General features: G+C 38.7%; 1 protein-coding gene across 6 annotated transcripts; it reads right to left on the bottom strand.

Moving 5' to 3' along the window:
• Positions 1–33708: 33708 nt before the first annotated feature.
• Positions 33709–221667, bottom strand: GRM1 (glutamate metabotropic receptor 1). Of its 6 annotated transcripts, none has more exons than XM_032683008.1 (11): positions 221354–221667; positions 218933–219830; positions 184172–184421; positions 101880–102115; positions 78403–78649; positions 72547–72715; positions 70552–70678; positions 64178–65108; positions 48740–48778; positions 47620–47704; positions 37368–37481 (listed from the first exon to the last, which is right to left on the bottom strand). In XM_032683008.1, exons 2-10 carry the CDS (start codon positions 219693–219695, stop codon positions 47644–47646), a joined length of 2823 nt encoding a protein of 940 aa, XP_032538899.1. In that variant the 5' UTR covers positions 219696–219830; positions 221354–221667; the 3' UTR covers positions 37368–37481; positions 47620–47643. The 6 variants fall into 6 exon arrangements, with proteins under 6 accessions (XP_032538900.1, XP_032538897.1, XP_032538894.1 ...); XM_032683007.1 differs by having other exon boundaries at positions 37405–37516; positions 221354–221666; XM_032683009.1 differs by lacking the exon at positions 48740–48778 and having other exon boundaries at positions 33709–37516; positions 221354–221666.
• Between the last annotated feature and the right edge of the window lie 17627 nt (positions 221668–239294).

Genomic DNA, 239294 nt, shown 5'->3' with positions numbered 1-239294 from the left:
GCTGGCACCCCGTCACCTCTCCGTTACCAGAAGCCGGCTAGGGGCCCTGTGGGTGCAGGGTGTTGCACCCCAGCCACCTCCCTGAGCTCACGGGTCCTGCAGTAAGGCCTGGGACTGGGCATGGGAAGGGTGGTGCTCGCCCTGTGCAAACAGGCAGCAGTGACGTAGCGTTGTGCACTCAGGCAACCAGGTAGAAACCACCTGCTCATCTGCAGGACTCCTATTAAACCCACTGAACACCTACAGCTAAAATTGTTCCCCTCCGGTTGCTAAACTGATCTAGTAAAATACTTTGTATCACTCTCTGGTTGTTTTAAAAGTTATACCAGATAGTCTTAAAATCACAGAATGGTCTGGGTTACAAGGGACCTTAAAGATCACCTCATTCCAATCCCCCCACGATGGGCAGGCACACGTTCCACTAGACCAGGTTGCTCAAAGCCCCATCCCAGCTGCCCTTGAACACTTCCAGGGATGGGGCATCCACAGCTTCTCTGAAACAGACATATTGGTAGAACCCAAAATAAAATAAGTTTCCAGTCCTTAGGGCTATGCAGTACCATGTATGCAGATTGTAGGTGCCAGGAAAAAAATATCTTTACTAACATACTCTCCAAATGAAACACACAACCCCAGGTGTTTGTGCTTGCAATAAAAGGATGAAGTTGTGTGGCTAAGTGGTATTGTCTCCATGCTGTAATATTTGTTTATCATATAAATACTTTAACAGAACTATTTTGTGCTGGAGAACAATGATAGCCACTCCAAAACGGAAATATTATGTAGTTGTCTGGACAGCATGTGTGCACACAGGCTGGAAAGCCAAGCAAAGATCCAACTAGCAGTGAAGTAATGCCTCCAGGTGGAAGGAAAGTAGTGGTTAAAATATATGGTAACTGATCTGTCAAACAATCATCAGTTACTCCTGATACTACAGCAATTTATTCCATATGCTAATTTATTTGCTATGCTTTAAATCAATGGCTTCAGTAAAATGATCCAAACTTCTTCAGATGGCTTGGAGAATACTTACTTCCATGTCATACAAAGATGGTATATGCAATGTAGATAGGAGTGGATGAAGATAACAGCTGTTTGGCAAAATAAGGCAAAATAGCTAGAATTCTTGGAGAAAAATTGTGTTTAGTGATTTGGGTTTAATTTTGTTAATTTAAATTGTTATGCTATATTAACTTCATGATAATTGTTCCAATTAGTGTTTACTTTCCCAGCAGTAATGACATCAGAATATAAGCTAGGGAAAGTCTGTAACTCAGTTTTTAAATTTTTTTTTTATGGAAGGTGGCAAGGGTAACACAGGTTCCTGTCAAGAAATGAGACAAAAAAGAGACATTGTCACTAACTGAGAAGTTGAAGATGAATATGAGACTCTTATTTTATATTAGACTGTATATTGGAAAGTGATACTTTAACCACTATGCACTTTGGTAAACCTCTCTAACTGTGTCTAGACTGATGTCTGTTGGTTTGTGCACTATGGTCCATTCAGACAGGGGATTTGTCTGGCATACACTGAAGATCTCTGCCCAGACCAGAGCCAAAGTTTCACTCTTCTTGCAAAAAACAAGGAGGGATGGAATTGTCACATGCTTACGTAAGGATGTCACTAGGGTCTAGTATGGATGCTTTCTTCCTCAGGCTTAGATGTAGTCTTTGTACCTTCACACAGTAATTACTTCCCTCATTCCTTTTTTTTTCTTTTTTTTTTTTTTTTTGGTAAAAGCAAGTGAACACAGATATTCTGGTTTTGGCTGGGATGGAGTTATCATATAAGACAACTAAATGACCATCTGTACTATTATTAATAAACTGAATACAAGTACTTAAGGATACAAGTTTGGTATCAGCAGCACAAAAGTAGCCTGTAGCTTAATTTTTTTCTCACATACTGATTTTGAGCAGTATGAGCCAACATCAGAACCAAAGAAGTCAATAAAAATCATGATCTGTTCATAGAAGAGTCACTAAAAAACACCAAGGGCAAAATGTGACTGAAAATTGGCCATGATTAATAGTTTGATCAGTACTAATTACATTACATCAAGCCAAACACATAGCACTAGATCTTGCCTGAACTAATACTTTGTCTTAATTTCATTAATATTCATTTTGTTCAAGCTGTCTGATACCTGTGTGGAACAGCTTGGAAAAATTCAGTCATTTGCAGTCTTGCCTCTCTGGTGCAGTAAAATCCATCATGTATGAGGTTGTAGAATAATCAACACCCACCTGGTGCAGGGTAGGTAATCTTCATATTGTGAGCTAAATTTAGGTATCACTTGGTCTTCTATAAGTAATTCTACTTTTTAACTGGCTCCCTTTTGTCAGTTGAATGTCAACAAAACCCCCCTATTGAAGAAGGGCTGTTGACCTTATGATAAAGTAATTGGGATTACAACATTATATTTTGCCTTCAGTTGCCTCCACTGGGAGACCAAGAAAGGGTTATTTTGGACCATATTAACTAGCTTATCTGGTTGGTTGCCTTTAAATAAGACACCTGCTTCATATTTCAAATATAAAATAAATGCTATTTGGTTTTGGTGGTTTTTTTTTTGTTTCTCCGCACTGGAGGTCTCGGGAATGTGGAAGAGAAAAATGTGTATCTTACAAAACAGGCTTTTTATATCCTCTCAATCCAAAGGCTAAAGTTTGATCTGAATAAAAACTATTTATTTTCAACAGTTGCTGTTTGTTGGTATTAGTCAGCCCATCCCTGGGTTCCTTTTCTAAACTATCTATTTATCCATGTGTCAGAATATTGGCTTCCAACAGCAGGTTGGTTCAAGGAGCCAACTGCTCACTGGAAATGCTTCAGAACTTTTAATAGCCTAATGATCATTACATGACAAACACCAAAGGACTGGTGAAATATCTTAGCTTGTAAGACAAGATTGTAGCTTCCTTTTTTTTCTGATCCGTGATGTCTTTTGTATCTCTCTTCCTTCAAGACTGCTTCTTCTAATCTTTCACATGTTAGTCTCTCTTCCACTTCCCCTACAACACCATTTTGCCTTATCTCCCTTCTATTTTCAGCATACCAACTGTAAGTCTTTAATAACTTCCCTTTTTGCCTTCTTTTTCTTTTTTTACCTCCTATTTTTATTTCCTTTTCCCTTGAATGTTTGTCTTCACCTGACCTCAGTTTAGGCCTTTCATTTTTTACTTTCTTTTTCATTATTTCCTTCCTTCTTTCATACTCAGCTTCTTGTTCTCCTGAGTTTTTTCTCCTCTGCAGTGAGTGAGAGATTTTTCATGTTTCTGCTTGTCAACCTGTGGTAAGGGAGGGACAGCAGCAGGTTCAGCCAGTTAGACCAGGAAAGCTGCAGGAGGCACATTATTGCCCAAAGCAGAGGGATGCATTTCGTTTACTCTTCCCTGTAGATGCATTAGAAATGAAATTCATAGCTGAAGGGGTGGTGTGAGTAGCTAAAAAAGTGGAAGAAGTACAACACATGGGCAATTTCCGTGTGTGCATATGAGGAAGCACAGCTGCTTGGACACTGTGACTGAGCAGATTTGCACGCCATGTTATCTATCTCCATGTGCTTCTCTGATCTGGTGGAGGATGCACAGAACACTTCTTCTGCTCTACATAGTGTTTCCCAAAAGTCAAGGGGAAGGAAAAGGTCTCTGCTGTAAAAGAACACTGTCACCACAAATGTAGTGTACTGCTGGCACAGCATAGGTGACTGAATGCTTTCATTTAACAGTGATTTTTTGAGGGAAACTTCCCAAAGTGCTGCTTTTAGTGATAGTACCATAACAAACAATAGAGACCAAAGTAAGAGTGGAAGGCTGGAGGTCTTTTTCTATGGTCAAGTAAAACACTAGACAACAAAGCACATACACAAGAGGACTGAATGAATGTTACTTGAAATTTATGTATGAGTTTACAGTCTACAAGTATATGTCTAGATTTTGCCCATAGAAAACATTCTCCATCAGTTGTATGAGAGCACCCATGAACAGAAAGCCATGATTATATGTTAGTATTAGTCTGCCTGGGGCTGCACTTCCTGCAAAAAAATGTGATACACTGTTGTCTCCTGACCATAAATCTAACTGAATTATGTGGGCTTAAACTTGTAATACATAGACAGCCTGCATATAGGACAGTTCTATTGGTACTTGAAAGATGTGGTTGGAGAAATACAGGTACTGTTTCTGTGTCACTTGTAAAATGTATCTTGTATGCATACATGCAGAGCTATTATTAGACAATCATAAATATATATTGGAAAATCAAAAAAAAAAAAATTTTTATTAAAGCTGGTAAAATAGTGCTGTATACAGTGCAGTAATGAAAGAATTCTGTCTGGAAGAGGAAGAGAAACCAGTCATGAAGAGGTCATCTCAAATAATGATGTTTGTCAGGCTTGGGCAAATGTCTGGAGAGATGCCTGATGATCCCAGACAGAAATCTCTTTCATGAGATCCGATGGTCTTGCATAAACATAGGATAGTTTTCCTCAGCTAACTCGTCTGTAATCTATGCAAGTAAATGATGGACTTGGACTGCCATTTTCATATGGCTATCAAGCTTACTTGTTCCCCGGTTACAGGCTTCCTGTTAACCACATTCTGGGTTATATTTGTTTTATCACTAATTCTGTTATTTTGAAAAGTCTTTTGTGCCTTTTCAGTCATCAGGAGATGAATGGATATCATACTGCTGAGGCACTGAGGGACTGAGAGGTTCTTTCATCCTCTGGCTGTGACTGCAACAAAATAGGGGCAAACACTTGCAAAAGTGCAAAGGACCTACTGATCTCTTCCTTGAATTCTTTTGGTAAATCCATCAGAGCATCATTGCAGATCTGAAGACTGAGGGCCAGAAGGGAGAGCGCAATTTATTGGAATTCAGTTAAGCAAGATAGAATAGTTGTTGAAACACTGAGGAAATTATTCTGGTAAACTCCTTCTTCCTTTACTAGCTGTTCACTCCAGCTTGTAAGTGGACCTTATTTCACAAAATTCCCCCAATACCTTTTCCCACATTCAATGGTCATGCCCTCATTTTTCTCCCAAGTACTCCCAAGCCATGTGCTAGGAAGGGAAGTTCTTCCATACATTGCCCTGACTTTCCATCCACGGCCCTTACTTTCCACCCGCAGTAATTCCACCTGATTTCTTCCATAAAGTCAGGGTCATTTTATTCTCTCATCAGTATAGAAGACTAGACAGTGACCTACGTGGTGATGATTAACTAATAGCACATATAGCAAAATATGGAGGCTGTGAGCACCTGAAGGTGGGGAGACGTGAGAGGATCTACTCTAGCAGCAAACTGTAGCATCTCCAGCTGGGCAAGAGCAGACTCTGCCGTAGGTACCAACTAGACACGAGCTGCCCTAGGAAAGCATTTTTGTATGTTTTAAACACTTCTAAAATTGAAGTATTGGAATGTATTAGGAAATCCTAATTACTTTTATGGCGAAAAGTTACCATAATGTTTTGTGTCATTCTTATCTAAAATCCTTATCGTTCTTAACTTATCTTTGTTGAGAAGTGTACTTTTCCTGTACCACACAGCAATATCTGCAGCTACGGAAGTATGAATAAAGATGTGACTTGGAAACATAGATACAAAATTACATAGATACTTAGAGTGACAAGAGTGAAAACTAGATACTACTGTAAATAAGTCCACATTGATTCACATATTTCATTTTAATTAGTTAAAATTTATTTCATTTGCAACAACCCTTTAAAGCAACAGCATTTGTTGTATCTTACATGTGGAGGAAAGTAGGAAAATTGAAACAAAAAGCATTCTGTGACCTTCTGTAAACTGTGTTACACTAAGTCCCCATTGTGCTTCCACATTTAAGCAAGTGTGGAAGTTCAGACACCATGAGTCATCCCATGAAGCCCACTTTCTAGAGGTCATTCATGTCCATGAACTTTGTCACGTGCAGCCAGCTTCTTATTTTTCTGTGGTGCGACACAGAATGGAAAAGACCAATATTAAAACAGACCTGGAAATACAGCTAATATGCATGTAAACATACACATACATCACACTTATTCATTCATTACAGGGTCAACTGAAAATGCAGGTGTTTTACACTGTATTCTTTGCTGCACAGTTTCACAGCAATGACAGGAGACATGAAGATGTGTTTTCTCTCTTCCCATTCAAAAAGGCAAGCTTCTATAACAAAGTTTATGAGTGACACTAACCATACTTACTGTATCTTTTTTTTGACCTCAGTGCTGCTCTGTGCCTTAAACAGACCATGAGCCCACGTAATGGAGTAGGTCACATTATGACAAAAGTAAATAGTAGTTTCAGTCTAATTTATGAGAAGATGATGATGGAATTTAGGTTGCAACTACGTGTCTTTGCAGTTGATTTTAACTGTGAGTTGCTAAAATTAATGTTTGTACTGAGGTGTCTAAAAGTACCCTGACCAATTTTATGAGTTTTTTATGGATACATGAAGTTTGATCTGTGTCAGTTTTCAAGATCCTGCAGCCAAGCATGGGATTTCAAACCTTTCCAATCTAAAGAAAGGCTTTTTATATTTGACTTGGGACAGTAATATTTTTTCCCAAAAATTCATTATTGAGAAATGGCTGAACAGGTCTTGTCGAGCAGTTTTAGAGCTTTTCAACCTGAGGCAGACACCTGGCATAGATAAGGTTTGCTTAAGTTTCAAACAGGTTAAGGAAAAATAATGGAGATTCCCAGTCTTCATAACTGGGAGAGGTAGTAGCTTCTGATGTAATACTGTATCATCTTATCCCCATTCTGTAGGTATTTGGACAATGGTTTTATAGCTATTGCCCTGTTCTCAACCATAAAAAATGGTCCTATATCATTCCATAGTGGTGCATTCTCACCATCTAAATGTTCCATGTGATACACCTTTTTCTTTAAAGACCTTCAGATTCAATGCATCCATGTTAGCATGTTAGGTAGTTTGCTAAACAAAATAGTGGGGTTTTTTCACTCACCATTTTTGAGGGAAAGTGTGGAAATAACATATCTAGAACACAAATACAGTATGTGACTGCTGTGACTGTGTGAGAATGAAGCTAAGTTTAATGCCCAATCACTTTACTTGTATTTGCAGATGAAACAGTCTTTAGGTTTATCATTCACTGAAAAACCACTTATTTTCTTGTGCTCAGTTGTTTTTTGTTGGGTTTTTGTTTGGTTGGTTGGTTGGTTTTTTGGTGTGTATGTATATGCAGGATTAGAGTGACCCTTGAAGCCATTTTCTTTCTTGAGTGTGTACTCCATCACAGTGTTCCAGTTCTTGAATTGCCCCTGGCTGTATGTGCCTTTTTTTGCCAGATCCTCCCTGAGGAGCAGCACTACTCAGTCCATGGAGAGTTGGCAGATGGGGGATGGGGGCTGTGCGCTTTTGCCAGCTGGCTGATCAGCTGAGGGACAAAGACAATAGCTTATCTATCCTTGCTCTGGTCCGCTCCCAAGACATTCTTGTCCTTCAGACTGGCATGACTTCTCGGTCAGTGCCAATTTTCATCACTGTAGTGCTGTTCTATGTACACTTTGCTCCTTTTCACTATATATATTTACCATTTTTCCAATAATTCTACTTTTATTTGTAGTGATCATTGAAACCACCGCTGCCTGTTTTCTACATTGTTAGCAGCAGTCTGTTAAACATAAGCCACAGTCAGTTGGATCTAGCTAAGCTGCAGCTTTAGTCCCTCAAAATTTATTCTGTGGAGACCTCGCTGCCTACACATCTCTAAACTGTGTGAACATACAAGGAAATAAAGGGCTCACTCTAGGCATAAGTCCCAGTAACTGAATGTCTGTGTCTAATGCTTTTAATATATTCTTCTAAAAAGTAGCTGCAGGTGTTTTTGTCAGTATATAATCACACACTTGTCCATACCTAATGTTTCAATAGCCCAGATTCATTGGGTTTTGCTTGTTTGCTTTTTTTGGTCTATTAAGCTCCATAGCTAGTGAGAGAGATGAACTAATGATATCAGATCATGATATTCAGAAACTCTTTGCTAGCTGAATAACAATCAAGCTGAACATTAGGATGTAAATGTTGCTAATTTCATGAGCACCAACGAGCAAGGAAAGGAGCATCTAGCTTATTGTCTGCTATCAAGTTATACTAGGGATTATTAATGACTGATTATTATTTGATAGTTTGCAAAGTACTGGCAAGAGAATACATAAAACTGCAACTGGATTACATGTTTAGGTTCAGGATTGTACTTGCAAATGGAGTACTTGGAGTGCAGTAACAATCTTTATCTTGCTTTCCATCTCACCATGGTAACATGAGTTATGTACCAAATCTTTCTACTTCCAAGTACTTCATTTTGTGAACACAATCTGTTTAAGTCAGAGATAATGTTTTCAGGCTGTACGCTTTATATCATTGAGAAACAATTAATTTAGCACAGCCATCTCACAGTCCAGTTGTGATGAAAATTATTATAGCCTAAAATGAAGTGTTTCTACTGATATTCTATCAAGACCTATTTATATTTCTTCAATGCTTCTTTTCATTATTTCCTCCTATTTTCTCCTGGTAAGACATTCTACTTAAGAAATTTAATTTCTCTAAATATCTTTTTAAGATAATCTGTTAAGTTTACATATCAGGCACTATTAGTTTGTCAGTCATTTAATTTACAGGTGCAAAAAGTACCTGACTACTTCAGAAATGCTGCAGTTTGCAGTTTGTTCCCTTGTTTCTTTAATCTGATCCTCTAACTGCTGACCCTGATGTCAACAATTTTAAAGGTGTCTAATTGTTTTTGTCATAGAGATAGTTTTTAATGTTAACCTGGTCTCAAACATCCACACAGTAAATTCAGTGGGGTAAAGTACGTGGACCTCAAAGTGCAAAGCCACTGCTTTTCCTTACTGTTGCAACTCTGAGTCAGTGATTTGTTTCTGTGATGGAGATACTAAGTGCTTCACACATAACTTCCAGATGAAGGACATTTTCTTCCTAACAACAAGCTGGCTGGTTGTAGAGCTCAGGAATCATCTCTTCTGAGCTACTTTTGCAGTTTCTTGCTGTCATAGATGCAAAAGACCAAAGAATCCTGTTCTTAGCAGAAGGAAACTCCCTCGTAGAACACAGAGAGTTACAGATTGCATATATAGAAGTTCCATCTAGAACTGAAGGTGTTTATTTAAAATGTCCCAAAGCTACAGTTGACATTACTTCCTTTTGCTGGACCTAACAAACACTTTCTGTCTTACATGTGATTGTACGTGTGCTAGAGATCAGAGAGCTTTTCTTTCAAATTGGTTCTCAGATGTGTATGAAGTTTTAACAACCACAAATAGTCTTTTCAAGTAGCAGCTTGTCACACGATATGTACAGATAGCAACAAACATTTTTCTTTTTCTCCTAAATGAAAACGTTTCTTCCAGCAGCCTCTTATGAACTACGTCAAAGAAGTCTTCTAAAGTCCGTTATTTTTTTCCTCAGATGACCTACTATTCTGCTTCTTCCTCCAGAAAATTCCTCGAGATGTTTGAAATTTGAGGAGTTTGACCTAACAGCAATTTTTATTTTTTTAAACCAATGATATATATCAGGAGTCCTGATTTTATTTTCAATATTCTTTAGTTTATATCTCTCAACTACAGTGAAGATACATTTATAAAGGAGTGAGGCCTGGAGCAAATCTAGTAATTTTTGAAAACTGCAATACTGACAAAAAGCTAATCTTAACAGTACTTAGGATATGCTTATAGTCAACCTTACGAATTAACGTAGGAAAGCTGAGATTCCTACCTCAAGCCTAACATTTTTAAGTGCTGTATCAAATGACTGCTGAGAGAGCAAAATCTGCAAGTTTCCTACACACTTTGGCCACATGCAGCAATGTGAGTTTCTCCCACAGCCCTCATATGCTGTATTGAAGAACACACCATCCAGTGGTCTCTTTACCTCTTTGTTTGATATGCCAGCTGCTGCTGCCCATTCTAACAGCACAAATTCTAACCGCATGGTGTCACTTTGATGGGTATTTTTCAGTGGACATTTTTCGCACGGTGCAGGTGACTGCATTTTAACTTAATTAGGAAATAATGTTCCACTTGAAAAGCCAAACACCCAAAATTATGAAATGCCAGAAATGAGGCTGCCCATCCAACTTTAGTTTGGCACCATATATGTGCCAGTCCTTAGTAGCACAACTATATTCTTTCCCTGTTCCCAGCTCCATTCATTGTAGTAGAGTATGCTTAGAGAATCCAACATCTGTTCACTATTTTTATCCTTGTTGCTTAACTAGTGGCTACACCATGGAATGAATGCAGAATTATTTCTTTCCTCATGATCCTTTCTAGAGCATACTAGAGCACAATGGTGACCAAATGAATCATGATCTTTAATGATCGCATGGCTGCTATGAGATGAAATGCATAATTATTTCTATTTGATGTCTGTGGAAGTGGAATAAAATTCTCTCTGGAGGCCATGCAGGGAACCAATGGCAGAACTGGAATTTGGGACCCAATCCAGTGCTCATTCTCCTGGATCAAGTCACTTTCCTTCAGGAAGTGCCAAGCAGCCTTGGTTGTCATCGGCTTTACAGTTTTGAACGTTCATCACGCATGTTCACCATCTCAGCACTGGTAATCTTAAAAAGCTCAACTAGAAAATAAAAGCCCAAACAGATACAGTTGTTCCACCCCTGAAGCGACAAAAAGAAATTCCACAATTAAACAAGCTTTTCAATGACATGATAAAATAAAATAAAACTGAATATTTTCATTGTTTAATGCTTCCCCATTCTCATTTCAGAAACCACATTTCTTCCTTGTGACTTCTTCAGCTTCCCCACTGGGGAAGACACCACTCTTGCTAGAGATGGCACAGAGCTACACTTTGGATGACTTTTAGGCCAGAGCTCGTGTGACCACTGATGGACTGGCACACTGCTTTCCAACTGAATGTAGGATCTGCTTTCCTGTGGTGTGATTTGGGCATATATCATAAATCCAGTTGCTTACTTCTTTGGAAATTATTAGGACTCAATTAAGGCTGGAAACCTCTTGCGTATGACTGAAATGAATTATCTTGTTCAACATCTGGTATGGGAGGGACTGATGGACAAATGAAAGTGCAGCTTTCCTTGACAAACCAGTAGAAATATCCATTTCCTACAGAAAATATTCAACAAGAGTAGGGTTTCTAGCTTTGAGAAGGCAAAGATATCTGAAGATATATGAAGAGGTTTTGTTCTTTCACCACCTTTAAATGAAGGCTCTCAGATATTTGCAGGAAAAACAGCAGCAGAAAATGTTTGGATAGGTAAATCAAAATTATTTTCTTTCATCCCTCATGTTGTTAAACTAGACGATGAGTACTAATGTTTTTCAGATGCCCAAAAAACATACATAAATTCATTTTTTTAAAAAACCTAGAGACTAAAAGCTCTACACTTTTATACAAGTGCCTGGGGTCATGTAGTTTCTTTAGATTTTCTGGCAAAATGTGCCTGTTGGTTAATATAATTTAGCTCAGTTATGCTTGTTAAAGAGTAAAGGTAATATATCCTATGATAATCACTGTATGATAAATGCATAGTGATTGTTCATTTTTTGCTAAAAAATCTTCCTCAGTATGTTTGGAACACATATTTTCAAAAGAATTTCAGGAAATCGACCCATTTCCTGGACTTGTCTGGAAAGTACATTGAGATAATTAGCAAACCATTCATCTTTTGGGAAATAGATAAATGGGCCTGATGTAGTATATACCCCACAGAATTTTCAGATGAGGCTTTAAAACCAGATCATATGCACTTTGATGTGCAGGCATTTTGGGTAGCATAGTTGCATGCAAGGAAACTGGCCTTTAGCAGAGATTGGTCAACACTAGAACAAGTCTGTGTGATACACATATCATACAATAAGTCATCTGAACCTCCCACTTCATCATTGACTAGCATGTACATTTGCTGTCTGTGGGTGCTTCTTGTACTGTTAGATATTGCTTAAAGTCTGGATGAGAATTCAGATTCTCTGCTGGTCCTAAGCTATCACTGTATTACACCAGGGTTTTCCATTTTGCATTCTCACTCCATGAGAACTCTGAACAGCTGTGAGAACAATCACCTGGGGGGTTCTAGTATCTGGTATAGTATTTTAAACAGATGCAAAATTAAATACTTAAATTGTTGGTTTCTAAGTTCATGCAGCCCACGTATAAAGACTGAAACCAGAGATGGTAGAATATGCGTGGCATATAATTAAATCTCTTTAATGACACCCACAGAGCTCTCAGTGGTGAAGCACCTCACAGCGGTGGAAATATTTGCAGTTAGAGGGGGAAATTACTGCCATTGTAATTGCCAAAAACTTGCAGCCTACTTGCATACAGAAAAGACACCAAGAAAGGCACTTCTACATTATAAACTTCACAATCTAAACATGGCTAATGGGCAAGTTTAGCAGAATTATAAAGTTATGCTAACCTAAAGTACATTGTCTGTTAATCTATTTTGTTTTGGTTTGTATTTTACAAATGAATAAGACTTCACTCCCTTGAGTTAATTGGCTCATGGATATAATATTAACAAGGGACTTTAAAGAGGAAATGTTCCTCTTTAAAGCATTTAAGAAGCATATTATTTGGAGAGGTATCATGCAATAGGCTTGGAAGCACTTAAAAACATTTCCACACAGCATGATGTGCTGCTAGGTTGTTATTCCAAGACAGCTCTCCTTATTTGCAGTGAAACAAATCCATTCTACAGCTAATGAACAGGACGTGGCTGTCTTTTCTTTTTTACCCTCCTTTCTACTAGGAAGGACTAGCAGGACTAGGAATGACTTCTCTTGTTGAATTACAAGCATTGCTTGATGTATTTTTACTTACTTGACAATGAGTTTCTTGAAGTGTAGGGTTGCTGTGAAATGTAATGAGCAGACTGTGCAGACAAGAAACTTCACACCAGCGGATCTACTTTCATTATGTAATCATTCATTCCTACTCTGCAAGCTTTTGCTTGTACACCATGTTTCTCAGCTTTGTCACCCTTAAATTAAAAACAACCCTGAAGGGACCTACTTGTCTTTAATAATGATTACAATAAGATGAGTCTCATAAAGTAGAAGAAGTCTATAGATAGTGTAAATTTTTTTCACATTCCAGTTCTTCTCTGTAAACTAATCACATTTCCTTATTTCACTTGTTGGAACATGTAATTATTTGAATGAATCAATTACTCCCTCAGTTCTAAACAGTGGTAATCCTTGTTCTTAATTTAAAAGTGCTTACACTACAATTTTCACCAAACAGCATGAAACATAAGGATACCATGTCTAATTGCAGAGGCACAAATTATTACTTGTATGGCTCAAGGCTCCTGTTCTCACAAGATTTCTTTTTCACCCTTTTTAAAGTTCTCTGTAAAACCAGGTTATGATAATTTTTCATTCGCATTGTCAGATTATTTCCAGTAATCTGACATCTTCTTGCTATGATCTGATTTACAGAAGACTGGAGCACCAATGATAAACTTTTGTTTAAAGTTTTTGTGCACATGTCCAGCTGTTGAATTGTAGTCAAGAGACAGGTGAGGAGAGCCATAATATTGTTAATTAGTTTTCATGTTAGAACTCTTAGGCAATGATAATTTTTCAAATAGTGAGATCAAACTTGTGCCTAAGCATTATGAAACGTAGGAAATTAGAATCTATTTTATAAACTTCTAATTTCTGTTATTTTTTTCCCAAAGAGCAGAATGGTGTTCAGACAAAAAGTAATTGTAACAGTAACTACATGCCAGTTTTCTCCCATCTTTCCCATCTTTTCTTCTAAAAGTATTATGACAGCTCTTATCTCTTTTTTAGACAATTTTGAGATATTTTCAGTATAGAGTTCAGATTCTTTTTCCTACTTAATGACAATTTGCACAAAGGCATATCCCCACTCACACCAAAAAAAAGACAAAGATCTCCAGATAGGAGGAAGATTCTGCTTTTATGATTAACTGTAAGAAAACCAACTCTTTGTCAAAACCAACACATTTGTAACTTCCTATTGTGTGTGTCAGACAAAAAGTGTTCCTTTTCCTTTGTTTTCTCACCATCACATTTATGACTTTATTTGCACAGCAGTATAGGTTTTGGAGAAAGGAAGGATGCCAACATTTCTGATGAAGACCTTTCCTATATTATTCTGCCTCCCTGACATTCTTGACATTGACTAGAATAGGACAAGGATAAGGTCCTAAAATGGGACTGCAAGGTCAACCATTGCTGGGCTAAACTGCTCTCAGGGTAGAAGTGTGAACAGAGCATTTGAACAAATCATTTGACTTCTTAATGGAATAAGTCCTAGTTTCACAGCAGTCAGGTGAAATACTTGACAATTATTCTGAGAATGACTAATCAATTATGGTTGCTGTTTTTACAGGCTGACTTAATTTTTACTGTTGACTACCAAGGTTAAAGATGGATCTGAATCCTGAGGATGCATCCAGACTGAATGCTGCTCCCTTGGGGGATTGGTCTAGCATGAGCTGCACGGGTAAAAGTGTCAGCTGGTGCTGCAGAGTTGTGTCACCTTACTGGATGACACTATATGCCAAAGGCCCCTTTGGCAAATGTAACTGTACAGAAGGAAGGCAACTTCTGTGAACTCATCTCTGTGGCTGACTCAACTAGACTTACAGGGAGGCTATTCATATATGCTAAGTTTTCACTCAGGGGCTTTACAGAAAAAGCCTTGTTCACAATTAAAAAGTTTTGGTATCACTTCTCCCATTAAAATTTGTGTATGTGAAACAATAAGGACTGTCACGTCTAATCACGTATTCACAAAGTATTTATTTTATACATCAAGCCATCTGTTCTGATAAGCTTTTTCTACCTATATGTCAATTCAGTGCAATACATTGTGATCATCATTCTTAATCAGTTCTCCCTAGCCTTACTGATATCTGCTTGTTCTAATATCACTTCCCATAATGTAAATTAGTTACAGCAGTAGAGTCTCTGTAGTGCAAGCACCAGATTCTTGCCACACCACTCCCAAGTGATAAGAGATGTGCAAGACCAGCTCAGCTGCCTCTGCCCTTCACGTCTGGAGGGGAACTCTGAGAAGCCAAGACAGTAGCCCCTGGGTAGCCTGTGGGAATGAGACAGGACCTGGAGTCAGTGCAATGAGGAACTCTGAGCCTGGGGAAGGCATTTCTTCAGTGGGGCTGTGCCACACAAAGATGAGAGTCAGAGGTCTAGATCAAGTCATTGCCTTTGGTTTTGGCTCCATGATTTCTTAAACCTTTTGAATAAAATTGTATACCACTTACAGTGAGAATAAATATTTGACATTTTTTAGTTTTAAATTTCTCCTGGACTCAGGAAACACAACGAAAGTATTATATGAAGAGGATAAGGAGACAATATGCCACCGGCACTTCAAAGTAAAAGCGAGAGATAAGACATGACAAGAAACAAGCATCAGATAAATGAAGCTGGGATTGTCTGAAAGAGAGTAGCTGCTGAAAGGATTTAATGGAGATGCAGACTATAATCTAAAACCTATGTAGTCAGTCTTTGCACTGAGATAAATAAGCTTTGGATCATGACCAAAGAGACAAATTGTGTACCGAGTAACCCTCATCAAAAGTTTTTACACAGGCATTTTGATCCACTTAGTGAATAAGGTCATGCAGCAATGCCCTTTCCATTTTTGGAGTTTATTTTGCAATACACTGTACATATCTTCCTGAGAATTCACAAAATCCATTTTAGTCTACAGATGCTCAGGAAATTGCAATGGACACCTTGAAGAACTGGATCTCAGGTACAGTCAACAAATGCAGCACTTCACAGCGAAGTCTGATTCTTTCACATATGAATTAGATTAGTTTACAAAATGTTACAGTGATGTAACAAAGATTGCAGAGCAGGCCCAAAGAAAAGCCACAGTTCTGTGTTGTAACCACTGGACGATCACAAGAATATTTAAGGCTAGGTAGTACTCATGTATATTTAGGTGAGTACTATGTATATATATAGCTTCTGGTGCTTTCTTTAATGTTGCTGCTCTTATTTTTAAGATGCTTACTGCTAAAGTTGCTATGAAAGATACTAAGAAATTGGATTTTTTTATCACTGAAAAGAATCTTAAAATTATTAAATACTAAAATATTGCTCTGAGCACAAAGAAGTCAATTTAATATGGAAATATTTACGTGCCATTGTAATTCCTTTCTCTCTTAACCTAAGGGAATCACAGTTTAATAAAGTGAAGACTCAATGCAGTTTAATGAAAACCAATATGAGAAAACATTAGTTATGAAAATAAGTTAAGTATAAAGCAGTTTTAATCTGGAATGATTGCCTCATAAGAGTAAAATGAAAGCTTTACTCAGTTTTTAACATACTGAGAACCTCTCTGAGAACACTTTATCATGCATGTAATTCTTAGGCAAGAGGAAGACCGTCTGGTTCCATTTCAGTGATACTAAATTTATTATTATATGAATTTCAACAACACTTGAAGGATGGGCATTCCCTGTAATCCCTGAGCACAGTGAGGGTATTTTCTCCATCCAAAACACAGAGAAACAGGATTATAGAGGATTGTTGTTCTCATTTGATAGAAAATAAACTGAACACCAGATGATGTTACTTGCACAGTCAGTTATTAATAGAGCAAACAGTGGTAAACTGGGTTTTCAATTCATTTCAGGTTGGATAAATTGAAAAATATTTTCCTGAAAAATAATAATATAAAGAAGATTAAAAAAAATCTTGGGTATTCTGAATGCTTAGAAAATTAAATAGAAGGAAATTTAGGTAAAAGACCTTTATGTCATAAAGTCAAATCATTTAATTTTCAGAACAAAAAGAAAAGTACTAACAGGTACAGAATTAGGAGGTTCTTGAAAAAGATTATATAAAATGCTTTGGGGTTGGGTTTGCTTGGTTTTTTTTCCCTTTACTTATTTCTACTTGCTTTTTTCTCTTGGAACAAATAGCCAAATATTTAAACCTATAAGTGTTTAAACATGGGTATGTACTCAAGTATTTACAAATATTTACAATATGTACAAAATATTTTTGAAGAAAAGGCATGCTTATTTGTGAAGAGGAGGTAAACTTCAGAGCTAGGAGCTAAATGTGGCACTAGTGCCATAACGACCCTGGAGTCCAAGGCTGTCTTACAACCCTGGTCTTTCAGCAAATTCTGAGGCTTATATATGCACTACCCAGAACCCGATAATATTAATTTTAGATAGGAATGACTGAGAAGGTATATAACAAATGAGTTTTGGTTGAAAAGTAACTAGTTGAAACTGTAAGAAATCAATTAAATATTTCCGTTTTGATGAAAATTTCGTGAGAAAGTAGTTGCACCTACAGTAGTTTTTCTGTTCAGAATCAGGATAATATCACTGCTGTATAATTGCCAAGGAGTAAATATAGGCCATATAATAGAATGGAGAATCTCTTGATTCAGCATAGGACATTAAATCAGGGTTTCTTGCATTGTTTCTTATTGCAAGGTGAGTCATAGCCAAGGACTCATCTGGAAATTGATACTTATTGTTTAAAAAAATATTTGGCCTCTAAGTGCTAATTAAGAAATACAGAGGTGTCTCTAACCATCGATATTGGTCTTTTGTGTCTTGAACTTGTCCTGTACCAAGTCATAGAGCCCAGTACATTATACAGCTCACAAGGAAGGAGATGGCGTGCATTATACGATGGATTTCAGCATGATACTCCTATATGCTGAGTTTTTCATCCAGTTACCTCATGGAGTTCATTCAGCGTGAGAACATCTCTGACAATGCTTTCTGTGAGCAGCTCCTAACACCCACTCAAGATGGATGAACCCCTGAACATGCTGCAGCATCCATTTGTCTTTGGTGTTTACCTTTCAGAAAAGCACTAGAAGCTACTTACACTACAGAAACTAAAAATACCATTGGCAGTGCTCCTTCTGGCTGAAAATTCCCAGTTACTTATGCAGAAGGGTATAAAAATCACATCAAAATCCAATCTTCCCTCTAGCCTCACCTACTCAGGTACTCACATGAAAAGGGTGGGATGAGGACGGCTCTGCTCCCCGGGAGGGAAAGCACATTCCAGACTGGCCTCTTGTAAGTGATGCTGCCATGTACCTGCCTCCAAGTGCAACCACATTCACACCATCACGGCTGGCACAGAAGCTGACTGCAATTTCATGTTTGAAAACTGCATCATGCTGATAAGAACCTCGATCAGTTAAAGGGCAGTGGAAAATCAGAGAATTGCTTTCGGCAGTAAACCTCATGAGTATTGTGGTGAGCATTTCATCCAACCACAAGGGAAAGCAGGAGGATCTGAGAGCTGTTTTTCCTCAATATCAGGTTGGCACAGACTGGCTCGTGCATAGCCCATCCACAGCTGCTGGGTGTTGCTGCTCTCTTGACTGTGCCATTTCCTGTCCCTGCCATGTGCAATGGATAATATGTCATGCTATGATTTTTTTCCTGCACCTGCCCCCCTCTTTTATCTACAATACCTCCTGAATCCAGGAGCTTTATATCAAGCTGGACACAATTTGCATGACTTCTTGACAAAATTTTGGAATACTGTACTGTCGACAACAACAACAACAAAATAAACATGATAGTCTCCATAAATTAAAAGACTTACAGACTTTTAGAATAGAAGAGAGTATTTGGTCAACTAGATTGATGCCTATGTGGCACAGCTCACAGCACCCACTGTGAGCCCAGAAACCAATCCTGCCTGATTGAGAAAGTAATCTGGTTTGCTCTTGGCATCAGTTGTTTCAAAAGTAAAGTATATACTGAAGGAATTACCTCCTCTAAGAAGAGGAGAAACTTTTAAACCAGAGAGGACTGGAAATCTCAGAGCTTGAGTGAATATAATCTATAGCACTTCCAGCTGTCTGTCTGGTTTTGTGTCCATATGTCTGCCACTATCTAGGTCATTCTGGCACCCTTGAGCTTGAAAATGTTGTGAAATTTAAAGACTATTGTTTTGAATTAAAATGATGCAAATGACATAGTGCCTGAAACTAGGGCCAGAGCCTGAAAAGAGCAGGCATTAAGCAAACTACCGTCTGCACAGCCTGAAGAATAATAACCCTGAAATAGTAATCTATGTATTGGTATTGCTATCTGCTGTGGTTTCCAGCAATCTTTCATTAAATTCTTCAGTGCAGCTGATACCTATTGTCATGTATCCTCTAAAAAAGTCCAAGACTCAAGACTGAGAAGAACTAAATTTTGTTTTTGTGCATGGCACTAAAATACATAGCAAACTCAAGAGCATCATGTTCCCACCACCACTCGAGTCCTATGTTCCATCTAACATAGAAATTTATGCATTTCTTTAGTTTGTCAATCTAAAACCAACCACTTTCAAGGAATAAGGAAGTCCATGAGCTGATCTGTTTGGGTTTTTTTCTTATGAAAGAGAAATTGAGGAAGGTGCCAATCTTGTCTTCTGGTGCATGCCTGTGAGGAGCCTCCCAAGTAATTTCTGTGTGTTGGTCAAATGTTGGTATGGAAAAGGAGCCATCCTGAAAGGCAGTCCAAGTATGACTAGCCTGTGTTGGAGAGTAAGGAATTTTAATTGTAGATGTTCAAGCTGTGCAGAACCAGTATGATTCAGGACCAGATATTGGACCTGTCTTACTCTGTTTAGCATCTCTGTAGCCACTGGGGCTCCTGCATACAGGAACACATGTTGAGTTGGCGCTGCAGAAGCCTGGACCCCTTCCTGCTGGGCAGAAAACTCTTGCACACTGCCCGCTGCTGCCGGACACTTGGACCCAAAAACTGTCTTTGCCACATACGCTGCATTTTGCAGACAGCCTGGCTGCAACCACTGTACTCTGAGCACTGCTGACCTGCTCCACATGATGGTTATGGTGAATATGAAGTGAATTTGGAAGTTCATACATACCCTGAAAGCAAATTCCTTGATATTGGTAAACCTTGTGCACTTGGGAAGAAGCAAGCTCTAACCCACAGCATCTTCTCAACCTTCCCAACAGAGAAGCTTGTCAATGAAGAGAGCTCTATAATGCTGAGATGCCTTCTCACCTGCAACTGGCTTTATCTATACCCAAATTTTGGTGTGAATCTGAAAAGTCAGATTCAAAACTCAAAAAAAATTGTCTTTTGGGGTAACATAGATGGAAGAAACATAATGAAGAACAATAGCATGGACAAACTTTTGTAGATTCCTCTAGTAGTCTTATGAAAGCAGATTGTGTGCAAAAGCTAATGGCCTTTTTTCTGTTATAAAAATCTTTTTTTTGATTTACCACCCTGTGCTCTTTAAATCACATTTTAAATTATTTCTGTGCCTGTATTTGGAATTATCTTTCAAAGAATACTGATACGATTAATAAAAATGGCTGTTGAAATGTCACTGTTAACTGTATATTTTGATCTGTGACGTGCATATTAATATTGCAGTTCGTTGAACTGACATCAGGACAAAAGCTTTTGACAGCTGCTTTTGCTCAGTTTAAATTCAAATTATACTATGCTTTATTAACAATCCAGTGAGATCTGTGCCTTTTTCAATACTCCTGGGAAATATTGTCTTTTATCTAGCAGAAGCTTGTTTCTTACTTCTTGCTTTTTTTTTTTTTTTAATCTAAACACCAAAATAGTGGAGTGACTGAATTAAAAATTGACTGCTAGAATTGTGGTCCACATTACAGCATGTAATCAAAGCACACTCACCTTTAGTGATTCTAGCATTAAAACACATAATGATAATTTTCTCTTTTACTGAATGAGTTTTTGAATTATTTAATCTAAATGACATCAGTATTTTGAAAGTTCACTCTTTAGACTAAAAAGAGAATATAAAATGTATTTCTCTCTACTCATTATGCAGTCTATAGACAGGTCATATGATATATGACTCAGTATCTCACCATCAGGATCATGTGGCAATTTGGAAATACAACCAACAGTAGCCGGGTGTTCCAACAGTTCTAAGCTAATCTCCAAAAGCAATAATATCATTCTTCATTTTTGTAATAGTCTCATGTTCAGTCTAGGCTGGTCATTTATCTTGTTCTCAACAGGAGTTCTAGCTAATACCCTGTCAATACTGTAATTTTAAATCACAATTTCCAAATGTTTACATGAAGTTCATAAACATCTTACTGTTTCTTATGTCTCATAGATTTTATCTGAATTTTACCTTCTGCAAAATCCATACAGCATCTCTCATCACCAGCAGTGTAATCTTGTACATTACAATCCACGCTGCTGTAAAATAGCATACTGCTGCTGCAGATGGTGAGAAAGATAAATCAGATGCTGCCTTTATTCTAACAGAAAATGTGGAGAAATAAGCCATAGCATAGTGGCAAGATATAGGGCTTTGCCTACAGAGGATAAAGTAAACTCAAAGCTTTCAAACGACAGATTTTATCAGGCAGAGATAGATGTAGATTAGTAGCCAAACCATTCTAAAACAAAACTCTCCTATAGTTTTTCCATAGAAAGTGATTATAGTTCCTCAGGACGGAGGAATATTCCATGTGGACAATTTTAAATGCGCTGAAAATTCATTTTCCTCAAATTAAGCAAGATGCATGGTTCTGAGCAGCTTTACCCAGAGAAACTAGCCTATGCACATTCAAATTCTGGATAAATGTATGAAATTTCTCAGTTAGACATTTTAATGTAGCAGCCAATGCTCTACTTGGCCTAGAAGCATGGAGAATTCTTTTGCTTACTTATCCTTGCATTTAATTTTCTAGGGTATGATGTGTCCTATGATATGAAAAAGTGGTAATATATCACTCTTTGCAAAGCTCTTAACTAGTTAGTATGGACTTCCTCGCTGCCTCATCCTAATTTACAGGGAGCTGACAGGTGTGGAGCTTTTAATGAAATATTTATTCCAGAGGAAAAGATATTGATTTGTCAGTTCTAGGTCCCACCCTCCTTCATTAAATCCCTCTTCTCCCTCCTAGGTTCACAGGACAGACATTTAGTAAATAATAAGGAGGTATTAAATTAATGGTCATGACCACCTGGCCACTTGCCAAGCTTCTGAGTTAGTTGTGTGTTGTGGCCAAAGACTGGTTTTGGTTAGTTACCACATTTAGTCACCACATTTAGTCATACTTATTCTTTAGTTTCTTGATTACCAAGAGAAGAATCATCTGTGCCTTTAGACAGTATCCCTTTGCCAGATATTTATGGTATTCATTCCCCTTTTGGGAAAATAGGATTTTTCAGAGGTGTCATAGTAAAATGGCACTAGAAACTGGGGAGTGGTAAAAGCAATAGTTACCTTCAGAACAAGCTTAACAAATAAGTATTAATTAATAGATTAAACTTACAGCAACTTTCTAGAATTATTAAAAACTAATAGCTGAAAAATGGTTTACCTGTGTTTGCAGTTTCCCTATTAGTGTGGGAGATAATATGTTACAGGGTTCATGGTACCCTAAATCTGGAAAGAAGCTGTAAAGTCTTGCTGTAAGAGGTACCTCCTGTGCTGTGGCAGTAAGGCAGGAGATGTGCTTGGAGCTCGGATTTTTATAGAATCTCATTCTGGCAAAGTTTCTGTGAGCCTCATGCCCAACATCAGCAATAGTTACTGAGGACTTGTCATCTTCTGTGCAGCCTTTATGCTTGTGCCAGTTTGAATCATTTAATATTGTTTGAATAGGTCTTTAGACACATATTGAACATGTTTGTGTTCGTGCGTGTGTGTGTGCGCGCGTCTATGCACAGATATTTTTATCTTCCTGGAGACTTAATACTTTGGCAGTCAGCTCTCAAGTGCTTTGGAGGACAGCCAAGATAATAATTTATGCAATCTTTTTGAAGTTCTTCTTTTTCAAACTGTGAAACTGCTTTATTTTTTTTCACCTCCGACTATTTTTTTTTTTAAGAGGATACTGCCGTCTTTGTCAGCCTTGCGTTATGTATCACCAAGCATGCTTTGTGAATAACCCCGGATGAAAAGAGGTCTGGCATTCAACTGCATGTGTACATTGGCATCCTATGGAGAGAATGTGCTCGAGGACTCCCTGTGGTTGACTGGGGTCTCTGCGCATCTCTGCGGGATAATAAAGACTAGCTGCTTAGTGATGGTATGAGACCACAATGTCTGATCAATGACCTTTTATGAAGACTACTGAATATGAGTGATTTACCTCTATCTCCCACTGGATTCATACAAGAGACTCTATCTATTTTTCTATCCTCCAATAACAGAAGCCTTAGTTATTTGTGCAGGAATAATGAGATCTGTATTAATGGAATCCAAGAAAGTGCCGGGTTCAGCATCTATAGGATAAAAATCGGCAATTTGGATAGGATCACAAAATAAGAGAATATAAGAAAGGAAGGAGCATCTAAGCAAAAGATACGAGCACACATACTGCTTCTTCCTGATAACCCCCAGTACCACTTGCTGTGTTCTTGCAAATTACATAAAATGCCCATCTATTTATTTATTTATTGCTTTCCTATTGGTTGATATATAAATTTTTTTAAGTTTGGGTGAGTGAAAGAGGGAATGTATGGAATATTTGTACGCTGATTAAAACTTTAATTAAAATATTTAAAAATCCTGACTTTTTGTTCCTTATTTCCAATACACTGCTAAAGCTATAAGGAAATTGCCTAAGATAATCGGAGTTTACAGCATTTTCTCTTTTCTTCTCCATTTTTCTTCACTGAGATGCTTGTCTGTCTTAACAAACACAGGATATCTTTTATCCCATTTTTGAACCATAGGACTACTTGATTTTACTTTCTTTTCAGATCACAGATGGGTTTTTCCTCGCCATGGAGAAGCTCACTGAATTTTATTTTGGATGTGAGAAAAGAAGAACTTGGTAATATCAATTATTTGTCATTTGTAAATGATTCATTAGGGACTATTATATCATATTGCATCTGTCTGCATCAGGTAAGTAGTGCCTTCTCACAAATAATGTGGGTTATGTGTTAAAATATTAGAATTTTTTGGCGTTCTCATAAATCTGTCTTTTATTTCATGAAACCAGAGACATCAGTGACCTGACAGCTCCTTTGTGACTTCTTACATGTGCCCCCAGCAGCTCATGCTCCCTTCCACAGGAAGTGTCTCATGAAGCACCAGGGCCCCACTGCACATGCACATAGTTAAACCAAAAAGAAATGAACAGGCTGTCAGGTGGAACAGGGCTGGGGGTGTGTGGCTGCCAGTGTCTGTACACGTAAGTGCCTATGGGAAAGGAGCGATCTCAGTCTTTGTTCCATATTTTACATCCTTCGTTTTGTATCTTGCCCATTATATCCGAGCACATGAAACTGTTAAAAGCCACTGCAGAATCCTTTTTGCTAAATTGATAAAAACTGGCCTTACAAAGGGACAGAATATCAAAATTAGCACTGCCTGGCAAAGCAGATGTCAGATTTCTTAGAGGCACTATAACATCAGCAAAAAAAAAAACCCAAACAAAAACGTGACTGCCTCTCACTTGATTAATTGTAGTGGCAACAAAAGCCTGAAATAACACCATTTATATTGTCAAGTGATTCCCAGATGAACAACTTTTCTTTCATCTAAACAGCACACAGTCATTATAAACATCAGAAGATAATGGATGTCTCTAGATTTTCAACCAGACGGACCACTTGACAGTAGTTTGGGACTGCAAAAAATATGTTACTGAACAGGAATTAGAGCAGCAAAAGTGCATTTCCTTTACTTCTGAATTTGGCTGATAGTCTGCCCCAACATGTGTTGCTGAGGAATGCTGCCTCGGCATTGCCTAAAGTTTTATAGCACCTTCTGCTGTAAAATTTTGTTTGAAGCTGCTTGAAACACTGTTAAATTATTTGGGCTGTGATTTTCCAAGGGTTCAACCAATCTCAAATTTTAAAAGGTAAAATAAAATATTTCACTTTATCAGTTAAAAACACATCTTCTTTAACAAGCGCTGAAATTCAGTCTGAATTTACTATGGAGATTAGGCCTGTAATGTGTCTGCCAAGGGGGTATGAGGTACTGGGTATGGAGACTGGGACCCTGTCCCTGGAGGAGGGAAGTTGTAGGAGATCAGTGAGGAAGCAGACACATCTTACACAGAGATCACTTCTCCAAGAGTGAGTTAGAGGTCCCAACACATGCTGTAAACTCACTAGCAAAGCATTCCACCATCCTTTAATACGGGGCTATCTTGGGGGTGAGGACCCCTTATAGCCACTAGGGACTGTGCAATGGAGTAACATAGCCCAAACCACAAGCAGCAGACAACAGGTTGTTGCTGCTCTGCTGCTGAGTGCAAACCCAGGCTGCATTGCAGCTTGAAAAAGATGGTAAATTCTACCCATACGAACGGTATGAACATGCACTGGCTGCAAACTTAAATTCTCAAAAAGCATAAACTTGTTTTGTTACTTTTGTATAGGCAAGTGAAGATAGCTTTTAAAGATGAGAGCAAGTACCATTTTCCCATGGGCTGGTTTTCTCTTCAGTAACAGGATGGACTTGTTTTAGGAATGAATCAGGTTCATGTGGTAAATGAAAATCATGTGGTAAATGAAAATCATGTAGTGAATGAAGAGGGGGATTGAAAGGCAGTAGATGACTGTCTTTGATCAACTTAAGACATTAAGCTTTATTTCCAGCTTTGGGCAGTCCTATGTGGTACCAAAGTAACAAAGCTGTGATCTCATGTATGACTTCTATATAATATGTTATGTAAATTGGTGTAGCTTGCCCAAAATAAGGTCCCACAGTTAACGGTGTGACCCTTCTCTCTCTGTCTCAGTTTAATATACAGCTTTATGGGACTAAGTTTCTTCATGTCTCACGGGAGAGTTAAAAAATTAATATGATTAATTTGAATGTGGCTTGGTAAAGAGACCTTTCTCACTTTCTCATCATGGAAGAACAACAAAACATTGAGAAGCTACTCACTATCTGAACACAGACCATCCCCTGCACTGAAAGAGAAGGAGAGTTGTAAATGGCAGATGGTTGTGTGGTAACATAATTGAAGGCTTTGACCTAAGGAATGTCTAAAAAGAAATCCAAACTACAGATGAATAATCAGTCTTACATTGGGCATTCCCTATTGCAGAATGCTAGATTTGGGGCTAAGGCGTACCAAGTGACACTTCTCTTTTTGCTTAGTGCCACAGGTCCCCACTCATGCTACAGGATCCTTCCCTTGGAGGAATAGTTTGAAACATTTTTTTCAAAAGGGTACCTAAATCCATTAGAAGTTAGATCAACAGCTCACATTTTATATATATATATATATATATATATATATATATATATATATATGCTTATTATCTGTAGCTGTCATTAACTTCAGGAGAAGATGAGAACTGAAACAGGCTATTTTTTTTTCTTTAAATGTTAAAATAAGAATTTAGTGCTTGGTTTTAGGAAAATATTTGCAAATGTTGGTGTTAGTATACGATGTGTCAGCCTCCTCACCTGCCAAATGGGGAGGGCAGTGCTACATCCCACACAAACATGTTTCGTTACAGACAGATTGAATCCACAGTTTTTATGTAAAGTTCTAGGAGAGGCGTGCTCATAGCCTTCCAGAAGCCTTTGAAGAGCTGAAGTGTATTGTACCAGGATGAATAATGACATGAATCTCAGAAGCAGAAAGGACTTGGGGCTAAGCTGCTTAAGTGTAAACACAGTATTCTGTAAGATGCCATACCATCAGTTTAAAAAAAATCTCAGAGGTACTTGATCTTCATGAGGCTTAAATCTGTCTTGACTAACTTCAGTGTTTCAGTAGGCATGAGAAGGTAAGCTTGTTTACTCCCTATTTTCCAATGAAAGTGCTGCTTACTGACAATTAAAAGGTAGAATCATTTCTCTTAGTTATTGGATTAAAACCAGTAACATCTTTTTCTTTGTGGTTTGACATGATTGTCAATGATGAAGACCGACTACAAAATCATTAATGACTGGATGTTGTGTTACAAATATCAGGCTTTCTGTCAGGCTTACTCTTTTCCCCCAAGGAACAAGCTTCACACTATTTCTTTCTCTAGGGCAAATGTATTTTGATCTTTTTTTGAACAACCCCTATTACATATTTCTAGGGAAAGATACGGTACGAAGTGTAACTTCTTTATGGGTATATGCAGGGCTTTCTTCTCAAAATAAAGAAAGCAAATCAAACCTAATTTTCTGTTAAGGACTCTTTGTCTGAACCTGTGTAACTGCATATTAGCCATTCACAGTAGGTATGAGTTGTGCATAAGAGAGAGAGAGCTCTTGAAAAAGTTAGCAAAACTGGCTTGACTGGATGATTAGCATCAGATTTTAGCTTACTATATCAGGTTTTCAGCTTTAGTCAGGCAACATGGAAAGCCTGCATCTCTAAATGTAGTTGCTGTAGTAGAGAACAAAACATGACTAAGTGCCTTTGTAGAAAAGATCATAACTGGAAACTTCTGTCCCTTTTCTTCTTTAGATCAGGCAGTACATAACATGCCCCTCCAGCTGATATGAAAGCTGTGATGCAATTTTTTACAGTATGCTAAACTAAATATTAAAATTAATATTTCACTACTTGAGTGAACCTTTCCTAGTAGGCAGTGACATAAATTTCCCTTGAATTATTCTACAGATGCAGTAGAACTATTCTACATCAAATCTGGATTAAAAAAGAAAAATACTTTTTACTACTATATCCTCTAACTTTTATATTAGACACTGGATCCTGATTCCTCTGTCCTGGTCACTTGACATTTATCATCCTCATGAAAATTTTGGTGTTTGAGCACCACTTAAAAATTTTTAAAAAGGGTTCAGATTTTCTCAGAAAAGCAGAAGATGGAGAAATCCTTATCATAGTGTTATTACAACAGAACTACAAGGCTTCTCATTTCTTGATACTCTCCTAAGCATTATTCTTAGTCTTTGGCTTTGATTAAAGCATTAGTAGAAGAACCTTGAAATAACTTGTAATGTCTCAGCTAACAACTTTGGTAGCTGATACATCCCTTTTAAGAATTAGCTCTTCTGGCTGAGTGATTCATTTGTTGCCTGATGGAGCTTCTTCTCTTCTATATCTTGCTTCTGTTGTCTTTTCCAGTGTGATCTACTGTGACAGTGGGTATAAACTCAGAGAGAATTCTCAGCTGACAGGGATGTCTGAGCTTGGCCCATCAGGAACAAGACATAAAGGTCTAATGGACAGAGCCCAGCCAGAATTCTGGATTTTCATGATTTAGCCAGGACTTAATAGAGTGAAACAACTCACAGAGGCCATTCATGCACCTTCTCTCCCTTTGTTTCTGTCACCATGTGCTGTGCAAGCCGTTGGGTATTAGCACTGTTACTCTCTCTTCCCACTCAGGACAGTGACAACAGACCACTCTCAGATCCTGTGTCCTCAGGGACAAGCATTGGTTTGACTTCAGCTTGCATTTTTCTTAGGCACCAGATGAAAATGCATCAGCAGAGACCTCTGGAGCAAGCAAAAAAAAATAGACAGCATCCTGCAACCCTCTACAGGCATCTTCCCCTGTGGAAGGAGAGAAACCATTGGAAAGAGCCAGGGCTGGAGCTCAGGAGGATCTGGAGGTGAAGGGATGTTGAGGCTGGGAGGGCTGCAGGCTGTCCCGGACACGGCAGCAAGTCTGATGCTCACATAGACACCATGACCTGAGTCTCTTGGAGGAGGATATCAAGGGGTCCTTGCCTATCCTTGCTCTTTTCAAAGCTCTTTGTTCCAAACTGGTACCACATACATTCTCATTGCATTGGCGAACCTGTGAAGTTTCCTGTGGTCTCAAAGAGCCTGAGAGGGTTCTGTCTGCCCTGTCTGATATCCTCAGACAGTGTGACAGTGTGGGCACCTAGTCTACTGTGCACATGGGGGACCTCCTGTGGTTCGTGCCTGGTCTCTGTAAACCAGTGTTCCCAGAGCTACCTGCCTTTAGCACTGTGAAGTGTCTTTCTCCCCTTTCTCTTCATCCAGGCTTGCTCCTTTGTGTCCTAGCAATTGAGCTGGGGAATTAAGGTCAAAAGGTAAATATTGCTTACTGTGGTGTTCTCTGCCAGCTCTGTGTTGTTCATGCCACTGTGAACAGAGGTGCTGAGGCTCCCAGCAGCCAGCAGAGCTCAGAGAGTTCTAAATGCAAAAGCAAAACATAAACAACACACATGTCCCAGAGCAGTGTACTGTGAAGAAGCTTTTGCTGCCTGGGTCCTGATCCTGCTCCAGCACTGCCCAGTGCCCCCTGCCATGGACAGGGTGTGCTTTGCATTGAAGTTGCTGACACTTACCTTGAAAAACAGCATAAAGGAGAAAAAGGCTTGGAATGTTTTGGAAGTGATGGGGAAAGGCCTGTGCACAGCAGCCACTGAAGATGATATCTATCTTAAAAAAATAACCCAGTAATAAGAAGAGAAAAGCTCAGAGTGTTTTGCAAATGGTGGTATTACAAGCGCAGCACTATGTTGGAGCTGAGAGTCAAAGCCTGGATCTTACTGGGCAAATTAGTTCTCCTTAGAGCTGCTGGTATTTCTGTCCTCCTGGGAGTTAACTGTACTGTGGATTATGGCCTTATTTGATGATTTATATGGCTGCAGCACCTGAGCTAACCCCAGCTGATGTGGCTGTTGTGCCTTCTCGTTGTGTGGTTTTTTTATTCCACAAGCTTTCACAGACATCCCAAATCTTTCTTAAACACTCATGATGAAGTAACTGGAAATAAGAAGGAAAATGAGGGATTCCAGCCAAAACTATTGAACTATTGGGTGGTGCCACTTCCACAGCTACGTAGTATGTGCTATAGAAAGGGGCTGGATAAAAATGAGCAAGAGTGAACTGGCATTGAGATGGAGGTGAGAATAAACGGGCTATGGAAACCTTCACTTATTTGTACACTCCTTTCTTGAGTCCTGAGCTGGAAGGAAAGACTGGCTGAGTTTTTACAGGTACCTAAAGGATTTCTATGCCCATGTCAGACTGCCCTGTATGAGCACTGGATACACACATCTGTGTAAATCCTGATGTCAGGGACTATAGGAGAGCAAAACTTTCATATTCTATGTTTTTTTAAGTGAACAACCATATTGCCTAAGGGCAAACAGCAAGTTGGAGGCAGGGCATGCAGTAGAACCACCTCTCAAAAAGGGAAATAGAGCTCAGAAGGAAAATTGCTTGACACTGCTGGGGAACTGCAGCCTGACAGGTACTTCTATCTGCAATTATGCCAAGGCTGGTGCAAAGGCACCACACCAAATTATAACAATAACGAGCACAGCAGACTCAAACCAGAGAGAAGACCAAGATCCTCACAACTGCAAAATAGAGCTTGGGGTGGGAAATGAATGTTCAGGAAACTCAAAAGTTAATAATGCAGGTACTCAGCCAGCTTTTCAAGGAAAATTACATAATTCAGAATTCAACACTGATTCATATACATTGAGGATCTCAGCACATAACGGCTTCAGTTTCTAAATTAGCATCACGTAGAAGCACATGAAAATCCTGGCACAGGTAATAATTTTGCCAGGTATTCCAAGCCTTATTTTGAAGCAGAAAAGAAAAAAAAAACAACAAACCAAAACCAGCTCCACCCCTCATAAAACCCCAACAAAAAATCCAAAAATTACCAAGGTGCCTGCCAAATAAAAATGCAGTCTAATTGTTCTATGTAAGTATTCAAGCAAAATATGTATAATACACCCCAGGAAAACACCTTCATTCTTGCCTCCTTCCCCAAATAAAAAGACGTCCATTTGTCTGTGCATTTTTAAGTCCAAAAGGCACATTAAAAAAACTTCTATACTGTAAACTCCTATACTGAAAACATTGCTCAGATTCAGCTTCCACAATAGCCATCACTCACAGTGGTGGTATTTAAGAATTTTGCTTTGATAATTTTGCAGTTTGTCTATTTTAGTGTTTCCTAACAAGACTAGCTAAAGAACGAAGTGCCAACTTTTTGGGTCTGTTGAAATGTAAATCACAGGAGCTGTCAGGACTTCCTCAGAAGGGAGGCTCTAGGTGAAGCCTTTAGGGATACACTCCTGCCTCCACAGCTTAGCCTTACCTGTCTCTCTTGCAAGAAAGATAAAGCAAAAACAAAAGATAATAACTTGCTTTTTTCTCTTTCCCTGTGTCAGTAGGGACAGTGAAGGCTACAGTGCAGGCTCATGAGCCCTCAGTGCCACTCAGACCTCTGAGCACCAGCAGCTCAGGGTGGAACAAGTGTGTAGTTTCCGCCAAGCACATGCTCACGGGCCGTACACACACCACAGACATTTGGCAGCATGTGCTGCTGGACATTCCAGAAAGCAATGGCTCATCACCCCCTGGATTACGGCTGAATGATTGGCAGGTCTGTTTAGCTGTAGTGGGGGAGACCTTACCACAGGCTGTTGGAGGGGAACTGGAGAATCATTCCTTGTTAAATTATTGACTTATTTCTAGGCACTCCACAGCACTGAAATCCCACATGTCTAGGTGATGCTTGCAAGGCAAATACACTCTTGGTGCATTGCAAAGACACCCTGTGTTAGGAAAACAGGGAGTCAGGGGGAGCCAACCAGAGACTTGCTTGCCCTGAGCCAGTCCTCCAGGCGTACCACCTTTACAGCAAGGAGGTCTTGCAAATCTGTTCCTGGTTCAGACTCAGAGCAGCACAGGGAGGTAGGAGTCCCACACACCATACTGTGGAGTGGGTGGGGGAATGGATCTCATGCCACCTACATACTGTGCAGTGTGAAATAAATAAAGTGGGTGGATTGAATGTCATAGATACATACCACTCCTTAACTCTTATCTGTCTGCACTGGTATCTGTGCCAGCTGCATCTCCACCTACCTAGAGGCCTTCTGGTTATGGAAACCCACAACGATATTTTACTTCTGTAGAGGTGCATTGCTTACATCCACTTTTGAAACTGAGGAGACAACAAATGTTCTTGGTACAAAAGAGTGACCTCTTTCTCAGGTGGGGAGCAGTTCCCTTTTGTGTGATTTGCTGAGACCTGATAGTTGAATTAGCAAAGGCAAAGAACACCTTGCTCATTTTTTGAGTTGGATACAATTTATCTGTAGCACTGGAAATGGCAACCAGTCACTCTTACTCTGTTTGGAAGCTTGTAGGTTTTGTCAAAATATGAGTCCAGGTTCAGATATAGGGCCTGTGTTAGTACCACATACTTGGCTGCATGACATTCCTTATCTCCCTTTTTGCTAATATCTCTGTTGGGAATCTTGCACAGATAAAAATAGGCCTTGATATTCACTACAGCATCTGCTTCTCCTTCCCAGTGATTTGCAGACAGAGACTTGCCAAGTGTCTAGTGACTCATTTATTTGGGAAAAAAGCCACCACAACAATACAATCTGCAAACCCACAATTTTCCTACTCCCATGTAAGAAGCATTTTTAACAGCCACTCAAGATCTTGTGTAGAACAGCTATTAGCAACATGCTTCTGTTTTTCCCCAAAGAGTGATGAATACAACTCCAGGGGCCCAATTTCTATTGCCTTTTTCTTTTGGTAGCCACTTACTCCGTGCAAAGTATATGTGACACACCAACCTGGGTCCAGAGACCTGACTTATTCAAGCAGAGCTTGAGGGGACAGGCATGGACTAGGCTGGTGGAGCTGCCAATACGCTGTCCTTGGCAGGAGGCTGAAGACTAATGCTCAAGTATGCTAATCTGCTTTGCTGCTCTGTGGTCCTGGCCCAGTCATCCATTTACCCAGGGCAAAGCTACTTTAGATGTGTTTTTTCAGTAGCTTGCATAACACTGCACTGGGTGCTCTGGAGGGGAGTAAGTGTTGTGTTGATCTGAGGATGTTTTTGTAATTGAATACACTTGGTCAGCAGAACATTTATGAAAACATAGATAGAACAAATTTTGAAAGCAAAAAAAAAAAAAAGGGAGGGGATAAGAAAAAGAAGAACTTCTATGCCTCTATGAACAAAGAGACCAAACTTCTGGCACTTACCCTTGAACGCGATGTGATTTTCTGTACTCCGGCAGTGCAGTAGTTGTAGGGGACTGAGCCCTCAGATGTGGGCTATTGCAAGGTCTGATCCAAAACAAGGAGCCACTAGAAACAAGCCTATTCACAAGCATAAAGAGAAAAAGAGCTAGATTTTCCATGTTTGCTGCCACTTGAGTCTGAAGACATCAGCAGCACTCCAGAAAAAGCATCTTGTTGAGGCGCACAACAGTTGAGGGATCACCAAGAAGCCAAAGTGTTTGAGTTGCAGAGTAGGAGTCAAGAGTTTGCTCTATACAGAAACAGTAAAAGTAGGAGGTAAAAAATGCCTGGGATGGATCAATACCTGTCACTTATAGCTGTCAAGAAAGCATATTTGAGTTTCCCTGATGGGAGAAGCAGACATCTCAAAGACTGTCTCCAGAGAAGGGCTGGTGTTTCCCCATGTCCTTGGGAAGCAAAATTTCCCGTCATTTCCCATCGAATCCTCTTCTACAGCTTGTCAGCCTGAATGCATACCTAAAGTGCTTCTGATTGTTATGAGGAAGCCAAAAAGCTGGGCTTTGTTTTCTAAGCAAAAATCCTCCAACCCTCCACCATCTCACCTACATGTCACAATCTGATTCATACCTACCTCCATTTGAGTATTCCGCCATCTCTTATTCAGGATGCTGAAAAGCCCTGGAACAATTAAATACTATACATGATTATTTTTTACTCAGGAAACAAGAAATTAAAAATATTGGCGTTCTATTTTTAAATAATAAATAGAAAATATTTATTTTACAGCATTTTCAAGATCATTTTGACAAAAAGGCATTTTCATCCAACGTTTGACGGACCAAAAGAAAGAACTTTTACAGAAAGCTTCATAGCTCCTACAACTGCATACACAAGGTGAGTTCTTGATCTTTAGATATATTTACGTGTGTGTATGTTACCAGTTTTAACAATTACAAACTAAAAGTTAATATACTGAATTTCAAGAAAACTCCTACTTGTGATATAATTACATTGCAGTAATAAAATCAGTGCTTAATATGTTCAAAACAGATATGAAAACAATATTATACTTTGCCCCCTTGCCATCTCCTCACCCATACAGACCTGTTATGTTTCTTTTTCTTATTTATCTCAGTTCTTCAAAGACTGGCTTCCTAGTATCAGCTCTGTGCTACTGACAGTGCATGTTTTTGGAAACAGCACAGTAGATCTTATACTATGATTATTAGAAGACAGAATCTATTGCCAGTGTGGTGATCAGCAAAGAAAATACGACATTTTTTTCACTGTTTTAATAAGTAATCAGCATTTAAAAAAAAAAAAAGGCAGCAACAAAAAAATATCCCCCTAAAAACCCCAAGCAGAAAAAAAAATTCAACCAGCTAACCCTCAGGCATCCTCAGTTCATTACAGAGACATCAATATTCTGACAAAGACAGAACTGTGTCTTTGGGCAAAGCCATTTCATGCTTTCCAAGTGAGGTCGACAATAGTAACTGGCCACTAGTCATATCGAAGGGAGCAAACACTGTGCAAAGAGGATGAGGAAAAAAGTCTCTCTGGTTTTGAGCACCGGCCAAACCTTCCAATACCAATACTCCATAACTAAGGCAAAACTAGAAGATTTGGATCTTCAGAGCAGAATTGATAACTAGCAGCAGGTCTTCTTAAAATTCAAGTGAAAAGTAAGAAAAAGAATAGAATTATGCTGAATTCAGAGAAAACTCTGATAAAGTATTCACATGTGGTTAAAGCATGTTTAAAATCAGGTTTTGCAACTATATTAATCTCAGGAAGAGATTCCTTTAAAATATTTTTGGAAATAAGTGTAGAACTGTGGTACAGATCCTCAGCTGAATTCAGCAGCATAAGCAAAGATCATAGCATCTGAAATCCTGACCTGTATATGTATAATAAGCGCATTTATAAATAGGGTAATAATCATTATAATTAAGTTAAAGCCACAGCAATTAGACCTGGACTTTGATCATGCCTGTCATTAGGGAGCTTTGGATTAGGCCCATCTCTAGGAAACACATGAAAGATAGAGGAGGAGGAATAATAAAAGACAGAACTACAACTGCCTAGAAGTGATCTTTAAGATGCTGTATTGTATATTAAATACAAGAATTGAAATCTTATGGAAAGAACATGCAACTAAACATCATTAAGAGTTTAAAAGAACTGTCTATAACAAAACCTGGGGGTTTATGCACACATTAAGCACTGATGAAATTTCTTGTCCTGATGTGATTTTATTTTAAATTATCTGAAGCAGTGAAATAATTGAATTACTTTTCCTGTCTCACCTGGATTTCTCAACCAGACTTTTTTCTTTTTTCTTTTTATATTTTCTTCTTTTTTTTTTTTTTTTTTTTGTTAATCACACTTGCTGCAAACATGTAAAATAACAAGATCTCAATGCACTGGTTTATTAATACCATATGTCTACTTCATAAAATATCTGCAAAACAAAGCACCCTAGTGCTAGGGTAACAACTGTCTCAGTTTGTATATGAGAAAAAAGAATGTGTTAGCACAGCATACAAACCTTCAAAGATCTATCGAATATTTGTAACAATGCGATATAAAAACATGATTGTAACATAAAAATATTCATAGTATATAAGACAATCTTCCAGTGGTAGTTATTGGACATTACTCTTCACACATACCGTACACACGCATACAGATACACAAACATACGCTCACTCCAGTCTCTTGTCTGGGAGCTGGCTCCATAACCCCCAGTATGGAATTACCTTTCTTTCAGATTAACAGTTGTTGCTCTAAGTATACAGCTATTTTGCAATGTATTTGATTCCAACGTAACACAGAGGAATGATGCAATGACATGGCAAAATATGTTATTTTATGAAAAGATAGTCAATAAATATTGTTCTGCTACAGGAAACATTATGTAACAGTTTAGCCACATGGTTTGCGATCTTATACAAAAGGGCAGTTTTTCTAAGTCCTTATCATATTACAAGTACTACAGTGAGGGCTTTCTTCAGAAACCTCTTGAGTCTCAATCATGTTTCTCAGTCAGTTCACAATCAGTGTTAAAAAAGCCCAGATCCCCCAAAAAGCAGCCTAGTATAAAGAACAAATCGTTCAGACAAAAGTCAGTAAGAACCATGCGCTTTCACATTATCTCAGCTCCTCTCCCCCAAACACATTCCGCAGTTATGCCACCTGTAGAAACCAGGAAAAAAATATTTTTGCATATATGTCTCATATACAAGTAGCTTTGTTCCCCCTCACCACATTCCATCCTTCCAGCTCCTGGGTGTGTTGCTTCCGTAGCAGACAGACAGCAGTCATGAGGTGTGCTAATGACTTCTCCAGGTCACACTTCCCAGAGTCCTTTTTAAGCATTGCCAAGAGAGGGTTTGACTAAGTGTAATTATATTTTTTTCCTGTGTGTTTATTCTTTATTTTTTTGCTATAGAAGTTGTCTCTTGGGTTTGTGCTTTGTTATGGTTTCCTAACATTTTTCCAAAGTACAATATTTTTAATTTTAACAGATAGAGAATCTTGAGCCCTCAGAATGGATTTTTATTTTCTTTTTGTTTCATTTTAGTTATTTAAGTGCAGGAAGAAATTTTTGCCCTGTCACTTTGCTCTCTCTCCCCACAGTCCTGAGAGACTTGTCTCCTCAAATCCTCCCAATGGGCAGCTGCCAAAGTCCTTCCCATCTTGTCTCTTGCAGCATCTACAGAGTGGACGAGCTTTGCTTATAATCCCTCAGGATGACAGAGGCATAGGTCACATCTGGGGGTGTGCAGAGCACCGACTCCGAGACAGGAGAGCTGGGCACAGAGCTGCCCGAAACCACTGAATCCCGGAAAGGGGACGGAGGCGTCAGTGCCGGAGAATCTTCCAGAGTCAGTTTGCTGGTCACCGGCTCCTCGTCCTCCTCCTCCTCTGTGTTTTTCTCATACACATATCCCTGAATGAGCTTTACCTTCTCACTCTCCGCTTCATCAGCCGGGGGAGAGAGGGTCTCCTCGCTGAAGGCAGCCACCTGGAAAGGCTGCAGGGATGACTGCTGAGGTGGCGGAGGCTGGTATGGGGGCCGTACGCCGTTCCCTGAGCCGGGACTGGAGATGGCAGCATTGAACTCTGGGAAGCCGGGGGCGAACTTGTTGACCACTCCTTGCAGCTGGTCCATGAGGGACTGTGGCTGCAGGGGTAGGGTCTTGGGGGACTGCTCAGGCAAGAAGAGCTGGGTCTCCTCCGCTGTGGCCTGCAGAGGTGGGGTGGTTGCCACCCGTCTGTGCACCACCATGGAGGGGCTGCTGGCCTGGTTGAGGCGGACAGGCTCTCTATCTTCTTCCTCCACCACATTGTACAGAGTCTTACTGCTGATGTCGGTAAAAGTCAGGCTTTGGCCGTGGTAGTCTTTAGTGAGGGGTTTGATCACTGCTGTCTGATTGCACCCTGTCTCCTGGTTCTTCACATGCACTGAGAGTCTGTGCCATGTATGTTCCCCTTTGGGATCTTGTCTTCCACCTGGTTCAGACCATGACACAGACTTTCCATTAGAACTATGAATAAAATAAAGATGGGTTTATTTGCATTTACATTACACAGACAGAGGCAGTATAACACACAAGCCTACAAAAATTCTGATTGCTTTTCCTCATTAGTAAGCCTCCCTCTTCCAGTTCTTTGTGTCCTCCCCGAAAAACTACATAAGGAAACAACAGTGTTTTTTAACAACAGCAATTACTTTGATTTTCATCCAGAAGTGATTACTTCCTGATGGTTATCCATCTTACAGCCATCCTGGAAAGGCTTGCCTGTGGGAAGGGCTCCAGGAGGGCCGGCTGTGATTTGAGGACTGGAGCTATATCATTTTTGTATCTAGGTTTGCTCATCCCACCTTGTAGGGAGGGAAGGAAAAAAAATGGGAAAAAAGTCACAGGAAGAGCTTTAATTAAGCCTGATTTACAGCTTAAAGGAAATATTTTCAAGCTGTTGGAAGAAAAACAACACACAGTTATAGCCTTTGGCACCCTGTGTAGAGAGGTCCATTTTATTCCCTCTCCCCCTTTCGCACTCAGGAACAGTTTAGCTACCAAAGAAATGAAGGACTTCTGGGGACTCCGTCAGGTAGGAGGCAAATGCACTTCTTCCCAGGTGACTATTATTTACAAATCAGAATAAAGTGCTGGGACTGAAAGCGGCTGATTTGTGTGGGTGGAGGAACAAGCAGCGGCAAGACCAGGGTGAGTCAAACCCTCCGACTCCTCATACAGGTTGGATCCCATCAAAGTGCTTAGCAGTTTAGCTGAGTGAGGATCTGAGGGTCATGTCTGCCCCTGAGGAACTGTAGGTTTTTTTGCATTTCCCTGTGCCATTGAAGGGAGCAGCACAAAAAGCAGAGTGACAGCTCGTTAGCAGCTGGTGGGACAGGGAGCTGAGTGTTGCTTAAGAGGATCAAGCAACTGTTTCATTGCAGGTCAGGCAGTAGAGATCATTGACAAATTATAATATACATCACCTGTGTGAAAACCAGATACAGAAATTCTGAGATGGTTTATTCAAAGCAGCCTTAACTCAGGGTTTCATTCCTCAGTGACCAGGAGCCCTGAGGATTAAATTTCAGATCCTGTGATTGCCCTGCAGGTACATGGTAAACTAGGTGGGAGCAACCTTGTCTCCTGCTACTGCACCCATGAGGGTAGGTCGCTTCCCTTATTATATTGCAGTATCATTCAAAGTGTTTTGCTTTTCCTTGCTCAGACTCTTGCAGTTCTCTTTTTTCAGGGAGTAAATAATTGCCAGTTGAATTTTATTTAAAAAAAATAGTGACTGACTTTGTTGCAGATAGTGTTGTAAATCTGTCAAAAAAGAAAAGAAATGTACATGACAATGTGTCACTTTTCTGCTGAGCCATAAATATTCCCGGAGAAAAAAGCAAAAAGCTTTTGAGCTGGATCCAAGCTGGGAAGTTTATCTCTACCTCCAGACTCTAAACACTGGACTCACCACCTCTGTGGGAACTGGAGCACAAGAAAGGGCCAATATAAAAAATTCGTAACTCCCCAAAGCATGTAGTGGGTAGGATCTAGAGCTGTTTGGATTTAGAACTTTAGCATAGAAAGTAAAAAAACAAGTTCCCAGTTGAAGAATGAAAATTCTGTATTATACTGATCAATGAAAAGATAAGAATGAAGATTTAGAAGCATTCCTGTTTTGATCAAAACTAGCTGTGGTATGACTTTTTTTTTGAAGTGGTATACAGATAAGCAAATGAATGTAATTGTTGGGTGTGAAAGATTTTTAAAATAATATTTAACATGCCAAGATCTGCAAACTCTTCATACAGAAACACATTTTGTCTGCTTTAACTTCAAAACAAGTCTTTTCTCGTAGAGAGGAAAAGAAGTCAAGTGCTCTCATGTTGTATTTTGCTGATGCTGTAGCTTACAAATACTGCAAAGGGCTTTTCTGAAAAAAATACAATAATTATCTGCCGCCTTTTATGCTAAGTCCACTTCTACATAATTTATTTCTTCATAGCTAGTTCTGGTGCATCATCTCACTTTTGAATCCCTCCTCACACCATCTGTTTAGTCTCTAACTCATTTTGTTCTCAAGATTTTGTATTTTACATCAAAGGCAAGCACTGCTATTTTAAGGAACTCACTACCTCTGTCTTCAGATCATGCTCCTATTTAGTTCATTTCCCTCTCCCTCACTCTCAAATTCTGCTCTTCTGACTTCTTTCTTCTCTAGCACTCTCCGTAATGCACTTAACTGAGCTCAAATCAACAACCATTGTGTTGGGACTGCAATACCCAAACATGAACAAACCATTTCATCAGGATTTGTCTGTTACCAACTTACTCTATGAGGAAAGCTGCTGCTGCTGATGCACCTTGCCTCCACTTGCCAGACCTTAACGTTCGTGACTCATGACAAAGAGCTTTAGAGCTGCAGTGGCTCTCTATGGGATCCATTGGACAATATCTACTGGGAAATCTCTTTTCTGCTACTGTTCTCAGACTCTTGTTCCAGCTCTTTCCCTCAACTTGCTCTCCTTGCTATGTCCATTCACCATTAGCCTGTTAATGAGTCATTTGAGATGGAGTCACAAGACTGTCATAGAAATACCTGGGCTCTGTCTTGCTGGATGACTGGTAGGGGCTCACACCCAGATTAGCACATTCAGGCAAAATTCATAATTAACATGCAAGAAAAACACTTTTTATGCTGGAACAAAGACCAGCCATCTTGAATGGCATAAACTGACCTTTAGACATAAGCAAACACGGGTCTGCAAAAGCCCAGACCTGAACTGACTCTCAGTAAGACAAAGAATCACCTCACTTGTGATGATGAGAATCCTGACTGCATGTGGGAGGCATGGTCACCAAGTTATTGTCATCTTCTCTTTTGAAGGAATTATCCATGGAAGGAGGTGAAGATCAAAATAATTTGCCTGGCATAATGGAAGAAGGGATGGTTTTCCACACAAAGGCAAGAGAGGACGCCGAGCAGAATTACAGCTGGGATGTTGAAAACCTGATGTTCAATTGCACAGCGACAAGGTGGGATTAGCTGGTGGTTTCTTGCTTTTATCAATAGGATGGTTACCCATTTCACTTCTTTCATGTATTTATTTGTCTTTCCTAACTTTCTCTGTACTGTAAACAATTTCCTGTAGGATTTAGACTTCCCACTTACTGCTTTGTGTGAACCCCCTGGAGTCTCAAGGGATCTTTAGGTATGTACTTACCTATACCCAGTGTAACACTCCAACTACTATTTCTTCAAATCCTCACATCTAACCTAAATGTTGAGACAGATTCATGGATATCCTATAAACACATAAGATGGGCTTGCTTTTGCTTTATAGGCAAGGACATGCACTTAGTTGTTTTTTTCTCAATTTTCACAGCTTTATCTGTGGGTTTTGGTTTTTGGAGGAAATAGAGGTAAGTATATTTCCTGTGTGAATTTTTTTTAGTTCTATGAGAAGATCTGTTGTTATTTTTGGTAATGCAAAGTGTTGTTTTTAGTACATGCATTGATCTCTATAACATACTCTCTGCATGACTATGGGGCAGTCATTTTCTGGTACTTTCAGACGATTATTAATTACTAAACAAGACAGAAAATAACTTCAGACCTTAATAGTTACTAGCTGAAGATTTTTAAAAGAGCTGGTGCATACAAATCTGAGACTGTGGTTCAGAATAATCCTGCCCACCTGTAGGACATGCATACAGCTCATTAGACATCTCATTGTTCATTAAGTATCTCCAGATGCTCAAGATCTGGCTCTTCCTTGTGACAAGGAGTTCCCCAGACTTAAGTCCATTTTCAGGCCAAGACCAGAATCCTGCTCCTGCCAGTACCTGGAGGACCTGACCCTGTTGGCTTTCTTGGAGCAACATCAAGTCTGAGCACCCCAGAACAGGTGGTTTCTCTCCACACTGCAGGATCCTGAAGATGCCTTACTTTAGACTTTGAATAGCAAAGGTTTCTTTATATCTTAGAGGCTGAATACTTCTGAGGTGAAAAATTATTGTCCCAGTGGTCTAAGGGAAGTTAGTTTGTGCAACTCTCTGATCCTTTCACCAGCAAAGTTACATCCTGAGATCCAGAGCACAGAGAATGAAATCAACTTTGAGTTCTGTATGCCTGAAATGTTGTCTTTTTTTGTCTTGACCATTTTATGCATAACAATCTCTAACTGATACCATATGAAATGGTTTAACAGAGTGATATGTGCTGTGATGAAGTTAGCTTCAGGAACCCACAAGCTGGGAAATGGCTTCAGATGCAGTTAGGCAAAGTGCTTGAGAAAGAGCCCTTCCAGTTAAAACAGCAAGGGATATTCCTTGATCTGTCAGAGTTCATGCCCTGTTTCATCCCTTTAGGATGCCAGAATGGTGGTCTGTTATCTTCTCCAAACGGTCATGAGCTGTGGGAGGATCTCAAACTTGCTGAGATGTGAGGGATACAGTCATTTGGGCCAGGCCTGGTGGTGCTAGACAAGATTCAGAACACAGATTTATGATTTAAGGCTTTTTTTAAAAAGCAGCAATGGCAATTAACCAGAGGAAAAGGATATCAGAGAAATTATAAATATTACCTTTCTTTCTTTGTCAGACTGATGCTTTGTCCCAGCCTACCTCCTTGTAGTCACTATAGTAACTGAAATGCCACAGCTAGTAGGAAGCATTGAGATAACGTGGCAGTCTCTTCTGTGAAGACAAAATCTTAGTAATGAACATAAAATGCAAACCAAGAGGAGCCTATCAACTTTGGCAGCAAAAATTGAGTCCAAAAGAAACCCTATCAGCAACCAGCCAAGGTCAGTGTCAGGTACTGCCCAGTCAAAAAATGCTCCTACCTTCACAGAATGGGGCACAGTTACAGCCGCCTGACAGCTGGCTCCAGAATGCAGAGTGTGCAGGGCTGATTCTGAGCACTGACACAGAGATGGCCAGCCTTTGGAGGCAGTGGAGATGCAGAGCAAAAGGAAATGCCCTGTTCGAAACTGTACCTTGGACAAAACCTTTCTCATCCCACGTGGCAGTTGCTGATGGATGCCATCCTAGGGAACCAGTGGAGGAATTTCTGCCCTGCCCACAGAAAGGCATTTAGCCAACTGCAACCTTTCTGCAACCCAGCAGTCATGTAAGAAGTGGTAATGAGCCTGAGCAAAGCTCTGTCCTGCTGCCGCCTCACCATTCCCAGGACCCAAGCTAACAAGCTTAAAATTTAAGGCTAGTACCTGCACTGCAGCACACTGCAGGTGCTTAGTTGTACCACCAAGGTCTCTTCTATTATTGTCTCCATTTCAGTAAGGCCCCTGGGGCATGAAATTTGATTAAAGGAGAGAGCTGATTTTAATCCAGGGTGGTGATATCTCCCTGTACTGAACAGCCCCTTGTCTCAGAACTGCCACAGCCAGTCCTGCCACTCATTAGCAGAGCAAGCCACGCTGGTTAACGTGTTCCTGCAAGCCTAACTTCTGGAGCGTTGCTTCTATGGATTTATCTCTTACACCTGGGTTAGTAAAACTTCTCTGTACTCTCCCATGAGCGAGGGAGCCATCATTGACCACAGTCCCTATCTGATGTATGCTCAGGACTTTTGTCTGATATTAACACCTAAATGAAAAAAACCAAGAATCACAAACCAAGTTCAGCCTTAGTCCTTTTTATCCTACTTACGTTTCTGGGAGTTTAAGTTACTGAACCAACTTTTCCTTGTTGCTCCACTCACTTTTTTTTTTTGTTATGGACAAAATTGCCTTGGGCACGGGACAGAATATTCTGTGTAAATTACAGTGCTGCTTTAAATGTATGATGGAAACTGCTACACAAAACATAGGAAAACATAACACTGTCATGCTGTCTTGCTGGGGAAGAACCTGATGATACTTAGGGGTGTTGTGAGCAAGCACAAGCCCAGAGTTGCCTTTCCAACTTTCTGTCTTGCCATTGGCTTATGTCAAGTAAATCTAATGTATTAATTTCCTTCATTGGTTACTCCAATGCAAACATTAAATAGTATTTTATCTGAATTACATATAGGCTACCTAATGTACATTGACCCTATTGGTAACTGTTTTTTTTTTTTTCCTTTTTTAAATTGAAACGTTAATATTATACAGTCTGTAATGTGGATGCAGTAGCTATATATAGCACTTTTATACAACTGTGAATTCAGGGAGCTGGGGGATGGTGAGAGATGGTAATGTAGTTGAAGTTCAAGGTCGTTGAAGGCCTAAAACTTCAGCATGTATCACAGACCTTACTTACTCAGCTCAATAAAGGTGTGAGAATATTACACTGATAATGTGTATGAAGGTCTGACTACTAATTATAATTACTACTATAAATTTTTAGTCTCATCTAAAATATAGAAGCTATGCCACATTTCACTCATCTTTCTAATTACTGGCAAAAAAAATTTGATTCCTATGTGTGTTCATTAGGTATTTTGAAAAAAATTATCAAATAACTACTAATGTGTTGCTTTGAGAAAACAACTTAATCTAATAGATAATACAAAGTTCAGGATAATAAACAATTTGTCACAAACAGCAAGAAAATTCATCCTGTGTTCAGGAAATAAAGATGGGAAACCTGCAAATCAAAGTGAAATTGAAAAGTGGTCTTATTAGTGAACAGCTTTTGAATCTGTTTATTTTATTGTTTTTAATAAATAAACCTCACCAAATATTCAGAATTAATTCATCCTACTGAATAATTTTTTGTAATTTTTTTAAGGATAATAAAGTCAGTGCATGAAAAAAGAATGGTTTAAATCATTAGAGAGTATCTGTTATTAATGGAGAAGCACATTTGTGTTATCTGAAGATGTCTCATGCTGCACATTCAGATAAATGTATATGACAGTGCAGCCACTGATGATGCCTGAACTGAAGCATTTATTCAGACAGGCTCAAAAAGGAGCAGAGTTAATAGAACCTGAAAACTGAAAAGTACAATGTTTTGTGCAGAGGGACCTGGAAAACTTAGGAAAATATGAAGAAAACGCAAGAATTAAATTCATTTAGAAAGAGTGTAGGTGGGTGCAAGGAAGGCAAAATAGTATGTAGGACTGGGAGGCTGTGAAGATCAAAAACCTTCAAAAAGCATTACATCAAAAGAAATGCCATGGAGCAGCTGTTGAATTAGAAACACAAATTAATGAACTTCAAATATAATAAAACCACAAAAATTGCCCATGAATTCTGTGTTCCCCACTCAAAAGCACCACACTGTGGTACAGGAGGTCTTTCCTATGAATGCAGTTTAATAGTAATTAAGACAGTTGGAGGTTTTTCCTTGCTTTCTGTAATCCTCTGTGGTTCTGATAGAAAATTATTTGGGGCACCATGTGTTTTGCCAGAAAGATATTGACAAGCTGAAAGCTGTATACTGAACCGCAACAAAAAGCACTGGGGACAGAGAAAAGAGTGCATGAGATAAAAAGAAAATAGCCAAATAGATTCAGGGTTTTTTCAAACATCTCATTAGCACTGAGGCTGGGAGATACTTCGTGTGGCATATAGGTGCACAACTGAGACCTCTAGATGAAGCTACAAAAGGGACAATTTATGCTGAACATCCAGAATGTTTTCTAGTCAATACCTGTATCACAGCAGGAATAAATTCCTAATGAACAGACAAGCCAGTTGCCCTGGATATTTGCTGCCAAAATGTGTGCAACCCTTGCAGAGGTAGAGGTCAATGAGGTCTTTCTCCCACTAGAACTTGTCAGATTCTCTGGTATACCTGAGGATAAAATAAACTCCCAACAGTTGAACAGTGCTCAAAGACATCAGACTTGCCTTAACATGCCAGCATTTTGAGTTCAAACTTAACCCTGTTGCCACAGGAAGCTTAGTCATGAGGCCCCTGATTTGTAATGTACAGCTCTCCCGAATATTCTGCAGTAGATAGAGCAGACTGTGAAGCCTGTGGGTTTTTTGGGTGTATCTGAAAGTTTCCATGGTAACAAATGTGCAGCTTCAGAAGAAAAGAGCCCTGAAACTCAGAGGTGATGTTTCTGGTGTTTTTAAGTATGATAATAATTTTTTTTTATTCTGTATTTTCATGATTCTGCATTTCTAATCATCTCCAGAATTATACAGAGAATGGAGATTAACATTAGTGAAAAAACCCTGATGCTAAGTATTGTGTTCATCAAAACACAAGACAGTTTCAAGACTCTACATCTATTTGCTTGTAACTGGAAGGTGAGGGAAACCATAGCACCCATGGTGATTTCTAGCATGTTGTGGTAGTGAAGGAGGGCTTTCTCAGAAAAACCTGGACTTGCAAACTGCAGCAATTCTGGTGAATGAGACTGAGGCATGAGACCAGGCAGTGGTGTTAGGCAGCTGGTGATGTGATGGACACACATCTATTGCTCAAACTGACATTCATGGCCACAAGGATCTTGGGCAGTCAGTTGCAGATGGAGGACATGCCCTTTCCCAGGACACAGGGCAACACTGCCAGGCCTCTGAATGCATCAGCCCTGGTTGAAGGGAGAAGGAAGCCTGAGGGACAGGGATGGGCAGAGAAACCAAAATAGCTTCATGCTCAGCAGGTCTGAAAAGCTCCACTGCTTCTTAAAGCCTTTTTTATCTGGGCAGCTGCCACAGGCATTTGAAGTTCCATTGACTGGTTGGAGTCCCACCAGAGGTGTCTCTCAGGAGCTCATGTGGATGGGGATTTTTTTTTCCAAACTGAAAAAAAATCCCAAGCGTTGTCATGCAAAAAGCAGGAGGTTCAGGAGTTTCACAGCTTGTGCCCATGCTTTTTTGAATAGAATTTGTTGTTGTGTTCGCCTTTGCCTCCTAATAGTATGTCTGTGTTGGACTCCCATTTGAATTTCCAGACAGATAATTGATGATCTGTGCCCAGGGAATTTGCAACACTTGTTCCAGTTCAGAAAAGAAGGGCATATTTTTCTGACTAGAAGTTAGTATCAAAATGTTTGTACCATTCCTTACACTGCCTGTGTACAATTTGCCTTTCAGGGTGCCAAATCTGGTTGCTACACAAGCCCTGTAAAAGCCATCACTACTGCTCCAAATATATGATGCATTCTATGGATTTCTTCTGATCTACAAATCAGAGGGGTAGATTTGATTGAATTAACATCATTGCTACCTGTGCACAAATTGCATAAACTGTCTGAGACATACACAGAGCTAGAATGCTTTCTTTGCACTGATTAAAGCAGGGAAACAGCATCTCTGTAGCGAGACAGAACTGCTCAAAATGCTGCGTCAGTGGATCACAGGCAGTTTTCCAGCTAGTCACTGCACAACCTTCTGCGGGGCAGGGAGCAGGGCTGTTTTACATTTGCAGTTTAGCAGATGGAAATGAGCAAAGATCTGGAAGAAATGAGGCAAAGCCTTTCAGTTTCTGCAACAGCTAGCATGTTTTCTCCACCTTGTTTGTGTTTGCTCAGAGAGGGCAGTATTTGCACTTTTTACTTCTGAAGACCTGAATTTTGCTGTTGTTCTCTGAATGCAGAATATGCAGAATCTGAACAACTTTCAGAAATTATAACAGAAAAAAATTCTCTGCTATTATTTTAAAATACTGTTTGTTCCTAGGCCAAATCCTGCTGGTTTTATTTACATGTGCCTGCTAATGTTTTACCTGTTCTAAGAATCCCACCAATGTTTTCTGTGTTCCCTCTGTTGGCTGTGCAGCCACAGTTCACTAACAAGCACAGTTAGCAAAAGTTGTGCACAGCAAAGGTGTCTCGCCATGACATAGCCACTAGATTGTTCTTTAAGACACACAGGATAGTGTCATCTCTATGCAAAACTGTAAAAAAGAAAAAAAATATTGGCTAAATGGAAAAAGAAGATAAAATTAGTACAAAAAAGAGGACTTATTTGCAAAGTTGTAGGCATTTAGAAATAAAACGGAAGGCTTTCGAGAAAAAAATAAAACCTGCAGAAAAAATATTCACTGTCCTCTTCATCACATCTGGTCAATCAGTTTAAGGCATTGTGTGAAACAAGGGGACATAAGCAAATTTCCCATCTTTAATGGCATGCACCACATTTGTCCCATCATTAGACATGATAAACCAATGAGAAAAAGAAAGTAAGGGGTAAAACCACTCTTTGTCATGCAGCTTCTCTTACACATTCACTGCAGTGTGGGATTTTTCAAAGCTGCACATGTGCCGACGGACACTGGCTGGTGGGCGAGAACTCTGGCTGCCTCTTCCTGAAGATTGAAAAGAAAAAGACACCCAGTGAGTGGTTATACACATGTGCACACATTGTGGCTATACCACTCAATAGGTGCCTGTCCCTGACCTACACCTGAGGGCTTTGCCGTCTTTTCTCCTCTTGTCACCTGAACTTCCACACAGATTTCTTCTTGACTCCAGCACAATATTGTTTAAAATGAATTTTTATGGTGTTCATTCCTGCTTCCTCTGCTGATGCGCTTTACGCACCAGATGCTGTGCATCTAGCTGTCAGAGGGAATTCGCCCGCGGTGTTCTTAACACAGGACGAAACGGTGAAAAAGGAGCATCTGCCTTTCAAATCTTATTTACAAAAGCAACACCAAAAGTTTTTGTTGGTGGAGTTTTTAATATATGCTCAGCTGCCACTTCTTCCTTTGTCTCTTATTTCCCTAATCTGTTTTTCTAAATGTTTCCCTTCTTTTACTGTTGGAGCTCTAGCTGAATAGTCACTAGCTTTCATTATATGTGATTTCACTATTGTGCTTCCTTTTTTTTCAGGGAAACATCTGCCTTATTGAGGTAGACACAAAATGAATAGTCTCCTAAGCACTCTATCTGCAATGGTAATTCAATACGGGATTGCAAATTGCAGTTTTGGCCATTAATATAAGACAATTTCCATTTCATTTTCTCCTCTTCCTTACCCTATCAAGTGAATGCAAATTCTCATTTGTCTTCCTCAGTATAAATAAAAATACACACACCCATGTGTGCTTTGACAAAAATCTCAGGTAAATTTGCACATGAAATGTATCAATGAATTTCTGCAAAAAAAATTGTCATTGTACTGCAAATAAAATGAAAATCAAAATTCAGCATTTCTTCCCATCAAACAATCATAGTGCATGCTTGCCAGACTACTGTTTGCCTCAAACCAACAGATTCATGGATGCTATGTGCATGTACCACATACGCAGTACAGCTGTTCATGAGCCAAAAAAGCCATTCCTCTCACCACATACTAAAGCATGAGAGCACAGTGTGATGTACACAGAATACATGCATACCCATTTTGGAGTGGTAGATGCCTTGAGATGACTTCCAAACTACTATGAATAAAACACAAATAAGACATTCTGCTGAGCAGTTTTGCAAAACTAATCACTTTGAAGTCTATAGAATAAAATTCCTTATCAGGTGTAAAGAGATCTCTGAGATTCATAAATTTAAAAGTGATCACGATTAGAAACTTAGCTACCATGCTCTCTCCTACACCCAATAAATTTACAGGGATTGTTAAGCTTAAACAGAATATCCAACATTTCTACAGAGTTCCAGTTTTCTTCATCAACTGAGAGAGTAAGAGCTTTCTAATTCCTGTGCTTTTAGTTCAGTCACATGAGCAAATTTTAGAAAACAAGTAGTAATATGTAGTTGATTCACTGAGAGAAATGTATTTCAGTTCTAAATGTATTTCATACACACACACTGCTGCAAGCACAATACAGGGCACACAGCCACAGAAAGCCCTGCTCAGGGACCCTGGAAAAGATGGAAGACTTTTGTTTCGAAGCACTGCTTGGGACTTGGGTCTTTCTCAGTCAACAGGCCTTGCCAACCATCATCCCTCAGGGGCTGCAGTTGGCTGTCATTTACTGTTTACTTAGTTGCACCTGCCTTGTATTTCTTTGCATTGATATGTATCCCCAGAGTGAGTTCAGAGCATTTTGCTCTCCAAGCTTTGGGCATTTGTAGGTCTTGTTATGAAATCTTGCTAAATGAAAGGACAAAAGAAGCCTGCTTCCTCAAGCAGTTCAAAATGCTTCAAAACCTGTTCAAAATACAATAAACTCTTCTCTTACTGTGACTGCAGTTGCACTCCTCAGCCAAAATCTAACATGTTATTACACTAATCATGTAATAGAGCATGCAAACCCAAAATTCCTGGCCAGGTTTGCATTCTGCAGGATGTTGTTGTTGTCAAAATGTTACCAAGCTCCATCAAAGCAGTGGTCTGCCTTTTGGTCAAGGGTGATCTTCCCATGGTGAAACGCAGCATATACACTACAGAAATCAGCTCTAAATCTCAAGGCTCATGCTTCAGTAGAATTGGATTCGGATTTATAGTGAAATTTAGGTTTGTAATTGTGGGAAATGTAGTGCATGAGTGGATTGTATTTCAGTGAATTATTTTCCACTTATCAAATCATTGTCAACTGCATAAATAATAATAAATATTTTGAAGCATTCAACTTTTAGGCTGGCTTTGTCTTACTAGCACTGTGTGCTAATACTGCAGAGCTATGATTTAAAATTAGTGCCCAGAACTCTATACCTTTCTTTTTTTATTCTATTTTTAATTATGGCAATGTATTCCCTCTTCCTCCTCCCAGCCTTGCAGGTAGTGATGGTACTTCACATACATTTCTTTGGTTATCAAAACATTAGGTAGCCTGCCTGTCTTTACAATATGAGGGTTAATGAGTCATTTTGGGGGCAGTCTTCTCCAGGGTAATTCCTGCTGAGTGATTATTTGTATCCTGAGCCCAGAGGCATGATGGATCTTCTGTGCATTTGAACGAGAAGCTGGCATACCATCATGAAAGTGTCTGAATTGCTTTATAACAAACCCCTGGGTGCAGTAACAGGGAGTCTGGCAGAGGAAGCAGGGTGGCAGTGCAGGCGGTTCCTGAAAGAAGTGGATTAATTGCTTTACTTTATGTTCTTTGAAGCAGAAAAATGCTTCTACCTAGTCATTCAGAACAGGGTAGGTAACAAGACTGTTGAAATATGCAGTGAGGAATATAAAGGATCTGAGGGAAGAGTCACTTTTGCCACTATTTTTTCTCTTAAGTGTAAATGAATCATCCTACAAGGCAAACATCTGTGTTAGAAAAGTGTAAATTGCTATCTGCAATGTTTTATATCTCAACAGCTATGAAACTGGAAACATTCACCTTCTGCTCTGAAATTACTCTCTCTGCTCAATCAGACTACTCAAACATATACAAACTGAGTGATTTTTTCTGGTGTCCAAGAAAACTCAAGTGCAGTACAATGTATTATCTATTATTTGAAACCATGGTCAGAGATCCGCCTCACTAGATGTCCAAGCTGTAAGAAAATCTTTCACATTCCCCCAGTCAAAAAAATACAGAATAGCAAAGCCCCAGACTTTATATCATTCTGTATGAAACAACTGACCATCAATAACATTAGGAAGAAAATAAGGTGGGGAAGAAATCAAGAGAAGTGATGATGGCCTAATGCTAATGCTTGGAATGACAACCCTGCACCAACTCCTCATTTTTAAGAACTTGTGTATAACCCCTAGCTTTAATATAGGAAAGGTTAAGCCTTGTACCATGTGCCCTTGGCACACTGCCACACATTTAAGAGCAGTTCCTGCTCCAGCACTCAGGTTGATTGCCCTCCGCACTCCCAAGGGACAGCTCACCAACACCACAAACTTTCTGGTCTGCAAGGTAATTGGGGAGGTAAGAACACTTCATCTGTAGAACTAGATCAGTAAAGTGTTCAACTCATCCCAAACCCTCTTGCCCCTTCAATTGGAGCATCTTCCTAGGCAGGAGCACGATTGTGTCTCTTCAGATGTTTGTGTCTCTTCAGAGGTTTGTGTCCTTGAAAGGTAAGGTTTTATGTATGGTTGTCATGGCTGGATCAAAAGATACCTACATAAAAAGAAGCAAGGTCATGTCCTTTTCCTGTAGGATGAGGAGCTGAATTTTCAATAACTTTTGTATGAACCAGGATCTGATAGGAGATTTCTAAACCAATAGAAAAAGTTGGGAAGGTGGACAGGTTTTCAGTACAAATTCCAGTCTAAGTGATGGTTGGAAATAATTGTTCTGTGTTTTAAATTAATTACGCTAATCAATGGCATAGTGGCAGGTTTTGGAGAGAAAGAAATCATTAAGAGCTGTGGAGCAAAGAGCAGTACAAGTAGGAGGGAGGTTATGGGGTCATTCATCCTTCACCAGCAGAGTGAGGCATGTCAATAATTATCATCCGTGGAAGACTGAGGAGCAGGAGGGATTTAACTGCACATGCTCTCTGTCAAGTTGTGAGCATCTGCCAAAGAGGACGGAAGGGCCAAGGTCACCAGGGCGACCACAGTCCCAGAAGGATGCCCGGAAAAATGTGGCACTGAATTGCATGGTGAAGACAGAGCAAAGGCCTTGTGTGCTTCAGGTCACGCCAGGGCAGCAATAGCCAGCTGTGTGCCTGTGGGAGTGCTCCCTGGCTGCTCCCTTCTGCTGCTCCACCCTCCCCTGTGTGTGTCAGCACAACCCTTGGAGCAATTGTTCAGTCAACTGGCAGAGAATGACAGGGACAACTACTCTGGGTCACAACTATGCCAGAAAAAGAAAGTGGAAAAAACCCCCTATTAATTCCTAGTTGGAGTTCACATCATGGCTGTCCAGATTCTTGTCCCTGGATAAGTGAAGTGATGGCACGGGATGAAGGATGACTTTGGGTGTCACTTCTAGCTTAGGGCAGCTTAAAGCATTCGTGGATTTACAGGCTATGATAGCCCAAAGTAGCCGCAAGCAAATCTCTTAGCTGTCCAGGATGGTGGCAGGAGAGATTTTTCAGATAGTGTATATAACACAAAGGATTAAGAAATGCACATAAGTATGTTTCAGAGGATATGGGAAAATAAAGGAGGAAGAACTGCTCACTGACCGGAGAGCACAGAGATACCTGGGGCCATACTTTGTACTCCACAGGAGCCTGTACTGCCCAGACACACAAGCTGCCACTGCACACGCGTGAGCCCCTGCTACACACCCACACAACCACCCACTGCACCCCATGAGCCCACATTGTGCATGCATGAACTCCCAAGGACCTTGTGGAGCCACTGGCTTGCACACAAGTGCTCACAGAATTAATCTGCCATGTTGGGCTCGAGAGCCCACGGCTCAGCAGGGTTAACGCCACCCACACGCCGCATCTGCTCACTGGGCACTTTTTGCAGTTGTCTGTGCTGCTGTGGCTATGCTTTCAAGCATAGCTCCTTGTCAATCTGCTCAAGGCAGATAATCTGTCTGTGGGGGTTTTACACAGACTGTGGGATTTGCTTTTTTTTGTTTGATTCTTTGTTTCTTGGTTCTGTTTCTACTGGTTGTCTGGTTAGTTAGCTTGTTTGGGGGGCTTTGGAATGTTAAAAATGAGTAATATGGAGTAAGTCCCAATTTTCAGACAATCCTTTCTTTGGCAACGCAAAGCTAGCAAGCCAACCAGAACAGGCTAAACTGAACCATCTGAAGATTTAGCTTATGCCAGGAAAAGAAATGGACAAAAGACAACATAATAAAAAAAAAATTGCATTGGAGTAGAGGGAAAGACTAACAAGAACTTGGAGTAAGAAAAAGCAAACATTCCTGGCTTTAACACACTAAGGATGAGGAGGGATTAATAGTGTTGGGTAAAGAGAAAGTGGATATAATAAATAGAAGGTGGCTTATAGATGGTCATTTAAATTGAACCTATGATTCTCTGAGGCTGATCAGACTGGAACCACGAACACCAGCAAACCATCTACTAGTGAGGATTTGCTAGAATCAGATCAGGGGCTCTTGTTTTGCTAGAGTTTAAGATCAGGTTTGACATCTTGGGCTGTGGTGCTACAAAACAGCTGAGCTAATGTAATGATTTGCTGCTGAAATGGACAACTCCCACTCCTGTTCCCCAAGCCAGGGGGATCAGGGACACCTTCTATGGTGCTGTCATTATTGTGTATCTGACCTTGAGATCTGGCTCAAGGAATCCAGCAGACAGTAATTAGTTTTCATTTCTTTTTTCCTCTCTGCAAGACTAACTTTACAGAGTGGAAGAAGGCCATGTCTTGCACACCTCAAAAGAAGAACCACAGAGCAGAGAGGAGGAAACAGTTTAAGAAGAGATAAACTGAAGCTTTAAGCTATAAATGGTAAATTGTCTATAATGCAATAACAAAAAACCTGGAGCTTCTAGTTTTCAAGTGGGCTTTAAACTGACAACTTGTGTGATTTCTTCAAGGCTTCACAATTGTTTGCTGTTTACAGTGATAATGCCTTTTAACCTATGCTTGTCAGGTGTGGGAGGCTGAATGCCAGAGCACATATATGCTCTGAAGAATTAGCTGACTTGTTATTTCAAAATTAAATAATCTTTAACAACTTTAATGCGGAGGCAGATGTTCTATTGACACCATATACTTTTCAACCCACACTTAAAGTGGTTTCTTAGAGTCCTTTGGCATAGCAGAGAACATAACTTCTGATGCTGGCCATGTTTATTAGTGACTCTGTGACAGTGCACGTCTCCTGTGTGGAGTCTGTTCTGCAGATATCCACACCTTGGTCTGGAAACCCTAAAAAAAGATCTGGCAGTGATGAATTTGCCCATTCAGAGTCCTTGGGACACAGAGAATCGGGACAATAGAGGTCAGTGTGATCAGATCTCTGTTCTTCATGTGAATGGTTCTCAGTGTGTTTGGGGCAGATGAAAAACAATATCAGAAGACAGAAGAGAAAAGCATCAAACCATAACTAACTAAAAAAAAAAAATAAAGAATCAAAGTCAAGTAGAAAGCAAAGATGGAGATTTTGAAATTCCTTGCTCTTCCCTTTATAAACTCTTAAATCATCAAGGACAAAGGTATAAGAAAGCAAATCGATCCATTACACACGTCTATGGGACAGACATTTAGTAAAGACTACATCCAGATTTTGGGCCAGAACTTAGCCTCTGCTTTGCCATATCCATCATATCCATATACAGGTATTTGTAAATGAATGTGTCTGAATTTGCAGGTATTTTAAGAAAACTAAGCTTCTTCAGGTCCCTGGCTAGCACACTGTGTCCTGTCCCTGCTGCTGACTGTCAGGCACAAGGGTGTGCAGGTTGTAGTCTCACAAAGGCTAGTGCAGTCAGGCAATGGTTCATGCTGTCGAGGCACACGCAAACTGAAGCTATGTGACTTTTGTTTCCAATGCTTAGTAAAATTCCCAATGTCAAAAATACTCCCAGCTCCGGGAGCAAATGGGAGGGCGGGGGGTGTGGGGGGTGCTAACATGAGCTATTAGGTAAGCTGGTGAGAAATTTTTCCAAATCCTTCCTTAGCACAGGGAAGAGGTGTGAGAAGCATTCCCAAATTACAGTGATGGTTTAAGTCAGGATGGTCAGGTCTTTGTGCCTTGGTGACAGCAGGCATCATCCTAACAAATTTGTTTCAAAACACATTACTGACCAACTGAGAGAGCAATGTGTGGGCCTCTTCCCACAGAAAATAAAAACGTGTGTGCTACTGTCTCCCATCAAGAGCTTTGCAGATATTCTTCTAATGAAAGATAGAGTAATACAGGACTGAGTTTGACACTGTACAATCAGGATAAAAGCCTGACTTAATTTCTAAGAGGGTGGAAAATCATGCACGCCTGCATTCCCTTAACAGAGATGGACCATCTTCTCTCTCTGGGGGTATGTGATTCACTTATGAATTACAGAGTCTTGGTAAAAATCAGATGCTCTGTCAGCATGTGATCACAGCATCTGCAGTTTGTCTTGCAGTGTTTTGCTTTATGAAGCATCCCTGAGCAAAGGAGAGTGCTCATCACAAGCAGGGATAAGCTTGGTGGACAAGCCAGAATGCAAAATGTCTTTCACATCAGTGAAAGAGGAAACATCCAAGAGTGCTATCCTCTTCATGGGCTCTTATGTGCCTCTTAGGTGTCCCTAGGTATAGAAAAGGATTAAATAAATCAGCAGCAATTCTGCATTTCACATCTGTAATTTGCACTGAATTGCTGGGTTGAAACAAAAATATTTTTAAGACACCTTAATTTGAGGTAAATAACAAGTTCCAGTATTAACTTTATATGGATACTTGTGGTGTTTCATAGCCTTGTCCTTATATGAAAGATATAAGAGATCCACATGATATCCTTCAGTACCCTAATTTTTGTACACATCTAAATTAGGTCAAAGATGTATGAAATCTCAAGGTGGTTCAGAGACCCTTGCAAAATAAACACTTGGCGAATATCCTCAGTGTTTATTCTAGCAAGTATTTGTATGTGAATGATCATGTGACTGTGAAATGTCACAGCTCTGTTTGGGGAGGTGAATAAAAGAGGCTAAATCATCACACCTTTGAGGATAGGAAGGAGTAGCCTCTAGGAGACTTGGACTTTAGCTCTTTATTTAATTTGCATTTTAAAAAGCTGATTTAAATAAATAAATGGCTGTTACACATTTTAAAATTATTTTTCAGAGCATCACCCCAAACATGATGGGGGGTTATTTTTTTTTCCTAATTATGAGCTTATGAGAGTTGGAATCTGACTTCTATATGTAACACAGAGAAATATCCAGGAGTTTAGGTGCTTACCTGGATGCACCTATTTATTTATATGACACTCTTAAAAGGTGAAGCTTTCTTCCTTATTTTTCTCACAGTGACAATTCTAACCAAAACAATGTGAGATCATGGTGCTAAGCAGATAAACAGCACTTGCTTATCCCAGGCGCAATTGTTCATATCACTCACTGTTGAGCTGGTGTACTTTTGTGGCATCCTCACTGGATATAAATAATGTATACAAATACCAAAATACAAGGAAGTGCAATAAGTGATCCAGTCAAGCAAGAAATTAAATTACAAGTGGTGTCCTTATTCCTGTGTTTTATGCCAAGAAAGATACTAGCTTTCCCCAGGATTCTGTAGTACTGCCTTTGCTTCCCCTCAGTCAGGAAGCAGAGATTATGGTACATAACTGTAAAGCTCCCCTCTGATGTGACTGTCTATCTATGCTTCATTGTGCTTAAGTATTGAGATTCATTATACAAAGCTGCCTGGTGCTACAGCAGTGCCCCTAAGCAAAACAACATTTTGTGATTCAGCATCCTGACAGCAGCAGAACAAGAGCAGGAGTTGTACAGTGAAGTTTTCCAGCAGTTCTTTTGTAAGAAGCAGGCTGTGCTCAGAGACCATTCCTTGGATTTGTGTCCTGTCAAAATCCCCTCGGAGAACAAAGTTGAGACTATCCATGAAATGAAAGTGTCAAAATTGCCCTGGACTGAGAACTTTGGAGAAAGTGAGGAAATTGCAGAAAACTTATACAACAGGTCTCTCTCATTTAAAGGGACCGTACAAATAAAATGTGACTCCAACTGGTGAAAAAGAAGCGGAATTCTGGATGGGAGCCCAGGGTGAAGGCAATGTATCCTGTAAACTTATTCAATATAACCTGGGTTTTATCTGAAGGCATTTTATCCCCACTGCTTTTAATGCAGAACCTCATAGATTTTTAAGTTATTTTTCTTAAATGTAGTCTCAGGCAGCTTCTGCTTGGTTATGGAAGAAACCCCAGACGACTAAGCCCAAACTACCAGACATCTTAGCTTTTACTTGATGACAAACATCTCAATCATACTGTACATCTGTCCCCGCTCCTTCTCCTCAGCTGGCCCTAGAAATGATATGTGATCAACTCAGTTATGCATGTGCTGGGACTCCCTTTAGCTGCTATAATTTGCAAGGAAAACTTACAGTGCTTTATGTAGCCATGTCCCTTATTTCTCATTACAAGGATAAAAAAGTCTCTGTAACATCCAGACTGGTTATTTTGTACATATATACACAGATAGACAATTTGGTGTATAATTTGGTATATACATATGCCATGCCTTGTTTTTAAATAAATATGATGTTTAGTAGTTATTTAAAAGAGAAAAAATGTAAGTGTGGAAGTGATAGCTCAGTCTTTCACCTATTCTGGTTTTTTTGGTGTATGGACCAGAACTACATTATATGTACATCACAATCAAATGAAAATTCAAGGCTATGGAGGATAATATTAGATATAATGACATAGCCCAAATTTAAGGGACAACCCTGCAGCAGGGCTAGAAGAGATTGGTATAGGACTGTTACGTTTCAGAGTTCTCTCTTATGTTGTGCTTCTTCCCTGTTCTTTAACATCAGTTCTAAGAGTCCCTTTGGAACCATGTAGCTGTCTTCTGGGATTTTTAAATATTCACTTAAATCAATATACTGACAAGGACTGAACAGCTTGACTGAGTTTGTAGTATTATCTTATGTGAAATTCACATCACATACACAAGAGAATTGTCACATGTCACAGCCTACAAAATCATTCATGGTTTAAGACCAGTAAACAGCTCAGCAAAGCCATTGAACATACCAACTGCTGAGAGAGAGATGTTTGACATTAACACCTTCAGCTATCTTTGTGAAAGCACAAGATGCTTTCCCACAAATGCACAGTAACCTCAGAAAAGGGTGAAGGATTGCGCTGAATATTGAATCTGAGCAAATGCCAGGGAGGGCTGCAGTAGGGAGATGAATCAGGGGGAGGCCAGACCAGGGTGCCACCTGCCTTCCTGGTGACAGCTCCCTGTGTCGCCAGGGAGCCATGTTAGAGATAAGACACCTGTATCCACAGCTGCAAAGGAAGCAGATTCCTCCACGATGTGCCCTGAGTGTGATGCAAGGGTAAACCAAATGCCCAGTGGTTTTGGAGCCCCGTGCCCCAATGGGAAGCCAGAAGCCTTAAAGCCACGGACCAGTACATCACCTTGTGCCCCATGGTGCCACTGATCTACAGAGTCAGCCTCAAAAACAGGGCATGGACATTAACATTTTATTGCTAGGCTAATGGAGAGGGCAGATATAAAACAACAGATTATTGAAATAAACAATCTCTCCTCTACAATTTTTTCCCACTATTTTTCTTTTTCATTTTAATCTTTGTATTATTTCCCATCTGCAGGATTTTACATCTTTTCTGGTATTTCAAAACTCCCTTCCATAATGTGTCATTCCTCTCTGGGAATGACAGCCAGCCTTAGCAGGATGGCTGTGGGGGTCCAGCAGGTTTGAGAGTCTTCTTGAAAGTACCTTGGAATGTGGTGTTTTCCAAGGTCTGTAATAGTAAAAATAAAGGGCTGTCTTATTGTGTATGCAATACTACTGCGGGATGTGAGTTTACCCACCGCATCAATTTTCTAAATTGCAAAGCAAGTTAGTCTACTGTTTCCTATTAGATTCAGCAATCGTGTCTATACTGGTTTGACAGTGCTGTAAGATGATGATACTAAATGGTGATACTACGCTAAATGGTAGTTTAGTGCCGAACATTTACTCTCTGTTTCTGGAAGCTCCAGCTCTTGCCGTACTGCACTGTGCATTTGCCTCCTCCCACTGGCATGAAAACCAGTGAAACAAAATATCCTGCCTTCTGGACATACTTATGCTAAGATTCCCCTCACCCTGTTTCTGTGGGAGGCTTTGAAAATTAGGGAACTGAAGAGCCCAAAAGTCTTTGTTGATTGTGAGTCCATAGTTCACTGTGGACAAGTGAAATGAGTCCCGGAAAAACACAGCTTGTCAGCACAGCTAGCTCAAGATGAAATGGCAACTTACTAAGTCAGTTTAAGTAGAAAGAGTAACTTAAGAATACCTAGAGATAATTTTATAACTGGCAAGACAAAAAAGCAGGTGGTTCCCCTAAGCCATGCTAAGGGAACAGACATGTTACTAGAGGTTACTGAGAACCATGATTACCAGTTAAGAAACTGTATGTAAGGATCCAGTACAGAGAGAGAAAGGACAAAGGACAGGAACGGGCTTCTGTAAAGGAAGCAGGGAGAAGGCACTAGGGCATTTTGGTGCTTCTGGAACTTTTTGTTGGAATAAAATAAAGCCATTTTGAGAGATCCTTGGTCCAGATGACTGCCTGGGCAGTGCTGAGAATGGATGGCTGTGACAGCAGTCTAGAGGCATGGGTTGCCAAAACATGTTAAAAAGATAAACCACATGTTTGGAAATATTTAAAATCAGCTATTCATTTTTGAGGGCAGACAGCTCTCAGAAGGAAAAATAATTGAATGCAAATATACTAAAATTATAAGGGAGAAGAAGGTGGCCTATGTATTAATGTGGAGTTCTGGCCATTCAGTGAGTCTTACTAGTTGACCTGCCTATCAACTCAGACTTTGCTGCAGAACTTACACTGAGAATTAAATCCTTACCTATTCTGATTCAAAATGCATTAAAATGGTGTCCAGACCTGGGGTCTCAAACATAAATTTAAAATAATTTATATGTGACGACCGAGGCAGCAGCTAATAATCAGTGCCAAACCTGGAGCTGATTACGTAAGGATACACAATGAACTTTTTTCCCTCCTGCAACACTGATCCTTCTCATGCTACTGCAGCCCGCAAGAAGCATGGGAGAAGAGGTGAGTCTTGCTGCGAGGCTCAAACTCTATTTGAATTGTGTGTGTACTACAGAAAAGCAACACAACAAACCTGAAGGCTGCAAGTCTGGCTTCAGTCTCCAGCACATTGAGGTGGGTCCATTTGAAGCAGTGACTGGGGAAGGTATTTCCTGAACCCTCATCAGAATTATCATCTTAGGTGTCACTGGATACTTTTCTTCTGAGTGTAGTACAGAAAGGAGCTTTGCTTCTTCAGGAAAGTGATCATACAGATACTGTAGAGGAGTGCTCATTGACCCTTGTAGACCAAACATTTGTAGCCAAGAACAAGGCTAATCATCACAGTAAGATCCATCTCCAAAAGTTGTAATCTTACGGATAGAAAAAAAATTAGATTCAAAAGGCTCTCCTAACAAATGCTGCTATGTCATCATCCTGTAACAGTCAGTGTCTTGTAACATCATCAAGCAGCAAACTAACAATGAACGTCCCCACAAAGCTTCAATAAAGGCAGCAGATATCACTCTCTCTTCATCTCTCCTAGTGGAGCTGCTCTATTTTTTATCCTTATTTAAATATTCATTTGGCAAGAGGGAAAGACTGACAGTTGCTTGGTACTGAAGACACTCACAAGGGATCTCTCAGACCCAGATTCAAGTACTCTTACAGAATAATACAAAGTATTTCTCTAGGGTTTGCATCAGGATGTTTTTCATCTGTTTCACAACACTACTGGATGAGAACACAGAGAAAGGAGACTTACCCTGGGACACTGCATAGTCTAGTTATAGAGCATTCACGTGGGAAGTGAAGGAGATGCTCTTAACCTAATTGAGTGCTTTAACTGTTGGTGTGAAATTCCCTCATGCTTTCCCAATGCCTTCATCTCTCCATGGGGAGAAAAAAAATTCCCCCTGGCCTAGGCAGAATCCCTACCGTCAAAGCCTAATTCTACAAAACATTTTGAGGGGCCAGAATTTTCTGAGGGAAAACTGGACAGTTCCCAACAAGCTCTATTGAAAAGAATGCTGACTGTAATTGCTTGCATTTTAATTCAATCAAAGTAAGAGAGAGTTCAAATCCTCAAAACTGCATGTAGCATCTTCAGAGTGTAACAGAGCAGTAAAGTCAGCGTGTATTGTTATTTAAGTGAAGACCAGTGTTACTGAGCAATTTGTTTTCACTGAAACTCTGTTAGCAACGCTGGGACAGACATTTTTCAGCAGTTTTCTGACCTCTATATGAGCAACAGAGGTAGCTGAAGGTTTTGACTTGACTAATAGATCCTATGTTGATAGACTTAACTTGGTTAATTCTTTTGCTCTACTTTAGGAAGGAGAAAGTAAGAGTGGCTTGGCTTACTCTGGTCCCCAAGTTATACTAGTTAAAATAGTAGCACAACATTACATGTGAGTGCTTTATCAAGGCCTATATAAGTTTGACTTGCCCTTGTAAATGTAAACTGGTTTCCATTTTTAAAGCTAATTCAATTTAACCCTATGCCTGCACACCAGTTTAATTTAGGTGGATGCCACTTTTCCGTTCAGGAACTGGAATTCAGTGGGATGAGCAGAGAAGTTTGATACAGATAGGAAAAGAGATGAAAATTGGAAAGCAGAAAAAGAAAAACAAACTAGGAAGGGAGAGAAGGCATAAGAAGTAAATAGATGAAAAGTTGTAAGACAGTTGAAACAGGAATCTTTTCAGTGCAGCACCGCTGGCCAGTTAGACAGAAAAATGTGACCATAGGTAGGGACAACTGAAGAATCTAGAACCAGAGCAACATACATACACGGATCTGACTTCCTGAAAAACTGGTAAATAAATCCTAGACTTTGATAGGAAACAAAAAAAAAACCAAACCAAACCAAACCAACCAACCAACCAACCAACCAAACAAAACCCCGAAACTAGAACCATCATAGAAAATCAGTCTGGAGGCCATTTCTATGGGCATTAAGCATGTACCAGTAGTTTTAAGTCCTGTTTCAAGAAGGACCTTACTACACGTTTGAGCTACCTAGGTGCTTCAAAGGCTGCAGCAAATTATACTTTTTCCTTCTTGGTTTCCTCAGTGACTCACACTTCTTTATCAGCACAATGTCTCCATAAGCTTTGCAATGGACTCGGCTAGGAGTTAAAAAAACCCTCCAAAACCCTGAAATTACTTTTTGTTTTGCCTTATGACTTTATTTCCAAAGCTGCATGTTTGTATAGTAAACTGCTTTCCATTCTTCATGTGGATGTATAGAGAGGTACTCTGTCCTTCTCCATCAGCAAGCCTAGCGTGCCTCTGCACCTGTGCTGGTTTAGGGGAAGGACATAACAGTAACTGCACAAGAGGTTTAGGTCAGAGGTTGGAATTTGGTTGTATAAAAGATATGGACGCTTGACCTAAGACGAATAGGCATATTAACTAGGTATTGAGCTTTTAGTTTAGAAAAGCAACTTAAAACTCTGTAAAGCTTTATAGCTTTATAACACTCATGTAGGCTCAATAGAGAGGTCAAAAATATTGTACTAAAATTATGTAACAAATTGCTAAAAAGCTCAGGTAAGCCCTGTTGTGTTTTAAAGGTGACAGCGTTGAGAGGGAAGCTCAGCTTTTGAAAAGGATGAAATATTTTCTCATATTAAGAACTGTATTCTAAGTATATTGCATTTGGACCTTTGAATTACTTTTTTTTTCTTTGTAAAAGTAGAAGAACAATAAGCACAACAGAGAATTAGCTACTAAGTTTCTCATGATCTAAATACTCAAAAGTCCTTTTTTTTCCTTGGCAGACATCATCCAACTGTTATCCAGAGACCAAACTATGTTATCCAAAGACGGCACTGCAGAGACACCACACTAGTTTCTAGCAGACATCTGAGTCCCCATCCAACTACCACAGAGTGAGAGAAAGGTAGATCAGGCTCCATCTCTCTATTTGCATGGAATTCAAACTCTTGAGCTACAAAGATTTTTGGTCATCTCCCTGCAGGGGGGACTCCCAGGGCTGCTTGTCACTCTCTGGTCCCTCTGTCTAGCTCAAGGAGCTGGCAGTCTTATTGCGGCCTCCATGGCACACTGACCTATATATTTGGGTCAGTTATGTATCCATTTCCTTCTCTGCGTACCCCTTGTCTAGCAAAATAATAAAATTGAAGTAGCATAAAGGCAAAATTGATCACGGCAGGGGTTTTCTAGAGTATTACCTTTATCACCAGGACAGATGAAAATGGTTCTTATGTAAACTGAATAAAAATCAACTCAAGTGACTCAGATAAACCAGCAGATCCCATAAAACTGGAAATCAACTGAATTTTAATTTCATTAGGAAGCTCAGGAACGTAGACTTCACTAGTGCTTTATTATTTTGATTTTTTTTTTAATTGGGACAAAAAAATAATCTAAGCTCGTGTCTGGCTCTATGGTCCTTCTTTAAAGATTAAAAAGCAATAAGATAATAAAGAATACAAATTTTCAGACAGCTCCTCACAGGGGCATGTTCTTTGAATTAACAGTTCTCTCTCCCCCTCTGCTGCATCTGGATTGCTTTTAATTATCAGCAAGGAAAATAACAGGTTCAGTAGATGTGGATGCAAGTTCATTTTCATCATCAATTGACTTCTGCAACTTTCACACCAATACTGCGTTTGAGAACATTGAGAAATTTACCATAAGACTATAAGAGGTCACAATTCTGAATATTAAATAAAAAATAGAGATAGTATGGATGGTGCTTTTGAATCATGATCATGGGAACTGTCACAAAACACTACCTTAAAAACTAATGTTCAATCCCCAGCTTTCAAACACACATTCCAGTGGCCTTAGACAAGTATATGTGATTTAGAACCACTCAGACATAGATTTCTTTTCCCCTTTTCCAAAAGGCTACAATGGAACCTCAGTTTGAAAATAACGCAGAGCAACTGCACATCAGGGAATAAAGTCTCTGTCACATGCACAGAGACATGGGAGAAGCTGCAAATGGAGCTTGGTTACTCTGCCACTGCCTGACCTGCTCCAGTGGTAGAGGCTGTTGTGTACAGGGTTGCCTTTAGAGCAGGAGAGAATATAATAAGCAACATGTCAATATCCATCTGAGGCTTAGACCTGAAGGGTCATTTCCACCTTTTCTGCTACATGTGAGATAAAAAAACTGTTACCTACCTTACTATTCAGGAGGCTACAGTCAATCAAGAAAGAATGGCAAAGAGAGGGACATACACAGACAGGTGTGTACCTGCAGTCAATCCACTTACTTTGGATTTCCAGCCCCTGGCTTCTTTCTCCGGAATATGTTGAGGAAAGTGTTGGACTTGCAAGGTGCCTTGCCATCCCCGACATGCATACGCACCACATCCGAGGTGGTGAAGGCACTGCGGACATTCCTCTCAGGCTTGGCTATAATGATGTACATCTTAGGAGTGAACATGCACCCCAGTGCCACTGTCACGCTCAGGCTCACTGCAAAACAGGTCGTGATGATCTTGTAGTTGCTCCCAAAATAGATAGGCACGAAGGCCAGCCAGATGATACAAGTGGTGTACATGGTGAATGCAATGTACTTGGCCTCATTGAAGTTGGCAGGCACATTGCGAGTCTTGAAGGCATAGTATGTGCAACTCATGATGAGGAGTCCATTGTAGCCCACAGGAGCCACGACACCTAGGTTGCTGGTGTTGCAGATAAGGTAAACTTCCTTAATGCTGGGGTAGGAGAGGATGGGCATGGGGGGCTCCAGGATGATCAGCGTGATCACCAGTGTCAGCTGCACGCTGATCAAAATGGAGGCAATGACCACTTGGGCCCATGCACTCATGAAACGTGGCTTGCGGGTGCAGATCTTCTTTTTGCTGCCTGCCAGGATGCGTGCAATGCGGTTGGTTTTGGTCACAAGGGCAGAATAGCACATGGCAGAGGAGAGGCCCACTAAAAGGCGCTGGAGGTAGCAGGATGTTGTGGTGGGTTTGGCTATAAGGGTGAAAGGGCAGATGTAACCCAGAAAGATGCCAGCAAGGATAATATAGCAGAGCTCCCGGCTGGAGGACTTGACAACAGGGGTGTCTCTGTAGAGCACAAAGATAAGGGTGACAAACATGGTGACCAGGATCCCCAGGCAGGAAAAGACCACAGCCACAATAGACTCTATATTGCTCCACTGGAGGTACTTCACAGGGATGGGTTCGCAGCCTGCAGTGTACAGAAGAGAAACAGAGTGTTAGAAAGGTAGCTGCTTCAAGAACTTTTTTTCCTGTATCCCAGTGCAATCTAAACATTAGCATAAGCCCGTGTGCCATGGATTACTAAAGCCATTTTACAAAGGAATAAACTGCAACATGGAGAAGTTTGGATGAAATATATTCAAAAAACACGCATCAGTTTTGGTTGTCCCAAAATTTACTCATGATGCTACAACTGGAAATGTGATTTAGAAATTTTTCATAATTTTTCTTGAGATACCTGCTTACAAGTCCAGAGTATCAAAGGCAAATCTGGGAACAGAATTCAGACAAACTCAGCCCCATCTTTTCATTTCAGCAGGGAAAGGATTGTTACAAATCAGAATGAGCAACGTTTTGACCTCCTCAGATTAACTTATTTTAATCCTAAAAAAAATCATTATATTTTGACCCACTGCATTTTTGTGAAGGTGATTCTATATATAATATAAGTTAATTAGGGATCTATGGACAGAAAAATAAAAATAAATCCAAAATTGTAGTGGAACTATATCGTGGATGCTGTACCTTCTTAGTATATTTCTACTTTTTTTCTCTTAACATTAACTTATGTTATCAAACCGTATACTCATTGTTTTTCCACTAAATAATGTAATTTAATTCTCTTGGAAAAATCAAACCCAAAGAATATGCATACCTTCAAAAAATAACTGGAAAAGCTCTCCTCTATGACTAGTAAAGGCGTGCAAATACAGGTATCTGTTAAGACAGTACTTAACTGCTCTGTCCCACACTCAAGTTAAAACAGTCTCTAGATACCTTCCTCGCTGTACTGAAGAAATAATTCCAGCAATAAACATTACAGAGAAAATAAAATCCCTTGTGTTAATAAGATGTTATGGTTTAGAAGATGTTACCAAAAACCTTCATTCTGGCATTTTCTAATTTCTTTAGCATTTTTTTTCATCCAAGAAAAGTATCCATGGCTTCTTCTACTTCTTGTTTCTTTCCTCCTACAGTTTCCCTTGGACCCAGCTCACCTTCTGTGCCTTCTCCCACTGCTCAAGTATCTTTCCTCTCAGTTCCTAGCCATCCTCATCATAGTTCCTCTTCCAGTCAATTTTTTTCCTAGCCACCTCTCCACCCAGATGTCTCCATTACAAACATCTGGTCCACCTCTTCACAACCTGGACTGGCTGCTCATCAACTCTGTCTGTCTGAGTTGTTGGACACAGCTAAGAAGAGCCGGGAAAAGGGGATGGTGTCAGCAAGCTTGAGAGATGCATTTTTTTCTCTCAGTTTTGTCTCTAAACCTTAGCAAAGGCCCTGACATTGTGATGGGCAGAAGTTGTGCTCAGACCCTTCCTCCTAGGTATGGAGTGTATCTGCACAAACCATCTATGAACTAAAAACTTCTGAGACCCACAGTTTTACTTAATTTGCGTGCACCTTCCACAGGGTGACACAAAATTACCAAGTGATAACTCTACTGTAATGTAAACTTCTTTCCCTCCAAGTAATAGAGAAGTAAGCAGAGATCTGGATTTTGGGTCAGGGTGGAACAGTTTTACTGTAACCTAGTTTTGAAAAACAGATGGAGAAAAAATGTTTTTTTCTTGAAATCTAAAAAAAATAAAATCAGCCCAAGGCAAAGTCCTGACATGGAAAATTTCTGCTTGAACTTTGAATGTCTGCCAATGTCATATGAACTGAAAAATGTCCTATAATTCTGTACTTTTTGTCATTAAGGACACCAGGCTGACTTCACTACAGGTATTGTTGTTACACATGCTTGTAACATCAAAACTAATAGAAATCAGAGCAGTTGCAACTGGAGGTCTTATTTTATAAAGAAAGGAATTCCGTTTTGCGCAAGGTGGTCTGTTCAAGACTCAGATAGGTGAGGAAACAAGTACTTTCAGACAGTATTTTTATGGTGAGGTATGGAGGAAAAGCTCTGACCTTCGGCCTCAGCTACCCTGAGGGGAAGCTAGCTCCTGTAATTTAAAACAAGACTAAGAATCAGAAGTTCCTGTTCATTGATTAATATATGCAAAACTCCTCTTAAACAAGAAGCTGGTCAGTGGTTGTTGGAAGGGTTAAGTTTCAATATGGGGTTTAAGCTTAGCAACATCAAGACATACATTATTCCATTTTTAACTATATTTTCAGAGCCTTAGCACAGATCCAACATGGTAGTTAAGCCTATAATTTCTTTAAGCTTATCCTGCATAGTGTCTTAGAAATCTGTTTCATTAAATCAGTGTAATTCCTGTGCACCAGCAAGCCCAAGAACCACATGTTCTACAAACAATGCAGAAAGTTTCCAGCACTGCTTACTATTAGCAAACAGTTGTTGGTTGTCAACACCTGTGAAGGTCGGTCATTTCTCAGCTAGGAGGAGGTGGGCTCTGGAACCTTGTTGAGACTGGGGGAGGACATCCGGGAAATTGTGTACATATGACTCTAAAACACCAAACAAAACAAAAAAAAACAAACCCCATAACAACTAACCCAAACTTCAAAAAACCAGAGAATAAGTGGCAAAAGCTTCACAGTTAAAATTTTCTAGTAAAAGGCTGTCTGGTAGCTTTCATCTACTATTTTCCCTGCACTTTAACCATGAATAATTTCCAAGATCAGAAGGGTAATCAATTATTTTTTGTAATTATTGTATTATTAGTGCAAGGCCAATAAAAGAATATATGATGTTGTCTGAGGTCATTAGCACATCGCAGGTAACTGATGGCCCCAAAACTTTATGATTAATTTCCTAAATCTATAAAAGTTCCTGTCCTATGTTGATTTATTGCTGATTTAAGATTATTTATGTAAACTAGGTTTACCAGCTTGACATTCATCCTTCTTATGTTATATTCTGGTACTATAAAAGATATCTCTTCTCTTGGCACAAGGCCTAAGGTACTGGCTTTACTGACTATTTGTCAGGTCAGGTTTTCATCATCTGCGGTGAGAAAACCCTTGCGCCTGCTGACTCAACTTCACTGAACTCATATTTAGCGGAAGCACTCTAAAAAAAATTGTTTACATTTAGAAATAAAATTAAAATATCAGGAAAGGATTGCCCAGCAACAGAGACTGATTTCAAATGGAGAGAATGAGCACCTCGAAAAACATGTCATAGGAAATGGGTTGTATGTGCTTCACATTTCTTAAAGGGATTAAGGATTTTAGAGCCTCCATCTGTGATGCAAAATGGGACTAAAACTATGTACGTGTTTAGCATTTAAGATTTAAGGCAAAGAGAAAAATAATCTGAACTTTGAGATATTACCGTCTGTGTCTAGATGACTATCAGGGTATGAATACAACACAAAAAATCAAGCTATAAAAAGACATTTGATCAGAGTCCTGGCAAGAAAAGAGAATTTCAAATTAAATTATACCAATGGTGACTCCCACAAACTTCAAGAGCCAGAGTTTATCTATCTAAATCACCCTTTTCTAAGGATTAGGATGGCATCAGCTTCTCTTCACAACTTTGTACTTCGTACTACAGCTCAAGTAAATGAATTTCAGGGTTTTAAAAAAAAGGTTTTTTCCTCAATACAACAGACCAAAGAAGCTGTGCGGGAGCAGACTGCCATTTCAATGTTCTCTAGGAAATCAGTCGATGGCTAAGCTGTCATTTGGCTGGCGTTTCTGTGATTTTATAACAGCATCAGTCCAGTCTCCTTGCTGAGAAGAAACACAAATCAGCAGGTCATCTACTGATTTCATTAAAAGTTAATAGATTGCAACATGCCCCTGAGATTTTTTCCAGCACTGATGCTTTCTTCAACCCTTTTCAGCAGTGCCTGTCATTTTGACATGACCCCTTTTGAGCTACTTTGAACAGCTGGTAGCACTGAACCATGTTCTTTCAAGTGTACATTGATCTCTCACTAGGTTCTTGTTCTGCCTTATTGATTAAAAAGAAGTCCCCGTTTTCTTCCCTGAAGAGTAGATACAAACAATTCTGTGAATCTCCAAGACCAACAAAACCTGTTTGTCTATGGATACCTGCTTTAAAATTAATGGACACTGGTGTCCTAGGAGGTGGGAATTAAACATGAGCTCTTCCAATGATCAGGATATTTATGAAAGGTTCTGTGGATTTTCTGATTTCTAGTAAAATAAGATTTTTTCCCACAATTGAGACCCTTATGGAAGGTGTTTTTCATGAACTCCTTTTCCTACAACCCACTTACATGAAACTTGAAGGAACTGAATGATCACTAAGATTTCTATATCCTGATAACTCTGTTTCTAGGTTCAGCTGCACACCAGAGCAGGGCTGAGGCAGGGGTGGGAGTGGGAAGGTGGGAGCGTTGGAGTGAGAGTAATAGGATATAGACAGTTATGCATGCATCTGGGACATGACCATAGCTTATTTTCCATGGAAAACCAAGATAGAAAATGTGTCGAGTTTCCTAGTCTATTGTGATTAATAATACGTTTTTAGCTGGAGATGTGGCCAGCTTTCCCTCTCAAAAGACATCCTCTAAAAGCTCATTTGGCTTCAGTGGCTAGCTTAAAGTGTCTCTTGGAACAATTTAATCAAAGTTTGAGGACTTCATCTATATGTTAAATGTTGCAGCAGTACCTAGTTGCCAGCCAGACAAAGATGTGATAAGTTGCACATTTGCTTTTCAGTTGGGTGATCAGATTGTTCCTCTGACTAGGATAGTGGCATTCAAGATTTGCAGATGTGATATGGGACAGAGGTGCCAGTAGTCTTTTACAGTGATACAAAGCAAAAGTTAAGGTCAGGGTGATGCTTCTCAATGTGTTATATTTATTTTCTTGGGGTAAAGGTTGCTGGCAAAGCCCAGAGCAGCTGTTTAGGTTGACCTTGATAGGTACAAAATAAACAGAAAGATGCCATAACATGCAATTCATCAAAAGCATACACAAGGGAGACAAATTCAAGCTCTTTTCAGCCAGCTTTTCTTAGGATTTTGTTGAAATTCCTCTTGCTGGTGGGTACAGTGAGAATGATCTTTATATGAACAGTCCAGTAATCAGTTACTGAATGGCCTGAAATACTGCAAAAATTATTACTAATCACATGGTAGAATGATCAGAAAGAGTATCAAGTCAATATGACAAGAATGTACTGAACTCTTGTGATAGTCACTGCTAGATTGCAGCAAATGCTGCTGAGTTCATTAGCAGTCTTAACAGCTTTATTATTGCTTTATCAGTGCTAGCTGAAGGTGAGGAACAGACTATGATGTTTCTTCTTGGTAGAAATTTTGCTGTCATTACTGTCACTGCTGTTCCACTAAGCCAAAAGACATAACACTTTTCACTCACTCTAAACTGCCCTGGACTATGTGTCCAAGTATGTACTTTTAATATCTCTGCATGCTGCCACCTTACTGTCCACCACAGAGCATTCTCCTTGTGCTCTGTAGGAAGGGAATGTGTTTGGAGGAACACATCCCTACCTGTCAGGTCAGTATTCGGCCACCAGCCAAGCTCACAGGCTTTACATGTGAATTCATCCTGAACAAATTCGTTCTCCTTGCAAGCAGTACAAATCCAGCAGCAGCTCACTTCTCCTTTCCTGATCACCTGCAATGCAAAATACATCCTCAGTTATAATCCTCTATAAGACAACAAAGAAGCCCCCCCAGCAAACACATAACACATGTGCTGTTTAAAATATGATAGGATTCCTGTATATGGCACATTTCAAACAGCTAGCAAACATGAATCATGATTTTGTATCTATCCCTGTATATTAAAATTTATGTTTGGAAGTTCAAGGATAATCTCTAGGGACAACTCTATTTTGTTTTGGTGAGAGTAGTTCTGAGTTAAAAATACAAAACAGTTATCCCTTTGGTACACAGGCATGGTCAGTGTCGTATTTTCAATCAAATTTGAGGTTTAATCTGAGAGGGGGTTGAGGTCAGAACAAGTAGTTCAGCCCACACTTGATATCTATTGCATGGTAAAAAACAGTAAACAAAGTCAAGGGTTAGAACAAAGAGTGATTCATGCATAATACATATGTATTTACATCTACACACAAGCACATTCACATACACATAAAGTCCAATTTACATGGAAGTCTCTTTGGGGCTCAATACACAAGTGTAAATACAAATTTAAATAAGAGCAAATTAAAAAACATACTGCTAAAAGGATGTATTGGTTCCTAGCAGAAAAGAAAACCATTATGCAGTGACCAAGCACGTGTTTCAGAACAGCTCTTTTAGAGACAAATGTCTTTGAAAGCTTTCTTTCTTCACTGCGAGTGCTGCTAACTGTAATGATTCAATGCTGAAAAGATGTTTTCCTTGTCTTGACTCCTAGTTTCATTACCCTGAGGTTGAAAGAAAGATTAAGGATATCTCCAGCTCATAGGGCTCTGACAAAGACTCTGGCCCCGTTTGTCAGGAAGGAGAAATCCAACCTTCTTTTCAGGATCTTCCTATCCAACTATATGCAAAGATAATTACAGTAGTGAAATGCAAAATGTTTGTTTATTGAATGCCGTATTTGTGGGCTTTTTTAGTTAACATTTCCTCCTGTAGTCTATGGAGAGAGTCCAATAGACTTCAGAGAGATGAAGCTGGCATTTTGTATGCTTGGTGTTTACATATACGCACATACACAAACTGCACAATCTCAAAAACAGGGAAAAGATGTTTTGGAGGGTAGTAAATACCAACAATGTTTCTTCTCCAAGATTGCTGGATTATGTCACTGTGTCTTTGCCAAATCATCAATCACTTATTGCTTAGAGTAGCAATATAGAAATAAAAAGCTGTAAATGTGCTTATTAAATGAATATAGAAAGGAAAGTCTGTTCTAAGGAGATTTTCCTAAATGGGCTTCTTGCCATTTTAAACTTACTACATCCATACCATCTTGATAGTGGTGGAACATGTCTTTATGTCATCCAGACATGACAGGTGGCAAATTATTTGTAGCCTGATGCGAGTGCTACTGTTTGGTAAACATAGAGTGATTTCATTTGTGTTTCCATACCTCCTGTTGTGAACACCAGATACAAATAGGCTTCTTTTTTTTTTTTTTTTGACTTTTCCTTGCAGGTGTTATTGCTGGAACAAAATAGTGGATTCCCATGGGTCACGATATTTTCAGGATCAGCCCCCAAGTGAATCACAGCCACTGAATGTTGTAGGCAATGACTAAGTGAAAATTATGTTCTTTCTCACATAAGGTGAAATTCAAATCCTGTCACACTAGAAGATTCTGCATCCCTACAAAGGGTAATTTTAGAAAACACGGGCCTGTATATGGGATCATTAAAGAAAGATATTAATCTAGGAGTCTTTCTACAATTTTGGCTTTCCTTAAGAAAAGGAGGTCCCATCCCTTGGCTTAAAAAGAAGCTTGCTTGTGTTTAGGGAAAAACACAAACTGGATATTCACATTTCTACAGCAGAAAGTAAGTGTCTGAGGCACACCTTAATCTGGCCCTTCAAGCAAGGCTCGCTGCACACTGATCTGACCATTCCGCTCTTATTCATCTGAATCCTATAGTCGTCGATGTTGAGCACACCCTCATGCCAGGTCCCAATGAGGACGTAGTCATAGCGATTGGGCTCTATGTACTGCAGGTTCATGATGTCATACCTGCAAGGGAAAAAAGAGAAAGTGAGTCACTGTCCTCCAAAAAAAGGACAAAAATTTACTGTCCCTTCTCCCTCTGCTTCTAAATATTCATGTTATCCCTTAACACCACGGACTTGAGTTTCAAAGGAACACCAAATCCTGTAGAATTTGCAGCAGAATCATGGGAAATGGCAGCTCTGATTGCCACAAGATTTCTGATTGCCTGCCTTGCTTGCATGAAACTGTGGGTAAAAAGTTGTGGGTCCAGAAAGAACTGCACATCAGAGACAACAAACTCTGCTAAAAATGCACGTGTAGACTATGTCTGGATGGTGTGTTTGCATACCATTTTTCAATACGTCTTTAACATTTACTTCGTGCCTACATAGAGGTTGGGAGCTCGCAAGTAGAAGTGCTCTGACTGAACTGGTTTGCCATAAGTTAACTGCAAGCACTAGTTCAACTCTTTATATTACCCAACCCAGTGATACTGTCAGGAAAAGTTAGCAGCTCAGTCAAAAAGTTTATTTCCACACCCTAAGTAAGCAGAAGAGCACTTCCCCAGGCTAAGGTAAGGAAAACATAAGAAATTCCTACAATAAACATCCAGCCTCCATCATTGTCTTCAATGTGTTGGACCTGATGTGTGCACGTCCCGTAACACTAATTATTCTGTTCCTTCTTTTACTCACAGAATGTGGTTTGTTTCTTAGTAGGAAATAACCAAGAAAGGAAGAATGAATATTGGAGTGTGCACAGAGAGGAAGAACCACAAAAGAGGCTGAACCTACAACCTGGTCTCTTAAGAAGCGAGGGGACTTTTTTTAAAAACGGACAAGAGAAAGATGACTAAGAACCAGAAATCAGCATTGGAGCTGAAAACAATAAAGCATCTTCCATTTTACAAGCCTGAGATCTATTGCTTTGTTTTTCTCTACTGGATTGTCTCAATCTCTGGGGAAAAAAAATCCTTTGCTTATAATGAGTGTTGCTAACCTGTATGTGCTTAAGGAATGAAAGGTAAGGTAGGCAAAGTATGAGCAATAAATAAAACTGGGATGCTCAGTTGTGAGTGAAGAGAGATCTCTGCTTCTTTCTTTTTGATTCTGAGGTTCAAACATCCAAAATTTCAATTCTCTCTGCACTTCACAGAGGAACGAAGTACTAAATTACTCTCTGGATCTCTTTTTTTCTTAACCGAGTCTTTGGGGTCTCTCTAGTTAAAGACTATCTAAAGAAGTGCATATTCACAGCTGTAATCAGACCTCAGTCTTGTAAATATGCATGCTCAGATAATGGTAGTGCCACTGCAGAGCTCCACTGAAGCACATCTGAAAAGGGATTCCTGCCACTGAGTTCAATGGAGCTCCAATCAGGAGGCAGCTCCATCGGTTGGCAATTGGCTACTAATAAAGGCATTGCTTAGGAAAGGGGTAAATTTCAAACTCATTAGGGAACAATCACTTCTCATATTCCAGTTCTTGCAATGGAAGCACATAAAAAAAGGAATGCTGTTTCCAGTCTTGTGAAGAATCAGTATAGAAAGAAGCAGTGAGAGTCAGGCACTTCATAACGGAGACTCAGCAAACAGGAGTAAAACTCAGCAGGAATGTACATGCCTCTTCCTAACAAGAAAAATCCACTTGGATTTTAGTGAGACCTTTTATTAGACTGGTACAAAATTACTTACTCTGGGTTGGAAATGAATTCAAGAAAGGAAATAAAAGATTACTAAAATCTCACATTCCCTTAATGAAATTTTGTATTGTAATATATAAAAAATATACTACAAGGCACAGATTGGCATTAATGCAATATCAATTAAGAGTTTCTTATGTTTTCTTGCAATACTATTCCCTTTTCTGTAGGTTATCCGTCAAAGGATAAAGTATGCAGACTAAAAGCTCTGACACAGTCTTACATATGACAAGTTGTACAATGTTTATAGCCTTGATAAGCAGCTTGAATTTTAAGTGAAAAAAATGTGGTCTAACAAATATCTCAGTATATTGGGGTTTGCTTAAGTTCTTTATCCTTTCCTTCTTTTTCCTAATGAAAAATTTCTGCTTTGAGCAAGAGCAAGTTCAGTGCTGGAACACCTCCCTCCATTCCCTTGCTTGCATATGTACAACTTCAACAATTTTGGTCTGTGTCCATGCTAAGAATTATTACCCCACAAGAAATGGGTTTGACAAGAGTTGTGAAGCTCTAAGAGAGTGAGGACCATATTGGTCACAGATGGTTAATCTGAGATAGCTGAAGTTACCTTTTTCCATAGCCATAATACTAGACTGGCAGTGATGTTTGCTATTCTGGAAGGCAGAATGGAAAACAGCAATGCCCAGCTGAGATGTAAATGGACAAAACAAACACCCATGAATCCAAACTCCAAAAAAGCAATGCATATTTGGAAAAAAAAATCCTTTACATACAAGTATCAGATGAATTAAGCATCTGATAATTTACTCAAAGCATTGGAGTTGGCAGAGTTGTCATGACTGAAGCCAGAACAGCTATTGGAAATTTTGAACTAGATAAACTTACATGGTTCTAAGTCCAAGTCTAGTCAAGGTAAAATTTTAGTTAGGTGAAATGTTTCTTTTAGTTTGTGAACCTCAGCATTTCCCCACACATTAGAGGTCCATTGTAGGGGAAATTTTCCTGCCCATTGTCACAAAGCATTTTATGGTGAAAGGTTTATGCAAATTTTTTTTCCTAGAGAGGTAAGGACAAAGTACCTGCCACAAAGTAAAAGGAGGTAATTACCCTAGAATAGACCAGAGGCAGAAATGTATCTGGCCACTGCCCTTTGCATAGGACCAAAGAAGGATGTGGTGTTGACTACGGCATCCTTCGCACCTTTTCCAACAATTTCTGGAAATTTGAGTGATAAGATTACTACAGAGAAAGGAAATGGGAGCTACCCAATGGAAATAGAAAGTGCAGCAATTTTACCAGCATGCTCTTAATGACAGTATAGCAAACACATACGGTTGAGTTTCCAGACTTACATCCATGTCATTTTTTCCCAGAGGCAGTGCAGTCAGCTAAATGACTGCATTTGTGTCCTTCTGATAAAAGTCTGCATTACATTTCTGCATAAAAGATCTTCAAAGAAAAGATTCTTCACAGAAGAAATGTACCTTTGAAAAAGTGCTTTGTGTTTTCTAATCTCATTTTGATAAAAGCTTGACACCATGAATTGAGCCTGAGATAGAAAAAGAGTTGTATCTAAACAAATGGTTAAGGTTTCATGAAGCTGGTAAGGGCATCAAAAGAAGAGATTATGTGAGTGCCAGACAAACATGACTACAGGCTACTCTATCTGCTCTACCCATGATGATTCCAATTTTGTGGGAGTCAATTGCTCGAAGAATCTCACAGATTTTGAGAATAAATTATGATGAAGATTGCTGCCTTCTCAGAAGGAATATTAATTTATTTCAGCTTGTGAAGTTAATTTGTTCACATGATATGATGGCAGGATACATGGAAACTTTTTACACATTTGTGTGAAAAGCCAAAAAAACTAGAAAATTTCAGAGCAGACTGTCTTTGATATATTTAGGTGTTGTGTGCAATGTTTATCTTTCTATTTTGCTGAGGTACAAAAGCTCTTTTGGGTATGGGTACAGTGCTGTAGTCTGTTCACTGATCCACAAAGAGCCTTCCATGTGAAGCTGTGGAAACATTACAGTCAATCTGAAGCTAAATGCAATTCTGTTAAACTACTGCTGGGATACAAAGATCTGACAGACTGTAAAGATCACATTTCATATACATATAGCCATTCTCTGATATGATATTGCCCATGTCATAAATGCCACAGACTGATCCAAAGATTACAGAATGAATAACCAAAAGGTTAATTGAATTTTCTTTCCAAAACTTGCTAACTCCAACTGTGAAAATATAAATGAGAAACAACAAAAACCCACCCTACCTAAAATAACCCATCAAATTCTAAATAGTCCAGGGAATCAAGAGAAATGAGCCTTGCTACAGATCAAAATGATGGATAGAATAAATTCTATCATTCTAGTACACTCAGAGAAATATCCTGATATATCCCCTTTTATATTCTGAATTCAGGAACTGTTCAATCTAATTCTATGATTGGTACTGATGAGAGTTGTGGAAATGCTCTTGGGTGACAAAATACTAAAAAAGAATTGGGCTAAAATTGGAAAATTACATCTAAACATCAAACCAAATAACTAACAGACAGAAAATGTAGTATATGCAAAGCTGGAGTAATGTTTTTATGGACACAAATGGTATGTAAAAAGCCTAAAGCTACCCTAAGCAGCAATTTCTCTGTATTATCTAAATTATATGTGCAAAGACTTGATTTATGCATTTGTGTCAATAAGCATGTGCTTGAGTGTAAGGGAATTGCTTGCCATTACTTTCAAAATCTGACCTACCTGATGTGTATATTTGACTAAAAAGAATCTGAAGTATACAACTCTGAACAAGAAGACCAAACCAACTAACTAACTAGCTTTTTATTACTAATTAAATGTAACAAAGTGTTTAAATATATTGACTGTTTAAATATAACAATAGAAATAAATATAACCATAGAAATGAATATAGCAACATAGAAAATGGTAAAAAGTTGGCCAGTTTTCCCAATAAAGCTTAGTAATAGAGACAAGAGTTGCTTTAAGACCACTATGTCTTACGAATACTCTTTGAAGGCATGTGCCAGACTGAAACTCTTGTTTGTTTCCTTTGTGCAGTGTTGGCACTCAGATGCATTAATGCAATAAGCCCAAAGATGGAGTGAGAGAGTCTTTTATAACACTTTAATAACTCAGTAGGAAAACTAACTTCAATAAAGCAGTCCCTGAGTAGGTTTCGGCTAATAATGGATTTTTTACTTCAGCAGCTGAATTGAATATATTTATAAAAAACAAACAAATTGAAAAATCCATCTGTTAAAACAGTTTAACAGAATCTGCCGAACTAAATGAAAGGCAAAGATCTCTGTCAGCTCTCTCCCATAACAGAAACAAGGGTGACATCCAAGTCCACAAAATTGCTGTGTTACTCACTGCTTGGGTACATACTGTGTCTGCTAGGGAGGGCTAGATGGTAGCAGCTACCAAAGCTGGGACCACACCTCAAATGAGTGAAACACATAAACTTCTGTCAAAAAACCCCCAGTTATTCATCCTGCTCTACTCAGACCTGTCTTTAAACTCTGGGACTGAGCTGGCCGTATTCAGAGTGAAACAAGGTAAGGAGACCATACAGGAGCTCACCAAGCACAGGTAAATAGTCTCTGGTGAGGTTTTGGCAGAGATGTGGTTGGAAGGGGATGTACTCTACAGCCCTCCCGTCAAAACTGTGGCAAGCAAATGCTTCACTAAATTCCAGTCATTTGTATTAGGCTTTGTACATACTAAAACCCTGGTTCTGAGCCCCAGTGGTGCCTCACAGACCAAAAGTCTGGTTGGTCATCTCCTGAAACACTAGAACTGTAGTTCCTGTCCCAGTATAAGATGTAGCTATCAATATGTCATGTGTTACGAGTACTATTCCTGGTTATTGGAAAGCCTAATCCAGACAGCTTCATTTATGCCTAACTTTATGTTAGCATGCTTTTTAGCAAAACAGCCAAAGAATTCTCTAGCACCAAACCCAGTAACATTTCCCCTTCCCAACCTCTGGTTTAATTAGTTGAGACAAAACCTCTTTACCTTCCAGGTGCATCTCCCTTTTCATCAAACCAAACTTCTTCTCCAGAAACACCAATGAATGAGGATTTGAGGAGGAACTCCAAGAGCTTACTGCCATCAATTGGCTTCATAGCATCACAGAGTCCAACATGTCCAGGACAAAGGGAATGATGCATATTTTGTAGTCCATGAGCCATAGCGTATATAGCATTGATGACAAATCCCATTTTACTGTCCTGCACATAATTTTCTTCTAGGCTCTCATTGCCTACAAGAATAAGAAAAAAGTGTTGGTATAAACAAAGGTGAAATAACATGAAAATATGAAAAAGCAATTATACGTAAAAAGAGAATTCCTTATTTCTCTTAAAAAGCTTTAGAAGCATAAGGAGCCAGCCAGTGATTTAAAATAAATAAATAAATAAATAAATAAATAAATAAATAAATAAATAATCAAACCATTTCTCATACTTCCAAATCTTTAATTCATTGGAAGTGAAAGGCTTCATGAGAAAGTACCAGTTTAATCAAATTGTCATCTTTCATTTGTTATTTTTTGAGTTTTTCCTTGTCATTCTGCAATGTTATTTATGCTAAGAAGGGTTAAACAGACCGCTATGAGAATGACACATTCCAGCTGGAGCAATTTTTAAAAGCAGTTTCCTTGTAAATTTGACTTTTTGCCACATTTAAAGATTATTTTTTCTTAATCTCATGGTTTTGAGGGTCAAGATAGCAATGTACCTTTCAGTGTTAATAAGTAAACATTGTAAATTAGAATCTCTTCTTGAGTTATCAGAAATAATAATTTTGGTTAAAGTAGTAGTACATTTGCCAGTTTGGGATTGCTACAGAAAATCAAACAAAGTTTGATACACTAAAAGATTTTTTTTATGTAACTGCACCCTGAGCAGACATTGGAGCCTCTGTCCGCTGATCAGAGACAGTGTGGCAGTGAAGGTTTTCACCACACATAGGTTTTGCCTCTGATCTGGTGATGGGCTGGCACTGTCAGGAGGTGCCGTTTGTGGCTGCACTTTGCATCAGACTCCACTGGGTCCCGGGCTGTTTCCTGCTTCCCCTCACAAGCTGCTGAATACTGCCACTACCAACACCAAGTCCCTGCAGACCTGTGCTGCAGGGGTCCCGAGGCTGCTGGAAGTAAGAAACTTCCTTGTTTTGTTTCTTTTCCCTTAAGTCATTCAATTACATTATGCTCCAAACTCCAAGATGCTTTTATGTGCAGGCCTCCCACGATGCTCAATGTTTAACAGGCATTTGCAATCCAGTCTCTGTTACTTTGTGTAAGTAGCACCTTGTCTACATTAGGGAAGTAGGACGTGTGAGAGCCTAGGTGTTAACTGACACTTCTCAAATCCAGGTTGGAGAAGATATTTGTCCTTTTAATATGAAGAAAAGAGGTAAAAATCTACAAGTTCACTGAAAGTTTCAAGTTAAAAAAATAGTTCCTTACCCTAATGTAGGTATGATACATCTTTCAAATGAAACCATGAGGACTATCCTTATATTTATCCTTGGAAATGGCTCTGGTTTGGTAGGCCTTCTCAACTTGCTTCCTCTACAACTCAGGAATGTCAACTGAGAATTCATTAGGACAGCAGAGATCCCAAATGCAGGGATATCTTACTTGCTTTCCCTGGGTCTCTTTGCAACTGGACAAGAAAATCTTGCTTCAGTAACTATTTTCCAGATAAGCTGAACATAGCATAGTTGTGATGGTGAATTAAAAAAGCCTTATGAAAATAGCATAATCTGACTGAATGAGTTCATGTGCTCCTCGCTGCCATACATTCACTGCCAGCACCATCAAGGAAGTAGCAGCTAGAGAAATTCTTTCCAGAGGCAAAATATCTACCACTTTTTCTGCTGGAGAAGGTTCGTAGCTCCCATTCAAATCAGATGAAACTAATACCATTCAGATCCACGTTCAGAAACACAGAAAGAATAAAAGACCTTATATGCAAGGTGACAAAGTATTTACCCAGAGAAGCAGAGAGTATGCCAGTGCATATGTACCCTCACTTATGTATGGCATAGCCTAGACATCTGTTGCACCTCTGTGTTAACATACAGACTCAATATACTATCTCTAGGTGTGTTTTATCTGCTGATTAGTCCCACAAGATTAGCGCACTGTGAATTTATCACTAATTCTGCTTTCTTGTAGATAGAAAACAAAAGTGTTCTCCTTCCCTAAGGGAATGAGAGGCAGAAAGCACCTGGGCTAAGTGCAGCAGTCCTCTCTTTCTTATGAAGCTTCTAGGCAGTTGCGGAAGAGATCACAAAATGAGTGATAGTGCACTGCACTCACTATCTCCTGTTTTACACATGAAAGTTTATCTTGGATACTTCCTTACTTTCTCAATTAGGTAAAAAAAAAAGGGAATGTGAACATCAGTAATGCTTGCAAGAGATAACAGCAGTATCCATATGCGTTTCCCGAGGCAAGCATTCATGTGGCTGCTGGAGGTAGAAAACTAAATGTAACAGAACCTGTCAGTGTTTATAAAGAGGCCATTTCCCTCAAGTACATATTAACTCAGTAAAACATGCTTTGGTTTCTCATATTTCAATATAATTTGCATACCTCCAAAGAGAATAAATATTTGATGGTGGAAAGATTTGCTTTTGACTATTTAGGAGTGAACATCTAGCTTACACTAAGGTTTCAAGCACATATTCCCATACTGCACAGGTGAATACCTTAATGTCACCTGTACAATAATTGTATTGTAGTAGAAAGCAGCATGTGAAGCATTTTACAGTAATGAATCGTCTCCAGCTCAGTAATATAAACATCCCTATGGTAAATAAGATATTTTCCAGCAAATTGAGCATGAGAAATCATACTTTACCTGAACTTAACTTCTTAGAGTCAAAATCCACTTTATTTTATTTTCATTATAAGTTATTGATATACTCATGCATTTGAACTTCTAAAAATTCATTTACGATGAACAGTAAGAAACATGTGGGTTTTTAAAACTAATGAAATAATGTAGTTACGTTCAGCCATAAACAAAAGAGAGGCCATCAATGTTCAATTAATTTTTCATAGGGCAGCTTTTTAATGAATGCAAGAACTTTACTGTATTTTTATGGGGCTTCTCTATAAAGGTGTATTTTTCTTCAGTGGGTCTTTGAAATGTAACAAAGGGCGAAGCAGAACTCTGAACCGTGAAAATTTTTTTTCTTCCTCTCTCATCCTTTGGAAACAAATACCATTTGTCTGCAAAGATGAATTTGAACACTAAGGTTTATTAACATTAAAAACAAAAATGTATTTTGTTAGATTTTATCCTTTTTTTTTTTTTTTTAATTTTAGAGACCGTAGCTTTCACTAAGCAAAGGAAAATTGTACATTGTGTGAGTACTGGATTAATTGAAGTCGCTCAAATTAGGCCGTTACTTTTTTGCATGACCTTGAAGAATTCAGGTGTCCTAAATGTCATACTTACTTATTTTTGTATTGGGTGTAATGCAAATCTTCCTTTAATAACTTAATTTTAATACTTTTTCAATAGTCTGGGTCTTTTTTCTTATCATAGCTTTAATTTTAGTCTTTGTTTCTGTCAGTAAATCTTGAAGGAAGAGCATATATACACACATACACTAATAAATGAAAGAGAAAAAATAACACAAAAAACCAACAACAACAACAACAAAACAAACCACCAACTAAAAAAAGCCCCAAACACTGCACTCTGGCTGCACACAACTGAAAAATGCTTCCAATACCACTAAAAGTGATACCTATGTACAAGGGGAAGGAAAGAAGGGAGGACAGCCCAAATTTTCATGAAACTCACTGTGAGTCTTTCCTTTCACCATAAAGTGCCTCACAGCTAATTAATATTAGCTTCAGCTAAGTACTTAGAAGGACCTGAATGTGAAATAATCATGAATGTAGTCTAGTGCTTTTGTTGTGAAGTCAGTGTGAAGAAAACAGTGCTCTTGAGAACAGAGAGAGTATTTTGCAAATCTCACTTGACCAACTGAAAAAAAAAAAAAAACACATGCTATCAGAATTATGGCAAGACGTGAGTTAACTTTCACGTAAAAATAAAGATAGGAGAAGTCAATATTCAATATGAAACTAAGCACAATGGATTATTCATTTGCAGTCCTCAGAAAGGCTAGGGCAGGAGAGAATTTGTAATAGAAAGAAATGTAAAAACATTTTGGTTGGGGAATATGATGAATACCTAGCCAGTTGGCAAATTTTGAACAAAAACATGTATTTGATAAAGAACACAGTCTGTTCATAGATGAGTCTTGATTAGATTAAAAAACTAAAATCTGTTGAGTAAAATTGTTATAAATTATAATGTTTCATCTGGAATAGGCAGATAGTTTTATGGTTTGATACTGTCATCTGCTGAATATTTAAGATCACATAAAAAATCGATTTTGGTGCCTTAGTCTACTTAGTAAACCAAGTTACTAACTTGGTCTATCTGTTATGAGAATTATCTTCTTTTCTGATGGTCCTGACAGAGGTATGAAGGTATTAAAAATTGCATATACCGCTTTCTTTATTTGTAGTGGTTCTTCCCATGATTGACTTGCTTCATGGGTAGGCCATATGAGATTTTAGCTTTGTTCCAAGTTACAACACGACGATAGTTACATTCAATATGAGTGCTAATTTATACCAAAAAAAAATTCTGTAAGGACAACTGGGGCTAAATTTCTGGGTAAATGAAATAAAAGAAATCTCTCATACTTTGGTTGCATACTTGGGTTGCATGTGTAACAACTTGGCACAAAGCTATGCCAAAGAGTAAAGAAGGCTCCCCCAAAAACTCCAGGTAGCAGAGCAAGTATGATCTGGTAGAGCAGTACCAAGGCTCATAGTAATTGTTCATACGCATTGGACAAATTCTGGGGGCAGGTTTCTTATGCTACCCTTCAGTCTCAACATACATCGCCTCAACCACAGGATGGCCAAACACTGGAAAAGGTTTCCTAAAGAGGAGGTCACTGCCTCAAGCCTGTCAGCATTTGGAGCCATTTGGACATTGTAGGGCCCTTCCAGCAGAATTGGGTTTAAAAAACTTCAACAAAACAAAAGAACCCCCAATGGCTCTGAGAAAACGTTTTATCTGGCTCCGTACAAGTTTGTGTAGAGAGGTATTAGTGTCACAGTGTATCCTTGGAAAACAATGGAAGTCAATATCTTACAGTGTCCCATGCTAGAAAAGACCTGACAAAGTTTGACCATAACAAATTTGTGCCATAGGACCTTGCAAGGAGCAGGGCAGAAGGTCAACACATTGAACTGACCAGTCCTTTTAAATCTAGGACTCTAAAAGTAAGAACTAAAGACTATTCTAAAAGACACATGAAATGTGATGAACAAACGTAGTTCACAGTGATTTTAGTAAAATTTTAGGATATTTGGCTGCTTAGAAAGATTAGAGAATATTTAGTTAGGTGCTTAACTATTTAATTATGGTTTTATCTTTGGATACATAGGAGAAGAAATGTAATCAATTCCACATTTCTGTTTTGTCACCAATTTCTTGAAACATATTTTTTTTTCATTTTATTTAGAAACATAGAATCACTTAGGTTGGAAAAGAATTGCATCCAACCGTTAACCTGACATTGCTAAGCCCACCACTAAATCATAAGTGCCATATAGACACATCTTTTAAATACCTCCAGTGATGGTGACTCAACCACTTCCCTGGGCAGGTTGTTCCAATGTTTGATGGCTCTTTCAATGAAGAAATTTTCCCTAATAGGAAAGGAACGTAGGGTGCATTTGATTGCCTCATGCAGAGCATTGAAAAAGATGTTCAATAGCACTTAAGTCCTGGGCAACCCCACTGGTAACCAGCTGCCAGCTGGATTTACCTCCACCCACCATCGCCCTCTTGGCCTGGCCATGCAGTTAATTTTCTACTCAGCAAGAACTACACCTGTCCAAGCTATGAGCAGCCAGTTTCTCCAGGAGAATTCTGTGGGAAACAGTGTCAAAGGCTTTACCAAAGTCCAGGTTGACAATGTCCACAGCCTTTCCTTCATCCATTAGGTTTGTCACCTGGTTACAAAAGGAGATCAGGTTGGTCAAGCAGGACCTGCCTTTCACCAACCCATGCTGGCTGGGCCTGATCCCTTGGTTGTCCTGAATGTGCCATGTGATGGCACTTGGGATGATCTATTGGTTCTATAACCTTTCCCAGCACCAAGGTCAGGCTGACAGGCATATAGTTCCCCAGATCCTCCTTCTGACCCTTCTTGTGAGTAGGTTTTGCATTTGCCAACATCCCATTGATTGGTACCACCCTCATTATACAGGACTGTTGATAAATGATGGAAAGTAACTTGGCAAAAACATCTGCCAGCTCCCTCAATACTCTTGGGTGGATCCCATCCTGCCCCATAGACTTATGGGTGTCTAAATGATATAGCTGATCACTGGCCATTTCCCCTCAGATTTTGGGGGCTTCATTCTGCTCCCTGTTCCTGTCTCCAGCTCAGGGGCTGGGTGCCCCAAGAACAAGTGCTCTTTCTATTAAAGACTGAGGAAATGAATGCATCAAGTACCTCAGCCTTTTCCTCATCCTTTGTCACTATACTTCCTCCCACATCCAACAGATGATGGAGATTCTCCTTAGTCCTACTTTTGTTACTGATGTATTTATAGAAACATACTTTATTGTCTTTTACAGCAGTAGCCAGATTGTGTTCTAGTTGGGCTTTGGCCCTTCTAATTTTCTCCTTGCATGACCTCATGACATCCTTGTAGTCCTCCTGAGTTGCCTGCCCCTTTACCCAAAGGCCATAAACTCCCCTTTTTTTCCTGAGTTCCAGCCTAAGATCTGTGTTCAGACAGGTTAGCCTTCTTCCCTAATGTCTTATCTTTCAACACATGGGAACATTTAATAATGGCTAATCCTCTGAACAACCATGCCAATCTAAGATTCTATGAAATAATTTTTGCAAAAGGCTTCACTTGTTTTAACTCATTTGCCATTATTTGTTCAGATATTTTACAAATATTGCCAGTTTACTCCCTCTTATGACATCTTTTTATGATATCTTTTACATTATCTAACATCAAAGATAACAACAAAATTATTTAACAATGTCACTTTAAGGAACTGTAAAGTGAATGACACAGATTATAATGCCTCTAGATGTGGTTAGTACAATGATGGAGCATTCAAAACCTGTGCACTAACTGGCTTTTTCTCTTCATATCACCTTCTCAGTAACAAATGCATTCTGTTCAATAATATTATGTGGTTGAATAAAATCCTCACATCTTGATGGTATAAAGAGAACTTCTGTTCATGCTGCTGTGCTCATTATGTCCAAATATAAGTCACAGGAAACAAGTCAGTTATTCTATATGAAAACATCAAAAAACTCACCTCTTCCAGCCCACAATCAAATATACAGTAACAAGAATTTCTGAAGTTTTAGTTTTGTAAGTAACTACCTGTTTTCCAGGCAATTCAAGCTGATTGCCTATGAGGGAAAGGCCAGGAACTGTTATCTGGTGACCAGAACAAGCAACTGCAGATCAGTGCCATAGGTTTCACTTGTCATGGGCTGTCTCAATGCTGTCTATATGTGCAAGCTAATATGAGCACCAACAATGCGTTGAAAAATTGTTATTTGTGTGTGTGTGTGTGTGTGTGTGTGTGTGTTTTGCCCAGCCAAAAGATGGTCAGAAATAAAGAGGCTTTGTTTCAGTCTCAGTTAAAAAAGTATTTGCAATTTTCATGAGAGAGAATTGATAGGCTGAAAAAATTGACAGAGACCATAATAAATAAATTCAACTTACAACAACTGATCCCAAAATGGTAAATTGTTTCTTTTATGACTTCTGCTCCAAGGAAACCAGTTACTAAGCGGTTTGCAAAAAAAAAGAGGACCACATGTGTAATGGTTACCCCTGCACTTCATACTTTGATGTCTGTATCTTTGCAGCAGACAGGCAAATCTCAGAGACAGCTAAATACAGTGAAAGAGAGAAGAGAAAGGACATACAGGGAGGATAGAAGAGCTATCAAAAGGGCACAAGATGAAACAGGTAACTCAATTCCCATTCTATGTGAACCATTTGTTTGATTGGAGGGAGCTCCACTATTTGTCAGGTAAGGATGAGGAAAGATGTGTTATTTAAGAATAGAGGTCTTTCCTTAACTGCCTCCTGAGCATTATGTCACCACTATATAGAAAACAATGCATGTGTCTATACAGAACTGCAAGTTGCCCCACCCTTTGGCAAGAAGAGACGAAGCAGAGCTTTCACAGGGGCAGCTAAAAGGAAGAAATATCTTATTAGGGATCTACATCTGAATTCAAAACATGCTGATAAACATTTGACATCTTACAGTACTCATGAAGCAAAAAATGGAGTTCATAGTGTTGCAGACTTTGTTTTCATGATGTCATTAAATCAGAAAGGGTTTGTTTCCATTCCTCAAATGGTTTTTATTTCCCCAAGCACGGAGATTCAATTTCTGCAATTACATTTGATGTATTTTTCCCTGAAAAGCTAGGATACCGTTACAGTTACCAGTTGAGATACCCTGCTATTTTCTTTCTGAGCATGGGGAAATCTATGAGACTCCCAGATACTACTGCTTTGTTAAATCTAGTGAATGTTGCTTTTTAATTAGGATTAGTGTACTTCTATTCTTGTATATAACTGGAGAGAAGAGATAGGCATTCAAAAGTTGGGCATTCAGCAAAAGCTTCTCAAAAATTTGCACTAGAATTCTCTAAGGCATTAACAGGATGGTGATTGCATCAATATTTGTAGGCAAGGGGTTATTAATTTTCACTAGCAATTGGTCAAATCACTCATGAACTTTATTCTTCTGGAATAAGGTTTATATTAAATTTTAAAGGGTTTGGTTGGTTTTGGGGGTTTTGTTACACTTATTTTTACCAACCTATCTTTCACAGATGTCAACTTAATGGCTAAAGGAAATCAAAACATGAATTCAGCAATCAAAGCACAGGTTTTCCCTCATTTCAGGTGTCTAAAACCTGAACCTTGGAAGATTACTCCACTTTTTAGATAAACACCACCAGTGTATTCAGTTTCCCTGTCTGTTTTTGTGAGGATGCCACATTGTTCCTCAGTATTCGAAAGGAAATGTCTTTCTTTTGTCTCTCTCTGTGTGTCAGAAGCAATGGGGAAAGATTAAAATTAAATTTATTTTCTTCGTTCTCTATATCATGTTATGTAAGCACATTAGGGCTTTAAGAGCTTAGTGTCAGAGACTCTGGAACGAGTCTGGCATACACAAATACAACAGTGCCACAGTGAAGCTGAAATATTATGAGGAAAAATGACTGTACAAGTCGCTGACTCACTCATTAACCAGATGCAGAGGGAGTCTCAGTCTCTAGGCACAGGGCAAGAGATAGGGGACCGAGCAGTGCTGCCAGCCTTATGCCAAGTCTGAACTCATGGGTCCAGCCCATCCACCACGCGACTTGGGAGCAAAACAAAAGGAAAACAATCTCTGCTCCTTCATTTCCCAATCTGCAAACTCTGCTAAACAGACGTAAGAGTCTGAAGCTTGCTTTTCTCCCTGCCCTTTCTGCCTCTCCCCACGGACATTCAGACTCTCACACAATTATGGTTCCAGGAAAAGCACATTTAAGATGTAAACACCAAGTGACAATGCACATAATTCATGCTTACACTGTGGGAAATGATAAAACTGGGTTCAAATATGTCTTCGTCCAAGCGAGCAGAGAAAGCTTTCTTCTTGTGTCTCCTTTCTAATGACCTGAACAAGCTCAGCAGGTGACGAGAAGACTGTCATTTTCCTAGAGCTGGCTGCAGCTTCAAGTGAATATGAAGATTGGACGTGCCTGATGTATGGACATGACAGTTCAGGGGTGAGCAGACAGAGCATGTCTGGGTAAGATACTACATATTCATAAACACTCTCAGTTGATGTGCAATGCTGCAGCCCCTGTTTGCCTTCAGAAGAGGCTAGAGGGAGGAGGCCTTTGCAGCAGCTGCCAGTGTGGCTTTGTCAGAATTGCATCACAGAAGTGGGAGGCAGGTAGGGGCAAAACAGGCCTGTGGTGGAAAAAAAGTTCCTTTTCCCCTTCTCCATAAATTTGAATTGCCCGTTCTGTCTCTTGTGTTGGCTAGCAGCAGAAGAAAGGACTTCAAGGGAAATATAATGCACCACCTAAGGGCCATGCACAGCTGTCTGCATGCCAGCTACCCCGGGAGAGTGGTGTCTCACTTCACTAGGCTGACCCTGGCAAGGTGTAGCTCTGTACCATCACAGGTTTGCAATATATGCAGATTGTTCCCATGCATTTGTAACTCCAGCACTGAGAACTGAAAGAAACTGATTACAGAGTTGAAAAGTTGTAAGAATACGTATCCACAACAGTATTTATAGCAGCAGGAAAAGGAGCAAGAAGTAAACAGAGAAATTCCACAACAGCTCAATGTAGAGGGGACATGCTGTTAAATGCAGGTCTGCAGAGATCCACTTAGAGCAGATGGCTTGACAGAAGCTCATCAGCCTAATAAAGCTCCTGTAGGGGACGACAGTATGGCCCGAAGCTTCTGTGTTTCTTCCCACTGGCCTAGAATTCTTCATAAGAAATTTTATTTATGAAAAAAATCTAGGGTTTATAGCCCTATGAGAATGATATGATGAGATTCTTTCTCCTCTAAACAAGCCTACAAGCTGGCATTTTAAACCTCTTCTGTACATATCCACTGCTATTAGCTGTTAAAGGCTTGGCAGGAAAATTTAGCATTACTTCCCTTTGTTCCTAGCTTTTAGTGGAATAATCATGATGAAATAGTTCTGCAGAGAAGACTGTTTTTTAATGGAGTAGAAATGGGAGGATCTACAAAGTATAGCTCAGTGCAAGGTGAGAAAAAACCCAGCCCACTTAAAAAAAAAAATTCCATACTTGTGATATTTGCATGGGTACTTCAGTGAGACCAGCTTGAGAAATACAATTCAGAGAATATTTAACAGTGAAGCAACATAATAAAAAACTGCCAAAAGTGTCAAGTTTTAAGGGTTTTGATTACCTCATTTTGACTATTATCTTGATCCCTATCTTTTGGAATTAATAGACTAGAAAACAACAGAAGAAAATAACTGTCCTTATCTGAAATAAATAAGTTTCTGTATCTTGTATTCCCAGGCAAGTATCAGTACAAATGGTTTGAAAAGAAACATGACTCTGTATTTATAAGCCATCATTTTCATGTGCCAAACCTGAAGTATACTTAAAACTGCCCTAATGCACATAAAACTATAGATGTTCGTTATTATGCGCATTCTAATGAATATGTCTGGAATTAAGTCCGTCACGAAGCAAGTAAGCTGATATAATTCACCTACTTGATGATTAAAAAAATAATCAATATTTGCCCCTTCTAGCTTATGGAAGTACATACATGATCAAAATACTGCGATTACCTATTGGAAGACTCATGGAACTGATCAAAAATCACCTGAAAATACGGTGGCTTATTACGGTCAAATACCAAACATAATTCTCAAGGCATAAAACTAGAAATCAGTAAAACTCTGATTGTGATTCTGAACATGGTCAGAAGAAATTTAGGCTTTAAAAAAATCTACTTTAATTCAGAGAGTTGGGACATAACATTAAATGACATGTTCATTCCAAAAACAGACCATATAGAACATAATCTGAAGCGACTATATAATCTTTCTTAGAGACAGAGAGTAACTATTATGAGAGTTTGACAAATAATTATTATGACTAGTTTGGTTTTCTTAAATGGTGGACTGTGTACAATCTGCCGGCAAAATGACCACAGCATGTTCTATAACTTATTTGAAATTATTATTATTTACCTTCTGCAGCAATATATTATTTTGCAATTCCTATTTTACTTAGAAATTAATATTTCATCTTAAAAACAGGAATAAAATATGCCAGATGATTTTTTTCTTTGATTGAATGGTTTGTATTAGTAATGAGCAGATGCTGATTTCGAATCCTAATATAATATTTGAAATCCATCTTATTATTTCATTAGCTGACTAAAATTTAATGCTGACAAAGGCATTTGAAAGGTCAAGCGCAGCCTTTGCATTTAAACGACATAGGCAACAACCCAATTACTTCAGTGGAAGATTCATAAACAGGCTGAATAGAATGGAGGGTTTTTGCCCTGTGTCATCCAGGTGAGAGGCCATACCCTGATCAGATATCATGATCCCACACCCCCAGTATAATCTTTGGCTGGGATTCTTTATTTTGTTTTGGTTTTAACTATTGTCTCTTCTTTTCTTCTGTATCCTTTCCTGGGAATATGACAACAGGGAATTTAGTTTGTTATTCTTACTGTGTATCCTATAGTTTTTTCTGTCAGTCACAGTTCAACAACAAACTATCTCTGAGCCTCTCTCTCTCAGACTCTGCAGGGTCCCACAACTGCCCACACTCTTAAAGCCCCAGGTACCCTTTTAATGCAATTATTATTTAATGTGGTTGTTATCACAGAGACCTTGGATGTGCCTGCTTCTCTTGGTTTCTTTACAACCTTCCTCCAGTGCCATTCTGGATCCTGACCAAGTTTATGCAAGGACAGGATTCCACTGAGCCCATTTTCTACATGACCTGAACTCCTGTGGAAAAACAATTAAAAAGAAAGAAAACCCAAAGTCATTCTTCTCCTATCCCTCCAGTAGCTATGTAACCTTGCTGCCTTATTTGCATACTTAATTAAAGATATATTTAGAACTACTATTCTTAACAGATCAGTTATTTGGAACAAGTTTATCAGATAATAAATTGCTGCTACTCTTACATGAGGCAGGAATGAACACAATATTGAATTCATTTAAAATGTAAAGGAATATTTTTATGTTATTTGGCTAATTTTAATCAAATTTTTCACTCTTAATGAAAAGAAAAAGAAGTCAAATTAGATACCTTTACAGATATTACATTGTAACATACAATGGTAGAAAAATGGAAAACACGGGACTGATTAAATTTCAAGTTCCATGCTTTTCATATGAAGCCTGAGACTATCTGAAAGAAAGAGACTGAACTCAGTAATTGTCCTGCAGCTTTCAGAACATTAACCACCTTACAATACTTACATTAGGAACCTGAATACATATTCAGGCACCTAATTAATTGCCTTGATTAATACCTGAACTTCTCTAGCTGGTGTTGATTTTCATGGGAATTAGGGGAGATCAGCACCCTTAAAAAGCAGACCAATTTATCTAGGGCTCAGAGCATGCACTTGAGGAGCTAATTTTGAGCATCTTCTTCAGAAAAGGCTGCTTCAGTGTTGAAAATAAGCAACCTTCATATTAACTATAGAATATATTCCCACTGAATGGGGCAAAGGAGTTAATAGAAATCCATTCTCTGAATATGTTAAATATTTGGCACCAGCACAACATCCAAAAGTCAGGGTCCATAGATTAGAGTGGAAAAATATGATGAAAGTAATAAAATACACATATTCATCTGTGCTCCTATATGGGATGGAGATCAAAAATGGAACAAATCACAAACTCTTTTCCATCCATTGATCTAGACCTGTAAACATCTAAGTACTGGCATCATGGTTGTCAGTGTACGGGCATGAGATCCTGAGGACTTCAAAGATATGAGATAATATTTCATGTTAACAGACCAAGCACTCTCCCCATTGTAGGTCACAGACTAGCTGGTCTGTTCCTATTTTAAATTCAAGAGGTTCTGTATGAGCACAAAGAACAGACAGGAAAGATATCTAATATTAATTACTTTTTAAATCGTTATTGATTTAAGATGGCCTTCAGAATTCTTGCATGACTGTACCACCCATCAGTCAGTCTACAGGTTTCTCTACCTTTTCATTATTTCTGGGTTTTTTATTATTCTAAAAGAATAAACCATTTCTTGCTTGCTTCTCTTCTTAATGCTAAGGTCTTATTAAAAACACCAGCATTAGCTGTCTGAATACAAATCAGTATGAACACCAATGTATCTTACTTCTGTGGAAATACAGCTTACTCCAAATTTCTCCTTTGCCAAGTTTGCTGATGGTTTTGCATTGTGGGGTTTTGGGTGTTCTGTTGGTTTGGTTTTGGGTTTATCTTCCCTTTAACTAGACATCTGCACAGGGCTGTGTTCAATTACAATACCACAGAAAAGATCCATCTTAAAGCTAAACTAAGATTAGGAGTTTCTGAAAAATATCTGCATGAGGACAATGCCTCACTGATTAACAGCAAACTAGAGCTAAGCAAATCAGAAGATAAAATAAGTGGCCCTAATTTGTATTCACACTTTAAATTCAACAGAAAAACAGAAGCAAGATTCTTTCAGATCTGAAAGAATTTTAGAAGCATTCATTTTGGCCTACCTCTCTTTTTGCTGGGTGTAGCAAAATGTGACAATGTAGAAAATATTGAAATACTCAAGATTTCTCCAGAAAAATGTGCCCTTGTGATGGGAATTTTTAAATAGAATAAACCTGAGAAAAGCAGCAAAGTGGCCTTTGCAGAAAGTAGACAGTGCACTGCATAGCATGATGTGTAGAGTGCTACTGCTTTGAACAGAACAGCCCCGCTTTTCCATTCCTGCGGAGCTGAGCCTGAATCTAGAGTTAAATTAAAGGTTAGAGCTTGCAGGTTCCTTCAAAGCTGCTTTCTACTGTATGAATCTCAAAAATGTCAGCTGAAGGAAACCTTTGGAAATCCTCGTCTAGTACTTTGCTGTGCTACTCTAGCCCCCTGGTTCAACCAGCAACCTAGCCTAGCTGCAGTAGCTGCTTTTATCATTTTTCCTAGTTCCCTCCACACCAGCAGACTTTTGCACTTCCCCAGACCTCTCAGTGTGAGTGGGAAAACAGAAGTTTATTCTAGCAGCACTACTCTTCTGGGCACAAACTTTCCATCAGATTATTCGCCCTATGGATACCAATGCAGCTTATTCTGAGCAGGAAATTCTGTGGTTTGCATGGTTTAAGTTTTACCACTTGGCCTCACAATTAATTGTTCTTTACACCACTACTTACCACAATCTAATAAAAGGAACCCATTTGTTTTAAGAACTCTACTTGATTATTTTTCAGATAGTATCCTTGTGTACAGAGTATCTCTGGGTGGTAGCTAGATATGTGTGAGTGTGTGGGTCTGTGCCTAAATGTTATAGTTTCTACATCTCCTTTCCACCTGTATTACGGGGTAATGCTGCCAGTAATGACAACCTGTAAAGCTGCAACGGGTGTTCAAAATTTTCCACCGACAGGTAAATGAGGAAAGAGAAGGTATCATCTAATAAAAGACATTGGGGTCTGACAGAAGGCAGTTGGCCTTGTTTTCAGATCAGTTACTTGTGTTATTTCATCTGATTGACTTACCGGTTTGGTTAAACATTTAAATCTCTGCTAATTGTTCTGATGCACAACCTGCACAAACAATCGATTTCTAGGAACAAGTCAGTTAATTTTAACTGTGCGCTTTTGTCATCACCACAGTCCTAATAGAAGTTTAAATCATCTGTGGCAGTCCAAATAGTCAGGAGTGCCCCTGTCTCCCTCTAGCCATAGGAGACAGGAGTCCCAAGGAGGCACAAGGGAGGATGACTCATATGTCCTGTTCCTTTGCAGCAGCATCAGTTTGCCCATGTACTGGAGAAGGCTGAATGTCACAAGCCTACATGAGGATCCTTTTAATCTGAGGAGTGCAAACTTTTACTGTTAAAGCCCGCAATGGTAAATGTAGGTGTAAATATTAGATTCAGAAAACCTTTGTCATATCCTACTGTAGTGTGTATGTTTTCTGTAAACTGTCTTCTGTGTTGTTTACAAAGGCACATGTATATTGGTTCTTTCCTTCATTTCGTGATGATCACATTTTTTGTTATGGCTCCCAAAAGAAAGATATTTACTTTTATTGTATATTGATTGACAGTCTGGTTTTAAAGTATTTCTAGAAATATAAAATATTAGATAAATTTAGCAGCTTTCTTCCAAACATGGAAATGAAAAGCCAAAAGCAAATGAACAAAAAATTAGTCATAATGTCTTCTCCAAATAATTCATATTATTTATAACACATAAGCACATTATTAACCTTTCTCATCAGCCTTGAAAGCTGTCTGTAAGCTTGTCTGGGAAACAAAATGAGACTTAAGCTCTCCTGTCTTATCTACTGTAAAGAAGCCTTGACTAAGAAGCATAGCAACTAGAGTTCTTTCAGATATGTCCCTAGTAGGTTTCATTCTAGGTGTCCATGAAACTGAGATCAGTTTTGATCACTGATGTGGAACGAATCCTGGGATCTCCTGCCTCATACTGAGGAGGAAGAGTGTGCAGCTCCTTCTCTACTGCAGGGACCTAAGTATGTAACAGGAATGCAAAGCTGAGTTCGGGGAGGGCAGGTCACAGGATACATAAGGCAAATATATCTTGAAGAAATCAGGATATGTCTGTAGCTTGATTACTTCTTCAAAATCTTCAAAATATGTCTCCTATACACTGTACAAGTGATTTACAAGCAGTGATTGACCTGATGGAGTGTACATCAGGCTGTCGTCTTATAATCAGTTTTTCTAAACTACTCTAGTGGAAGTAGTTCCTACTGTAGGTGCTTCTGCTGATGAAGACTCTCATGGGACAGGTGCTCCATGGGGAAGCCTAGCAGATGTTGAGATAAAAGAAATGTTCTCAGAGAAGCACCTACAAGCATGACTGATGCAGCAGAATGAGTCCTAATAATGTCTAGTGGACCTAATTTGTCCAACTCCAAAAAGGACTCAGATCAACTCTCACTGGAAATACACTCACTCCTTCAGAAATGGGCAGAAAAATCAAGTGCACATCCTGGAGTGCTTTGTCTATTTATATGAGAAAATGAAAACACCGTGTTATCTTGTACAGATTTTGAGAAACAAATTCTTGATCAAGAGAAGCTCTGAACTACATTAATACTGGCCTGGATCTAATCTGAAAGATGCATTAGCCAAATACAATTGTGTCTGAGGATTGGAATAGGCAGCCATCAGTCTTCTGTCTTCCTATCTGGTGCAATAAGTGCAATCAAAGACAACTACACAAACAAACACAGAAAAGCATCATGACAGGCCTGTAGATCTTCTAAAAAGGTGTAATTATCCTATGTCAGGAAAAAAAATCCAATAACTTCACTAAAATTATAAGGAGTCCATGTCTGTATGAGATAAAACCAATTACTTTTTAATGAGTGTGTGATAATGGTGGCAAAAACTTAGGGCTGCTTTTCAGAGAAATCTTAACTAGAGGCAAAAAACTCAAGTTGGCTTCGGAATCACTATTGAAATGGTTGGATTTAATAGCTTGGGTATAATATTCCACAGACATAAATATACTACTGTCATACTAGAAGTGGTATGTTCAAATAACATTGGATCACTCTTTTTGTTGCTATGTGTGTCTCTGGTACCTGAGCCACCTCTACACTGCGCTCCCCACCTGTTTCAGATTATGGCTATACCAAACAGAGTGAATGATCTGAGGTCTTAATAGTAAAAAAATCATCGATATCTCAATATCCCCTGTCCTTTTTGTCTTAAAAGGTATGACTCTGTATTATATGTACCAAAGCATAGCTACCTCTTGTGGAATGTTCATTCTTCTTCACAAGTTTTTTCTGCTATCCTCACGTTCTGCCCATGATTTGACATGTTATGGGTTTATGATGGACATCCAGACCTATTCAAGTGTGATGAAAGCTTATGTCCTCCTTCTGAGTCTGATGATGCAGAAAGGAGATGGGAAAAGATACAATTTCTTAGGACCAGATTTGACATAAGAAGAGGGTGGACATACAGATCCTTGGTAGGAATGAAGGCAAGCAGCATCCTGGATTATAGTGACAGCATGACCAGTGACTGCAGCATGCAATTACCTCATCACTACCACCATCCTTTACTTGGCAATCATCAGGCCGCATTTAGAATACAGAAAGACACTGATAACCTGGAGCACATGCAGCAGAGGGCCATCAAGGTGATCTGGAGCTGCAGTCCTTGCCCTTTGAGGAGGGACTGAAGGACTTGGGCTTGTTCAGTCTGAAGAAGAGATGGCTGCAGGGGAACCTTACAACAGCGCCTCATACCTAGGGTGTGGTTACCAAGAGGAGAGAGACAGGTTCTTCATGGTGAAACATGGTGGGAGGATAAGAAACAATGGACATAACTTGAAAAAAGTGAGGTTTAGACTGGATATGAGGCCAAACTTTTTCACAATCAAGCAGTGGAACACATTGCCGAGAGACACTGTGCCACCCTGGAGGTTTTCAAGGCCCCAGTGAATGAAGCTCTGATCAACCTGGTCCGAACTCGTAACTTAACCTGCTTTGGGTAGGGGTTGGACTGTAGTCTTCCTGAGTTACCTTCTAAACTGAGTGATCCTGTAACCCTGTGTCTGTGGCTGCACTCGGACTGATTGCAGTTCTCTTGGACCAAGACAGGAATTAGCAGATAAAGCAATCCTTGTGGCATACCAAGGTACGAGTAAGCATCCTAAAGGGAACTTGGACTGTGACCTCCTTTGTAACAAAAAATATCTACATTTCTTGTTCTTATCTGCAAGAAACACATTCCTGACAAATAATCCTTCTTCTCAAAGATCAATTGAATAGACGAGTGAATCATGAATTGCCCACTTTGTTCCACCTTGTCCTATTGAAAAATGTCTGTGCTGTTTGCCTGCCAATATATTTTGTTGTCCCAGCAGATGAACTTCTGTGATCATAATCTGATATTTGCATCAGTCCTGTTACCAATTTCATAACTATCCCTTATGGTGCAGAGGAGGACTCATCCCACCCAGTTTACATAAACTACAACCATTGTATTGTCTGCCAGAAGGAGAATAAGGTATTCTATAAAAGAGCAGTTAGACCTCCGTACAGGTATTTGCATTGCACTGAGTTCTACACCATTGCTGTGTGAGTGTGACTTGCATTTAATTCTGGTCTATGTGGGCTCATCAAGTCCAACAGAGATATATTTGTCACTGTACTTTTGTGGGGGAAAAAGCATTTCTACCTGGGCTATTTCTATCAGATCACAGAGGAGAAAACATCCTACAGAACTGTTGGAAAGGTATATGACCTCTGTTGCCTGAGATACACAATCCATCATCTAACCTTGCTGCCTGTGTGCAATGTCCAAAATGTGAAAAAGGCTGAGTTGTCTGTTGAACTGAGACAAGCAGCAGCTGTTACCTGGGGCAGTACCGGAGGTTGTGTGCTAAGGGAACTTAGTGTCAGGGCTGTCCTGAGTAAGATAGCTTCTTAGTATCTCAAATTCAGAAACCACTTTTTTTTTTTTTTGGTTATTGTTAAAATGGTCTGCTCTGTTCTGACTTTTAATCTGAAAGGCATGAAAAATGGTATGAAGTTCTGAATTTTGCAGTGAGTCAGGTGTCCATGCAGAGTTGCAGGACATGCTTTGTTTCCTACAGGCTGTAACTACCTCATGGGACACACTGAAAATACCTTAATGACATGGACAGTTTAAGAACAATTCTGTACTGGAAGTGGTTTTGGTCTGCTAGATATTAAGGAAACTCTAGGAGAATTGCCATATACAAATATGTCTTTTCTACTGTGATGGGTTGACTTTGACTGGCTAGTAAGTACCCACCAAGCCACTCACTCCCCCTCCTCAACAGGACAGAGGAGAGAAAATAAAATTAAAAACTCATGGGTCAAGATAAAAGCAATTTAATAAAGAAAAGCAAAGACAATATATGGAAGCAAAGGAGAAGATATTCTTTACCCCGTCATCAGATAATGTCCAGTTACTTCCTGGGAAAGGTGGTCTCAGTATGTAGCACTTGCTTTGGAAAATGCCTTAATAATGAATGTTCCCCCCACCTCCTCATCCTTTCTCTCATCTTTTGTTGCTAGCCATGATATCATACATATGAAACCTTCAGTAAGTTTGGGTCAACTGTCCTGGCCATGCCACCTCCCGGCCTCTTACCCACTCCCAGCCTACCAACCTTTAAGGGTGGGCATAAGGGGTCGGAGAGATCCTCAGTGCTGTGTGAATGCTGCTCAGCAGTGCCCAAAAACTGGTGTGTTACCTTTTTAGCTACCAATACAAAGCACAGCGCTATGAGAGCTGCTACGGAGAAAGTTAACTCCATCCCAGCCAGATCCAAGAAAACTACATATAAGAAAATTTCTATACTTGAATCCTATTATGTTAAGGAAGAATATCTCCTATAGCAGATAGAGAGAGAAAGAGGGAGGGAAAGAAAGGAAGACAAGGAAAGAGGTATTCCCTTATGAGAGGCATTTGGCTATCACATTGTAAAGAATGTGTCAAAAATAGTTCCCACTCATTTACTTCCACCCAAGTGGGAAAAGTAAGTTGTTGAATTTTTGCAAGAAAGGATGATCCAAAGGAGCAGTCACTGCAAAACTCCTGATGGTTTTCTTCTCTTCCCAAGAATTTGTGCTACTACTACATAGTCCTAGTACATCCAGATAAACTATTCTGAAAATGTGACCAGCTCTTCGGCATAATGTAGAGTTCATAGAGCAGAATGCACCTGGACTTTCTTCCTTCCAATAGTGCTTAGACTTTTTTCTTTCATAATATGGATGTACATTCAGAACATGTACATTCAGAGCTCAGTGTTACATGAGAATTTCTGAAGGACAACTTCAGTTTTCTCAGGGACTGAATGAGGGAATTCCAGCAGTAATTCCTGTCATCAGAGAAGGGAGATTTCTAGGAACGAACTTTCCTTTGCTTTATAGTGAGACTAGAATCCCAAGCTACTGCTGACTCAACAATAACAGGGTGTGAAAAATTGGAAAACCAGCAGCCGTAATTGCTTGAGAAGTCCTTGCCTATCCACAAATGATAAAAACTGAACTTCGCATGCCAGTGGCAATTCTGAAGAAACTCAGTAAAGTAATTAGACTGTATGTGAGCAAATTGTAAGGGACAGGCAGTAACTGAAGATTCTCCAATACAAACTTTGTAATTAAACTCCTTTTCAAAATGGATAGGTTTGAGTATTCTGAATCTTTTCTTAATAAAGTAGTCACAGAACAGCGCTGCCTCTCCTATTTTTTTTTCTGGATGCCTCTAGGCAACCCCCATCTTGGTAACTACCATTGTACTATGCTTCCCTAGATATCACAAGAATTTTTGTCTTAGGCCTTCTTTTTCACTACATAGTTTCCTGAGATGTTAACTTTCCAGACACGGAAGACGAACTTGAGCAGTACTGCCTTTAAATCATTCAGTATACCATTAGTGGGAATAGATACCTTGTGATGCTGCTCTTTGCTGATTTGAGATATTTATGGACTTGTTAGCTCTGTGTGATAAGCCTGAGAATTATCGGTGGTACACTGTGAAATTTAAAAGCTGATTGCTTTTCAGCAAAGCCTAAGTATCACACATATTGAGATTTTACACAAAAATGTAGGGGTTTTAGAGGAGGGAAAGATGTCTGAATTCCTGAATTGACTCTATTAACTTTCAGAGTCTACCAACGTGGACAAATGATTTTGTGTTTCATCAGTACTATCAGAATGTAGTGGTTCATGTCTCTTATACCCGACACCTTGAGAAGCCCAGAATATGGAGCAGGCACGGAATGATATCTCTTCAGACCCTCTCCAATGTCCACCGGCTTCCACCCTAGGTTATCCTGAGAAAGTTTGAGTTGGGGTTTTTTTGTTTGTTTTTGTTTGTTTTGTGTGTTTGTTTGTTTTTGGTTTGGTTTGGTTTTTGTTGGGGTTTTGTGTGTGTGTGTGTTTGTTTTTTTTAATAAAACAATGTTCACTCGTTTTCTTCCATGAATTTGTTTAATTGTTTTTTGCTTAAGTACAATTTTGGACTGTATGGCAATCACTGTGTGAAAACTCACCTACACATTCTGTGCAGAAGTATCTCATCTTGGCCGTTTTGAACTCACCAGCTGGTACTTGCCTTTGATAGAGTAGATGAAGTATAACTATGCTGGTTCAGATTCAATTTTTTAGTTTTGTAACCAAACAGAGGCTGGATAACAAACTACCCATGTTTACAACAGCTGCTGAGATGCATCAAAATTAGGCCTTTTTATAGAATATTAGCCTAAAATTTATTTGTGTAAATGGAATGAACAGAACAGTGTAATTTTAATCTTCTTTTCTTACAAAAGAGGGCTGTGCATTTACACTGCATCAAACACTCAACTCTCCTTAGCAATTTTTCCCCTTGTTGACCCATGTTAACTCCTTTGTCTGAGCTGAAGCAGTCTCAAAGCCAATTAAATGTATATATCATAAATCAACATTTTGTTAGAGTTTAAGTCAGTGACAGTATTTGGTGATGTGTCTCAGCTGTGAATAAGAGAACTGGGGAGAAACAAAAGATACTGTGGAAGCACTTGTTAGAAAGTATTACTGATGGAGAAGGAAGAGCTGGAGAAGCACATGAAGACCAACTGAGATTACTGCTAGGGGATAGAGGAGGTGGAGATGTGAAGAATAGGACAGAAATCCATGGGAAGTCAGGCTTCACTAGTTTTGTTCCTAATGAAGTAACTTCCTTACTACAAGTATACTTTTTGACTAGAAAGGACGTATTTGCAAACTACAAAAAAAAATATTTACAAAAATTATTCAGCATGTATTTTACGGAAATGTAATCACCTCTCACTCAATCTGCTAATAAATTTAGTCTTACTGAAACATTTTGTTTTCTTTTCTCAGATTCTGAATGGAAGAGAAAACCTGTCTGTGCATGAGTACACTTCCCTTTCTATGAGGTAAGAGTTACCTTCATCTGTAGAAGAGTGTGCTTTTTTATATGAGTGCTAAATAGTGGAAACAAATTATAAATGTTTGAATGGGTAAGAAAAGAAAGGGTGAAGCAGATGACTGGCCAAATATAAGACTCATCAATTTTCCTTAAAATATTTTTTATGTTGTAATATTTTCTGTGAAATTCCTCATTATTAAGTTGATCAGAAAAGCTGAGTTTTAGGAAAAAAAAGTGTAAATTTCTTCCTATTTTTGTTAAAATTTATGATTACTTTTTTTTACAAGCCCTATTATAAACTTGGACAACCTTCTCAGACTTAGCATAGCCCTAAAGTATGAAAAGGGAACAAGTCACTCTATAACAGAGAAGAACTAAATTGAGTGGAGGCTGTACGACCAATACCAGACATACTTCGGGGAGTTGAAATTAATACCTGTACAATTTGAGATTACACTTTTTACTATTTTTTATACCTTACAAAAACCAAAAACAACACACACACAAAAAAAACCAAACCAAACCAAAACCAAAACCAAACAAAAAAAGAAAACTACCCAAAAAACCAAACCAAATATCATATAAAAACAAAACAAAACAAGAACACGCACACATAAAACCCCACAGGAGAACCCCCCAAAAAAACAAAACCATAGAAAAATTGTTGCCAGAGCACAGATTCAAAAACAGAAAAATAATTGACAGGTTACCAGTGCAGTTCTTCTGGAAGTTGGGATTCTCTAGTGGGTGCCCTGGGATACGGCACTGAAATCTGTGCTGCCAGAACTCAGGAAACCAAGGATTGCGGGTGTTGGTGTCCAGACGCAGCTTCAGATAGTAGTCATCAAATGCCAAGACCTCGGGAGACTGCAGTTTGATAGTAATGCCTCCATTTGCTTCGGGTTCATAACCTTCAATGACTTCATCTCTGTCTGCCCAACCATCACTGCAAAGAGGCAGAAAACCATTGTTACACAAAGACAGGAAGCTTGTTTTGAAAAAACAACCAGAAAACAGCAGGTCAGCACCCTTGGAAGCAAGTGATTAAGGGGGAATATAAAGGTGTAAAATTCAGGCGGAGAAAGCAGAGTAATAGAGGCTTGTAATGAGCAGTCTGACTGATTTCATGCAGAGTCCTCATTAACTCATCTGGAATAATGAGGATTTATCCTTGTCCCTCTGGAAAGGTTATTGGGCATAGCTTCTGCTGTTATGTCTGAAGAGATTCTGCCTTCTTTCCACTATCTTGTAAGGGGTGGAAACTGAGAAAATTAATGTTGATGGAAAGCAAACTGAGCCAGGATCCTGGATGTTTTGCTGAATAGACCTCAGCATGCACAGATCATACAGCTAAAAGAGCAATTCAGATCAAATACAAAGTGAGAAAGCACTGTGTTGGAAGAGAATGAAATATGAATACTTGACCAAACTAAAAAGAAAACTACATGCTAATCTCATGCTCCACGGGGTTTGTGATAACATGTTTTCTTTTCCTCTTCTTTTTTTTTTTCAGTTAACAAACAATGGCTCTCTATTTTGCTTCTCTGTTCATATATGAAATACTTTTAAAAACCTGAAGATAAATCTGTTTCTTGATAACATTATTTCATGGAAAGTCTATTTTAACAGGTTTGAACGAAGTCCATTGGGCTTATCATCTGAGTTTTAGTTCAGTTCCTTTAATTCTTTTTCTTCTTCTTTAGGAGTCCATTGATTTAGTGTCATTCTCCAGTTCTTATTACAGTCCCCTAAGAATAGTGCTATTACAGTCTAATTTAAGTGCAAATATAAGTCAGCCATTGCTTAATTTTAAAATGCTGTGCGTGTCACGAGAGAAATAGATTATTCTGGCACCTCAGTTCCAGTTCTATCCACTCAGAATCAAATCAGTGGCAGTGCTTGTGTGAAAAGTAGACAGATGAAGCACTTCCAGCAGCAAAGAGTTCAAGATGAAAAATGCAATTGACTGCTGAGAGAAGTCTCAGATTCACCCTGAAGAGGATTGCATCCTGAATTTCAGACAGACTGAAAGAAGGTCCTTGTTAGAAACCTCTTACACAGGCTTAAGATGGCAGACCATTGTGGTGCAGACCATTACCAGCTGAGGCCATTTATGAGACGCTCAGCACAGATGTGCCTGGGACTCCACAGTGAAAAATAGACAAGATTTAAAGTAGCAAGCTCTGTCACAGTCCTAGACAAACAGGAATAAAGTGACTATGCATTGAACATGTGTGAGTCTTTGCTCCCCAGCCACCAGACTAAACAGCTGCATGGTTTAGCTGGCATTCACATTAGCTGCTACATCTATGCTCTAAACACCTGGAAAAAAAATGGCCAGTTCTCCATAAAAATATGGGAAAACCCATGTACTGAATGTTTTCCACATGGGAAACATGGTCCAAACCTCTCTTATGGGAAGTTATTTAAGACATGGGACATCTGGCAGTGCACTGAGTGTTCAACAGATTCCTTTCAACCTGGTCTCAAGGACTCACAAAGCTGTACTTTAAGATGGCACCTTTGAGACAGGATTTCTTGTTTCTCCATTTGACAAGGCCTTGCCCAAAATTTCTGACCTTGCAAATCAATGACTGGTATCTTCATATAGCGTGAGATATTTGTATGCATGTTGCATTTCACACGTAGTGTGAGAGCAAAAAGCTGGGGGAGATGCAGAGTGTAGGTCACAGCAGGGCGACAGTGATGGCTGAAGAGTGCCAGAGAATCCCAAAGTGACTCTCTCTGTCAAGATGAACCTGGCAACATCTGCTGGTTGCTTCTTCCCACACCCAGAAGTGCAGGTTACCCAGCTTCTTGCACCAATATAGGCCAAATGATAACCACCTGGCACAGACTGAACCTGACAGCTGCACTTGAATTGCCACAGGGGCTCACAGAGTTCAAAAATGACACTTTGTCTATCCCTGCTCCCTACCCCACTAGACTGCTTTGAATTTTAAAGAGGAGAAAAAAGCCACAGTTCAACCCCTCTGCATCTCCCCGCTGCTCACTTGTCCATATTCTGAAGGCAAAATGTACCGTACATCCTGACTGCTTCATGACAGACCGTGGCCTAGATAACCCTGGTATGGATAACCCTACAAAAGTAAAACCATGAGAATTAACTTTCTGGATTTCACATAATTCAAGCTGGAAATGAGCGCCAGAGGAGAGAAAAAGACACAACATTTATTTTTTCCTATGTGGGGGAAAAATAAGCAAAAGATCACTCTAACAGCATGAGTAATTGAGTCCTAATTACATGATTACTTCATTATTTGTCACAATGTTTTTGCCTTTCAAACTGTAGACTCAAGCAGAAACATAAGCAAGTCAAAAAGATTATGTAAATTGAGCCATTTTTCCAAGACCTTCTCGAAAGGAGGTAGTTTCTCTGCTGTTTGGGTTTTTTACCAGCCAAAAAATAGTTATTAATTTCCCCCCCACACCAATATGTTTGGCTTGAAAAATTGCCACATACACTCTGAAGGCAAAGCAGAGTAAACATGCAAACACAAGAGAAAGTGTATTTTGAGTTCTCTGAAGGCAGCTTATTTAAAAATTCCCTAAATTGGAACAGAGATTGTCACCTAATGTTTCTTTGTCTCCTTCTGGCCCCAAATATTTTTTTATTCTCTCTTCAGCTTCTTCAGATCTGTCTGATAAGTTTTGTCTTCAACTGAATGTGAAGAAAAAGTATTGGAATCAGAGAAAAAAAGTTCATATATGTTGAAGCTCATATAGGAGCTTTGCTCTACTTTCAGTAAAATCAAGGAAGCAAAGAGAAGTCCTCTGGTCTCTTAGGGGTTCCCTGCCATCCTGGTGGCTGCAGGTTGACTGAGCTGAAAGGTGCCCTAAGGGGCCTGTCCAGCCCTACCAGCAGCTGTGGGAGGATTATTAGAGACATAAAATCCTGTTAGAATATCTTTCAGTATCTCTTTTTGATGTTAAGATGTATCTATATCTATAGCTGTATCTATATCTATATCTATATCTGTATCTATATCTCCATGTATATCTACATCTATAACTACATCTATATCTCAGATTGTCTAGGAACTGTGCATCCTTAGTGCCTTATAAATACTAAGAAACCTGATATTTCTGATGCTGGGCAACAGCACGATACTGAAGTCCAGATGACAGTGTGCATGTCAGTGACAGAATCACAAGACCAATAGCTGATTCAATGTAAATTTGAAATTTCATCTAAAAAAAGAAGCACATACTATTCTTTTGTTGTCAGAATCAAGCACTTTCCACCTACTATCCTTCTTTCATCCTGCTGAATAGCAAGTAGCACCACACACAGCACTTTCTCCTAACCCACCTTTCTGTGTACCTTTACCACAGATTTCAGGAGGTGCCCAATATCCATTACCCAAACTGCCTTCCCTAATGAGTGACCATGTGTGTGACAATCTGGCCTTGAAACATGCCAGATATCTTGTGCAACAGTTGATCTGAAGCTCTGTAAAGGGGCTTATAGTGTGATGACAGAAACAGTGAGGGAGGAAAAAGCATGTGGGTGTCAGACTAGCAACAACTCTTTTTGCTCTTAAGAGAGAAAGAACTGCTTTTGTTATGGTTTTGTGGTGTTTATCACAGTTAAAATGGTCACTGATGCTCTGCAAGCTGCTTGTAGTCCAAGTTCCAGTCTGGTGGCTGACATTCATGGCGCCAAATCCAAATTTCAGCATTCAGTCACAAATAAAAGTAAGGCAGAAAGGGAAAAAGCCCACAGTTACCTCATCTAGCATCAGAAGTCCTATTTCCCATTATCACAGACCGAGTTTGAAGAAACAAAGCTATTTTTTTCTCAACCAGTTTACTATTCTGCTAATATGTGACAATGGACATCACTGAGTTTGGGTTAAACATGTTAGCCTCCCTATATTTTCTGAATTGTAGTCATATATATTCTTATGACTGAAACACGGGGGGAAATGGAATGGACTTCCAATTTCCTCTCATCTTCCAAACATGAACACTGTCAGCTGCTTTTCACAAGGGCTGATGAGACAACCAGCAATCAGCCTTTCTATTTTCATCTCCTCAGGGCTTAACTCAAGCTATGCAGCAGCATCTCTGCTCTGCTTCCCAGCACAGCACTCAGAGAGTTACCAGTCCAGATGTTTTTTCAAAACAGGCAAACCCACAAAAGTAAACATGCTATTGTTTATGAGGACTGCTTGCCCTGTGATTATTGTGGGGAGTAGCATCCTTTCACAGCTAAGGAAAATGAAACACATTGTGAGCACGGACACCGTCTGGCAATTTGATCCCTGCACCCTTATAAGGTTTGATCTGGATGCCCAAAGCTGTAGAGGGCAATTGATTTAGACTCCTCTGACTGGAGAGCTGCAACTACCTTTGCATTAGCTGAGGTAACATTTTCTTAAGAAGTTTTCATTCATGGCATTTTTTTCTGCTGGGTTGAATAAGTCATAAAATAAAAGAAATTAAGAGAAAATGAATTATTTCTGCAATAATCCTTCTATCTACAGCAGATATTTTTGTCATTATAAAACCAAAGAAATGAATCATATTAACATGATTTTGATCTGTTTTAATGGTTTTTTGGGGGGGATAAGTTCTTTTCTTGTCCTAGTGAATACTTTTATCCATTTTGAAAACAATGCTATGTGTGGCTATATCTACGTAAATTGGAAACATTAGTTTCAAATTTTCAACCTTCACAGAGGTTCCCTGCTGACATCCTACTTACGCAGGGTAGCAGGGTGCTAGGTGACCATAGCTGTCACACAAAAGAATCAGAGTCTGGATTCTTGCCTTCTCTCCCTTCAGCAAAACTAAAGCCCCTGTCAGTATACCTCCCTTGTGACATCAATATACATTCCTGCAGAGTCCATTGCTGAATGCTTTCTTACCATTTCTCTCCAGGCTGCAAGCTGGCTTGCTATTATGTCAAACTTCTAATAGATTTAAATATGAGGACAGCACTACTCAGAGAATTCAATGTTCAATAAAGTGCCAAGACATTTTACATATATGTCAGTATCTATATTTTTAAAGACAATTATTAAATGTTGGATTATATGTATATACATATTAAAAAAAAAGCTGGACATTTTAATTGGAGACTGCTTTTTGCAAGATTATCTTTTTGTTTGTAGTCAGACACTGCTTTTTTAGAAGCTCAGACACTACTTATATGCACACATTTCAAAATACTACAAAACACTGAATAGTTATAAGTAGCATTTAAATAATTTGTTATTTGGTTCTGGTAAATACCAGTGCTCTGGATTACCAGAGCTTGTCAGATGTGGAAGTCTGCAAATTTCTCTTTCTATAGAAGTCTTTTCTGACAGCACACCACTGGAAAATCCAATGCAGATTCTCTTGTCCATATGTAGGAGTTGTACAACTGTGATGACCTCCTCCTTGCTTTTCTGACAAAATAGAGGGAAACTCAGAGCTCAGCATAAGGCCAACACAAAAAGTACCAGTATGGCAGGTGAAATAATTTCATAGGCAAAAAAAATCAGTGTTGCCACTTGCTGTGATCATGGGTGGCAGAATCAGGCCCAGAGTTATTCACGAACAGCACTCCAGCTGACTGCTCAGCTGCCCTCTTCTCAGAGAAGACTTTTAAAAAATTCTTTATTTCATCATCCTGGTGTACCAGGAAGAAAAAAAAACACAATTACCTTATAGTGAAGGAGGATGGACCTATTCTCTGGCAATAAGGAATGCTACCCGTGTAATACATGCCTTAAACAGAAGATGGCATGTAAGGAAAATTGAGACTGTCCAATGTTCACAAGTCAGCAAGTAGCAAAGTGACTTTCCTCCTTAGGCTTATGCGGTGTTAGTCAATCTCAACAATCACCAATGTCAGCTAAAAGGTGCTGATCATTATTGCTAATGAGCATTATTTTAGACATGAGAAACAAAAGGTCATTTTCACACTTACTCCTTCAGTTAATTCACCAGTACTATCTACTTACACTGAAAGGTGGGAGAGCTTTCCTCAGTTGCCGACCATGAATTTTGAAAAAACACAGTTTCACTTTTATATTTGTGACAAGTCCTAGCAATATTAGAATACTCCCATGGCTACAGATAAGCCTGTATCTCACTGCTGGCAAGACCAGGCTGAAAGTCTGTATGCTGTCATGCTAAAACCTGAGACCTGCTGAGAACTGACTCACCTCCTTAAAACCAGAAGAAGCAAATTCACTAAATATTCTCATCTGAGAGGAAAACAAAAGGGTGATAACATAGAAAAGCTTGGGTTGGAAGGGACCTTAAAGATCAACTTGTTCCAATCCCCCTGCCATGGGCAAGGATACCTTCTACTAGACCAGGTTGCTCAAAGCCCCATCCAACCTGGCCTGGAACACTTCCAGGGATGAGGTATCCCCACGTGCTCTGAAAAGCATGTTCCAGTATCTCACCACTCCCACAGTAAATAATTTCTTCTTAATATCTTATCTAAACCTAACTTTTTTCAGTTTAAAGACATTCTTCTTTGTCCTATTACTGCATGCCCTTGTAAAAAAGTTCCTCTACATTCTCTTGTAGACTCCCTTTAGGTACTGAAAGGTGCTATTAGCCCTGATATGTTCTCTTCTCCAGGTTTAACAACTCCAACTCTCTGGGCCTGTCTTCTTAGGAGAGGTCCTCTATTCCTCTAATCTTCTTGGTGGTCCTCCTCTGGACTTGCTCCAACAGGCCCAAGTCATTCCTATGTTGGGGTATCCAGAGTTGGACACAGTACTCCAGGTGGGGTCTCATGAAAGCAGGGTAGATGTGGAAAATCACCTCCTTCAGTATAGACTTCAATGTAAGTCAGTGGTTTTGCTCCTGCAGGCATGGATGGAGGTAGGCAGGAGTCATCACCTTCCCAAGCTCCCTGTCTTTTGCAGCAGGCATCACAAGGTACTGTGGGATTTCTGCCCAATTCCTTTCCTCACAAATTGTGCTGGGCTCAAATGTACCTCGAATTCCAGCCATTAGATTCTTCCAGTTTGCTAACCTCTATAGGTCAGTCATGACTAAAATCAGCTGAAAGCATCATGGTAATATCAGTTCTGCACATTGGAAGCACGAGGGGAAAAACACTGAAGCACCTTCTGGGAGGGCAAAGTAAAGGGAAATAGAAAATTGCTGCCTTGACAATCTCACACACAGACAAGAGAAGGTACAAGAGGAGCATTTGGTGCCAGATTGTGAAGTTAATGATTTTAGACTCACAACTCACACAGCACTACTATGCCACTGTGGGTTGTAAGCCTCCCATTGGACTACAGATGGAAAAGCATGTCAAACCTGGTCAAGACTTGGGCTGGATGTGTCTAGGGAGGACCAGCATGACTGAGGAAGAGACTGGTATGATTTATATAGCTCCCTTCGAGACAGCAATATGTGTCTGTAATGGTTTCAGTTCTAATGTCCTACAGGAGGTGATGTTTTGTGAGAGAAATTGAAAGATGAAGTTTAAAAGTAATTCCAAAGGCCACTTCCTACAAGTGATTTGTCTTTTTTCTCAGTAAAATTTCTGTTCTTCTCAGGTTCTGCTTCATTACATTGCATACACAATTTTTCACTTCCCATCTATGGTTATTGAAAGCTCACAGTCAGAATAGCACATTAGTTCTTACATTTTACAGAAACAAAAAGTGTTGGTAAGGGATTGCCATTTTTGTTTAGTCAATTAGTGATTTTTTTTTTAAATGAATGACACTGTGAAGTGGATAAATGAGAGCTCATTATGTTTCAAATTATTATCATTCACTTCTGTGTGAACATTCAAAGTTTTTACACTGTTCATTTAAAAAATGTATATTATAACCTTGTGGACCATGATGGATTGTATTTTGCAAATATGTATTTACAAAGGTTTAAATTATCATATGTCGTGCACATATTTGCATGCAATTTACATAATGTATTTTAACTGCCTATCATGCAGGCAGTATCTTGGGGAGTCTTTACTGTGAAGATTCCTGACACATTTGGCATGTGCAGCTTTTTGTAAATGTTGTTGCTGCTTTTATGCCAGAAAGGTTTTACCATTCTCAAGGGTGCGCAATGGTGAGTATCTTGGAGAATCAGCAACCATACATATATTCTCTAAGGCAGTAGCTGATTTTTCGAAAAGTATACATATGCTTTCACCCCAGACTGGCAAGTGGATTGAATCTTTGCTCTGCATGTTTGAAATTCATAACACGAGGCATCATGAAAGCACAATATTTTCTCCAAATGAAAGCACGTGTGTAAGGAAGAGAATTCAATTTTAAACAAACACACACATGTAGGAAACTTTAGTCTTAGCATTGTGCCTTATCTAAGGTGCTCCTTGGCTCCAATGTGTGCTGCCAAATCAGAGATTTTTAATGTCTTATTAATCCACCCAAATCTGAAAACAGGTTTAGTTTTTCATCTCTGTACCAATGCCTGGGGATTTGCAGCTCTGCTGCAGCTTTGCTTTAAGTGCAAGAAGTCTCCATTGAAGAATTAATATGGATAGTAAGAAGTCATTCCTGCTGTGAAGAGCCCAACAGTATTCCCTTTTCAGGAAGGATAATTAGGAAAAAATACTCCTGTTAAGATTTCCATCCTGTCCTAAAGTTAGAGACTGAGGTCTTTTATGTGGAACCGTGCAAAAGCGCGAAGGGGAATAGAATCCTTCCTACCTCTGCTTCAGCCAGCTACAACCTTTGGGTCAGATCTAGAGGACTGGAAAGAGAGAGAATATATGGAGAGGAAACAGGCTGGAAATACATGGAAAGGTACATGTATATATACAGGAAAAAGAACAAGTAAACACATATCCCTCTCTGCTCCATGCCACCCCATCAGATCTTGCTGGATGCTTAGCCATGACTTTGTGGCACTTCTTAAAAGATTAATTCATAGGTGTCTTCCCTATCCACAAGCAGAAAAAAGGAAGCATACTTCCTTTCTTCCCTCCTTACTTTGTTTGTTGAGGCCCTGCTGATGAATAGGAAAACAGAAAAACATCTTAGAATCTCATTTCCATTTCTAAACCAACTGCATTGAGCTCAAAAATGCCATGAATTGCAGCCTTTAGATTTCTCCAAGATGTTTGTTTACAGGATAATTGAGAATTTCCATTCGGGTTTATATTAGTAGATTCCCTCAAATGATCTCTTTCTGTTACCATCTCATATTACAACAGTTAAGAGAAATACACAGTGTTTACAGGCCTTTTTTCAACATAAATAAAATTTCAAATATGAAGATCTAAGGAGGACATTCTACATCTTGCATGAGGTTGCCATTATTGGTTTGCATATAAACTATTTTCATACCTGCACAGGTTTTCTGGAATGCTATTTACACACTCACGCTTGAAAACTGAACCTTTACACACATATTTGTGTAGGAACTGCTTATTGCTTTGATAGCCCTTCAATGAAGCCGTGTCTGCAGAGGAACTGGTAGCTGTAGATAAGAGCCCACTATACATTCCATACCAAAGCATACTAATATGGGCTTGGAAAAATCAGATTGGATAAAATGAAGAATAAAAGGTGAAATATCATTAAACCCATGATAAAATCACAAAACTCATGAAGTTAACATATATTAGAAGAATATTTCCTTTTACAACAGTTTCTATCAAAGCTATTTTAAATTTGTCCCTATCTGCCATTCTCGCTTTTTGACTTTCTGTGGATAATTGAACATTGAGATTACTAGGAATATATATGAATAATATAATTTCCACTCAAATATTCACAAATTGTTCATTTGTAATAATATATTGATATGGGAAATATAAAATTCATACTATGCTAGTGACTCTTCTAAACACCTAAACCTTTCAAGTGAGAAAATCAAGTAATGCTTTAAGGCTTTCATAGAACAAATAAAATCATTAGTCTTCAGTAACCTACTAGCACAGCATCCGTTGTATTGTGTCTGCAATAATGTGTGAAGAGCTCATGAATCTCTAGCAAACCAAGAAACCAGTGAATAATTTGAATAATGAATTCACCTGAAAATTAGCCAATCTTTTAATGAACAGTTATTGAACATTAAACCTCTGCAATGCCTTGATTTTTTTTTAATAATCCACTTTGGTCAGGCAATTCTACTATCCTTGACTTAAAGCAACTGTTACAGACCATTTCAAAATGTATTAAAGTATTATTGGTTTACTCTTCTGCAATTCTGAGTCTTAAAGTCATAAATTTTTATTCATGTAGCTGTAGACATATGAAATAAGAAATGTAAGCATAATCATCTGCTTGTCTAAACCAAACTGAGTTCAACACCACCCGGCTAACCTCTACACCTTACGAGTTTCTGGTGTAGCAAGCAGAGCTACAGTAGCACAGTAGCAACCTTTTAGGCATTTAGGTATCGGGCATCCACATCATATTAAAACCAAATATGTCCAGAATATAACTGGAAATTATCAGATATCATGCTCAGAGGAACCACTGAAATGTGCCATCTTGTTTAAATTTACTTATTTAAGACTAGATCATTCAAGTTGCTCCTTTCAGGTATCATGCTGGCATCACCAACAAAGCTAGGATGGCTGATGTAAGGAAAAGGTCCACACAGGCTCCTGTTACCATGCAGAAGTTTAACATTATAAGTTACATTCCATAGTAACCCCATCCTGTAGCATGTGGGGCATGGAATAGCCATAGCGAGATGCCTACTTAAATACTGAATCTGCATGCAGTAATACCTACCTACCTTCCTGACTATCTAGGGATTAGAAAAAGCACCTATTGAATCTTTTTTTTCTATTAAAAATTGATTAATATGCAGATTTATCCAAGTGTTCCTGAGAAAACATAAGTGAAGATTTTCTGAAAGTCATAGGTTTCATTATCAAAAATTGTGAAGTGAACAGATGGACATTTAGAAAGAGTAGAGTGATTTGCTGAAATCTTGCTCACACTGGATTTATTCTTCTAAGTACTTGAGTAAAATTGTTCCATACACTTTTTTATATGGTCAAGCCAACCTAAGACTAAGTAAATGTTGGTTGAATGAATTACTAGCATTTCATAAGACTAAGTAAGAATACAAAATTGCATTAAAGTCACAACTGAGAAGGCCACAATTCTTCAAAGTGTCTAATTTACCAAATCACCAAATTAAGGCACAATATAATCAGATTAATTTAAAAATGGATGAAATAAATATTTATTCTTCATTTGTTCTGTACTGGGGGTTGAGAAGCCATCTGTTTTCCTTCTAAATCCCAAGTTGTACTTGAATTGGAAGATTTCTTCCAGGCAATATGTATGGATATCTTTTCTGATATCAGATGTTTTCCTGAAGAAAACTCATCTTAATGGCTATCTTTCCCAAGAAAGCATAGCTTCTACATCAGAAGGAAAGCCTCTATCCTTTCATGAATCCAGTCAGAGAAGAAGAATGTGTATGGACCAACAGAAAATAGATACTTGTCAATTGCCTCATGCGGTATTGGGATATGCAAAGAAAATCTGAAGGACACTGTTCAGAAACTTCCTTTTACTCTATGGCTGAAAAATATGCAAAAGGTTAAGAATTCATCTCAAAGGAACTACTCAAAGAAATCTACTCTACCTCTATTAACAAACTCTGAAAGCAAATTTTTAAACCCATGTTTATACATGAAGGCCAGAAAAAAACAATTACTCTTGGAGAAGCATTCTAAATAAAAAGTACTTTTTTATATTCATCCATTGAAATACCAACAAAACATACAGAATTCAAGGTAAGGCACATGCATACGAACTTACATGCACAGGTTTTTTAAAAGAAAACAAAACAAAAAAAATCCAACAACAACAAAAACCAAACAGAACAATGGGGAAAAAAAAAGGAAAATAGCCTTTTCAGTGAAAATACTGTTGTAGGACAAATGTAAGAACAGCAATCTGAAACTTTGAATGTTTGGATACAAGGACTGTGGGTCACAAAAAGGTAGAAGACATGAAGGAAGAAAAATTGATGGAGGGGACAGAGACAGACAAAGATCTCTACAGATTTTCTGTATTATATCCTGTGAGCTGTAAGTAAAGGAAGGTTGTACAGTTGGTACTACCTCAGGAGAAACCTGCGATGTGATTAAAAGCCAAACAGACAGAGCACTTTCAGCTGCTTGCTGCTGTCTTGGAAAGGACAAATGTTTGAGGTTTCCAAAGTGTCTTTTACCTTCTACTGATGGCCACCTGTGCTTAGTCCTCTACTTTCCTCTCTACTCGATTTCTGGTGTATTAAAATTCCTTATTTCCCATCCCACTGAGAACTAAAGCATGGGGAGGCTTAATGTGCCCAGGCAAAAGGAGCAGACACAGGGGACAGTCCTATAGAAGCCTGAGCCTTGGAGGACCAGCAGTTCTACATGGAGCAAGTTACTTACCCCTCATGAATACCAATGTATGATTCTGAATCCTCTAACTGTAGTCTGGTAACACTCACTTATCTGAGGCATACAAAAGGAAATAAATGAGGTTGCTCAGGTTTAGTAAACATTGGTCAGTTGGAGAAATGAAGGAATATGAAGATAATATCAAGGGTGCTATCATCATGGTCCTTTTCAGAAAGTCTTTGGCAGGCAGAGCACACAACAGTTGGTAAAGAATGCAGATGTGACAGTATTTTGACAATCTTTAAGAAGAATATATAAATACAGATACATAAAACCATTGGCAATACAATAATTTTCCAAGTGACATTATAAATAAAAGGGAGAGAAGGAACAGAAAGAAGTAAATTCCTACAGAACAGTCAATGCTATTCAAAATATAAATAGTTCATAATCTATCCAATATGTATTAATCCTGTTTCCAGTTGTAAGAAAGGAAAAATATTTAACCTAATGTCCCATTTGACAATATTTAGGAAACAATGCTGATGGACAGAACAGAAGAAAAAACATTTTTGTTACAGTATCTTTATGAAATACATTACGTTTTTACTAAAAATGGAGTAAAAATATAGGTCTTCACCAAATTAAGCATCATTTAAAATCAAAAATTTTCTACTAATTGATTAGAAAGAGTCATATATTTTTAAAATTTGTGCAGTAAACACCCCTCTGCAGTTGTTATTGGGAGAAGGAGGAGGTGGGAGAGTTATGAAACTGATATATTGTATATGTAGCAACCACAGATATAAGCCAAAAGGGTGTTTACATGCATGGGAATGAACTCTTTTTGCCAATCGGTTTTTACCTTGTGACACCTGCCCTCTAAGTCTTCTGTGTTGGGATACCACACACTCTGTCCTGAACAGTGACCTCCACTGTGGCCAAGCAAACTCGTCACTCCACCCTTTTCTCTTTCCCACCTGCTTGTCTGTTATCTTACCAGTTATTCTTCCTTTTTACGCTGCATGACTTTCACCCTTTCACACTGTCTAGCTAATGGGACTTCATTTCATGAAAGCCTCTTGATATTACCATGATTTATGTGACAGAGAAACATAAAACTTCTCAACCACTGTTTTTTGCATAAGAGACAGTATCTCTGCATGCATAGCCAGCGATTGCACACTGAAAATGACATTTTAATCCCCACTGAAACACAATAGAAAAACACTGCGTCAGTTAAAAAGAATTAGCTGTGAAAGACTAGCATTGCATTAATGGGAACTACAGAGTTTTAGCAGAGGAGGAATCGTCCCTGGAAGACTGAGCCAGTACAAAGTATGAAATCACAACAAGAATGTTATTTATTTCCTTTGTTGCATTAGCATCAGGTTTAACTGTGCTACAAGACATATGAACACTAATAAAATAAAAATATGTATTTGTGTTCTAAATAACAATTTGTAAAAATCTGTTTAACAAAATTAGAACTTGATCCAGTATTGGTCAAGGAGAAGCTTGAACTGTCTAAAATGTACATGGTAGAACACCATAACATTTTTACTGTAAACTCAAATGGAAATTATATTTTTGTGCAGAGAATAGAAGGAAAACAGAAACTATGCCTTGATGATACAAAAAATACAGCCTTCTGTCATATTCTAGTCCTATATATATATATTATATATGTGTACCATGTAATTTTCCAGCCAAGAAAATAGTAAGGTAAGAAAGGATTTTTGGGGAAGAAAAAAGTAATGCAATTAGCAGACAATGAAAATAATAGTTACTAGCTCAGTTTTTACTATCTTGGTGGGGAAGTCTCTACCTTAGGACTCAAAATCCATGGACATCAATGAGTTCCAGCTAATGACTTTGTTGTCTAATATCCAAACAGAGTAGAGGAGTGCCTTTTTTATGTGTCTGTCTAATCAAGGTCCAGAAATAGCAAGGATTATTTTTCAGGGCAGGTTTGACATAGAAGTGTGTGATGGGAATTGGTTTAATAAGACAACCCTTTAAAATGGAATATTCAGGAAATCCTTAGAGAAGTGCATATCAGTATTCACTTCATAGCCTTCTCTGTGAAAATCTTTTTTCTCTTAAAAGAATCAAAAATAAAAGTCCTGAAGCTCAATAGGGACAAATTTGATTTCCTCTTTTCTTTTTTTTTCATCAAATCCCAAGGTCTAATTAACCAGGCCTGGAGACTTTTCTTGTATTGAAACAGAAGCGCATTTAAAGCCAATGAGCCCATTCAATAATAATGGAAATAGATACTGCTGCTCCATTCTCCTCTCTGACATACCATACCTTTACCACATACCATCTCATTACTATAAACCAACTAACATTACCACATTGGTCATTAGATGCTTTGCAAAGAACTTCCTATTTTCCTATTTATAAAAAGTGAAAACAAAATCAAGAAAAAATACTTCTTTACACTGCCTCAGAAACTGAGGTGAAGAAAACTGCCTGTTGTGCAACAGTAATTTACCCTGTGTCCGACTAATGCATAGTACTCAAAAACATGGTGCATCGTCCTCAGAAGGGTTGCAGTGTTGAAGCATTTATTGTTGTTTGTTCATATTTATTCAAGTAGATTGTCCCTGTATTTTTTACATTACCAATAAACCGAGTATCTGATATAAAAGTGCAGGTTGAGTACAAATTAAGACATCTTACAATATATGATATTTTCAGAGACTTTTTAGAGTCTTCATGGTTTATGTATTTCATTCCTTGAAGCTTTCTTTGAAATCGTAAGAGTTAAACAACTGTTTTATACTAAACGAAAGTGAAGATTCCTGTGTTGACGCATGCCATCAGGAACTAGAATTGAACAGAAATACAAAATAATTCATAAATCACAAAAACAAGGCTGCTCTTCTGCCCCCCACAAAGGACAGAGAATCGTACTTATGCAAAGCGCAGATGCAATACTAGGACTAGGAGAAACCAGTGTTTCATTCCAAGTTTGCTGAAGTCAATTTTCCATAAAATCTATTCACAAATAGAAGAAAATATTAATGCAAGATATATCTGCTGCACAGTATATACTGCATAATATATATTATGACAATATAAAGCCATTCAAAATCTGAACTTTACATCTTTATGGTACAAAGGCCCCTGAGCTCTTAGACTGGTCCTACAGACTCCTGACAGTTTTGTAGCCCAGAAAGACAGGACACCAGCAACTCCTTAGTATGTTACTAAAGCCCTAATTATTCAATTTTTAATGGCAACTCCTTTGGGGCCATCACTGTCCTGGCATTACAGAAAGAAAACAGCTTCCAACATCCCAAGAATGTCTGGGATAAAGAGTTAAAAAAGAGTAAAGAGAGAAATTATCTGTTTTTCCTAATATGAAAAGAAAAACAAGATTCTATTTTTCTTGATTCAAAAAGAAGTTTTGGAATCAAGAGTGCATCTGAGATCTGATATCTAAAGGTATCTAAGATGGAGCAAAGTAAAAGGAAATGGATATACAATTAGTGATTGGTTTTACATTTCAAAACACTGGGACTTGCTCACTGCTGCATGATGGAAAGCTTATACTGAAAAATTGTTTCTAACTTTGAACTTCATATTTACATAGAAATACACCCAGAATTCTTTTTATGCCCCCGCTTGACACAGTCTTGTCAGAATCTTATACTCTCCTTAACAATCTCTCTCTGAATATTTTTAGATTGCAATTTCTCTACATGCAAAATATAAATTTGAATCTTTCCTTTTGCTGCCTGTTTACATCCTTTACATTATTTGTCTCTGTTCACTTCTACATTTGATTTCCTTCTCTTCGATCAGCAGTTATATTTGCAATGTCCTTCAATACCTTTTAGATCCCTGTGTGTATCTTCATTTTTCTTTAGAAAGATTTAAACTGCAGTTAGTTTAGTAATTTTAAACTAATTATTTTCTATCTTTATTCATGAGCATACTTCCTTCCTGCTATTTATTTTTTCTCATAGTAATTGCACAAGTCTTTCCAATTTCTCTTAACAAATCAGCCATCTCCTTCTATATATGTTGTCATTTCTTTTCTTCATACATTGTTCTGGTTAGGCTTCCTGTCATCTCCTTCCACTTGGCAGAAAACAAGAATACTCAAGTAGCCAAGCTGAACAGATCATATTCTTCATTATGCACAGCATCTTATCGATATACATTTCTTATATACATATTGAAATAATTGTTCTTGTAATTTATACTGCAAATTTCTAGGAGAAAAAAAAAGACCTCTTTGGGATTTAAGTACTTAATATGAAATAATGCAAATCAGAAGCAGTGCTTCCAATACATATTTGATTTAATCTTCAGGCATATGTATGTTGCTTAGTACATGAAGGATATGCACCTGTACTTAATAAGAACATTGAAAACTGGTTACCTACTTACTGTAGTAATTTTTTCCTAACAGACCCTAGGTTCCCCAGCTACACAGAGATATCTCTCTCTGCTGAGCTCAGCTCTGTTCCTGTTAGCTTGGCAGTACCCATCTTGGACTATCAGGAAAAATCACCAAACCTCACTGAACGCACACATGCCAACCTTCCTCCCACGTGTTCAGATGGATTTGGTCCCGCATGGGAGATGGAAAGAGGAACTACAGGACATTACTTCTGGCAGTGCATCTCCAACACAAAACATGCCACAGCCAAAGCTGCAGACTTTAGCCCTGCTCAGTTCTCATCTCTGTCAACTCAAAATGTACGTTAAACTCTCACCATGCATGCAAAAAGGTCAGGATTCATGGGGAAAGAACTAGGGGAAGGTGAAATAGCTTTGTTATTTGAGCACTTTGGCATACCTGGTTGAAAAAGTACTGCACGTGGAAACTGGGAAATCACCACCTTCAGTGGCTGGGTTTTGTGAATCCAGCTCTTTGCTAGTTTAAATGGCATCAAAAAATGATTCTGAATATTTGGTCACAGAGACAAAAAAAAACCCATCGGGATAGTGGTGTGGCCAGAAAGAAGCCCAGACTCCCTCACTCACAGTCCATTTCTCTTTCCTGAGAGAGACAGAAAGCAAGCTGTGGGATTTTGTGGGGCAGTCACCTACCTGGCCTTTCTACAGCATGTGTCTTTCGGAACATATGCTGGTTACCTGATGTGGCTTTTGTCTGGGTTGTTCTTAAGTGTGTGGTTCCAAGGCTTCTCGGTGGCATACCAAGTCCTGCTGCTTTCCAAATTTGTACTTGCTCCCAAGGTCTCGGCAAGTAACCTTGAAGATGCTCATAGGGACTTAATGAGACAGCATCTTTGGGCCAGTTTGTAACAGTAGACTATGAGGGGCACTCCAAACAACTGAATTAGAAACCAACGTACATAGTGGAACATCCAACAGAATGAAGAGCTTATATTGGGAAGCTAAAGTGAGAGACTTCAATTGAAAAAAAATTAAAATTATTTAATTATAGTAAGTGGGAACAAATATTTTGACCCAAGCTCAATTTAAAACACGCTGCAGCCATCATGAGATGCAGAGGCTGTATGTTGTGAAAGAGCCCAGAAAGGGTAATGTAGAAGACCAGCTGTCCTTAATGGTATGTGCACACTGGCCACAGATCCTGTTCATTTACAAATCTCTAAGCGAGAAATAGAGAAAGAAAATGTAAGAGAATCTCGACCATTTAGTCAGCAAGTGACAACAAAGATTAGAAATGGTCTCTGAATATGTACCATTAACATTGAAAGAAAATCTGCTGTATTGTTTGTGTTTAGATCTAAGAGAGCTAAATATATTGAAAAAAAATTCCATGAAGTGACACAATTATCTTTTACTAATTTAAATGTATATCCACCTTGCTTTTACAAATCTCCCCAGATAAAAGAATTCAAGCCAAGCCATTTTCAATGCACTATGCAGGAGATAGTAGTCTCATAGGCTTCCTTTGACTTAAAATATGCTCCTGAGAATTTTCACTAAGCACTACGTATTTCTTGAAGGAAATTAATCTATTGAAATGAACATAGATGATGTTCCAACTTTTGACAAAACAGCAGCAGAACATCACAAAAGATTAAACAGTGCCTTTGACGGGACTATGAAATAGAACCCAAATTATACAATAAATGTAAAACTTCAGGCTCCAGAAAATGTTTGAAAGAAGGGCTAAAGAAGGTAATAAATTCCAAGCTATTCCAGACTTCAAAGACAAAAAGACAAATGAGTGTGCAAGGATGGTAAAATCTGCGGGAAAATTTGTGCGAAGCTTGACAGTCTTTATTAGTAACAGTCAAGCACTTACGAAGAAGTGCACATAATGGTATTCAAGCTTGGACAGACTTTCAAAGCTTACAGCGTTAATAAAGTTCCTATTCTCAAGTATTTTGATATGAGTACAAAGACCTAGGCATTTTCAGATGTTTTGGAAAATTGCTGAAGGATGGGATGTTTACCAAATAGGCTGAATACAGGGCACTTTTGAAATCAGAATGCCCCTGTGCATTGTTAGAGAGGAAGAGGGTAGGTGAAAGAAGTTTTACATATTCATTTACAGAAAATTGGCAATAGCAGCAACTAGTCACATAACATTTGTGCTCACAGCAAAGGTGCCACTGGTTAAATATAACTGTAAAATAGGGTGGGGTTTTATCAATTGTAATTACAATATTTGAAAACATAGCAGGAACCATGAAATATACTGATAGAGACACTTCCAAGATGCTTTCTCAAAAATGAAGGTGTATTATTGCACATGGGAATAGTAACAAAAAATCTGTCTCAGAAAATAGGTTGTTGGATTATTATTTGTGTTACTGTAAGGCTACATGGGGAAATTGGTTTCATTTTTTTCATGGGAAGAATTAAATCTGCATTTGCCAGGTATGTCCTAGAATTAGATCTTATCATGGTCTAACACCTGATAGGCAGAACTGAATTATGGATTTCAACAAGTAACTTGTCAAGTTCTAGACATCCTTAACTGAATGGTCTGGTGGAAAATGCCATTAAGACACATAAAAGGTTATTCACAGGGAACTCTAGAAGAGATGTATGCTTACTGCTGATGAATGTGTCAGCACTATCTCTAGAATGGTCTACCACTAGCTGAAATTAGATTTAACACAAAAATCAAGGTCAGACCTCCTGGGTTAGGAGGACAATGGAAAACTATTTCTGAATGCAAAATGATGCAGTGATAGTATGACAAGAGTTCTAGGATATTAAAATTTTGGAAACCTGGAGGTATAGACTATATGCATAATGGCATTTGGTGGATACTAAGGGACTTGAGAAACTGTGCTTTGTTCATCTTATACAAACTTGGAAACATACTTTTATGGGAAGTTTGAAGCCATTACAATGTTTTTCTGATTTTAAAAAAATCAGAAGGAGAGGAGGAGGGAGGAGAGGGGAAGGGAGGGGAGGAGAGAGGGGAGAGGAATAATGGAAACATGATGTATTTATGTACTGGCCCTTTGAGAGTAAAATAAGAAAGAATAAAATGACACCTGAGACCGTTTAGTTGAACCATAAGTTCTGAGCAGAAAGCATGTTACAGTCAGAAGAGAGCAAATCTTGATCCCCCTCTTTTTATAGTGAAATTTCATAGGAAAGAGTAACTGATAACAAAAAGGTGACAAAGAAAAGTGTCATCAATTATCTGTTGGCTTTTAGTTGCCAAGTGCCAACTGAGCCTGATCTGACCCAGTAGGTTCTTTTCTTCTCTAGTTCAGCACAAAGTGTGAACACTCACATACTATTTTCTTTGGGATGAAGCAGATGAGCTGTGTTCAGGCAACACTGAAAATGGGAGAGATAGTTTAAGAGCCAGTTTCTTGCTGTTTCCCAGTGATGTCACTGCTCACCTTTTAAGTAGTGTATTTATCTTTTGCCCTGTTAGTATGGCACATCCAAACAACAACAGGGAAGGTGCTTGCCAGCAAGGGCCAAACATATAATATGAGCATACAATTTTTCATACTGCTATAGCTGCAGAGATACTTGGACCTTGGTTGCACTTGGACCTTACTTCCAACAAGTAAAACAATTGGCACCACATCAGCAATCTCCCCAGCACCTGTGTACAACAAATCTTCATTGGGTACATCAACAAAGCTTCTCAGGTGTGACATAATTGGCAGGAATCAGGCAGCTCTGGAAATGTGAATCTGGTTGGATTCAAACAACTCTGCAGTTCTCATTCAAAAATGCTGGGAGATGAAAAATTCCCATGACCTGTGCAACCATTTTCACTCCATATCCAATATGTAAGCTGATTTCTCACCTTGCTGGGACTAGATTCAACGAGAAGCAGCTGAAACTAACAAAGTTATAGAACCATGTAGTAGAAGAAATAGTATCAGGACTTATATCTATGTATAAAATTGAATTTGTTTTAACTTTAGAGTTTCCAAAGCCCCTTGACATGAAGGTGAAACAATACACCAAGATGGTATTACTTCCTAGCATTCAGCTGCACTCAGCATTAACTTGCTGGCTCGTTCTGTCTGCTCAGGACAGCCCAGAGACAAGAGGAAGCGCAATGCAGGAAGTTGGTATTCAAAGACACTAAACAGTCACTGGACCAGATTATGATGGCTACTGCTAGTCTGCTCTTTGGACCTGATGAAATGTTTTGAACTCCTTTCTTTCCCAGAAGCATGAAATTTCCTTTGTGGAGAATATATGCTTAGGTTACCTAGGGGATACTATGCAGAAGAGCAGAGATACAATAATATTATCTTGAGAAAATGTCTATCCCCATCCTTAAGAACTACATCAGTTCTTGAAATAGGAAAGAATAAGAAGGAGAATGATAAAACCTCAGAATATGGAAGATTGTGTTGTCTTAAAAATCCTAGAGAAGAATCCAACTCAGTGTTACTTGTACCATCATGAAAAATAGCAAACCAGACACAAAAAGGGAGACAGGGAAAAAAAGTTTATTGGGCAATGTCAGATGATTACACGTCAAAAAACCACCCAGTTTTCATGAAAGATCAGTGACAAAAATACCATCCTATAAAGGTCAAAAATAGCAGAATAACCTTACAGGAATAAGCGTCCCACTTTTCTGAATGTGACCTGTAGGATGAATTACTAAAATCTTATCATAGGTAACTGAATATTAGAAAGACAGCTTGTAGCTGTGAGTGAGTATGTACTGAACTAAAAACCTTAAACGTGATGACTGAGGAAACTCACAGAATAAGTTATAATCCATTTAAAAAGCCTTAGGTGTGAAAGGACAGCAGTAACAGGTAGAATATCTATAAAGTGACGTTGTATTTAAAGATAAATGACATATACAGCAAATTAAGAGAAAGTAACTCTCTTCCAGCACTTTTGTTCCCTTATGAAATAAAATTCAAAGACAACTTGTGACACTTAAAAAGATCCAGCAGAGGTTGTAGCAGGATATGAAAGGAAAAAATAATAAAAAAAGACAGGTCTGGTCGTGGATGAAAACCAAATTCATTTCATTTCATTAATTCATAGTTTGAGCTATTCCACAGCTGCACTTCCAGATCTTTCATAGATGTCCATATTTTTTCTAATCCTAGGGTTTTATGTTCCTCTAGAGTGACCCAACTAAATCAGCCTTCAGTTGGATCTCCCAAAGCTTACTTCTACCTGAAAGAGCTTGCCTAACTCACTTCTGCTGCTTTTCAGGGGACAGTACTGACTTCACTCTTAGAGGTGTCCATGATCCTATCAGAAAACTAAATTTTTTTCCTGGGGGCTGTCAGAAGTTGGAAAAGACTAACCAAACTTCTAATTATTGTGTTAAAGAAGGAACGCTTTGTGGTTTTAGTCTGAAGAAGAACACAGATTATAAACAATTGATGACTAAATCTGGAATTAAGGAATTTAAAACACAGATATATTATGTTTTCTTAGCAGGAATTCTAGGGGAAGAAAGATAAAACACACCCTCTGAGAGGAGAAAAAACTGCATTGTGTAAGGATCTACTGTGCCATGCCTAGATTTGGGAAGTATTACATTAGGTTATGAAGTACTGCATATGTACTTAAATCTAGTCACTGAAATGTGAAATTGAATAGAAAGCATGCTTGAGAAGAAAAGATTCCTGACAGAAACATTAAAACAATCTGGAGTAAGTACTGAATGTGTGTGTGTTACCAGCTATATATGCTTAGCTAAATGAATTTAAAACACATAGAGCACCCACACAGGTTTTTCTAAGATGCTGGGGCACCATATAATTATTCATTTACTCATCTTTAAATGAAACTAAATTCCCAGAAAGCAAATGTGTGAGATCTTGCTAGAGACAGCTTTAGTGTTCCTCCTATTCCCTTCCTTCATTTATTCCTGGATACAATCTCACACCAGGCCCATTTCTGAAAAGCTGTAGCAATCACTTTGCTGAATGATGCAGGGAATCACTATGAGTTTCAAGACTACACTAATTTACAGTCAAGGATGTCTGACACACCGAGGACCAAGCAGGAAATAGGTGATATACATGGCAGCTCACTAAAATTTCTGTTAGCAATATGAAAAAAAACCCACTAAATTTGTGAAATATAATAGCAGCATAGTTTGAGGGTTCAATTTACACAGTATTTCCTTTGGACTTAAGTCTACTGAAATAATGCAAATATTATAATCCAGATAACAAAGCCTTACTGGAGGAAAAGGAACTTTCCAGAATCTATTCCTAGGTTTGACTGCAAATATGTCTAAATGAGTGCTCTTTTCTGATATATCCAGATTATAAGCAGAATTGCAGACATACAAATAATTCATCAGTTAAACTTACTAACCACTTCCAACTTGAGAAGGACAAAGGTGTGAGATGTGTAACAATTATCTAAGCTGAACTACTTTACCAGTCTTAGCTCAAAAATCAATTGCAAATGCATCTTCTGAATTGCTTTTCTAGAAAAAAACAGCTCTCTATATCTAAGATGTTAACACAACACAGCTGAGAAACAGTTATTTCTTCAAAAAAAGGCAACAGAGAGAAAACGAGTCTAAGCTGAGAAAAACCAATTAGATATTTGGAGCGCAATTACACAAGGCCTGTTTCTGATATTTGTAAGCTTTTAAGGTCAATCTCAGGTTCATATGAAGCCAAGGTAAAGATTTTAAAGTGGTGTTAATGTGTTAAGACAGTCAAGAGTTGCTGAGATTTTTACATACTGCCATTCTGTATAAACAAAGTTTTGTAAACAACGTCGTCACAAAGACCACATACAGAAAAAAATTGCCTGGACCTCATCTTTAAAGAAACAACGGTATTAACTGACTCACAGTCACGCTTAACCACCAGTAACCACTTTGCAACTATTCATATCACAGAGAAAATAAAACAGAACTGGTAAATCCAAGGTTACCAAATATGAGTAGACTAATAACACATGAAGAGGAAATCATGCATAGAGAGAGACACTAGAGGAAAAGCCTCACATATATTTAGAGAGGAGTTATGTTATTTCTGTTTTAATGTTAGAAAACTATGGGACACCCATAGCTTAACATAAGAAAAGCTTGCCAACCGAATCCATCGTAATAAAACCATGATGTGAGAGAATTAGAGAAATTGTGACATTGATGTTATTTTTAATGCTGCATAGCTGAACCTGATAGCATCATTAAGAAACAAAGGAGAGGGACACACCGATATAGAGTGTTGTTGGCAAACTGCAAAATAGAACAGGGGTCTCAGAACTTGAGACTTACCCAAACTATTTCAAGTACCTGAAACACAAAGGGTGTGAACAAACCATAATAACACTGGATTATAAAAATAATGGTCTACAGACGTATCAGAAAGATAACACCAGTGAGCAGTGGGAAACAAGCAATTTTCCATCACATTAAGTATTAATGGAAAGAAGAATCCAAAGAAAAACAATATTATCCTTTCCAGATGATAACAATGTATTTCAAATTTACAGAAAAAAAATTCTACATCATTTATGTTTTGATGCTTTTTTTTGTCTTTGATGGTCATTTCAGTAAGGGTTTATGAAAAAAAAGTCTTTCTTGTTCAGTATACTTGCCTGGGTATGGGTGCCTGGGGATTTCATGCAATGTGGTGTACATATAGATGTGCAGTAGCCAGTACGTATGAAGGTAGCTAATGAGTGAAATATAAAAGTATAACATTTGCTGAATTTATCAAGCTGTAATCATGGCAAAGTTCTTGTAATTACACATTTCAAAGGGCTTCCTGACTGCCCCTCTTAAAAGTTCACCAGATCACATGTGCATCAATATCAGGAACCAAGCTCTGCTTAACCCTTTCCTTTTTATTCAGACTCTCATTTCTGACACTTCTCTCCTAAAGGCCAAGTTCATTTTCTCCCTGAATCAGTCACTGGTCTCCTCAGTCAACCAGGTCTCATTTTGAGCAGTCTGAAATGAAAAATATGACAAATTGTACAGATAAATAAATTGAATAAAAAATTAGTAAATAAACCAAACATCCTGTCTAAACTTAACATAAGAAAACCCTACTAAATGGGTTATCACTGAAGAATACAGATTGTTTGAATTATCTCACACTTTTAAACCCCACTGGTAACAGCTTCCAGTGAATATTGTTGCCTAGCTACCACATTCCAACATTTACTAAAACTTGGGCTGATATTGCTGCTTATTACTAAAACTACCTGTGACTTCCTAGGGTAAGATTTTGTTTACGGTAATTTGTAACTTGGAAAAAATACTTGTCTAGATGGAAATTCTCTTTGCCTACTGTTTACTTCAGGTTCTCCTTTTTATTGATACCTTTTCTAAATGTCATCCAGAACAATTTTGTAATTTCTACTATCATGGCTGCAGCAAAAGATAATTTTGCCTTTGCAAAAATTCTCTAACGACCTTCTTTTGAGAAGTTCTTGCAAACTCCATCTTGAAATTTGTGAGGGTATACAAAATTTTTATTAGACTCTTGTCTGAAAATCCACCTCTAGTCAAGTTAATGATCTTCAATCAGCTACAGTGAGAGACAGCTTTCAGGTAAACCTTCAAACTAGACTCAAAGATCATTCCACAGATCCCTCTCCTGAAACACTTTGGCAACATATTGAAAATAGTATACTGCAGTCCTCTGAGGAGTCTCTAGGGTTCTCCTTCAAGAAAAACAAGGACTGGTTTGATGAAAACAATCAAGAGATCCCGGAATTGTTAAGGAAGAAGAGAACTGCTCACCAAACACACCTTGCTCAGCCATCTTGCCATGTAAGAAAAGCAGCCTTTCATCTTGCATGCAGCAAGCTCCAACAGAAACTTTGTGACATCCAGAACAAGTAGTGGATCAATCTAGCTGAAAAAATTCAATTATACGCAGATATGGGTGATTACAGAGGATTCTATGAGGCCTTGAAAACAGCATATGGGCCTACATACCAGGTCCAAAGCCCTCTACTCAGCGCTGATGGTCAAATGCTTCTCACAGATAAAATCTCCATTCTGAACCGTTGGTCTGAACACTTTCAGATTCTTTTCAGTACCAACCGTGTAGTCCAAGACTCAGCAATTCAGTCCATTACACATTAACCAGCGAAGAATGAATTGGATATTGCCCCTACCATGGGAGAAACTCTTAAGGCCATACAGCAGGTGAAAACTGGCAAGGCAGCTGGGGTTGATGGAATTCCACCTGAAGTCTGGAAGCATAGGGGCCATGCTAAATTTCACGAGTTTGTGGTGCGCTATTGGGAACCAGGCAAACTACCATCAGATCTACATGATGCAGTCATCATCACTCTGTATAAGAAGAAAGGAGATAAACCAGACTGTTCAAATTACCAAGGTATTACTCTGCTCTCCATTGCTGGCAAAATCCTGGCAAGAATACTTTTGAACAGACTAATAGCAGCTATAGCAGAAGGAATTCTACCTGAAAGTCGATGTGGTTTCAGAGCCAACAGGAATACCACAGACATAGTATTTGTTCTCAGACAACTGCAAGAGAAGTGTAGGGAACAGAACAAAGGACTCTATGAAACCTTTCTTGATCTCACAAAGGCTTTCGATACTGTGAGTAGAAAAGGTCTGCGGCAGATTTTGGAATGTTTAGGATGTCCCCCCAAGTTCCTTAAAATGATCATCTTACTTCATGATGATCAGCGCGGCCAAGTCAGACATGGTGATGCACTTTCTGAGCCCTTTCTAATAACCAGTGGTGTGAAACAAGGCTGCATTCTTGCACCAACCCTATTCACAGTCTTCTTCAGCATTATGCTCCAAAGGACCATGGCAGACCTCAATGATGAAGATAGTATCTGCATTCGATATCGTACTGATGGAAGCCTATTCAACCTAAGGTGACTGAAGGCCCACACTAAGACCTTAAACCATCTTGTCCAGGAGCTGTTTTACACTGACACCGCTGCCCTCGTCACCCACACAGAAGTAGCTCTGCAGTGTTTAACATTCTGCTTTGCTGAGGCTACTGAGCTTTTTGGGCTGGAAGTCAGCTTAAAGAAGACAGAACTTTTCTATCAACCTGCACCTCAGGAAACCTTCCATCACCCCCATATCACCATTAGCCAATCAGAGCTCAAATCAGTCCAGCAGTTTAATTACCTAGGTAGCATCATCTCCTCGGACGGTAAGATTGACGGAGAGATAGACAACAGGTTAGCAAATGCATATAGAGCTTTCGGAAAACTCCTTAAAAGAGTCTGGCAAAATAAACACCTGAAGAAAAGTACCAAGATCAGTGTTTACAGAGCCATTTTGCTGTCTACTCTCTTATATGGTTCCGAATCATGGGTCATTTACCGCCACCACCTGCAACTCCTAGAACACTTCCATTAACACTATCTCCGCACAGTCCTAAACATCCACTGGTCAGATTATGTGACTAATAGGTCTGTTCCACAACAAGCAGCAGTCACAAGTATTGAGGCCATGTTGCTGAGAACACAGCTGCGCTGGGCAGGGCATGTCTCAAGGATGAAGGACCACCGCCTCCCTAAGATCTTGCTTTAATGGTGAACTTGCCTCTGGCTACCGCAAGAGAGGAGCCCCAAAGAGGAGATATAAGGACTCCCTGAAACAACATCTCAGCCTTGGCCATATTGATCTTCATCACTGGTCTACTCTGGCCTCCAGTCGGGAGGTCTGGAGACGCACTATCTTTAACGCTGCTGATGCTTTTGAGAAAGCACGCAGGATCACTCTCGAGGAGAAAAGACAACGCAGAAAGAATCGTGCCTTGCAGAATATACCACCTAAGGAGTCTTTCTGCTGTGCCTTTTGCAACTGGACTTGTCTGTTTCGTATTGGCCTTTTTAGCCACCAGCGTGCTTGTAACAAATGTGGATAGAGTCCTTCCCAAATTTTCGTTTGCGAAACCCAGCCATGATGAGAGTTGATAATGGAATTGGGGCCTATCTCATTCAGATCAAATATGATTACTATGGATGCTAATGAGCAGATTTTTCTTTTTAATAGGACATATACACTGGAGTAGTCCACGAGATTAGAAAGTTTGCTTTCAGATTTTTCTGTACAGCATCTGCTGATGCCTTACCACTATTTTCTGCTGCTTTGTTTGTCCTTAACGAGTAATTTTTTCCTATAAATTAGTAAAATGTTTGCCTTAGTAAATGACTGCAAAAAATAGATATCATGCTTAGGCTGATAAATTTGCATGATAATTTGGCAAACTCATATAAAATAATAATTAAGAATGTCCAGAAATATTATTCTCTTTCTCTGTATTGACTGCTGCTGTAGTCATGTTTGCATGACTGTTGCTATGTACTTCCACCTCCTCAGCAAAAATTTAAAGCTGCTAGTCTTGACTCACAGTAATATTGTGAAAAGAAAATCAAATTCCAGCTGCTTTCATAAACAGGGAGATATTTAAGGAAGGGATCCAGCAGGAAATTACAACGGATAAATAAACACCTTGGGCATACTTCTTATGGCTATAATAAAGAAACTGATTCTCAGGTGAGATGTGTAAGTGAAATCATTGAAAAACCCAGAAATTATAGCTTCTTTCTGTTTGTTTTCTCTCAAAGTTGAAAAAATCCAAGCAATTTCTGCATGTTAAACTGTGACTATGTCAGCTTCCATGCTTGATAATCAGCTTCAGAATTTCTTTAAGTTTTTCCTAAGCAAAAATATTGATGCTATCCAAAAGCACATTCAATACCTAACACTGACAGTATGCATATATCTTCTAACTTCAGGAACCATTTGAAATCAAAGAAGGATACAATTATCAGGTTGAAATACTTATGTTCCACTTAGAAAAGAGATGAAGCTTTTTTTTTTTCCTCACACTGACCTTCTCTTTTTCATTTGGTAATGGCCACAGACCCACCCTTGCAAACGGTAACAAAATGCTGTAATTTGAATAGCCTATTGTCTAGCAAATAGGGTTCATCTTATATTTATCTTTCAGTCTATAGGGGTGGATTTTCAAAACAACACACAGAAAATAAAGAGAAATTAAACTATTGTGCTTCAATTAAAATCAGCAGGAGTCAAGGAGCTAATACCTTTGGCACTATAAAAATGTTGGGGTGAGCATCAATTGACTGGACAGTAGTGATACCTGGCAAAGGATCTGGATTTCAAAGTTATTGAAACAGCATGAGTTCTCACAATACTAAATTAGAATGGGCAAAATCCAAGATTACCCAGTGCAACAGCCATCACACAAAATTAGCTCTCTGGATGATCCCCAGTATATGAAATCTTTTCTCTATGAACTGCCCTTGCCACACAGCAATCAAATGACTAAAACATGTAGCACTGTTATAGCCTCTGCAGTGGACTTTGTAAGCCAGAATCAATTTATCAAATGGATAAATGTACAGAACTGTACAGCAGATGACAATGATTTCTGGATAATGCCAGTACAGAGAGGTATTCATTGTTGGATATTCTTTTTTTTATGTGGGGTAAAAATAAATTGAAGTTGCAGGAAGAGTTACAAAGTGATTTCCAGGGAGGACTTATTCTTGTGAGCTACTTCTACATGAAAAACTGGAGGGTACTTCTTTTTTGCGAAGGAGACAGAAGCCTGAAACATCTTTCTCTGCTTGAATTTGGACATGTTGAAAACTGCTATGATCCTACAGTCGTAGAGAGATTGTTCTTCCCTTGGAATACTCTCATTGTACATGCTGGCAAACATTATAGTGCATGAGGAATAAACAATAGTAAGCAATAATTAAACTCTAGAGCACCTAGAGAATACACCTTGCGCGAAGTTTGAAAGTGAAAAAAATAAATAACAAAATAAATAATTCATCTAGGTGAAGTCCTGCAGTATAAGGAGAATAATTGTCCCCTGTCTACCTGCACCATGAAGAATTCCATCCTTCTTTTAGGTGTTTTAACACATTTATTGCAAAAATGCTGGAATATATGAATGTGGCTTGAATAGCCATTTTCTAGACAACTCTCATGAACGCAAAATTAGATATCTATTTTGGACAGATGTTCTTCCCAACTTTATAAAAGTCATGATTTTTTAAAATTGATTAGCAATAACCCATAGTAGAGGAAATCTTAACTGAACAGTAACATCTAATCAGGAGCAAATGCTAAAGAGTATGAAGATATTGAACCAAATTCAAAGTTCATATGAATTTTTCTATTCATTTGAGAGAGGTCTGGATTAGCCTGAGAAGCAACCTAGAACTAATGAATAGAAAGTGACATTCAGATTGCATAGTTACTGGCTAAGTGCATGGAATGAAGTAAAACAAAACAAAATCAAGGAAAGTTATAAATTAGGGTAAAAATATCATAATCTACCAATAACTATAGTTTAAAAAGTAAATGTATTTGTAACACATGTTCCCTCTTTTAACAGCTGTTGAATGCAAAAATAAAAGTTGAGTACTAAAACAAAAAAGAGACGTTCTGAATGACAGTGTGCCACAGTTGCAACTGGAAATGTACCCTACACTAACAATTTTAAGAGTTAGAAAATATTAGCATATATGTTTATTTCTAAGGAGTCCTGTTGAAGAATTTGCTCCAAGTATAGTTACTTATTATTATAGAAAATTTTAAACACATTTCAAACCATAAATATTAAGACATCTTTGCATTTAATTTGAGGATGAATATTTGTTACTTCTGATATTGGTCTAATCCTGCAAATAACCTCCACAACGACAGGCTTTTATGGCCCTGCAGAGACTTGCTGATTTCAGTGGTTTCTCCACAGACCTGTTCAATAGATCACTATTATATTACAAGTTCAGCTCTGTGCTCAGCAGAATATTTAAGAGCACACTTAAATTCATACTTACTCATCAGAGTACTCAACTTCAGGCATGTACTCAAGCCCCTCCAGAATCAATATGACTTAAATGTTTTACTGACTATGGGTACATATTTCAACTGGGACATTTGCTGGGTATGCCAACATGTGCACTTCATTTCTCTTCTGTAGCTAGGAATATGGAATATTTATTGTGACACATGTTACTATTAAATTGTTGGAGGTTGTTAAAAAATTTTCAAATTACATTTGACTTAAAACATTTATAATTTTACCTTCAAAATGTTTGTTGGAAAAAAGTGTAATACAGCATTTCCATGATCTTTTTCACGGGACTTGAGTATGATAAATTTTGTTATTTTGTTGCTGTGTTGGACAAATTTGCTAGAAACAAATGAAAAGATGACTCATCTATTTTCACTGTCCACTTCAAAATAAACACCAGCTCTCAAAATTTATTCAGATAAATGGCAATAATTAAGAATTAATATAAAACAGGATGTTTTAAGCTGATTCAATGGTAATTTACACTTGTTTTAAACTAGAGTAATTGTTCTGAGAACTACTGAGTACCTGGGCCTGGAAACAGAGTACCATTAGGACTGTTAATCTGAAACCTGAAAGTGTTTCCTATGACTCAATAAATACTTGAATTAGAAAAAAAGATTGAATGTCTCATTTAATTTTCACATAAGCCCTTCTGACAAGGTTGCTAAATAAAAATTTACTCACAGAATGCCTTTAAAGTATGTGCTTCCAAATCCAGTGGTTGAAAGAAGACAGCATTATTTCTATTCATAAAGGAAGACACATAACATATGGCAAAATTTTCAAACCAAATAATTCACAAACCACTAAAAATGAAAAAGCCTTTCAGTTTAATATGATTATGTTACAAATTGAATAAAATTGTGGGGCAATGTAAAATATCTGTCTTCTGTGCATAATAAATGTCAAAAGCAGTTATCCTCTTATGTAATGAGATAGCTGAAGTCTCTACAAAAATCAGTTGTATCAGTCACAGCACAAACCAAAGGCCAGTTTTATCTCTTTTCACTCAAAGAACTTTCCAGTGAGACAGTTGTCACTCCTAAAATCCATGCCAACATTTCAATGTGTCTTTTTAGAATTCTTTTAAAATTGCTAGTATTTGGTTGTGTTTTGATAGTATGTCAGTTGCAGCAGTAGTTGCAGTAGTAAATTACACAGAACTACGAGTTGCCTGATACTTTTACAACACCTTAATGTAGTATCTGGAGCAGCTGAAATAGCTAGGAAAAAAAAATTTTGAAATAGCTAAGGCCCATAACTAGTTAAAGCAGGTTGAAAGTTCTCATATTCTTGTGTCTCCTGTCTGCGGTGTAACAAACTGGTGCGACAGTCACATCTGAGCTAGACGCAAGGGGTCCATACTGTCAACACTTACCAGCAGCAGGAAGGAAACCTCACCAGCCTCTCATCATATGTTGCTATGTGGATATCTGCAGTTACTGTTTCACCTTCCACAGAACAGAGGGCTAACTTTGGGTGAAATATTTACAAAATACTCTTGTAATGTTGACAAAAAACTTTTTTGATTGTTTTTAAGTTAGTAGATTGCATTTACACATTAGGGCAGTGCCCTTTGCACAGTGTTTGCAAAACAAGGAACAGTATCCAGACTACAAAGGACACAGTCCCTACGATTAGCCTCTTGCCCCTGCAAGCTTGAATGGAGTTAATTATCAGCTTTGCAGTCTGCAGGTAGAGTTGAAAAGTCATTAAGAAATCTAATATTCTAGCCAATATTGTACTCACAGCAGAGAGGAAAACCTTAGTTTACCTTAAATAACATTAATAGCAAAAGCAGTTCAAAGTCTGGGCTCTGTTTTCCATAGCAGTAGCTAGGTATTATTAGCACCACTGAGGGTAACAGGAATACTCCAGTGCTTAAGGCAGCCTTATAGAATTGTAGAGAATCTAACTAGGATAAAATCAGTCTCAGTGGTTTAAAAATTAGATAACATAACATTTCATTTAACGCTCAAAAAAACAGACTAAGCTCCATATCTACTAGTTATTTTTAACATAAAACTGGCAACACAGAAAACCTTGGAAAAAAAGTCAAATTCCTATTTAAATTTATTTTGAGCTTCTGTGAATTCATCATTATAGAAAAATTAATGCTATAGGCACAGAAGAAATTAATTTTTTAAAAATCGATACTAATTTACTTGTCTTAACTGTGTGACTTAACTTCCCAGAAGACATTCTTTTTTAGACATTTTTTTTGTTTTTTGCAAATGTTATAACACATAGGAAGAAACGAAATGATTGATAGAGAAAATTATAAAAGACTGTCCTTAATTCCAAACCTCCACATAAGCAAGACTGTACAGTTCCGAAAGGTGTCATTCAACAGTTTTTAATCACTGAGTTGTCCTCGTCACTGAGTTGTGTTATATAAGGTTCTCCAAGCACTAACACAGGTTGCCTGGGGAGATTTTGGAGTCTCCATCCTTGTAGATACTCAAAAGCTGTCTGGATGGTCCTAGGGAGCAAACCCTAGGTGGGACTGCTTGAGTAAAGGAGTTAGACCGGATTACCTCCAAAGGTCACTTCCAACCTCAGCCACTCTGTGATTTTGTGCTAACTCTGAATTTATTGTCTTTCATATTCCCTTCTTTAACTATGAATATTCCACTTAACTTTTCTGAACGGTTCTTGTACAAAACTCTAGTCATGCAATACAAATTCAGTCTTTAGTTACTATTTTATGTCATCCTCCTTCCTCTGAGCAGAAGGCAACCTAAGTCTACAGATTGTACAAAGAATGTGGGACACCCTTAAATCATTTTCGTGCTGTTGACACCAGGAGGCAAGAGAGCACAATGCTTTCTGGGTGCTCCTAGGGAGCTTCCTGACAGATTGTCACATGAGCTCAAATATTTTATCAGGCTCATGACTGGATCCATTGCCATAGTTATTTGTCATGTGTAGGAGAAGTCATTTGGAGAAGGCGTCAATGACATCAATAACAGGCCTGAGACTTTTGTGCAAAATGCAGTTCAACTTGAAGCGGCTGCAAAAACAGCAATCTTCATGGCCCTTGACAGAAATACAAGCAGGCACCAATATGACAATGTTTTGCTTCTTGTGTTTTACAGACAACAACCTATCTCAAAAGAAAGAGTGCAATGAGCTATGTCCATCTGGTCCCCCTGGCTTAAGGTATTGTTAGCCTTATAATATGCCAAATGGAGGCCACAAGCCTCTTAGCTTCAGTGCTGAGCCACATAGCAAAAGTGATCCAACAGAACACTAAAATCTGTGCAGTTCTGTGTGCCTTTCTTTTTGTGGAAAAGAGAACAAAGAGAATTGATAATAAAATGAAATTAAAAAATTGACACTCAGCAGCCAAAGGAAACAAGGCCCTTTTAGTCCCCTACAATCTTCGTATTTAATTGTTTTTTTCCTGGTAGTATGAAGACTCAAGGCATTCAAAACCATTATCTTTGAAAAGCTCACTTTTCAGTCAGCCCAGAATCGCTAACAACTTGCCAGGAGCTGTAATAAACTCCCTCCCAAATGAAATGTACTTCTAGGATGCAATAGACAGTTTTAATTGTACACAGAAGCACTATACAGCAGTTTAAAAGAGAAAACAAAGAAGAAAATTATAATGACAAAATCCCAAAGGCATATGATAGAGTTGCACAAAATGGTGTGGTTCATGTAGAGGGTTCAAAGGAAAGTCTCTGGGCTCTGTACAGGCTTATTCCGCTCTGTATGGACTAGCAGAGAAATGGTAGATCAGAGCATAAATCTGTGACACTTAAAGCTCCACCTGAACTCCAAGATCCTGGGGTGTCTTCAGATTCCAGCACTCAGAAGAACGTCCTGCTTGTGTCTGACTCTCTACTGGGGAAAATGTCTAGAAGTGACCTTAACAGTTATCCTTAGTCCTTCTGATTTGCCTCTTGGAAAAGCAAAATCCCACATACTGACATTTGTTTCTCATATTCTGATGTCTCCAAAATGTGCAGAGTTAATTACAAGACTGGATACAAGAATTTTGTGTGTACGCACACCTCTATCTTGACAAGTTCCGTGTTGGAGTACATGGGTTCATTGGCAATTCCATAGTCTGACACTTTTCTCACATTATTCATGTATCTATTTGTATTTCCATCTAAAACTTTGCTAAAAAATTTCACATGCCAGAAAACATGTGAAACTGTGGGAGAAGCAGTTCCCTACCCCAGGTGGCTCCCAGCTGTCTCCCTTGTAGCACCCTAGAATGTGCCTAGAATGCACCTTTCACCCTAAGCAAGGTGCTTAGATTAGCTGTTGGGGAAAGATGCGTGCACTTACACCTTCCAGAAGGAGTCATGATTCACAGTGTTTCTTGGGGATCAGAGTGAAATTTTCTTCTGTGTGTTCGACTGGAAAATTATCAACTGTTTTTCTGCTTCCACTCTCAAACTTGCAGTTAACAAGTGCATTTAGGAAGAAAAAATAATTCTCCTTCATCAACCTGAATGTGCTGTTCTACAACACTAGTAGGTTGCTCCACTTTGAATATCACTGTAAAAAAAAAGCACTTTGTGGTACCAAAAATCTGTTGAGCGCTAGAATGGTGCATCTTCTGTATGCCTGTTATTTCAACTTCGTTTTATTTTTGGGGCTGGAAGGGGAGGGTTTGTTGCTGCTCCAGAGTTTAGTGCAAATGCAGCAACCCACCAAAACTGTGAATGTAGGTTGCTTGGCAACTGCTTTTAAAGAGTGGTATTTGCTCTCAAAGAGACAAGCTGTTATTTCTCACCTTTTAAAACAAAAGCATAAAAGGAGAAAAAACAGAACAAAAAAAAACATAATTACTTCACCAGCTAATAGTGTAGATGGCTCCTTTATATGCATACAGGGGTGACATGCAAGTTCTTCTTTCTCACCACCATATGATTTCCAACAGAGAACCTATAGCAAAGAAGTTGTTTTCTACAAGAAGTGCAGTCAAGTGGAACTAACATCTCATACCAACTCAGAAAAATAAATTACATGCAAGACAATGTATCTCATAGGGGAAAAAAAAAAAAGAGCTGTTAGAGACCAGGGTCAAATCAGCTCAAAATTTTCATTTTTGAAAGTTCTTGCCAGCTGTCTCTTGGGGAAAACCTGTAATGCCCCCTCCTCATGTCTCCCACCACCAACCCCTGCCTGCTGTTTCGTCCTCAGTTTTTAAGAGACTGTGAAGGGGCAGAGTGTTCAGCACCACTAGAACACCCAGCCCACAGAGTTCACGGTGCAGCCACAGAGCGTAATGAGGCCACCCTGATTTTAAGTGCGCCTCAGACCCGCTCCATGCAGGCCCAGAACAGGGCTCTCTACAAGAGACAGGATCACTGGACTCCCTGAGGAGGACACCCCCTCATCTGGAAAGCTTTCACACCTTTTCACACATCCTATGAATCCACTCTTTATTTACAAACCTGTTTCTACACAATAAAAATATCCCAGGTGTAAGCAGTGTATAAAGCATTTTTTTCTCCATCCCTCTTCCAAGCATTGCTGCTGAGATGGCCCTAACCCTGCCACAGCAGACACAAACAGTATGCAAGTAGTACATTTAAAGGAACACCTATGTTGTCCATCTCAAACCATAGTCCGATAACAGCAGTAGCAGTTCCTGGCTTGATTTAAAGTGTAGTAGATGGATAAGTGTGTTTTCTAGCTTCTTTTTAAAATAACCCAAAAGACTCTACATGAGGTATGGGGGATTCTAGAAAGAGAGGGAAGATACCAAAATGTAAACATGCTTTAAAATATTTCTATCAAAATGATCTTTCATCTTGTTTCACTTTTAGTCCTCTTTTCTATAAATATTAATTACTTGGAGATCACATATCTTCTTACTTTAGTGAGTTATAATTAAAAAGGATGTGTCCTAATGTGCTCAACATAAAGAATAAAAATTTTAAAGCAAAAAAAATCTTTTCAGAAATATCATAAAACTTAAGGTGATTTTTTTGAGTAAAACTTTATTTGTTTCTGGATCTTCTTACTAAAAGCAAAGTGTTGAATGCAGAAGAGGTCTTGGGTAACATTACAAAGATACCTGTATATGATTAGGACACTGGTCATAGGAAAACATATTTGGAATGTCACCCCTCCCGGTTCAGAGCAGGAATACGAAGTAGTGCTTAGGATGTTGCCACATACACAAAAGAATTCCATTACCATGAAGTCCAGATGTTAGAAAGATAAATTACTTACCAGTAAATTACTTTGACATGCTTGAATGATCTCAGACCTAGGGGCAGTTAAACACAACTTGGAAAGAAGGACGTACTACTGATAGTGGGCATAAAGAGTGCAGAATTTACAGGCCACAAGGATATTTGGCAGAATTCCCAAGTTAAGAAAGAAATTAACAAAGTCAACTCAGCAAGTGTGTTGAAATCAGCTCCAACCGGGCAAAGGTAATTCTGGCAGGGGGAGATTTTGACCACTGACTCACAAAGCATCAACTCAAGAAACCCACTGACTTAAAACAATAGAAAGACTGAGCATGTGAAATAATTAGCATAAGAAGTGGGGGAATCATTTGACCGATAGAAAATGAATAATAATTAACAGGAGAACTATGTAACTTGTAGCCAATGAATATTAATGCCTTTTTTTGCTAAAATGTATAAATAGTGAAAACTTTTGATAATTGTTGTGCTGGCTTGGTGAATATGTCACCCAGTACCCCGTTCTGTGCAGAACTGTAAAAAACCCAAATATCTCGACTGTGTGTGGATTGGCCTCTTGTACACAGGGTGAAAGAACCTGTTTTGGGACAACAAACATTTTAGTTGCTTTTCTTTTTTTCTCTTCTTTTTTACTCACACTGTCTATAATGTTCAGCTGAATATTATATATGTTCACTGAGTAAATGAGGTTTTCTGTAAAGACTGGTAATCAGGACGGGACATAAGGTTCCCTTCCAATTATATTTTAGATCTTTGTGTAAAGTGCAACGATCTCCACTGGAGAGGGTGAGAGGCTAGGACACTACATTGCCTCTGGGACACAACATCCCAGGTTTTAGACTGCTAAATTTCATCCCAAACAGAGGCAAAATGCCCAGTAGAAGAACAATGGAGAACTTAATTTCCCATCTTTCCTCTAATTCTTGACATGTGTTAACAGTCTGGTTAACACTAGATGACTGATCTGATGACTGGACTGTAAATAGTCTTATAAGTTCATTCTATCTAATTTTGTGAATGGTGTCTAACTCTCCAAACATGAAATTATTGATCAGATTTAGCTCAAACTTAAACATAAATTAATTTTGGGTTGACTGAAACTGCTATTTCCTCTGCCATATTTACTGCTTACAATTTGCTGAACCCTAGAGGTCCATCTCTAGCATTTATGGTTTGTACCTAGCTCCATCACTATTTTGACAGATGAAAAACGAACCATAAATCACTGGTGACAGTTGTTAGTATACTGATGTTGTAACTACCCCTTCTCAACTATTTAATAATCCTGATGACTATTTGATTTGTGAAGACTGAACTTCTTTTTTGGTGGCAAATAACATTGGGTACTTTACTGGGGTTGAAAACACCTCACTGCTTTGTCATAGTTTCATCATTGCTGCACTGATGGTAAAGAACTTGTGAAACCTGAATCTTTGTGTCATCCCTTCTGCTCAGACTATGCCCAACAAAACAACACCTGAAACTGAATCCCAGAAAAACAAACTAGCAATGACTACTCAAGACAAAATTGTCACAAGTCATTAGGTTCCACCACTTCCATCTGCCTACCTTTTCCTCCTTAACAAGTACACAACATCTTAAAACTGCAGTGGCTGAATTCTACGTTTTGGTTTTATGCAGACAATGAGCGCTATGTTGCATCATTAATATCAGCTATTACTTAAGCTGTGCAAAAAGACAGCTTGCAGAAAACACACGCTGAAGGAACTATGAAGCGATTCAAATGTATTGGCTATGTGCAGTTTGGGTTGCAACTTGGCATGACAGAATGTGTGGTTTATAAAACAAGCATGTTTATTTCTCTTGGAGGAAAATTTGTGCAGCTTAGCCATCCAATTCAGACTACAGAGGCTAATATTACAAAAGAAAGCATTTAAGGTACAGGTATATCCTCAACTGGCCTTCTTCTCAAGGATATATATACAAACATATGTATTTTTTCTACTCTGAGAAATAGTCAACTATCTTACTGGTAAGGGTCAACTATATGAACGTCTCTGCAGAACAAATAGAAAGGAGAAGAACTGCTAATAAAAATTAATTTGAATAAATAAAGTAGAAAACTTTAAAATTGCAGGCCACGGCTCAAATATACTAACAAGAAGATGAGCTATGCAGCAGTTTAATACTCTTCTAATACTGACGGATGACTAGAGGTTAATAACACTCAGATTTCTGTCAAAAATACCCAGCAGATGGTGAAAGTTCCCAAGCTAAAACACAACTAGATCAACTAGTCTTCTGAAAGATTAAGTCTCTTGAAACAACTGTATCACTAGAGTTAGCAGATTTCATTTAATCTACCTGGAAACCTTTGAATTTTATTCACAATGAATTTTAATATCTTCTAGCTAGCAAAAAAAAAAAAAAAAAGAAAAAAGAAGACTCACCAATTAGGCTGAAGTACTTTTGAGGACTGTGCATCATCAAGTATACCATTTGTGTTGCAGCAGAGAAATCTGTATTCAAGAGATGGGCCTATATCTCTTTCAAGTCCAAAGCTGAACTACAACAGCAGAAGTCACTTTGACTGCAGTTCTAACTAAAATGGCTTGAGCATTTTGCAGCTTCTGTGACGGTCACCAAAACATTCCCATGTCTTATATTCTCAATCCACATTTTGAGGTGACATTTTAGGATGAAATTTGCTTCTGCAGAGGGAAACTAAGATGCACTTGCCTCGGAAAATGGATTATGTGAAATGTCATTCCTGATGCGGTTCCAACACTAAAAGAAAAAACATTTTCTGATATACATTAAAACCAGTTCTTAAATGAATGGACCTGGGGATTTGTCTCCATATTTTGCTTGAAAAAATATAAAGAATGCCTAAGAACACTACCAAAAAAATCCAGATCTAAAATGTGTAATTTTACTCCAGAAGGATGGAATCTTATTTTTTTCTTTGGCTCATCATTCAGAAATTACTTTCCATAACACACTCTACAGACAAATGTCTCATGTGACTACGAGAAACAGCAGCAAAGGTAGATGCATGGAGTTATATAGCTGTGATCCTATACACTTTTCTCATTGCCCTGGCAGTGCGACTCAGCAGTAGTAGCACTTGAAAAAACTTTTCATGGACACTTTTATTAGCGCAGAATCTGTAATCATCTCAGCCAACTTTTAATTTGTTGAGGTGTTTTTGCAAGAACTTGATGATTGCGCCAGACGTTAGAAAAATGTAGTTGCAGACACACATTAGATGGGCAACTGAGGAGCTGGCCATCTACCAGGCCTCTCCACACAGTAGTGATAAAGTAGCAACAATGTCTCAATTCAATTTTGTTTTAATCTAAAACAATATACAAGGGAATGTGGGGAGAAGAAATAATGAAAACTGCTTTTGGTTCCATGCAAGTCATAACTGACTTCAATAAAGCCAGCATTGTTTCTTCAGTGTGGTCCTAGTGTTAGTCAATCAGGCACCTTAGTCCCCAGACATGTATTTTCCCCATAAAATGTTCAATAACATTAGGAAGTGTAATATATACAGTGGTTGCTTTTCAGAAAGAAATTTTTATTTCGGACTGCAATTATTGCCAGAATCATCTTGAACAAGTTGGAGCTTTTTCCCAGAGCTGGAATTAGAGTAAATATGCGTCTCTTTAGACCGCTCAGCCATTTATAGTACATGTGAATTATATTAAGGGTCAGATTCAGAGCACTGAATGACCAGATTCAAATTCTGTACTGCAGAGGAAAAGACAAAAGGGATGAAAACCATTAACAGAGTGATTTTGAGTTATAAAGTTAGTAACTGAATCTTGTTAACTGAGTTGTAACTATCTCTGTTGGGTGATTGAAGGCCCTTGGTTCCTGAGCTGGTAGATTAGGAGTCCACAATCTGGTCCTCTCAGAGGACACCTACTGCAGGCTTCTCGAGGCAGGCAGAAGGCACTTAGATGGCAGAATCTGATTAAGCAGGGGCATCATTCACTTTTTCTCACTAACCTACTGGTAAAGCTATTCACACAAGCAGTGTCAGAAACTTGAGTTCACATTCTTTGTTTAAGAAATTTGAAAGGTTCATATTCCTTCTAAGTGTGTCTCAAGCCATTGGTGAAGTCAATGATCACTGTCAATTTTTGTAGCCTCAGTTAGACTGAAGTGTGGAAAAGAAGCTAAAAAGAAGAGCGTGCAGTGGAGTCTGTTTCTATAACCAGGAACAGGTCAGGCGAAAGACTTGTAGCTTTCACTCACTATTTCCTGGACTGATTATGCATTTTACATGATTTTTATTTTTCTTAGTTAAAACTACCCAGCACTGAACTTTTCAATTGCATGTTCAGTAAAGGGGATCAAGAAAATCAGAAAAATTATGGAACTCTCTCACGAGATTTCAAGCACTTTTTTAGGAGTTAGAAAATATGTCTGGATGTAAGATTTTTTTTGTCAGAACTGATTCAACAAAAAAAAATTGCAGAATGCTAGTCACTTGATCTTCAATATCGTAAGTGTGAACTTTTATTTTTTTTGCATTCTCATTGGGGGGTGGGTTGTGTCGGCTTAAAAACTATGATTACTTCTCAAGTGGCATTGCCAATCATCATTTGGGGCTTCCTTAGTTCTAACCATTGCAGCTAAGTTGTAGCAATAAAATTACAAAATACCATCTTTGACATTGAAATATGACCTCAAAATTCAGTACATGTCAGCTTCAAAACATTAACATTTATATAAAATTATTAATTACCTCCAGTTAGCTTAGCCTTCTTACAATCTATTAGCAAACACATGCCACAGTACCTCAGTAATTCCATCTGAGGTTTAAATGAAGAACTTTTGTTTGGATACTCTTTTGATATTTGGATAACACTCAGTCTTTATGTTAGAGACTTTTTAATGTAGTGGGTTAACCCTGGTCAGATACCAGGTACTCACTAAAGCCACTCTCTCACTCTCCCTCTGCAACCGGACAGAGGAGAGAGAAAAAAACCAGCTAAGAGTTCATGAGTAGAGGCAAGAGCTGGGAGAGATCAGTGACTGATTACCTTCACAAGCAAAACAAGACTCAAAGTGGGGATAGTACTTATATTTATTACTGACAGGATAAGAGTCAAAGAGTGAGAAATAAAACAGTTTTAAAAAACACCTTCCCCCCACCCCTCCTTCCTTCCGTGTTCTCCCTCCCCAGTGGTGCAGGGAGACGGGGAATGGGGTTTGCAGTCAGTTGTTGTTTCTGCCACTGCTCAGGTAGAGGAGTCCTTCCCCTGTTCCCATGGGGTCCCTCCCATGGGAGACAGTCCTTGATGGAACTCTCTAACATGAGTCCATCCCTCAGGCAGCAGTTCTTCCCAAACTGCTGCATGGGGTGCAGTCCTTCACCAATGAGCTTTACCGACATGGGCCCCCACAGGGGCCACAAGTCCTACCCAGGAAAAACCTGCCCCAGCGTGGACTTCCGTCTCCACGGGCCACAGATCTCTAGTAGGACCCTGCTCCACCCTGGGCCTCCCATGGGGTCACAGCTTCTTTCATTTTTCCACCTGCTCCAACATGGGCTCCTCCATGGGCTGCAAGTGGGTCTCTGCACCCCGATGGTCCTCCATGGGCTGCAGGGGCACAGCTGCTCCACCATGGTCTGCACCATAGGCTGCAGGGGCCTCAGCTCCGGTGCCTGGAGCACCTCCTGCCCCTTCTTCTGCACTGACCTTGGTGTCTACCTTGTTATTCCCATGTTTTGACTCCACTCTTCTCTGGCTGGAATTTCTTCTGCTCAACAATCTTCTTTTCTTAAATACATTATCACAGAGGCATTATTATTACCCCTAATTGGCTCAGCCTTGGTCAGCAGCAGGAAGTCCATCCTGGAGCCGGCTGGCATTGGCTCCACGGAACAGGGGAAGCTTCTAGCAGCTTCTAACAGAAGCTACTTCTGTAGGCCCCCCCCCCCCCAAAACCCAGCCACAGAAACCCACTACATCAGTACATGTCAGCTTCAAAACATTAACATTTATATAAAATTATTAATTACCTTCAGTTAGCTTAGCCTTCTTACAATCTATTAGCAAACACATGCCACACTACCTCAGTAATTCCATCTGGGGCTTAAATGAAGAACTTTTGTTTGGATACTCCTTTGATATTTGGATAACATTCAGACTTTATGTTAGAGACTTTTAGTGAAGTGCCATCCCTGACTGTAAGCAGCCAGTTGAATTTGTTATCTGTCTAATAACAGCCTATACTGAACAGATACTAAGTAAAACATGCTAATTTCAGTACAAAGTAAAAGATACTAATTAGCATTAACTGTTAATAATGGGAAAACACATTTGCTGAGAAAAGATTCTTGAATTAACACAACGCATGAGTTATGCAGTGGGGGTGTTGGGAGAGGCTGGCTGAAGCCTGAGCTGATCAAATCCCTTTAAATAGGCCAGATTTCTTGTATTTGTCTTGAAAATATAAGCGTAAGTAAGCTGTTTCTGGCCTTCCAAGCTAGTGTTTCATCAGACCAATGGCCCCACAAGGGCTCTTCTGTCCACTTCTACAAGGGACTTCTAACTGTTGGACCAGTCTGGGTGACATCCCTAGAGGAAATTTTCTCCTTGCTATCTCTTTTGTGGATGTCTTTTCTGCAGTCCTCCTTTCTAGATCAGAAACTTTCACCAATTTTCTAACATAGAACAAGCTATGTGAACCCTCTCCAGCCTTCCTATAATAAAGTAGACAACAATACAACTGAGTGAAAGCACCTAGATATGGAAAGTATATTCAAAGAAATTTAAATCAGAATTAAATACTTGGCAAAGCACTGGCCTTTCATGAACCTGAAGCATCTTTCACAGAAAACAGTTGCTGCAGGTTTTCTATCCCTGCCTGGAAAATGTTGCTGAAGTGTTCAGAGAAACAGAATGTCTCCCGTTTCAGGTCCCCATTGTAAAGCTAATTTCTGGAAATACTGTTAGGGGATATAGCAAAAGGACCATACTAGTTTTTCTTTCCTGTATTTTTTGCCTTTTCAGGATGATCCATCCCCCTTCTCTTTCTCTTTTCAAGGATTTCTCCTGTTGACAGGAGCATTAACATGAGAATACAGAGCAGGCACTGACTGACACTGTGTTGAAGCTCATAAAACTACCAAATTATTTTAGATTGCAATAAATGTCATTGACATACAGGAACATAACATGCTCACTAGAGATTCTCCATTATGAAGTTTGAATATTTACTGAAAACTAATTAAAGATAGTATAACAGTCTGTTCAAAATTACGGATTTTGGCTTGTTTTGTTTGTATAGAGAAAGGGAAACTACAATTTCTTTAAACCATTATGACAGGTGACATCTCATCAGGTTTGTCCCATCTCACATTTCTAATGGAGACAGGTTTGAGAATATGCTGAAAAATATATTCCAGCGATGAGGGAGTTATTTCTCATTCTGTGTTATTATATCCTGTAAACAAATACACTTATGCATATGGACACTATGATGTGAGTGAAACTTAAAAATAATGAAACAGATACTAATAAAAAGCTTATTTTTTAAAGAATATTTATAGTTTTAATGTCATATGGCTGAATCTCAAAACCTATATGAGACACAGGAATGACCTGCAAATCTCACAGCAACAGACAGTTCCTTTTTCTGGCCAGGCTGAGAATGGTATGTAAAATTCAGGATGCAGCGAAAGAAAGGCTTGTCCAATATTTTGCACAGATGTAAAAGGAACTAGAACAATACAATACAGCCTACTGACTACAAACCATTTGATCCAAATGTGGTAGCTGGGACATTTATGGAGGGTGAAGGCACAGATACCCCTAGTATTCTTTCCTTGTGAAGGTAAATGAAGTCCCTCAGTAAATGACATTTTAAAGTTTTTTCCAGCTAAAAATGAAGAATTGTTTGAGAATGCAGAGAAATAAATTTGGGACCAAGCAAACAGGAATTGATATGCAGCACTATAATAACACAAAGAAGGAATGAGAGCTTCCTCTCTCATTGGATGAGTCCCACTCAGTTCAGGGAAGAGGTATGCTGGTAAGGTTACATAATGCATAAAAGTGTGTGAAAAGTGCCATTTACTGAGAAGGCAGTGTCAGATGCAGAACGGCATAACCTTCTGGTGCTGTGGAAATTGGCAAAAACCAGATAAATGGTAGGTGTCAAATACAGGAATAAAAAAAAGCAGTGCAGATATGAAGAGATAAAAATCAAATTAAAAAATATGAAGGAACACAAAGGTTGGACAGGTTCATTTGAGTGATTATTAAGACCATTATTTAAACAGAAGAGGAGAACAAATAATACAGCACCTAATATTTTTGTTGCCTCAGTAAAGGATTAGTCAGTGCTGACCACAATTTTTAACAAAAGGAAACAGGAAAAGTTGATGCCAAGGAGAGAAGCTTCTATAGCTGTGAGATAAACTATGAGTATCTCTTTTATAAGGTAAGATAAAATTTTTCTTTAGTACTAAGGAATGGATGCAGTCCCTGCCCTGTTAAGAGCTCTCTGGAAGACCCCATGAAAGAATATGGGAAGTCTCAGGGGGCTGAAGAAAGATGAACATGCCTATTTTGAAGAGGAGAGGGAAAAAAGAGAATTTAGGGAATTACAGAACTGTCAAGCTGACTTGTAACACTAGAAGACACTGCAACAAATTATTAAATTGTCCAAGTGATCCAAAGGTGTTTGTTGAGAAATCTGTGATATACTCTTTATTATTAATTTTAATTTAAACTGGAAAAGAGAAAATATGTCTGTAATTTATGGCTCTCCCAAATTAAGAAGGATTGAACACACACTGGAAAGTGGAATCAGAATCTGAAGTCACCTTGGAAAAATACAAATCAGCTTACTAACAACAAACTGAAAGTAGAGTACCTAGGAAGAAATTAAAAGTCAGGGTAATAAGCTAGGGAGAAAAATATTTACAAAGGAACCTCGTGAATATTAAGTGAATAAAAAATTGAAAATAAAAAACAATATCAAGTGATAGGGTAAAACTTTCCAGTTTTATTCATTGACACGAATGTAAGACATCACAAATAATTGCTGCAGTCTACCTACCACTTCTGATGCTCTAACCTAAGTACTTATCCAGTCATGACCATAATGTTAAGAAGTGTCAAAAACTGTAGTGGCAGAGTAAGATGAAAAACATAAATTATTATCTATTAGCAAAGGTTAAAGGTAATGGTTTACTGAACCTCTTGAAAACTAAGGACTAGCAATATCCAGCATGTAACATCTGCTAGTGAAAGCATAGCACGGAATTTTATTCATGTCCAGAGGAGCAGGCAGAAGTAGTCAGATTAATTTCTGTGATACAGATTAGGTATTAGAAAAATTCTTTCAAAGTTTTGGAAAAAAAAGGAGTAAATTAACTTGAGAAGTCATGTAGTTCCTTTCACTGGAGGTTTCTAAGCACCACCAGATAAAAGTACATCAGGGACCACTTCAACTTTATAAGTCTAAAGAAAATGACTGGGTTGTTCCTTATTCATTTCAGCACCATATTTCAGCTGTTCAAGGACAAGATTTCTTTTGCCATTTTGCTTTTCGGCTTCTGGCTTAGGATAGTGTGAGGAAATGCGTGAATAAATATGAATAAATAATCCTATAATTGGTATGTTCACTGTTTCACAGAAAATTATTCATTTTGATCTCAATTATGATGAACAATGTCCAACAATGTCCAACATTTTCATTGTGAAAAGGCAATAAAAATGACAGAGTTTTAGTGACATCTATCTATTTGATTTAGAAACTTACAATTCAAAAGTTCTTAAACCTAATAAGTAAATAATTTGGTTTTGGTGGCCCTTTAATCTCTTCCTTTAAGAGATTTACATTTATGAGATGTAAGATAAAAGAACACAAATCTGCAACAGGTTCCTCTGGTAATGCTGAAAGAGAAAAATAATTTAAATTTGGGTTTTTTTCATTTTGAAAAGAGTGAAGGCTCACCACCTAAGTTATTCAACTTTTCCTAAAATTGCTCTCCCAGAGATTTATCAATTGTATTTAAGTTCCTAAATATTAAACAACCTTATGGAAGATTAGGAATGCTTTTTAGAATGCTTCAATCAATGAAATTCAATAAGCTTACAAATATATATTTATATATATATTCAGAGGTCATTGCATTTTAACATGTTGACACATTTTTAGAATGACATGTGGTTGTGCTTGACTTTCATTTTGCAGTATTTATATTCAGGATACTTAATATAACAGAAATCAGTCTAACTGCATGGGTAACAAATATTCGGGAAATGTTTACAGAACAACTGCAGATTGTAACCTTCACCTTTCAAAACTTTTTCTCTTCAGGTAAGGAGAATTTCAATACTACAAATAGTATTGTGAGTTAAAATCCAATGACATTTTTGAAGATGTTAGAGTTCTGAGAGTAACAGAACTTACAAAAGTTTTATAACTTTAAAACAAGTAGTTTTAAATATAATAGACTTCACAGTACAGACTTACAGAGCAACTTTGCTACTTTGATCCTCTAACTTAAAAACAGCAAGTATTTTCCCCTCTTTTTTCTGTTTGGATCTAGTTTTGGTGAGGGTTTGTTTTTTTGTTTGTTTATCAGAGTGTTTCATGGCTCATTATTTGCTCTTCCTTTAAAATCTCAGGGACTGCCCAAAGAATAATAATAAACAGTTTACTCAGCACAATATAAGCACTTCAGAGTCCTTCACAAGTCAAAAAAAAATCCATATCCACTAACAACCCTGGAGAGGTCAAGAACTTGCTGATGAAAGTTGAAAATTGTAACAAAATGGAAGAAGTTGAACATTCTAATGAAGATAGGAAAATAATATAAACTGTTGCTAAAACATGAATAGAAAAGAGCAGTATAGAATAAAGTTGATAATCTATTTACAGAAGAAAAAAAGATTTTTAAAAGCATACAGCACTGCAAAACTTAATAGTAATTTCAAAACTAGAGATCTGGAAAGAAGAAATACAGGTGAAACTGGAAATGCAGTACCAGTCCCCATTATCATCCACTTTATATGGAAGGATGTCACATTTTCAGAGTAGGCAGAAAAATTTAAGAGTATCCTGCTTCAGCTCCAATTAGATCCATTCCTGGATCTCTGACATTTGATCTTTTCACTAGGAAGACTGAAGAACTGGAGGACAATGGGAAGAACTGGAGGGATGAAGTAAACCCCACAAATTGGGTTTGGAGTTTTTGAAACATCCTTGATCCTTACTTCTACTCTCCGGTTGTAAACATTCTAGAAGCATGTTGCTTCTTCACACCTTTCACTGTAGGTTTTGATCAAAATGGCACTTCCACTATAGATTGTTCTGGACAATGTAAGCTGTGAGCTTTCAGTTTATATGATTAAACATTTTAAATAAAGAGAATTTCTGGAACAAGTAGGAATTGCAGGCTATTACTGGTGGTTATGAGTTACCAGTAGGAATTGCAGGATATTACTGGTGGTTATGAGTTACCAGAGGCATATTTTTTAGCTTTTTTTGACTTAGGAACATATAGGAAGTGCCACATGTTATGGACATTTGATGTGCATGGCTTTTCATGACTTTACATTTTTACAAGAGAGAAGAATAAGAAAAAAAAATCTTCAAGCAATACAGATCACAAGAATAAAATCGCAAACCAATATTTCAGTAAGTGTTTTAACCCAAAATACTGAACTACTCAGTAGCTGAAATAATTAACATTGGTAGAATCATACCCAATTTACCGACCTGGTTAACTCTGCTCCAAGATAGAACAAATACAATTTATCTGACTGCACATACAGAAAATTTGGATACAAGTGGACAAGTCCCTTTAGTAGATCATGTATTTTTCTTCAGAACAGGGCGGGTATGCAAGCTGTTCACTGTGTCAATGAAAATTTCCAGTTACAGAAAACTTATCTCATTTGAATTTGTGCTCTAACCCAGAAAACCTTTGTAGTGGGATTTCTAGTATAACATGTCACTTAAAGGGATACAAAAGCTTGTCATCCTGAGCATAGATATCCATAGCAGTATCTCCCCTTGGAGATACATGGAGACAAATGCATAAAACTTCTGCTAGAAGACAGCCAGTATCTTTATCTGAAACTTAAAGACCAATACAGAAAATTTGTGCTTTGGCTATCAAATACAGAAGACATGTTGAGCTTCATCTTCAAGATTACAGTGCTGGTAACAGCTGGTTCTGATGCTTAGCCAAAGAAATGCTTTTTAACTCACTGAAGCAATTATGAGGACAAAATTAAAATATCAATACTAGGAATAATATGCCTCTTACCTATTTTCAGCTTAAAGTAGATTAATAAGCTAAATACATTTAAGTAAGTGTAATGGACTTTGTCTAGGGAAAACACCCAATTTCAAATAAAAACTGTGTGAAAGGAAGTACAAGACATGAGATGTACTGTAAGGGATAAAACACTAATGACATTTGAGTAACCTGGTCTGATGGAAGGTGATGGGAGGAGGTAGGAGGAGGGCTTGAACTAGATAATCTTTAAAGTCCCTTCCAGTCCAAACCATCTATGATTCTATGATGACATTTCTTTCTGTGGTTTGGTCAGGGCCATGCTGTAAGTAGCAGTTCTTGTAACTTAAAGAGACTAAAGCAAGGCTATCATTTAGATTTTGTGGACAAGAGGTATTTAGTACTTCAACACTTCTTTGCTTCCATAGTCCCCAATCTATGTCCATTTTCTACTCTCACATTTATTGTGCTGTTCTCATTCCTAAGGATTCGTTTCACATCTGATCATAGAGCTTAAGTCCTGATCCAACTGCTGCTTAACTTTGTCATGTGTGCTTGTTTTCACAAAAGCCCATCTCTGGCTTGGCAAGTGCGCAGGAAAAAGAATCACAGCATTCTCAGGATACAGAAAATAAAGCAGTTCTCTCCCTATCACATCACTTAGATAAGGAAACTCCAATTTTACAGATATAACATCTTCTCTGTGTGTCATCTCCATTCTTCTGGTTACTTGCTAGATAATGTTTTGGTTTTTTTTAAATAACACTTTTACATTGAGGATTGTGTCATTATATTTGCACTTTGCCATTCCTGCTTGTATTTTTTTCCTCAGACTAATGCAATAATGGAAATGTTGAGATAACCATAAAGAAAACTTCTAAATCATAGCAGGGTGTAGAGGGCAGTAGTTGTTGCATTCAATATTAAAGGAAAGAAACAAAGGTAGGACTAGAACAGGCAGCTAAGGAGCCAAGGCAGGGCTAGAGAAAGACATTGAAAAGTCAAGCTGGAGGAAACTGCTGACTTAGACCCAGGATTAGAGCAGAAGCAAAGAACTGTGGAAATTAGTCAAGTGCAAAGCAGAGACTGAAGGTAGGAATAAAGAAAAGGCAATATCAAGAAGTCAAAAAATGGAAGCAAGGAAAGAGGGCAGACATATTGCAGTAGTTAGAGGACAGCCTATGTGCCACCCTGCATCAGACCTTGTCCAAATCTCCTTCTCTGAGAGAGTCAACAGAAATACAAAAAGACAAGTGAAGACCTCATGTTTTTTCTCCTCCCACCAAGAAAGAAACCAGAGTTCTTTGAATGATGGGGATAGAAAATCTATTCAAATAGGAGCCACACATCACTTCCAGTTACCAAACAGGCTAAGAGTACCACTGATTAATTAGCAAATTAATTTCCTAGAAATGAATATACAAATGAAGGGTGGGTCTGGAAGAGTCAAATAGTTTTTGATCATAAACACCAAGATTTTTCTTAATGGAAAGAGCTGAGAGAAAACCAGTAATTTTTCAGATACAGAAGTGTAGGCATACAGCAATGAACAACTCCTACCAGAAGGACTGAAACTTTGTCTAAGTCTCTGCTTGAAAATGAAGGCCTGTAGATATCCAACCCAGTGGGAACCATATCAAGCAGTAAGATATAACTAACAACAAAATCCATAATTTGGGGGAAGACGGAAGTATTCCTACTAGAAATGTTATGCAGCTCTTCTGTATGACTTCAGCAGAAAATTATTCAATCAACTTGATAATAAATTAATAAAGTATGATAAACGTTGTTTGAAATTTTGACTGACTCTTTGTACTTGCCCATTAACTTTTGGAGAATAATTCAAGGAAAATTATAGTTCCTTCCAAAATTTGGAGATAAATCAAGTCCTTTCTTTCAAGCCTAGCCAGCAGAGAATATTAAACAGCAACTATCATATCCAGTGTTGGGCTTGTATGTCATTCAGAAAGCTCCACTCCACAGTACCAGCCAGGTGCAGGTGTGCTAATGACTCAATTTGAGTAATTATTTTCAGCAAAAAAAGTACAAGTATCTCCCAGGATTTACATTTAGCACCACAGAAAGTTTTCCAAGTTAACTACAAACACAAAAAAATATTTTCAGTAATATTCTACATTGTATATGCTTGAAAATAACAGAGTTTGGCAACAAAGACCTTTCTCCCTCTTTCAAATTATTGCGCTTTGTTCCTATTTTGACCAGTCAGGTATGAGTCCTTTTCTTCTTTGTAGCAAATTGTTGAAGAAGGTGGTAACATTATTCATACTAGCAATTAGATGATTCAGTGTTGATCTGTATCCCTATTTGCAATAAGGCGCTATGCATTTTAGCTGGTTGTTGGGTGATGACATCATCACTGGCCCATTGCAGTTGCTATAGAAACACAACCGGGTTTTTCACAGGCCAGGCAACTGAAAAGCTTTAGAGATCTGCTTGTTTCTAGTTCTGATACAAGGCTTGTCAGCCAACGTGTAAGCTCCTTATACCTTTTACCTACCGTAGAATAGAATTATCAAAGAGTCAGTTATCTATATCATTAGAAGAATGGATTTGGTAAATCATTACTAAATGATCTGTTTTTCTTGTAGTTCAACCCATATTAAACAGATCATGATGCCAGCTAGGGAAGGACTTACTGTGAAGTGAACTGAATACATGTGAGTGTCCTCACACTGGCTTAAAATAGGAAGTCCAACTTGAGGTGTTTATTCCTCTCCATCCCATTGACATTTAGATGCTATTAACTGCATTCATACTTTCCAATTGCTTACAAATAACCAAGCCAGCAAGTGAGCATTCAAATAGATATAATCCTGTTGAAATCTCACATGAAAGTGAAAATGCTCGAGAGATCCTTGTGGGTTTGAATCTGCCACTACACTCTGAATTACTGTAAAGCTCACAATGCATATTCCCTAGAGTTACACTCCCTGAGTATAACATTTTTTGAGTGTGCAACATTTGGTATTTGCAGTTCAGGAGACTAGACACAATAAACAAACTGTAAGACCTGAATTGACCTCTTTTAAGGTGTGTTCCTAAATGAAATCACACTTTATGCTTGCATGGTTTGATATAGAAATTGTCATCACAATTGTAAGAGAAGGCAATAGTACAGATTTCAGAATTTAGTTTTAACTCATGTAGGTTTGAAATTAAGAAACACAAAAGTTCTCTTTCAAGAAAAATAATGCTATACTAAATTAATTGGGATTTGTTTTTTTTATTATTTGTATTTCGTAGGAAACAGTTATTTAAATTTTAGAAGTTATTTTGAAAGGAGAAACTAAGACTATGTTTTCATAGAAGGTCTAAATGTCATTTCACCACTGTCAGCCTCTCAAAAAATCTTTCAAAAACGCTTTCATTAAACCCAATTACAACTTATATCCCACACTTTGTACTGTATGCTACAGGATCTCAAAATACTTATACTGGTTGTGATTCAGTTTCACAGTATGAAAACTGAATTTGTGTATGTACAAGGAGGCATGTGTACTACCTATGTATGAGTTAAATGTCAAAGTTACAATTGCAAAGATAATTTAATTAAAGGCAGGTAGCAGAGACTAGACGGTGTTTAAGGCAACATGTGTCTGTTTCAGGGGACTAGATTCGTTTTTAAGTTGTCTTGACTTGCTCTCCAGTAACTATAGTGAGATCTCAGTCACATGACATACACTTGGACACCTAAACTGACACACTTCAGTTTAGATGTCTTAATTTGTAGATAAATCTCAACCATGTCTCTAAAAAATAGATATAATCATTACATATTAAAATAACATAAAAAAGGAAGCAGCTGTAAAGGCAGGAGGAGCAAATACAGGTGCTATGTTTGGGTACTATTCTTCCCTTATGTAGTAACACATCATGTTTTCACCTGGAGAAGCAAAACTTGGCTTTGAGTGTATGAAACTCCAGGTTTATACAGAAAAGTCTGTAAAAGGGCCTTGGCATGGTCTCCTACAAAGGAGTGAACCTAATATCAAGGATGATTTTACTGGGCAAAGTACCTAACTTGACTGTGCTATTAAAGAAATCCTTGTAATAAAATTCTTACGGTAAGTGAGCTATCGGAGGACCTTCCTGCCCTTATACCTCTCTCTAACAGCCCTGACCAGCTTAGTTCAACCTCAAGTGTATTCACAGAATATATTAAGCACAACTCCTGTCGCTGTACAGGACACCCCAAGAGTTACACCATGTGCCTGAGAGCATTGTCCAAATGCTTCTTCAACTCTGTCAGGTTTGGTGCTGTGACCACTTCTCTGGGGAGACTATTCAAGTGACCAACCACCCTCTGGGTGAAAAACCTTTTCCTGACATCTGACTTAAATCTCCCTTAACTCAGCTTCATACCATTTCGTTGAGTCCTGTCGCTGGTCACAAGAGCAAAGAAATCTGTACCTGCCCCTCCTCTTCCCCTCATGAGGAAGTTGTAGACTGCAATGAGGTCTCCCCTCAGTCTTCTCCTCTCCAGGCTCAACAGACCAAGTGACCTCAGCCGTTCCTCATACAGCTTCCCCTCCAGACCCTTCACCACCTTTATTGCCCTTCTTTGGATGTTCCCTAAGAGCTTAATGTCTTTCTTATACTGTGGTGTCCAAAACAGCACACAATATTCCAGGTGAGGCCACACCAGTGCAGAGCAGAGTGGGACAATCACCTCCCCGACTGGCTGGTGATGCTTTGCCTGATGCCCCTCAGGACGTGGTTGGCCCTCCTGGCTGCCAGAGCACTGCTGACTCATATTCAATTTGCTGTCAACCAAGACCCCCAGGTCCCTTTCTACATCACTGCTCTCCAGCCTCCTGTTCCCCAGTCTATACACACAAACAGGGTTGCTCCTTCCCAGGTGCAGAATCTGGCCCTTGCCTTTGTTAAACTTTATTTACCTCCACAACTTAATTCAGTTTAAAAAGAACAACTGTGGAAAACTGAGCACCATGCATTTTAAACTTTTACACCACAACAATATTCAAACTCACTTTTTCTTAGAACAAATATTAAACAGATTTGCCGAGTGTGTATTTCTTTTCTGAGGAAGAAATACAGCTCCAGTGCAGACACTGTCTTTTATTTGTTCCAGAAATGGATCCTAAACCCACAGGAAACATTCAGTAATTATAAGCAACAACCAACCTAGCACATCTGCACTATCTTTAGTTCAGCAATATTGAAAGGCTGAATTTCCTTCTGTAATACCAGGCTTAACCACTCCAGTTTGATACTGAGCAAGCAGCATTGTATTTCTTTAACCACTGAGATACTAGAAAGCAATTTATCAGTACTTTCAAATGAAAAATAGTTGCATTACAGTACGATTTGTATGCATGTGTAACAGTCCTTAATAAACCATTAAGGTTTAAGCCATTCTGCAAAATGAAACAGGTAATTATTTCCCCTGCTTAAGAAGATTATATATGAATTTTTTTCAAATAAAGGCAAGTAAAAGTATCCTATATTCTATTGGTGATATGTTCTTGCACTGGTGAACAATTACATGAATGTTTCCACTGAAGTCATCATGCCAGCTTTCTGAATAAGAGACTGACTCTGTAATTAATTTCCCTTTTTTTTTTTTTTACATTAGTACAAGTAAAGCCTGTTGGCTAATAATCTATTAGACTCTGTCCTATGATGAAAAATATAAGCAGTTTTGGTTAGACACCAAAAGTGATAAATTTTTTCAAATGGAAAACATTTTTGGAAATCTAAGATCCTATCTAAGAAGGATTTAGAGAAAATGCCAACTCACGCATGATTGTAGTGTGTGCATCCATGCATTTACAATTCATCCAAGCAATGCTATCTCCCAAAATGAATATCACAGAAAGGCCTAACATAACACAGTGAAAAATAATGCATTCTCCTTTAAGAAACCTTTTGCAAAACGTACTTCCTCTCCACTTTAATTAAAACCATCCAAATCTCAATCTTTCCTTTTTATTTGTTTACATTATTTATTTAATGCTGAAATCTTTTATTTATACGGGGTTGTGCAGGTAATTTATTTATAACAGAAGTTGTCTAGCAGTGAGTTGTGCATAAGGTCACTTGTGTCCATAGACAGCTCAACGGAAGTCATCCAGATCCCACCCAAATGCAATGAGTCTTTGAGTCTTTTTTACAAAGGGTTAAGAGAGGGTTCCAATGCAGACGGTGCCACCAGTTATGACGTGTTCTGTACATGTGTGTTTCTATTTGCCATTTCCAAATTACAGTTTTGTTAATTCCCATCATTTGCAATAAAAGAACACCCCTTATATGCAAACCCAAGAATTTATTGGCAGTTTAACTAGTCTTAACAACCTGATTCATTTAATTTTAATCTAGTCATAAAGGTAGTAGAATCTTATTACATTATGTGGTGTAAAATGCGGTATAATGTATTACATATATATAATCGTACATAGATAAAATTATATATATCCAAAATTTCAAGTCTTTCATGTCTTGTTGACCTTCCTAAGGTCAAAAGCTTGTGAGGGGGATGAGGAGGTGGAGGGGAGGAGAGAAAAGAAGGAGAGCCTTCAGCATTCAGAGAATCTTTCCAGGAGGACAGCAATGCAGATGGTTTCCTCCTCCTCACACAGAGCAATTTTTATGTTTGCTAACATGCTCTACACCTGGCTTTTTCTTCACTGGTGAGCAAGTCCACAGAGCAAGTCAATTCGCTGCATATTTTTTTTTCTTTTTTTTTTTCTTTTTTACTGCTCTGGTTAAAATCTGTTTCACATGTAAAGTTGCCAAGGTTGCATTCTTCTACTGGTCACTGTAGAGCTCCTTACAGCTCCGGAGTCTCCAGTATCAATCTACACCTAGGTTTTTAAGACCTTTCCCTGTCACCCCATAGCTCTGTACTGCAGCTTGTTCTAGCCTTACAGGTAGTTCATTCCACATGCAATTAACACTTCTTATCATGTACTAGTTGCAGAAATAGCAATAACTATCACAACCACACAATCATAGAGAGCTAAATAAACATCAAAAAAAGTAGGTAATAATCACCTGGTCATTAGATAAGTGGTACTGCAAGGTAAAACAAATCTCCAGAAAGGTCAAGACAGAGCTAGAAGAAAACCTGTGGCCTACTACAAACAATAATGCCCTCAAATTTACTGGGCTACGAGGTTATGTATGTGATCCGAAGGGACAAAAATAAACTTAGCTAGTGGCTTCTAGGACAGAAAAAAAACAGCGACAGATTTCTTCAGCAAAAGTGCATCTGGAATCTACCTCTGAACACCATATGCAAGAGAAAGCTGGCAGAATAACATGCCTGAAGTTAAGTCTACTGCAGTTGAGTTATGCATCCATGTAAGATCGAGGAAATGAAGAGTCATGCATACATACAGATATACACATAAGGATGTATTTGTATGTCTAGTTGACTATATTATACTTCAGAGTAACAAGCTGCATGTATATAATATTTTCAAGCACACCCCAGCCTTTCACTCACCCTTTCTGACCCATTTGTTCAGCTGAAAAATCCAACAGACCAAATCCCAAAGGAAACGTCTAAAAAGGATTTTAAACACTGTCTTCAGAAATCTCAAAGACAACTTGCTCTTCCAATCTTCTATTTGGTCTCATACAATTGCCACAAACCCAAATCAGTTCCTTTCAATGCAAGATGGCCCTCAAATGATGTATAAGTTTTCGTTCTCCAGTAAGACACATAAGATCTACAATTTTTCATGCAAAGCTATTTTAACTTAATCGCTACACATTGACATCATCATGAGATTTCTTCTGTATATGAGTACTTCCTTCCTGCTGGTTCACTACTTTACATCTACAACCATTTTCATTTTTTACATATAAAATTTTAAAACAAGCCCACACCAGGCTAGGTCTGGTGTTAAAATATTTATGCACGTTGCTTAGGTGCATGGGAACCAAAAAAGGAAGCTGTGATTTGTATATCCAACAGGTTGCCAAGCAAAGAAACATCTTTTCCATTACAGACGGCATGAGTACAGGAAAGATTTAGGGGTGATGCAATCCTCGTAGAAAGGAAAGCTATCTGTTTGAATGCAGGGGAGCCTGATTTAAAAAAAAAAAAAAAAAAAAAAAAAAAGAGATAAAGTATCCACTGCCAAAGCCTCCAACTCATTATATGAAATTGTTTCTTACTCTATTCATACCACATTAAAGAATCGGTGTATTTTCCCATTGTGGTATTGTCCTTTATAACACAGGATTTCATAAGAGTTGATCTTATGAAAAGTGGATAGGAAGCCAAAATTACTGAAAGGAAAAGTCTTTCACATCCAAGGCAGACATGTCTAGCAGATTTGAGCTTTCAACCAAACTGCTGGTATGACAACAAAAAGCATTCATAGTTCAAAGACAGGATTGATAGTGCAGGATATATCGTGTATTCATGTTCAAAAATACATTTTGAAGCCTCCATTATTTGACTACTTTTAAAAGGCAGTTATCATTTGATATACATTTTCCAAGTCAAATGCACTTAATAAAATTCTTCCAAAAAAAGATTGTAAATTATTACCACTCCCCTAAAATCGGTAAGGAAAAACATAGTTTTCTGATCAGTCTCACAAAATTTAAGTTGCTCATGCTTGTGAACAGAATTTACATATTGCTTTTGCTTCTCTGTTTGGCAGCTTCTAAAATTTCACTGTGGATGATTCTAACATTAAAATAACAACATATGAGGTACAACACAAACTCTGATACCTTGTAAATGCAAATATGTAATTTTAAGTATCAAACAAGAATGGTATTAATGGAAATCAGCTCTTACCTCAAAATTGTATCTGCTATAGCCTGATACGCACAATCCTTTTTGTATAATAAAGCAAAAGGCTCACATGGATGTTCTGAGATGGAAGAAGGAATCATCTCCACACTATCTAGCTTCTCATTCTTGTCTTCAAAATACTGAACTACAAGTTGTCAGAAATGTCATCGAGGTATCATTTAGGCCTCTCGCACTGAAGAACATTGAGAATTTTATTGCTCATAGGTGTACCAAGAGCCCATACTGACATGCTTAGGAAATTGTGCTCATTTTCACCATACAAAATTAAAAGGCACATCCCTCTGATGTGCTTCATGTGATGATCTTAGCCAACAGCACCCATTAGTCCTGAGCAGAGGGCATCCATCACTCTGCTTGGCTGAAAGTATACTGTCCCATTTCTAAGAATTGTCCAAAAGGCTGGTGCCATCTGGGGCACTATCTTTTCTTGTAGATGCACGAGACCAGTTGCAAATATAAAATACCAAATTCAACATCCGAGTTCTACTGCTAGAATGGACAGACATTTAAATCTGTGACTACTTATTTACATTGACATTATCAGTTCCATGAAAGCTAACCATGATCATCACACATCATAATTCACTGTCCAGCTCCTGTTTTTCCAATGCGAAGATGTCTTCACTGTTATGTTACTAAAGCACATTAGATCAAAGAGTAAATGTGAATTTACTTTGTAGGCTACTCTAATATTGGAAACACTCCAAGAAAACTGGCAAAAGATGTAGTCTGTGGTACTTGGCAAGATAATACAGTGTGTAAAGGCAGTGCACCTTCAGAGAAAACAAACAAATCAACAACAGCCATTTCATCACTTTTGGAATTTATTACCTCAAAGAAATTTAATTCCAATTCCTGTATAGGCTCAGAACAGCAGAATATGTGTGCATGTATGTATTCCAGCAAATTTTCTGGTAGATTCTGCCTTGATAGTGTAGTTGACACTACACTCTCTGATTTAGCCAAATGCTTAACTAGAATTCTCTGATAGAAGACATCTTACTTTATTAAATCACATTTTTACCTTATTATGCCATAGTGTGCAGATACTATTTCTGAGCAGTCAACAAATCTTATTCATTGTGGCAAAGGTTTTGTTTTCTATTTGGAACCAAGTCATTCCTCTATCACCTCACTTCAGCCAAGACTGTTCCTGTGTTTGACTTCACTTTGCATCAATCTGTATCAATCAATCTGTCTATGCCAATCAGTCAGTCCAACAATCAGTCTCCTTCAGATTTCACAGGTCTTACTAAGGTCTTTAACTACTAACTCTAAAAGAAAGAAATCTCCAACTTTTTTAAGTGTTAAAAGTATTTTCAGACAAGATCAGTATCCACTTGTTTGAGTGCAAGCACAATGCTGGAAAGCTGAAGAAAACTCCATGTGCAATGCTAATTGTCTTACATGAAAGAACAATATCACTTTTATCTATTCTTGTATCCTCCTTACACCAGAATTCACTGCATTTTTCAGATCCCAGTAATGAACTCTTTTCTTCAAGGATATTCAGTACTAAGTCATCTATACCAATTTATTTCAGTAATAGATGAATTCCACAAGCACCACAACTAACAAAACACTGATTCCCTATCTGGTTGGTTACTACATTTCTACACAGCCCCCAGTGAATAACCACAGATCCTCAACTTGCTGCTTCTTTTCTTTGACCTCAGACTCAACAGAAGTCCCTCTGACTGACTGGTCAGGAGGCAGAAGAGGGAACTTTAGCTCCTGTGGAGCTAAAGAACACTGCTTTGGGGTTCCCACTCTGCACGGATGTCAATTGTGGCAAGACTGATACAAACGTGAACGTGAAGAACTTTACTTGTCTGCCAAATCTGTTTGAAAATGGCCAAGACTCTTGCTACTTGTTCTAGGCTGCCATCTAGGCATGTAGATGGCCTGATCATATAGGGTGCATTTTTCTGTAGTGGCTAGGGTAAGAGAAAGAGTGAATTTAAGCCTAATCCATTCCCTTTCACATTCATTTTTAGAACTAAAATTTTAATAACTAAGAATTCAGATGTTCATATCTTCCAGATTTAGCTTTCCCAGTAGAAAGTGTGATTATCTGTAAAGTAAAAGTTACATTACATTATTAAAGAATGCACTCAGAAGTTTTTCTTTTTTTCCCCTCCATCTTCTTTCTTTTTCCCTCATGAAAGGGAACTCTGTGTTAAGTTTAACAGCATTCCACCAAGACTGTGAAATAAGAACTTCAGCAAGCTTAGAAATGCAATCATTCTTGCTAATGAAATATCCCAGTTTCTTAAGCTTCCCCAGGACATAGTCAACTCCTATTAATATGTCTCAGTCTGAAGAGACTGGAATGTTTGCTAAAGAGGATGAGTTATGAGACAGACCAAACTCTTCTCTCTCAGCAATTGTAAATTCAAAAAATTAAGGGGCTTTAATGGAGGAAGTGTGGGAAAAAAAAAAAAAGAAGAAATAACAACCCTTTATTAAAAGATATATGTATATTGGCAAGAACAGTAACAGAACATAAAAACAACTAAACAATAGTCCTGTATCCAGAATTTCCCTTCAAACAAAAGAAAAAGTCTGAATACTTCTCTGTCCTTTAACACAGCTCTAATCACGGTCGGCAGGGGGTGCTGTGGGATCACTGGAGGTGCAGAGCCTGCAGTGCTCTGTGTTGACCTGCAGGGGGAACTGTTGGGCTCTGGCGGTCACTGCTCAGGAAGGGGGGCTGGGGGGTGATCTCAGATTGCAGGAGAAGCCGAAAAGAAAATGGGGACCCTTCCCCCAATGGAAGAAGGGGGAAAGGGAAAAAACACTCCACCCCCACGTAACTCACTGTTGTCCTCAGATGACGGTGTCTCAGGGCTCCTCCTTTTTTCTCCCAGTGAGCACAAAGACCTCTCTGATGAAAACACACCAAAACTTGGACCAGAGGTAAAGGCAGCCTACAAGGAAGCTGAGGCCAGCAAAAGAAAACCGACCTCAAGGCTCTCCTCTCCCAAACTGCCCGCACACAGACTCTGTCTCCCTTCTAGAGGGCGATATCCGCAGTCAGCTCTCTCCCCTCTGAGTAGAGCCCACCACCCCCTCCCAAAACTCTTCCCCTCTCCTCCCAGACTCTGATGGGCCATCAGGTAGGAATGCGGCCTGGTCAGCTAGTTCTTTTGTAAGGCTAATTGACTCCCTTCCCCCTTTCCATTCAAACTCCATCTTTCCTACAGTAGAGGGCAGGGGGAAGAAAAAATTCCCCTCTCAGATTTCTAACAAATATTATTAGTAGTAATGTAGTATTTAAAGACAAATGGGTGTTACATGGATTTTTTTTATTTTTGCATCTCTCACCATTATCTAAAAGTTTTACCCTTTATAGAATTATTTGATATAGTATTTCTTATTATTGACTGATGGTACATTTTTTGCCGATATTTACTTCAGTTCAGAAACAAATTGTATATCTATATTTTTTTCCTGAAGTCCACATTTTTTCCTTTGATGACAGGGATTTTTTAATTAAAACAAACAAAAAAACCCCACAAAAATATATAATGACTGAGAAACACTTAAACATTTATGTAAGAGACATTAATCTCAGTGCTTTCAAATAATTCTTTTTGAAAAATATCAGTATCCATAAGAACTGGATAGTTTATAGAACAGGTGATGATATGTGAAGACTTTTATCAATATTCAGGTCCAGCCATACCATACAAATGAAAGTAGAAATTTCCTGAACAGATCACCATACTAATGAGTGCCTGTTACTGAACTTTCATTGATATGAATCCAGTTTCTCAAAAAAAAAGAAAAAAGTAGTTCCCTTGGAATACAAATGTATCTGACCTATCATTTGGTATCATTGTTCAGAAGACCAAAGGCAGTTGTCCCTTTTCATTGGGAGCACTGTGGTTCTGGGTGTTGCACTATATCTCTTCAGGCTGTAAAGAATGTAGATTTCTGCTGTTTTCCCTCTAGTATGCTATGTGAAAATTAACTTCACTTTTTTTTACAAAAATAATTAAAAAAAAAAATTAATATATTCCAGCTAACACACATTTGTCCCTTGTGAGCTTCCTTATATAACCTTATATAACCAAAGTATTGTTTGACTTTCAGCATGCTTTAATTTCAGGACAACTGAGAGAAATATACAATCACAATCAGTATTCCTGTATAACATCTGAATAAGAGATCTTCTAATCCATAAAAGAATGGCAATGCATTAACACATTAATTCTCACAACCCTCCTACAGAGAAGCGAAATAAAAAAGCATTACTATACCCATTTCACAGACAGCAAAAAGACCAGACAATTACTGGAGTGGTTTGCTCAGGGCCACAAAGTAGAAATAATAATGATAAGCCAGTATTTTCTTTCTATCAAGCTTTGTCTAAAGATGACAGTTTCTCTCTCTAAGCCGAAAACAAAATATATTCCCTAGTCCACACTGAGAAGAATTAGTCAAAGTGAAGTAGCATTACAATCCTTACATCTCTGAGGAAAAATAGGCCAATAATGTAGCCCGCGGCCTGCTACAGTTAGAGTCATTGAAGGTCATTGCTTCAAAATGTGCTGGGAAAAAAAAAGAATGGGTGTTCATGCTGATGGGAATAAGGATGAAATCCAACATTTGTTTCTGTTCTCTTAGCAACTCTTACTTCCTGAGTTTTGGTGATCAACCTCAATGATCCTAAATCTTTCAAAAGTCAGTTGTGCTAGAAATGTCACGGAATGATTAAAAAAAAAAAAAATCAGTATTAATGCAGTAGGACCTGACCACATACACAAAATTTAGCATTCAGATAGTTTGTCTCAGGACTTAGTCAGATCTGAAATAATTGAAATCGTGTTTGCCACAGGCTTTTAATCTTTCAAGCAAGTAGAAGCCACGGAGTGTGAACATATCCTAAAAAAAAGTCTCTAAAGAGTGTATATTCTGATGTATTAAAATGTTAAAAAAAAGCCATTTGATAGCATATGTTGTCCATTACCTATGTAAGTGCTCTATACTGCCATAAATAAAACACTTGCCAAATTGCAAGACATAAAAGTTCTTTTTCTTATGAATCTAACATGCATTTAGCCAGGCCTAATCACCACCAGTGACTGTTCCTAAATTTTGGTCCACAAAGCATGGCAGATAGTTATTACTTTGCCATAACCTACCACATCAACTGTCATGGTTTTTAACTCTGTGTCTGTATCCCCAGCACAGCACTGCATACCTTCCCTCACCACATGCACTGACATACCACACAGATTCTCTGTGCTCAGCAAGCCTTGCATCAGATCCTGCTTCTACCCAGTGGTCTGGGGGAAAGGGACAGTTACAGAACAACAGATGCAGAATAATTGCAACTGTGGAAGAAACTGATAGTTATCTAAAACTCTGTGCTTGAGACTCTGACAGGCTCACTCCATTATTAGAACATGTTAATTAGTAGATGCTCTCTGATTTTCTCTCTGCTCCTCTTCTTGGCACATTGGGAAAAGAACATGAAAATAAGTGCTAATTCACCTCATAAATTAACATGTGCACAATGGGGAAGCATTATTTGAATATTTTTTGTTTCAGTAATTTCATAACACTTGAAAAACCTAACTTTAGCCTCAAAGCTACATTAAATTATCCATCAATAAGATTCTTGCACCAAATACCACAGTCATAACATGTCGATGAACAGTTCTTCGTTTTGATACAGTTGTGGAGTGTGTCAGCTGGTAATCAAGAAAGTGCTTAGCAAGATTTTCTAACTTGCATTGAATTCCAACACCAGAGAGGTGTCTGCTGAGAGACAAACCAAGAAGGAAGAAGATGGGAGAAGGGAAATTCAGTAGATTAGAAGTCCTGAGCTGAGAACTTAGAGAAAAACCTATCCCTGGGAATGTTGAGCACTTTGGAAAGCTCTCCTATACCACTAAAATGCAGACTAGCATGACACTGATTAAATGGAAAAAGAAGGAAGAAGGGTTGGCTTCCCTTCTCAAGGTAGAAAATGATTCAGAAGTATTTGTGAGCCAGCTGTATATGCCTACCAAATGTATCTTTTGGCTCTAGCAGCATAAAGAAGATTGGCTCTAGTAGTACGAAGACAACTGTGCATTGTGTCCTGCATAGAAACACAAAACAGGGACAAGGAGACCTTGCTTGCAAAATGTGGGACCTGGAAAAACTCTTCTTGGTACATCAGCCACTGAAATTTAAAATAGCATCAGTAGGTTTTATGCAAATGGCAGTCTGGAATACACAATTGTACACTGAGAAATTTTTTCTGTTGAAAAAAAAGAAAACAAAAGCAAAGGTTCACTGTTTTACAGATTTTGAACGGTAAAATTTGTAACATGGAGGGACCGTTCGGAAACAGTTGCTGTTAACTACAGAGAGATGATGACACTGATAATATGCTGTCTTTGCTGTAAATATCACTCTTTGTTTCTCAAAATACAGGGCTGCTATTTACATTTTGTTGCAGCCAAGGTTCCACTTCTCCCATAGGTCAGAGCAGAAGACTACTTAATTACATACTTTTATGAAAGAATATCACTGATTCACCTCTGTCTTTGTTTCAAAAATATATCATGTCACCCTTTCATCTAGCTGTATCAATTGCTGGTGTAAACGAAAAGTACATCATTTAATTTTCTAATACAAACAACAGATTCAGGAAATTAGTAATATTTTAAGTTGAAAAGTTAAGACCCTCTTTTTCTTAATTTGCAATGTGTATTCATACCAAGCTGATTGTCAATGTGAAGCCAAATTGCTTTTCTGTGATCACAAATATGAAACCAGTCCTCAACTTTGATATAGATAAAAACCTTATAAATCCAGGTCCTGTTTTCTCTCCGAAAGAGCCCCAAGATTCCCTTTGACATCCATTCTCTTTGAGAAACTTCAAAAACTAAATTTAGAAGCCAGTATAAAATGCCTAACTCTTAAAAGTACAAAAAATTGAATTGAAGGAAAGTTGAACGCACTACATTAACACTTTAAAGTACAAAAAATTGAAGGAAAGTTCAATACACTACATCAGTGACAGGTTCTATCTCTACAGGCTGGCAAGCTTCAGGAGAACTCTGGCTTCTAACATAAGAAAATTCTGTGCTGCTCAACAGAAATCACAAACCAAAAAGGAGTCCAGCAGTTGCCCAAGGTGCCAGAGATAGGCAGGAGGACTCAAGAGTTTTCCCCTCTTTATGTTCTGAGAGGACAGAAAAGCTGCCAACACTGTGGCTCTAGCTACGAGTCATAGCTTCCTGAATGACTGTGCTGGGGTCAGTAGTCACCACCCCAACAGTACCAAGAAAGAAGATCACTAGAAACAACTTCAGACCTTTCTTCCCCTAAGAAAGGGAAAGCATTAAGATTCTTCTGCTTCTTAGTTGAAGAGTCCTGTCTTCATCTGTTTTACAGAGGCTGTCAAGCACAACTTCATCTCCTACAGACTCTTGTGTCTTTGGGAAAAAAAACTATTCCCACAAAATGGAAACTTATCCAGATCAAAGATGCCCCAAAATCATAAATCTACCTTCTTTATATGTACAAATAAAGAGCTTGTGTGCTACTTCCAATGAAGAAGGTATGTAAATTATATAAGTCCACCTTTTCCAACTTTAAACATATTTTGTGAAGGGGCATTAGAATGTAGACAATAAGAAGTATATGACTGGAGAAATCACAAGGAAGCATACACTAAATGGCCACTTTCTCAATTCTGAAAGTTTGTCTAGGTGTTCCGTCAATGCAAATTTATCTGCTGGCTAACAACTATTTTGGTGTATAGACATGCCTTTGTGCGCTCAAGGCATCATCAGCTCTTTTGGTCAAAAGATATACTCTGGAAATTATAAGAGAAACTGTGAAGTTTCAAGGAAATATTAGTTCTTAAAGTATGAGACATAAAAAGAACTTAAATGAAGCATTAAATATAGCATAGACTGAGGAAATAAATGATATACAACAGACTTTTACAACAAAGAAATTACATATGTCAGCTGTATGAAATATGTGATTATACAGAAATATAAGAGGAAGAAAAAGATTAGACCAAACTCATATATTGAAAAAAATCACATACAGATGGCCTATTTGTTGCAAAGAACTGTTACCTCAAATACCTGAATTGAGAAACAAAATTACAAATAAAATATTGCTGCACACACAGACAAGGACCAAAGTGCAAATGAAGGTCCAAAGCCAGAGGAATGCTGTTTTCAGAGACCTCAACACTTTATCACCAATATAAAATTGTGTCACTCTCCTCCATGACTACACCTAACATGTCGTTTTATTCTAAACGATACTTATAAATACACCTACTGGCTTTTTGACCTTTGTGACTGGCAAGTCTCAGCTTATTTCTTGTTTCTGAATCTTCTTCCCTTCTGTGTTGTACAGTCATCTAATTAGTATGATTAAAGTCAAAGGTATGTTGACTACAACTTTGCTCATTATTTGCTATCCTACTAAATGTTACTCTGTGCTGCTTCGTAAGCTGTAATATCTCGTCTTATATTTTATACTAGTAATAACCTATTCAGTAGTCCAGAATACAAGGTTAAATTCTAAGTATATAATATTGGAATAATAATTTAAAAACAGAGCCTAATTTAAGTTTGGTGCCTTTTTTTAAGCAAATCTGTGCAGACCAAGAGCATTGTCCCTGTCCCTGCCCATATAGCCTCAATAATAAAATTGAGAACAGAAATGGGAAGTCCACATGGGAGGAACCACCACATTTCCTGGAATACCAAAGAGTTGCAGGATAAAAACAACTTACACCAAAAGGTGACCTCCAGCTCTCATTTATTTTACCAGGGACTCCTCTGTTAACGAGGGGATGTCAGCACAGGATCATTTTCTGTTCTGAAAAGCAGAAGTGCTTCACAGATAACCTGTTTGTTTCTTTTTTAATAAATGCTTTCAAATCTGCTTGTCCAATGCTGGAATTCCTGGATGTCTCTTGCATTGCTTTAGATACATGTTACCCCTGTGGCCAATGGAGTAGGGAAGCAGGGGGGATGCCAAGGGAGGCAGGTGCCTTCAGAGGTCAGCTCAGCCTAAGCAATACGTAGAGAGCCCAAAGTGACTGCTCTCTTTGCTCTGGTACTGCAGGAAGAGCAGGAGGATTGCGAACTTGAACAACCTCCTCTCTGGTTCTCTCCTCCTTTTGCTGATAGAGCATTGCTTATATCATGGAGTTTCTCTATTGCAATACATGTTTCCAGTTGTTTGCTAGGAAGCTGTCTAGGGAGTGTTCATTCCATGTTCTCATGCATATATTTTCATGATTAATGATAAGAGAAGCCAGCAGTTAAGTTGTATACCTTATACTCTACCTCCTAAGACCAGTCTCAGACAGAAGCTTTGTATTTTGCACAGTACTTTTACATGCTATTACAGAAATCTTCCTTTTGGCATTTTGGCCCAAGATGTCTTCTAGAGAGCTTTGTCAAAGATCACCAAGTTCTGTAAGTATAAAGGGAAAGCTATCCTTAAGCGAGGATTTTGGAACCAAGACATTCTATTAGGAGACAAAAAAAACCCAAAAAAAAAAAAAAACACAAGCAAAAAAACCCCCGCAAAAAATACACACACACACAAAACCAAAACACAACCAAAAAAAACACACACAAAAAAACCCCAACAACCCCCTCCAAAACAAAACAAAACAAACAAACAAATATTAACCAACCAAAAAAACCCACATAAGAACAGATTATGGTTTTGATGCCCTCAGGGTATACCATGATGCTGATAAGGCATGTTGCAGTGTCCAATGGTCCTAAGGACTTGAGTCTGTGTAACTTGTGTTTGTGTAGTTCACAGAGAAAAAAAAGAAAAGGAGGTTTGTATTACTAGCATTATCCATGAGAATAAAGGGAGTCTCAGGCTACTGAAAATAGTAGGAGATTTTGATTTGCGGAGTCACTATCAGATGGGATTTAAAAAGCATTAGTAAACTAAAGAAATGGATGAATAATACATCTGCTGGAAATTAGACTTATGGGGAGATGAAAATTATTCACCAATTTGGAAAAGATGGAGGGTTAAATATTATGACAATTTGTTTTCACATTCTCTAGGAGATATAGTTTTGATATTTTCAAGATAGGAACATTCTGACTTTCTATTTTGAAACAGCATATTTGTTTTGAAATTGACAAAAAATTGCTCTGGATTTAACAAAAATGATCAGGTTGGGGAAGAATAATTTTTTTTCTTCCTGCTGAGAAAGGAAAACAAACCATTAAAGTAATTAAAAGTTGTTTCAGGTTGTTATAAGTATTGCCTCCAGAATGTTTGCTTCAGACATCAAACTTTCAAAAAGATCCTACAGATCTTTGAAAAACCAGCAGAGGAAGAAAACAACTGGAGATGAATACCTTCCAAAGACCTTGGTCCTGAGGTTTGTTTTTCCTTGTCTACCACCCACTGCAGCATAAATTGACTTCCTATATTATAAACCCAAAACAATCACACACATATCACCGAGAGTGCTGTACAGCTGTTTCTCCCTCTGTACGTTAGTCCCTATCATTTAGCTCCCCATATACTCCATAATGGTCAATAGTACCTGACTCTTTCAAGAGGGATGCAAATCACTACCTACCTCATGGGGGGATTTCAGTTACACAGCAAGGCTCCTTCTGTTTCTCAGTCTGAAAATTTGGAGCAGTTCCATTTAAATGGATCCCAGAGTTTTATATTAAGTTACATACAATATGTAATAATGCAGCCAATGTAACAGCTGATATCTTATTTTTATGTTGGATTCAATTTATTCTTACAATGTCTCCACTATTTCAGCTTTCACTGTGCTGCAGACTTAGGCATTAACAATGTATGAAGTTTATTTTAGAGGCTGCTGGGAGCAGAGAGCTGGAGAATTTAGATAGGTAAGGAGCAGGTACACAAATCTCTGCTTGCCTGGGTACTCAAAGTGATTTGAGGCTAACAAGAAAAGAAAATTTTAATCTGGTAAAACATCTGGCAGTGAAACATCAACTCTTAGATTGTAAAGCCCAGTTCTGCAGTGAGAACTGCAATCTCAAAGGCACAGATTACCAGGAGCTTTGAGTATTACAAGTGGCTCACAGAAGCAATTTTCTCTAATCCCAAGATTCTGGCTTAAGGAAAACTTCAGTTTTTAAAAGATGATGAGCTAGATTCTTTACTACTGCTTTCCTTGACTCAAGCCAGGAAAAGGAGAAGCATGACTTGAGGTAGATCTCCACCACTTTGCAGAATTTGTTTCTGGACCTCTGTCAGTGAAACTGAAGCTTATATCAGTGTGTCCATACAGCCTAAAAGAACCACAGCATTTTGATAGAAACTTTCTTCTCCAGGCTCCCAGCCAATCTCTTTCCATGATCATCAGGACACAGCTGCTCATGTTGATCCTGAACACCTCCACTTAAGCAGTGAGGCCGTGGCCCCCATGCAACATCAAAACAGGGGTTTAGTAAATACATATAATTTATCCCCCTCTTCTGCTTAGTGTTTGGTCTAATCTGTACACTCTTTCCTAAGATATTTTTGTTCAGTTTTAAAATATTCTTACTATTTGCATGAGTTACAGTAGTGATCAGTAAACCCAGTTATGAGCCAAGGTCACCCCCCACACGTATGGCATTTCACAAACCTAAAAGATCATCCCTTCCCAAAGCACTTGTAGCCTGCAGAACCTTAAAAACAGTGCATTTAGTTAAAAAGCACCATGACAACAAACACGATGTTATGTCTAACATAAATGACAAAAATTAATCCAGGTAGACTCCAATTCCCTCTTCCATTAGGAAGACTTGATTCAATTAAAAGCCAGCAAATGTAAAGTACAAAGAAGACATCCTTTCATATTCAGACTAATGTGGGGAACTCTGAGACATCACTTAGTTTTTCTCAAAGTAAATAGCTTAGGGAGCCTTAAACAAGAATGAGACATTAACAAACACATCTGTAATTTCCATACCAAGGCTGAAAATTACAACGGATGTCAATCATCTGGCTTGAAACAAATAATCCAGTAAGCAAATACTCCTAGGGGATATGTTTCTTCACAGAGGAGAAAAAAATTGGAAGCGAAAGATCTTCATTTGAATCACAAGCACTAGATGTTCACCACTGACAAACGCAACCCTAGAACACATGGATATTTTTCTTTTATACAGATAAGCATTTTGTATCAGCAAGCAATTCTCATTTCACACTTGCTTTAACAGCACTGTTGTCCTGAGGGTTATTCATGATTCACAACACCATGAAAATAGAATTCAGCCCTTGGTATTTTACTGGAAAGGCTTGGTTCAACAGAAGTATTCTTGTGTTGAATCCTGATGGTCTAGCAGTCCACTGCTCTCTGCAGTTTGTAACCACAATTCTGCTTATTTCAGGAACTTTAACACATCTCAGTCTGGATCAGGAAAAATAGTCATTGCCTGAAATCAAAACTCTGTCACTGTCCATCTCTGTTTTATGTACAGACTCTTATAACTCATCCTCTCCCACTTCCCTATTTTATTTGCCTTCTTCCTACAACATATATTTTTCTCCCTCACATTTTAGCATCACCTCTTCTCCTTTCTTAGCCTTTTATATTGCCTCCATCTTAATTGTGCCTACATCTCTCTATAACTTTAACTCTTAGCCTACTGGAGTAACAGGTTGTGCAATTACTTGAGTTTAATCTTCCCATTGAAGAAGATTTTCCCACAAACATAATGGTAAACCAAAAAAAAAAAAAGAAAAAACAGTCATACCTGGACACAGAGCTCTCAAGAGACATCATTACATTTTATCATCCTCTCTTTCTATTGTCAAGTTTATCAGAGAGGTAGTGGTGATTTCCTCGTGAATGCTTTAAACTCTCCGTTCTCATTTTAGGTTCATCTAAAATACATTGTAATCACCCTGCTGAGACAAATTCATTTGAAATACATGCAGATTAATGCACCTAGTTTTGTAATCTGGTTGTTCCACTGGAAATCAGCCTGGGTATTGGTCTTAGCAGTGGTACTTTCAATAGACTTCAGTGTCTGATTTGCTGGCTTACATTATGTTACCTCCTAGTGAGTCCTCATATTTTCTCAGTTTGCAACTCTGAAAATGATCAACTGTCAGCCTTCAAAGTCAGAACACCGGTCTAGTTTTCCTCTTTATACCATTGCCTATCCTCAGAACTTAGTTTTAAAATTCTGATAACATGAGACCAGATTCAAGTTGATTTCCTTTACAGTATTTCAGGTCTGTAAAGGCAACCATGGTTAATATGATAACAAATATTTCATACCGTATTTTTTAATGGAAATAATGAGGCAATGTCCCATCAAGAACAGTTGAAAACAGTCTTACAGAGATGCATACTTTTGTGGGGGAGATCCTTTTTTGATTGCTGTTGCACATCCACAAACAAATAGAGGATACATCATCCCTAAATTGTCAGGTTTATTTAATTATGGCTTTGGAGGTAACAGGCTGACCTGCCTAACATAAAAAGAACAAGCAGATGAAACAAAGTTGTAAAAGTAACCTGTTCCTCAAGTAGCTCTGTAATATGAGTAGGATTTTCAAGAACAAGCTTTGCTTATCTCCATTTCTGATTAACAAAATGCTAAAACTCCTCATGACTTCACAGAAAGGAAATTATGCCAATAGTACAGACTTTTTACTACAACAAATACCAGGTGCTGAAGAGTTCAGTATGTTATAATTGGCAAGAAATTTGAAACTCTTGAAAGACCAAGAAGGGATAGATGAAGATGCAAGGAACAAAATGCAGCATGCGAGAAACAACAGAAGAATACAAGTAATATATAACAATAAGGAAGGAGCTAAGATTGTATACTCAGAGATGCACTAGACAAAGAGTAGAGTAAATTTATAGATTTTCTGTTAGAAATAGCAACTCACAGTCATTCAACCACCTGTCAGAAATCGGCAGAAACCACGACTGAAGTCACATTCATGTTGTCATTTCTCCATAGAGAAGTGCTTAAATCTGACCTATTATGCAGTTTTCCTAATTCCTATGTTAACATAGAAGACCTGATATTCAGCTTCTTCTAAGTAAGGTCTTCTTGGGATGGAAACCAAATAATTGAGTTTTATTTTGTAAAGCAGAAAAAATAACATTCCATTTCTTCTAAACTAAACAACAGTAGTATATTTTTCTTTCTAGCTCTAACCTGTAATGCATCCCTTGTCTTTTCCTAAAGGAAATCCAAGAGGAAAAAAACTTGAACTTATTCTCCACAGAATGAATAAGTACAGCCAAATCACCAGCATGGAAAATAACTGTATGAGCCCTAGATACCAAAGCTTACCCACAAATAGCTCATGGTGAATAATGCATATGGTTTAAAGTCAGTTAAAATAAGTGCCAGTTCAGTTATCAGGCAGCAGTGAATTTGCAAGGCTTTGAAACAAAATTCTCTTTGATTCTCCCTCTCTGAGGTACAAATAACTGAACTGAGATGCAGATAGTAATGACTGAAGTGAAATGTGGTCAAGAGCTGGCCAGATCCACAGTCTTTCAGTCCTACATCAAAACAAACTGGTAGTGCTGAAGAGGCAATAGTGAAACATGAAAGAGCCAGCTTTGACTTTGTGAAATGAGTTCTTGACATCTGCGGGTCCTAAAGCACTACTATGCCTCAGAAATCAAAAGGATTTGTCTTGGCTGAAAACTTCAGGAGAAAAGCAACTGACTAAGGACCTACCAACATGGGCCAATTGCCTTGATTCCAGTTTAATTTCAGCTTATGAGACATTATGTATTTAACTGCCTGATTACAACATTTCTATGACCAAAAATTTCCACATTGCATGTTCATACAGACACTTCAGGGCTAGCCTCCTGTCAGCTGAATTCAGCTCCTCAGATTGCTGAAAGTTGTGCACATTTTCCAGCCTTGGAAAGGTACCAGGGGTTCTCCATTAGGTTAAGGGCATTCTTGAAAGGAAAGAAAAAAAATAATGAAAAACAGGTAGTATATGGAAATATATATGGTTTTTCCCCACAACATCTTACTCTACTCTTTATTTTATCTTCTCTGGTCAATGAGCCAAAGGCTTAAACAAGCAGTAAATTTTTGCACTGAAAATGCAGCCAGCTGATTATTTGCAGGAGCTCTAAATATTTCAGTTACTATTTTCCAGGATGAAGTAGAAAGATGTTTAAATTGCAGCCTAAATTATTTTTTCCTTGATGTGCATTTCCCTGTCAAAATAAGTGTTGTTTGCATGAGCACAGCTCAGGCAATTCTCATTACCTTCAGTCAATAAGTTACCCCTAATATAAGCATTTTTCTAGTGATCCAAAGAGTGGACCTGTTACTAGAAGTGATGGTATACATTCCTATGCTGGCAGAGGAGAAACTATTTTTATACCAAGACTTGGCAGGAAACATGAAATTAATTACTCTTAAATAAGAAAGAATGAAATATTATAGGAAAGATTCATCTTCAATGTCTGTTTTTCTTGAAAAAAGTAATCAATTTGCTGCTTAGAATTAATTAAACCTGACAAAAAAATATGGAGCTTTATATTTTGGGGAAGGGGTTTGCTCACATTTTTACTAAAACTTCTTTAAGTTTCATTTCTATTTGAGCACTAAAAAGCACAGAAGTAAACTCTAGAAATTACAAAGCTCACAGTATTAAGGTCTCACAGAGACATACCTGAAAAAGCCTGGCCCTGCATAAATTATCCAAAGACCTCTGAAGTAGCATCATTCAATATGATGCATTCACATAAAAGTACAGCATATCCTTCCAGGTGAGCAGCAGCCATCCAGCTCCTGTTTTCTGCAGTGGTACAATAAAACATGTACTGCCTAAGAAATAATCCATCAGCAACACATAGCACTACGTAATAACTCAATCATTCTAACATCAATATTAGTTCATAGACAACAAGCAGATATTGAACTGTTGCACTTTTTCAGTGTTGGAAGACTGCAGGAAATTTAAAGGTAAATTAATTCTGTCAAGGTTGTTCCTTCCTTGCATTCTCTTGAACATTACTAGCTTAGATAACTCTCCCTGCCAAGACAATTTGAAAACACTGCACCAAGTCTTAGTTTTCTTTTGCTATGTAAGAAACATAAACAGTCTTAAACTCAGCCATAAACTCACAGAAGTTTTAACCAGAAATCTAGAAACATGATGGTTTTGTCCCCACAAGTTTTCCCATCATGAAATTCAAACATCACATTTCATAAAGCAGTTCAAGGTTGTATGCTTTTGTTTCCTCTATTCCTCACTATTCCGGTGACTTAAGCAAATGAGGCAGCATTCATTTGCTTTTATGATCAATTCCACTACACATTCAGAAACAAGAAAATCCCAGTCCCTTTTCTCCTCTCAATGCAATCGTTTATGAAAAAGGTATATTAATGACTACCATTAAAAAGCACACATTGCCTCAAAACATGTTTTCACATATCCTGTTTGTTAAACTATCAGCCTTTCATATCACTTTAAAAATTGAGTAAGTATTTATTAAAATATCTTAGCGTACATGTCTGTATTTTAGTAATCAATGCTGCTTCCATTTTAGTCTTATGCATGTATTTTTGTTTTGGTAAATTGTTGTATTTATTTTTTGTAATACATGACAACTAGTGTTCCAAACAATAGTCTGGATATTGTTTTTCTCTCAAACTCCTGTATAGAAATCACGGTGACTTTTGACCATTGTCTAAGACCAAAAAACACCCAAAGCTGCATTTTATCTAGATATTGTATTCCGTTAATTATTTCTTACCACAGATAGTCTGCAAGCACTGAAGTACAATTTAAACATCATTTCACATCTGCCTTAAATCCCTATAAAATCGATTCTTTCAGGAAGTCTTTGCATACATAAATCGTAAAGATCATATGAAAAAGTCAACCCAGAAAGACTGTGATGAAGAGTTTGAGCTTTTTCCTATATCTTCAAGCTATTGGAGACTTAATATTTCATGTCTTTCTTGGACAATCTGGGGCAGGAATTTACATGGGTTTTAATACATGTTTTTAAAGCTAATTCTGAATGCCAATATGAAAGAGAGATTTGATTATGTGCAAAAGCTAGTTTAATTCATGTCACATAAAAGCAAGAAGGGAAAAGAAAAAAAAACCACCGCATTTAAAAAATTGCCCACTGGATTACATAAATCCCACTTTACCATAAAAACCCAGGTACCCTTCTCATATTTTGTCTTTGTGTAAGTGAACATTGTTTCTGTTATTAAGATAAGCATGGAAATCCTCTCTAAAATCCCAGATCTTATGTCTAATTCATCATCCCTTGTCAACAAGCAACCAATGGTTATTGATGAGCTCTAAATGCAAACTACAGAGAAAGTCAAATAAAATGCAGTTCTACTCAAATATATGTCTATTTAATTGACACTTGACAGGCAATCCTACTTTAGCATGGACTGATATTATTTTAGGTTAGAGGGTAGACAAAATGGGCTCGTTCAGAGTCTTCTTGCATTATGTAATGCTGTTTTCATCCACACTGACTATAAATTCTAATCATGGTAAACAGGTGTTAGATTGCAACTACAAACAGAACTTTGAATGAATAAGATATAAAAATTTTTATGGACATGTTCTGAGGTTTCAGACTTCAAAATTAGCAGTGGGTCCTATAACCAGCCTTGATACTGTTCAAGAAATGGTCGGATGTTGCCACGAGGGACTATTTAAATTGACAATACTTTGCTTAAATGCCAACTTCAGTTAGACTTCGAAAGTATTTGAACATTGATATTTTATGAATGCAATTTGAATCCAGACAGAGCTAAACCTCTGACTACTTCTGAACACATATTTAAACAGTCTTCCACTAACTTGGAGTGTCAACAACAACAGACTCATGAGTAATAGTCATTCTAACCATCTTTGGCTATGGAGGTACCAGAAAGATAAAACAGTCTTCTTCCTGCTGCAAAATGCTTGTGAAGTAAACCTTTGGTTCTTAAATTACTGTCTTCCTCTTTTTTTCCAGTATGTCAATTGTATTTTCATCTTTACTTTGGACTTTTGAGTCATTGAGTTTTACCACTGATTCTGCCCTCTCAGAAAAACCACACATAGCATGCTAGTGGTTTAGATGCTGTTGTATACATTTGGCAATACTGGATTACTACCAGTTTTCCCAATACCACATTTCCATTCACAGCCAGTTGGCATAAAACACTGTCATGAGCAACACTATGTCATATCTACTGTTTCTTTTCAGTGTTACAAGGCCCAAACCTATCCTAGATAATATAGGCTAGCACAAGGCAGTGTTTTTTCCCCATTGACAATATACTGTTGGTTCTTACTGATTTCTTTGTATCTCTAACATACTTAAAAATAGCTAATAATAATTTTTTGTAAGTAGAGTTAAACACGACTAAGACATTGTGCGTTGGAGAACAGAGTAGAGCATCTTCCTTTCAGCCAGTCTAACTTAAAAAAACAGTAGTATCCTTTGATGGATATCCTTCTTGTTTATGAAGAACATCATAGAATAACAGTACAATATTCTCTATCATTTTGCAGGTAATGCATGAGCCACTGGCACTAGGGACTATTCTGGGAGGAAGAGGCAGGTAGTCTTCTTAGACACATATGGGATGCGCTATTTGTGATACTCCTATTTATTTTATTTGTGATATCAAAACTGAAGGACAGAGAAAGAGAAATACAGAATATCATGCTTTTGACAGTGCAACCTGTGTCATCTGTGGTGGGTAGACTTGGTCAGCAGCCAAATATTCAACCATCCACTTGCCAGCTACCTCACTCAAAAGAAGAAAGGTAGAAAATTGGGTGAAAAATCTCACAGATTAAAATAAAGATAGGGAGATTGCTTAATAGATACCATCACAGGCAAAAGAGGCTCAGTTTGGGGCAAATTAAGGCAATTTATTGCCAATTAAAATAGACTTGAATTGTGAGAAACTTCTGTCACCTCCTCCTTCTGCTTCCTTGCTGAAGTACCAGCTTCCTGACTAGACTCTTCCTGCTCCATTACAAAAGGATGTTATGGACCTGTCAATTTCTGCTACCAGTTTTTCTTTTTGACAAGTGAGGTCATCAGTGTAAATACGGTTTGGGTCCCTGCCTTAACCATGGTGTCCTCAGATGGTGAGGCCTTCCTTTCTCTGCCATGATGGAGCTGAACAAAGGTTTAATAGTCTCAGCGTTAGAGTCTGATGGATCTGATTCAGATAGGCAAGGTACTCTTCTGTCAAGTGTTGTACCAATTAAATGGGATTGCATGTCTGTACATGCATAAAATCCCAGGATTTGGAAGGTGATAACTGCCCTAGGCACCTGCCAAAATCCTCCCACACACCCTGTTTCCCTGGGATTGACTACATCAGGGTACGTTTCTCTGTCAACTCGCCAAGTTGTTTACTCTTACACTTGGATGCAATCAAGTTCTGCCTATCCAGCAATGTCAGATAATAGGACCAAACAGCTTACATTGGAAATGCCTTGTCAATATTTCAGAAAGTGTGAAGTTAAATGCCAAACCCACCATTATTAATATTGGCTTTTGAAGTGAAGGCAGTCAGGAAAATCTCATTACACTATGCATCCTGAAAGCTCTGTCATCCTATGCTAAATGGGTTTTATTAGATATATGAAAAGGACTGACTTGCCCTCCATAAAGCACTGGGTTGACAGCAGAGAATCCAACCATATTTTCACTGCCAAGCATTCAAACTTTCAAGAAAGGTCACCCTACCAACACTTACAATTCATAGTTCTACAGCAGTCCATTAGCAATATTAATGGAGATCACAAAACATCATAAAGCTCAGAAAACCTACGGAAGTGAAGCTATACATAGTCCATTACAAAGTGTTAGATTGAAAAACAGCATATGCACTAATATATCCCTTCCTTCCTAAAGTTACTCATACTTTTACACACACCATTGTTTGGAGGACTTTAAGGAATCAAATTGTGAAAAAGCATTTTCATTCCAACTATTTATCTAAAAAATTCTCTTCTCCAATAATCTGAGTACCTCTTCAAATGTTTTTCATTTGCTTTGCATTACCCACACAGATGCTGAAAAGTCAGTTACATGCCTTGTCTTGATGCACCATCCCAGAGGATATATAGGAAATTCATCCATCTTGCAAGATTCTCACAAAACCTAGTTGTTGCTTATATATATAAAACCCAATGGCCTGCATAAACATGATTAGAAACATGATGTTGAGCGTCTTCCTACATAATCTCTTCACATCAAAACCAGTTTTTGCTAAAAGAGCTATCACCTGAACTCCCTTAAGAGTACAGTTAATTTTCTTAGCATAATTTTTGCCTTTGCTTACTCCAATCATGGCTAGGCTTTGCGAACGAAGATTTAGGAAGGCTCTATCCACATTCGTTACAAGCATGTTGGTGGCTAATGAGGTCAATACGAGACAGACATATCCGATTGCAAAAGGCACAGCAGAAAGGCTCCTTAGGTGGTATATTCAGCAAGGCACGGTTCTTTCTGCTTTGTCTTTTCTCCTCGAGAGTGATCCTGCGTGTGTTCTCGAAGGAGACAGCTGCGTTACAGACGGTGTGTCTCCAGGCCTCCTAATTTGAGGCCAGAGCAGACCAGTTATGTTGATCAATATGACCGAGGCTGAGATGTTGTTTCAGGAAGTCCTTGTATCTTTTCTTCAGGGCTCCCATATCACCACTGGCCAATCAGAGCTCAAATCAGTCCAGCAGTTTAATTACCTAGGTAGCCTCATCTCCTCAGATGGTAAGATTGACGGGGAGATAGACAACAGGTTAGCAAAGGCATATAGAGCTTTCGGAAAACTCCCTAAAAGAGTCTGGTGTAATAAACACTTGAAGAAAAGTACCAAGATCAGTGTTTACAGAGCCATTGTGCTGTCTACTCTCTTATATGGTTCCGAATCATGGGTCATCTACCGCCACCACCTGTGTCTCTTAGAACGCTTCCATCAACGCTGCCTCTGTACAGTCCTAAACATCCACTGGTCAGATTTTGTGACCAATACATCTGTTCTAGAACAAGCAGCAGTCACAAGTATTGAGGCCATGTTGCTGAGAACACAGCTGTGCTGGGTAGGGCACGTCTCCAGGATGAAGGACCACTGCCTCCCTAAGATCTTGCTTTATGGTGAACTTGCCACCGGCTGCCGCAAGAGAGGAGCCCCGAAGAAAAGATACAAGGACTCCCTGAAACAACATCTCAGCCTCGGCCGTATTGATCATCATAGCTTACTCCAATACTATTCTAATAAGTATAATAATACAAAAAACCATGATCAATTTTTTCTTTCTTTCTTTCCCTTTCATTGTCAGTCACTTTTAAGATTTATAGTTATCATATAGATTTATAGATATCATAGTTTAATAATTTTTTTTACTGAATTCTTCATTACATTTGAACACTATATCAATTTCAGAACATCTGCCATTCTACCTCAAGCCAGTTTGTAACCTATTTTATTGTTCTGTCCTAATTCCTGCTTCCCTCCAGATTCAGAAAGGGAAATTCCCTTTTTCTCACTAACACAGAAGACTGAAATTCAGATTAAACTGAAGTCAAATTTATTTTCCAGCTCTCTTTCTGATACCTTGAATTTAGTTAAGCTAAGCTGTTCCTGTCTGCTTTGATCAACAGCAATATTGAGGATGTAGCAGGAAGAGAGTTATTCACCCAGGTGTTTCTTTGCAAAGGATTCCTCTTTATAGTGAGTCAGAGCAGAGGATGAGGTTGACAAAATGTGGCTGATAATAAACCTGTGAGTAAATTAAAGGCTTTATTTAGCTCACTATTGCAAAAAATCTTGATTTTGCGTTCACTCCCACTTCCCTCAATTAAAAGAATGTTCTTAAAAGGCTTTTAATTTTTTGCTTAGCTGGGTACTTGAATAAAAAAGACTAAACAGCGCGTCAGAGTAATGTGAATGTGTGCCTTAGTTCTTGTTTGTATACAGATGACCAAATTCATAGCACTGCAGTTTTGCTGCAACTTACTTGTTCCAAGTTAGATTTACCGTTTTTAAAAAATCACCTAATTAGGACAATTCAAAGAAAATGTCTTTTAGGTCTGCAGACACAAAAAACGTGCAAGCCCTATAATACCATTTCAGCAGGCTAATGGGCACAATCCAGACCGTGCAAAGCAATAACTGGCTTATTTTACATTTGGCACAATCCACCCAGCCCTAAAATGGACTCAATTGCCATCATGAAAGAAGGGTATGTGAAAATCTACCTGAAAAATACTTTGTGATTCCCAAAAGAATTCCATTATTAGTATTTAATAGGTGAGTGTTCCTGACAAAAAGCTAAGAGCAACACTGTTAGACAAATTCTAAGACAAAAAACTGAACTACATAGAGTACCATAATGTTTGGTAAAGGCTTATCATCAAAATTTCAAGCTGAAATGTTCCACACATCCAAGGAGTAGGGGATCAAGTAAGTGATCTAATAGGAAACTAAGGTTTGTACTACCAAAGTACCTAGGTTTGGTGCTCAGTATAGGAGGCTTAATTCCTTTGTTGGCTCTCTACATGGACAGCATCAAGAAAGAACATCAAAATCAGGTGAACAATGGGACACCATTACAGTGATAATACATGAAGAAAGCGTAGCATTACCTAATGCTTCAGGGAATTTACTAAAAGACCAGAGATGCTGTCACCCAGACTGATTTTATTATAGTCAGTTTATTCTATTAACTGAAAAACCATAGTTGAAACACGCCAGTAGTGAAGCGTTCCATTATTCATTTCAGTTGATGCAAACTGAATGATGCCTGTGAACCACACGTACACAATCTAGGACATATTATCATTTTCAATATCACCTTCCTCTTGGTTTCATTTTAATGCTAAGGGTTCTCCAGATGTTCTACATCTTATCTTCACAACCTTCTAGAGGTACAGCCTCTGCTCCAAATAGATTGCAAACAAAGACTGCAACAAAAAAAAAATTTAAGAGTGACTGGTTGTTTTCAGACTATTACTTGGACCAGAATAGCTATCTGGCATAGAAATCATAACTGTGGGGTTTGAGGAGCAATGCAATCAGGGGGAGACCAATATTATAGCACAGAGCAAAAGGAGAGGATTCTAGTCATGACAATGACAGACACAAAGACTTTTGGGAAAGAAAGGGAGAAAAAGAAGCCTGATGAGATAAGATGACAGCAGAAGCTGAATAGGTGTGGACAAAACTATCAAAAGCCTTGAAGGAATTAATTTAAACATTTCTTGAAGGAATTTTAAAATAATAAATAAGAAAGAATCAAACAGTAAATAGAAGTATTAAAACAGACATTATCAATCTAACAAAGAAGACAAAATATCAGTCCTCATCATTTGAACAAGATTCATCAAGACAGAAAAAAGGACATAAAGACATTGCAAAAATCAAGGTGGAAGTCAAAGAAGCCTCAAAATAAGAACTATCACAAAAATGGAAATGTGGATAGACTATATGTGATAGAACTAAAATTACCATATTTCAGTGAATACCTGTAAAGATAAACTCTAGTAGAAAAAAGCAATCATTCATGTTTTAATAAAAACACCCCTTTTTGTCTGTCCAACACATCTGCACTGTTACTCACATACATCTTCATTTAGACATAAGCAAGTTTGATGTTTTAAAACCAAACAAGTCTGCATAATATCAGTGCCCCAGCTTTCAACAGCAAAGATCAGAATAGCGTGCTACTGAGAATACCAGATTGTAATCACAAGACTGGAAAAAAGTTCAAGTAATCAAAACCATTCAATAATTTGGTATTTCAAATTTTCAAGAGACATCTTTAGTTAAACACATGAAATTTTGTCACTTCACACTTCCAGATCACATTCTATAACTAGAATCTTTCACTCCCTACTTTGTTCTAAATTCTATCCATGAAACATTCCTCTAGAGTGTGTAAAAGCACAAAACCACTAATGTCATATATCCATATAAAGGAGTTAGTAATTAGTATTTACTTCTGCAAAAGGTATCACCTCTGATTAAGCTGCCATACACAGTCATATCCCCTTTTGTGAGATCTGCTCTGCCATCTTGCCACTTCTTTTCATTCATTAGACGAGTAAACATGGAAATTGCAGGTAGCTAAGCTGCACAGTTCTGAAATCAAACACCTGCCTGCAGGGCAAGAGGGAGAGAACAGGCAGAGAAATTCCACTCAGAGTCTTACCTTCCAATTAGCAGGAACTCCCCAAGCACTCCCAGGCGCCTCATGGCACCGAGGATGCCCCTCACTGTCATTCCCTCGCAGAAGCAAACCACCACTCTGGCCTTGGGTAACCTTTCTCGCAGCTTGCGGAGCAGGCGATCAAAACTCTTTTCCCCAGCGTTGCTGTAGATCTTGTCAGAGTGAGCAATGCAGAGACCCTCTTGGGCAGCCAGCTCTTTGAAGGCTTCCATTCCACTTTCCCCATAATTTCCTGGGGTTTTTTTTAAAAAAAAAAAAAAAAAAAAAAAAAAAGTTTAGATTATATAACGCATTTAACTGTGGTGGGAAAAGGATAGCTTTCCCCCCCAAAAATCAACTACCGTTAGCAGAAAGAAGAGCAAAGGGGACCCATCAAAGCGAACATACTCAGAGTTCAGTGGAAGAGGATATCCATGTATCAGTAGGTCTTAACCGACCTGAAGACTTCAAGTTTCTTTCCTTACATTGATTTAACAATGGGTACTAAAGGCAAACAAGGGATAGATAGGTGGAAAAGAGGATAAAGACAGATCAGACAGTGAGAATTAAGGTTTATTAACATTTCTGTGGCAAAAATGACAATTGTGCTAGTCCAGAAAAACAAGTATAATAAAGAGAAAAAAAGGATTCAGTTCCAAGCCATTCTGTACTACACACAGTCCATGTTCATAAAAGTGAATGAAAGATGGATGCAAATTAAAACACACGTATCCGATAACGTCTTGAAAGCCACTTATACTAATTTGACTAACCGGTGTTCATGACAGCTAATATTTAGGCTTGATGTTTCTCTTAGGAGACTTCAATCAGAAACAACTTCAGAAATAACCCTTCCTGGTATAGAAATATTTGAACTGTGTGGTCCAAACAATATAAAAACTGATTCTCAAATTCACTTTTATTTATACACTTAGCAAGCCAAATCAACAGCTTTACAAAACTCAAACTGCCTTCAGCTATGGAGACAGGTGAAACCTCAAGTTTTCTTTGAATATTTTATGCCTACCATGAGCAAAGGATTTATGATGAACATCCATCAGGGAAGAGGAAGGAATAGATGGATTACAAAAAAATATATCTATTAACAGTAACAAGAAATGGTTCAAAAATAGAAGCACTAATTTGATGCTATCCACATCCAAAATGTTTCCTTAATTTATTGAGAGAGTAACATCAAATACACTGATCACTTCTAGACCCAGAGCTTTTTGAGCAAGGGGTGACTGAAAAGGTCCCTCTTCCTCATTTGCAGCAACAGTTTGAAATAGCAAATGGCAAAGAGGAAGACTTCTAAATCAGCCTAAATTCTTTCATACACACACACATTAAAATAAATAAATTAAAAAAAAACTTCTCAAAAGGTATAACCATCAGAAAGAACATTTAGCATGAGACAGTTCAGGCATTTCTGTATAAATCCAGTAGAAATGAGTGCATTTTTCCAGACCCGTGGATCATTTACTGCAGATCAGACACACTATGGCAGTCATAGTCATACTAGACTCCAGACAAACCTGTTAGATCTGGTGTCAAACACAAAATTGAAGTTCCCCAGCCCTTTGCATTCAAGCACCCTAGTTTCATACAAATTTGAAACAGAGCAGAATAGCGTGTGACTCAACACCAGATTCAGCAATCAGGTCAGTCTGCTTTTTTTCTGTGAGCCAGACAAACCCCAGAGCAGGAGTAATGCCATGGATCTACACGACTGTGGGGAGGAGAGAAGAGAGGAAGAGCTGTGCCTGGTGGGAACACACCACCAAGCATCCCACCCTGCGGGCTCAGCAGTCCCATTCAACAACCCTGCATAGGAGTAAACAATGAGGCCTTGTATAGGGATTGTCATATGCTGAGAAGGACACAGATGGAGGCATTTCCAGGTATTTAAAGGTCATAACCTGCAGTCATCAAGAGATTTAGCTCAAAGTAGTATGGTTTGAGCCATACTGCTTTGATGACTTGCCTCAGGTCCCAGAATGAGGCAGGACAACCTCATCACTGACTTACCATTAGCAAGCACCTTATGCTTTGGAAGGAAATTAGGATATATTTCACAATTTCACGTTGAGCTTTGTTCAACACAAAGTCATTTGAAACCAGTAGGACTATTCTTAAAGTCTCACTTAAGGTGAGATGGGGGACTAAACTGAATTTTATTAGATGTTTAGGCAATGCACATTAGAAAATCAATGTAGTAATTTTCCTAAACATTAAGGTAAGATGGGATTTTGTCATGAATCAGTACAACACTAATTCTGCTGTAGTTCAAGTTAATGATTTCAAGAAATGAAATCTGCTTTGAATGATTTTTCTCAGCTTTAATTTTGATGAAATAGCAATTGTTTCAAACATAGTTACACCTGTACCAACAGTACAACAGCCTACCAAAATATGCAGTAAGAGGACGATTGTTGTCTATAAATTCAGTTAAGCGAGCTAGAGAGTCTAGGAGAAAAGCTAATTAGGATCAATAACAACATAGACATAAGATGAAATAGGCAAAACACAAGGCAGAAAATTTGCAGCTGAAAATGAAAGCTTTCTAATCCTTACATGAAAGTAGCATAACAGCTTTTCAATAGGAGCACAAAGAATTCTGATGTTAGACTGGAGCTTGCTCAGTTCACAAGAGCATAATGTAAAGTAAGAAGTCTGAACAGCCAGAGACAAGACTTGCTGACCCAGGACGTCCTCTAAAAGCCTGTTTGCTCTGCTCCCAGAGCAAGACAACATGCTGCACATCTTTCCCCTCCAAGAGAAAGGATCAGGGAGAAAATAAATGTGTGACAGATGTTATATACATTATTCAATGCACTCAGCTACTGGAGTATGCACAATGTAAGGGCATACATAGAATAGAAAACAGCAATTAATTCTGTGCAATAGCCAAGAACACAACCATCTGTACCAGCTTGGTGGGCATACCCATTTCAATCCACACATAGGCAAGAGCTGAGAGAGGAAACGTAATGAAATAAATCTGTGCATGATTGTAGTCAGTGAAGAGTTACAACAGGGCCCCAGGCTGAGGATCTTTTTCCTTTGAAAGAGCCATTGAAGAAAAGATCCAAGCTTATCTGCAACTGCCCTTTGCTATCAGGATCAGCTATGAAAAGTAAAAGTACTCATTATTGTGAGACTACAAACAATTGATTTTCTTTCTGACTCCTACCCAAAACTAGGCAAGCCAGTAACATACTTTGAGCAGCACAAATACCTTGTGAATTTTTAACAATTTTTTTAAACTCTATTAAACTTGTACCCTATTCAAAAAAACAGATATTTTACTTATATGCTTCAAGCAGAGTCTGTACAGAAGCATAAGGGTAAATTTTAAATCTGTCATGGCTGCAATTTAACCAAGAGGATTTTTTTAACACTTTTCTCAACACTTTTCTCTCAGTGCCAAAGAAAGCTTTGCTTCACCACTGTAAAAATCTAGATAAGGCCATTTCTTTGGAGGGATCCACATATCTAAAGATGCTGCTGAGAGATCCATGTAGTGGTAATTATTCTCACTCATTGCATTCCATGCATTAAATATGTTAATAAAAACAATAAGGTAGTGTAGTAAAAGTCAAAGATGTTATCTTGATCAACAGAAGACATATGAAAGAAGTAACTAACAAAAATTCAGCCTCACAAATTGCTCTTTTGAGCCAGTAAATATTACATTTGTGCCACAGCTATACTGAAAGTAACACTGCTTGCTTATATTAACGCTTTAGTAGTGTGGGGAGCAGAACCCATGAGCTCCATCTAAAAGGTTTATATTCTTTCTTTTATTATAGCTATATGCCAAACTTTTCCCCATTCTCTTTGTCAAGAGAACCATTTATTTTTTCATTTATGAAATACAGCAGAAACAGCTCTGCAATGAGGCACTTTTGAGGATCCTGGAGATTGTCTTCTTAAATGGCTGTGTGGGTCTTCCTAAGCCACAAAACAATGTGTCCTGCATAAATCCACGTCTGATTTCATTCAAGGATAGAGATTAGTTATGTGATAATATAAGGAAATGTGAACCATTCGTATTTGTGCTGAAGAGAACATTTCCTTGAAATATAGGCTAATACCTGTTTAGAAAAAATCTTAAAGACCATAATGCTGAAGAGGAAGACTGAGACTGTTCTTTCTCACTCCGTTTTCAGTGTCAACAGGAAATATCAAGGGGTCTTTTTTTAAGACCACTTTAGAGAAGCACCTACCAAACCAAGAAAATCTAGCAGAGAACTGGAAGAATGTTCCAATGCACTTAAATTACAAAAATTAGGGAGCAAGAGTTACTTCACCTACCTGGGCCATGAACAATCTCTTCAGATGAGGTCACCTATTCCTCACCTTTAGGGGCTTATTTACTGTATTTATTCCACTAAACAACAGCAACTACATCACAGATGAACACAAAAAAATAAAAGCATACACACACAAAAAAAAAAGCATACACCCCGCAAGCACACAGCAAAGGCAATGCACTGATGATACAACCACAAAATCTACCTTCACTGAAGGGTACTACAGAGGTAAGTCATATCGCAAGAAGATCCCTCTTTTCAAAATAACAAGTGAGAAACTATTCTCTGTACTCTTCTTTTCTTTCTCAACATTACAGTCTGTTTGTTCACCTCTCCCAAGCTTGTAGATTGCTGGAGGTATGACGTTTGTTTCAGTGTTCAGTATTGATTCACTATAAGGTATCTCTTTTCTTCAGCTAATTAACTGCTTTTTGGCAGAGAGAAAATTAGATGAGAACAAGAGGACAGCATGACATAACAGCAAGGAATAACTACTGAAAAGCTTTGCTACTGCAAAGGCAGATTATTTGAGAGGAGCAAAGCAAGCACACAATCTGACTATCAAGTTACTTCCTGACATATTGCAATAACTAATTTGTAACTAGTGATGGTATTTAATATGGCAGTAACTGCATAGTTGTCAAATATAAGTTGGAGAAGACTGGAAAGTCTTGAATATTAAAAGGAAAAAAAAAGGCAAAAAGAGTGACAGTTTTCTCTCTTATACTATGTTTCCCTATGCCACAGGAGCATCTTTGAATAGGGTCACTTAATAAGAAAAAAAATTGAGTTATCTAATGTTAATGTAATTCTTATCAGTTTAAACATATTAAATAATCGCGTATATACTCTTAGTCCATTGCAAACTAAAAAAGTTCAACCATCAGATTTAAACTAGTATGTTAGTAACAAGTTGGGAGCACATAAATAATCAGCTAGTGTATCTCAGATGAAAAGCAGTCATTGTCCACACCTTTGATTAGAAGACTTAAAAATAAAAGCCAAAGTCCATATTTATTCCCTGAATGTAACAGACTAACCAAAAAAAAAAAAAAGAAAAGTTGTAGAAATGGGTCTACCAATGTGTGTTATTTTGGTCTATCCCAAGCATAAATACTACACTTGTAGAAAGAAGCCCTGCTGGTACACAGCTTTCAGGGCCATTGAACTGACACCATCCCCACCTCTGCCAGACTTCCTCATCACTGTGAAAAGGGCAAAGATCCAACATTTTCATGTTTCCTTAGAATATATTTTTCCAGGCTATCACACTGATGTCACGAGGGGCTATATTTTACCAGTTATCAGTTATCCCAAATATGATTTGTGTTTCCTTTTTCAGTGAACTCTCTTTATTTAATGTTGACTTTGCCACCTAAAGCCTTCACCACACAATTTCTTCTCAGAGTTCAGATAGCTTTCTCAAAATAATTTTCTTTCTTCACTGAGTATATCTCACCTCAGGTGTTTTTAAGGGACAACTTCAAAGCAGGCTAGTTAGCCTATGAGAGCTTTTCACAAATCCTAAAGGATTGGCCACTATACAATAAGAAAAATTCTGTATGGACATGGGTTCCAGTTCTGTTACCAATCAGGACAAAACAGCAGAGAAAATATCAAAAGAAAAAACTTCACTAGACCTACAATCCCAGTCTAACTACAAAGTTTAAAAGGAAAATCTCTGCCACTTTTTTCATTCTTAGTGATTTGCAGAAAAAGGAAAAAAACAAAAACTACTTTACAAAGAATGCTGAAGTGGCTATTTTAATTTTTCTTAGTGCCATAGCTTTAAAGAAGAGAGAATTAAGTCCTGAAAACATTGGCCCCTAAGACAGTTTAATACAGATTGAACATCACAGATACTCACTACAGGCTTTCCTCTCTCGAGGACCAACTGGATTTTTCACTGCTCCCTGTTGCTTAGATTAGGTCCAGCTACCATCTCCTCAGTTTTAAAGTTGGTCTTAGCTTGCTACCTACCACCCGTAGGTACCACCACTGGCTTGCCTCCCAGGCCAACTCATGACTCTGTGGAAGTCAGCATTTCCCTGCATTTCCTTTGACAATTCTGGAGAGAATTTGTGTTGAATAATGGCCTCACTGTCCTTTAGTTATGGAGAAGGAAACTCATTATTAGAAATTGAAACAGCACTGTAAACACTCTGTCTTCTTTTAAGCTACATTAGCGAAGTTTTCTGGATTCACCAGAGATTTCCAAGGAACTGCACTCTAGCAATACAAAAACCAGAAGGATATGTTAAATGAATGAACTGACTCATCTTTGGTACACTCCAGATCTCAACCATCTGTGCGTACAGCTTATTTTCTTCAGGCCCTTCTAGAAAGTGAGCTGTTGAGGCCAGACTAGTCTTTTTGTTTTCTGATGTCAAGTAAAACTGAGTACAAGGGAGAAAATAAAAACAGAAGCTGGGGGGGTGAATTAGATGATTGTTACAACCATTAAAAAATACACTATTCCTAACATAATCCAACTTCTTAGAGAAATGAGATTATATATCAAACAAGAAAATTCACATGATTTTATTAAATGCGACGTTACTAATTACCAAGTACACACATTTTGCCAACAGCTCACCGTAGTGATGTGTTACCTTAGTAAAGAAGACCAAGACAAAAGTAAAACTCTTCCACTGAGTAAAGTGGCTGTATTTAAGCCTTCATCCTGAAAGCAGCAGATGCATCATCTTGATCAACTAATTTATATTCCTGTCAGAAATACAGGCACAGGTGAAGTTAGTCTGAAGTAATGAGAACATTAGTGCTAAATGACATTTTCTTAATAAGAAAAATGCCAAAATGAGGTCTCATGTCATTTTTTCCCCTAAATATATTCAAAGCATACAGACAGTGATTATTTATTATGTATCTAATAAGTTTTAGAGTTTTATATTCTAATGAAAGTATTTCAGCTCCAAATCTAGCTGATACCTAGTACTTGTAACAACTTTACTTACTGAACTTGGTCTTTCTGTTCATGACTTATCAATAAGGAGCTTCCAGTTTTTTTCAGAAAGTATTAAAAATAATCTAATGATGCCTAATGTTAACTGTTGTTTGGTTCTGTTGGTTGGCATTGGTTGAACAAGGCACCACACATTTTTTTATGTTTCTTGACTAGTCTGGAGAAAGGAAACATAAGAATAAAGTTTCAACTCCTATGAATATTTTTTTGAGCTTGCTGCGAATATTACAGTTAGTAAAATCCTTTACAAAACTGGAAAGGATACCGAGAAGGGACATCAAAGTAGGAGAACAATATCCAGGTGTTTTTTAATATGAGCAGACATTTCAAGAAGAGGGAATGAAGTATATGTTCAGTTCTCCTCATGCTTTGGCATTTATTCGATTAGCTTAGCTCACCTTCAAGCACAAGATTTAAACCTTGAGCAATCAAAAATCATGCGTACAAGTACTCTACTGCAAAAGAGAGTTTGAACATAAAGAATTAATGGAAATTTAAAAACATGTTTCTACTGTCTATCTGGTTTCTGAACCTGCTGGCTCAGAGCAATCAGTTTCTGACCTTCCCTATAATTTTTAGACTTAAAGATGGCTATCCTTTTTTTTGTGAATCAAGACACTCACAAATTATAGTTTTTCATAGGCTGGCACTTAGAGAGGGCAAACATCAAGAAATGCTCTAAAAAGAGTCAGCAAGAGTATGAACACTTCTCAACGACGTGCATTATCAATGGCTTTAGGAGGTATCTGGAAAGCATGTTAGAAATGAGATTACTTTTCAAAGCATATTTTGTACTCATTTTCTCATTAAAGGAAAGCTACTGCTCGGACCTATTCCCACTGAAGTGAAATTTCAGTGGCTACACTATCAGATGTTTATTAACTTTTAAGAGAGACAAATGAACTATTAAATTTTTTCCTTTACTGGTTTTTAACACACATCATTGAAACAAATATGCAAAAAGCTACTGACCTGAAGTACAGAGCTAAATATTCGTGACCTTTAGGGCAATTTTGGCTTATATACGATTTTTAGACACCAACACTTTATGTGAGCAACAGATCTAGATGTGAATTATATCACATTTGGAATAACATCTAAGCAAAAAATCTTAGCCTTCTGTCTAAAAAAATTATACCTAATCATAGCTTATCTATCACCAGAAAAACTGTTTATCTAATTGGAATAAACCTGGGGTTTGTTGCAAATCAGAAGATAAACTTTTTGTGTATGCTTTATCAAATCCCTGGATACTGTAGTATTAACATTCAGAAAAATATTATATTATTTGGAAATAATTGAGTTTTAATTTAAATATGCTTAAGAAAAACAATGTCTGCCTTGCCTTACATGTCCATTAAAGATTTTGATGAAAACAAACATAATTTCCTAATATTATTTGACCTGTCCGCCCTGACTCACAGCCTACTTTTAATTTTAACTATTATAACCAACAATTTGTAATTAATTATATCATCGCACTTGGAAGAAACTCTTGGATTGATAAAAGAAGAAAGAAATAAAGCCAGAAAGGTTTAGATGCTGAGTCTGAGGGCTAGAGACAAGGAGCAAAACAAAATTTTTAACAATTTAGGAACAAGGTCTGGGGAAAGAGAATTGGAATGTATAGGCAAAAATAAAATGTATCAGGACAGAAGTATTTCATTTTTACAGAATCAACATTTTCAAAAAGATTGAATGTAATGCTATAAATATTTTTTTGGCAATATCTTCCTCCAAAAAGCATTTAGTCAAAATATTTCTAATAAGCTCTAAGTTGAAGACCTGATTCTGCAAACACTGTCCCAGATAATGACTTGAATACTCACAGTGATGCTTTAAAAGACTTAGAGCAGAGAAGTTCAATACATAGACAAGTGTTTGTAGAATTCAACAATTTTACTGATAGAAATAAAATCAAAAGTAAACAAAAGAAAATCAAATCCTAATTTTGAACAGTTGTCTCAATAATAAAGTTCAGTAGAGATACTCATGCCATCATTTCCAATTGAGTTCACAACATCAAGGATTAATACAATATGAATGTTATCATTATACAATATTAGAAGGCATGTCTGCTGCTGAATGGTGAAACATTTGAAATACCTTTCCCCAAAAGCTACTGTAATATCTGCAGAAGAAAAGATGACTTGACACTGAGAAACCAGGTAGAACTATTACAGGAAATTAATGTAAAAACTGCATTACCACAAGCAAAAAACAAATGAGTAGTTTGCTTTATGTAGCTCCCATATAGGTAATACAAAAGAGTGAACTGCAGAATGGCAGGCTTGTGAGATAGAAAAAAATGGCTAATGCAAGCAGGAGAAAATAATAATCCTGAACATGTGAGACATTAAGATACTGCTTGCCAGCTAAGAAGGGCAGCAGGTCTACATCCATATGCAGCTTTACCAGGCTGTACCCCAGGGATGACACCTCGGACAGCCTGAGTCCTCCCACATCCATGCCCACACCCAAGAATACTCCCAGGTCACCTCCCATGCTTCTGGACCAAATGGGAGAGGCCTTAGAATTGGCAGGGGGAGGGCCCTTCCAGCACTCCTGATGCAGTTCTTAAGACACTGTGCCTCCTTAGGGAGATGTAGGCAGTGCTGCTATACAGATCTGTAAAATGGCATATGGAGGGAGAAGAGAAGGACCCTTTGCTGGGTTAAGAAATGGAAGGAAAGACATTTCATTGAGAAAGATAGAAATATTGAGTTTTTTCCCAGACATTGCAGACATTGCAGTTTTTCTTCCTCCACTGCCACAGCCCTGCAGCTTTCAGATAGCTCCTGAGGAATGGCTTCTGGGGATTCACAGTCTGTACGGTCATTGAGAAGATCCCATCAGCCTTCTGTACGCAGCACAAAACAATCTGAATCTGAGCGTGTCATCCCCTCGTGACTTCATTGGCTCCATCCACAAATAAATATTCCCGGAAAGATGTGCTGGGGGAGGAGAACGACCCTTCTCAAGGGCCCACAAAATTACTACAGCCCCCTGCCTGCACCAGGGAAGCCAGACACAGCCCTGTTTGCTCCAATCAGCTTGTCTTTTCCTGAATTGTACCTGTGAGGGACAAGAGAAACTGGGCACCAGCAAAGCGGGCATGTGGAAATGCCCTGGACACAGGGCAGAGTTGGCAGAGCAGGGATGCTGGCCCCGCAAGGGGCTGCTGGCACCCTGATAGCTGTGCTGCCCTAGCTCCCAAGGGTGCTGAAGGCACGGCAGGCACCTCTGCCAGGCTGTGTCCCAATTACTGAGAGAGGAACTCGAGAAGGAGAGGGAGAGCATGGAGAGGCATTTGACCTCAGATGGCAGGGTGGTAGGTGTGAAATAGAGGGAGAGAGGCCAAGGCTGTGCAGATATTGAGCACATCCAAAACCATCAGCTACTGAGAGCAAGATAGCCATGCTTGCACAGTTTGCTGCGTTCAAGCTGTCCAGGAATGTTGTAATTAACTGCTGATGATGCAGGCTGTAAGGTTGCACAGTGTGAGGCAGATTTGGGTGGCCTACTGGCCTCAGGTTTGGCATTTTGCCGGCAACAAAGAAACAAAGCTTTCAGCCTCAGCAGTGCCCCAAGGGCAGCATCTGGATGGCTCTGATCTCACAGCCCACAGCCAGGAAAAATCCATCCATCTGTAGCTGTGCAGATGTGATCTTTTCAGCATAAAAACATTATGGAGACTTCTCAGGCAGTCTTTGTGGTTGCTCCAGCCCTGTGAAACAGCAAAGCCCACTGTGTGTCAGGAGTTTTAATGAATGTCTTCATCAAGGGTTTAGAGGAACAGTGTGACTTTTCAGGGTGTTTGACGCTTCTGCCTTGACTGAATCAATAAAAGACAACATGGATGCTTTTTGATTTTGTGACAACAAGTATGGTAAGTCTGATCTGCACACTAAAATACTCCATGTGTTTCTCTCCAGTAGCATATTACTTTTGTCAAGGAGGAATATAGCAATTCAACAGACGTATTTCTAATGCTGAGAGTGCTAGAAAATCAGTCCCTGAAGCTCTGGCTGTGCACCATTGTGGTATGATCCAAAAGCACAAGAGACTACAAATTCCATTTTGGCATTCATGCTGGTGTCATCTGGGGTAGAGTTAATTTTCTTCACAGTGGCTAGTGCAGGGCTATATTTTGGATTTGTACTGAGCACAAGACTGATAATATAGACGGGTTTTGTTATTGCTGAGCAGTGCTCACACAAAGCAAAGGCCTTTTCTGCTTTTACTGCCACACTGGCAAGGAAGTTGGGGGTGCATGGGAAGCTGGGAGGGGACACAGCCAGGACAGATGACAACAACTGACCAAAGGGATATTCCATATCATATGACATCATGCTCAGTATATAAAGTAGGGGGAAGATAGAGGAAGTGGGTGGGGGGACATTTGGAGTAATGGTATTTGTTTTCCCAAGTAACTGTTACATGTGATGGGGCCCTGGCCTCCCGTGGAAGGCTGAACACCTGCTTATGGGACACAGTAAATTAACTCTTTGTTTTGCTTTGCTTGTGTGCATAGCTTTTGCTTTCCCTATTAAACTGTCTTTATCTCAACCCACAAGTTCTCCAGCTTTTACTCTTACGATTCTCTCCCTGATCCTTCCGGTAGGGAAGTGAGCGAGTGGCTGTGTGGGGCTTGGTTGCTGGCTGGGCTTAAACCATGACCACATTGTATAACCTCATATCACTAACGTGCCCCTGGTATGAAATAATATAATATTCTGTGAGAAGATGTAAGCAACATTGACTGAGAAGATATTGAATCCTTCAGACACGTAGAATGTTTTCAGGCCAAATATCATCTGCTTCTTGTATCTAATCCAAATGCAATTGAGTGAATTGGTGTTGATACAAAAACATCTCTGATATCAAAAAATAAACAAATTTTCAGTTTCTAATTACATTGGACAATTTAATTTCTTTCTTTGTCCCATTTTTTTTCCAATGGGCTGAAAAGTTCACTTTCCATTTTAATTAATTTAACTACCACTAAGCTTCAGAATCACCAATTAGTATTAAACATAGGTGTTAAGTTGGCCAAGTATTAAAAGAAGCAAAAAAACCAGAGAGGCTATTTGTAACAGCAAGCTCATAAAAAGTTAGTAAAAGTGTTAAATAGCCAGAGAGGAAAATGGGTCTTCTTGGAGTGAAAAAATCCACAGTACAAAGGCTACTGCAAATCCTATATACCACTGTGGTTTCACATTAACTTTTTCCCCCCAACAAAGTATTTCTGGCATGGCAAAGAAGACCTGGTAGTCCTTTACACAAGTCCCACGTAATCTCCTGTACTTCATAATAAACGAAATATTTGTTAGATTTGATGATTGTTACTACAAAATCAAGATTTCAGCAGAATAACTTAGAAAATCTTGATGCTTCCCATGCTGTCGTGGAAAGAAAATAATGATTCTTCTTAAGACATAACTAGGAGATGTACAAGGTACGTACACTTTGGATGGTAATGATATCTCCCTTTTATTAATTGTAAATTTTATCTTTCTTTGCAGTATTATTCATGCAATTGAATAGTTAATTTGTATGGTTTGCATGCACTTGTCTTTTGAGTAGCTGATTTTCATACAGTGATCTTAAAGGACACCTTCATCTTAACCGGTTGTGAAGAGCTGTCTCCTATTAGACTCTATAATTAAATTAGATAAAGAGAGTGATGTTTCTGTATGTAATTGTATACCAAAACAAAACCACAGCTGCTTGGAATAGGAAACTTTGGGACATCTGTGAGTCTACTCAGATGCTCAGATCCCATTTACACTCTAGGAGAGTTATACAGCGCAGAAAGTATTTTAGCTGTTTCATTATCAGCAGGATTTCTCTGCTCTTAAAATGCTACTATATTTTTTACCATTCATGTGTTAAATAAATACTGAACAGTGCTTTTATTTAAATTTTTTTCCCTCTCCTTTGAAACTCTTTGAGCCTCAGATGGTAATATTGAAATTAGCCACTGCTCATTTCCTCTGGTGCAATCAGGATTCAGCTCAACACTTCCTGATCGCACAGATAAAACATCAATGGGGAAGGGAGGGAGAAAACACTGCTAGTGGTAAATGAAATCATACACAAACTGTTGTCAGAGATTTCAGGCTGTTTCCTTTATAGATTCAGTTTAAACTCCTCTAGGATGCTTACCCAGAGGAATAAAGAGATAAGAAACTCCCTCATGTATGCAATATGCACAACTTCAATGAGCAATGAAAAGCAACTCATTCCAAGCTGTAGGTCTTCCCATATGGACATTGAGCAAAAGCTGCCCACCAAAGATAGTTTGGACTGACTCTATTTGTTAATGCGATGGCCTCTCTGCCACTGTCACTGCAGTCCCTTACTAGAGGAGGAGGGCTGTGAATGCGGTTTTGATGCATCTGGGAGGGTGAGTACAAATACAGAAGGCTGCTCTTGAAGTGCCAGTCTGATGACAGGAATTACTGGCACAACTGTGAGCAAGCTCATTCCTGAAAAATCATTGCCAACAAAGAACCTCAGAATTATAGCCAGAATTTGTAGGAACTTATAGTACATTTGTTAGATTTTTCTGTTGTCCTCCTTCCTACATAACAACAATTAGGTGTTGTATTTAATGTGTATGACATTTTGTGTCTAAGATTAGCTTTATCCTTAAAAACTTATCCCACATTGCTATGTTATTTTCAAAGGAATTACAATCTTATCATATACATCTGTACAGGTTTTAATATAATCAGAAAAGCATATGGTTATGCATATTAACATACTATGAGAAGGAGACGCTTTAGGCAGACCTCAATTTTCAGCTTTGGTAACTAGACTATTTATAAGCTGTTGGAAAGCATGCTAAATGACAGAGCGAGAGCAAAAACCTGCTTCATATTGAGGATGCAGATTTCACTGATTGAGTCCGGGGTTAATGCATATACAAGTGCAAAAACAGAAGAGGGACTTAGGGCTTAAATTTTTGACAGTTTTAAAAATGCCATTCCAACTTGATGCAGCGAAAGACCAAGGGATTAAAATTGTGTACATTTGGAGATTTTAATATATATCAACAATACTTGTCTTCTAAATTTTTCTTTCTTGGTTCCAGCATTCCTCTTTGTATTCTTTGGTGCCTGTTGTCTATATAGATGCAAGAGGACTGTATTACCAGGATAGATACAGCAGTACAGTGGGGCCAAGTTTAAAAGCACAAATGCATAGCTGACAATGGATGCTCCTAGATTTTTGGGAACCTAAGAGATAAATTCATTATCTCTTCTGAGATTAATTTAAAAAAAAAACTTCAGTGTACAGACTAGGAAAATCTAAAAGCAGTATAAAAAAACCCCAGAAATCATTATTGAACTCTGGCAGACCATCAGGTACATTTTGTTAGCTAGTAAAAGTGCCAAGGCAAGATCACCGAAGAATCAGAAAAGACAAATCACTCTGCAAGAAGCTTTTGAAGTCTGCTAAAGGTCAGCTGACATGAAAGATACATAATTATATTCTATTTTTGACCCTTGTACAGGCTATTCACTTAAGAGTTGGACTCGAACCCTGTGTGTCTCTTCCAACTCAGAATATTCTGTGATTCTGTGCAAAGGCTTTATTCTGGCTGATGACTATTGGTATAGTATTTTTGCTTTAGGATTTCCATTTTTAGCTAGATAGTTTGCCTGCCCTAATCTTAAGTCAGTGCTTTCTGAGAAATTTCAAGCTCTTATTAACCTAAAACCAAACATGGTGCCCTTTAAAAAAAGTCTGAAATTATCTAGACTGAATATCTATTGATTTTATTTTTCAAAAACAGAGGCTCAAGTGAATGATTGATGAAAAAATTGTGGGTTGCAGGCTTATACAATGCCTCTGAGAATTCTTACAATATAGAATGACATTATTTCCAGACTGTCTTATTGCATCTTCCTTAGCCGACAAAGTGGGCATATCAAACCAATAAGACATGCTAAAAACAAACTAAGAGATTAGAGAGCAAACAAAACAGGATCTGATAAAAAATGTAAATCACTAGACTCTGATAGAGGTACATTTAACTTCTTATTTAAAGATAATATTTAAAGATACTACTTTTAATACATTGTTTGACACATTATCACTGCAATTATTAAAAAAGGGAAAAGCAGGCAAACTTTTTTACTGAATTAACATATAGGAACTTCCTGACATAATCTATCCTGTAGTAGCCTGCAGCCAAATAAACTGTGTCTGATTTTTTCATCATTCAGTTGTGGGCAAAAAAAACCACTCAGAAAGACAACTGAGTAACTAGGTTCTCAGTGGCACAGGGGCCAAGTTTGGTGGTGCACTGCTAATACAGCTGTCTGGGGAGAATCACATCTCTTCATGTAAGCATTCATTGACCTCTTCATTAGTGCAGTGGTTTTGTGTCTTTATGCCCTGTTCTGCTTACTAAAAGTATTTGTGGTTGATGCTTTCCTTGTAATCACTTTCACTCAGTGAGCATTAGAAAAGCCTCATCATAACATCTAAAGAAAAGCTCAGGGACAGCAGAGCCTTTATCTGGACTAAAATCCTGTTGTGATGAGTTTTGCTTGGCACTTCTCAGCCCCAGATTAGACTCTATCTTAATAACTAGCAAGCAGTTGTGAATAATAATTACGTCTGAAACACCTCTGCAACATCTTGTTGGAACAGTAACTGCCAGCCTTGCTTTCAACTCTACACCCCAAAGAGAGCTATAACTGAAGCCTTATAGAAAAGTAACTTGCAAGAGTTCTCTGCTCCACCCCTCTTCCAAAACTTAATCTTCTGTTAAATCTCATCAACAGTTCTAATAAAATGCTTGCATTACCAGTGAAAAAATCTAGACTGAGACAGAAAAGGCTGTTAGCAAGGTCGTGCTTTAAAATATCACCTCACAAATTGCCTGGGAATAGAGGTTAGATGCAACAGTTTTCCTTGGCAATATTAATCAGATTAATTACTTCATTTTACTTACAATCTATGAAGCTAATAAATGGGTTTGCTATTTTTTAAATAGATGTCTACCTCTAACAAAAAGTATTGATGATCAAAGATAAATGGATTCTAGAAAAAAGAAATCCAAATCTGAATTATCTTTTACACTGATATCATAATGCTAGGGGGAAAAAATGAAACATCACTTCCTGAATTGCATCCACTTTAGTCACATTTCGTTATAGATGTCAGCTCTGTCAAAATATCATCTGTCAAAATGAATTAGTGGAAAATATAGTACTTCACTTTTAACGAAGAATAAGGCTGTAATGGCATTTCAATTTTCCTTCATCCTCTTGTTAGCACTTGATAAATACTCTCTCTCAAGCACTGCTGCTCTTCTGACATGCTGCCTGCACTGTAATCTAACAAATCTGAAGAAATGAAAAGGCAGAAATCTTTCTGGATTTTTAACATTTCCTGAGATCTCCACAAGTTATTTTTGTCTTGACAACTCAGTTTGAGTGGATTAGTTGTTTTTTTTTTCTTCCCTCCTAAATAATATTTTATTTTGAGTGGATATCTATATTACAAGAGATTGATGAACACAAAACAGTATGTCAGTGAAAAACATCTGAAGCACTTCTGTATGTTCATGTGTGTATATACAGCAAAAGAGGAATGAACTATTTTGTCTCTTACCAATGGGTTGCTATGAGATTTCTTTTTTAATCACAAATGACCACTTTTCTTTATTTTCTCACAGAGCTGAGATATGTCTTAACTCTACCCTGGGAACAGACAGTTCCCCTGAAAAAACTGCTGTGTTTGCTGTCCTTGAGAAACAAAATATGTCTTTCTTCAATGCAAAACCCAACTGTAGGCACCACTAAAAGCAACAACGACTCAAGTAGCCCAAATGTTGACTGGGCAACCTTTCTCAGCAACACCATCAGAGATTTGCCATCTTCTGCACACACAGAACCACCATTCATCTGCTATATGCGGAGCTCTGTAGCTGGAGCTGATGCAAAGTTTGCCAAAAGCATGAGTAGATGGGAGGAGGGGTCCTGGGATACAGGACTGGGTGAAAGCTCTGGAGCAGCAGGTTGGTCACTCCTGGCAGATCTTGAGATGTGGAATCCAATGGCCCTGACTGCTGTTCTTGAGATCTGTCACTCCCACAGCAGCACCTCATGTGTCATCTCTTGCCCCTAATGACACAAACTGTCCCTGCCTTCCAGAGTAAGCACAGACAAACTGGGCAGCAGAGCTGTGCCTTCCTCTGCCTCTCCCAGTAAGACATCCCAGCCACTTTCCTTGCTTGGATCTGAACCGGCCTTTCTCTCACAGAAAAAAATGTAATTATGTCATTTGGCTTCAGTCAGTGGTATGGGAGTCCAAAAGGTTCAACAGAGAAACTTTAGAAGCTGGGAACTTAAGAAAAGTAAAGAAAGAAAGAAAGAAAAAAAAGGACAACGGTAAAGGATAATGATGATGAGTCAGTGCTAGAAGGTATTCTGCAGAATAGAAAGAGGTATTTAGTAAGCTTTTATTTTCAGTATTTTGGGAAAGAGACAGACAATGTATACATACCAGAAGATGATGGCGGTGGTGGTGGTGGTGACGATGAATGGTAATTTCCCTTCCCAACTCAGAAGGAAATCAAGTGGCAGCTCCAAAAGGCAGGCATTTTTAAATGGATGTGTTCAGATAACTTCTGACAGAAGTTGCTGACAAGCTCTCTCAACTACTAGAAACTATTTCCAGTAGCTGTTGGAAGTTGAAAAGTGCCAGAGGACTGCAACAAAAGCAGCGTTGTGCAATACTTGAAAAGGATAAGTGAGTTAACCTGAGTAATTGCAGGTCTGTCAGCCTGACATCCATTTTGGACAAAACAACTCAGGAGTTGACATGGAACTTGTGTAGGAAAAAAATTAAGGGAGTGGGACAATGTAAGAATTGCCAATCATTACGTGTATGTGGAAATTAGAACTTTCCAATTATCCAAAACATCTTTTATCATTGGATTTACAAGCTTGGTTATAAAAAGTAATAATATCAGTGCAGTACAGCTAGATTTCCAAAGGACATCTACCTTCATTTCACATGACATTTTGACTATGATCCTGGAATTATAAGAATCTGTATTGCATACATAAAATAGATTAAAGTCTGGTTGGTAGCTTCAACATATACTTGTAGTAAAGGAACACTAGTTTAATGGATGTCTCTTTATTGTCTCCCACAAGGATCTGTTCTTAGATTTTACTAGTTAACATTAATCAATTACCTGAAAAAAAAAAAATACAAAAGCATTACCAACAACATTTGCAAATGACCAAAAGTTTGGGAGACAAGTTACTAATGCATCCTGACCTAGGTAAATCAGCAAACTTGACACAGACAACAAAAAATGCAGTTAAACACACACACGAATTTAAACTCTCAGGAACTAAAAATGCTGCACATATGGGATCTTGGAATCCATCAAGGGTTGCAATTACTGACTTGGTAATGATAATGGATAAGCACTGAAGGTAATGCTGTGGAGATGCTTGGAGAATCATGTGATTTTGAGTTGGACTGTGTCTTGAGAAACTTTTGCTCAAGTGGCACTAAAACTGGACTTCTGTCTCTACTCTGTAGTCCTAAAATATATCTCCTATTTCAAAACAAATTAAGTTCTCATGACACCACGGCTTCTACAACACTTGGGAATATCTTAAAAAATGGATAAACTTTCAAAATGGTATGAAATTTCATTTATCTGTAACAAGTTCTTATATCTTGTCAGCACAGCCAGTCACATAGATACTCAGGCTACTTAAGCACAAAGCATGCCACCTAGGAACTGTCCATTAGAGTGCTCTAGGCAATAAATCTAGACTAAGTGATTTTACACTTCAAGTCCTTGACTGGCTGCAGTTTGAAATGCTAATGGTGCTATCTCTAAGGTATTAGTTGTGAAAGCCTCAGTATGATGTTACAAACTCAATGAGGCCTCTGCAGACATAAAAGTTCAAATCAAGCAGATCAGTGTTTGGAGCACTTATCAGAGAAGTGGGCATTACAGCATCAATTTCAACACGAGAGGGTAAGAAAATACATCTTACACACACACAGGAGAGTGACTTAGTCACTGAATACAGTGTTTCCTGAGCTGGACTCTACTGGATCTGGCTGCATTGAAGTGAACTTTTTTAATAGCAGCCTGTATGGGACTGTGCCTTGGATTTGCAGCTAATTTGGATTTGCTTTTCTTCCTGTTTTCTCTCCTGGTTCCATTGGTGCAGAGTGGGGAGGAGTGAGCAAGTAGCTGTGTGGGTGGTTGGCCGCTGATCAGGGTCAATCTACCACTAGGAACAACAAACATATAAAAAGTTCTTTCAAAATACATCAGTTTAACATTTGACAGTTCTTTTTAAAAAATGTATTCTCATTTTCTCAGAGGAAAAGTTGATCCAGAATCTATCTCTTCAGTCAGTGTGATCAGTGATACCATGTAAAATCAGAAACACTACCATGTTTCCCTCCTTGGCTCATAGTAAGAGTGCCCCAAGATAAAACATTTTTAATGTTGAAATAATTTCCTTTCAGTTGTCTAAAGCACTTTTCCATAATAAATACATGAATGAATCACCTATCTCTACAGTTGAGGTACAGTCAACCACCATTTCAAAATGAGTTAGGATTAAGTTAAAATGTTTTGTTTTGTTTCCTTCATTTAACTCTGACACATATTTGGATCCCTCTTCTTTACTCCTAATTAGCAGAGAAGAAGAACTCCTTGCTACATAGAGAACTTAAATGCTCTGAAAAAAATCAAAGTTGCAGAAATCAAGGGGAAATCACCTGTACTTGCGGGTTTGCAATATCCCTCCCCTCTTGTTCTTTAAAATGTGTACTTTTGCCTATTGCTGCTCCTGATTACAGTATGGAGAATATCCTTTTCCCTTTATTCTAAGTAACAACGGTCCTTGTCACCACAAAGATAATAATAGCAAAAGCCAAGTTTCCTTGAGACTAAAAATTAAATATGCATTACCATGAAGAAATTCTCTACAAAAATTTTACATTTTTAGAATGTATCCCTGAAATCCTTCTACATAAAAATAAGGCAAACTGAAGAAATATTAATCTATTAATAAGATGTACAGGCTTTTCCTCAGGTTACCAGTTTTATAAGCCTCTTTCCTCATATACATGTACATTTTGCTTCTCATATACATGTACATTTGCACCGAAATTGTGTAGTAATTATAATCAAAACTTCTTCCTAGAGAAATCAGTGGCAAATATTCAATGGACATCAGTGGAATCAGGTTGGAAGTGAATTCTATTCTTACATTAAAATAACTTGGAATACTAAAAGGCCAATTATGATCTAATTGCAATGACTACAAAGTCTGTCTGAAAACTAAGCTTGCTGGTCAGCTCAGACACTTAATTTTTTTTAATCTAAAGAAAATACACTTCTCAGTGACTGACAGCAGGATCACCAATTCTGTATGGTTCAGAGTTGCTTACACTTAGTTGTTCAAATTACCAAAATGCAGTGGATTATGTTAAATACATGAAAAGAACACTGCTGAAGTGATTTGGCAATACATGTGTGCTTTTCCGGAAAGCACTGCCTTCTGAAAACAATGAATAGCCAACAGAAACTCTTCCAAGTATAAATCTAGATTCTGAGATACAGGTATGGGGGAGGGGATTGTAGGAAAGAGTCAGAGCCTACGTACAGAAAGGCACAGGCTGTGATCATTACAGTATGGGATGATGAGATCTGGAATCAGAGACAGACCCAGTTAGAAGATTCCTATAGGATATTTCTCTCTTTGGAAAGTGTTAATTCAGTGAAAGCAAATGATTTTATAAAAATCTTTTCATTTCAATGAATGGAAGTTCAAATTTCTCCCCCAAACAAGGCAGCCCAATTCTGCTTCATGGCAGTTCCCAGCCACCTGCTTGCTCTGGCTACAAAACAAAACCTGCCTGCCAGGAAGTGAAGCACACATAGTGTTTATTCTAAATATGATCTATAATTTTTTTTTAATTTCTGTTTCAGAAAATATTGTGTATTCTGAATTTTAATTTGGCATTTGTTATAGGCTAGAAAATTTAAGATAGCATCCTTCAGAGTTAATTTGTACTAGTTTAAGGAGGTGGAAACACCAAAAAGCCGGTAGCCTTTTACATCAGAAGTCTTTGTGTGATGGAGACAGAAATAGTTGTTTTCTTTTTCTACATTGATTGTTATTTTCCTGCATGTATTATGATAAAAGAGCTGTCTGAGCTTGTAAATGAAAGCACATACAAATCAGCACTCGAAAATTATTCATTATAAAAGAGAGAGGAAAAAAATCCAGGTGACATTTACCATAGTGTAATCCAGTAGAGCAAATGAGTAATTAAAGAAAAACAAATAAGATACTGTAAAATAAATCCTAATTCTTACACAGAGAAATACAATGAACTTTCAACAATCAGTTAACTGTCTACTTACCTTTACCTTCTACTCATAAAATTAGAAAATAACTACAAATTAGAAAGCCAAGATAATCAGGTGTTTCAACACTCCAGTTAATTTAAGAAAGAGACTAACAACTAACTTTTACCTGTCATTTTAAAGTACCACATCCAAACTTCTGCCCTTCTTTTCCAGTGGGCTGCAGCCTGTCTTTGTTCAACCCACTCATCAGTTTTCATAATCCCTTGATATCTACAGTTCTAAGGCTCTTTAGCTTCCCCCTAGCCTAACCCACTACACAGACCTTTACAAGGCTCATAAATGTCTGCTTTATCAGTAGAAAGCCTGTCTTTATTGTGAGATAAGCACATCATGCCTCATCTCATAAGGCACTGGGTACTGCTGTGATGCAAACTATCCCCAGAAACTGTACTGTCTAAGTGTGTGGCTAGTTCTTGACCTCCATAATTCAAGTGCTTAAAGTTAAGCTAACGTTCACATGCTTTTTGGGATCGAGCAAGAGTATTCTGCACCTTACAAGATCATCCCACAGAGTCAGGCATATGGCTAAATTTCAGTCAATAGCTGCTATTGACTTCATTAAAGCTAAATCATGGTTCTTAATAGAGATCTATTACTGGAATTTCGAAGAGAATTTTATTATCCATGTGTTCTCAGGACATGTACTATAAAAAGCAGTGATGTGACTTTGTGTATTTGTGGTACCAGCACATTTCTGCTTCACACTTCACAGACAACAACACAGCTATGACAAAAGTGGAATACATTATTTTACATATATTTTGACTCAGTAGAAAAATCACAAGCAAGTGTGACAAGGACAATGAGTTTTCAAACATGGCTATACTCTAAATTGCCTTGTAAAAGGACATTAAGATATTCATTACATGAAGGAATACAATTATAACATGCTGGTTGGTTTCTGAAACAATCAGAAAATACCGATGCTCATATTTTCTCTGTTAAAATTAAAACGGATACTCCAAAATTCACCACTGAATTAATTTCTTGAAAAATTCCTGGGTAAAAATGTTAATTAACCTAGCTATCAGCTTCTTTTCTTCCATAATGCTTATTTATTTATTTATTTATTTTGCATGGGCTGTCACATGAATTAAATCATTTTAGGTACAAAGTGGTATTCTAATTAAGGAGACCACTGGAAAATGTCACAACATCCTTTTAGAAAACTTGCTGTTTTCTTCAGTCACAGGGGCCGACATCTATGTCACAAGAAAGAGAATAAGTGTAGTATAAAATTCACATGAAACTGAAAAGCAAACAAAACCAGTAGGAAATAACGGGCTCTGCAATCTAAGGGTAAAATGCATTACAGGCATCATCTGCTGGTGAGAGGACAAATACTGACTTAAAACACTGCATGTAAACAGAAACAGGGGGTTGAATTTGACTGAGGGGATTATTCTGTCCTGAGTTTCTCTTCCTGTACAATCAGTATCCACACCGCGGGATACTTTGGATGTTCCTGGACAGCTGAACAAGTATAATAATATTAAGCTACTCTTTCAATTAAACATTTTTCTTGCCTCCTTACATAATCAAAACTATCCATAAAAAAACCAAGATTTAATGACAGCTCTTGCTATCTGACACCGGTATAGTTCCATCCACCCCAGATTCCACTGTGCTGTGTCCACTGAGATTCACTTCAAATAAAACTGTCTGGAACATCTGCAGCTGATTTTGATTAGACAACATCAAAAGTCTGAAAACATGTCGCTTTCCTCAGTCATTTGTCCCAGTGGTTAATCACTGTCACGAGTAAAAATGTTTGTCTTTTTTCTAATTGGAATTTGTTGGTTTACCAGCAATCAGTGCTTGTTGTGCATTTAACCATTAGGATACAGAGCCCTGTAGTTCCCAGTGTCTTTGTTTCCTTGAAGGAAATGGATTTTTTTGATATTTTTTGATAAATCAAGCTGTATCTCTTTTTGAAAAAGACAGATTAAGCAGGTTTAGATTCCTGCTAATGGGTACCTTTTTCAGACCTCAAATCATTTAAAGTTTTATCCCTATCTCTATTCAAGATTTTAATATTATTTTTTAAATGTTGAATCAGAATCGAACAAAGAACAGCAAACTTAATACTAATAATCCTTAGATTGAGGTGAAATTTCCAGCCTCTCAAGGCTGACATTAACTTTTTGTATTTTGGGTTGGGATTTTTGATGCAGTTCATCTATAACCATATAGCGTGTTCAGGACTTCTTTCAGGGACACAATTCTCACAACACAATCTTCACACACAATACGTAAGTTGCACATGTGCTTTATTCTTGTATTTGTGGTTGATATTTGACTGTATTGGCATGTATTTTCTTAGACTGTGTCTAGCTTACCAGGAGATCTGAATCTCCCCTTTTCTCCCAATTTCACAAATCTACATCTCTTGTCAGCAATTATGTTTTTATGTCATTGATAAACACAGTAACGCATTAGACCCTTTGTCAAGATCTGTGCATAATCTTATTTGATGGTCAAACTTTACTTGCTGAGATCAGTGTACTGATTTTAAATCTACGGGACATCTGTTTTTCTGACATTGGACAGTCCATTTGTAATACAAATATTCTGTAATATTAATTCAGTGCCATAAGAGAAATCTAAGATATTTCATCTGAACTGTTATCTGTAGCTATCAAGTTTGCATTTTCATCAAGGAATAAAATCAGACTTGTTTGAGAAGACCTATTTTTCATAGAGTCATACTGATTGGTTTTAACTTAATTACAATTTTTTGTCAGCTGAAGTCTGAATCACCATCTTATTATTTTTCTGGGGATTGCTGTCTTGGTAGTCAGAGCTGTCTGGCATAGCTCATTTGTCTTTTACATAACACAGGACTCTCCATTTTTGGCTGTTTCATAATAAATTGATATCAATATTCATTGCCTCATTCAACTTCGCAACATCAGTTTTGCACATTACTGTCCCCATGCTACTTTTCCTATACCCTTATCCTGCCCTTTGCAGGATGCCAACATTGGAGGACAACAGCAAGGCATGGTTAGGGTCACGTGTTTAGTAGAGTATTGTTCATCTCTTTCTGAGGTCAGCGACAAATCCATAAGGAAATTCTGGAAAACCTTCCTGTTGTTGTTGCAAATTCACTTTCAGGTTGGCACTGTGTGGAAAGCAGAAGGAATTCTGGCTCTGAGTGCCTGACACTGCCACCGCGTCACTTGGTATGTCCAGACTGAGCTGCCAGATATTGGTGTCCTGGTCAAACCTGGCAGGGAACAAAGAATGTTCCACCTGAAAGAGGAAGGCTAAGCCTATTTACAAGGGAATGCAGGGACACCTGAGGACCACAATTGTAGTGCCTTGAGGGTAGAAGGGAACAAGAAAGGACAAAGTGATACCCAGGCTGCCAGGGCTGCTGCCAGGGCTGCTGCCTGGAACATTCACTCTTCTTAAAATCTTGTACATCTTTGTTCCAGTGTAGTAACTGTCATAGTTCAGCACTTTGCTTCATATAGCTGAGAGCTGTAGTTTGTAATCTGATCCTGAATGAGATTATCTTTCCAGGGAAATACGGCCTGGCAAATAATGGCATTCTCCAAAGGAGTGTTTTTGACCCACTACTAAAACCCATTCTGAAAGTTCAATAGAAGTGTATTTTTACTTTCCAGGCTCTCAAATCATTCTACAGTTTTCCAGTGCTCATAATACCGGATTCCTTAACAGTACTATCAATACTCAGTTTCACATATTTGCTGGTTGGCAAGAGACTGAGATTTATGCATGTGGACCTTGCAGTCAGAGAAATACATTCTCATTAGGAGTATCACTAAATTCCAATACCCAGCACGAACTTCTACATGTCTAATTTCCATTTGCTAAAGCCTCTTCACAACACCGGGTGGGTAAGAAAGGCTTATATAAATAAGCTTGAAAGATTTTCTCACTTCCTGAAAATTAGTTACAAATTTATCTTTTATATTCTATTCCACATAGGAAAAGGCATCCAATGTTCAATGTAACCTGGCCAGACATTTTAAGTAAGTATTTATGAACACTTATTCAGATTTCAAATAGCTGTCACTTCAGCATTATACATGCCTGGTTCTTATTGCAATTTGCCAGGATGAAGTTTGTTTAAATAAATGTTTGGGAAATTACTACCTTGAGCAAATCCATCTGTACCCGTGGATGAATAAGGATGAAAGTTGCTGGTCAAAAAACTGACTGCATTTTAGAAAATGAAGGTTTGCTTCTCAAACTATTCTCAAAGAGAAACAAGTGTTAAATTCAGTGGGGAACTTGTATGAGAAGAACTACATTCAGCCTTCTTCTAGCTGGAAAAAGAAAATTATGCATCTGAACATCCTCTAATATCTATGCAAATCCAGCGAAAACACAGTTTGCTCTCACAGACTTTCACACTACTTTCAACTATCTATGAGATACACCTAGCTGTGGCATTCACAATTCCTGTGGATTTTTACAGCTTACTGAAGAATGTCAGCTCCATAACCTGACAACATCTGAAAAGACAACATCTGATAGCCATGCTGAGCCCCATTCAGGATCCACTGGACCACTCAACTTCAGTGAGCATTGGATCAAGAGCCTTACAGCTATACTTGCCCACTGCACCAGCATGGGACATGAATTTCTCTGTTTTGTCTACCGGAACTGCCAAACGCCTACCCTTACAACATCACTATCAAATTTTGAAGGGACCTATAAATCATTGATGGCTGCTAGCATAATTCAAATATCCTTTAAGAAATTATTTTTTTTATAAAATATTCAAGAGAGATTATGAATGAAAATTCGAACAAAGGACCATGACACTTTATAACAAACAATATGACTTTTCAGTAAAGTGAAATCTATCTCACTGTTTTTTGATAGACATGAGCCACCTAGGCAATGGCTCAGAACAAGAGGAAAGGACAGCTTGTGATGCACAGTACTTTTCATTAAAAAGCACCCCACGTGTCACAAAATGCTATTAACACAGCCTGGGTCTGTATGTTGTACAGCAGACTATAGGTTAGATAATGGAAAATAAAGGGAAATCTTAAATATTGTGTATTGATTTCCTTTTCATATGTGTTACTCATTTGCTTGTCAAACTTACAAAAGAAGAAGGAACTCTTGATTTAGTCTTGAGCCATATACAGTGTTAAGACCTAACTATCCAAAAAGTAGTCTTTAATTGTGATTGTACTTTAGTGATACTTGGATGGAAAAAAGTTGCATGTGAAACAAAAAAACACTAACAGTAATATTTAATTTAAAGTAAAATAAATTATATAAAAATGAGAAAGTTAATTTCAAGGACATTAAAAGGTGCAGCCAAAAGAGTGAAATACTAACAAATCACATGGAGACTAAGCAGAAATATATGAGAGTCTGAGAGCCAAAGTTCCAAAAGGATCAAAAAAGTTGGCACAATAAAGTAGAAATGTAAATTTCCTAATGCTATTAACATTTTTTAAAAAAGTAAAATAAATAAAAATAAAAATAATACTTCAAAAAAATCTAAGTTGTGTTCTAATGAGGGAAAGAGAACAGAGCATACCTTGACAATTGAAATACAAAACCACAATAAAACAATATGAAACAATTCTGAGACATAAAGGCATAGAATCTAATAACCCACCACTCTTCAAATATTCAAGAAATGGAAAACTTGCCTGATATTCAGTCATAACCAATTATATAAAAAGAGCACTCAGGGAAGATAAAACCACAACAAAAAAGTTAAATTAATTCTCTCAGTCTGCACAGCCTGTGAAGGTTCTCATACAAAGGTCATTCCTTACGTTGGATAGAACTGAACCATTGTCTCAGAGTATCAATACAATGTATTTTAAAACAAATCCATAAGGTAGAATTTAACAAATTACCAATACCAGCTAATTTTCTGTTGTGGCAAGCACCAGGTAAAATGTCCTTTGCACTAAAACAAGCCATAAAGTGCAAAAAAGTAACTTTATATTTTCACATATCAGTTTTCATTTTTAACTGAATTTGTAGAGAGTAGAGAGGCAGAGTACAGAGGCATAGCGGGTAATCCAGTGAAGAATAGACATGATACTTCTGCAGACTTTGGATATTCCTGCACAAAGCTAAGTGGTAGGAACAATAACAAAACAGTAGTAAGACACAAATAAATAAATATGCCATATCAAGGAAAAATAAACATATCTTTTCTGAGGAAATACACACCTCAGAAGCTAACTAGACTTCTTTGTTTGAAAGGTAACTATATGAATGATACACTCACTATAGAGTACTTAGAATTTAAGAAAGCTTTTGATGAGGGTCCTTATTAAAAGCTCTGACAGAAATAGAGGTAATATGGGATGTGACAGAAGGTCCTGGATTACTAATTGGCTAATGGATAGAAGCCAAAGTGTAGAAAATAAATTTTGTGTTAACAAATTAAAAGTATAAAAGAGGAGGAAAACCCTGTGTGTAATGGCCTCAGAAACAAGCCTTACCATTTAAGGATAAGTTTTGTGGTAATTTTCATGTATTTTCTGGTGACAGCCATTCAATGCATGGTGGTAGCTAAAAAGGTAATGGACTACTGGAAGTTCATCAGGAAAGCTCTGAGGCTAATACTGAAATCGTTGTTTCACACAAGTGAAACAAGTGAGTTTAACCATGGTGTACCCCTATCCTGAAGACTGAATGTTGCTCTGTTTGCCCACATTTCATATTGGAATTAGAAGTACAAAACAATAATCAAGATACTTCTTACATGCCATTTATCTACGCTGTGAGCTATTCTAATTGGGGCAGGATTTTAACAAATGGACCTTTTCCTCTGAGTGTTTCTTCCCTGGCAAAGAACTAAGATTGACATAACCTCAGTTGACTTCAGTGACTTTATGGTACTCTAGGCCCCATGAATAGCTGCTTGTGGGCAATCCTTTGGACTGGACAGGAACTGGGACCACAGCCCAACAGAAAGTACTGGCTACAATGGCTTCAAGGATCACAAGACTCCTGCCACCCCTCTGAACAACGAACTTTACACTGGAAAATCAGATCTAGAAATTGTTCTTTAAGATGCACATTAATAGTAATAATAGCAATATTAGTGTTTAAGAAAAGATATAGTCTGAAAAATCCGCCAGCAAACCTGAGCTGGTTACTCACTGGATGGCATTTGTCCCTTGCACACCTTGCTCCAACCATCTCTGATGATATCCCTTAGCATTCCTTAGCTATCCACAGGGGAAGGGACAGTTTCTTCAGGTGCAATGCAATTGTAGCTCATGTCCAATCAGTTCCTGATCAGTTCAGGCAGCCTGCACTGGTGTTAATTACTGCCATCTGTGACAGAGGCTTATTCTGTGGACACACATGAAGACACATTGAAATTCCCACTTTGTTTCGCATGGGTCAGCAAAGTAGTAATGACTTTGATCAGTATTTTTCTGGGCTGCATGTGGCAGCTGCAATGCTTCTGGTCTCCCACTACAGTTACCAGCTCACTGATGCATCAGACCCCTGAAACATCTTTCTCAATGGGTGACACTATTTCTAGTTATACGATTTTACTCCATATAGCTCTTTGTTTTTTATCTGAGAAACCTCACTGCAAGCACCATCATGTTATGAACCATATCTTCAAAGGAATACTTTAGAGGCATTTTCACATAGCTTTTTGAGAAAGTCAGGTTTGTTTAATATTCTTAAAAGAAACTTACAGGACTTAAGTAGAATTTTGGGGCATAAAAATCTGAAAGCAAGAGCATAATGCTGAAAAAAATCGAAGTAAAGCACAAATGAACCCATGATGCTGACTGATAAATATCAACTCCAGCAGTATTGCTGAGAAGGCAGGCACAGGAGTTCGATGAGTCTTTTGAGATTATTTAACTCACACAGCTGCAGCTGAAAAACTACAGTCTTTGTGAATTTAGGGGTACTGAGAAACAATGTATTTTCAGTCAGGAATTTCTTTTGGTCTCTGCAGTGTTTGTCACCAGAAATAATTTTGTCAATGTCAATCTATGTAAATGACTCTTCCAGCACCTTCTAATTAATACAATGTATGCATCCAGTGAAGGGAATATTCTAGTTTTTACTTGTTTTGAAACTAATTTCTGTTCCCCTTGGGACATATACCTTTCCTTTTTTTTTTCATGTCACAAAGCCTCTGAAGATGGTTAGTGAAACTAGTTAAATGCAGAAAAAACAGATAAAAATATGCACTTGTGAACACACATCTCAGCACAATTCATACCACTTCATCAGGTTAACCTTTAAGAGCATTTTGGTAATTTTTGGTACCTATAGAAATACTGTACACTTTGAAATTTCAAACATTCGAGCTGGAATTCCTGTTCTTTGTTGTCTGACAATAATTTTATCAAAAAGTATTAATCATTGAGTGACACCGTAGAATTAATAATAAAACATAGTTAGAAATACCTTGTGAGAAATTAAACACTATTGTATGGAAATTATTCCTTTGAGCTGTTTGACGAATATAGCCCCACATACCCTAAACAGAAGTATTATCTTCTAGAATGTCTAAAGCTGCTTCAGTGGGTTCTACTGAATGAATTTACTTCCACTGAAATTTTGATAAAGTGCAGGACTCGCTCCCTTCCATCCTCTTTCCAACACATATAACTATGTTTATGAGTTTCCTGTACGTTACTACAATAGACAGTGTGCAGCACTCAGGTTATCAAAAATCATTGTGAAGATAATGTACTTACCATGTACTTTGATCTGAAAGTTGTGCCATCTGCTTCATCATAGTTCATTTTAAACCTTACACTCAAGAAAAAGAAACAGCCTGGCAATACAAATCTGAGAAAATTTTATCAAGACCAGAAATGTCTCACTGTTCTCTAATTAATTTCTAAACAATCCAAATTTGTTGCAATTAACTTAATTATTCAATTTCCATAGTTGCTTCTGCAAAGTCTGCATGGTAATCTGTTGGAAGGAAAATTTCATTTATATTGGAGTATTTGTACACTGAAGTGTAAGCATGGTCCATAAATTGTAAAGAGCACTCAAACATCTATTCTGCAGGTTTAGATTTTGTTTTCACAGAATCAAAAATCTCACATATATTTTATAAGGCTAACTGACATGTAATGGTTTAAATGAAAAGCCAGGCACAGGCACTAAGTACTTCTGTTTGCTTATTCAGCACTTCTAAGTACATCACCCAGAAGATGTACTTAGAAGATGACAAAAAGACTTCTTACACCATTATCTCTCAGGCTTCATGCATAAGGGAAACATCTAAACATGAGGGATTTGGTGCAGACTTCTTGTTGATCACTAGCCAGGGTGCAGGTGTCTTTTGGGGTTTGGAAGTCAGTGTAACTGACAGTAATCTCACACTGTTCTGTGTTTTCTGGTGGCAACCCTATTAACTTCTGCACCTTCAGCATGAAAGCAGCACAGCGGTGGTGCCCACTACCTCTTGCCATGTTCCTGAGGCAGCCCAAGGGCTCTTCTCCAGGCGAGGAAAAAAGTGTTCCGTGTAATTCTTCAGAGTTACCAAATAACCAATGGCTGCCTGATTAAGTTGAGAATAATCCCTGACTCTGAGGTTATTTAGATGAAGACCAGAATATCTCACTTGAAAAGTAACCCTAAGCGAGTGTAGCTCCTTCTGCCCTTATCATGATCAGGATTGTGTCCAATTTAGCACACATGCTTTTTGATGCCTTTGATTTCCACAGGAAGCTTTGGCTCAGAGTTAGGTATCCATTTAAGTGCATTTCAAGATAAGAGCCTAAGCGCCGAGATGTAGACACGCCAAGAACTCCAACACCTTTGAAGAAAACTTAAAAAATTAATAGCCTCGAAAATGCCTTGCAGCTACTATACAGTCAACAGCCTTCCCCCAGCAGATGCACAGATTTCTTACATCATTTAATAACTGCTGCCCACTCTGGAAAAAATTCAATCTCATGATGGGCAACTGTGCACAACTGAGATGCATAATAAAATAATCAGACTTAGTAAACTCCCTTTCTTTGTTTTTTAATGTGGAGTTGTATGTGTCAATTTTAATCTAAAAGGAGCAATGTGGGCCTTTTTCAGATTTTATTCACTAACTCAGAAGTTTTTACCCAAGTGTAGTGTTTATACTTCTTAATAAAGAAACCACTGTGCAAAAAGCCCCAACAGGTCTGGCACATCTTTATGCAACTTCATGTATAAGAGTATAAAGACTGAATGTAGTTAAAAGTCACCACTACTAGTTAATGAATTATTAATGCTTATTAGCACATGAAGAATAAATCTTCATGTCAAATGCAAACTACTTAAAGACATCATCCTACATGGGTGACTTCTTCATGTCCATCATCATGGCATGTGTAGGCTTCATGTTAACATGGCTCAAAAATTGTGCGGTATTTATTTCTGATTATAATTAAAGCTGTAATTGTGTACACTGGTATTGTTCTGGGCATTCAAATAACATCAACTAGACTATAGGAGTAGAGGAAGGGTAAACAAGGAGTTGGATGGTTCAGCCTGGGAAAGAGCTCATCTCTCTGGGCTGTTTCCCTGACCCTGCTCTGGGTCAGTGAGGACTGAGGACCATGGCTCGCTGACAGAGGCGGTCAGTCAGCTCAGTGGTCTCATTGCATCCCCTTGTGGCTGGGCCTTACAAGAACTGAGCGCTGTCCATCCCCATGAGAACCAGAGGTTGGGTGGGAACTAAGCAGCTTTGCTGCTCTGGAGTGGGGACCAAATTGGATCTGGAGTACTCAGAGGGCAAAAGAATTAACTTCTCCACAGTGTTAACCTATGCATTTCCTAGAAACATGCCCCTTTCTCACAGTCCCCACTGAAGAGCTTCTCCAACCCGTGATACCCTAGAATTCCTCCCAGCACATTTTGCAGCCCACTATAAAGACAGTGTAGAGGCCTATGAGTAATTGTGGAGGAGGAATGTTTCTGACTACACTTTATCCCTGTATTTCCAAACATAGCATGGATGGAGCAATTCCTCATCACAGAGACTATTATTCAAAGTAGCTTTGTGTTGTCTGCAAAGAATGATCTCACCTTTAACAAACCAGCAAGCAGATCTCTCACAGTGAATGCATGGGATTTGAAACAACAGAAATGTTACAATTTGCACTGACTTTCATGAATACTAATCTCACTTTAAATAGAAAAAAAAAAAAAAAGACTTTGGAATCTGCCCAACAGCATTTGGGTGGGGGTTAATAACTTGTCTGTCTGGAAAGAAAAGCAGAAGTTGAAGTTTGCTACATATTCCAGTGAAAGCTGTAGCTTGACTCTAACAACAAAGGAATGGAAGATACAGATTAATAATAATAATAATATTAATCTAAGTTTCATTATCTGCAAAATCCTTGTGACTTTTCCTAAAAGGAGAGTGTTGCCTTGTGGGCTATGCCTATTTTCCAAAGTATCACTTCAAAGTCTAAAAATATCTTGCAACAACTATTTTTCATCAGTCAGTAACATTCATAAAAATAGGGATCTCATTAAAATTTCTCAGAAGCAATGATTGAAATTGTTACTTATAATAATCTTTTTTAAAAATGAACCTTCAGAAGGTGTTGTCTTTTCCAGAAGAGGCAAGACCCACAAATTTTAAGGAGAGTGGGAGAGAGAAGGAGCCAGCCCCTTGAGGCAGCTCCTCAGGCACAGCATAGCTTCCCGAAGTGCCTTGAAGGGAGAAATGGCTATTTACATCAACAAAGAATTTACCCGTTTCATGTTTATTTGTCATCCACAACATCTAATCCTATCTGTCAACTATAGAGGATCTTGATAGCTCATTTCCGACTCTTGCTAACGGTTCATTTTCTCCTCTGAACAGGGCATAAATGAACTCCAAATGTCAGGTCATTGCTTCAGCTCTTCTCCCCCATCCCCCCTCAAACTGCAGCACTTTCTGGTTTACGTCTTCAGATCAATCCAATTCCCTTTGAATGTTGTAAATATGCAACTCTTCCTGGAGATTCTTTTATTTATTCATCACAATATATTTTCCTATCTCTTTTCACTTAGTCATCTCTGTGAGAATGAAAGGTGTGGAGTCAGCTCAGTAACCAGAGGGAATCATAAATCAAATCCATACAAGAGATACACTCAGATAAACAGAATAGTTGCAAAGCTACAGCAATAATGTGGTCAAGTTTGCAATTTTGTATACTTAAAAACCCCATTTTGAGGGCCACAACCGGACCACAAAAATATCATGATAATATATCACAAGAGTTCCTTTTCTATCAAATGCAATTTCTTCTGCAATTTATGTTGGCCCACCTAGCCTGGCTATACACCAACAGCTCCTTTTTAAAATACCCCTACTACTGATATTTTTCTTTTGATATTTAAAATTAAGAAAACCTGTTGACTATGAATATATTGTACAGAGCAATATTTTTTACTATTGCTCAACCCGCACGTAAACATTCTTGCCCGGAATTCCTGACAGGCTGCCCGCCTTTTCCCACGGGTCCTGATTTTGCAGGGGCTACCTGGACTGCGGAGGGATTTCAGGTTTCTCCCCTCAGTGTTCGCAGTCCCAGGAAATCAGTTCCACGCAGCAAAGCCAGCAGCTGGTCCAGGAGTCCCTGCTGAGCCCTGACTCCGTTTTGCCAAAATTCCCGCGATGGTAGTGGCCGAACGTGTCAGCCCCACAGACTCACCAGCCCCAGGAACAGCCCCCGGTCCCGCCGCGGCTGTCCGCCCCAGATCCAGCTGTTCACATCTGTTAACTTTTATTTAGAAACACGCGAACCACTCTGTGTGAATCGAGTAGGGGACGGGGACGGAACCGCCGGGGAGATGCCCGATCTCATGCGGGCTTTCCTGCGTCGCCGGACTGCACCCCCGCACCCACACACTTCTCCCCGTTCCCCTCACGGTCTCCGCGGGTGGCAGCGCCCGGCGCTGTGTCGGGGAGGAGCCTCCCCTCGCGGGGTCCCGGCGAGTGACCCATCCCCGGCGCGTCCTTGCGGAGCCGCCGCGGAGGGCGCAGCGCCCTGGGGCCGGCCCGGGGCGGGGAGGGGCTGCCCCATACCCACCTTCCGTGTGGACGGCGGAGACGTAGGTCCAGTTGTAACGCTTGACGATGTCAAGCATGGCCCTGGCTTGCAGCGTGTCGGAGGGGACCACCCTGAGGAAGTACTTGTACAGCGTTTTGTCGCTCAGGTCAATGCTGGTGGCGGAGTAAGCAATCTGGGGGATGTCGAAGAGCTGGAGCAGATTTTGGACCTGGATAGCAACTGAGCTGGACCCTGGGCCAATGACCCCCGCGATGGGCTTTTTCACTCTGGTCTGAGGCTGGGGCTGCGACTCGGAAATGCAGCGGGTGCCTCCGTCCTTGTCGTCCCTGATGGAGATGAGGGAGTCCCGTATGAACTCGATGCTCTGCTCCAGGGCTACGGAGGAGTGCCAGCAGGAGTCTCGGATCTCGCTGCCCAGGGTGATGTTAGGTAGCAGGACAGGGTCGGCGTTAATTTTATCCAAAGTGTGAAACATGGCTTCTACTCTCTGGATGCCGTATTGCTCTCGGATTTCCCCGCACTTCCTCTCGGGCACTTTCTCAGCCGGCGGCTGATGATGGACAGAGAAGAGGGCCCCGATGATGACATCGCCGTCCATCCGAGCCACCGACCTCTGTGAGGAGGCTGCAGAGAGAAGCACCTTCCTCCCCGCACTCCTGGGCAGCACGTCCATCTCCAGGAGCAGAGCAGGGAAAAAGACCAGCAGCACGCCAAACATTTTGTTGCACGATGTCATCCAGACCCAGGTTACGAATTTCATGGGCTCCTCTTGCCTGCACATGTTTTAAGGACATGTAGGAAATGGCATCTGCTTCTCCCCAACGACGTCCAAGTTGCTCCAAATACCATCACAGCGAAGCCTCACAGTATCACTCTCGGAAGTGCCAAGACAGCCGTCATCCTAGTGATTTTTAACCTGGTGGCATAGAAATAAGGGATAAAATGGGCCAACTGGGAAATCGATGTCAAACCAGAACTCGACAAAGCAACCTCTCACAGTTTGAGATGACCACTTTCACAAACACCCAGGACAATTTGCTTCGGTAAGCCTCTGAAAAGGAAGTTTCAAGAAGGATTAAAATATGTATTTATTGGCCTTGATATGTGATCGTACATACTCACATATGTTGAGTTTCTACAATTCTTTTTGCATCTGCTTTTCAAGAAAAGGAGGCTACTTCCTGCACCTCCAGAAAGCACACACTCCCCACCCTCCACCCCCGGGAAGTTTTGAAAGTTTCAGGAGGTAGGCAGTTCTTTGGGGAAGAGCCCCAGCCCAGCCCCAGCGGCCCTACCTCTAAAAGCGGGGTGACAAACTCTTCTCCCTTCTCTTTCTGACTACCTGAAGGCATCTTTCTCAATTTAGAAATTTACTTTCTTAATACATAATGTGGGTAAAAAGAGAAAGCGAACAGACTGCTCTGCTAGCCACGGGAAATGTCATTTAAAGGTCAGCGAAGGGAGGAAGAAAGGAACCACTTTACAGTTTAGATTAACTTTTCCATGTGCAGGGGGTAAAACTATAGTTCAGCCAGGGACACACATGAAAGCAGGTGAAAATACATTTTAGTTACTAAGGCAACTGCGAGCAAAGTCCTGATGTGCCTTACGGGCACGCCTGCCGTGCAGACAGGCTTCGGGCAGGGAGCGGCGGCGAGCCCGGCGGCAGGGCTTGGTGGCTTGAAATGCCGTGACGGGGAGGGAGGATGCCACCGCCGCCGCCCGAGAGCAGGGAGCGCGGGTGGGCCACGTCCCTGTTGCACGACGAGCCGTCAGCACCCGGGACAGAGCCCGGTAGCTGGGGCAGCTGCGGGACCGTGGGCCCCGGCCCCACTGGGCCCCTGTCCCGCTGTCTCCCCGTCCCGACGTCTCCCGCCCCGCTGGCCCCCTGTCCCGAAGTCCCGGCCCCCCGCTGTCTCAGTGCTCCGATGTCCCAGTGTCCCGTTGTCCCGGTCCCGCCACCGCTGGCTCGGCCGCCCGCCAGCACCGCATGGCGGTTCCCCAAAACTTCTGCCCCCCGCCCTGCGCTGCCGCCGCGGTGTCCCCGCATGCCCACCCGCACATACGCTCGCTCACACACACACTCGCTCACACGCACACTGGCTCGCACACACCCCCCGAGGCGCGGCGACCCGCCGCGGCACGCACCGCCACGGGCTGGCCGCCTCTCCCCGTCCCTCCCCGGTGCACCGCAGGAGTGCCGGGGCCGGCGGTAGGCGCGGGAGGCTGGAGATGGTCCCGAGGAAGGCGATGCTCCGAGGGGAGCCGCCGTCCTGGCTGTGTGTCCGCACCCGCAGACAGGCAGAGCCGCCTGAAGCCGGCTTCCACGGGCAGCCCCGCAGCCCGGCTCCCCGGTGCCTCTTGCCTGCCCGGCCTGCCGCACAGGCAGCCCCTCGGCTGAGCCCCCGGTCCTTTTGGAGGGTCACCCCCGAGACGTACCTGGCCGGGTGAGGCAGTGGCTCCCTGCCTGCTGGGAGCGGGCATTGGCGGCTCTCCGGCCGCCCCGAGCTGGCGCGCTGGCGACGGGGCGACGGCTGTGGGCTGGGCGCGGGTGCCCTCTGTCTTCAGCACCGCTCTACCGCAAGGAAAAAAACAGGTCATCCCGGGCTCATCCATTATCTCATGCAGAAGGATCAGTCATTTTCTCCCCCTCCTTAATTTCGTCGGCTATTGTCTTGTAAACGAGTAAGGAAGCATCACCCGGAGAACGCTGCGGATGCAGAGGGGGTATTGGCTCTCACCTCCCGCGGCTCTTAATTCATTATCTTCTTGCCTCAATTAGCAAGAGTGAGAGATAAACCAAGAGGTTCCTGCTCGAAGGGGACCCAGATCACGCTCGGGAGACCCGAGACAGTGAAATGTGCCGATCTGCCTCAAGGGTAGGGTTTCGCTATTAAAATAAATATTTATAGTGAGGGGGGAAAAAAAAAAGAAAAAAAAGATACCGCAACAAGATAAATCACCTGTAAGGATAAAGGCATAAAGGCATTGAGACTGCAGTTTTCAGGTCAAGATGAACCTAAATGAAGCACATGAGAGGCATGCCAGATTAAAATAATACCAGATTGAATAATCATAATTCAGACGACCTGCTTGCATCCCTAACACAGGTCTCGGGTGTTTTACTTGACTGTATGAAAGTTAAAGTTAGATTACCTCCCCACTGGGAACTCTATAGATATTTGCCCTACTTTTGAAAGAAAGAAGCAAGGACAAACATTTAACTATTGCTCGTTCAGAGAAGGGTTTGCAGTAAATGCTGCCTCAGGAGTGTCTTCTCCCTGTGTCAATATCTGCTCTTTTTTTACTGACACACAGCTAGTAATTTGCCTGTGTGTTTATCCACGAGGTATGTTCATTATGAAGGATCCAGCCCAGGGGTTTACTGGTGCCCCCTTTCCCTGCAGGTCATTCAAGGAGAGAACCAGGGCCAGAGGGGCTGCCTGTCCTCTGCCTCTGGACATGAAGCTTCCCCAGGGCCAGTCTAGGACAGTTCTACCAGGACGAGGCCTGAAGGGACATTCAGATATGAACAAAAAGGGGAGAAAATTCTCCTTCATCCATGCTTCAATGATTAAACTTCAGTCTCTGCCCTTGACACAACGAACCTGCAGCATGCTAGCATATCATTCCAATGTTTGAGCTTTGAGTTGCTCCTCTGGCTTTGGCAGGGAAAGCATTTGCAAATGCTGCTGTTGGTTCTTCCCAACATATAACACCCTGTAGTTTTCTTCCCCTCTAACCTGGCATTCACAAAGACAACAGGTCTTCCTGCTGAGGCTCATGCATGGCTGTTGCACAGAGCAGCAATGATCTGAGTTTTGCTGAGACTGAAGAGTAGGTCACCAGGTCCTGATGCTCTGTCATGTGGCTGCAAATGCTGTCTCTCCAACCCCAGCAATAGCAGGTGGGAGTAGATGGGAACTGGCAGAAATCTGGGGCTCGTAAGAAGACACCTGGGATATCAAAAGGCTTTAGGAAAGGCTAGAGAAAGAGCACTAGGATTTCAGTGGCTTTGATCTTCCCTGACCATCATGGGAGAAACAAAGGCTTTCCCCATTAGGAAGTAGCACCATGTGGCCCTGCTGCCTTTGTCCACCCAAAGAGGCCAGAGTCATCCCACTGCCTTTTGTCCCTGATTCCTATGTTTTGATCCTGCTGTGGCCCACAGATCTAACATTTCTCCCCTCAGAAACAGCCCATGTCCCCGATCTCAATGCCTTCTCAAATTTCTTAACATACAGTACCTTTATCATATGGTAAACAAACTTGAAGGCACTACACGGGACTGCATTTTTTCAGAGATATGAGCTGCCATCAGACAAGCAGGGAATCAGGTCAAAAACAGAGCAAGGCTGGAGCTGGCTTGTAAGCAGTGTTTGTTTGTCATGGGAAATTACCTGATTTTGAATATTTTTCCTTTGTGAAATGGAGGAAAAGCGAACAATTTTCATACTCCCATTTAACATAATTTAAAAATCACTTGGAGGTTGATTTAAATACTGTTTTGATGGGAACCAAAGTGCAGAACAGTTTTTACTTCAGATAAAGTGATCCTTGACTTAAAATGGAAGTTCTATTCCAGTATTTCTTAAATAATTTTTTTCTACTCCTATTTCATCAAAATTACCTCTTTCAATACAAAATTTTCTACTTGAAAAGTGCTGGCCAGCTGTAAAGAGAAAGGTCATGTATTGTAGAAAACAGTTTGAAAGAGGAGTGTTTTGGAGTAGCAATAGATAAAGTTTGGAAACCTGGTCTGTTGAAACTCCACTTTTGGTTTCCCAAATACAGCTCCTCCCTTCTCTACTTCCTACCAAGAGACAAAAGTCAGTTTGACTGTCAACTTGTGCAGACTCTCCAACTAAATTATTGGGCAGATTTAAAGCTCTCCTGCAAGCATCAGTGCTGTTAAAATTATATGTTTTTATTCTTCTTTGGAAACAGCTGGAAAGCTCATATGTTCCTGTCTGAATTAGGTTCAAATATATACCAGCTATTTGATAAATTGTTTACAGTCCCTTTTTTTCTGCTCACTCAGATGCTTTCCTGTCATGATTTAGAAAAGCCACCTGCTATATACAAAGAGTGGTCATGCAAAACATACATAGGTAGTCCTCTGTAGTAGATGCTGAACTATTTGCTCATGAACAAAGATTTAGAATCATCATCAACATCATCATCTAGCAGGCCCATTCGGACAAAACAGGGATTTTAGTCTTACTAATATATTCATTATATTTTCTCCTCTTCTCTTATCAAAGTAAACATTTCTCATAGGTTCTTGTTTAAAACACAACTACAACACTGTTTTTACCCCTTTTCTTATATTTAAGCTTGTAACTTACCCTATCTGTAAGAAACAAAGCAACAACATTTTTAACAATTTTGATTACTTACATTTATTTGCTGCAACTGCTAGGAAACGAACATTAATGGATCGATGTCTATATACGGAGCTTCATAAAGATCTGATTGCTCAGCCATTCCTTCTACTAGTAGATCCATTAAAATTAAATAGGATTAACCCATGAAATTCAGGTCTCACATCTGAGATACTTAGAAACTAGCTTCTACACACGCCTATGATTTTATGGGGCTACTCTCCTCTTTGCTTTTTTTTTTTCTTGACAGACATAGACACACAAGGATCCCCAGAAATTTGAAGGCTTCTTTTGCTAGTCATCAAACACCCTCTAGTCCCCTGTCTCAAGTCACACCGTCTTGAGCGTATATTACAGACTTAGGTGATTTTACGTCCTTTTAAAATAAACAGCATTTCTCCTCTAAGATTTAGTGAGGAGAAAAGCATCTGCCTGGTTATGATTTGAAATGTCTTTCAAACAAATGTAAGATCTAAATCAATGCAAAATTCAGCATTCAGAGACGTATTGTAAATTTTTTACACTCTCTGAGGATTATAGACTCCATGAAGAGATGAGTAGACCAGATTTATTCAGACATTCAGCAGTTTACATCTCTGGCTAACAAAGCTCTTAATAAGCTAAGATTAATTCTTTCGACTTTTAAAAAGAAGCAACTGATTGCTTTTATAACTCAATATTAAAGAAGCAGAAATGCTTCTTGATCACTGCTACGAGGAGAGATTGGAAGTACATGATGCAGAAGACACAGGACCTGGTCTCTCCTCAAGGGCAACTCATCTCACAAATGTTTTTTTGCCAAAAACCTCAAAGCAATGACATATAGTAGCCAAAAGCACCTGGTTTCCACTCCTTATAGAGAGGGCACACGTATCAAAGCCTGGATGTTTCCTGGGCACCTGCTCTTCTGAAGCCCAACGACAAAATTTGGTGATCTGATGGCAATGGAAAGGCTCCCAAAGAGTGAATGAAAAGTAAGCTGAATGCCTTTGCTAAACAACATGACTGTTCAGCACTGGATAATGTTTCAAATCATTCCTGTATTTATATCTTAACTGCAAAAGTGTACTTAGGGTGCCCTCTAGGCCAAAATGCTACACAATATTTACAACACCCTCCTATGCCCACCAATTGTATCCAGCTTGATTAATTTTGATAAAACTCCCTCACCCTGAAATCCCCTGATTTCCCTGAAATCATCTCCTAAGAAACAACCTGAGTAAGTAGATAAATCTGTGCTGGGACTTGCATACCAACAAGCTTATGCTGCACCAGGCCAAAAAAAAAAGTTCATTTCAAAGTTAAAGGTCCATAATTCCTGAGCTTCAGACTCTCAATTTAAAAGCCAAACAGAGTTCTAATTTAATTTGGCAATGTCAGACTGAATCACTCTGGCTGAACTCACCAGACAGGGACTCATGTATGTGTGAAGAGAAAGACAGTGTCTTGGATATATGGGATTTAATACAGATTAAGAAGACAGGCCTATTTAATTGGATTGCAACTAACAGGACAAGGAATTTAACAAGAAGTCCCCATACCTTACGAAGACAGATTTGGTACTTTGTGGGAAATAGAGCATCTGAAGCATCCATTAGCCAAATTTACTACTGATTTTCAAGGACAACTCTGTGTAAAGCCATCTGCAGGAATTCAGTCTGGTACTGCAGAAAACTGGTAACACCTACGTATGGAAAGGAAGTCCTTGCTGTGTAGATGAGGGAAAGATGTTCCTGCTCCCTCCTGTTATCTCGGCTTTCAGGCTGGAGCTGTGGGTCTGAAAGACCTTATGCTGCAGATTGCAGTTACAAAAGGACCAAATAACTTGTAAAGCCTGAAAGTTTACTCAGACTGTACAAGGTAACAACATATCTCTGCGCTGCTCAGAAAGAAACCTGCATGTACCTAGTAATTTCTGAAATTTGACCAATAACTACAGTTAGCACTGAAGAAAACATCTCTGTATTTACTGGCTGTTACTTGTATCCTTCATTTCTCCATTCTAGATGCTTTGTAAAACAAAGCCATATTAAAAATCACAAAGATCATAGATGAAAAGGGCTAGCAGTCTTTCCAGAATGGGAATCTTTTACACATGACTAAAGAATGAAAGGAAGTTTTAAAAATATCAGTTTAGCAATCAAACCCCATGTAACAAATACCTGACATACTTTAGAGAACCTTTCCAATGCTAAAAAAAAAGAATTTAAAAGAATTAAATTAACGGATCTGAAGTGTAACATGCTGAATACCTCCAAATGTTTATTTTCCCACTTACAGTCTATTGTTGTTTATGCAACGCACTATACAGGATACTTTGTCAGCTTCCATAAATACCTATTTTTGAAGTCTGCAATAGCAAATAAAGAATGGAGGAATCGATTATCTTAAATATTAGTAGGATTTTGTGGTGACCTTTAATTGAAATGATTTCATTTTCTACCCTGCACCTTCTTTATGTGTTTGCAATTGTTCAGGATGGATGGAAAGGATTCTGTAAAATCACTGCCAGCGGACTGGTTGGCTTTTATTCACTTTGTTCTTACTGTACCTGTTTGTAAATGAACTCAGAGTTGTCAACTAGTGGAACTTCAAGGCCTGTTGTTCTAGTTTCACAATTATTATTTTCATTACTTTTCCAAATGTAGATAATGTGACAGAATAGCACATCACTGTATAGTTACTCAATAAAATAATGTAAATCTGCACAGTTTTTGGCTGGAGTAGTTAGTTATCTTCACAGTAGCTGGGATGGGGCTGTGTTTTTTATATGTGCTGGAAACAGTGCTGATAATACAGGGATGTTTTTGTTATTGCTGAGCTGGTCTTACACAAGCCAAGGCCTTTTCTGCCTCTCACCCCATCCCACCAGCGAGGAGGCTGGGGGTGCACAACGATGTGGGAGGGGACACAGTCAGCACAGTTGACTCCAGCTGAAAAAAGGGATATTCCATGCTGTATGGCATCACATTCAACATATAGAGCTGGGGAAAGAAGGAGGAAGGGGTGACATTCAGAGTGACAGGATTTGTCCTCCGAAGTCACTATTACATGTGACGGAGCCCTGCTTTCCTGGGGAAGACTGCTTCCCACCTGCCTGCCCGCGGGAAGCAGTGAATGGAGGAATTCGTTCGTTTGCTTTGCTTGTGTGCATGGCTTTTGCTTTCCCTGTGAAACTGCCTTTATCTCAACCCATCAGTTTTCTCATTTTCACTCTTCAATTTTCTGCCTTATCTCACCATGGGTGAGCAAAGAGCTGTGTAGGGCTCAGTTGCCAGCTGGGGTCAAACCATTATAAAGGTGCATGTTATAAAGGGGCTTTGAAGAAAAGATATATCTCCAAATTGATCTGTGGTTTGAGTTACATGAAGCTGCAGAGATGTGCATGAATGAATTCAAAGGGATTGAGGTGCCATGGCTTTGACCTCTTTCAGATTGCATTGGTTTTACCTGGTTTATATAGTTTGTAATCACTATGGAGTGAGCAAAGTGAGTTAATGGGTGCATAGACTGAAGGAAACCTGGTTTAGATTCATATTATGCTGAACGAGAGGTAAAGAGGTATTGGCAATGCTCTGATTCCTGCAAACAGCTATAGAAAAAGACTCCACACTGAAAAGGGAAAAGGGAACAGAGATGTATTTTTATAGCACTGCTTACATCTTTATATCTGTGCAGTTTAAACACTTTTCATGGTCTGAACTCAATGGTTCAGTCAAGGAAACATGACACAAAATACTAGGTAATATTGTATTTATTTGTAGAACATAGTTAATACTTAAAGCAAGACATGCAAAATAAGAATCCGATACCCAGAAACGACATGAGGATATGGCGCACAAACTTTGCTCCTCCAACTATTTGCAAATTACTTCATATATTTTTTCAAAAAGTTGATTCAGAAAAGCACAACACTTACAAAATGTGAAGATAGCTCAGTGTGCTGTAAAAAATAGTTCTCACTAAGTGTTTAACCATCTTCTGACAACTTCTGTACTATAATAAAAGCAAAAACAGTATCACAGTACATACATTTCTTTTAAGTACTTATTTATAGTTGTCATGAGGAATTGCCTTGATAACAGAATTCGCACACAGACTTTTATCGTTTTAAGTTTCTATCCAAGCAATGCATTTCTGGAAGCATTTCATTACTTCAGGATCTATTAGAATCATTGTTGTAACTCTTTTTCCTCTCACTTCCCTGACAGTATGCTGCTGTGTCTTTGATGACATATTAATTGCTTTTTTTCTGTGATTTCCTTCTGGTGAAGTGGCTGCACTGCCTCACTGGCCACTTGCCACTTAGGGATGTCAAGACCTTGATCCTCACTGGGGTTCCTGGCTCCTCAGCTACTTGCTACAACTGGTTGTTCTTTAGGTTGTTTCAAACCCCAGTATCCCAGTTCCTCCAGAAGCAGACATTCTCCATCTTGTCTACCAATGCAACTGTGTTTGACTTAACACTGGATTTATCATAAGAATTGCATTTATTAAGTCAGGAAAACAAACATCAAGTGTAACTCCACCATCTGCGATAAAATGGCTGAGGTCCAGCTGATCCAGCAGCTTGAATTCATTAACTGTGAATGCCTGTCCTCAGTAAGTACATCCCAATGCTTTCTATCTCACATTTCTATTAGCTATTTGCCTTTTGGTTCATGCATTGGATAACACAGCTCCCAATATCATACTTGGATGTGTGATCTCCTGCATATCTTCCTCTCATGCTATTAGAATTTTTTGGCTCTTGCTGAGCAAAGCATAGTTACAAGGCACTAGCAGATCCTGATTTTCTATAAACAATGAAGTAACAACGTTCTGAAATACCAGACCCTCTTATGCTTTGAATTGGAGATTAAGAAGGTGCCTAAACCCATTAGTTTCTTTTTAGAAAATCTTACTTATTATCTGTAGTCATGGGGCTGAATTGAAAATGATCAAAAAGGAAGGCCAGAAGCAATGAAGAAAACTCAAAGAGAAGAACCTCACTCAATAAAGAACACTTTTATCTTCTTTGTCTAAGGAAATAAGGCCAGCGTGCTAACTGTGCCACAGTGCTTCCTCACAAAATGCCAAAAATAATTCAGTATGTGGCTGAGGGGGGGAAAAAAATAAATGAAATTTGAAAAAGTCTTGAAGATAAATACATGTGTCAAGTTTTTGAAGGTCAGTAGTTGACTAGAACAAGTAGACTGACATAAATACCCCCACTGAGAAAGAAACAGTTGAAATTCCTCACTGTGAGGATGATGAGGCACTGGAACAGGTTGTCCAGAGAAGCTGCAGTTGCCTCATCCCTGGAATTGTTCAAGACCAGGTTGGATGGGGCTTTGAGCATCCTAGTCTAGTGGAAGATGTGTCTGCCTAGGGCAAGGGTCTTGGAACTAGATGGTATTTAAAGTCTCTGCCAACCCAAACCATTCTGTGATTCTGTGAAACCACCAGCAGTTGCAAACAGGTGCCCAGCCAGCACAGCTCTAGACCAGCTGGAGAATGGGGTGCCTCTGCCCTGGGGAGGTAAAACTGAGTACTCAAGAAAGGTGAATTTCAGAGGTGGAACATGGAGCAGTCATTAGGCAGGCTGATTACTAGGTTTGTGTAGGAAAGTGGGATCCTCACGGAGCCACTATTTTCCTCATGTATGTAAATGGTGTATAGATGGCGATTCTTGAAACTTGGTCAGCAATGAATTGATGAAGGGACAGGAAGAATATGTGGCTGAGGTGCTGCATTGTCATACTGTAAATAGTGGGCATAGGCAATCAAGATTTGCTTCACTAAATTAAGAGAATTCACTAAAGGGAAAACTTCTAAATAGGATTAGTTGTATTGTTTAGAGAATCTCCATATATTCACGACAATTCTCTGAAAACTGTATGTCTTTGTGGTTTTCAAATTATCTATTATGTAAAAGTCTGTTATATAAGCACATACTAATTTCATGGCATAGCCTCTACTTTTATTCTAGAGAATGCTTTCTCGGTAACTATAGTATGTGCCTGTTTTTACAGCATATGCTTGTTTCTGTTTTCCTTGTTTTTAGCAACAGCTTCTAAAAAGACTGTTTTCATCATCACTACCTTTTTCATTTAGCTGCAAACCACAAGTCCCCAATAAATTAACCCAAACCAGCTCAGCTGATTTGGCAGCTGCTGTCACTACAGTAATAGACAGCTATTGATTTCCACATCTTTAAATTCAACTGAAGCTCAATGGTGCTGCATATCAACATCTTAATGCCTATTGTGTTTCTGATTTCTAAATGGCACCTGCACTTAGTTTGTCACTTTTTATCTGGCTTTTATTTTTCTCTAAATTCCAGCCACTGTCAACAGGGGATGCAAATCTCCACATCATTCTTTCTTCTTATTCTCGTTTACCAGACAACTTAGTATGTGCCACTCAAATAACTTATATAACATTTTCAACCTATTTTCTGCATCATACTAAAATTTGATTCTTCAGCCTAAATCTACACGAAAAGTCTTCCCCGTTTGCTTTCATTTTGTGGCTACTTGTAAACAGAATGATGAACTTACATATAGAACTTAATCCCAAAGAATATTTGGATGTATGCTTAACTCCACTCTCATTTAACACAGCTATTAAGTTTGTGCCCTCATTTTCCTTTTTAGAAATTGAGGAGGAGGGTAAGGGGAGGAATTCAGGGATATGTGATGAAAAGACTGCCTTCAGCTTTGATTGTATAGTTCAATTTTAATTTTGTTTATTAATTTCTAATACAGTAAAAATAAAAATTAAAGTAAAATAAAGAAAAAGCCTGCCCTGTAAACAGTCAGAGGAACTACTACTTTATGAAGCAAGGACCACACGTTTTCCATGCATCACAGCTATGCTTTCTACCTGTGTATATACTTTCTAGTTCAAGAACCACACATATTTTCCATGTATCACTGCTATGCTTTCTACCTGTGTACATACTTTCTAATTCAAGACCTTCTTAGCTGAAGAGACAGAAATCCTGGCCTATTTGTTGCTGAAAAGAAGATCTGATGCTGTAAGGCCAAAGTCCACAGTGGTTCATTGAGGTTGCAGGTTACATGAGAGAGTGTGAAAGAGCTTTAAGGGTTGTTAAAAAGTACATTTCACAGTTGTAAATTGTACTTTCAAGATGCTGAGATTAAACTGCCTTATCTCTTTGCCCATTTTAACTACCTTGGTTGAAGATATGATATGTGGGTGAGAGTAAGCTATTATTCAGTTGGATGCTGTTTTTAATTTCATAGCATAGATAATGTATTCAGAAACCTTTACTTTGAAGTCAATCTGCATTCAATGCTGTTAAAGAGTATCAAGTCTTTATACAGTTTATGGGATAACTTTGATTAGATGCAGTTCTTACTCTGTGGACAGAAGCATACAATACCTAAGAAAATGATGGCAATTGTGTACTGGAAGTTGGTTATTCAGGAGAAAGCCATTTGTTTAGCATATAATACTTTGGGGCTATGAGATAAGGAAGTGTTTGCAGTTGAAAAACAAACAATAAGGACTGCTTGAGAGCAGATTGTCCTTATGTTACTTCACATTACACATATCTTAAAGATCACTCAAAGTTATCTTACTAACTTCACTAGAATCCCTAAGAAATGTAAGACACGAATGGGGAAGAATCAATTTGCCTCCCCAGGGAACCACCTTGTCTGTGCAGTAGCAGATGTGGAAGTGGTCTATTGTCTGTGAAAGGTGGCACTAAAATGTCAAACCACACCAAACTCTCATTGGGCATACCAAACCAAAGCTGGAACAATACTGGTTGAGTCCAGACAGGTAAAACTGGGCAAGACCCTCCTAGAAAAGCATTCAGGTCACAAGAAGCTGAGGCAAAACATCTGTAAGGGTTTGCTTGGTGTAGATGTTACCTCTATTTCCCTTCTCAAATGATGCTGCTTATCTGACTTAAGAACAAGGAACAACATTTTGAAACAACATCAGCAGCTGCAGATAATTCTTCTGGAGTTACGAGGGTAGCAAAGCAAAATAAAACTTGGTATCCAGGGTTACTTTTGCTGGATAATTTATAAATAATGCTAAGTGGCTGGTTCTCTGCAAATATCCTTGCAGGACCAGTGATGTCTGTCTTCACGTCTTCTGACATCACACTCATTAACAATGCACTGACTGGTACCCAGAACTGGACCTACCCCAGGGCAGCATCAAGTGCAGGGTGTTCACCTGACTCTTCTCTCTTCATAAGACCCCACAAGCAACTGCACAAAGCACTGCCACTTTTCTAGTAGTTTGAGTTAAAATCAGATAATATGCATATTTCCCACCAGGTTAATCTTTAGTGGAAGGCTTCAAATGCAGTTTCCAAGCACAAGTGAAGGGAAAAACCATCCTTGGCCTGTGGTAGAAGCACCCTCATCACTCTTCTTGCAGACTAGACACTGTAGGGCTCCCTGGAGGTGGGGGTGACGGGGGATCCCCACAGACTGGCAGACAGGGCCTATCCCATCTCCCCAGCCCTGAGGGAGTGACCACAAAGGGACAGTCAGGGCTGGTGGTAGTCCCAGGGCCCTGACATAAACACACTAACTTGTGCTTTGGGCAGGAGCCAGAACTGTTGCAAAATTGCTAAGCCATAAACAAGATGCTTGTCAAGCCAGAAGATGAGCATTCCTTGTTTTGCTGATATCTCTACACAGAATATTGTAGTATTGTTATTCATATCCTCTAACACCTTAATCATTTATCGCTTTCCATCTGTGCTGCAGACCCAGAACTTCATGAGTTAGGAGCATCTGCAGGTCTGTGAACACCCCAGGAGAATATTTTTTGCAACAATTTTGTATTCTGTTCCTATTGCCTAAAGAAACAAACTGAAGTTAATAAAAAGTAATCCTTTGTTGCAAAAAATAAGGAAAACATTTATTTTGCTCTGACCCCGTTACTTTCTCTCACAATTATTTTTCAAATAAAAGCTTATTCTCTCTCTATAGCTTCCAATTACCTCCTCAAATAAAAAAGTTTATTTTTACTCAAGCAGGGTTGTGAGATGCAATATTTCATTGTTTTACTGTGTGACAAGGTGGATTTTATTTTCCCCGAGACTGTGTTCAGTGATGCACAGTCATTTCTGCTGACTCATTTCCCCAATCAGAGAACGTGGATTCTATGAAGCCCAGCTAAGAAGCATGAACAATCCTGTGGTACACAGATGGGACACCATGTAGGAAAATGCTTTAGAACAAAACAAGCCAAAAAAAAAAAAAAAAAAGCCCCTCAGAGCACAGAAAGCACAAAAGAGATTGGGCTGAAGCATGGTTTATTATTGAAATTTGTGTACAAACTTTGGAACCACAGTGCAATTTAAGAGATTATGCACCTACCCTATTGAGAGCACAGTATACATGGAATTAGTTTTTATTATTGTTTTAAAGCTAGAACACAATCCATACAGCTGGATGGGGAAAGGCAAAGTAGAGAGTAATGACAAGAGAATATCTACAGATACTGGAGATTAAAGAAAAAAAATTAAAATGCAATTACAAATTTCTGTAACTGGAAGAAGAGACTATCAAAATACTTAAATTGCTTGCACTACTTGTGCTAGTTATAAACCATGAACCAGAGTTGCTCATTTACACGGGGCACTCCAGCAGCCCCCACTAGGCTGGGCTTGCTGTAGTACCACGCAATAAAACGAAACAAAACATGCATTTGGAATCCCAGACTAACTTCTCATTGTTCATTGCTCATTGCATTTCTAAATTTTAGGCCAAAGACATGCACAAACATAGTTTGATTAATAAGCCTGCATGTACATAATATTGGAAATACAATGACATATCCAGAGAAAATATTCTCTCTCATCAGTTAAGGTTGCTGCCTTAATGAGTTAATGCCCCAGGCCAAAGTATAATGTCAGCTCTGGGATGATTCAGGCACGTCTCCACTTCAGCCTTGTTACAGGGAGCCACAGTGACATTTCTCCGTGAACAGCAGCATCACCCTTGTACTACCACACTTGGGCCTCTTCTGTTCCAGATTTACTGCACCTTTCAGAGAATAGTTATAAGGGACCAGATCCCACCAGTAGCAGAAAGCAGCCAGCTCTGCTGCTCAGCTGAGAACTGCCTCGCTGTAATTCCCTCCTGGCATAGTGTCACATAGTATCTCTCATATACTGCGGATAGAAATGTCCTCTATCAGAAATGCTGCCTGGCCCTAACAACATCCAGATAAGGTGTAACTCCGCTGAAGCACTCCGCAATTTGCTGACAGCTTTGTGGTATCTCCTCGGATGTTTTATGCCCTGTGCAGTCCATGATTCAGCACTGCCCGTTCCTGTAGCCCAGAACCGGAGCAAATGCTGAGCAGTGTGGACTACACAGCCTACCTCCTGTGAAACCTGCTGCTTTTTCTGAGTCAGGTAATAATCTAAGTGGGCTCGAAGGTGAATTTTGGACAGATAATTAAATATAACACCCTATAAAGAGAATGATTATTAACCTTCTGCCACGAAGCTACATCAATCTTCATAAACTAATTTTAACATTGAACTTTGTTAAACTTGAAGAAAACATCTGTGGAGGCAGATTATCGTCTGTGTTAAAAAATACATTGCTGTGTGGCTTGAGTACTGCAGATCTTTATGTATTTCTAATTTTGAATCAAAGAAATGACATCCCTGGTGAAGTTCATATTTTCTTTGACAGAAAATATTAAGACTACTTCTCACTTCTTTATGGGGAAAGTGGTCAAAATAAAATTGTTCCAGAAGACTGCACAATTTTGTTTCAAGTTAAATTTTATTTCCCTTTTTATCCATAGTACAGAACACAGATAAGAATTTTGCAAGAAGTTTTGATTTCCTTAATTTTTATATTAGAGTCAGGTATGAATTCAAATCTTTTCTTGCCAGAGTGTGAAAACCAAGATTTTTCACTGACAAGAAATATATCTCTCATAGACAATGTCTGAAATATCTCTTTATTGTGAGCATCCTCCAGCTCTCCTCCAAACCAGTGTGCCATGTATTATGTTAGCAACATTTATACTTTGAGCCTAAATTTCCAAATGCTTTTACTGATTTTATTATAACCATTTTATTTACTTAATTCCAGTTTTATTAGAGGGCTTGTTTTTTCTCAGGAACTGCAAACTTTTCCTTTATGCCATTTTGCTTATAAAAGGAATATTAAAGTGATGAAAACACCTTATTTAGGTATATATTTAAATAACTCCAAGAACTGGATTCCAAATCCTGCATAGTAACTCTAGATAATGTCCTAGATGCAATGACATGGTTATTTTTTTTTTCTGCTCTATATTTAGATAGTCTTTTTAACTGTCCTTTTCTCTTGGAAAATGGGAGATGGGCTTAACTCCCACCAGTGACTGATCAGCTGCTACTGTCAGTCCTGAGGTCAGGTGTATCACCTGGTTTTCAGAAAACCAGCATGTAGCTCAGCTGAGCAGCAGATGGACAAGGGTGTACAAGAACTGTGCATACACATGAGCCGAGACAGATGGCCTGAAGAGTGTTATTCTGTGGGGAGCAGATAGATTTCCCCAGGAGATGCTGTGATAAGAGGCAGAAGGGCACAAGTGGTGTGTTGAACTTCTCCATTTTGAAGAAACAGAGCTGAAGACTTGAAGAACAAAGGGAGGCTCACCATCCTGTGGCTTCATGGTATTATTTGCATGCTAGAGAGTTAGTTTACTGGCTTACCTGATCGCTTCTGGCACACAATAATACTCTTGAGCTCTCCAAAAAATATTTAAATCCTCTACTCTTTTGCCCAAAGCATTATTATGCACTGTGGATGGTAGCAATTTTATGATAACACTTCCAAAGTTTCACTACGATAGCTATATTAAAACACCAAATACTACGGAAGTTGGACAGAGCTGAACTTACAGAAATAATTTCCTACCAGGGCACAGAATACTGATTACAATTTTATTAATCTGGAATAGACTGGAACGATATTATGGCTCCACTGGTGTCCATCTTTCCATTTCCATCATATGGTGATTTTTATCAATAGAGCTCAAAGTATGGCACAGTTAGCTCTTCAGCATAACGTACAATCATTGTAGTGCAGGGAATGTAGCCTGTCTGCCCTCAGTTTTATTCGCTTACTATAAGCATTCACATTTTCTGCCAGAACTGATCTGGAGACAAATGCAATTTTTACTTTCTTTAGAAAACTTCTACTTGCCTTTGCAACTAAAATATTGGTGGAAAGGACCCTAAAATATCAAAATTACTAACATGCTGTTTTCTCCATCCTCCCTCAAAAAAAGAAACCCTTTGCTAAGTAACATGTCTCCTGATGTTATTTGATTACTTTTTCTGGGATTTAAGAGTCGCCACTGAGAACACAGGGGAATTTTTATCCATAGGCAAGGGAGGCTATGTTCTCAAGTGTGGTCAAAAAAATCACATGGTCTCATTTTATATAATATTCTGTTTTCTTTATACTGTTCCTTTTTATTTTGTTAGATTAAATGGCAATTATCTTCTTTCCTGCATTGAAGTTCTTCAGAACAGGAGGGAAATTACTAGGTACTAATCACTACGATCCTTAGTCATTAACTACTGGATAGAAATGGGCATTTTTCTGTTCTGCCCCTTCACTAGACCCACAGTCTTTGTAATCCTTCTCTTCGTTACTCTAGAGATCCCTCATTTACATATAAATTGGTGCCCCCCACCTCTATTTATGACGGTAGTACAGTCTCACCATCCATTTCTTCCAAAAGTATAAACTGGCATTTGAAATCCTACATGGCTGAGAATACAACTACCTTAAAGACAAATCAATGGACTTGCTACTCTCTCCTCCTGCAAGTAGGGACACCTCTGGTAAGATGTGTGTCTCCTACTCTGTCAGAGTATACCAAGAGCTTCAGGATGAACGCTCCTTACACACCAAAGAGTCATGTTGACTGGTCCAATACTGGATCTGTCACCAGTGATTTTTCTTTCTCCTCCCCTCTTTTTCTTTTCTCTCTATCTCTTTTTCTTCCACCATTCTCTTTCTCATATGATATTGCAAGGTTTACCAATATAGTCTTTTGCTACCCATGTGCCTTTATCATTCAATTAACAAATGTGAATTTTCTTTCAAATAAAAGTGTTACTTATTAAAGGACCTCTAGTGTTGTTTCACTGGACCACTAGCCAAGGGTATTTTCAAATCTGAGTCACTTTCCTCCTCTTCCTGTGTTGAAAAGTAATAAGAGATACCAACTCTTGACCTGATCAGTGGGCAGGGAGATCTGGGAAGCGAATTCTCAACTTTAAGGTCGGAGAGGTTTGAGCAGTGCCAAGACAACAGCTACCTGGGAACTGCCAGCTCTCGACTGCTACCCTGTTTGAAGTTGTTATCTCCTCCTTCCCTTGGTGGGAGGATTGTGACAAGGTTGTTTATTCTGAGAACTAAGAAAAATACTTTGTACTGAATGGGGGTGAGAGAAAAAGAGAGGCTTATACATATACCATCATGCAGAACAGGAACTCTCTTGATGCCAGTGTGTCTTCCCCCTCTTCTGAAAGCAGAAAGGTTCATTTCTTGCTTACCAGTTTTTATGACATACAGATGAGAAAAGTTCAGTTTCACAAGTGCTCTACATTAAAAGTCTCTAAAAGCCACCATTACTACCAAAGAAACAAAAATCCCAACCTGGGAGAGAAAATCTTTAATAGAAGGCATGCACATCATAGAAATAGAAAAGCTAACTAAAGGACAAGGGCTAATATATTAAGAGATTCACAGCCCTTTGAAGAGCCTTGTGAATAAGGCTGCGAACGGAGGTCACTGAATCATGAATTGTTGTCTGCTATTTCTATAAGGATTCTAGAAGTGTATGATTTTCTCTCGTTTCCCATTGTTGGTTGAGTCCAGACTTCATTAAGTGGAGGAGGGTGAGCAGCAGTCACTTGTGGGACTTTCTCACAGCATCAGATCACCAACAGCAGGTGCAGGACACTTGCATGAGGAGTCATACCTTTGAGGTCCCATGTAGGGGGACTGACAGCATGGCACTTTCATGACCCTTCACCTCAGTAGCCATGATGGCAGTTGCTGTCCTCTGCCTGTTCCGACTCCTGTCATCAAGTTCAGGATGAGAAGATTTGATGTTCACATCTCACAACATAAACCTAGGTGTCCTGCCTTTAGATGGAGCTACCTACCCAGGCACATGGCTGCATACCAGGAGGGAGTGAAAGAAGGTTGCTTCATCACTTCCTAGAGAAGTACATAACTTCAGCTGCTCACTATCTTATGGATTGAATCAATAGGCATCCTGGCCTGTATGAGAAATAATGTGGCCAGTAGGATCAGGGAAGTGATCTCCCCCTGTACTTGGCACTGGTGAGGCCACCCCACGAGTACTGTGTCTAGTTCTGGGCCCTTCACTTCAGGAGGGACATGGAAGTGCTGGAGCAAGGGTAGAGAAAGGCAACAAAGCTGCTGAGGGGACTGGAGCATAAGTCGTATGAGGAGCAACTGAGGAAGATGGTCTTGTTTAGCCTGGAGAGGAGGAGGCTCAGGGGTGACCTTATCACTCTACAACTACCTGAAACGAGGTTGTAGCCAGGTGTGGGGGGGCTTCTTCTGGCAGGCAACTAGGAACAGGATGAGAGAACACAGTCTCAAGCTGTGCCAAGGGAGGTTCAGGTTGAACACTAGGAAAAATTTCTTCACAAAAGGGCTCATTAGACACTGGAATGGACTGCTCCAGGACAGTAACTGTCCTGGAGGTGTTTAAGGAAAGACTGGATGCGGCACTTAGTGCCATGGTCTACTTGACATGGTGGTGTTCTGTCATAGGTTGGACTGAATGATCTCTGAGGTCTTTTCCTACCTATCGATTCTGATTCCATAATAGCTAAATCCCAAAAGGCACATCCAGAAATAAAAGAACTCCATTTAAAAAAAACAAAATAAAAACTTAGGGTCTTTTATCAAGATCTTCTTTTAGGAGGGAGACAGAAAGCCTCCTAAGGGAATTCC

The sequence above is a fragment of the Chiroxiphia lanceolata genome, chromosome 3 (genome assembly GCF_009829145.1).
Source record: "Chiroxiphia lanceolata isolate bChiLan1 chromosome 3, bChiLan1.pri, whole genome shotgun sequence".
In the NCBI taxonomy this organism is placed as follows: Eukaryota; Metazoa; Chordata; class Aves; order Passeriformes; family Pipridae; genus Chiroxiphia; species Chiroxiphia lanceolata.
The sequence above is the reverse complement of the archived record's forward strand: the minus strand, read 5'-3'. Positions and strand labels throughout refer to the sequence as shown.

What these genes read in the sequence shown, in the direction of transcription:
- GRM1 (XM_032683003.1), bottom strand. Translation starts at nt 219,695, where the DNA reads ATGTGCAGGCAAGAGGAGCCCATGAAATTCGTAACCTGGGTCTGGATG. An exon ending in CTCCGCCGTCCACACGGAAG is followed by an intron (nt 184,422 to 218,932) that starts GTGGGTATGGGG and finishes AAAAAACCCCAG; the next exon opens with GAAATTATGGGGAAAGTGGA. An exon ending in CCAGGGGCTGGAAATCCAAA is followed by an intron (nt 37,517 to 64,177) that starts GTAAGTGGATTG and finishes TTTTATTCATAG; the next exon opens with TTCTAATGGAAAGTCTGTGT.